The sequence below is a fragment of the Gallinula chloropus genome, assembly GCF_964237585.1.
Source record: "Gallinula chloropus genome assembly, chromosome: 5".
In the NCBI taxonomy this organism is placed as follows: Eukaryota; Metazoa; Chordata; class Aves; order Gruiformes; family Rallidae; genus Gallinula; species Gallinula chloropus.
The window spans coordinates 55800997-56089354 of NC_140090.1; the positions used below are offsets into that span (position 1 = coordinate 55800997).

General features: G+C 42.1%; 2 protein-coding genes across 2 annotated transcripts; both read right to left on the reverse strand.

Annotated features, from left to right (window-relative positions):
• Positions 1-9646: 9646 nt before the first annotated feature.
• PPIF (peptidylprolyl isomerase F) lies at positions 9647-17876 on the reverse strand. Its single transcript, XM_084265759.1, has 6 exons — positions 17665-17876; positions 15582-15612; positions 14636-14724; positions 12453-12549; positions 11930-12005; positions 9647-11491 (listed from the first exon to the last, which is right to left on the reverse strand). The coding sequence occupies exons 1-6, from the start codon at positions 17851-17853 to the stop codon at positions 11356-11358; spliced, it is 618 nt and encodes a 205-aa protein (XP_084121885.1). The 5' UTR covers positions 17854-17876; the 3' UTR covers positions 9647-11355.
• Positions 17877-32136: 14260 nt separating this feature from the next.
• ZMIZ1 (zinc finger MIZ-type containing 1) lies at positions 32137-190250 on the reverse strand (the record flags this gene model as incomplete). The annotated part of the gene is made up of 20 exons (XM_084264603.1): positions 32137-33008; positions 36227-36475; positions 42126-42289; positions 45324-45571; positions 46038-46106; positions 47860-47927; positions 48230-48390; positions 48857-48962; positions 50155-50365; positions 53688-53829; positions 55132-55306; positions 57550-57732; positions 59856-60128; positions 61149-61347; positions 62748-62965; positions 65150-65264; positions 83073-83217; positions 161366-161471; positions 173384-173497; positions 190191-190250. 20 exons carry the CDS (start codon positions 190248-190250, stop codon positions 32901-32903), a joined length of 3114 nt encoding a protein of 1037 aa, XP_084120729.1. The 3' UTR covers positions 32137-32900.
• Positions 190251-288358: the final 98108 nt, after the last annotated feature.

Here is a 288358-nt window from a genome sequence, read left to right on the forward strand (position 1 = left end):
TATCTGCAGGAAGGGCTGGCCAGTGCCTGCCCACCCTGGGGCTGCGTCCTTGGAGCCCGAGACTTAGACCAGGGTCTGACCATGGGAAGAAAAGGACAACATATAAACAGCAGTGAGACACGTCAGCGCTTTTTAAACAAACTCTCTCTGTGGGAGCTGTAAACATAAAAAGCAGCCATCCTCGTGTGCCGTCCCAGATGAACAGCTCTAACCTAATGGTGAGAGCAAACTGCAGCAGGCTGGTGTGAGCAGCACTCAGGAGGGGGTAAGGTCTCCCACAGCCCCCGCTCCCAGGTCTTGGTGGAGATGCCACCAAGAGAAAGACCGTGGGGACATCAACCTGATAGCCCAAAGCTTGTCCTGATCTGGCAGCTCATGGGCAAAACCCAGCACCCACCAGCCCAGCATGGTGCTATGGTTAAGCTGGGAGTGCAGCAGCACTGGCAGGTCCTGGTTTGCCCACATTGGCAGCCCACAGGTTTGCTAAACCTTGGCAGCTACAACAAAACACAAAGCACAAAAAAATAGCTTACAAAAATGCCAAGTCAGCAGTTTTCTTATCAGAGGAAACTGAAAAACAAGGCTCTGAAATACACTGGGAGCGTTTCCCACTAAACATCAACTACCAGGCCTTTATTTATAACTTATAAAAGTAATCACATTTCAAATCTGTCCAAGGGAAAGAGGGGTTGCTTTGGGTTTTCCAAGCAATGAATTTTGTTACCAAAAACACTACTGTATTAAGCACGAATGCTGATTACTAAAAAGCAAAGCCAATAAAAATGATCAAGAGGACAACATTCCTTAATGGAGACCATAAAATAAAAGGACAAGGAAAGAACAATTTGGAACAAAGTGATAGGAAATTAATACTTTTTACTGACAGTTAATCTTACAAACAGAAAAAAAATCACATCAACAGACTTTAAAAACAAAAATATTCCAAATTCATCATTGATCATATATGCTTGGGAAGAGTTTCAAGTGGGATTGAGTTTAAATCCTCAGACACTGCTAACCACACTGGGCATTTTGCCTTTAACATTTGCAGACTAGGTAACCCCATGAACCTAATAGCTAGCTTTGCACACCCAGGCACAAGGATTTTTTTTTCAGGTAGTGAACTAAGGGAGGAGAAATGAGCTGTTGTGTTGGGCTTGGTTTTGTTGTCAACATTAGAAACCAGTTTTCAAAAGCTGCAGGGTTTGGATGCAGCGATTCAGACATAGGCAGAGGTTTGGTCTATTTTCAGTTTTAATAAACCAGTGGCTGTGGAAAAGGACAAGGAGCTTGAAAATGTGCAGGGCTAAGATACAATATTCGATAGTTCACTCTGCAAGGCAGAAAGTTGATATCTCAGTAAAGCTCAGTAGAGGTTGCTGGAGCGTGGCCAAAAATAAAGGACCTAGCTTATTTTTTTGTTTTATTCATTCTGCTCTATAGTCTGTGGTTTTGCTTTTTCCAGCTTTCCATTGCTCTGTGCCAGCTAGCACTAAGTATGTGTAAGACACTGCCTGCCCTCGTCTGTGCTGACAGTCTGCTGGTAGCAATGAAGCCACCTCAACGCTGGGACCCCAACACTCAGATGCCCCAGCTAAAAGACTATAGAAAAAAGCTAAGAAATAACTGGCTGTAATTTTTTTTCTGCAGGAGGGAAGAGTCTTGTCCTAATTAGTTACACTGGATTGGAATAGGGAAAACATTTCACCAATTATCAAAGATCTGTATCAGCTCAAGGATCGTACCACATGGGCACGAGTCATTTTTCCTGGTGTTTTCCCCCTCTGGGATCACCACCATTTCCCAGCATATTCCACTTCAGCAGCTAAACTGCAGGCAGTGAGCCAGAGACACCTGGGGTGTCAGTCAGACGCTGCACCCCCCTCAGCAGGGAACCATTCGCCGGGTGAACAATGTCAAATAAAGACCCGATCAGAACTAGTTTATCATCCAGACTCCTATTTCTGCCAGGTTTTGGGAGAGTGGCTGAAGAATACATGTTGGCACTATGACTTTACTTAGAGACAGGAACAATGAAATAAATAGGGGGAAATTCAGGATAACAAATTACATCAGTGGAACAGGAACAATTTGGGGTCTTGTTTAGCCCAGGATCTTAGTCAGCAATGACACGCTGGGACAATATTATTTTAACCCTTTGACTCCGTGATACAGAGTTCAGTCTGCTCTTTGAGGGGCCCTGCTCTCGAAGAACAACAGGGAACAAACCTACGTTATCTCAGGCCGTTAGTAGCCACTGAAAAAAACTTCACTCCTGGGGAGCTGAGGCAGCTTCTGGGCTGATGAAGCTGGCATGGGCTGAGCTCCAAATGCCCCAAAAAGGGGCATTCCCCGGCTTTGCTCCAGCTCCAGAGGGGCAGAGGGATGGAAAGGCTCCCACCCACTGAGGCCACAGAGCCACTCACTGCAGGCAAGCGGGCTGGCCCAGGCTCCAGTGGTGTGAAGAAAACCCTGATCCAGCACTGAGAGAAGGGACATGGGGATGGGAAATCACAGCCCTGCAGCCATTGCAGGTAGCTGCATATGCTGTTTGTATGTCCTCCTCAGCTGTAGGCTCCAACACACAGCTGGCTTCCCAGCTAACATATCGCTGTTACATTACTCATCCTTTCAATTTTGTGGCTCCTAAAATACATTGGGTTACCTCAGGGTTTTTTTCTGAAATACTGTATTGATTCCTCTCCTGCAGATATAAAAAATTTTTCTGTATTCTAATGTACTGCATCCACGCAGACTTGTTTTGGTTTCTGAGTTGTTTCTGTTTCACTGACCCATCTGGCACTTTGCTTCATGTTACCATGACTTTGCCTTGCTTCAATCTTGCACTTTTGGTCTTTCACCTGTGTTTTAAGATTAGAAAACAATGAAAATATGAAGTGGAAGGAATATGTTAGTCCGCCCTCATGGTGCAGCAAAAGACATCCCTCCCTCCACTGCTAGCAGGTGGAGGTGCCCCCTGCCACCACGCTCCTCAGCAGCCTTCTGAAACAGCTATGGAAGGAGATGATATAAACCTCATTAACTGAAGCAGTAATTAAGTGGGACTAAAAATAGCAGCAGCAGCTGGGAAATGCTGCTGTGCTGCCCACAGGTGAAAGTAACCAGCCCCCCCATGCCTCCTCCACCTTTCTCACGAATCAGACCTTAATGGCAGAGTGAAGTGCTGGCTGCAAACTTCAAAAGTCATGTTTTTGAGCATAGCCATGAACACAGGGTTGTAAAATTAGGGGCAGGCCACAGCTTTTGGTTTTGCGTGCGGTAGGACCCCACAGGAAGGGCATGTCATCCAGCCATCAGGGCACAGACTGGCCACCCTCTCTTGTGAATTGCGTGCAGAACCAGATGCGGGTTTATAACAGTTTCAGGAGCTCTGGGCCAGGATGGTTTCTGGAAAATTATTTCATACTATCATGAAGAGAAAAAAGCATTTCCTTTCATTTCAGCATGAAGGGGACGGTGCTGAAAAGATGGAGAAAAGCAAGATGTAATTACCTTCCCCACTGTTCCACACCACTTTCTATGCATTTTCTAACTAACCAGCATGTAATGGTTCAGTTCACCCCAGAAATGAAGTCATCTTTACAACCAAAAGAAGTAACTAGCTTTCCTTTGTCAAGTACTCCTGCCTCTGTGTGCATGAATACTGTTTTCCAAAATCCAGGGGCATCAAAACACTGCCCATGCCACACTGCCTGGCCCCATCATGAGCCCAGCAGCTGGAGAAGGAAAGCCAGCAGTGGTCACAACCCCCATCTCACATCATGCCGTGGGGAGCAGCACCTGCAGGGCCACCAGCCTGCAGCCCCGAATCCAGCCCTACCTTCAGAGCCTCATGGCTGTTGGTGCCACAGCTGCGAGCACGCTGTTGTACCGCAGAGCATGAGGGGGAAGTGAGGCACAGCTGTGCTTTTGGGGAGCAGATCTTCTCCAGAAGCTCTGCTGAGCACACTCCCTCCTCACAGGCAAAGTTCTGCATACCCTCCTCTGACCCAGTGATGCCAAAGTTGCAGCCAAATCCTTTGGCAGAGGGCTAAATTGCAGCTTCCTTCAGGTTTCCTCTGTGGGGTGGAGGGAGTAGATACTTCAGGGCACTGAGCTGCATGACCTCATACCAGAAGCCAAGGAGGAGTTCTCCCTGCAGCTCCCTTGTGCTGAACTCTGTTGCTTCACATCACCAACTACGCACAGAGGAGAGCGGGTGATGGCAGAGCAAGGAGGGAGGCATCTGAGCCAAAGGACTCTTTTTTCAGGCTGCTTTGGGCCAGGAGCTGCTTGGCCTGGTGTAGGTACACTGTGCCCGCAAAGCCGGCCCCAGCTCTCAATCCCTCCATCAGAGGTGCTGCCACAGACCCAACAGCAATCACGACGTCCCCTGTCAGCCACGAGTAATTAATGCTTGCAGTGCCTGTCAGGGCAGCAATCTACATTGTTTCCCCATTGCGCAGGGCCAGCCTATTGTTTGCATACACCAGTGAGCCAAGGGGCCAAGGGTTAGTGGGTTAACAGCTATGTAACGTCATGCTGCTCCCAGGGCGGGGGACACAGGCTGTAGCTCTGCGTTTGGGTGTAACTTCATGCTGGCCTCAAGCTACAACCCTGTCACCCCTGCCCTGTCAGCCTGCCTTGGCTCTGCCGCACGCTCCTCCCACAAGCTGAACAACCCTGGACCGAAAAAGAAGCTTCTGCTTCTGCAGTTCAAGCAAGGAAATGTTCCTTCAAAACTGCAGAAGAAGCATTTATAGGATCCTGGCGACATAAGCAAAGCATGTGACAGGCTGCGAGGCTGAGACTGCGTGCTGGCACCCCCCAGCTTTTAATGTACAGAATCACGCAGCTTTCTCCAAGGACACTTTGCACTTTGTTTGGCCTTGGCAACCCTCAAGTTAATAGCAACGCTGCTTCCAAAAAAATAAACCCCTCACTAAACGCTGACTTTTCGGCAGGGAAAGAACAACAGGCCCTGAGACACTGCATCACTTGGAGGGTGCGCTGCTCCGTACTCTCGCAGAATTTATTGCTCCGGCAAAGCCTAAACACTAGCAGCTGCCACCTCCTCCTCACACTCCTCCGCACCCCGGAGGCCCACCTCACGTCTGCTGTGCCAGTGGTGGGGTCGAGCAGAGTCCTCTGGGAGCCCCGGGAGCTCGGGCCAGGGCTCCTCCTTGGGCCTGGGGTCCCGGCGGAGGCTGGCCTTGCAGCTGCCACACGTCGCTGACAGATCGCCTTTGGCTCGGCCGAGACAGCAGTTGTTATTAGAGAGACACCAGCGACACGAAAGCCTCTCCGGAGGAAACTGCAGCGAGCTGGGGATGAGGTAGGAGTGGAGGGGGAGAGAGAGAGCTGGAAAACCAAAAGACACTTGCGCCTGCTAAAAATGATTTCCACCTAGTAATTTTAGCAGCTGTTGTATTCCTCTGCCTACCTTCCTGGATGAATTTTAAGTAGGAGGTGAGTGAAAATGAGAATGGTGACAGAGCTCTCCCCCCCTCCCCCCCTCCCGCACAACCTCTGTATCTGCACATTTTTAACTTCTCCCTGACCCCATCTTAAAGACACAGTCTATTATTTTCCCCGGTTATTTGTTTTTTGTGCTGGCCGGTAAAAAGAACCAGGACTTCACACCAACATTTCCCAAGTGTGATTAAAAATGCTGAGCTGTTAGAGGAGGACAGAGCTGCACCAGCATCCTGGCTCCAGCACTGCACCTCAGCCCACGGAGCTGGACCTGCCCACCTGAGACCTCCAGATCCGGGATATGGATGCAAAAATAAACGTGGCTTCCTAATAAATATTAAATGCCACAAAGCCATTGTTCCTTCCTGCCTGGTGAGGGACAGTTTCTTGTCAGTGTGTGCCGGGGTGGACTTCAGCAGTGCCCTGCCTCAGCATGGAGGCGTCCCTGAGGAGCAGCAGTGCAGAGCAGTCACTGTGCATGTCCCCTCACCCTACACCCACTTGCTCACAGCTGCAGCAGCCACATTTGGAGAGCGTGGGGGGAGGAGAACTGGAGTAACCCTCTCAGAGCACTGCGGTTAAGCAGGTGCTCTGCTGAAGCACACACGTTGAAGCACTCACAGCGAGGGCTGCCGGGCAGTTGGAGGTATACTACACACCTAAGCTGTACCCTGTGTTTTAATGCACAGTGAGCACGGGCTAACATCAAGCAAAGTGCATGGTGTGTGTTCAAAGCACCATGCAAAGGTGAAAAATTGTACTAACAACCTTCTGCAGTGAGGTTCCTCAAACCTTTCTCCATTTAGACACGTAGCATCTGAAGTCAAACAATTTGTCCTCATTCACACGAGATAGCTGGTTTATATACTGCCTTTGAACAGAGCCTGACTCAATACAAAAATCTGCAGTTAAAGACTTAAAAGTTTTTCAGTAAAAGGTCAATGTCTTTTTAGCCTGGTTACTTCTAAACTGTGGAGAAAGCGTCTGTCCAATTACAAATTCTCAGTTAGCAGCAGGACATCCAGATTGTCCTTAAAATGTGACCTAAAGTGATTTGTACTCTAAGTAATTAACTTCTTTGTGGTTCTGATTGCTGAAACGTTGCTACCAGCAGAGGATATGGCATTGCAAAAGAGAACAGCGTATTGTACCTCCAATGTCTTGACTTCAAAGCATTCAAACACTATAAACAAAGAGACATAGCTTCAGCCTAGCACCAAAGAAAGCAATTTATGTAAGCAGCAAGTCTGGAACAAATAATTAAAACATGAGACTAAACAAAAACATTTGTGAGTTTGTTGAAACAACTTTGACATATAAACTCTTTTTTGTGAGTGTATTTATTTGCACTTTACCTAAGGGTGCCCTCTGAGCGTGTGACTTCTTGCTTGTGTTGCATTTGGAAGCACATCAGCGGTAGCCGGCGCAGAGCTGGCTCCGCAGGCTCGCTTCCCGGCGCGCCCATGCCTCGCACGGTTGGATGGGACAACCTCTTGCCTGCTGCAAACTTTCATTCTAAACCTCCAGGTGACAACCTGCAGAGTGGCGCGCCCGCCATCCCTCAGCTCATGGCAAACCCACGGCGAATGCCTTTTTTCTGTGACTTCTGAGCATCGTGCAGGGTTTCACATCAGGAGCCCCCCTCAAAAACTGCTCAACATCTTTGTCACACCTCAGTAAGCCACAGATCATGGCAGCGTGCGGTTAGACAGACGTTACTGATTTGTCTTCGCATCCCGCATCCCACCGGAGCTGCAGCAGCCCCTCGAGGCATCGCAGGGTTTACGCCCAGCGAGATACACCGCGGCTACTTCAGGAGTGAGTGCGTGCAGCTCATCTCACGTCAGTGCAGCTGGAAGGAAGCCGCAGGACAGCTTCTTACCAACGCTACTACCTGCTCCTCACCTGAATTTAGCGGTGCCTTGTCACCTCTAGCTCCTTCACAGTGGTTACTAAGGAAGAGACGCGGCCAAGGGCGCGATGAGCGATGGTGTGGTGCCATCTCGTGGGGAGCGGGACAACAGCGAGTGGCCTCCGCCAAGCCGGGCTGGAGGCGTGCAGGGCCTCGGTGGGACGGCAGCGCAGCGGCGCAGGAGGGCGGCAGCAGGCCGGCAGCAGCCGTCGTCTGCCCCGGGCATGTGCAGCCGGCAACTTCTGCAGTGCTCGAATCGCTACGAAAGCCCCCAGCCTACGGCGCAGGTCGCGATTGGTGACAGTAGCAGAAGATCAAACAGGACCGGGCAGTTACCGTTCGACACGCGAGGTGGAAACTCGTCACTTCTACACCGGGGATTCCGGGGGAGCTCTGTTTCGTGCCGCAGAAAAGCACGGATCTGACCTAACCCTCTGCGCCACCGAACCAGGGACTCGCGGGCACCACGGGACGCCTCAGCCAGGCACGGCTCTGGCCCAGAGCTGCTGTGCCAGCAGCAGTGCTGGGCTGACAAATCTCCAGGCAGGGGCTGGGAAAATCGCACCGTTACTTCAACCCGGGTGGCAGCGGTTTGCAACATCTTTGGTATGCACGTGAGTAACGCCAGCTACTCTGGGGTCACTTGGCCGCTTTAAAACAAATCACGTTCTGCATTGCTTTAAGATCAATGCTTATAACCAGCAGAGGCCAAGGACAGCACCTCCATTTTCTGTCTATATATTACATCTCACAGGCGAAGTGGATTAACTTGAAAAGTCAAAGTCCTTTTCCTGTACACCAGGAAATGTGTATCGTTGTGCTGTGAAGGGGTACAAAATCCTGGACTCTAGTCCCAAGTCACAAGCAAGTGATGGTATTGCCCAACTCTTCCTGCACTTAGCTTATGATTTTGAAGCTGACACCACCATCATGCATGGCTGCAAAAGGAGAACCCTCTTCTAGTAGCTGTTTTTAACACATTAGGGCTATACAGGATAGAGACAGGAACACGGGAGCCTGGACAGAATTACAGCCAGACAGAGAATGACTTGCCAAGGCTGATCTCTGCATACTCACCCATGAACCACAATCCTGAGTTTACACTGCACACAAGGTGGACAAGCTCCCAAAGTGGCAGTCATGGCACCCCAGAGTGCTAGGGGCCAGACCGCCGATGTGTCCTGCAACACGTGCTGTGGTATCCTGTGGTGCCACCAACCATCTCTGAAAATTAGCACTTAGTACAAGCTGTAATTGTGCATTCTCAGTGTAGGAACACTCCTGCAATTCTGCAGGGTGCATGAATTACACCAGTAAAGAGCTCTGTGCCTTTTAAAGTAAGAGGAAGGGGTGGGAAGGAAAAAAGAAAGAAAACAGGAAGAACAGAAGCCCCAGAAAATCCACTTTAAGGAAGAGACTTGATGGAAGAAAACTTTAAGAGATTGACCTATTGTTTCTCAAAGCACTGAGCCTCACATCACACTGCCCTAAGCCCCCAGGCATCACAGACCTTCTCCTGACAGAGCAAAGTATGCAGGTCTGGTATCTGGGAACCAAAGCCAGCCCCACCAGGACACTGTGGCCGGCGGTACTCACCACAGTGATTCTGCAGCTCCTTAAGACTTACCGTCTACTCAAGACCATAAGCCTTGATGTAAAATTTTGGCTTTCAGAAGTGAGGGCAGAAATGTGCCTGTAGATCCCATAGCTGTATGTCACACATCACTGTAACATGCATACTGCCCATTTAAGGTCTAACACAGCTCTGAGAAAACAGGCTGGCTTGTGGCAAAGCATCTTCCATTGGGCTTCCCAGTCTACAAATACCACTGGGTATAGGAAGATGCTAAATTCTTGTGGTTGTGTTGTGTCTTCTCACACAGCAAGGAAGGAGCTTCTCAGTTCTCCAGCAAAAAGCTGGGACTGCCAACTTTTCAAAAAGGAATTCAGAAATCTATAAAAAAGCACCCAGTAAGCATATACCTTCCCCATTATCTCTGCAAACTGGTGGAATCAATCAAATGAGAACAATCCCAAAACTTCAATGCTATCCATGCTCCTGGTATTCTGGATTGACTGGCGAGCAGTGAAGCACAGCACCGTGACCCTTGCTGGCTGCATCTCTGAACAACAGCACGGCTTCTGAACACCACATCAGACCCACCGCAAAGCAGATGGAAAATAACAGCCTGCGAAAGCACAGCAGGGATCCAGCTCCTCACACTCCTCCTCTCAAGTAAGCATGCAAAGTCATTTTTTAAAAAAAGAAAACTCTTTATGGTACAACTGTATTTATTTCTCATATACAAATTAAGAGAACACACACACTTAAGTCATTATGCTAACAAACTGAAATAAGCCAAATGAGCACAAACTAGTATTTAAAAAGTATTACAAGAAAAGGTGTTAACAGCTATAGTGGAAAGATTAAAGAGCTTTTCAATTGGATTTTCTGCAAAGTCACACTCTGAATACTACCTTGTACACACAAGAATGCAGTCAGTTGAAAAAAATACAGCGCAAACAGTTTTACACCCACTTGTTATCAGAACATGATAGAAGTAAATTCACATTTGAAGAGAGCCATTGCATTGTATTTTTCTCCTTGGTACCAAGATTATTGCACTAAAACAGTCAAGTGCTTTTCCCACAAGCATTCATACTTCACAGCTTTAGTGATTCTAAAAGTGGTGTTGTGAGGTTCCAACATTCGCTACTGCTCAAGCACTCCACATCAAACATCCCAGTCCACACAAATGACGTGTATTTATCTGTTCAGCTGAATTCTCTCCTTCTCATGTATCAACCCCAACAATAACGTGTTGGCTGTGCCAATTAGGCCTTGTGACTTTTGGCCACTTTTGACTTCTGGTGATGATACATGAGAAGAAATCATAATCCAAGTGATAGCCAAGGTGGGCTGCCTTCGCAGGGTCAACAGGGCAAAACACCCCAATGAAACCTGTTTCTCACTCAAGCAAGCGCACAATACTCCAATTATATTCTCAAAGTGCAAAAGCAGACAAGCTATTGAGAACAGTGCTGCATTTGTCACAGAACCCGATCTCAGAGCAGAAACACCCTTCAAGTAAGTTCACATTTGCATAATAAAAACCCTGAATGATCTTTTGGCTAACTCATGGTCTTACTGCCCAGGTAGGGCTCTAGTAGTAGGCTAACTCAGTCTAAAGCAATTTACCTAACCCAAAAGTCAAATCGCTCCACTGAAGCGAGGTAAGGTAGAGTTCAGATTTGAAGTCTGAGACTACAGAAAGAAAAAAGAAAAATAAAACAATTAATTTTTAAAAATCCACAACTATACAATAATTCTATCGGACACACTGAAAGAATGTCTGACAGTCATAGTGCAGACAGCCTGGAGAGCGCTAGTTTGGTTTTGTTTTTTTTTCCCCACAATGATAAGATGGAACAACAGACTAGACGTTTATTAGCACCAAAGGAAACACAGTGTTTCTCAATTTCTATCTAACCTCCAACTATAAAACACTTAGTTGTCAACACCACCACCAATTCTAATACCTGAAACATCCAAGTACTAAGACTTGTATCCACGCTGCAATCAAATATGCTCTGGGTGACGGTACTGCTTCTTTCAAAACACAATAGGACTCCACCAAATCAGTGTGACAGGGAGACTAACCAAGGCAGCTCAGTTAAAACATGCTTCAGTCGTTGTTTTATGCTTTTAATCAGTATTATTCAGCATCAGTATAAAAGTTGGATGGACCAAGTTAAATAGAAAATATTGTTCCATATGTGCTACATTGTCTAGAGGTGGACTAGGCAGGGTTAGACCATGGTTGGACTCTGTGATCTTAAAGGTCTCTTCCAACCTAAGTGATTCTATGATTCTACTCATCATGGGATCAGAAATGTTTGGGGTTTTTTATGACTTTATGATTTGTTTTTCACAGCATCAAAGTTGTCCTGAACAGTAAGGCAAAAGGCTAGGACAGCTGGCCACAGTCAGTAATGACAATCTTTTTGGAGGTCTTTCCATTCTTGGAACCAAAGCTCTCAATTTTTTTCACGACATCCATTCCTTCCTTTACATGTCCAAAAACAACATGCTTCCCGTCTAGCCTGGAAAACAAATAGAAAAAGGAAGTTTTACTTAAAACAACATGAAGACTGAACCAAACCAAGCTCAGAGAAGTGATGCGAGGAGATCTTTACAGCTCTCACCCACTGATCAACCCCATGACAAAGGCACAACTGCTCTACAAACGACATGAAATACTTTTAGGTCTGGACCTTAGAAGCATTATGAGGGATAGTGGTCTTGCTACCCTCACAGCCCAACCTCCCCTCCAGTAGCACAAAATAATTAATTTTTCATTGTGAGTCAAGTTATTTGGAAATTAAAAAGAACCACCCACCCAAAAGAAAAAAAAAAAACAACCCAAACAAAACAAAGACACCCCCACTGACCCACAAACACCAGAACCCCATACGAAAAGCCCACACCCTCTTGATCCAGGCATCAATCCATCATGTTTATATGCAGGACTGGGAACCTACCAGTCAGTTTTTGCAGTGCAAATGAAGAACTGAGATCCATTTGTATTGGGTCCTGCATTGGCCATGGAAAGAACACCTAGAACAACAGCAGCAGCTTATTAGAAGCTTTTCTTTTTTTTTTTTTTTTTTTCTCATTCTGAGCTTTTAAGAACTGTGTTATCTAGTAAATAAGAAATCCCAGATTGCTATGTTTCACTTCTGCAGTATTTGTCTAAGTAAAGAGGAACAGTAATTTCACCTTTGTAGAATTTGTAAGTAAAGCAGAAAATCCCCGTGCTTTATTTTGCATGGTCCCTTTTATAGTAAGACCAGTCCGGAAGGGTGACGTTGTGTTACCCTTACAGACTGACATGTATGTAAAGCACATGCCAAAGATAATGCATTGCTAAACTCCCTGTATTTCTGTAACTACCAAGTGCCCAACACATCTAAAAAATCTTGTTTTTTTTAAAAACTACATCTTCATAAACAAGACTTCATGGTAAGTTTTAGTCATCAGAAGGTAGAAAAAACGTTTACCTACCGGGTCCTACATGCTTAAGTATGAAATTTTCATCTGGAAATCTACTGCCATAAATGGATTTCCCACCGGTTCCATTATGGTTTGTGAAGTCACCACCCTGAAACAGAAATGGCTATTAACTCCACTAGCACACAAGCATTATTTTACATCAGAAGTGATGCTATTGAAAATACATTCATTCTCTCCGATTTAAAAGTGATAATATTGGCAAATTTTCTTCAGGCTGATAATGAGTATAATCACATGAGGGTTAAAAACCATGTAGCTAGATGAAGACAGAATCAAGCTAAAAGTAAATTTCTGCTCCAGGTATTGCTGATATTCTACAGCTGTCAATCACCTTTCTGTGTTACCAGCCTTACTCCCAAATGTGATGGAACTAACAGCAGTACTTTTAAGAAATACCTCGAAGGCCTCAAAACAATATCACTCAAATTCATTATGATAGGCAAGACCTGAGAACTACTTTTTTTCCCCTCCCTCTTTCTCCCTAAAGGCATAAACACTGGTCAGGACCTCCATTATTACTATTTACTATTTCTAGGTCTTGTTGCATGTTGTACCTGAGCCATTTCAAACTTCTCTCAGCAACACACTGTTTGCTGGGATAGATGTGGCAGCTTGTCTTGGGTTAGACACACAAAAACCCCAAACCAAAAAAATCTACGGGGACTCCCACAGGTGGCTACCAAACATTGCTTCCAGCAACCTGCCATTACCTCTCCCAGAAGAGACACCACCCATGCCGGCCAAAAACTTGTCATACATAACCAGTATTTCATGTGATGTTCATCTTTCCAGTCTCACCTTGAGCAATCAGTCTATTGCAGGTGGTGTTACAGCTACTCCTACGCAGCCCCAGAAGTATGCTCTGCACGCTGCATGCCATGCGGAGGCATCCGAATTGCCAAGGCCTGTGTACCATGACCTCCAATTAGGCTATTCCAACTGCCTGAATCATACTGATGATCCACCTCAACAAGTGGAAAAGCCTCTACTGTTTCCTCTCACTTTAAAATACGTGAAACTTATGACAGTATTTCCACTTCGGTGATGACTTCCAAGTCATTCCTAAAGGTCAGTTCATCACCTCACCATACCAGAGTCAACCACCTAGTATCCCCATTTCAGGTCTGTTTGCGGGGACAGAACAGGGGGGCAAGAACAGACTTCCACAGGACCTCACAAATTAGTGGTAGAGCTGAGAGCAGGATTTCTTGTATTTATGTATTTCTGACCTCAGAAAGATTTCTAAACTTTGTCCCTTTGTCCTATCACAAAACCTGTACATTTCAACGGCAAGAAAACAGGTCCTTTACAGCGTACTTGTCCCTTTTCTCTTTTTCAAAATAGGTCATAAGATTAGGGCCTCTATATCTGACAGCTGTATTTTTATCTTCATTTTCTTTAACGGAGCCATTCTCCAGTGTCATTGCTATTTAAATGTTGCTTCTTTTAAGAGACCGAGAGGACCATCAGGAATCACAGAATAATACAGTGTGTTCTAGCAGCTAAAATCCTGCTCATCTGCCAAGCACAGTACAAACAAGGCTTTTAAAAAAAGCTTTTTTTCTGTTTGTTTTGTTGTTGCTATTTAAGAAAAAAAAAATGCTAACATGGACGGACTTTCAGAATTCTGAAAGATTCATCCTTTAATTCCAAACAAAATTAACTTCAGGCGTGTCACACCAAAACTCTATCCCATCAACCCAAAAAACCCAACAAACAAACAAACGCCTTTCAAAAAAAAAAAAAAAGAAACAAACACGTTTAAACCCCCCACGTTCTCTCCCATGAACAGATTATTCTACCAGGAATAAAGAATGGACATGTTGTTTGCTTAGAACACAAGGTTGATTATCATTCTATCCACAAATGCTTCTCCCAAGCAATCTATGTTGCCAAATATGCGCCTCTCTAAAGTACACTGCTACACTAATGCACAAAACCTTAAGCCAGTTTACACATAATTTACACTTACTTGTAGAAACGATGTGCTAAGTAACAGCCATAGCAAAAAGACAGAAACCCAAGTCACACTGTGACTTCTTTCTTATGTAGCTGTCAGAGGTTAGAGAAGAGCCACACGAAATTTTAGCTACCTAATTTAACTAGCTCTAAAAATGTATCAATAGCATGCAAATTAATTTAAGAGCAAAAGTGAAAAAACCCCAAGCATTTACCTGGCACATAAACGAAGGAATCACTCTATGAAAAGTGGATCCTTTATATCCAAATCCTTTTTCACCAGTACAGAGCGCTCTGAAGTTTTCTGGGAAAACAAAGTATTATGTTGCCATATACAGCACATAACCTATATTCAACACATAACTTAATCAAAGGAAACTAGATTAACTATGTCCCAAATTCAAACATTTTTTTATAAAATGTTTAAGGTATTATTGAATTATTAGTTGTTTCCAAGCTTTAAAAAAACCTCTCTGTAATAAAACTAAAGAAACAAAGCTTGTTTAGCCTCAGAATAGGGTACAAATACAACCCCTTTTCCACCTCATCTTCCTTTTATTTTGCTGTTATATCTTAATTCCAATCCACCCACCTCCCCAAACCCACCAGTCAGGAGTCAAAGATTTTAATTTTCTGACTTTTATGCCCTGGTTCTCTATAGTAATTGTGGAGATGATGTTTGTTTGTTTTTTTAAAAAAGGTTATTAATGAGCTGGAAACAAAGAAAAACACTGATTTCAGAAGCACTAAATAAACATGTGGAGAGAAGCACGTGATCAACACAAAACTGATCAGCTGTTGACAAGGCAAACAAAACCCTGCCTGCTCTTTGGAAACTGGCTCACCCTTTCCCATTTGCTCAGGGGTTTGATTTTAATGCAAGCTAATGTGCTTTTAAACATATTTAGCGACCACTGACAACAAAACACATGGACTGTACTGCCCATGCACAAATTACCAAAAGAAAGTATTTGGAATAACAACAAATTATAACTCTGCACTAGTGACGTTCTGAAGAAGTTCATATCACAATTCTCTATTTAACAAAAGGGCATGGAACACGGAAATGTTTTCCAAAAGGTAACAGAATATTCTTGTTCCCGAAAACCACAACCTAAACCTTAAATATTTAAGTATGAAGCTCTGGAGATGCTGCCTTACCCGCTGTCTTCGGAACCACATCAGCTTTCAGCTGTTAAAGAAAAACACACATATTAGTATATCGGCTTTTTCATATGTACTTAGAAGAACTTCTACGTGGGAGGCTGGTACAACTGAACCCTCTTCCCAACCAAGGTGATGAGCTATCTGAAATCACAGGTCACCCAAAATTCCAAGAACACCTCAAGACTTTGAGTATTTTGCTAGCACTTAAAAATATCCCCTCAATGCCAGTGCAACTTTTAGCCCACTAACAAAGATCAACTTGCACAGTGCCTAATGATTTTATTGCTCAACAGAGTAATTCAGCAATAACTAGGTAGAAACTCCAAGGACACAAACCAGTCTGATATAATTGGAAAGATCAAGGTGTCCCCAGCACAAAGGCATCCACTGAAATCTGCAGAAAAGGTAAGTGTTTATAGAAATTGACTGGTGATATACAGTTGCTACCAACAACAAAAATCAATCTCATTTTCATTAGTATGCATCTTTTAACCAATCTTAAAAATGTATGGTATTATAATTGCCGGGAAAAAGTGACATAAAAAAAGCCGTACTGGGACAGACCAGTTTTATCCAGTTACACATACTGCTTATGGCCAGCAGCAGGCACCTAGAAACAGCACGGCCGGGGCAAGCAGTTAAAGCTCCTTTCCTAAGACGGCTGTAGTTTCCACCTGAGACTAACCTCCACCTCGCTAACGATTCAAGGCAGAGCTGCAATACATTCAGATATCCTGTAAGCTGAGCACACTCAAAGTCTGTAATAGAGAAATTAAATGCTGCAACAAGTAGCACAGTAACATCACCGCGCAGCTATTTACTCAATCCGGCTAACGAGTAAGGAGCCTGCACAGCAATATTCGTCCCGTGAGCACCCCAGGCGCTGCCTTCCCGAGAGCAGAGGCCTCGCAGCGCCCTCTCCATTTATATGCTGGCACTTTCGATGAAAAAAAAATAAACGGGGCTGTCACCTCAAGGGGAAACCATTTCAGAGTCCGCCCTTGCGAACGACATTAAATAAAACATTAAGAAAAATAACGTAGGGATAGAGGCTCGGGCCGAAGGCGCCCGGAGCTCCCTCAGCAGCAGGACCGCGGGCAGAGCCCTCGCTCCCTCCCGTGCACCGCCCGTGCCCCGGCGCGTTTCCCGTCCGGCCCTCCTGTAACTAGCCGTGTTCCAGAGAGCCAGTTTTTAATGGTGATGCCGGAGGCGGGCTGGCGAGCGAGCTGCCAGGTCAAACAGAGGTGTGTGAGCCTCTCGGTGTGTATGAGGTAGGAAGCTCAGCGGGGCGGAACCTCTGAAAGCCGAAGAACACGAATCAAACAACGAAAAGTAAGAATGAAACAATAAGCACCCGGGGGACGGGCAGGGAAAAAAAAACAAAAATAAAACCGGGGCGAAGCTGGAAGAGCGGCTGAAGACCCTGGGGCCGGCCAGGCGCGACCCGGCCGGTCACGGACAGCGCAGGGCCCCCGGCGCCGTGCCATCGATGGAACGGTGCTTGTTTCGCTCACGGGAGCGGTACGCTTACAGCGGTAAGCTGATTCTCGTTTAGTGTTCCAGCTTTCATGCTCTGGCTCGGTTTTTCTTGTGCTGATGCTCCCTGCCACGGCACGGCCCAACCTCACCGCAGGGGCCGCGGCCGCCCCTAAGCACCAAGGCCTGCAGACCCGCCCCGCAGGGGCTGCTTTACTTACTGCCGACACAGGCGAGCGTTAGCGCGACACACCGGAGCCCAGGTGCCCCGCTTCAGCCCTCTTCCCTCTGTCAGGGAACCACCTCACAGAGCCCCAAGGGCAGCCGGGCAGCGGCTCCGGCAGCCGGCCTAGGGCCACTGCCCTCGGGACCCTCTCACACTCGCACGGGGTGAAGCCGTACCTTACCCGCGGTCGCGGGAGCCGGCGCTGGGCGCCGCGCCGGCCGCTCCCCCCCCGCGGGCCTGCCCTGACCTTGCCGCTCACGGGCCGCCATGCCCGGACGCCCCGCCGCCCTCAGTTCCCGGGACACCATCCTTCGGGCCCCGGCGCCAGGTGAGCTGCCGGCAGCCCCCGTCCCGCCGCACCCCGGGAGCTCCTACCTCCAGCACGACGCGTCCCAGCGGCTGGTTGTCAGCTCCCACGTCCAAGTACACCACCGGGTTCGGCGGGCCGGCACCGGCCCCGGAGCATCCGCGGGCACCGGCCGCCCACATGCAAGCGAGCCCCGGCGGCGGCAGCAGATCCCCGGGCGGGCGAAGCAGGCGGCGGGCGGCGCTCAGCGCCAACATGCCGCGGGCGGACAGGTAGGCGGGCAGGCTGTCGCTCCGGCACACACCGGGACACGCGGCCGCTGCCGCCGCAGCCTTTTATGTGCTCCGCCGCAGCGCCACAGCGCCCGCTGGAGGCGGCGGGAAGCACGCCGGCCAAAATGGCGGCGGGGGCGCTGTGGGGCAGCGCGGGGAGAGGCGCCCGGGGGCGCCGCGGATGCCGGGGGCTGCGGTGAGGGCTCAGCCAGGGGGACGGCGGGACGGAGCTGGTGCTATACCCCGACAGCCCCCACGGCTGGCGAGCAGCGCCTGTGCTGCCCTCTGGCCGCCAGCCTTTTTGCAAGAATTTTCAGGGGGCTGCGCTTGGGGATTTTTGCCTCGGTTTTGGCTGGCGGGGATTTTTATTGTTGTTGGTTTTGGGGCTTCCCCCCCCACACATTTCATCACAGCGCTTTACCCCAAGGATCCACAGGAACAGGAAGTTTCTAAAATTTCCTAATTCCCTACAACGCCTTTGGGCTTGTCTCGCAGGCCTGAGGGGAGCACCTGGGCGGGAAAGGCCAGTCTGCCGGCATCACACACACGGGATACCTGGGTGCAGCGAGGGATGGGAGTCATGGGCTGCCCGTGCTGCCTTACTCACCAGCGGCACCCAGGGAATTACGGCACGAACACATGATCAAACAGGTGCACTTAAGCACGTACCTGTGGTGTCATCTTGGCACTACCGACCCCCAGGGGTGCCCATTACATAGTTTCATAAACGGTTTATAAAGAGAAATACTGTTCATGTTTTATATGATAAGAAAAAAAAAATTATAATTTGGTTTTCACCACTTAGTAACTTAGATCAAAACACTCAGCAGCTAGTATATATTTTAGTCCCATGTAGATACTTTGAAATCCCAACTCCAGTTAACATCCTCCTGTATATGAGAGCTTTCAGAAGTTTTTTAGATTTCTCAGTTCTACAAAATGTGTGATCTGTGAGGTCAAATCAAGCCCTTCCATCATCATGCCTGTAGCAAGACAACTCCTCTCATAAGCCACTATACATTCTCTCAAAAACCCGCCAATCCTATTGAGATATTTTACAATCTGCGTACATTTCATTTCATGAAAATAATTACAGTGCAGCTCAGCTCTCCACAGCTAGCTGAACCACAACCTACCTCTTCTCCAACCAGCAATCTCACCACTAATGCCAACCCCCTGGTATCTGAGACCAACCTTTTTTCATTGAAACTAAGCTCTGTTTTTCACAGAAAGCTCATGCAAGCATGCTACACCTACAGTGTTCTGCCCCATTACACCTGAAGCAAAGGACACCCAGGACCCCTGATGCTTTTCATTTGTGCTAAACCTGCTGTTAACAGGATGCAAGTGGACTGCTCAGTCTCTGCAAAATGAACTCTACACATTCATGCTTGCTCTGCTTTCTCAGCTTCCTAGATGGAAATATGTCTATGAAGCGATTTCCAAAAGGATGTATGGTTTTATACAGATTATTTTCATGCAGTATGTTACTGAAACTAAATAGCAGTTACATCCAGTACTGCAGGCTACCCTTTTTTAAAATTATAGTGCTTGAATTGTGGGAAAATAGCTCCTAAAGTGATTCTTAACAAAAAAACCCCAACAAACCAAAACCAAACCAAAACACAGCCCTACCAAAAAACTTCCAAGAAAACTGAGGATAATTTTAGCAGGAGTAATGCACCTAATTTTTAGGTGCCTTGTATTCCAATGAGGGTTACAGTAACACAACCATGTAACACAGTATGACAGTATCACACAAAGCCCCTGTGCAAGGAATAGTAAACTTTGAATCCCGACTAAGGTCTTTGTCGTCAGTAAAATAGCATCTAAAAGTTACTTTATCAGTGACATTCACTGAATTGTCACAAAGCTGTCAATCAAGTTACTGCCCTGACCACAAAGTTCAGGGCAGAACCTAAACATACACCTACAGACGACTGAGAATTCCTAAATGAACACTGTTTTTCAGGCACACACTCCAGAGAAGCCTGTATTTCATGCCCATTAAGTGGAAGGACATCAGGGATGAATTTCCAAGAGTTTTGAGATAGCAATTCAACAGCTGACAGCATTGTAGGTATGACTATAACATGTACCATGCTTTATAACTACAGAACCATATTATGCTGTGCCAAAAAGTCCATCTTATGCTGCATTCTGTCTCAAAGGAACTCCGTAAGGAAGAGTGAAAATGGGAGAGGTGCATCGTATGCCAGTAGGCTTTCAGTCTCCTACTGCTGCCACTTCAGAGAAACTTTCCAATTGGGATGTGACTTTAGCATGTAGCAGTTGTTTGTTTTTCTTTTTTCCCTTCTGTGTACTTACAGACTCACTGGACCTGTCTTAACTCTGCCCTTCCACAGGCCTGCTGTCCGGCCCATCAAGAATCTGTTTTGAATAGTGTTCGTTTCATCTAATGCACCCTACTTCTTGTACTGGAGAAGACAAGTTGATGGGTATCTCTCTTTGTCACAGTGTGCATGACTTTAGACCTACATCTTTCCTCCTCTTAGTCACAGCCAGCTCAATTATCTTTGGATTCATCTCTTGCTCTTCTCTGAGCTGTTTCCAATTTTACGGATTTTTATTTTAGACAAGGGGATCTCTGCACAGTGCCCAAGATAGAGGTGAACAATGACTTCATCCACACAGTGCCATGATGGTGTTTTCTGTTCCTTTACTAATCATCTAAAGGTGATTATTATTTTTTTTTTAATAGTACATCAATCAGTATGCATTTTGTAGCTACCTTGTCGTACTCTCTCAGGTTCAAGTCCATTTTTGGGAAATGATAATTTAATCTAATAATAAATTGTCTTATTCTCTAGTGACCATGAAAAACCTCACACTCTTTTAAATGTTGTTTTAATTATAGCCACGAGAAGGCCAAACCAAAATTAGTACTTGGGTGTTAAGTTATGTGCATACCTATGATAACAGACAGTTCTGGTCCTGAAGGATTTATTATTTAATAAATGAGACAAAACATGAGCAAAAGAAAATATCATCTTATTTCACACTTGGGAAGCACTGGCAGAATAGTTTGAACTGTTTTGCTACGAGTTCACAGGCATCTTTGGTAGAACCAACCATGTGATTTTCCTCATTGGCAGGTCTGGGTGAGATGGCAAAACAACTCACTCTTTCCCAGTGGTAATTTTTTAATTTGGGAATATGGACTGAATTATTATCCCTAGGCTTATGCAATAAAGCTACTGAATCACTCATTATGGTCTGCTCCTGCAGAGCCAGATGAATTAAAACTCATGCAGAGAGTAAAACTAGGAACTTGTGAGTTACAGAGGTCATTTTCCAAAGACAGAAAAAATGCTCCACACACTCTGTCAAAGATGCCCTAGATCACTACCAAATGAGGCTTGGAGCTAGCTCAGCAAACTGAAATGATTTTATAGCACCTCTGAATGCACCTGTTTGAAGATACATTCAGCGCTGAAATTTCTGCAGCATCTGGCTAGGAAGAGATGACTACATGTGGCTAGAAAAGGAGCGCACCCAGTGTCCTTGTGCCATGCAAGACAGGCAACAGAATGTGGCAGCACAGCCAAAAGTCAAAATAGGTGCTTCAGGGAGAGGGGCAGCCGCCCTACTGAGTGCATCTTATTCTCTGTCCCTCCCCCAGTCTCAAACAACAATATAGAAGTTACAGATGGGTAAACAAGGAGGACCCTTTTGATTACAGTTTCTAAATAGATACTAATTGAAATGCTGGAGTTGAAGGACACATGTGCTAGCAGAGAAATCCCTGCATAGGAAGAAGAACCTTTAATGATACAATAGCATTACTTAATATTGTTATATTGCTTACAATTTAAAAGCCTTCATAACCAGGACTACGAAGTAACTGAGTAAATATTACTGCCATTGTGCCAAGATGGACAGGGAACAAGGACAGCGATTAAACGTCTCTTCTAAAGAAACAGAAGGAATAAATGGTTGAAACATGACCTAAATTTGGGGATTTTGATTTTAAGGGGCTTGAAACAGCATTATCCCCCATCAGAAAGACGCTGCACTGGTGAAAAGGCGATATGCATTCCTGATCCTAACTGTCCAACTGCATGCCTGCTTGTTTGTGACACAGGAATGTAGGTTAATTGCATTATTCAGTCCTGGACTGGTGTTAGCAGCTCGGGCAAGATCACATTTTGCAACCTACTGACTGCAGGAACGCGACCAGCTACAACTCATCTTTGTCTGCAGCACACTTTGACATGCTCTTTCTGGGGCTGTACACTTAGACCATGCAAAAAAAACCTCAAATGCAGACTGCAGCAAATGGATTTCACACGAACATCACGTGATGCTGGGAATTCCCATGGTATTGATTTTAACAGTATTTTAAGAACCTTTGCACATGTGGGACATAGTTATCTCAGGGACTCTGCTAATCTTGACCACTGGTAGAGGAAGAGGTCATACAGGGACTCAGCTTGATTTTAAGTGGGGAGAGCAGGAAATTGCAGGGGGTGTTCCTGCCCTCCACTTGCAGAAGCTGGATGTGCTGCACTTTAAAACACTCAGTGTAGTTTTTCCTTCAAGGTTTTGGCTAAGCTAGAAGATGAGATGAGAGCTGGAAAGGATTTCTGTCATCTGTATCTGTGATATGCATTTATTTATGAACGGGGACTAAAGTGGGGGAGTTGGTGAAAGACCTTTCCATTATACTAAGTGATTGCAGTCTGAAATTAAATCATACAAGAGCTCAAAGGGCACAGAGTAGCCACACAGGTACATTTACAGCTAAAAAGAAAAAATGCTAATAAATATTTCCCCAGATGAAGGTTTCCTCTTAGGAACTTGTAGTAACCCAGCTCACAACATAACCTTCTTCTCCAGCACATGCTGTACATAAAGGAGGAGTTTCCCCACATGACTTCATACTAATTACCTACAAATAGTCATACAAGAAAAACCTCAACCCACTCATGCTCCTTACAGCTGTGATTAGCATTCTCATTTCAGAATCTTTAAGTGACACTGCTTGCTTGGAATTCATTACTACATCTCCCCGCATAATGTATGGAAACTCACTGCCGATGCGTCAGGTTACACAGCGCCTTCATGCAGGGCCCAGAACACCTTCCAGCTGCCTGCAGCCTCCCAGAAGATTGTCCACACACCACTGCAGCTGGTCCATGCACATTTAGGGATAGATAACAACAGCCTGGTGAGACACGTAGGACATTTTAAATACATGTTTTTAGGCTAAAGGAAAAACGCAACTATTACTCCCACTGGACTCTCAAAGCTTCAGGACATCTAGACAGGTGGTTTGTCTGTGGGTGTGTAGGGAGATACTTTGCATACTCATGAAACTGTATTAGAATACAGCTAAAGTTATGAGAGCCCTTCCACCTTCTAAAAGAGAAAGGTCATTTGTAACAGAACTTGAAATGTATAGGGATCAGTTCAGTTTGTACCCATGAAGTACCACCTCTGATCTGAGGAACAAGTAACAACATCAGAAATCCTTTTAGAATTTGTTAGTCATGCTACTTCACCTTCTATGACTAAGATCACTCTGGAGCCTGGGATGCTCTTACGGAAAATGGAAATGCCCAGGAGTTACTCATCAGAGGACACTGTTAGCAGCTCCTTCATGCGGAGTGGAAGTCAGCACCACATTGCACCCCCATCCCAAGGGGCTGTCACAACACCCACATCTGCTCTCTCACTACTACCAGCTCCTGCTGTGACTCCACTGACCAGGGCTCATTTCTGTGGGACAACAAACATATAACTGATAAAACCAAAGCCAGAGCAGTACCATGTTATACAATCACTGTCAAGAACAGAAGTAGAAAACGCAGCCAGGTGAAAGAAAGGGGATGAACATTACACATTCAGCATTTTTAGGCCGACAGGGTGGTAATACAACCTTATAGGCTGAGGATAAGAAGTTAATTGTACTTGCAACTCAAGTGGCAAATGGTTGCAGTGTTCACAGAGGCACAAGGCCACGTGGGACCTGCATCACCAGCAGGACCCCAGGTTCCTACCTGTATGTTTCTTATTTTCCATCCTTGCAATAGTACTACTTGATTTTTAAAAATTGTTTACTCATAGGTCTTTGGTTCCATTTGGTCCCTTTTCTGATCTTATTCCTTCCCCAATATTTAGCAGCCTTCTAAACTATTATTTTCCCTACAGTGCCATGTGTTCATGACCTTTCTTCTCTATACCGTCTCTTAAAAGATCTGCTTTAATCAGCTGCCTGGTAAAGCCTTGGGTTTTCCTTGAATTTGTCTTGTGCATAAATCTGAACAATGACTCTTTGAGGCAACAGCTGCCTCTGTACCTTGTACAAGATGAATTATGCTGTCCTGCACTCAACTAATTCTGATGACAGTCATAGTTTTGAGGCATGTTTTTCAGTCGTACAACTTCACAACAGGAGCTGAAAGCTAAAAGTGGTCAGAGAGCATCAGTCTGAACAGGAATCACCCAGAAATGAAAAGCTTTGCAGATGTAACAAGGATAAAAATATTCCACCAGTTTTTCTAATGGACAATTCTGCTGGAACCAACCTCACACAATACAGAATCTATTAGACTCCTTCCAGCTTTTTTGCAATTTTACTACAGACAGGCTTGCTTACCATCAGCACGTAACAGCACTGCTGCGTTAACTAGCACGGAACGTTATGACATACTTATATGACATAATTGCATGTGACAATCACCTGAATACACAATGTCCCACCAATTGAGCTAACAAGTAGTCAGATGCAAATTAACACATGACACATTTGCAATCGAAGAACATAATTTTTGGATAATGAAATGGTTGTTGAAATACTTAAAAACTTGGGGTAAGAGTTTCTATTCGCACTCAGAGGAACGAGGAGCCCAGGTTTCCTTATATTTTGATGCTGTCTCAGCATCACTCCTGCACATTTTGCCATCAGTCTGATAGTGGCAGTATGAAAATAATGCTTCTTCCCAGAGGGACCATCATAATCATTTAGAAAGGAAAGCTGCTGGCCAAATAGGATTTCTTGTGAACCAACGTGTTCTGCTTAACTTTATGAACTTGTCACCAGTCACTAACTGGGACAGTTAATCAGGCAGGTACACGGTCAAGTCCAAAATTCATTGATTCTGCATGTCTTAAAAATGGACAAAATGGACATTGATAAATATAGAAGCAACAAACAAGGAAAAAAATGAGCATTGATCATAAATTTGAAACATAAGAATAGCTGGTGAAAATTAGAATCAAGTTAAACATGCATTCAAATCTTATTGAATCTTCAACTCCAGCATTTCAATAAATGAATGTGGAGTATTTCAGTAGTTTCTGCAAGCCAAATGAAGGGAGAAAAATAAAACCCTACAAGTCTGAATATATATATATATGTGTTTCACTAGTTAAAAAAGTATTAAAATTGGCAACTTGTCACCATGTTCACAGTAATTGAAGTGTTGTTGGTATGTGAACAAAGGAAAGGTGACAAATGAAACTAATTGTGCCAGAACAGTTCAACAAAAATTAAAAAAAACATCATCATGAAACAACTATGGACAAACAGGAAAGTCTAGACTGTAAGATTCAATTAAAAATCTAATTGGTCAAAACTCTGGCCTAGGGGAAAATCCTAAAATTCTTAGAATGTAAAATCAAGCCAAAAAAAGTGTAGCAAAACCAGCGTATTTAAAACTGATTGATACTAGTTTTCTGGAGAAACCGACTTTACTGTGTGTAACTGGATCCATAAAAATTATACTGAGGTCAGGAATTGGAAAGACGCTGGACAAACCAAGCAGACATGTTCAATAGACAGGGGGAAGAGCTGCACCTGGTCTAGAGGTTTTTAATGGAAGGACAGGCTTGAAAAGCAGAGACCCACCTATGGTGGTTTAGGCAAGGAGTTTCTGGCAATGCAGATGAACCACCAAGTCCATCTGTAGCATGCTGTATGTTAACGCTTGCAGGAGTCACAATGTAATTGCTGTCTGCTTGCTTTATAAATGAAATTAAGTAATTGATAGGTTTCTTGTGGGCTATTTGTACAATCCCTTGGAAAATTCTTTAGATGGATGGACAGAAATTACCTCAGCAGAAGATTCTGGAGGTCTGTCTGGTATAAGGCAAATCCTGTGTTCCTTTTAAAGAGAAGAAATGTGAACAGTGTGCTGACACAGTGACAGGCATTAGGAGATGTAGCCGACAGAGTCAGTTGGATTTCAGTGACTGAGAAAGCAGAGAACTGTAATAAGTTGACATGCTGGTAATAACTCAAAATGTAAACCAGAAGGAAGTAGGTTTTATATATACACATACAAATAAAAGACTAGGCACACAAAGGTACAAATACGTTAGTTTTAAAGTGAAACAGAGAAGGATAGCAAATGATAGCATTATATATGGCACGTAAGGTGAGAGTTGTATAACTGGTTTATATGCTGTCTAGCATACTTTAAAGGGAAGCAAGCAGCTCTACACACAGGAGATCATCCCCACTGTCCAAGCAGAAAACAAATGGGGTCCTTACATGCTTCTAGTTGTTTTCATCATCTTCCTCCTGTAAAAGGCATGATGAAGCACATGGCAACAGAATATGAAGTGCACAACCAAAACAAAGTGTTCAGAAATCCATACCAATCAGGAAGAGGTGAGAAAAAGTGTGGGGAAATGGGAGCATTCTGAAGTCGTTCAACAGCTGATAAGCACACTGATAAGCAGAGAAGTCAGAGACAATCACATAGGTGGATGCCTGGAGATACATGCAGAGCGTGCACTGCACAGAACGCACTGTCACAAGGTGGGATGGGAGGCACTGGCATCAGTTGGGTACACACATCATACCTGTCTGGGGATCCTCAGCTCACATCTGGGAGAAACTCCACTTTTGGAACCAATGTGGCGTCCTCAGACTGCACAGTAAGCTTGGACAATGCACAGCGAGCGCCCAAGGACACCACTCATGCTCTTCATACTTTTTCTCGAAGCAGCTTGCACAATGTCTTGCTGACACTTCTTGTGAGCTTTCAGGAAAACAGAACACCAAAACCAAAACACTCATTAGTTATTGGCTGCAAAGGATAAATATTTTTTGGGTGTTTCATTACTGAGTGCACTGTAACTCGGTTTTATTATGTTACCCTAAAAGCCCATTGTAATGGGTACTGCCATCAAGGGAGGCAGAAGTTGAGTCAGAAATAAATGTTTTTCCCCAATTTTGAGAAAATAAATCTCTAGTCTAGATTTTTTTTTTTAATATGTATGTGCGTATGTGTATATACTGGTGTGTAGCTCAGTCAATTTTAAGGAGACTTGTGTCTTGTGGAGCTGTGGAGTAATTGCTGTATTTCAATTATATACTCACAGAATCATGAGGTTGGAAAATACCTTTAAGGTCATCGACTCCAACTGTTCCCGTCCTATGCTAAACCATATCCCTAAGTACTTCATCTACCATTTTTTTAAACACATCCAGGGATGGTGACTCATCCCCTCCCTGGGCAGCCTGGTTCCAGGCCCTGACAACTCCTTCAGTGAATTTTTTTCCCTAACATCTAATCTGAACCTGCCCTGGCACAGCTTTGTGCCATTTCCCCTTGTAGTATCTAATAATCTACTTAGATAACTCCTCATATTCTGAAACAGCTAGGATATTCCTATGTATTTGTATAATTCCCAAAATGGGTTTAGACTAAACTTTCCCATAAATGCCACATACAAATACAGAAACTCATCAATTCTTGATTAAAATAAATTCTCCAGTGCACAGCGACTGGCCGATGTGGCTGGGCTAAGCATGGGTGTTGAACTCCACCAGGACAGGACCTGTGCTTACCGTGGCTCTTGTTGTTGATAGAACACACTGTGCATTCCTTGTGTCACCACTCTGCCTGCTGATAGTTGAACAGAACATGCAGATAAGTAAGCTGACTTTGTAACTCAAAGGCTGCATTTTGAAAGCAAGTCCTTGAAGATGGGGATACATTTTAAACAATCATCTCATTTTGGTCATCTTCCAAGGTCACTAATTTCATTGTAATGGCAGGCTCCAAAGTCACCAGAATTTAAACCAAAGCCAGCCATCTGCTGTGTTGGATGTTTCCTCCCTCTGCACATGCCAAAACCAGAGACAAGCCCTTCATTCCTGTTACACAGAACTGTAGGGGTTGGAAGGGACTCATACCATGCAAAGATTTTATTTCAGAGTAATTGTTACTTGTCCAGGAGCCCTGTGTACTCAACTGCATGTCACCAGTACCTTTCTCAGCAGGGACTCTTTTCTACATGATCCCGGGCCTATTAGTAAATTTGCATTCATAATCTTCTATTCTGAGTCTCTTGCAGGGTGGTTCACACTTTTCCCTTCCTGAAGCAAGTCCTGTGCCCTGAAAAGGTACATCCTGTGCAACTCACTTCCAGATTAACACAAACCAGGGAGGGCAAAGGGGAAGTTGGTAATTTCAAAAAGAAACTCAAAATTTACAAAGCAGCTGCCAATTAGCCAGACCTTAATTTTGCAAATTTATTTAGGAAAAAAAAAAAATTAACATGAGCAAATGAGAATACTTCAGTGTTACAACAGAGTATATAAATGTCTAGCAATAGTCAAATAATTTGATCTTTAAATACAAAATAACCACATGAACACCTAATATACAGGTTTCATCTGAATACATATTTATTAGATAAATATTAGGTTGTCACATCATCTAACTACATACAGTTTTGCAAGACTAAAAATCACAATTATTTTTTCTGACCAGTTTAAAGTATGAAATGATTGCATTGTACTGTACATACAATGTACAAACAAAGACAATGGCCATTTTTGCGTGGTACTTCGGATTGTACTTTTTTTAATTCTCCTCTGATCGCAATATCAAAAATTGTACAAAGTATCAATTTGGTTACAATTTTTTTTTTTTTTTTAATCCCCGCATTTTTCTTCATTATTTCTGTAGCACCCTAAAAATACACAGGTGATAGACTAGTACACATAAGCTAAATATTACATGTAGATAAAACAAAACAAAACAAAGGATCAGAGTATATTACAGAAGTGAAAGTGAAACAAATGCCGAGACTCCACAAACGCTAACAAACAGGATTCATTTTCCACATAAGATGGAGCTTCAAGCTTTTTATTCCTGCGAAATAAAAACAATGCACATTCCAAGGAAAATGAATGCATTTCTGTTAACATGTCTCTATTTGTCATTTACATATGTACAGCTGTCCCTTGAGTCTCCGCTGCAGACATCAGTGTGTATCTGTCAGTCCTATAAGTAATGTCTTGGCAGCAGAACTGTAGATCTCTGTGGGTTCTTTCCCAGATGAACTTCCAGAGGGAAACAATTAAAAAGTAAACAAACAAAAAAAGAATAAAAATACTACTGGAATTTCATATAATAATAATTAAGCTTTAAAAGAAATGACTGTGATTACCCTATTCACTAGGTTTTTTTCGTCTAATATGGCAGTGAACAGATAATAGCTAAGTTTTCATTTAGAAGCTTTTTCACACTGACTCCGCTATACAGCACCTGATTTTCACTGACAGGTAAGTTTTAAAACTGTCTCAAGTGTCCAACACTGGGGTGATGGGTAAAAATTGTGTTTTCTCTCTTAAGTTCTGCTTAGAAACCAAACATTTCTGTAAGGTTAAAAATGTCGACCGTCCGCTTTAATTCTTCTCTATTACTGTACAAAGCAGATGCAAACACTGCTCCAAGCATATTGCTCGTATCTGTGGGGCTTTTTTCTTTCCCTTTATGCTTTCCAACAGGTACTTTTAAATGATACATTTTAAATACTATCCGTTAGCACAAGGTCAATCCTTAACATACCTGGTTTAAAATACTAATGTTGTGTTTAAGAGAAAAATAATTTTGGGTGACTAATTTAGCTGCTCAGGATTCAATGGAGGGTGGACCATTAAATAGAATCAATTAAAAATCTGAGCAACCAGTTCCAACAAACAGCGAGAAATCATCTTTATTCCCAAACCTATGGCTTTAGACACTGCCCTCCCAACCCCCCCAAACAAAAACCCCGAAGTCTAAGGCTGTAAAGTAATTTTATCATTAGTGACCCCTGCAAATGACTTCAATACCTATATAAACAAGGCAGCAAAAATACAGGGGGAAACTACTACAGTAAAATGGCTACGAAACACATCTGTATCTGAAGAACGGTCTTTCCTAGGAACTGCATGACAGCAGCACCACACCACAACCATATCATCATGTATTACACCAAGGGATCTTTAATATTCTGCAGAGATCCTCTACAGGTTGTCAAGCCTACATACAAAAAAAAGACACTTCTAAGCAGAATAAAATATAATACTCTACTGTTTCCCTCCCACACCCACCAACTTCCCTACGTATGTGTGTCTTACAGTGCCCCATTTTCAGAGCCTGGGGCACCAGTACAGTGATATAAATATGGTACCTTATGTACTTGCTGCTTGCCTTGGTGCATCTTTACCTGTTCAGGTCAGACAGCCGGTCCCAGGTGTTCTGCTCACTTGGGCAAGTGAACAGAATCTCTGCCATCACCACCCCTCAATCACCCACGGTCACTGAGCATCAGTCGGTTAGCTGGGGTTTTTTTGACCCTAGGCAATCACTTATTCTGTTTCCACGACAGAGCTAGGCCCTGATTGTCCAGGTACTGCCTGATGTATCAATCCGTTCATCACATAAATGGATATGAAATTTGGGGTAATTTATCAAAAGAAAACGGGGGGGGGAGGGGGAGGGGGAGGAAGAAAAAAACCCAACTCCCTTATTCTGTTAAAGAACCCTTGATTTTCTTTTTTAAAAAAGGACCCATATTTTTCTTCAGACAAGGTATTTAAAAACACCAGCAAAAGTATAACCAGATCATGAAAATGTTGAATATTATCAAAGACGATACTAAAATATTCACAAAGATATTTACAATAGCAATTCTTAAAATAATTGATTTTGCATAATGAACAGCGCCTTTCTTAAAAAAACTTGAAACAAGAAAAATATAAGTGTGGGACCATCTCTACATAATATGTCTGACAGTTTCAATACTCCTACTGGAAAATAAAAGAACTAAACCGCCATTTCCTTTACTATCTACAGCAAGGTGCTGCTGACTAGCATATATATATCATGAGGCATGTACAGCAGTAGTGGGAAACGTTAACAAAAAGAGCAAAATAAAAACAAAACCAGCAAAGAATTTACAAACATGACTTTGGTGAGGAAAGCAAACCCAGAGTCGTAAGCACAGAGCATGCCATTTACAGCACTGCCAACTGAACACGGAGGGCTGGGAAGCTGGGAGCTACTCAAACCGACAGCGACAAACAAAACTTCGCCTGGCACTTCTGTTGCAAACGTATCGTGGCGAGCAAACGAAGGGTGTTTGACCGGATTTGGGATGAGGAACAGGGTCAGATTTACTCCAGTAACAAAAAGAACCAAAACCAAGAACTGTACAGTGGGCAAAAGCTGAAATGTTGCACCACAAGGGCAAAGTTGGCACACATGCACTTCTTACACAGCTACTGTACATCGTTAATAAGAGAGAGAGAAAGAGACAAAGAGCACAGGAATGGGCACAGAAGCAATAGGAAGCTCATGCAGGAGCAGCAACCACAGGAGAAGCACAGATCACAGAGGCAAGACAGTGATTGTGGCAGCAGGGTCTCTCAAGGGCTGTAGCAATCTGCTGACAGTTACTTATTCTCCCCATGCCCAGTCCTTCAGGAGAAAGAGCTCATCCCGACAGCCAAAGTTTAAAAGAAAGAAACCGAAGGAGGAGAAAAGGAAAAGGCTGAATTATCTGTAACAGTCACAGAAACAGAACAGAAAGCAAAACAAAAATGAAGCTGTAAAGTTGTCTGTCCAATGTCAATGCCCCTTCTCAAGCTGATTATTAAAAACAACGATGCAGATAGTGATGTTACTTTCCCTCCATCCTGCAATGATTTACTGGCTGCCTTCAACCCAACTTGTCTTACTATGTATTGTGCAGTACAGACAGTGAAACAAATGCTTGGGACACTGAAGGCTGTAGGTAATTATCACGAACAGTTTGGTTTGCATCCCCTCCCCCCTATTTTCCATTCTGTATGGCATACATGGCCAAGCCATCTATTACAGCGATCTCAAGAGCTGGATGTTGACACAGCCACAAACGGTACTGATTTGAAACCAAAACCACAAAAAAAAAAAAAATTAAAAATCCCTAAACACTGCAAACTTTTTTTTTAAAAAAGATTTTTCCTGGGTGTTTCCAGTCTGTGTGTTTGGCCAGAGGAGTCCTCTGCAAAGAGGTGGTTAAAATTCCTGCACTTGCAGAAATACCCATGGCTGCAGCCTGGAGATTCTCAGGACTCCACTACTGAATCCACACTAGGAAAACTGCTGGCTCCCTCTGACGGGCCTGTGTGTCTTCCCTATCTTTGCCACTTGACTGTAGGATTTGTGCTTTTTGGAGCTTTTAACGTGTGGTTTGTTTTTTTTTTTTTCTTTTGCGTGTGGCCAGGATATTCACTCCAACGCAAACCTGTGGTTGGAGAGGGGCAGAGGGCACCTGGGGTGGAGGGAGATACAGTTTCAAAAAAATGGAAGAACACACGTTGGAAGGACACTCTGAGACGGGTCAATTAAAGACAGTTCCATTTTGTTGCCTTTCTTCCCTTGCCAAGATTCATTTTTGCCAAGATACTTCACACTATGGTTATCACAGAACTCTCTCTCTAGAGGATGAACAACAAATGGGGTTTCCAATAGCTGCACAACTGTCTATGCTTCTTTGTCACGTGTAGCACGGCAGACTCGGAGATTACTGCATTTATCATGTTTTTCTCCCGTCACTTTCGCAGTCTTTGAAGCTGACAAAAGCAGTTCTGAGATGAAGAAAGCAGGGAGTGCACCATTGGATAAAGTTGTGAGGTTTGTTTTTTTTTTCTTCTCTTGTGGAAAAGGAGTGTTAAGGTTCCTCGCTGTGCAGCCACACACGTGTGAACAAGTGAAAGGGATGGGAGGATACATATGGTTTCAGTTGTTCTCAAAGAGAGACAGAAGGTCATCATTGCTATTGCTTGGCAAATCAGGAGGATCCAGGTATGAAAGCAGCTCATCTGGATTTGTGAGTTCTGGAAGCAGCTATAAAATATAAAGATAAAAGGAAAATTACAGATAACAGAAATACAATTAGGAAAAAAAGGGATTCAGCACCACACATTCCTGGAAACTGGTTTTTATATGTATAAATCCAAATAAATTGGATGGCAGCAACACAAACCTAACACCCCAGGATGGTGCCGTGTATCCGCTTGTTTGTGAAAGTCACTTGCCACCTGTGAATTACGTTACCATGTCAATTAGGGTTTCTCAATCAACCCCCCCATCACAAAGTTCATCAATAAACAAACTGTAGTTCCTGGCTAGGGATGATGGCAAAAACTTGCTTGTTATGTATGTCAGTTTCATATAAAACACTGAATAAAAACTTGAAACCTCTGGTTTGAGTAACACCTATTTGATCTTTAAGGTAGCTAACAAAGACTGGACTGACTGGCAGATGCCAGGGTGGTGATGACCCAAAGCCTACACCCCTACAGAAAGAGTCAGTCCTGCCCTTTGCTTGCCCCTCAGCCAGCTCCTAACACACCTCTGCACTGACACAGGCTCTTGGGCAGGGAGTTCACCCAGGGTCAAAAACAGGCCCAGAAAGGAAGAACAGAAAAAGATAAAAAACCCAGCTGAGGAGTGTGGGGAGAGGTGGGCGAGTGCTCCCTCTGCCTGGGGCAGTGAGGTTACACTGGTCAGAAGTACCTAACTACAGCATTACATGTGATTCCACACATTCCACAAGGTCTGGGCATAACACCCCATCCCAGCAGAAGCTGCGCTCGTCTCCACGGTGTTTCAGATCTAAAGGAATAGTTGTGGGGCTTCTCTCTGTATTGTAACTTGGTGTTTCGAATCAAAAGGTTTGGTTTTCCAACCATCACTCAGATCTGACAGAGAAGCAAATCCTAACTCCTGGTTTGTTTGCCTGGCTATGTTTTCTGCTTTATCCTGCATCTCTCTGTATCCCAGTCAAAAGTGAAAGTGTCACATATAAAAAAAGTTTGTAATAAACTCCCTTTATATTCAGTGGTGTGCTAAAGCAAAGGCAGAAAAACATGGACTGCTTTAACAAACTTAATAGTAGGTATGAGAAATTCATTTCAGGTTGTTTTATGTTTTCAAATACTATAAAATGAAAAGCTTGACTGCATTACATTTAGCATGCAAATATTATATTTATATGCTTCTATTACTCCTGTGCAAATGCAGCTTCATCTTCTAATGTTATATGGATGAACATATTTTTCAATAAGCTAAACATGAAATGCACAAAGTGGTTTATTACTTCCTAACCACTTATAAAAAATTGCAGTGTCAAGTTTACATAAACAGAATCTCCCAGAAGGAACACTTTTCTTAAACTACTGCCTTCTTTTAATCATGGTAACAATGCCATTGTCATAGTACCAGACTAAAAATAGAAAGCTTTTAAATGTGTTTCACCTGCTGTCATAATTTTTTATGAATACCTAGTACAGAAGCCCTAAAGAAAACTCTGGCCCCACCAAACACGTAGTAAATAAAAAAAAATATTGAATTTTCCCTATGATTTTACAACTCAGTTCTTAAAAATCTAATGTAACTCCTGTGATACAAGTGCAGATCACCTCTATCTACAAGAGGTACATCCTTTAACCCAGGTAACACCTTGGACTGAGTCACACTGAAATCCTAAGGATTTAATGTGACTGTGACAGCAGGGAGCAGACTGAGTTGCTCAGGGTACATCCATCCCCTGTTTGGTTTGCTGTCTGGGACTATATTCAGCCTGGTGAATATAGTCCCACACAACTCACCCACTGAAAGTTAAACCCAAAGTACTCCATCTGATCATGATTGAGCTCACAGATATTCAAAGAACTGTATTCCTCACGCTGTACAGCACTCCCCTTCTCATTTAGCTAATTTCAGCCTCCTGTTAAGAATCCACCAAGACTCCATCAGTGATAACCAGAGTACTGTGACAAACATATAGGTTTTTCTACTTTTGCTTTTTACCAAGGAACGAGCGCCTGACCTGTAACAGCATACTTTATGTTGCCTAAATATTTGAAGAAAAGAGAAAGACGTTTTTATTTCACCTATTAATACTGCTCATATGGGGTTCCTGAAGGGTTGAGAACTCTAATTGCCACATGAACTATTGTTCCCAAAAGATGCACACGTGACTGCGCTGTGTGAAACAGCAGCAGTCTGGTTCAGAGAGAAGTTACTCCGCTGAGCGCTGTTCCTGTAACTGGAGCATCCACCCCTCCCCAACCCCTTCCCTCCACCTGCGAGGCTACCTGCCGGCACAGTGCTCCTGCGTGACAGCAAAGACGGAAGTACAGCAACAGGCAATACAGAGAGAAATCCGAGGCACAGAGGTGAACGCTGCTCTCAGAAAATCACACTGTGCAGCTGCAGACTTTGGAACAGACAGGAGATACACATACGGGAACGCGTGACTCAAATGGAAATTCAACCCTCGTGCTAAGGAACTTGTATTTCAGGAGGTAGGTGGTTAACCAGAGAGGTACCCCAGACGATTCACTTCCAGCTCCACGGAGTAGATGGTAGAGATCAAGGATTACTTTCGACCTTAAAACGAGGCTTATCTGTGTCTAGTTGTGAGCTGCCTCCTGTAGCAGCCGAGGAGCCAGATGTCCTGGTGGTTTATTTTCCTGTGTGGTGTACCGGGAGGAAGAACTTGCGCTGCTGAGCTACCTGCACCAGCGGGTAGGGACGGGCACAGGCTGGGTTCGCCCGCAAGGCACAGGGACAGTGCCACACAGAGGGCCAGCGCAGACCCCCTCCCCCTGGCCAGGGCATGCCACAGGGCTCAGCGTGCAGCTCAGCTGGCACAGCCCTGCCACCATCAGAACCACACGCAGCTGCACCCTTCCTCTTACTCAGGCACTGCGATGGCTTCAGGGTCTAGATGAACACACGGGAGCCCTTATCCAGCGATGAGGGGGAAGTGATGAGACGGCTCCCAGCCTGCTGCCCAAACTGCTGACTGAAGAAATGCCTGTCTTGGTGCTAGGAAGAGGCTGTGGCTTGTGCGCCATGCAGCTGCTCGAACCAGAACCACTCTCCCAGCAAGCCAGGAGCACCCTGTCACCTGCAGCACCTGCGCCCATGTACCAAAGCATGAAAGGATGGCATGTGCTGTGGAAGCAGCTCCCCGTCCCATGCCCTCCCCGCCCTCCCACCGCGAAGCGAAGCACACGCTATGGCAGGCAGATGATAGTATGACACAGACTTACATCCAGCGAGGGCTCCGGCATGTCGGGTGCTCCCTGTCCACCAGCCTGACCCTCTAAGGCTGAGGAGGGATTAAAGGTCAGGTCACTGTGTGGATGGTTGCTAGAAGCGGCCGGGGGCGGCTGCCGGGACTGCTGGGTAGGAGGCCCGCTGTGATGTAATGGCTGCCCTGACTGGCTGCTGGGGTGAGGGACGTGCAAACCTTGCTGCATGGAAGTATGGGACTGATCAGTGCTGCCGGGATGAGGGATCTGCGGAGGAGGAAAAAAGCAGGAAAAGAAAGTGAGGCCACAAGGTACAGTGCTCGCGGTGCCTGACTCTGTAACCGCATGTTACAAAAAGAAATAAATTTAAAATAACAAAACAAAACACACACACACACAACAAAAAACAACAACACACACACACAAGAGAAATAAAAAAGTGCAATTGGAAAAGAAAACTCCATATCCCAATGCCAGGGGAAGCGTTTCAGCTTTTTGAAGGTTATCTGCAAAGGGGAGAGAAACACACTGGATTTGTGCAGTTGGTTTGCTTCCTTGAGATGTGGGAAACTGGGCTTCAAGATGCAAATAACAAACCCCAGAGAGGAGGGAAGGAGGCTTGTGGGTGCTGCTCCGTGTTAGCAAAGCAGATACTCTGCCCTAAAAAAATCCCATAAATGAATGGAGAATTTGCTGATAACGATCCCTGCACCAGGAAACTGATTAACCGCAAAAATGCATCATTTCTGCTCAGCTCCCTTATTGGTCAACTTCCTGGCACCACTGCCTATTCATGTTTCAGCTCATTACAGGCATGTTGCAGGCACCAGCCCTTCCCCTCCTTTTCTTTCCAGAATGCAACACCCCTTCTTAGGGCTGAAGATTTTCCTTGCTGATATTCACGGTCTCAGATGTTTGATGAAAGCCCAAGTCGGCTCTGTGAGCCAGCTCCCCACTCACCAGCAGAGCTGCTTTGGTGGCTGCATACCCACCACTGAGAAGTACAGCGCAGGTGTGCAGCTAATGACCACACTTCTATTCTGTATTCATGCTGTGGGCAGACAAGTTCTATAGAAAAAGTGTGGTATTTTTTTTATGATTTCTGTGGGGAATAAACTACCAAGCCACATGCATCTTCCAAACTCTATTACAGAAGAATGGGGTGAAAGTGTCTCTCTTACGTGGCAGAGAAGCAACAAAAATGCACAAGCCCAATTCTTCCCTCCGCTGCACATCACATTTAATGCTAGTGGATTCTCTGAGGCATGGCCAAAAAGTGTCTGAAAGTTTCAGAATCAGATGTGTCGTGTTAATTGGGTATATGGAGAAGCAAAAAATGTTTACATTTTTTGAGGAATGCTACATATTGCCACAAAGTGGAGCTGAAATAAAAGAACATATACATACAACAACAGCATGAAATTCGTCAAGCCAAGCCAACAGAAATCAGCAAAACTCTACGTCAGCATTGACCCTTTCGTATCACAGTAAACTGCAAGGTTATTTTAACTTTTAGTCTTCAGTTTTGGAAAGCAAAAGGGAGGTTATTACAAAGTTTAATTAAAATGTTCCCACAAAACTTAAAAAAAAATACAGAAACCAGCATTTGATAAAATACATTTCACCACTCTCACAGAAACTGAAGCCTGAATACCGATCCATTGGGACTGTCATACTCAGCTACACAAGGTCCTTTTCAATACTTTGGTAGTGTGAAGGTTGGTGGAAACGAGCAGGAGTCTATCTGCAACACCTCATCTGGGCTTCTTTCCCGCATGCAAGTTTAAAGTAGCCATTAAGAAGCCCTGATACACAAAAAGCTCTTCTCCCATTAGGGCCACAACCAGACTGAAAGGTTCTCTGCAACACTACTGTCATTACCTTAGGGGTATATTTGTACAAAATCTGCCCACAGACCACACCTCTGTGTAAATGAATCTGCTGCCTAAAAACTTAGCAAAAGTCCAACTGCAGGGCAGATGTCTATCCCAATAGCAGCGTTTCCTTCTTCATTCTGTGTGGTCACACGCAGCACAAAGTGTGGAAATTAAGAAAGCTTAACAAAAAGTAAAAAGTAACTTGAGACAAGTGTTGCTAAAGTGGGAAACCAGTTTCCAGAAGAACAACAACAAACCAAACAAGTATTATATTGAATAGTCTCATAAGTTTACCCCTGAATACACAAAGCAAGAGTAATGCTGGAATGTTTCTATCAATAACTATTTAAACCAAGAGGCATTCATATGTTGCCAGGCATATTTCCAAACACATGAACAGGTTAGAAATTCTACATTACGTTTACATATGCAGGCATTGTATATGTACAAATATTTAGTGGATAAGGCAGCATTCTTGGGCCCCAAGATAACTGTTGGATAGGCAGTAATTGTTCACTGTAAGACTGAAGGCCACTGTAATTTTAAACAGCCATCGCAGGTTCACAATCCAGCTTAGGCCACAGACTCTGCCAGCCTACCTGTGCTGGCACTGTTCTATCAGCGTTCAGCTAACTGATGGTATGTTTGCCATGGTGCAAAGCCATTCTAAGCAATACCCTTTGTGCACGTCCAGCTTGTGTCCCCATTGTTTCATTTTTAAAACACTAACCCACACTAGAGGTCAGTGGAGTGTAATAAAGATAAGCCTTTGCTTAGATAGCAAGGTAATTCCAGAGTTGGTTTTAGGAGTTTAAACTTTGGCACTCTTAAAACATTTACAATCTGTAGGAGAAAAGCTTGTAGCAGACACAGCTACATCCTCAGTTTAACAGCTCTTTATGAGCCCAACAGTGACCTCTAGGAGCGCTGAGATGTACTGCTGTAGAGCAACTGGATCTGCCAGCTGCAGAACAATATTCCTTTCATCTCAGGAGAAAACTAGCAGTGAAAGAAGATCAGCAGGTTAAGTCGATGGTTTATATGTCTCTCCATGTTTTTTATGTAGTTTTACCGACTCTTTGGCTGGCTTAGCTGCCAGAACCACTGAAAGATGCCATCCTGTCCTGCTGCTGTTTTGGTCTGTTTTTCCCACCCACGCCTCTGCCTTCCAGGGCATCCTTGCGGACTGATGTGGATCAAAGCTAAACTTCCCCTCCCCTGCCCTCTGAATTAGTTCTGAATCACATTAATACCAGCATCCAGATCACTTCATGGCTGCAATAGTGCTTGTGCTGCTGTGAAAGAGGAAAAGTGAAAATAGAAGCAAGAAGCGATGACTTTTTGCAGCTTGTACCACCTTGCTGTGTATATGGAACTACAGCGTGACCATCCATTGCTCAGTCAGGTACTACTCCTTCCCCTGTCTGCAGTAAGCACTGAGCTAGAGTAACTCTGAATTCCCCCTCTGTCTAAAACTTGTTTACAGTTTCTGAAAACAAACACGATGCAGTTGTGGCAGCTACTTTGTAGTAATGTTGCACCAACATAGAAACATCTGTTCAACAGTTCACACACCACTTTGCTCTGGCAAAGAGGTGTTACCTCTAGCCCCATTCCAGGTCTTGATTTTTTTCTTCTTTCACAAGGGTGGAACAGCAATGATGAGAGAAGGTATTTCTGATGACCCAGCTCTACCTACTTAGGGCAAACACGTCTGCATTTCCTGAAGTGACCTATGGGGCATGTCCAGAGGGATCACCTTTCTCTGCCTATCATGGCACATAAATGGGGTGACCACATCAATCTTCCTAATAGGAAAATTAGGAACTTCCTCAGCAGCATTCAGCTCCAGTTAGAGCTTGGCTCTAGAAGGACCACACAGCTGAACCTGACTCACCTTGTAAAACATGAAATGATCAAAATGAAAATACACCTTAAACGTGGTAAAAAGCAAAGACAGAAAGCCAGACAAGAGCTCAGGCAACACCTTAAAACCTTATTTCAATTATGCAATGTCATTTTTAGTTACTTTTGTGCAGAGGTGTCTGCCCGAAGACACTCAGCTACACAGCTTCACAATGCGTTAATGGCCTAAGTTTCTCTAAAACCAGTAATTTTAATGCTGCCTTTCCTCAGTGTCTGCTACAGACAAACAGTTCATCCTTGACAGAGAAGAAAGGAAGAAGGAGAAAAAGAAAGAGGAAAGCAGAGGCTTTATAATACTGAAAAAGCTGTGTGGGAGCACTACCAGTCCTCCAATGCGGCCTTAAAGATTGCATGGTCACACTGACACGGTCAATCTAACTCCCTTTTTCTAACAGACCTGAAAACGGACCCTCATTAGAGAGAATCCACCACTGACATAAACTAGATGCAACTTGCTATAGTGCCACTTCCCATTCCCCAACAGTACAGTTTGCACATCCTGACAGGCGAGGTAGACCTCAGAGAAAGGTTTCCTTTAATTGCCAGCTACCATACCAAGTACCACACTGGCGACAGACTGGCCTACAGAACAACCCTCTTACAACTCTCAACATGCATAACTTAAGCAACTTTCCCCTTTGCCATCATCTGTAATTGGTCCCATTTTCAGAAAGCTACAAATTCTTCACTTGCATAACACAACCACTTCAGATCCTACCCTTCAGGAATTTCACTGGGGCAACTACTACAGCAATGGTGTAGCGGGAAACTGCTAAGTCAAGAGGTAGCTGCCAGGTAATGGGAAGCAAAGAATAAATCCCTGTGGCTTTGATGGTAAGGAAAGCAGCTGTGAGTGGTTCAGGTTGGTAGGCAGTATTTCTGTCCTCACTACTACATTCTAATACTGTACGGCTGGTTCTGATGCAGATAATTCAGACTGCTCTTTAAGGTGGGTATGTGGAATAAACATAAAATTAAGTTTACAGCATGCTTGTTCAGTCCTTTATTAGTCTGAGAAGAGGTAAAGCTGTTACAGTTTCTGGACTCTTCTTTTTCAGACAGCCTTGTTACTTGGGCTTTCTCCAAGACATACTAAGAACTCTCTCTCTATTTCTCACCATCATCCTTGGAAAACCCACTGCCAGCTAGAGGAGATGTTGAGTAGGCTTTTGCTGAGCATCTGCTACCACATTTCCTCATTACATTCCAAAATTGTACTTTCTAGTATTCACTAAAGACATGGCACAGATGACTTGTCAAGTTAAACATCCTTCCTGTGCAGTAACAGCACACTATAAAGCTCCTGCCCTGTAACTTAAATGAATATAAAAGGATGTATACACACACTCCCCTCCCTGAGATAAAATAGACAACTAGCCATTTCTAAGAGCTAAAGGCTGCTGGCAGCTTTTCTATCACTAGCTGCTGCAGGATGGCATTTTCTGGAGATACAAAGTTCCGTATATAAAACTCGCTGCTCTGAGCAAGCTGCTTTTCCCAGCGCATGGTTCTGCCTCTCCATCTGAGACTCAGGGAACCTCCATGTTTTAGTCTCGTACAGTGATCCACTCTCAGAACAGTGGCAGCATCTCTCCTCACAATCTACAGGCTTGTCCTACCCCCAACAGCTTAGAGGTGCCTTTCATGCTACTTGAGTAGAATTCCCCCTCAAAATGCTTTGATGCAAATTTTGCCCTCAGGGACAAAGCCAGGGAAGATGCTGAAGTCATTCATTCAGTGTCTCGCTATAACAAGCTGTCTGGTGAAGATGGATATTCACAGGCCCTGCTGGCCTAGGGAATGAAGTCTAGTTTTTTCCAGGTGTCAGAGCAAAGCAGGATGATTAACACAAGCGCACGGAGCCAGGTCACCCCTTTCAGATAAACAAGCTTAAATGACAACTCAAAAAGCTCAGAAGTGCTTCTCCAGAAACACAAGAAAGCCAGAAACTGGAAATAGCATTTTTGGCATTTCTCAGGACTACTGTATTTCACAAACTTCCCACATGAGTAATCCACCAAAAGTAAAGGCAGTTCACAGGGCAAGTCCGTTAGCTGGCTGAGAGCTCCTTGCCCCCACAAAGGAAAGCCTACGTGCGCAGCACCATTACTTACAGATTCCTGCATGGGGTGACTGAGAGGTTTGTCAAGCGCTGCCATGCTGCTCGGCATGTCTGGAGGATGTGACAGCTGTGGCCCATGCATGAAGTCGTTCATAGACGTGCCACCAGGATTCCCATGCGGGAAGTCAAAATTGCCATGACCTTGGTAACTGTTGCCTGAAAGAGAAACAGATGTGGTATGAAAGAAACTATTTGTTTCCCCAACGCTGACCTCTCAGAGTATCTTGTAAAAGCTGCGTGGCGTGGCATCCTCCCCGCACAGCACAGGGTGACTGCAGCGCTGAGCGTGACAGCACCGCGCTCCCCACTGCTGGAGCGAGCTGGAGCGTCAGGGAGGAAAGCTGCACTCCGCCTTCTGATCCCGGCTGCTGTAACAACCCAAGCACGTGCTGTCACTAACTGAGAGCTGCTGACATTTCGAAAAACCACTGTCACGTCACCACACACACTTAACTATGTTGAGGAGTGAAAGGTATATTACATTCTGTGGAATATTTGCATCTTGACAGCATGTCAGCGGGACTGATACCCACTGCCCAAGTCCAGGATTATTTATAGGACACCTGTTATTTACATCTACCCTTCTATGTGCTCAGTAAAACTGCAGCATTGCTTCAGTTTCTGATGAAGCTCAATGACAGAACTGCATCAGGAAGATGCCACATACCAGTTCATAGCACAGCATCTCTTTTACCTCTTCTTCTGCAGTATGAAAAGGCAACTTGCATTAAGATAGTGCAGAAAGGGCCTTCATATCTAACTGCAGTTTATAACACAACTCCCATTGCTCCCACAAAACCTAATAAAATTCACTTGACTGTCTGAAAATACAACATCATTTTTCCCCTCTTGGATCTACTCTGCTAATGTTCCACACTGGCTGCCTGTAGCCTGTATTTCAGCACATGGATATGCACACTCATAATAAAAAGCTAGTAACTTTCCGAAATCCACCTACCTTCAGCCTGAAATTACGTTCTCCAAAGCACCAAAATCTTACCCTAATTCAGAATAAACAATCTGGATTCATTCCTCACACCTCTACCATCTAGCAACAAGCCTGGAGTCCCCTGCTGATCAGCAGAACAAGTGCTGTGTGACTACTGTCGGTGTGTTTTGATCCAACCCACCTCAGCCCAGTGATCTCCACTTTGAACACAGGCTTGCTTTACAATTCAATACAGGGATTTTACTCTCCATATTTTTTCTGTCCAGATCCCTCTGTTAACACTTCCAACTGAGACACCAAGTCTGGTGGCTTATTTGCTATGAACAGCAAAAATTGAACTAAAGCCCTTCAACTATTTCATATAAGGAACTGAATTGGATGATACTGAGCTCTCATGTAACAGAATTGCTGTGGAGCTTGCACGGAGAGCCTGCAGTTCGTCAGCTGAGGTACAGCAGCTTTACATGTTCAAGTCAAGAAGGGAGTTTGACAAACTGAAGTAGCTGCATCATTTGCTCTTCAGCACAGCTTCACAAGCAGAAGTTTAATCTCAGAGGAATAGAAGTCATTAGCCATGTAAGAGTATTTCTCAAAGTAGTCCAGGCTTTGATCTATCATGTAAATACTGCAGAGCCTTACTAATTCTCATTTTGTTAATCTGCAAACTGGATGAGCCTCATGGAAGATAGCTGGTCTTGCCTTACTTCTCAAGAAAGATTTAGTAACAGGGAGCTGAGGTCTTGCATTACTGAGTACTCATTATATTTGCAAATTAAACTCCAGCATGCTTACTGCCAAACCCAAATAAACAAACATAAACCACAACAGTAGTAGTAGTAGTAGAAGTACTACTATTTTGCTCTAGAGCACTGTTGATCAGAGGACATTCCCTAATTCTAACCACTAAATTCCAGAGGACGTACTGATGGAGACTGAAGATGCAAGGCAATATGCCCAGGGAGTTAAGAGCCATGCAGCAGCGTGCCCTTCTCTGGGGCAAGAGTTGTGCCCCATGCTGACAGACAGCCCTGTGAAGATGCTGAGGATAATTTGGTGCTCTGCACTGCCATGCCTACCGCAGGGGAAACAGGAGAGTGTGGGTTTAACCTGCCACTGATGAGTCAGGGCTCTGAGAAGCTATGACTACCTCTGCTACAGGATCCACAGGGGAAGGCAGGGATATAACAGCGTAGGCAGCAATCGTTACATAAACCCTCACCCCCACTCCATGTGACTACCCTGTCCGTTCCTGACTATAGGCTAGAAGGATGAAGAATAGATGGCTCTGTTCTCATGCTCTGACTGTGCTTCACTCCTACTAAATGAGTGAAAAATTTGTGATTCAGTGCCCTTGGCTTTGTTATAGTAATCATTCATCTGTTTGGAAACCTGAAAGTTTTATCATGTCACCAGTTTTGCAGTCATTGGAGCAAATTAACCATATTTTGCATGCAATCTGTATTTTTCTTCAAATGCCTGCAGAAAGCACATATATCACCTTGTAATCAATTTGGGGATTCTGATGGTGTGAACAGTTGGTCTTTTCCCAGAGCTGAACTGAGTCAGATCATATTACTTGCAAAAGAAACAGTCCCTGGTTTCTTATTTTCAGAATTGTCACTATAATTGAGCTACTCCCAACATACCAGTCATCTGAAAACTTATCTCCCCTGTCTGTATTTCACTCCCCGTTTCTCAACGTAGCAGCACACGCGCAGAGGAACTCTGAAGTAATCTTCTAATGCAAAGGTGTTTGCAATGCAGTTAAAAGCTCTTCAGAAGTCATCCACTTTTTTGTGTGGCCTATCAAATGCCACCCACCCAGCCACAAGTTAAACTTAGTGGCTCAAATAGCAGGGTTAATGGGTCAGGCTCTGCACTTTGTAACTGCTGTAGCACTAGAAACCTTCACAGGAGAGTAGGAACAGAAGGGAAATGGACGGAGACAGTGAGGGAAGATGTGTATCGTGGCAGGCCATGAATACAGAAAGTGATATACACAGTTTCTGATTCAGGGAGGGCTGTGTGGCAATAAATATATTATGCATCGATTTCCTTACCAAAAATATATTTTCCTCCAAACAAATGAATCTTCAATGAAGAGACTGATGGCAGGATTTCAGAACTGCAGTCATATAAATTGCTTGCCTTACACACCTCTCTGAGAAGATGCACTCACACAGCCCATCACAAAGGTGACTGAAGCACTGACTTCTGGGGGCACAAGGTTGTAAAACTAACCTTGGTTACCGTATTCAGTGGAGTTGTTGCCTCCTGGAGGAGGGGGTAAGGACGGATAAGGTGACGGGCCAGGACCCAAAGCTGCAATCATCTCCATCACATTTGGCATGATCATCTGGCTGGGACTCATGGTCTTAAATCTTTTTGAGGGAATGCCATCTGGGTCATCTTTGATGTGAATATCTGACTTTATTGGGACCGGCCTCCAACTGCAAGTTGGATCAATGGTAACTTCTTCAAACTCTGAGCTGTAAAATAACATGAAAATTTCAGCATGTTAATTAATTATTTTTTTAAAATGAATTTTGCTGAAGTTTCTCACAAGAATCTGCATGGTAACAAACTCTTTCAGTCTCAAGTGTGCACTGAAAGCAAGTTTTTAAAAAGGCAACTCTGAGAGCACATTTCTTTTTTTATCCACACAATGAAATCGAAACATGTGAATCAGGACTACTTGTAAACAGCAGAAAACATTTAATCCTCCATTCTCACTCTCCCCTCTACTATTCTGGTGAGGCTGCCATCAAGAGATAACCCAGACAGAGATCAACTACGCAGTAAGAATCACTGTATCACTAGCTCCACCAAGGAGCCATGAAATAGAATATTCAAGTTCAATCACCAAGGGCTACTTTGGCGTGACTATCTCAGCACTCATTAACATATCTCCTGGCTGCTCAGACCCCGATATCAGAAATGAGTAAGCTCACTTACTTCTGTATAGCGTTCAGAATACCCCACATATACTGGTCAACCTCCAAGCCTTCTAGCAGAGCAGTTTTACTAGAAAGGAAAAAAAAAAAACCACACATACAACCTCATGTTAGGATATCACTGCAAGAGTGAAACTGAGAAGAAAGACAGGTTAGCGACGAAGTCAGCAGACTGGGATCCACCAACTCATTATTTGTAACATAATTTCGGAATGATTTGGGGCAGTTTTAGTTCTACATCTGCATTACCAGGATAATAGTATTCTACATCAAATAGATATAGAATAAGAGATAAGGATACATCTACTTGTGTGTGTCCACATGCTGTTCACATCCTTGGAATATTTTTTTTAGTGGAATATATTGCAAATTTAAAGGCTTTTCAAACATACCAGATCTCTTCTGTGAACATCAGCTAGCACTTTTTTTTTCCAAATTAGATCCTTTTTTGAGCTACACAGTAATATGCCTTCAAAGTAGCTACCTATTATAGCTATTTTACTTAAGATCAGCACAGATGGGGATGGAACAAAACAAAAATGGAAAAGATTTAGTTATGTAGGCACTTAGATCTGAACGCAGGTGCTCATACTCAGAGAAAAAGGACAAAAAAACTTGGCCTGGATGTTTGAATACATGAATAAAGAAGCAAGAGACCCAATTCTTGTGATACTTCTAGCCTAACTTAGAAGATAGAAAAGACTCAGGTAGTTCATAGAAAGCACCTGCACTTTAGGATACATTTCAATCATGGACAGTCATCAGAACATGCTCGTCTCAGCCTACCACGCCTACAGAAGCAGATAAAAGAGTGAACCATCTCCACTCCTGTTTGTACCTAACATGCAGCAGAGATTGAACTGGAGACTTCCCGAGATAAAGTACAGGCAGCTACAGCTCCCTGACCTGAAGAACCCTGGCTCCTCAGCTGAGGCTGGAACACACTTGTCACCTATGGACTGAGCACAGTTGGTTTCAGACACTGAACTGGCCTACAGACGTTCTGCAATTCTTTCTGCCCAGTTAAATGTAAGAATAGGCAATTTCTAATCACATCAAAGCTTTCTGTTTCATTTCTTCTGCAGTATATCAGCTCACTGGTCAAAACATAAGCCTGCTTTCTGGCCTCACTTTAATTTGTACTTGATGCTGACTTTGACCTTGAAGGATCCAACTTAATTTCCTACCTAATTACTGGAAGATGTTGAGGTCTCCCCCTCTCCTTGAGCACTGCCATTAACTACTTATCTATGTGACTCAAGGAACTACCGCAGGTACTGTGCTTTAACATCCTTACTAACATCCTTACTTACTGTTCAGGTGGTTGCTGAACACTTCAGCACCTACATATATGAACTTCAGTAATTTGGGGACTACAACATTAAAATACACAAAAGTAGCTCTAGAGTAGACTGTTCTTTTGCCATGGCATGTTGTTGTCTGATAGCTGCTGGTACTTTATACTCTCAGAGAAGACAAACTCCCAGCTCATTCTTTTCTGTAGACATCTGTCTTAATGTAAGTATTCATGCTTATTTTGAACCCTACACAGCCCACTGATAGCCTGTAATGAGAGCTCACAGATTATGCCTTTTGTGAGGAAATCTCTCGTCATCTGTTCTTAAATTTCTAATAATCCAGGGCGTTCCCTCAATTTATGAAATACTGTAAGAATTCTCAATGAACTTCATGCTATTAGATAAATCTAATAGATACATCTTATTTCCCAGCACTTCCTTTTTCTCCCCTCCATGACCCTAAACATGACCTGAATTTGGTTGAAGGGTGTACAACTGCATTTCACGGAGCGTGGTTGCACTTACTTGCATACTGGACACCTCCAAGTTCCTCTTTCACAGTTCAGTTGCAAGTAAGATTCCAGATCAAAGCACTAGGTATCAGACAGAAACAAACAGGGAAAAAAAAAAGATGAAATCAAGGGGAAAAAATTGTATTAACTGAATTAGTTGGACAGAAGTAAAGCTGCCATGGAAAAAAGTCTACTACCACAAAAAACTACATCAAATAGCTTCCTTTCTCCCTCTAGATTAAAAATATTTATAGTTAAGTATTTAGGTTGGTAGACAAAACTAAATCCAGTTCCATTAGTCTCTCTCATACAATAACCAAGCTAAAGGTACTGCAACACCACACAGCTGAGGGAATATTGCCAGGCCACGGGCAGCTACTCACTTGTACATGCTTGCAATCGTGGCCCCTTGCTGGGAGCTGAATCCGCCGGAATGTGATGGGACACTTCAGAGACACTTTAATAGCAGTTTGCTCTACTCCATCTTCCCCATTTAGCGTCGCGTTGCCAGAGGAAGCTGCTACGCTACTGAAGTTCCTCTTTACTGTTTAGGAAGAAGGCATGTGTATGTGTGAGAAAATGCAAGTATATTCCAGGTAATTTAGAACACTGTCCTGAACAGACAAATCATCACACACATGCCTACCCGTTACACCCTCCAACAAATAAGTGGCATACAAGAGCTTAACTCAGCCTTAAATAAATAAAGAATAACCTTTCTACATCAGGCTTTTAGCAAGCCAAGAACAAATGTGATGGAAAAAACAGAGAGATTTTCCTGAAATAGGAGAGTCCTCATTGGGAACTAAGCTTGTCCCCTTGGTGTTTTGTTACCCGCACCCAAAGAACCCTCAACATTTCAGGATACCAAGGATTTAATCTAATCTTAATGTTCCACAAATTCTTGACAAGTACATCTTAAGGTAAAGTAAATCTGGCATAGAAACAGCTTATCCCATCTGAACATAGGCGTTCTGGAAAGTCATCACCCACACAAAATGAAAACTCACTCTTAGTGATACAATGTTCTGCTGGGAGGAGGCGTTTCTTTAGTAGACCTTGAAGTACAGAGCGAACGGATGGCCGGTGTACTAACTGCAACACGAACAAGTGTGACTGGAAGAAAAAGCATTTTGTTACCAAGAGAACCAAACACATACTGCTGAGCAGAGCTGCATTCTTCCCATGGACACATGGCTTCCCTAAGAGCCTAAATATGAAAGCTGGTTCTGCTCCACTGCGCACATGCACTCCCTTAGGGATGTTCTACATGCTGTGCAGTATGCTGTTCCATGCTCCAGGAGCATAATGTATACAAGGACTTCAAAACAAGCAAAGATTTCTTGCATTTTCTCCCTCCTTGATATTCACAATACACAGGGCTGACGTATTTGTCTCTGACATCAGGGTTTATTTTTAAAATCCTGGATTCTTGGACACTGTTCTAGCCTACCTGCGTGCCCTCAGACTACGTTGGAAGTTGCAAAACCAATTTACTACTGACGTGTCTGGAACCAACTGAATCTTCTTCCCCACCACAGAGCTTGTTGTGGATTCACAGGATGTTGCCCCTGCTCTTAAGCTACCAGATAAATGACATTATGTGGAGAAACATCAGTGTGAAGTAAAGCAAAATGGGTGGATAGCTTCTTGTCAAAATGCCTTACACTGTGACCCTGGGAGAGGTAGCGGCTTGCTTTCTTGTCAGTGACAGCAGAACAGTCAAAAGCTCTGACTACCAGTCTGCAGCAGTTACTCTATTAAAAATAGAGTACTTGTCCCCAAGAGTAACTAAACCATGAGAAAGGGGAAAACTGCAGGGTCTAGACTGCATCATGGAAAATGAGTTTTCTATTTTAAATGCTATTTGCAAAATCATAACCAACGACTATAATGTTGATTTTCTCTTGTCAAACCAAAGGCAGTTTAATCCCCATAGTAAAGGAAATTAGCAGCAGACAACAGTCTGCATATCACAATAATCTACTGCTATATTAATACACTTTAGCCACCTTGTTGCACTGGCATATGCTAAATAGGTAGGTGATCAAACTCCCTTCCTCCCCTAGACCACAACCTTTACAGAGACATGGGAAGAGCACCACCACTATATTCTGCAATAATTCAGCAGCAAAAATTTCCATATTAGCACTCTGACTGTGTCAACATCATCAAACAAGCACCTTACTAGAAAAATACGTGGAAAAAACCCAAGCACAAGGCTCTTCGAGCTAAGGCAACGTTTGCAAACAGTACTAAATAGCAAACTCAGCATGGGCAGCTGCAGCCGTGAGCTCGGTGTACTTACACAACAACATGCTGTGACTGTAATTTGAATCGTGTTTCTCCCCGGCTGGCAGACATGCTTTAGGTGCAGAGGTTTATGAGATGTCTTGTTGTCGCCACGTTCGATGGTAAGTGGGGTTGCATTAACGCTGACCTGGACTGAAGCTGGCCAGTTTGTGTTCATTTGTCTGTCTTCATGGTGATAGCACTTGAACTGTAATTCCAAGTCAGACCTGTACAACAACCAATAAATCTTCCTTTAACTTCGCTTTCACATTGCCGAGCGAGGCCGTTTCGATGCTAGGAATGCTTTTTTTTTATCAATCAGATTATTTTTCAACAATTATTGCCAGGATGTAACACACTTTCTTCATAAAAGCCCTCAACAGAAACAAGTCATGATGAATTAATGATGCAAGCATGCCACAAAGTTGTTGTTAATATTTTACACTTAGAAAAGACTTGCCAAGGGAACATCTCAAACCACTCTGCAAAACCAGACCACGGAATGATCCTGAAGAAAGAAAACCCTTAACATCAGGTAGGTCTCTCCTGGGTGTTCAGAGCTAAGAACAAGAAAGTGTTATGCTGCAGTGGGTTGTGCTGGAAGGCTGTGGATTCCTCACTACACTTCAGAGTATTTAAAGGAGCATTTGAATGAACACCTGTCAAACAAAATACAGGGGCAGCTCATCCTGCCTTGGAGCAGGTAAATCAACTAAGATAAAATGACGTCTGTCTCTCAACTCCCTGTGTTTCTGTGACTCCAAATTAATACAGATGTGGATTAAATCTACCCAATTTAGACCTTCTTTCAGAGCATTAATTCCTCCCACCTCTCCAACTTCCACACACTATTTAGCTCCTCAAAAATTAGTTTTATAACACCTCCAAAAATGGAAGAGGCTGAGATTAAGTTAATCACAAATTAAGTGCGTAGAGACTATGACTCCAGTTGCATACACGGATGTTAACCTTGTGTTAGGAATGAGTAATTTGAAGAAGACAATTAAAAGAACATGAAGAACTGAACTGAAATGTCAGGATTCTGCTGCTTATGACAGCAAGACAGCTGAATGTGTATCTTTTATGCTTGAAAATCTAGGTGCTCATTTCTTCATCTTGCCAGAAGGTATCTTTGTAAGATACAGGAGGACCGGCTCATACAGGAGATCATCACTGTAACTGCCATTTTCTTTGTCCAAAACCAGAGGTTTCAATTCTGACTTAAGATCATCTTTTCTGGATTTCAAAACATGGTTTGGCACTGGATAAAAGCATGTTGTGTGGGGTTATTTTAAAGAAAGGTACAGAATACGAATTACCCAACCTTTCAACATAATCCATCTACATTAAGTCTTTCTAGGCTTTTTCCAGTATTTGATAAATGTTTTTTGAAAGGGATCCCTGCAAGACCTGCTGGAGAGTGTCACCTCACGAGAACACAACATAGACACCCCAACCCAGAGGGATGCGAGGCTTGGCACCTCTGATACAAACCCCAAGCAGATTAAGGGCATTCCCAAGGACTCTGAGCAGGCCTGCTGAATGTCACGGAGCGGTGACAGAGCTCAGGAGACCCTCATGTTCCTAGCACGCAACGCCTCTACCGCGGGACGCTATTAATAGCTCAGCAGCGCTAAGGCAGAACCAGCTTCAAGGAGACATTTTCCCTGCCTTCAACCTTTCTGTTTCTCGTAACCATCAGAAGTTCCCAGTGGGGAGAAGAACAGTTGCATTGCTATTCATTAGATGTGTACACGTGAGAGGTTTTGCCGAATATTTTAACTGGCAGACAAATATTCAGAATTGGCTCTATTCCACCATTCTTTGTAAGACCCAAATCCATCCACACATGTGACTAATTTATTTTTCTGGACTCCATCCAGCCCCCAGTTAAATGTGAAATGACTTCATTACAGGACCATCCGTTCTCCTCACTATTAACAAGCTTTTCAAAACAGCAGACCTGAGCATGGTTTACCTATGAGTCTTCATTAAAATAAGTTTAAATAAAGGCTATGTGTTTGGTGAGCTAAGGAAGAAAGAAAGAACAGATATTAAGAAACGGTCTCATGCCTCAGTGCAGCACTATAAATCTACTGAATGAGCCAGCACAATCCCCAGTAGTGATTACTTATTAATAAGAACTGGCAAATAACTGCCAAAACTCCCTCTGCTGTGAGTACTCCACGATAATAAGATGCAAGTAAGCAGTAACTGACCTGAAAGTTAGGCGTTAATTACTGGATGTGGTCTGCCTCCCATGTCCCTCCCTCCCAAGCTCCAGGCTACTTCAGGATAGGGGGCACGGTGGCAACAAGGACTCCTGCACCCCACAACAAGCCCCAGCTTTAGAGACAAGAGTCTGTCCCTGGGTCAGGGAACTGAGCCCACCTCTCTGCCCACCTAACATCCTCCACACCATGAAAATGGAAGTCTCAGGTGGATTCCAATGAGTGGGAAGAAGATCCTCACAGGGAAAAAGCAGAAGCTATACTCCCATTAAGGTCAATCCCACACAGTCCAGGCTTGGGAAGAAACGGAAAGTGAGGCAGGCATAACAGAAAATGTGTTTGAGATGCTGCATTTTACCATCTCGGCTACTACAGCTGTGAAACAACCTCTGTACAACATGAGGAGTAACGAACCAGCTTTCACAGTGCAGAGAGACAGGCTCAAACAATCTAATCAGCAGCCAGGATAAACACTTGAAATACTTTCTGAGAAAAACAGGAGTAGACAAAGTTGTTCTTTAGTATTTGAAAATATACAAATAAAAAGAAATTAAGGCTCTGTCATCTGATCTGAAGCCCTTCCATGATCATGGTGGAAATCAGGACATATTCTGGAATCACTTACGCAGATCTACATTAAATGCAGGAAAGTACCACCTAGGAAAACTATTCCTTTGTGCTGAAAGTAGTACTTGCTGTAAGTGAAAAACAGATGCCTTCGTAAAGCTATGCTCCGGTATTTCTGCCCCTACTTGTGGTTTGATGAGAGAGGGGGGATTTAGGAAGTTGGTTTTTGAAGTTTGGAGGATTTAAGCACTTATCTTTCCAAATTATTCTACCAAGTCTCTAAATCAGGTCCTTCATTAGTGTGTTATTTGTCACTACCGGATACTCTGCACCACTTAAATTAAGAATAAACTGCAACAGCCCTGCATACTTAGTCCTGCAACTAATGTTTCACAGGGCACAAAGCACCTAGGACTCAGTCTCACAGACGGAAGTCTGTACTGGTGTCGATGGCACACATCTCAAGCCCGCTCCACCCAGAGCAGAAAGGAGGGAACAGCTGCAGTAATTCTTCGAACGCTACACGCTCTGTGCTATCAGCAAGGAGATACAACTGACATCAGAAGGATTTTAGAATGTTTTGTCTCTGAGAAGCGACAGGTGAGAGTATCTGTGACCTCAAATAGCACTTCTCTTATCTAGGCCACAACTGTAAAAGTGAAATTCAAGGCAAAACCTAAATGAAGTTCGTCTGGCCTGCCACTCCTCCACCACTGGGCACAAGGCTTCCTCACAGCAAGGCTGAGCTTACCTCCACATCAGCGTCTGATGAACAGTTGGCCGTAAGTGAAAGACGTGGTTACTGACTGCCAAGTTGTGTTCCAGCCGGAAGGGTTCCAGCACAACACCGTCTCTCACGGGAAACGTCAGGCGCAGCTCATCGTTGTGGTTGGCTGGGATCGAAGAGGGAGAGAAAGTGTGAACTTTCCCTTTAGCATCTGCAGTGTAATAACAACGTGTGTATTTATAGACAATAGTAACAAATGGCACAGTGATCTGCTACGGGGTCTGACTTAGCAGGTTCATATACACACAGAAGAGTATCACCAGTAACTACATCATCTAACCCACACAAGTGACCGGACTCAAACTGACAGCAATAGCAAACCAAGCACTTCTCCCACTCGACATGAGGACTGCAGCGTTCTGGCCACAAACAGAATGGCAAGAATTCCTGGGTTTTGTTACTGAATAGGTTCTGTGTCCAGGCTTGCTCTGTTGGCAGAAGACCAACAACAAATCTCTAAACTATGTCAGACTCCGATAATGCTTACTTCCCTCCTTTGAACTGGGATCAACATTACCCAACTGGTTCCAATAGCTTCATCAGCTCAAACCATACAACACCACTGGTATTTAACTACTATCTGATCCCATAACATGAGATTTTGTGTAACTTACAGCTGGTCTATGATGTCCCAATGTCTTTAAATCCTGTGTTCTTGCCCAAATAATACTACAGGCCACCTTCTTCTACTTTATTTCTCAGCTATCCTGAACTCCAAACACCAGTTGCAAAGCACTAATGCAGCAGCAATTACTTTACAGAAAACATAAAGGTTCTCTCAGTTCCCTAGTAAATGATATCTCCTATTTTTCATCAGTCACTTCAAGACCTCAAACATCTTGTGCTAGTACACAGTCAGAGAGATCTTGTTATTCCTGCCCTGTTCTCAGCCAAACACAGCCGTGACGTTGAGTGGCTCTGAAAGGAACATGTATCAATTTTTGGCATACTGCTGAATATTCTTAAGAGGCCTGTATGGATCACAACAGAGACACTGCTATAAATATTCACAATTTACCCTGTTCTGCAGCAATGTTCAATGAATGGCTTTGCCCTTGAACAAAACAGACCACAATAGAAGTTGGTGCAATAAACAACCTAGCAAGCACACCTAAGGCAACCCAAAATCGAGTGTTTTATCCTCAGGAAGTGTATCAAAGGAATACTTTGGGAGTAAAATCCTTGCAAGTGTAACTGGAAGACCTTCTCTGATATTTAGGAGGGAACAGCAATCTCCTTCCTGCCCATTGGCTCTAGTGAGCCTGCACTGTACATACACCTATCACAACGTAGCAGTCCGAACCTCTCCCAGAGTGGCAATCAGAGCAAGCTTCCAGGCTCTGAAATGTATGTGGCAGAAAACAGAGGGACAATAAATGACTGTGGGGGCATTCTGTTTGCTACTCACTTGGAGGTGGTGGTAAAGCATTGATATTTGGTTTAATGTCAGGTGGGAATGGTGGTTTGACATCCTGGTTAGGTGACAGGTATGGAGGAATATTGCTCCCTGGAGTCATAGGTGGCGTGGGGTTTCCTGGAACAGGTGAATGAGGGTAATTTGCCACAGGTACAGGCCTTGATGGCTAGAAAATAAACAACATCACATTGTTACTGCAGTTGGAGAATAAGAACAACAGGCTTTGTGAACTGCACTGCTATCAAACACCAAAGACTGCAAACAAGGTAGGGAGGCCCCTCTGTGGAAGGACAAGAAACCACAGGATGTCCCATGACGCCTTTGGAGAAGAGGCAGAATGGGAGGTGAAGCAGGAACTGAAACCAGCAGACCAGCCAGCTGAGTTCAGGCAATGATCAGATATAAGAAAGGCTGCCAGAAGGTTCGTTGCGTTCCTCTGAACGATTCCTTTCCAAAACCAGCGGTTTGTGGCAGTTTGTCCACACCACCCCAACCTACCCAGCCCTTCACATTTCTTTGGTTTCCTCCCCAAATAGCCTCAGTGCACAAAAGCCTGCAAAGCAAATCCAATTAGAACATCTGTGTCCCTTTCACTTCCACCTATCCTTTCTCCCACCCCTGTCCAACACATCTTCTTGGAATGAAAACTCTGGGGATCAGGAAATGTCTTCTGTTCTGTGTACCTACAATTTGATTCTGTTCTCAGTTTGCTGCTGAACAGGACAAACTAAGAGAAAAAGGATAGTTAAGTATGAACAGCAGCTATAGTATTAAAACACCACTGGGGTTTTGTTTCTTGTAATTAAGGGGTTGGTTGCAGTTAACAGAATAAACCAATTGCGACGATGTGAAGGAAGCTGACATTAAACAAACTGCAGTTGCATGGCACTCTCTTGTAACAGCATGTGTGTCATAAGCACCTACACACGAGCACGTCAGAAGAAGAAAACCTTTACAGACAGCCAAAGTATCAGGATCTTTATCTAGATGCTGCACTGCTAGCCTAGGATACTCTAAAAGCCCATGAGTGCCCTGTGCACTGAAATCTTAAGTATTTACATCTCTAATGAGGTTTTTTTTTCCTTTAATATATACAGTTATTATCTCCACAATTGCTACAATCCAAAGGTTCAGGTCCTGTCTGTGGCAAGCTGGAATTTTTCCACTAGCCAGGATAATCTTTCCTCTTAACAAGGTCTCTTATTTTCTAACCGTTTCCAGAACGGTCGGTGTTTGAATATCAAATGGGAGATGCACTGCAAAGACAAAAGTTTCTCTCTAAGAACCACCCTGTTAACAAACCCCCCTAAACCCCATCTAAAATAAACATGCATAAAATTTATTAAAAAAAAATCTGTTACTTCAAAACTTCACAGAGATCTGTTGTGATTGCAGCTAAGTGACTGCACTGCAATGACAGCAGTTGAGGATCTGTCTCCTCCTTGTGTTCTTCATGGCAGCGTCCTGTAGGAACTGCCGCGATGCAACAGGCGTTCCTTCGGGTGCCAGAGCGGACACCTTGGCGGCACGTAGAGCAGATGCTCTCATGTAAAGGCTTTTTTCCCCCCCTTTTTTAATGCTGTTTTCTTTGTGAATCACAACAGAAGAATTCCAAATCAACACCAATGTGCAACTTAGATACTTTCTGCCTACCTTCAATATCAGAATGCAGTCCAGAGACTTCAACAGCTAATGCTTTAAGAGCAGGTCAGACCACCAACAGTCCTCCCTGTTTTTGCACTAGCTGGAGTGCCCGTGTGCCAAAGCTCACTTACACGCCTGCTTCAGCAGGCCTCAGCACAGGCTCAGCTCGGATGACACAAAGCTCAAGATGTATCCATAAAACAGGTTTTGGGCAGCATTTTAGCAATGCTCATTCTTACTCAAAGCAAGCAGCACAGGGGGAAAGAGAAGAGAAAAGGGGATGGAGAGGTTTGAGAAAGTCACACAAAAGTCAGTTCAAAGCTGAATTCTACAGCTGGAACAGCTTTCAAATCTGGGCTGGCTTAATCCCACAGGAGCACTGTACCTCTGCAATCAGGACATCGCAATGTGGAACTTTTTTATTACAGATGTCCAAAGTTGCATTTTTGAGGGTGCCATGAAGAGGTGAAAACATTACACCTGAATCCCATTACGTACTACTTTTTACGTGCTATTTTAAAAGTGAAACCAACATGTCCTTGTAAAGGCCTCTAATAAGCTGCAGTAACAATCAATTTTCTTTATGATTAACAATGCAACTTGGCTGATTGACTTGATTCTGTGTCATCCAAAACATTATTAAAAGCACTGTTGTTTTTTTCCCCATTCTTTAATAGATAAAAGCAGTGTCTATGAAGTCATTAACATGACTTCATTCATAAACATCTACCAGAACGCACACCAAGACAAGCTAAACATTCTTACCTTGTAATACTGCCCCATGTTGACTGTTGGAGGAGGGTACTGCCCTGTGCTTTGCTGGCTTGGCATCCTCTGTCCAGGATAGTTGGGAGACGTAAGGGGTCTTGGAGGGTTGGGAGTGGGGTACTGACCAGGCTGGTTTGGAAACTGGCTATTTGGTCCATACTGCTGGTTTCCATAATTCGGCTATTTCACAACAGAAATGAAAGAAGACAAAGATCTGTTTCATGCAAGCAGCTGTCTTCAATTAATTGTTTGCATAGATTCAAACAGGGGAACCAAAGCAAACAAAAACCCCTCCAGGTGAATGCTCCTCAGCTGAGTGCTACTCCAGGGCCTGACGGCTGGCGCCGAGTGCCCAGAAGCATGCAAGTGCCACAGCCCGACGTGGGATGGGAGTAACCCTGTACCTCAACACACACGTGCACCCAGCACTGCAGCCTGTCCAAGGGCACCACGTTTGAAGAAACCAGAAGTACAAACAGATGCAATGTTCGCCAAGACTCTTGTGTTTTTGCAAGTGCTGCTAGCCCCATCCCTGGGGCTCCTTTTCCAATGGAGAACGAAAGCACAAGAAAGTAACATAACCAAAAAAATTTCCAGAATGGGCAGAAATTAGAAGTTATGCTGCCCATGTCTGTCTGCTCAACACAACTGCTACGTTGGTCCTGTGCTAGAGTGTTGAGCAAGACTCTAACAACTAAAGAGAAGCTACTCGTAGTCACTTTGCTAGAGCTAGCTAGTACTGTGCTGCAGTCTTGGAATAGAAGCAATGAAAATGGGAACTTTAAAGGTAATAAAATGTCTATTTGAAAAACTCAGCGATTAATAAGAAGTTTCCATAAATGAAGCTTTTGAAAAAACAAACAGATAGCATCTACAGGATCTGCAGAATTCCAGACCAGCAAGCATGCTAACATTTAGGGCACTGCTCAGCAGTTACTTCTTGGGAACAAGAACTTTCAATTAAAAGTCTGCTTCTGAAGCAGCAAAAAGGGGTTTACAGTCTTCCTTAAAAAATGAAAATTGAAGGCAAAAATTATCTGAACAAGCCACGTTCTTTGTTTTCTTAAATTACTTGTAGAGTAAGTGGCAGTATTTACAAGGTGAAAAGCCTTCCCAGAGAAGCAACTCCTGCAAAAGCACATCACTTTTTAAATCTGATTTAAAAAAAAAATTAATTTATTCCACACCAGGAAAGAAAGGTAGCTCAACTATAAATGTCTGCTGTATTTTCCACATGCCACAGTACTCTTTGCCACGTGTTTTCTTTCTACAAACTCTTACTACCATTACTATAGTCAGGGCAATGTCATAATATTCTGACCTCTACACCTGGAGTTATAGTTGTTGTTGTAGTCACAGTTTAATATAAATTTTCACCAGGAAATTCCCTCTGAATCTAGTAACTAGTGGCTAGATTTTTAATGACACTGAGGGCACACAGATGCTGAGAGAGACTTGGGGGAAATCTCAACAGCATCTACTGCTCGGTTCAGACCAATTTGAATAGTAAAATGCATCGGTACTTTTTAAAACCCAAAATATGGTCCGTCTGTATCTTTGGTTGTCCACATTTCTTAAAAATTTTGACCTTAAGTATTTTGCTGAAGGTCATAATACAAGCCAATGGTAACGTAATTTTGCCTACAAAGCTACTCAGATCTCATATAACAGCATGGGAACTTAAGACAGAAATACCACACTCCAAATAAACTTATATTAGATAAATGCTGACACAGAGGGATTTGAGTTCAACATGATTTATATTCAGCTCAGTGCTTTCTACAATCAAGCCTCAAGAAGTCTGGAAAGCAATTGGTCTTTAAAATAAATGTTATTACTACTGGTGTTTATACAACACATGCCCTGTACTTCTTTAGAACAATAAAAACCACACAAGAAAATGCAGAACACATATGTAATGGGCTCAAATGAAGTATTTCACCTTCAAAATCTCTTTTAAGTTGTCACGTTATATAAATCCCTTCCCGTGAATGAAGTCTGCTTAAGGTCTGTGAATTCACCATCTAGCATGAGACTCTCAAAGTGACATTTTGAGGGCTCAGGTTTGGGCCTTTCTTGGTTTTAATGACTGTCACCTTGACTAACAGAGCAAGGGGCAACCTAAATACTTTTAAAAGCTAAAAAGGAAGAGCTGCCACTGCTGGCATTTTAACAGCAGCATTCCTACCAAGGCTGTAACAAAGGAGGACCGAACTTACAGGGATGCACATCACACATTGCCCAGCACGCTCCAACTTTCAGTCACAATAATAGTGCATGCAAGATATGATTTATCTTATTACCTCTCCCGGGTACGGTCTCTTTATGCCCTGTATAGGCAAGGACTGGGGGCGTGGGCCTGGGTAGGCTTGCTGAGGCATCCTCTGCCCGTGGGTGCTGAAGGGACTCATTCCAGGAGGCCGAGGCTGGTTCATGCCCATGGGTGGCCCACTCATGCTGGAAGGTGTCATTCCTGCTCCCATGCTTGCTGGGTTCATGTTGCCTGGCATAGACGCAGGGCCACGAGGACCAGGCTGGTTCATAAACTGGTTGTTGTAAGCCTGAGTTGGACCCATCTGGAAAGAGGAACAAACCTTCAACGGAAGAAGAAGAAAAAAAAAAAAAGAATAAAATGCGACATGCATTTAAAATGGGTGGAGGGAGCTGAACATGTTTTGGGGAGGGAAGAAGGGGGGATTTATGTCGCATTTTCCTTCAACGGTCTCCAACTTCTGATGGGCGGTGATGTTACTTATAGTAACAATACCATGGGAATTATAGGAGGCATAAGAGAGACAGACAGACCTAAGTCTAAGGTGAGCAATTAAATTGGCTCGTCTATTACTGTAAGGTAACAGGTCAGGAAGTTGGCTAAGTAAATACAGCACAACACTACAATGTCTGAGATGTCGTGCTGCTTCACATCACCTGGCATGTGGGCCCATATACTTCAGAACTCAGAGGGCTTAAAAAGCCAAGGAGGAAAAAATTTGAATTGATCAAACCCTTGTTTACTTTAAGAAAAAAAATTACATGAAGTCATGACATGCTGGAGGCTACGGATCACCAGAAATGCGTGTTTCACAGAGCTGTTCTCATCGACAGCATTATTAAAAAGCAAATCTCTTTCCTACTCTTGTTTCCTTGTTTGAAGGGGAAAAAAACCTAAACAACCAACCATAGCTGGCAAAATAAACAATTACACAAACAGTACAAAACATATTCCGAAATTATGGAACATTCCACTGGGTACTCAAATTTAGAGGTTCACAGGGCTGGCAAAGGCAGCAATAATACATCACATCGGATGCAGCCACAATCTGGGGTAGTCTTCAGATTTTTAAGGGGCAATCTCCAAACTACAAAATACAGTTAGGCAAGATTTATTGGGAAAAACATGGGGGACAGGTTCACACCTACATACACACATTCCAGCAGTTGCTCATAAGCATTTATAACCATGCTCATGCACAAAAAAACCACCAAAACAAACCCAGAGGAGGCACCCTAATCAACTGGGGAGTACGGAGCACAGCCCAATTCCCTGTAATGGTCCGGATCGGGCAGGTATGAAGATGTAAGGGCTGTTCTCTTACCGGTCCATACTGGTTCATGTCCTTATTCTGTGTTTCCTGAAGGGCTGCCACAGTGGCTGTAGCTGTAGCTGTTGCTGTAGCAGCTGCAGCCGCAACTGCAGCAGCGGCGGCAGCTGCAGCTGGCTGGGTGAAATCAGCTGGTGGCCTCGTGTGTGGGGGGATCCCCATTCCTGCAGGGGTATTGGGGCCTCCAGGGTAACTGACAGGGAGGGAAAAAAAGAGAATTAAGATATGCCTGGTGGATTTTGTTTTGAATGAACACTGAGGTGATCCTCATCTGGAACTGTTCCAAATTGGGGCATCACTGCCTATGAAAGCCAGCGGGACAGGGAATTAGGTGTGTACATGAGATGCAAGTGTCGCTCAGGTGCGACAGTCACAGGGCTGCCACCAGGATTGCAAGGCACCACCGTCAGCTGTTTCGGGGGCACTGAACTGCTCTGCAGTTCTGCAGCTTACTGTGAAGCTGAACTGAAATCCTGAAAGTTACTGCATGCTCCATTTCCCAATAGTGTAGGGGCAGATTGCACAGCAGCATGAACAGAGAGCTTCCGCCACTACAGAGCGTTCACCTGCCTCAGTGTTGAATTATGCCAAGTGTTCCCCATGTTGTAAAAGCCCTCCTCCCTGGACCTCAGCAGAAAGGCCAGGAGAGACCCAATCCATCAGCTCACTGGATCCCACACAATGTATTTTGCAGGTCCTCCCCAGCTCTTCTATTGATTGTGAGGTAAGTTAAACTTAACTGTGCCTTTCCTGCTCCAAGACAACAGCTACCTTTCTGTAGCTGTGCCCATTTTAGAGATGTTAATACAAAGCTCAAGAAACTTTCTGAATTGTTCAAGGTCACTCACTAGATCAGTGGCAGAGATGAAAGAAGAGATAAGATCCCTGAGTCCCAGGCTTATATTCTTCACACTAGACTGACTAAGCTAACAACCGTGTCAGCGGGTTTTGCAGAGGGACCATAAACAGTGGTTTCAGTTAAGTGCACTTACCACCTTGTTTACAAAGCACAGCCACCGAAAGTCAAAATGTAACAAAACCCAGGCTGTTAGTTTCGCCTTCTTTCACTAATATAGCATTTACTTCCCCAAAGTAAATACACAGCTTGACCATCTCTCTTAACAAGTATCTTCACCCCGGATTCTTTTCAAATTCAGTCTGTGGAGTAAGTCTTTGGGCACAAGTACCCCATTGCATAGGAAACTGCTCTGCCTAATACTCAACCTTATTCCTCCATAGGCATGTAGAAATTATACCATCAATACCTTTCACATCCTGGCCTTATTAAATGTTAATCATTCCTAAGCCTGTGGTCTGTTAAACAATCTCTCTTAATTAAAACTTTATTTTAGGAGTTTATTAGAGCTAATTGATTGACCTAAGCCATTTCCATTTACCATGATGAATTTCATTGCAGTTTGGGTAGCTGATTTCCGAAGCTGTAAAAGCAGCACACACTTCAGCTAACCAGCATAAAATACCTACTGAGACTTTATGTAACTAAAAAAAGTCCCTGGCACTTCTGCCAGGTCACCAAAACACGCTTCAGCAACTAGTTACATCCATTTTCCACCTTGCACAAGTACGTCTTACCTGCCACCAAAGCCTCCACTTCCAGGGTAGTTGGGTCGCCCATACATGCCCTGCTGTATGTACGGCTGAGTGGAACCTGCCTTGGCTGAAAATTGTTGCTGCTGTCCAGCAAACTGAGGGGAATTGATTCCAGGGTTGCTGGTAGTCATCCCAGAAGCCATGGGATTTCCTGCTGGGTTCATAGGGTTGTTAGCATTTGCCATTGGATTTCCCAGCACCTGTGAGTCGAAACATGAGAATAAGGGCTGTACCTTGAACTACATCAAGAAAATTGATTTGCTGCAACTGATGAATTAAAACATAACGACCCTGTACTCTAATGACATTCTGTTGATGTCTAGGTGAACATTCCTGGCGATTTCTCCTTTTGCCATTTCCAATCAAACAGGAGTTTCTGATCTCTATTCTTCACAGGAGATTGTAAACAGATGGAACCCAAGATAAACCACTTATGAAAAAAGATAAAAGACCAGCTAGAACATGCTCTGCATGTGACAAACCCCCCTGTTTAGTAAAAAGTACATGCTTTTTTTGTTAGTTTTGTTTTGGTAAGACTTTGAAACAACTTGAAAACATTCAGGCTCACTGGCATCCTGCAAGGGGTACTAGAGACGTAAAACCTCTGAAAAAATGTATTTCAGTGGCTTAAACTGTTCTTGAATCTCTCTGAAGTGTACAGAAATACACCAGCAGTTTCTGTTGGTTTTTAGAAGAGTCCTCTGTTCTGTCTTTAAAAGGACTTGACTTGCTTGTTCGAAGCATTTTGGGTTTTTTTCAATTGAACCAAAATTGCTATGATTTCCACTGAGATGTAAGTACGGCTGCCCTGGATCACCTGCAAGGATACCTGTCTCCTACTTGAGAAGAAATGTAGTGGCCATGATTTTTGCAGAAGCCAGACTCAACAGCTTTGGCAACATGTGAAAGGGAATCAGTGAGACCAGTTCATTCCTTTCCCTCAGGGAGCATGAAGACTTATGGGAAACCCTGTCACTGATTTCAGTGTGCTCTCAACAGCTGCAACCAAACTTCGGGGTCCAGAGTTTCACCCTTTCCTTGCAATGATTCTGAAGAAGCATTTTCTTCTTTTTACCACAGCACTTTTTTCTTTAATTGCACATTTTTCTGATATATCATGAAGAGTTCAAGTTACAACGCAGTGTTCTTATGACAGAACTAAATTCTGAGTATATCTTTAATTTTTTTCCCCTTTTTTCAAGTGTGAAAGATTTCCACAAGAACTGTATTCCCATTTTCTGGCTAACATATAGACCTACATGTTTACTGAGGTGTTTCTTTCCCAGATGGGATACCTTTTCTTTCAAGGTGTTAAAACCAAATCAACAATAATAAATCATGTTCTAGATTTTGTAACTGTTTCCTCTATTTTTCTGAAGAAAGATTTTGCCACAATCAGTGCTTATACAGCTGCCATGTGAGTACCTACATGACTTGGTCTCCCAATAGTTCGTTTTTTTCAAATTACTCAATCTGTAAATTCTATTTTTCATTTCCTGACCAAAATTAAAATAATAGAAAGAAATCCAGATAAATTTGTGTATGAGTCAAAAATAGGTAAAGCAGGCAAGATTTATGTACCAAAAAGCACTCATTAAAGACAGTGATGTGCTTAGAGCACTTCGTCTACAGAGTAAGAGAAGGCTAGACTGTCTGAGCACTCGATTTGTGCCACATCCGTTGGAGCGCAGACCATCACAAATAATTGGTGCCTCCTTCATTAAAGCCACTTCTTTTTCTGTAGAATAATTCAATATACATTGCAGAAGAAACAGAGAGACAGAGAGCGGACAGAACCAAATCCAGTAAGCATGGCTCCCACCAGGCAGCCGGAAGCTTGGGCTCCAATGCACACTGGGGTATTTTTGTAAGCAAGGCGGTGTTACCAGAGAGGCTGGAGGGAGCACAGCCTACAGCTGGTAGGTCACACCTCAGTGTGGGGGTGCGCTTGGCATCGGATTTCACCAGCTCAAGTACAACACAACCCTGGGTAAAAAAAAAATCATTGATAACTGACATTTCGTGAATCTAGCTAGAATTTTTAATAAAAAACCTCTTCAAGTCCAATCTGAAATTCTCAAGGGGTGTGGAATTATCTCCCCAAATCATGCTTTTAGTGTTGAAAACATACAGTGCAAAATACGTGCTATACCCCAGCCTGACATTTGCATGCAGCTAAAGGAGAGAGTGACTCAGGCTCTCAGACGCCTCCTTTCCAACGCCACCAAAGAGGATATGACTGGAACAAAAAATGCACCATGAACAACAAAGAGAACACAGACACTGTTATTGATCCCAAGAGGTTTTTCCGAAGAGCTTTCCATTTTGCAGACATTAGCAAAGATCTGTGTTTAGAGAGGACGGAGCATAAAAGCGAAGCTTACCTGGCTTTGAGAGGTGTTAGTCACACCCCATACTGTGGTGACCACTGATAAAGAGCCTGGAGGCTGGTTGGTATTTTGCTGCCAGGGAACAGAATCGTAGGGGAAAGACCCATCACTGCAAAAACAAACGTTGAGGAGGGTGAGATTCTGGAAGTTTAAACTGTGGCAAACTGCTGGCAAGGTAAAATGGGATTAACACCTGACATTACCTTAACTCCCCACCCCCTCCTTCTATTATTAGCCAAGTACTCTGAGAGGCATGAAGTTTCTTCAACAGCAACATGATCCTACCAAAACCTGTGCTAGTTTTGGCTGGGATAGAGTTAATTTTCTCCATAGTAGCACTATGGGGCTCTGGTTTAGGTCTGTGATGAAAACAATGTTGATAATTCAGGGACAGTTTGATTACTGCTGAGCTGTGCTTACACAGAGCCGAGGCCTTTTCTGCTTCCCAACCCACCAGCAGGCAGGCTGGGGGTGCACAAGGAGTTGGGAGGGGATGCAAGTGGGACAATGATCCCAACTGACCAAAGGGATATTCCTTACCATATGACATTACACTCAGAATATAAAGCTGGGGGAAGGAGGAGGAAGGAGGGGACATTTGGAGTGGTGGCCTTTGTCACCATTACACAGGTGGAGCCCTGCTTTCCTGGAGGTGGCTGAACACCTGCCGGCCCATGGGCAGGGGGGTACAATTCCCTTGCTGTGCTTTGCTTATGTGTGCAGCTTTTGCTTTCCCTATTAACTGCCTATCTCAACCCACCAGTTTTCTCACTGTTACTCTTCCGACTCTCTCCCGCATCCCACTGGGGGGGGGCGTGAGTGAGCAGCTGCGTGTTGCCAGCTGAGGTTAAACCATGACAAAACCACACAAAACTAATGAATTCCTTAACTATAATGAAGCAGAGGGCTTTTGCCGTGAAGGTCTGTTACCAAGAGAAGTAAAACTAAACCCAGGGACGGAGTTTCAAACAAGGTCACTAGGCAAGTTGTTCAGGAGCACGTATTTTTTGCAATCTGTCTCAAGCTCTTCAACAATCACTGCTTCAGCTGCCTTGTATATATTCAATTAGATTTTGAGCCCAGACTGCAGCTCCACTGTCTGCACTGGGTCCCCAAATGGCCAGAAAAGCCTGTAAAGGAATAGCAGTTCAACATCATTTTGAAAAGTAAATTGAAATTCAGATAGTGTTCTCCCACACGATGGATAAGCTGCATGCCAAAAACAGTATTAGCTAATCAGCATTCTAGAAAATCAACTGCAGATATACAACACATCTTTCAGATAAATATGTGGATGAGAGGATTGGGTTTTTTCCATTAGCTTTGTCCACAGTTACAAGCAAACATTTCTTACAGTTCTTTTCATACAAAAGCATTGATGGTTTCAAAACGAACACGTATCTAGTGTAATTAAATATGTTAAATTCTGTGAAAGTAACTATTAATCCCATAACTGTAAAATATATCCCACTTGAAATGTGCTTGTTCTCATGCTATTAACTTGTAAATTAGATTTCTATTTGCATATACATACACAGACACACACGTGATCTTTCCTTGTGTGCGTGTATATATATATACACACACACACACCCCCACTTAATATACACCCCCCCACACCCCGCTCTTTCATTTTCAAACCCCACTGACTTGTACTTTAGACCAAGAATGCATTTTTTCCAGGACTGTTGGCTACCACTGGAATTCCATTTGGGGCGATCTTGCCTAAAGAATCCATACAGGCTCTACAGGGGCTGTACCCATCTGCTTCATGGTAAGTGACACCCAATGAACTCATACAAGACATGGTGAGACAACCAACCTGCCCAAGTCCTAACAAGGGCGCTGTGGCAGACTGGGAGTCTCCCGCATCCCCAGACAGCACTCCAGGCTTGGGCCCCTTCTCCTTCCTTTTGTGCTGCATGTCAAAATCAAGGACTACCCATGTCTTCCCTCTTTACCTCGTTCATAAACCCCAGTGCAAATGGCTTCAGAACAGGCATTGCCCTGCACAACAGGGCGTGCAGGCACTTGATAGAACCTGTCAATGTCCCAAGTAACCACTGATCTAATCACAGCAACTCTGTATGGCAGAATGCAACAGTGAATGTGTTTAACAACTAGGAGATTTCAAACAAATTCCATAATGCTGTGCCAGCACAACAGCACTGTATTAGAACCTAACTGTGAATTTGAAGTGGCTTACTTGTTTCAAATACCCAAATTGAATTAAGCAATAAAATCACCTTAAAAAAATAATTAATTGAATTAGGGAAAAGAATTATTTCCCCTAACAAATAATTATGGAAAATTACTGGAAAATACTAATTCTCAGTAAGATGCTTGACATGTAACGTTTATGTTGACAGAATCCGTATAAAACGAGGTGAGAGCGCATATTTAACACCTTGCAGTCAGCGAGTCCTCCTAGTCCATTTTTTAAAAATATATTTTCTCTCAGAAGGCCAAAAATTTCCCCCCTCTCATTCAGGGGCTCAGACAATGGCTTCAGTGACTAACATGTGCAAGTGACGCAATGCTCCAGCAAGTCTCCTCTACCAGCATGGAGACAAATGATGACTAACCCAGAATTTCTGATTGCTATGAAGCCTTTCTCTTCTTTCGCTGCTCTGAATGATGCCTCCTACTCTGACTGCTTTGGATGATGTCTGCTCTGTGATTTGTTTGGATATTTATGGCACATATGAGTGTTTGTATACTTCAGCGACTGCAAAAAAGCTCTCTCCATGACATAAGCAGTTAAAGGACTCTGCAGCCATTCCTCTCTATTCCCCAGTGATGTGCTGTGGACAGGTAATAAAACCTAAGGGACAAGGCAAACAGTTTCCAAGTGTATGAGTAAATAAGCAGGGTAATGACAGGCAAGGATCAAACCACGGAGTCACTGAAGGTTCTTCTAACGCAAATATGTCGTATGGTTTGTATGCATCCTCAGACTTTGAGCTAGCAATGCTTTAAGGCTGCTGTTAAGACCTTATAACCATTTCTTCACTTTCTTTGCCTCCAAAGCATGTTTCTTTTACCCATTCCTCTCTTCTACAGTACACAGAAGAGATTTCATGTATTATTCATCCATACTTTCCAATGGCAGAGTCAGAGCATTTGTTTAGAAGGCGGCTGCACTGGGTTCTCAATGACTATACAATCACTTCACCTAATTATAAAGAGGAAAATCACTAGATTTTGCTGTATCACATTTAAAACGGGTGACACCTCAGGAAATCTGTTGTTGACATAGGATGAAAACCTCCAGCACAGAACCCAGCGTAACACATGAAAGCCAGAAAAAAAAGACCAGGTTCAGATTTGTCAAGAAATGCTCATTGTGCACACAGAATCACGCAACTGTTACATTGTCAACACGGGGCTCAGCCTTAAATTGCAGACAACAGTAATATCAGAAACTGTGTCGCCACTGAAACAGCAATGGACGTGCCTTCTAGTACATCACTTATGCACCCTAACAAGCACTCACTGCACCCAACCTCACTTCATTCACACTTCCCTTTAGCTACCCCAATGAGAAATAGCTGGCATCCTGGCAGTTTGCATTCCCCAGCACCATACTCAAGCCCATCACCAAGTACATGCATGTGTGAGAATGACTTCTGCCATCCTGCACACAAAGGCCGCCCTTCCTCCACCACGTGAAGGCTTCTTGAGCTTCAAGCCGTAGGAGATGCTGAAATGCGTGCCACTCAACTAAAGGATCACTTGTCCCTCCACTCTGCTCTTTCAACTTGTGTTTCTGTCCTTACACAACCCAGAGGAATACTTCCACCCATCAAAGGAAAATCCATGTAAGTACCGTAATGAAACGTGACCAATCCAATTCTCATTTGCAAGAGAGCAGTGGCTTTCTGCTTATTATACAGAGCTGTGAATTCTCCTGAAATCCCTTTCTTCAAACTTGAAAATGGTAGCCAACAGAGAAAGAAGCTTCAACCTCTCCTGCCACCGCAAAATGCTGCCCACAACATTGTTCCTGTTGAACGGTACAAGGGTAATTAAGTCTCTCACTACACCCTGGGGGGCCGTGAGTCAGTTTGGGCTCAGCTGGAGTCCACTAAAAGAGTATTGACTAAATTTATAATAGTGTTAATGAACCTATACATACTACTGGTCAGCATCAAAGGCCAAGCAGCAGCAGAAGACATAGAGCAAAAAGAGGAAGAGACAGAGGTAAATTACTTCTCAAACTACGATGTAGTGAAACTGCAATCAAGGAATAAGGAGGAAGAATTTCTTAGCTGCTGGCAAATATACCTAAACCACCAGTAATTCAACTCTCATGTCGCAGAAGTACACTGGTACTTAGGTCTCAACAGCTTCTCTTTATCCCAATAGTAGGAAAACAGACCCAGGCAGATATCCAGACTCTTTGGAATAGTTACAGACCTCATGTCAGACACAGACTGCTAGTTAATTCTAATAAAAGCTGCTTAATAAAAAGTGAGCTCCGTGGAGTAAATTAGTATTAGTGAACTACTGCACTATACACATGATTTGTGGCATTATTTGAAAATGCTGTATTTTAAATATGTTTATGTTGTCATTAAGGCAATTGTACGTGTATCTGATACTCTGTTTACATCCCTTCATTGATTGAGGAAGGAGAGAATCAGACGGTTTAGCGACGTACGCATCCCTAGAGCATTAGTATCACACATGCTGTGGAGGAGGGTAAAAACTGAAGTGGTACCTCCCTGGTGATCTTCCACACCACATGTTGGAAGGCCAAGTGTCTAAACCACTACCTTTATAAAGCACCTATCGCTGTTTTAAACACTGAAAATCTAACACCTACTGCAGAAAAGCAGGCGGCTTTTTTTGGCTTTCCCAAAAAACCTTTCCATCCAAGCACTGGTGCCAAGTTTCCCACTACTGGGCTTGCAGTGCGTAGTTTCTGTTACTGACCCTCGAAGCCTGCTATGCAGCTTTGCAGGGGTGTGTAATGTTTCTGAAGCACAGTCATCCCACCTTACTCATAGCTGACACCCAGAGCCCACTCAGCCCTTTAAATCTACTGTCCCTACCAGAACTTTCTTCATCTGACGCCAAGATGAGCAGGTGATTTCCAGTGTAAGCCTGACTGTCATTTCTGCCATATCTTCTTTTGTCACTCATGGACACCTAGAGAGGAAAGCATCTGATGACAAGCAAGGTGTCAGAGATGTGCACATGTCAAGCACTCCTTTGCAGCTACGGATGCCCAAAAACTCAGGTAGGTCCAAAACCAGCCCAAAACCGGGGCTCCTCATCTGTTCTTGCCCACTGACACCCCTCAGTGCCTGCACCTCGCTCTGCCTCTGCAACGGCCTCTGGGTGTGGGTGTGCTCAGGATGCCCAGCACCCCTTGGCTGTATTCTTGGTTGGAGCCTCTAGGTGACACTACTTTAATACAAACGAAAACATCATCTCCAAACAAGGCTCCTTGCTCCAGCCTTATCCCTCTTTTTTCTCCCCTAAAACCTCATCCGTCTGCAGTGCAAAAACAACACGAAGCCCCAATCAGAACAGGAAATACAGCCCTGGGTGACTGCAGCACCCATACTTGTGCTTTGTGCCCACGCTGCTGATCAAGTAAAGCAGCTCAGCTTCTACAATTCAGATTTAGGTGCTGTTTTACTTTGGTTTCTCAAACGAACAACACTCACTCAGCTTTAATTATTAATGTGGATTCAGTTAGCAAGTCTTCTTGATTAGGACACCACCATAAACTTATTTTGAACCTACTGTTACTTAAGAAAAAGACTGCTTTACATGGTGCTGTGGAAATACGCAATTTGAACTGCCTTTTCGGTGCGCTCATGTTATGGAACAGGCATGAATTCCACCACATTTTTATAATTTTCGTGTAAGTATAAACAAAACCTAACAACTTCTTTAAAAATATGGCAAGAACAGATGGAATACTATTAGCAGTTTCCTGCAACAAATCCTCCCCAAAAGGATTGCAGCTAATTTTTCCCCAATTCAGTACGTTGGGAATCCCCAACAATCTACTCATAAATAACAGATCAAATGGACGTTTTATTTATTAATGGTAAAATTTCCACTGAAAATATCCTCATCCTTGACTACTAATCTGAAAATACCCCAATGTGACACCTGAAAGCTAAAATTTGTTCCTCTACTGGCAACCAATACCATTTCAGAGATCTGCTTTTGTTTTCTGTTAAAAAACCCCGGAACATTTAGAAGGAAACAACTGACTTCTCATTTTTCATTGTGATTTTCTTTTTCCAGAGGAACAATACCAATGCCTCACCAGCTGAGACAGGCGCACCACCTTCACACGGCTAAAGCGTTTGGCCAAAGTATTTCAACTTAAACACTTAAAATCGGTTTTTAGTCTAGTTAACAGATATCAAAACCACGTTACTACCACAAAAAAATTGTGTAACACAAAATTTAACAGAGCTATTCCTTGACTTCGAGTGCTCTGTTTTCTGCAGTCTGAAGAAAGCACTCTACACAATCTGATCTCTGTTCGCATGGAGGAATATGGCAGAATGAGGAGATACCCATGTGCGAAGGACACGAAGCCCCTTACAGTCAGCAAGGAAATATGAAGATGTACTGTAAAGAAAACAAAGAATAACTACCTCTGTACATCACACACAGGCACAAAGCACACTGAAAGCCGATGTTGTGTACAGGTATCCCACAGTGTTTACACTATAGGTGAGGTAAAAAGAGCATGGCATAGTAAGTGTGTGTATGAATACTGACTTTGATAGCTAGCAGTAGTTTATTTTTGACTGATGCTGCCTTTGTGATGCATCCCTTTCCTCAAACGCTCCATCACTTAGTATTATTATTTGAAACATGTTTGAAAGCTATTGGCATAAATTAAGGTTCCATCCTCCATTTCACTAAGCAAATACGTGAGGCAGAGTCCCATCCCAACTGCGGGTGAGTTTATCTAATGCAAAAGTGAAAAAAGTCAATTTGGTAGCATTCTGCAAGACTTTTTTTCCCTCTACTTCTTAATGGCATGACTCCCAAGCATTCAAATCTCACAGAGAAAATATACAGCTCAAAAATTATCCCTCCCCCAATTTCTCAAGTTCGCTGTTTCCCTCCAGTCTTTCCAACTAGATGAATATGTTCTCTTACCCCTTTGAAAAGCTTTGATTCTCCCAACTCCAAATGCACAGAGGATCCATATCTAGCCCTTCCCTTCCCAAGAAATTACCTCTAGCGTTGTTTCAGTACTGGGCTATGAGCAATATAAACTGAAGAGGAAGAGTGAAAGCAGTTAGAAAATTCATTATTCACCATAAAAAGAAGGCAGACTGTTTTCTGGTGAACCATTTGAAAGCACAGAAGCAATCTGAACCTGTTCTAGGTGAGCAGATGCAGGTGAAGCAGTCAAAAGGTGAAAGCAGCAAGCCATTTATCAGCTCGGTGGTTTGGATAGCACCTGCAGCTAGCAGGTGGCTATCACCCCCGCCTCTGCTCTTTTAAATATCAACACACATCTACAATAACCATTCATGCAGCCACACACATACGCACAATACAGCCGCCTGTGTGGAGACCAAGACGGGCACAATTGAGCCTGCGGGTCAGCAGGTGATGCGAAGTACCTCTGGAAGCTGAAAGCCCTTAACTTTTTCTTTATAGTCCTGACAAGGCCTGTGAGGCCTGGATGACTTATGACCGCGCAAGGTGGGAAAAGCTGCCTTCCATTCCACATTGGGTTGCTACAGGTCAGGCTGTGACACGCTTCCTGGTGCCTTACTCTACACAGCCTTACCAGTTAGAGAGACGTGCCTGCACGGTGCCACGCTGCTCAACAAGAAGAGTTAGTGCCTCTGAACCTAACTCCTGAAATTAGAAAAACGCATCAGGCCAAATTATTAGATTAATTCAGAAGTTTCTGAGCCTGCAAATGCCCACACCCCCCTGCGCACGCACACGGTCCCGCTAGGTTATAGATTTCACATATGTCCATGCACACGTGTGTGCGCACGCGCGCGAAGACACAGAGAGAACACAACTTACTTCTGTCCATGTGGAACAAACGATCACAGCTATGCAGGTAAGAAACAAAAATGCTACTGAGACCCGCTCCTGCCTCAGAAGAAGCTGAAGGGGTTACCGTCGTCTGACATTATGGGACTACAGCATCCATCCGATCAAAGGAAAAAAGATTAAAGCATCACACCCAGTTCTATTGTCACACAAGTAGACCATGCAACGCATTACTACAGCCCAGATTACAGTTACAGAATCCGCCGGTAACAGCCCTGTTATTAACATGCCACCTGTTACCTTTTCCAAAATGCTGAAATTATCTTATGATCGTTTTCAGCTTGACAAATGCAGTTTAATCTTTATTGCATCTCACAGCACAGACCTGCTCCATCCATGTCTTATTTATCTCACGTGTGTCGGAATGCAACCCCGAGCCCTCAGCCCCCCTGCCACCAGGCATTCCTTCTGCTCTGCTTTATCAATATACCTGGGTTTCCATATCCGACTGCTCCTTTACAATAAAAAACACACCCACCCAGTATTCTACCATTGCCTGTTGCCTTGGTAATCCAAATGCCTGGGTACTCGCTGATTATCGGCGAATGAGACTCGCATTGTTCACACCGCAGCGCGTCTGCTATGTTAATGTGAGATAATGGCAGCCAGAAGACTCCTTTTGTTCCCAGCTTTGCTGTTTATTCATAGTGCCTGGAGGTCAGCGACTGCTACAACAACCGGGGAAGGAACCGCTGAAAGCGTGAGCAGATTCCACTTCTGCTTTTGCTTCTGAGACAGGGGGAAACACGAGCAGCCCCGCACAGCGAGAAGGGCACCGGGAGCTCTGCAGTGACTCACGCAAGGTGTAGCAGCCGGCTAGGAGGAAGATTTGATGGACTTGCACTTCCCAGATTTTAGATGAAGCTGATTTACGCTCCCCGACAACAGAAAAAACCGCTTTCTTCAAGAGGCGCGGCGAGGAAGGAGGGAGGGAAGGAGGGAGGGAGGGGAGGGGGGCTCACACCACCACCGCAACTTACTGGAAGCGAGCCGGGCTGGGGGCGCCGGGGCTGACCGAGGAGCCGGGACCAGGGGCGCCGGGGGCGAGCCCTGCCGCGCCGCCGGCCAGCAGCCTGCCGCGGGCAGCGACCGGGGCGAGGGCAGCAGCGGTTCCCGCAGCACCGAAGGCGCGACCGGGCAGAAACCGGCGGGACGGGGCAGGGCGGGACGGGAGCAGCCGCCGAGCAGCCCCCTCGCCTGCGGCGAGCAGCGGCGGCCGGAGCAGCGGGGGCGGGGGCGGCCGGGCAGGGCAGGGCAGGGCAAGGGGAGCCCGGGCGGAGGCTCCGGCCAAAGGGCTTCGCCGGTGGGGGGACGGCTGCGCTTCGGGCACATACAGGGCAGGTCTGAGAAACGTCTCCCGGAGCCATCTACGACACTCTGCCTGTCAAAGTTGTTTGGAAACGCTGTTGCTGACACAGTGACATGGGCAAACAAACCATCACATCGCATCTCCCCTGACGTGGTAAGTGGGAAAGGAGAGCATAAACAGGCTGTGCTACCTTCCCCGCGTTCTCAGCCTGGTGGAGACGAGGACATTCAAGACGATGCCCCGGCTGGTGTGCTATTCCTCATTCCTGGAACAGCCCTTTCACGGGAAGAAACCACCGATTCCTGCTAAGGGCACTGTCAGTATCTAATTAATGTCACCGCCTCATCTGCACAGGTTGTTGATGTGCTCTGTCTGTTGAGCAGGCTTTGTTGTCATCGCCAGTGAAAACCAGTCAAGGATTTTTTAGCAAGAATATCTAACCCATTTTATTTTAGGGGAACCATTAGAAAAGCTCTCCATCATCACTGCAAATAGCAACGACTGTTTCCTTTTCTTCCCATTGCGATACTAAAGAGACTCGAGACCCAACCGTATGGCAATAGCAGGAATAATAAAAAACACCTCACCAAAACTGTATATCAGGAATTAACTCTTTTCCTAAAGGGAATTCCTGGGGACAGTCAGATTCCATCTAACCGAATGAATTACAGACACATGTAAGGGAAGTGCATCAAGGAAAATGCCAGGTTTCAGACAGAATGCACATCTCCATTCCTGTTACCGAATTACCCCAAAGAACACAGGTCTTAAAAAAACCCAAAGTATCTGCCATCGTCTATGCCAGCAGTATCTTTTCTCCACTCCAGCGAAGACCGAAAGCGTTGCCAGACTGTAGCCCGTCCCCCCACCCCCCTCCCGCCGCTAGAAGCCATGTCACCTCCCGGCAGCGGGCTGAGCGCGATGCGCACGGCGCGGCACCCGCACGGCGCTGCCCCCCGCCCCCGGGGGTCTCGGGCGGTCCCTCCCCGGCCCCGCTACACCTCACACGCGGGCCCGGGCGGCCGCGGCTGAACCGACTGGGTTCTGATGGCCCCCGCCCGAAGGTACTCGACCCGGTTAAAAGACTCCCGAGCATTTCAATGAGCGTTGCACCAAATAGCTGGGCAAAGCATAGCCTTCCGTGTCACCGCGCAGCTACCGCGCTGACAGCCAAATCGGGCGCAAACGAGGGGTGCTGGCGCCGCTGAATGGTTTTTAACTCCAGCGCCGTCAGAAATGAATTGGTTTCATAGAGAGCAAGTGACAGAGGGAACCTTCCCAACGCCCTGGGAGAGGAAAATCACCTCGGCTCGGCACGAATCATCTGCTGCTGAGAGCAGCCCTCGTGTAAAGAGCGTGATACTATTGTGACTATTGCTAAGCAGGAAATTGCAATCAGACATTTGCAGGAATTGAATGTTCAGTGTGGCCCAAACATGAGAATGACAGCTGTCTCTTCAGAGGCTAGTTACTGTGTTTTGAAAACCAGCTTAGACAGGGCAGAGCCCGAGGTCAGATTTTGCCTCAGCCACCTTAAATAACATTTGCCTGGTCTTCATCAGGGTTTTAAAAATATCAGCTGACATATCTTAATTAAGAAAAACATTCAAATCACAACACAGATCCCTAAAATTTTAGTATACACAATGCTTTGAGGAAAAAAAAGGAGAGTGCATAACAGGTATGTATCAGAAAAAAAAATCATCACAGAAGTATAGTGGTTGTGTTGCTACATATTCTTCTTACTGCAACAGCACTCACGGTGACTCCGATCAGCACAGCTCTATTTTCACATGTCTGCAAGGTGCCGGGACACACAGTGAAAGCTGTGCCTTACCCTACACCTTTTACCAGGCACATGAGAATGTAAATTGGAAGAGAAGTTAAGCTGGCCATTACTGTCTTCAGAAACCATGTCTCAGTCTCTCTTGTTACCACAGGAATTGACCACAAACTTCTCTTACCTAAAATGAAATGGAGATTTTTTACATTAAGATATTACAGGTTTAATTACTGACAGCCAATACATTACCAGTTTTCAGCTGGTGAGCACTAATCATTTGCTTGTACCTTCAATGTTCTTTCAAGGTTTTCTTCTACTTCTTTCCCATAATAAGCACACATGCTACAACTAGTATCAGTGGTTTCTCTTACAGGACAAGATGCACAAGCAAGTCCTCGGACAGTACTGTCCGGCATCGGGGCCTTACCTAATACTGTTCTGGACAGACTTTGAGGGTGGTTTTTTTTTACTTTAAGAACTGGCACTTCTGCAGAAACATTTCTGGATTCTGAACTTTTCCCTTATTTTCTCCTGATGGTGGATTTTAACATTTTTTTGACAGTAAAAGAAAAAAAAAAGATTGTGCTCTTTCAGAATCAGGAGCAGTACAGGTTGCTGGACTGGGTATATTCTCTTATATCAAGGAATGAAGAGATGGCAAATCCAAATTACATTTAGTTTGCAACCTCACAAACAGAAGGATGAGAAGGCTTTGAAACAATCTTATCTTCCACCTAAAGACTTTTGAGTTCTTCTCTTGTATGCCACTGAAGTGACCCCCGACTTCAAGCTGACGTACAAAACACGAACATAGATGTGTGTATATGCTGTCCCTGACCTTTCACTTTAACCATTTCTTTCAACCACATATTTTTAAAGTGACTATCACTGTCAGAAAAAAACCCGCCTATCATGGCAAAACTGCCAAGGCAGCAACCTTTGCAGAAACTCTGACACTGTTTCCACTGGTATGCTACAGCCAGATCACTCCTCATTCTTAACAAATGTGGTAAGAGCCAACCCTAACCACCCAGGAACAGTTCAGATGCAGAACTGCCATCCTTCTCCAAGAGCTCCTACCAATGGTGAAAGTTCAACTCTTGGTAAAGTTCAAATTGGAAGGAAAAAAGGGACCAAGCACTAAAAATAAGCACCCTTGTAAAGCAAGTCTAACTGATACAAGGTATTTCTGGCCACTGCCTGAACATCAACCAGCAAGGATAATAAATAAAGCACCTACTGTAATATTGAATTATTGCTTAATTTGATCTATTGTTTAATTTTCTCAAAACCTCTGGCACTAAGTAAACTTGTGATAAAAATAATTTTATCTTCATATTTTTCATCAATCTTGACTCCCCTATACAGACATTACTACCCTTTGGTCACTAACTGGAAGACAGCAGGCAATTAATACCGAAGACCAAAATCTGGATCAAGGGAGAAGACAGTAAAAACCCAACAAATGCTCTGGACAACACACCAAACTGCAAGTGACAGCTGTCTATTTTCAGGTGGTTTTGTTGACAAAGTAAGCTTTGCAACAAGCTATGCAAGGCATGTGAAGCCCCACAGGTCTTGCATGGGTTGGATCCACAATCCTGCTGAGGCTGATGGAAACCGTACCCATTTCAACCCAAGATTCAATTTGATCTACATGTAAAGGTCCAACAATTAATGCAGTGAAGTGTTCAGTAGGAAATTGATCAAAGCAAAGGAAGGTGTATAATGACAGCAACTTGTACTGACAAAGCAGCATTTGACAAAGACCTTAAATTTATTTAAAAGAAAAAAATTATCCACACTAAGTAGTATGTGTTAGTACAGATGTTACATCACATTGGAAAACTGCAACACAAAAATGTTACATTACTCTCTGCAAGCTAGAAACCACGAAATTTCATTCCTATGCAGAAGGGACAGCTCAAAGACTACCAGCTCTCCCCATAAGTCCCTCATAAATCCTTTAAGTAGGACTTAAATTAGAAGTTATACAGGATTAAGGAGGTGGGTAGATCTTCATTCCGGTTCTTCAGTAAAGCAGTGAAGTTTACCCACACATATTAGTAAAAAGTCTAAAAATAAAATTATTTTTAAAAAAGGCAAACAAAACTATGAATCTCACATTCCAATCTGAGTTACTATTACATTGCACTGACTTAAAAAAATAATCACAGAATCATAGAATATCCTGAGTTGGAAGGGACCCATAAGGATCATCAAGTCCAACTCCTGGCCCCACACAGGGACAGCCAAGTCAGAGCATGGGACTGAGCACATCGTCCAGGTGCTTCTTGAACTCAGTCAAGCTCGGTGCTGTGACCACTTCCCTAGGGAGCCTGTTCCAGTGCCTGATCATCCTCTCAGTAAAGAACCTCTTCCCAATATCCAACCTAACCCTCCCCTGTCGCAGCTTCATGCCGTTCCCTCAGATTCTATCACTGGTCACCAAAGACAGACCAGCACCTGTCCCTTTGCTCCCCCTAGTCAGGAAGCCATAGACAGTGATGATGTCTCCCCCCAGCCTCCTCCAGGCTCAACAAACTTCAGCCTCTCCTCACAAGACTTCCCCTCCAGACCCATCCCCATTGCCCTCCTCTGGACACTGCAGTATTTCTCTGACCCTCTTGTACTGGGGCACCCAAAACTGCACACAGCACTCAAGGGGAGGCCACACCTGTGCAGTGTAGAGCAGGACAATCACATCCCTGGACCAGTTGGCAGTGCTGTGCTTGATGCACCCCAGGATATGGTTGGCCCCCCTGGCTGCCTGGGCACACTGCTAGCTCATGTCTAACTTGCGGTTGAGCAAGACACCCAAATCCCTCTCAGCATGTCCATCCTCCAGCGTCTGATCCCCCAGTCTGGATGTGCAGCCAGGGTTGCCCCTTCCCAGGTGAAGAATCTGGCACTTGCCTTTGTTGAACTTCATGCAGTTGGTGACTGCCCAGCTCTCTATCTGTCCAGGTTTCCCTGCAAGGCTTCTCCACCCTCAGTGGAGTCAACAGCTCCTCTCAATGTGGTGTCATCTGCAAATTTACTTAAGACACCCTCCAGTCCTGTGTACAGGTTGTTTCTGAAATGTTAAAAAGAACTGGACCTGAAATGGAACCCTAGGGAACCTCATTTACTATCACCCTCTGGGCCCAACCCTTCAGCCAATTGCCCACCCAACACATTATGGCTTTGTCTAGTTCTATGCTGGACATTTTGTCCAGCAAGATACTGTGAGACAGTATCAAAAGCCTCACTGAAAAAAAAATAACATCAGCTGGTTTCCCTTGGTTAACTAGCTGGGCGACCTTGTCATAGAAGGAAATCAGATTGGATAGACAGGACCTTCCTCTTCTGAACCCATGCTGGCTGTGACCAATGACTGCATTGTCCTTTAGGTGTCTTTCAGTAACTTCCAGTATGATTTTCTCCATTGTTTTACCAGGCACTGAGGTGAGACTGACAGGCCTGTAATTACCAGGGTCTTCTTTCTTACTTTTCTTGAAAATTGGGATGTTTGCCAGCTTCTGGTCAACTGGGACCACCCTGGATTCCCAAGACCATTGAAAAATAATGGAGAGAGGTCTTGCAATGACATCAGCCAGCTCCCTGAGTACTCTGGGATGGGGCACATGGACTTACATGGGTCCAGGTGGAGCAGCAAATTGCCCACAAGGTCAGGGTTCACAAGGAGTTTATTGTTACTGGAGTCATGGTCCTCCAACTTGAGGCATATGGAGTCCCAGAGCACATGGACTGTGCTGAAGACAGAGACAAAAAAGGCATTAAACGTCTCTGCTTTGTCTATGTCCCTGTTAGTAAGGTGACCATTCTCACCAGTAACAGGACAATGTTCTTTCTGGTCCTCCTCTCGTTGTTAATGTATTTGAAAAACCTCTTTTTGTTATAAGGTTGAGTGTGGGCTGTTTTCGGTTGTTTTTGGAGACTCCAGTGCTCACGCTGTTCATAAAGCACAGGAGTTTGCAGTCCAACCAACTGCCTTACACTAGGAAGTAGGTGTTTAGCTGAATTTTTCTTTTATATGCAACATTCAATCACTTTGTTAATGAAAAAAATCAATTTAGAAAGAAGTTAGCACAGTAACATCCCTACTCTCAAAGCATTTGTTTCACGCGTGCACATCCTCACAAAGCTTACATTCTGCTCTCTAAGTGCATTTGGCCAACAGTATCACTAACAAAGCTCTCCATGTGACTACTTCAGTTTTCTCCCACAACTCTATTCACTTTACAAAAATAAAATGCTGTCCCCTAAAAATAAGCCAGACCTGAATTCCCTCCAGTGTGTGTGTCCACAGTTTCTTAAATGTGAATCCTTACAATCCTGTGATACGTTCCTTGTGACAGAACGCACTTTAAATAGCTGAGCCCTGTTTCAGCTGAAGACGAAGCAGCCATGTTTCTGCAGTGCCAGGTACTTCAGGATTCTAGTCCCCACCTAGGGTCATTTTGTTGCTAGTAAAAGCAACAGCAGAAAAAGCTCTGTGTCAGGTACTCAAGACAATCTGATGACAGGGGAAGGTTTTGTTGGGTTGCTTTAGGTTTTTTAGTGATATGCAGCAACTGGCATATATCCCATATTCTGTCTGTTAAGCTACATGAAGTTCTTGAATAGGGTCTTGGTGGTTGTAGTTTAATATCTAATTATTTTAGAATGCTTGAAGTAGCTGGCTACATTTCCTGGAAGAAATGCAAAGCATACTTTTGTTTGGTTGTTTGCTTGTTTGAATTCACACAAAACGTTGTGAATTACAGATAAGATACCATGAACTTTAATACTAAGCTTCTGACCAAAACCTAATCTTATGCAAATAGGACCGTTGCTTCATCAACAGCTTTATCACTGGGATTGTACTTCACGGCTTTTCATCTTTTGTTGAATGCAAACAAACAGAAAACTCAATTCTTCTTCACCCCATACTTCACTACTGTCTTACAGACTGATTGCAAAACATCCATGAAAATAACACATTTCCATTTGGCAAAAGAAGCTGGAGAGCCACAAGAGGTCTCATTCTAATGTACCACCTGAGAGATTTTGAGCAGTCATGGTCATGGGTAAATGACAGACCAGACAACAGCACACACTGAAGCAGCGATGCAGGTTATTTCAAATCCTTAAGAGGCTGCTGCAGTTATTATAGATAAGAAGTTAGGCCACAAAAATGGTATTTATAGAAGGGCACCTTCCAGGGTCTTCCCAGTAAAGCATTTCAAGGGCAATACTCAAGAGAAACTTACAAGTACTTGTTGGTACTGGACAGGATCTTCTGCCATTAGGTAGAATATTAGGTAACCCAGGCTTGCCAGAAATTCTTGTATTTAGGTTTAGCAGAACAACATACTTATTTTTCAACATGCGACTATTCCAGGGGAAAACTGCCACGAAAGAAAGAGAGTTGTGCCTATCTTATCCAGTAATGCAGCATGCAGCTCCTGTGAGATGAAACAGTTTGTTCACCCTTACTTTACAGACTCAAGGGGAACAGAGGCTAAAAGGTCTACTGAGAATCAGGTACCTGAAAACTATAAAACTCCACTTGAAGTGAAGTGTATACTCTATACCGCACTTCCTCTGCAGACTGGCCACTAATTTCACCTTGACTTCTGCAAAGCTTCTCCCAGGTGTAAAAATAACTTATTTTAAATGATTTTTTTAAAATGTGTTTACAATTGATCATTTCTTAAGCAACTTTAAAAAAAAAAAGGCAGTCCAGGTACTCTTGAAGTCAGTAATACTATATTAGTTACACTACTGAATAGGATTTTATTCTCAAGGGCCATCATGAAACACATTGTGTGTTTGCATGGTTTTCCCATAACACATAAATAGAGCAAAAATAAGAAAAAAGCCCCAACCAAAACCCAACCTCAAACCAAAGTGGCTGCCAGATGAATTTCACGCCTTGCACTGTTAGAGGTGTCCCTAAGCTCCATTCTAATACAAAGTTCAGGTTACTTATGCTACCATTGAATCCAACCTCATTCATACTCCTATAATCATTCACTAACAAAAGTGCCCTACACTAAACCCAAGTTATACTATTTGGGATTTCTTTAATGTGATGTAGAAGGAAATAAAGCCTTCACAAAAACTCCCAGAAAAAAAGCATAAAATTAATGTTTAATCCTGTCTACACTCACTCTTCAGCTCTTGCCATGGCCTAGGCTCTGCAGACAAGAAATACAAATATTGCTCCTTCACGTAATTTGGTAATCAATGCCTTGACATTGTCAGCTTCTTCTAGGGTCCTTTAATGTTCACATTTTCTCTAAATTAACCTAAGCACTTTGTGATCCTCACCTGATACAAGGTGCCCACTACACAATTGCTTTACATAATACATTTCCAAGGATACTTACAAAACAGAGCATCACTGAAATTGCCTTCAAACTCCGTAAAAGCCAGTTGCATTTAAATAAACAGCAGGAAGGAAAATGTCTGGTGAGAGACCTGTTGTAGAACTTTCTCTCTAGGGCACACCTTGAAGCTTGAAAGTCCCACTTAATCTGATCCTGGATTTGAAGACAGAAGCTCTGCTTCACTATGCACTGGGCAACAGCAAAGACAAAACCTGAGTTTCTTTAGCACTTGCTGTAATTACAGATCCCTTGTTGTCTGTAGTGCTGTTGAGTGCATGAACCAGAGCAGCTACCTCTGTCAACAGGAACCAGCACTTCAATTAACATCTGTCACATGGTACATCTGTACAGACTGCCTCTCCTACAGACACAGCTGAGACTCACCTATGAGAGAGGGTGGGTTTCATGGAGCTCATAGAGTTCATGGGGGGTTGCATGGGTAGCTTCCCTGGAGGATCGTTCTGCCGGCTTTTCTGGTGGCGAAGCAGCAGGAGCCGTCCCAGCTCCTCACACCACGACGAAAGCAGCGCTGGGCAAAGAGAACAAAGTGACAGTAAGCGCACAACTGAAGGAGCAGCACAGCCCAGTGCAGATGTAAGCTACTGGAACTGGAGTCACAGTCTGAAAAGGCAAACCCCAGGAGTGAAAAGCTCATCCGTGAACCACCACTCACATTATTATCCTATCAAGTTGAGGCTGTAATCGCCCCACACTAACATTATAATGTTTCTACACAAGTTACGAACATCGCGCACAGCCCAGGAGGCATGAGAGAACTTGTCTGAGCTGAGCGGCACAGGGATGAAGAATGGATGAGGCACAAGGACACGGGACAGCTGTTGTGAGTGAAAAAAGATGCAGAAGAATTCATTTCACACTAACAGAAATGTAACAAAAACATACAGAAGACACTGTTCACAGAGGGGAGCAAAGACCAACAAGATCTCTTTGCTGTTCGGCTGTTTTCTACAAAAGATGAATTGGAAAGGCATGAAGAGAAACCCACGTGCAGGAATTCATTTCCAAAACTGCTATTAGCAACCAGTCTTGAATAGATAAACAGGAGAATAGGGCCACACTGATGCATGGATACAAAATTAGGCACTTAAAACTGTGTTTGACCTCGCACAATCCCTGAATCTGTATTTCCATTTTGTGCCTAATCTTCTGGTCAATGAGGGTAATTCTGTGCTTAGAGGAAAATCATGCCTATGAACTATGAAGATGCAGAGATTTCCTAGAGGGATGAAAAGCTGGACACTCCTTCTGAAGACATGAAAGGGGTCATTATCCCTGAAAATGTGGGCTCTCCCTTTCGCACTCACTCAGAAAAGACCAGCCCCTGTTACAGCAACTACCTACTTTGCAGTAAACAGAACCCCAGAAAGTGACTGCAGGCAAAATCTGGCTCCCATGAGTGCACCCAGCCAGACACCCCACTGTTGCCTCCAGCAACACCCGACTAAGCCTCAAAGCTGCCTGTTTACTTCCAGAATCAGAAGTGGCTCCAGTAACAAGTCACCAAGGTATGACACAGTGAAGAGTTTCACTGGAACGAAGCGCAGACTAATTGCAAAATTCTGCAGCTGAAGAAACGTTCTCAAGTGGAAGTGCTTGGGGTTTTTCCTTCTTTAAAGTATACTTTATAAAACCCTGAGAACAAGAAAATGCTTTGTACTTAATTTTTAACTAAGTGCTTTCCTGAGGTGTTATGAGCTGAACACAAATCAACAGATTGCAGAAGTAGGTGAGAACCAGAAGACTACTCAAAACCCAAGCTGCCACAGCAGTTTAGAAGAGAGCTCTACATGTAATTTTAGGCATGCTGTCTTAAAAGAGATTAAGTGCAGAATTCTCTAAAATTTCATATTCATTTCCATTTCTTATTTTTCTAATGGTTGTCTTTTCACCAAATAATATAATCACAAGCAGCAGCAAACCATAATTTCAGGGAACACCACCTTCTTTTTCCAGCAGCTACTCACAGGTACTGTTAACACATACTTAGAACAAATTCCAAAGAGACTAATTATACAGTCATACTGGGGGGGAGAGGGGAGGAACCCGCTTTATTTAGAACACACACACACAAATCATTTTTCAGTATGAAAAACAATGGGAATTTCTCAAGTTCACCAGCCACACATGAAAAACACTTAAAAGCCCAGACCATTCCTGTGAATTAATCACACATCTGGACAAAGGAGAGGTAGTAATTTCATTGCATTTATCAAGCGGAAGGTCAAGAGTGATGTTCAGGGAGGCATTTTAGAACTCTGCTGTGACAAAAAGGGGACACCTGTCTTTATATAACTAAATATGGTCACTGGGAAATTGTCAGCCTCACATGTAGCCTACAGAAAGCATTCCCCCGAGCTCTGTGAAAGGTTCCAGCAACGAGTGTCAGCCTAAGCGGCTTCTCTATTAGCCAAGGAATCTGTCAACAAGCATTTGATCAAATTATACTCACCTTTTATCCCTGGCATATCATTACTAACGTGCCAGTGACAAAGGCCCCCTCCCCCTTTTCCAGCCGCCTGGAGATACAAATCCCCGACTCGCGGGGTTTCTTCCCATGCGCCACGGCCACTCAGTGCTCCCAGAGGCACGAACAAAGTGTTCTGCTGAACACTGAACGCAGCCCTCGCAGGGTGGCTGAGCACTTCCACCGCCCAGGGTAATTACTACAGTGTCAACTGGAAATCATCCATCTTAAACCAGGCTTTGGTGGGAGAAGGGAGCTGCCCCTTCTGCACACCTAAGCGCACTTGACAAATACGAGAACACGCAACAACCCTGATGGGTCCGAGGGCATGAATCTGCACACGAAAGCCAAACCTGCCTGGGGAAAAAGCAGAGGAACTCTTAGGAAAGGAATATGCCAATGAGATCATGTTGCTTCGGCGAGATAAAGATAAGAAAAGATCTTAATGAGTTATTGTTATTATCAGTGTCCAATGCACATGTTTGTATGGGTGTAATGCAAACTGTCAAAGAACAAAGACGCCCTCAAGATAAGCTGGATGGTTTCATTCTACAAGTTGTCTGGAGAGGACTCATGTTTTTAGAAACTAAGAGACTGCAGGTGTAAAAGGGAGGAAATTTACTCATCCCTATCACAGCACTCATTACGGAGAGGTTTAACCTTTCCTCCCCCGGGACATTTCAACTCATGTACCATGTATAATAATTCCTCTCTTCCCTGCATCTGTGTTTGTGCAGAGAATAAGAACAGAGCTGTTTGTAGGTGCCTTAGGAGTACCAGCCCTCCCTCTATACTGTTCAGCAGGAGCAAGAACTGTATAAAGGAGTCTGCCCCTGCCCTCCGCTGGAAATGCTGGTGCCACCCCTGCCCCATCCACCTCCACTGCTCTGCTCGGAAAGATGAATATATGTCCCCCCCAACACATCTGGTACAGCTGGCTTCTGGAGAACATCACTTCCTGGGCTATTCAAGCTAGATGAAACAAACTCAAAATGAATTTACAGATTACACTATTCATCTTTAGTGTACTTAGTTACTGCTTTTTATGCTGACAGTATTAGGCACATCTCAACTCATTTACACTCAAAGCACGAGAAATTCAGTATCATACTATAATGAACAGATAAAGCAGCAAGCACAAAGGACAGCTACAGATGGTGCCAACAGTCAGTCTCTCCCTCTCATAGCACAGCCAAGCAGCTGCTTTTTCTCCCCCCTCCGCCCCTCCTCCTTGTACAACAGGAGCACAGATTTTGCAGATGGACCATCCACACCGTCTCTCGCAGCCTCTTGCTGCGGCACTTTAATGATCAGATTTAAATCGTGTTCCTGTGCTGCATTGCTACAATGTCCCTTGCATATAATGATGTGGCTTTCCTGCTTAAGTTGAAGTCAACTGTTGCAATGGGGGAAAGGAAAAATCCTTAAACATGCACCCCACCCCCCCCCCCCCATGCCGCCCAGGTGTAAAACACAACCTGGTTAATACACCAGAATTGACGTTTTCAACCCCTGTTCAGTCACAGAAGGCTCTGCCACCCTGTGCCAGAAGATGCATAATAATGGCAATCAAGCGCTGTGCTGACAGTTTAAGTGTATTCACACATTTATTTGGCTTAAAGGGACACGCTCTGGGATGACTGGTGCAATATTTGACCTACTTTTCTCCATCTGCAAAACCTGTATCATTCTTAATGGGATTGCATTTTACTTAAAGCATTGATGTATTTCCATAGGAATAAATCAATACTGATTCGGTAATGACAACTGCATTCAGAAAACAAAACAAAATGAGCAGCCTCAGCTTTCACATTTGTAAAACAGAGAAAAACATAAAGATTTCAAAATAAGAGAATTTTTAATTTTGAGCAGCCCAAGGGGTTTCCCTGAGGAAGCGAGAGAAAAAAACCTGCTCAGAGAGATTCAGCTTGCTGCTACCCAGTCCCATTTTTGTTTCTCCTTTCTCTGAAGAGGACCAGACGTTGCAAGAATGTGAGTCTCAGCACAGAATGTGACCGACCTCTCCTTAAAATACTCATAAATACTCCCACACACCCAGAGTTGGCCACGCTTTATGTCCTTCTGGATGCCTCCAATAGTTTTAAACACTTTCATTGAAAAAAATACTAAGACAGCGTAATGTATCCACAGTGGGATCCTGAGGACAAGGAGAGGGAAGAGGGCTGGAAGTCAAAGATTGATTTTTATTTTTTTTTCCCCTTCAGCCCGAGTCACATTTCAAGCATTTCTCTGCAACCACAGGGCTAAGCCTTGCTTGAAAGAGAAAGGAAGCAATTGTTATTTAATCCCCTGCCTCTAGGAGCCAGGTCTTTTAAGAATGTGCCAAATATCGCAAGATTTGCGACACAATTATTAGGACCGGCTACATCCTCTGTTACTGCTCCTTTCCTGTGAGGGCCCTTTTGTGCCTAAAAGCTGCCAGGCAGTACAGAAACTAGGGTCTCCACTGCCCACCCTGTGGCACCTTCCCGTCCCTCAGAGCCATGCGTGCCCACAGCCCAGCAGCAGCATCACAATCGCTTTGGAAGCGCTAGGTCCTTCCATTAGGAAAACCAAGGAGCTCGAGCTGGGGAAGCCAGGGATCACGCTCCGGGCTACCCATGCCACGACAAACGGTGCCAGCGTTACTTACACAACTGTGATGGATGCTGATGACGCACCTCAAAGGATGGTTTATAGCCACAGCATTGATTATTGGCACAGCCCGTTACAGCCCCTTTTGGGCCAGGGAGCAGAAAGGGGAAGGAAAACAGGCTAAGCAATCAATGCTACCCCATAGACTCACTAATGCATTTCATTAGCTGCATCCACACCAGCACTGATAGCCGCAATCCCGTAACTGACTGATTTAACCCGCCGCGGTGCAAAGTGCTGTAGTAAGCATCTCCGAGTGAATGAGCCAGTGGGCTCCCTAGAAAGCAAAATACAGAGAAGCACGGTGCTAATCTATTTACCTATTATGATACCCTAGTATTAGTTACAGCTTATCACCTCAGTAAATCGCCGCCTCTTGTTAGGGAACAGGCTTAAAGGTGCAGCAAACTGTTATTTACAGGCAGACACTATATTTACAGCCACAAAGACAGGTGAGGAGGGGATAGGACAACAGCTCAGTAATTTCAATGCCTTCTGCTTCCCGGGAGACTGCTGGAGGAGCACAATAGGATTACCGCTTCCTTGCTGCAGTTAGGCTGCAGTAGATAGTTCAATAGGCAGACTGGCAGACCCGTATTTCTTACTCGCTGCAATGAAAATATTAGGAAAAAAGGAGGAGTTTGATTTGGAGAACTATCTGTTCAGCACCGTCTCACTCGTTTGGTTTTGTGTCTCAGAAGGAAATGCATTTGGCTGAAAAGACATTTACAGCCTAAGTAAGAAAATATAGCATTCCTTCCCCCCCCGCCCCCAGATCATATCCATTAAGTTTATATTGCTTTTAGAAACAAATTCCTGGTTTTTACATGGAGAATTCCAGGTAAGCGGAATCCAGAGCTACCAAGAGCTTTCTATGCTCTTCAGTACAGACTGCAGTCTAAATACAGTTTTTATAAATCATCCAGGGAGATAATTTGGTGGAGTGGGAAGGGAGGCAGAAAAGAGAAGAGAGGAATGGAAGTAACTATTGTCTTGGTTATTTAAGAACGTTGTTCTTTTACACAGAAAAAAAAATATGAAACTATATGCCATTTGGAAACATATATTAAAAATGTTTACTACCTAATCCTCGATGTGCTGTAGCATTAGAAAAATAATTTGAATTGCATAAAAGGATGGAATCTTTGTCTACATCTTGGGAAGTGGTAAATTGGATGTCTTCCTCATGTTTTAAAAGCCATTTTGCTTTTAAAGAGCTGGGAGAGGGAGAGAGAAGGAGAAACCGGTCATCCCAAACTATTTCAAAGATTGATTTTCCTGCAGCTCTCCTCCTCCTCACGTGCTCCAGCAGAGCCTGGCAATGGCTGGCTAACCTGTCGGACAGTCAGTCAGGGCAGGAAAGCAAGGCCACAAAGGAGATATGATGTAACTATGTATTAAGAGAGACTCCGAGCATGTGTATAGGATATAACTGTACATTACAAGAGATTCCAAGTGCTTGTGTTTGCCCTTCCTCTTCAGTTCTTTCAAGGTACTGCTCCGTGTCCTAACCCTGCAAACAGACGAGCCCTACCCCTGACATTACAGAAGCTGCTGCTCTGTATCTGCCTCAATGCTGAGAGCACAAAAGGCCTCTGTACAATGCCAATTACAAAGCTGCAGTCGTCGTTTCTCAGCAGTCTGGCTGTTCAACATGGGCTCCAAGCAGTTCCCAGGGAATACACACCTCCTCCCAGGCACACCTCTCTGGCTGTCAGCAGATGCCCCCTCTGCACACAGGGGCTCACAGCACTGGGCCAGTGCTTGCTCTGAAGTGTATGCTCCCATCTTATCGCAGGAGGCTTACACCCCTGCTGGCTGGTTTTTTTGAGCAGCTGAGGACTGTGCTTGCTGTCCTGCATCAGGCAAAATCAGCGACATTAGCTGAAACAGCTCAAGTAAACAAATTGGATTAAAGGGACTGATTTTATCTGAAGTTTTAACTTTTCAGTGCCAACACAAACCTGCTCCACTTGTACAGGAGTGAGAACACAGTGTATCTTTGGTAACACCTTCAAATGCACACAGGTTTAACAAGTGTGGGTCCCAGCAACCACACAGCAAACTATTTGGAACTGAATTCCCCAGCAGAGCAAAGAGGGCAGCTGGCTCAAACCCTGCTTGAGGAGGCTCATCCAGCAGGAACACAAAGTCAACAATCATGGTTCAACACTGTGAAACGGGGCGCGATACGTGTTTCTACCACTAACATCCAAGTAATGACCTTTTCCACCAGTGCCACCTCCATTACTACAGCTACACTGTGTCCCACAGTAACACCCAGCTTTGCCCTGGTAGGATCTATAGTGCACTCATGTATTATGGTTAGAAAACCAAACCCCATTCAGGTTTGTAGCAAAACAGGTACCACAGGGAATACTTCATTAAACTGAATGCAACATCAAATTAATTAACAAAGGTTTTATTCAACAAAACCCTTACTGCAAACCCAAGAGTTATCTAGCATGAGCTTTCAAGGCTGCTGCACGAGAGCGACATCATGTACAAGTCTGGTCCTGAATATGGGTCCAGCTTGCCTTGGCTTCAGCTCTTCACAAATACCTCTGAAGACACATATATAAAGGCTTCCCCAAAAGCTCTTGCCAGTTGGAATAGTACATGTTGGAGACACAGATTTGAATGCTGCTATCCTTATCCTATGACTTCAGTGGAACTGGGATTTCCTTCTACACTTGCCAAAACTTGGCAGAGCATCTTACCAGATTCACTACATTAACTTTGAAGTAATACATTACAAAACATAGCAACAATGGCTCAATTTGGCAAGCACAAAACACTCTGCACAGATCCAGATAAAATACGTAAGCATCTCATTTAGACTTAGCTTTACCCATGTTGCTACATTTGAAAACATGCCCCATTATAAAGAGAAGACAAAGCTGGGGAAAGGCCACCAGCAAGTGAATCCTGGATACGGCTTTCCAAAGAAATGCACTCCAATAGCATTAGACTGCTTATTTTCTTACTCATCCAATTGTTGGTTTCACTGCTTAGACTTCAAACAAGAGTGTCTTTCATTACTGTTGTATGCTTTTATTTTGTAATGCCAGTTCTAGTCACCAACACATTTCACACATAATACAGGCATCTGAAAAATGGAAGTGACTCACTTCTACCCATCTTTGGCTAGATTCAAACCAGTAACCTGTAGGTGAGAGGCTCAGATTCACTTAATCCACCCTGAGCCCTCCAATTACTACCGCAAACAACGCCTGAGCTAACACTGACAACCAAAAGTCCTAGGGAAAACAAAACCCAAACCAGCATCATTTAACCAGAGTTTGAACGCAGGCAAACAGTAATCATAATCAGTACAAGGACCAAAGTCTGGAAAAGTGAAAATCTAGACACTGCCTCCGAAAGAGGAAAAGGAGTAACTGCAGAATTGGAGGTCCAGTTTCCTACTGGGGAAAAACAATTTAAACTATTTAAAAGGACCAAGAGGAAAGTAAAAAATGAGTACCAAGCACAATGGATTTGCCAGGAACAAATCACACCATACTTCTGGTACTTCACATTAGCAAATATGAGGCCTTGAGCACAGATTAGTTTGATTTTAGCAAGGCTTCAGTGCTGCTTTACGTGACGTTCTTACAAATAAAGAAGGGAATCAAGGTCTAGCTGAACACAACCCGAAATGGCTCAAACCTTAGGGTTACCGAACTACTAAATCAATGGTTGGTAATGGAAATGCCTCATCGGATGGGCTTTTTGCAGGAGTTTGTTCTGGATCTGAAATTGCTGGATGCTTCATTTATGGATACCCATAGTGCAGATGGATACAGGGCTAGAAGATGTTTTGGATCAATTTATGTGTGGGACAAGCTGGAAAGAAGCATCATGTCACTACAGAAACCTCGTGTTGAAATCATCTTGAAAAGCTGAAGAAATGGTCTGAAATGATGTCCAGCAGAGAGAAGTACCAAGTATGACACCACGCACCTTCTCAACAGCAGGAGGAGAGCCATCTCCAGGGGCAAGAATTCTTGGAAGAGGAGCTGAAGGCAGAAGCTGTGCAAAGGCTGAGCTGTGCTGGGCTGCTAGAGCAAACTCAATGAGCCTCCTTGGCTGCAGCAGTGGAAGCCAAGCCCAAAAGATGCACAGTTCTCCTTTCTCTCTACCCCACCACAAAGTACACCATGGAAGGGGGAGAAAAGTCACCAGAATGATTAAGAAAAAAATTATCAATGTAACTGGCAAGAAAAGATTACATGGAGTAGGGTTTTTGGTGGTGTTTTTTTTATTTGTTTTTTTAAGAAGAAGGAAGATTAAGAGCACTATTCTGATTTACTATGTAACAAATCATTATCCATATCCACAGTACAAAGAGTTAGAAAAGACACAGGCTAGGTATCACAAGCATCCTAGTGCTCCTAAATACCCTAAGGGCTAAGCTGGAGGAATGGAGAGGCAGAGGAAAGGTCAGATAAACATCTGGAAAGAAGGGCATTAGGGATTCTCCAGGCAAGGGGCCATGGCATACATGACTTTTTGAAGACTTTTACAATAAATGATTCTATGCTTGTGAACACAGGAGTTTCAGTCAAACAGCTTGCATTGGAAAAATGTTTAAATCTGGCTTGTATTTGTAATTATTCCAAAAAGACAAGAAATGCAAAAAATACTTAACATCTCAGAGAGTGGGGAGTTCCTGCAGAGACTGCTGAACTGGTCACCCGGCTGCATGGCTGGCTGGCTAAGTTTTAAAGATGAAAGAAGCTGAGAGCAGGTGATGTGCTGAAGGTCACACCATTTGTGACAGAACGAGTCCCAGAACAGAGAAGATCATACACCTTCCTCTCTTTGCAAGGAAAACCCACAACCACCACATCAAGGGTTTACTGCTCTGTGCCCGCAGTCTCAGTGCCTGCCATGGAACATTTTCAAACAACAACTGTAAAACATCTGGAGAGGCTTTCAAGGAGGGAAAAAAATATTACAAAACCCACACAACCAAAATTTATAGCAGAAACGTGTTTCCAAAGTTAACATTGTGCAACCAGAACTTCTTAGGACCAAAAGCTATTTTAGGAACTTTTGCTTCTTGGTGCTGCAGTCTTGCTCTTTGCTTTAATTTTACGTTATTTTACATTTTTTATGGGAAAAGAATGTTTAATCAGGTGTCCTCAGAACATTTTAAATTTTTTTTATAACTAGTGTAATGCAACCTTTGCCAAGTTCTCTATAAGTGTGGAAGGGAAAAAAAAAGTCTGTTTTACAAGTTGGACGTTGCAGGACCATTTTTCACATTATATAAAGTCTGTACCTGAACAGAGCTAAGCTCAAAGCACTCTGCCCCTATACTTGTATCTTGGTTTTTATTTTGAAAGAAAATCACAGCTATGTATAAAATAATCTCTATGTGTTAAATGTGAAAACGGTTAAGGACATCAGCAAAGAGAAACACAGCCTACAGTAGTTTTTAACTTTTCTGTTTGAACAATACAGAGCAGACAGATGTGTGCATTGCATTCAAGGCAGCGATGTTTCCCATCACACCCCTCACTTAATATGTTTAGCTTTCTAACAAAGTACTTTCTTCTCTTTTTCCCATTGTACTCCATCAACCCCACAAATCCTGTCATCTTCCCTGTACCAGTGACCTGCTGTGCTCCTCCTGTACCACTCACCTTTTCTTGAGAACTGCCTTATTAATTAACATACCAAAGTTAAACGCAAAATAATTGTTCCCAAGCTACACTGGGAACTTGGTAACTAATTTGAGCAAGAGAAGGGCTCCTCTACCCCGAAAGTTCATTTCTTCTAGCCACGTCTGTTGGGCTAATGGACATTTCTCACCTGAAACATAGCTGAATTCAAGGAGCAGACTTTGTGAGCCATGGATGCTCTTGTTAAGGCATTCTGATACACTTTAAGACACAACGTGCACTGTTTGTTTATTAGCAATGAAGCAAAACTAGCAAATCATACATATATGCTCTGTTACCATTAGGGCCAGACAGGAAACAAGTCGGCTTGAACCAAGAAGCAACTGAATAACCCCATCCTGATCGTCAGATTATTTTGACTGTATTTCCATGACACGAAGCGTTCAGCAGCAATGCTGCCTTCAGGTAGCCCTGTCTTCTGCCGCCTGTGCCCATGCCCTGATGCAGCTCGCGTGCTCCCAGCTGCGCTGAAGCATCATCTCTTTGCACGACCACCCTGTGAACCTGACCAGGAATCTTTCGCTTTGTTTTGTTTTTTTCCCCAGACATTTGCTTGTTTTTGTTTTGTGTTTCCTCCCCAGCTAGATGAACTCCCTGCTGAGGCTCAGAATCTGGCCCCAGCAGCAAGGCTACGGCACTCTGCAGAGGCGGAAATCAGCCAGCTGTTTCTCTGCACAGGCGGTACCCGAAGACAGAGCTCCAGCACACGCATACATGCCTCAGCTCAATTAGCTGAGCTACAAGCACACAGCGGTTTGGAACACGAGGCTGTTTTATTTAAAAACCTAAGTTTGAACATTAGTTTTAGACAGATTAGAAATTGCTGTTTCCTTGTCTTCAGGGGAATGTTTATGGTTTTACATAGGTACAATTAGGTTATCTATGGAATAAGGGAGAGGTAAAGAAATGAGCACGGCTAATTGCTTTTTACACGCGTCTAGGGAAGAAGCCAGAAGAAACCACAGCCTGCACTGATTTTTCAATACCTGAAAATAAAAAAGAAATGGGGAAGGGGTGGAGGGAAGGCTCTCTGTGACTACCCTCCTCCTGTGAACATTTACAGGAGAGCTGCCTGCCTAAATTCTCAGAGGGCACCTGGCCCCCTCTCCCCGCACGCAGGATTGGAGTGCTATAAGATAATGCCATCACTGCTCTTGCCATCTATAAATAACAACTGCATTTGGAGCCAGCCAAGTCACATGGAAAAGCTGGCCAGCGATACGTACATGTGTGTGAGCACACATTTGGGAACCCAAATAATTCTAATAATCTTGCATGAAATAAGCTTTAGCTTTCCAAATTTAGGTCTGGTCCATGCACTCTCCGCAGCTCACAGAGGACCGCTATTATTTTGTCTCAATACAGCTCTTCCCTTGGAAGCTGCTGACTAGGGCATTAGTGGGGTATTGTGCAAAACCGTATCATGTGCTGCTGCGCAGACAGACTGCTTGGAGAGGCAGACAAGAATCAATTCCTCCGGCAGCTCTGCTAACCCTCCCTCCCCTCTCATTGACATCTTATCTCAGCCACTGAAAAGGCGAATGGGCAGAGCGAGGCAGCCGTGGGGAGGGGTGGGTGGGTGAGAAAGCGAGACAGACAGCACAGCATGGATGCCACACGCTGGAACAGCCTTCCCATCCTGCACTGAACTGCAGCACGAGTCCTCCCAGCCTCCTGTGAATGTTTCAGGCAGAGGACTGGGATGACAGTGAAAATAATATAGTCCTAATGACACACAGAGCCAGGTTTTAATGCCAATTTTCTACAGCAAATCTGTTACAGCACGACAAGAGAATGGTTTTTCAAAAAAACCCAAACATATATATGTGTGTGTGTGTATGTAAAATTTGGATGCTGAAATAATCCCACAGCGTTAGCAACAAACAAATAGGAAACCATTTGAGATGAGTTGTATGCAACTAACTCCTCAGGGCGTTTTTGGGGAAAATGACTAGAATACAACCTGACATGACCAATAGAGCCTACAAAAAATGTTGTTTATCCAAGACTGTAATACCCACAAGACATTATCAGGGGTAAGATTTTCATCTTCAGAAGCTAAAACTGAAGAGAGCATATACTGAGGAGAAAAGGAGAAAGGAGGAGAGAGGGCAGCGAGGGGCCCAGAGGATTTCCCAAGACTTCAAGCCCCGTTAATTCTGTAGAGCTTTTCACAGGGACAGCATTTCTGTTTCAGAGCCTGTAGAAATGCAGCAGTTTATACCAGCACTGAGCAAACATCCTATCTAAATAGCAACCACATCTATTTTATGTCCCCGTAACATCTGGATAAGAGGAATGAAAATGGACATCAGAACACCAAATATTACTGTAAAACACATGGTAAAGATGCTATCCAAGCAGATGGTAAATAAAATTCTCCATTCTTGGTCAGAACCATTTTGGATTAGCTTCTGCTCCTACTGGAGTTGGTGGAAAATACCGTAAACAATTTTAGTGGCAGGAAGGCTGAATCTCTTCTATTACATTTTCACAACCTCTACTAACTTGATCCTTTTTTTTTAATATACCATTTTAAGTGTCCTATGTAAAACGTAACTTCCCCCTTATACATTCATAAGTACCATCATGTTAGTGTAGCAGATGATAATGTTAAAGCGATGATGTGGGGAAGTGGCTAGAACAGAGGGTCAAAACCAAGAGAAATGACAGCAAAAGATAAGATATATGTTAACAAAAGATAAGGTTTCTGAAAGGTTAGAGAGATGCATTTATTGCCTACGGACTGTGGCTGGCTACTTACTGTCTGGAGACTATATAAACGGCCTTTCACAAACACTTAAGAACTGGCTCTTTCCACAATGAACTTGAAAGAAATGTAATAAAAAGTTCAAAACCAAGATGGCATGGGCAAAAATCTCAGGGAAATTAACACAGGAATGTTCTGGAAGGAGCTGGTTACTTGAAGGGCTTGAAAGAAAGAAGGGCTTGCAGCCAAGTATTAGGAAATTTTCTCTAAGGGGAATAGACTGAAGTAATTTTGAAAACACGAGGGTGGAAGAAGAGATGAGGAGAACTCTCAAGAGCAACAGAAACCCAGGGAACAGGGACAGAGAGAAGGAGGAACAGACCCGAGGGTGCTGGCTCACTGTTTAATGAGAAGGGAGAATGGGTAATTACATGGGCTCCAAGAAGGTGTGAATTATTCTTTTTTTCCCCTGCATAGTTTTGCTGCTGTATTTTACTTTGAGAACAAGTTTCTATTACATTTTCTTCCTGCTTAGAGCCTGTACATGTACATGTTCCCAAAGAAGGAAGCCTCCCCCAAAAGCCAAATTGTCCAAATTTGCCCAAATTCACATATCATCTTCATGCAATACCCCGTTCTAATCTTGTCTACTGCAATATACATCAATCAGGATACTGCTCCAGTTTCAAAGGCTGTCAAGTAGGGTTAAAATAAATCAAAAAAAAAAATAAAAGAGAGGTAAGGAAGGAAAAAACCAACCCTAAAGCAGTCAGTGCAGCTTCACTGTGGTGTTGGACAAAAAAATGTGCCCCCCCCCCCCCCCCCTTTTTTAAGCTTCCTACACAACATAGTTGTTTTCCCTCTGCCTTCTGAGTCATATCTGTTCATGTTACTAAGAAAGCCCCACAGAGCCAATATCGCTAGGGAAGAACAAGATGTATTTTCAACAAGACTGTTGGCTGATTCCAGCTGCTGCAAACCCTTTCTTTCCAGAAATGACAAAAAAAGCAGAAAAACCACCGTGAATTTCAGGTTCCAGATACTTTAATTCATGCATCTGGGATATTTAGTGTGGAAAGGTAACAGCAAGGTAACTCTTGAAGGTATGGCATTGTGCTCCTTTCTCCCTTTCTAAAATACTTACAGCCTTTAGGTGAGAAATGTTAATTGACATTTCCATCACGACCGGAAAAATCCCATTTATTACCACTAATACAAACAAAAAAAAGTAATGGTAGCATTAATAAAATAAAATTAAAAAATAAGAACAGGGCAGAGTATTTCCAAATTGCAAAAGGCTTCAGGTTCAGGAAGCAGGATTCAACTCAAACAATACATGCAACTTAATAACTGTTTGTAACAATTATTTTGTAGCGTATCCTAAATCAGATATTTTTCAAATGCAGAGTTGAGCAGTGTCATGTGAGCAGGACCATGCAGTCTAGAAGATATACATGTAAACAAAGCACTTCTTTTATCTGCAAGTCGGCTGATAAACACTAGCTAATCCTCATCTAATCCTGAGAAGAGAACATCACCCCAGTTTCAAAAAGAGGAAAGCTAAGGTAGTGAACGAATCCCTTGGGGAAAATACTCAGGTTAGAATGCCAGAGAGACTAGCTATTGTCTAAAGGTACAGGGAAATCACATCTAGTTCCTGCCAGGGTGAGGGACTCTGAGGCTACTGACTGGGAGCTATACATGAAAATTCCTGCTTGTTCTGATAGATTTCTGCTGCCTGGACTGTCCCCTCTCCCTGGGGAACCTTCTGGGTTACTGCTGACAAAAAACCAAGGAAGGAGAGAATGGGTTTGGACATCAACACAGAAACAGGATTTCCACATCTGTAGAGCAGGGTCTTGGGATGAGAGAGGAATTGCTCTGGAGGAGGATAAAGCCAGTTATTAAGGCTGTGCCTTCACAGTCATCCATAGCATCGTGAAGAGGAGAAGATCAATGCATGCAACATCAGATGTGGGATTAGAGTTCAGAGGCTCTTTTCCTAGCATGGATGCAGACCACTAGACCATGCTAATCTGACAGGAGGAGCTCCTGCAGGGCAGCTGGAAAAAAAGCACAGATTCACATTACAGAAAACAAAATGGGGATTCTAAGACCTCTTTGCCAGTTGCTGCCCAAGCAAACGTGCCACTGGATGCCAGACAGTAAACAATAACCAAGTGGCAAAGGCTAAAAAAATCTGCCTTTTCAGGTGGATTTCCAAGCACCTGCTGGGGAAGCGCTCGACTCTGCAGCCTGTTTGACACCCAGAGCAGCCACCTCAGGCAACTCCAGCTCTAGTCCAGCAACTTGAGCCAGAACATTAAAACAGAGGAAAGAGGGTTCAAAGTGGAAGCCTTGGATCAAGCAATCAAAGCTTTACAGCGGAACAGCCTACTTCACTGTAGTATTTATAAAAGATAGCCTCAAAGCTTTCATGGAGTGCAGACTAAGCCCCCGCTATTACAGACTGCAATAAACTAATAGGGAAGGTATGTTTAAGGAAACCTTGTAAAGCAAAATGTATTTCATCCTGGTAAAATCTAGGAATCAAAAAGGATAGCAAAACACAACATGGGTAAGCCAACAGGAACAGCTTCATAAGATTAAATGGATGCATTACAATAGGCATAAAGACTTCATAAGGGAAGACTGGAAGAATGCTACACGATCCACAGCAAACACTGCTGTAGGTATGGAAGAAATGACAACCTTCTATCAGGCTCCTGACTCAGGTTTCTGGAGATAGACACTGATTAAAAAAAACCCACAACCTGGACCTTTGTGGGCAAAGTTGAGGGAGAAATAGACAGGAAGCACAGTCACTACACCAATGAGATAACAATGAGAGATAACGCAGCAGCATATTTCATTGGGCCCTGGGTTTTTTGCAAGTCTTCATCTGCCAATTTCATGATGCACCAGAATGTTTTCCTTTTTTTTTTCTTTCTTTGCCCAAATTCTTTGGGAACTTGCATTAGAACAAGATAAAAAACTGGTGATGTAAATAGCACTACTGTAACTACAGAGTGGCATGACTGGCAGAGAGATCCATCAGACAAGCGTAACTGAAGTACAAAAAAAGCAACATTAAGTAGAAATAACTAAAAAGTATAAATCTACTCCACCCTTCAAATGTGTTTGCACAATGCTTAGCACAATGGGCATTCTGATTTAGATATGAACACTAACCAGATATGAATAACTAGCAATTGTCTTAACCTCAAAAAATCAGCACATTGGTAACTGGGATTTTTTAAAGGTAAAAAGAATCAGGATGATGAAAAAAAGCTGTTCAGTTAAGTATTAAGAGTGGTACTGCCTAAATCTGGTGAAATCACATAGCATTCTAAAATACTATGAAAAATATTTTAAAAATTATGTTATGATGTGTCATCTCACAATTAGCACCACGGGGACTTGGCAGTTCTGGGTTTGCCTTGTTTAGTTTAAAACTCTGTATTAAGGAATGCTCTGGCTGTTAGCAGTAAAGTATAGTCAGAACAAGACAGAGGAAATCTCTGACACTGGGTCCAAGAAAAAAGTTAGCTGCCGTCCTTAATTTCCTTAAACACAACTGGGTAAGCCAAAGACTTAACCAAAAACAAGGTGCAGGAAACAAAAAATAAACAGGAGAAAGATGGGCACAGTAGGTGAGGGCATCATCATTTCGATGCACTGAAAAGCCCGGAGAGGAACAGGCATGAGTGGGAGGGGACTGCTTAAGTTGGGTTTGGAAGCAGCATACAAAGGAGACCTGCAGATCTGCCTGGGGGAGAACAGGGAAGAAAGGGAGGAAAAGCAGGAGAGAAATGGGGGTGAGTGGGCAGTGGAAGGTCAAACTGTTTTATATTTCAAAAGCTCTTCTATTACTCCCCACCATGCCCTGATTTGAGAACCCCTTGCCTACCATGGGCCAGAAAGGAATGAGCTCCCAACGGGCCCTGGCTCAGGAGGACACCCGCTTCCCACACTAATCCCTGCATTTAGGCTGCAGGTTGAAAAAAGGAGGGAAGCAACAACTCAGGACATTGACTGCCCAACTCCAAAGATTTTATTTTAATTAGTCCATGCTATGTTGACATATGTAGAAGTTACCTATGGTGACTTCTTCCTACAAAGAGTAATAACATCAGGATTTCAAGATTTACAATTAACCCAAATTTTCGGTTACAAATTCAAGTCTACCTGGCGATGACTGGACTTGAGAAGACTAATGTCTGAAAGCACACCAACACTCTGGGTATTTGGCCAAAAGCTGGGGATACAAGGCTCTTTCCCCACTTCTTATTCTAAGCTGTGGTTCAGAAAGCAGACTGACCCCACCTAGTTTAGAATAAGCTGACATTTCAGTGACTGACATCAAGGCAGAACAGGTATATCCGAGCTCACCCTTACCACCTGTGTGACGGTACTAGCCAGAGAACAGGCCACAGGGGAAGGATCAGAGGCAGTGTGTGCATCCTTCTCAGTGCACGCTTCCAACCAGCTACCTCAAGGAGAGGACAGGGAACTGCTCAATAAATGGCACCACAAATTTTTGATCCTTAAAGAAAAAATGGAGATGATGTTTTTGTCTTATTCAAATAAATTCCAACATCTCTAACCGCTATCAAAATGGTTTCAGGTTTTACAGCTTGCTTGTACCAGCAAAATTAACTATGAAGAATAAAAAAAAAATCATTTATCTCAACACTTAAGCTGGGTATTACTCCACTAGTTGCAAATTAGTATTCCGTTTTGCACAGTTACAGTACAGTAAGTTGCATTCAATTTCTATTAGCTCAGTTCAACAGTAACAAATTCAAAATGGTCCACCTCAGCAATCTCTCAGCTTTCACATTGTTTCAGGTGGGGAAATATCTCACATTTTTGATAGCAGAACATGCAAATATCCTGACAAGCACCACAGGACAAGGCATCTGCTAGTGCACATGCCGCAATATTTCTGATGGATATATTATGCATCTGAAATTCAAACTATTATGACTAGACACTGATAATATGACCTATTTCTATTTTCAGTGTGATTTTTAATAGCTGCCAAAGAGGTCTGGCTTCACTGGTGCTGCCTGGCTATGCCTGTGCAGCTGGTAAGTCGGGCCGGCGCCTGAACATGCTGGTTAGCAGTCAAAGCTGGGAACAGTTCAAACGTGGTCAGCCACAAGGAGGTCTTCTGAGATTTTTCTCTTCTAGAGCCAAGGAGGTCCCTTGTGAGTACTTGCAAACCACAGTCATTCAGCTGTGTATCAACCCAGCCAACTCCGGGTAGATTTTATTATTTTTTTTAATGGCAAAAAAAAAAAATCCCTGACAACTTTGTTACTCAAAGACCAGCATCTTGCCAAATGGGAAACACACTATCTAGAAGGAGGAAGGTTAACAGTTTATTTTTTTTTCATTCTAGAAACAATGGCCTACCCTGTTCTCTGAAATACATACATATATATGCATATATTCCTTTTTTTACTTCCTCTTTTTTCCTTTTCCTCTTTTTTTCCCTTCAGATGCAGATGCCTACCTTGCTACATTTCAGTCTGAGTTGTTCAAAGCCAGCAAAAGGATAAGGAACCAAAGGCAGTCTCATGATGCGAACGATGAGCGCTAAAAATCCTGCCTTTATTGGAGATATACCCAAAATTGAGCTCCAATGTTAAAACCTGCCTATGTACAAATTTAACTAAAATAATGCTCTGATAACTACTTTAAATCCACAAAGACTCAGTGGTGAAACTACCTTTGTAACTGCTGAAATCACTTTGGTACAACAAAACTGCATAGAGTATATGGCATAAAACCTTGATAAAGATTCTTGTCTGGTTATTTTGGTCTGTCCTTGGCCAGGTCAGCCTCTTCTTGACTGCATGTCCTGGTTTTGGCTGGCATAGAGCTAATTTTCTTCCTAGCAGTGAACACAGTGCTGTATTTTGGGTTTAGGATGAGAGTAACATTGATAACATCCTAATATTTCAGCTGTTGCCAAGCAGTCAGGGACATTCCAGCTTCTCACACTGCCCTGCCAACAAGACGGCGGGGGCCATCCAAGACGCTGGCAGGGGGCACAGCCAGAACAGCTGACCCCAGCTACCTGAACGAGATATAATGCCTGGTCAGTATATAACTGCTGAGCTGAGCACCGGTTCTGGGTGGTGAACAGCTATGCTGCGCATCACTTGTTTTGTATATTCCATTCCTATCATCTTCCTTTTCTGTCTTATTAAGCCATCTTTATCTCATCCCACAAGTTTTACCTTTTCCATTTTCATTTTTCTTCCCATCCCACTGGGGCAGAGGAGAGTGAGTGAATGGCTCTGTGGTTGTTCTCCCTGCCGGCTGGGATAAACCACAACACTACATTTCATTTGAAACAAAACAAAACAAAAGACCAGCACATAACACCAACCTTCCCTGGATACAATTTCCTAAGTAATGAAACTCAGCTACTGTAGGATGTGCCATCTTGTAAAGACTTAATAGGAAAATCCTTTCTCCTCTTCGCTGGGGTTGTGAACCATTATGCTGCATCCAGCAACTCCAATTCACATGAAGTCCTGGAAGTTTTGGTGCTGGCAGCAGTGATGGAGTAAGTTCTGGTTATGGCTACAAGCTGTAACATACGGTAACATTCCCACCCAAACACATAGATTTAAGTTTATCTTAACAAGTGAAAATTTAAGGATTCATGACAGTTACAACAGTGATGGTTCTTTGACATCACAACCTATACTTATCTGGAGAAAAGCTCAAAAAGAAAACCAGCCAAACCAACCATGGTCTCACAGGCTTCTCCTGCCTCATAGAATTACTAATCCACCAGCCTCATTCACAGAAACCAGCACTGCTGGAGACCTTGAGGGTCTCCACACCTACATAAGCCCACTCCTGTTACTTGTGCACCAACAACAGTTTCCAGATGTTACAGCATATCAAGTTGAAAGTCAAACCTCATCCACCGCACAGAGGAACCAGGTCAATGTCTCATTTCAGCCAATGGACACCTAACTGCCAAGTCTTTGTACTCTCAATCTGCTACTAATCTTCTCTCAGTACTTGAGAAGAGGTAGGACCATTTTAAGCACCCAAGCAGCTCTTTAAATTATAACTGCTTAAACAATACTTTAATTTCACAAGCATTTTTAACAGCTGTGCTACCCTGCAGCTTTTCACGACCAGTAAACTGCAAAGAGACCCACTGACCAGGGAAGATTTTCTTTTTTCACATATTCCAGTGATGCCACCAAAAAGACACTACTTAAATTACAGTGCAAGATGGGTTTCTGAACTGTAATAAAATGTGGGGCTTTTTGAAAGGTGCCTCAATTTGTTGCATTGCAATTTTTCCTTTTAACAAGCTTTTTAAAATGTTTTTGAGATACTTTTAATTTTTACAGCTCAGAAAACTAGACTTTTCAATGAAGATATCTTGAGAAGCAGTCGGCAAAGCCTGTAAAACCACACTGAAACTGATAAACACAATAATAGCTATTAGAACATCTTGTAGTTAAAAGAAAATTACATCAGAAGTGTTCTATAAAGGCCAGTAAATTTTGTCATCTTAACAGATTTTATTGTATATGCTTTTTAAAAAATAAAAATAATGAATTATCACAAAACCTGCCACAAAATTGTTTTATTCCTACATGAAAGTTGGGTAGGCTAAACCACAAAGGTTTGAATTCCCACCTGGAGTAAGTAGGAGGATGAAATACAACTGAAGCCGAGCAAGCTGGTAGCCCCATACCAGATCTCCACTGGCTCCAGGAGTTAAAATGAACATATTTCAAACTGACCTTTCAAATTAGGTCCTGAGGTCACAGAGGGCCACACACTCCAAGGAGCTATGCATGTATATTACATTGATGATCTTAATTCAGGATGAAACTGTACAATTTTATAGCAGTATTTATAAGGGGAAGGTAAGAGGTAAGGAACAACAGCCTGAAAACAGAATTTGATTCTGCTTCTGACATCTTGTGCAAGCATGAGGCAGTTCTCTTTTGGAAGATTAAAAGAGAAAACAGAATTTCTGGTAGAACAGAGAGGGTCTCAGCTTGAGAAGCTCAACGGAACACTGCTGCTCAGGAAGATGATCTGTAATATTACCACAAACAAGACCAACTGGACACTGGATGTTTGACTAGAGCCCTCGGATCCCTCTCAGGCTGTTTAGCATTATAGTTTTCAAATAATAAAATTAAGTAGAATAAGCACAGAAAGCATGCTTTGGAGAAAAGCCAGTAGTAGCAAAAGTTGCTTTGTCTGCGAGTCCGAAAGTACAGCCTCACTCACTCACAAGAGAAACTATTCATGGACAGAAAGAACACTGCATAATTTGTAGGTCTTTGCAGGGTTTCCTCCCCCCCAAGACTCCCTTTTCCTAGAAACAGCATGAGCCAGACAGAGCTTTTTGCCCCCCTACCAGTCCTGAATATTTTAGGTCTTGTATGAGTGAATCGTAAAGAACTGCGACACAAAGTTCAGTTTAACCAACTGCCAAACAGGAAAGCACTCATTACTTGTTTAAAAGCATCCTTTGTGCAAATGACTACAGTCCAGAATGATGAATTAAGAAAAAAGAAAAAAAAATGCCACACAGGCAACATGACCAGAGCCCATCTATCCGGCATGGTGCAAACAGCAGGCAGACACTACTGTTTCCTTTATCTGCTTTTTCAAACTGACCTTGTTGATCTACGAGATGGTGAGGCCGTGTACTGTATTTACAAAAACAGAGCACAGGGGCAGACAGCTGGCTTGCAACACAACATCAGCAAAAGCCTTGCTTCTACTGTGCCTGCAAGGATTTTATCACCAATGTGAAATCTGAGTCTTATGAAGAGGTCATTTCGTAAGTTTGTTCAAGGATAGATGCAACAATTAATATTTGCTATTACGGACAGCTACAGCACCAGACAAGAGCTCCAAGAATTCAATGTACCCTGTGCTTTGCAATCACAGGGGATACAAGTTATTACACTGCACACTGCCATCAGGGCAAGCAACATTAACAAGAAGTACTGCCCCTCATCACACTGCACAGAACGTAGCTTCCCCTTTAATCCCATTGCTTTAACAGTGAAACACCTGAGGTGTGCTGAGTCCCAGTTCAAACCAGTACAGTTCTTTCAAGGTGCCAGTGAAGACATGCCTGAAAGGGAGGCTTGTTCATGTAACTGCACTGCCCTTTTGAAGAGCCTTGGATAAAGCCCCCAGGAACAGACTACCAAGCATGGGAGCCACGGGGCCGGCAGCAAACAGCACTGTCATCCGCTTGGAACTGCTTCACAGAAAGACAAACAGAACCAACATATTTCAATATGACAAACAATTAACATGTGAGGGAGATCGAAGTCATGCCAAAAATTAAAGGTGTTTAATGTATTCACCCAGTCTCTGGAAAAACAGTTTGAAAGTAAGATGACAAAATTTGCAGATGGCACATTTCTAAGTTAGAAAAAGACAAGATGGGGAGTTAGAAAGTGTATGGTCAAGCAGATGCCACACTACACTGCGTTTTGATGAATATGGCTGGCTGCACCAGTTTAAAAAATGACTGGGTCTGAAACCTTTACAGCCTTGCAGGACAAGGGCATAGTACTGTAAAAAACCTGGATGAAATCATCAATACATGGTAAGAAATACAAAGATGGGACGTAATGAGGAAATGGTGATCACACTGTAATTATTGCTACCTGAGTCAAAGGCTCAGTGTTCAAATTTCGTTTCTCTGACATAAAAAGCCAAGCTAATAGTTAAAAGGCTCAGACATAAGCAAACATGACCAAAGAAACATAAAGACATCTTATAGTGGCCTTCCAGGACCTGAAAGGTGTCTCTAAGCAAGGTGGGGAAGAACTGTTCACAAGGACATGTAGTAACAGGACGAGGGGTGATGGTTTTGAACTAGGAAAGGGTAGATTTAGGTTGGATAAAAAAGGCTCTTCAATACAAGGGTGGTGGATCACTGGAACACATTGCCCAGAGAGGTAGTGGAGACCCATCCCTGGAGCTGTTCAAGGTCTGGTTTGATGGGGCTCTGAGCAACCTGATCTAGTGAAGATGTCCCTGCTCACTGCAGGGGGGTTGGGCTAGATGACCTTTAAAGGTCCCTTCCAACTTCACACATTCTATGATTCTATGAATGAGTAAGCAGGAAAAAACCTGCATGATTGATAAAAAAGAGGAATATAGAAATGTCAAGCTTCATGAAAAAGATACATTTGATAGAAAAGATTTCAACAGTAGTCAGAAATGAATAGAGGTTTTTTTACCACTGCTAGCTTTCTCTTTCACACAGCGCGGCCAAGTTCATTCGAACGCCTATTACAAAGTATTTAGGAAGCCAGGAACAGAGCAGAACTCAAAATAAAATTAAGCATTGATATGTACAAATGCTCACTGACATATGGAAAGATAAAGTACATAAATGGACATTAGCTCTTCTTCTTAGAAGTATAGCAAGTTTCAGACCTCACGTGTGACAAACATAAAAGATCAAAAGTGGAAAAAAAAGAGTTATTTTCTGAAATGTAGGATACTAACTTCAAAAAAGACCCAGCAATTATTTTTATCCAATGAATCTACTCAGTGTTTACCTCCACAATGAAAAAAGCAGTTATAAACCTCTCATATTCTTGTTAAAAGGCTTACCACAAAAAAAAAAAAACCAAAACAAAAAACAAACCCAAACCAAAAAACCCAAACCAAAAACAAATCAAGAAAAAAAGGGGGGAAAAATAAAAGCTGGAATATCAGGATTAGCAAACTGCAGGCCAGAAAATACAAACTGAATCATACAAGCCTGCTGCCTATACAAAGCACTGGAGCAGTGCATTTTAAATCAATCTGTTCATCCCAGGCAATATGTATATTGGGACAATTATTTGTTTTCCTTTCTCCAATGTTTAGTCACCATAAAAACCATCTACATGAAAACAGCTTGTGCTTTACAGTTCTGATGAAGCTCATAAAAAATTAATAGAATGTGAAGAAGGAAACATGATGATGCATAGAGATTATACATCCAGAAGACAAGAGGTATGTGCAGGTCTCATTGATAAAATGCTTAGCTCATTTTTGCATCTGAGGCAGCATTTTAAACATAAAGGTTGAATTATACAACGCGTATCAGGAGTTGTTAGCTATCATGTCAAAACTAAAATGGCACATGATTTGAAGAGAGAATTTATTCTGTTTTTTCTCTGTCATTTGTGGGGAATGGGAGAAACAAGAACAGGAAAATGAGCTCCTTTGGTAAAGTCTTGAGTGTGCACAGGAAAACGACAAATGCTACATCAAGCAAGGATGGGCGATTTCATCTGCTACGTAGGATCTCCAACTACTTTCTAGCACTAGGGATACTGACAGCACCCTCTCCATCACAAAGTGACCCTTTAGTTCCCGGGCAGAGTTGAAGCACAGACCGTTGTGTCAGTCTTCCAGTCCCCCTCCACACCCCAAGCTCCACATGTGTATGATTCCTACAGTGGGCATGAAGACTTGACTGGGTCACCTAACCATGGTTACACCAAGGAGGATATAACAAGGTGCAGATCTTACCCCTGTGCTTGGTCTTGGAAAGGAGAGAATATGGTAGCAAATTGGCTCCACAGTTCTCTCAGCTCATCTGGGATTTCCCTGCCTTCTCACAGCAACCTTACACAGTATTGGTCTTTCAAAACTGTGTTGAATCAGACCCATGGAACTATTTTTCTATCTTCCTAGTGAGAGATGCTAAGGTGCATACCTAATTGCCTTCTGATGCCTTATTTACAGTACACTATTTCCTCGTAATACCTTAACAAGACAGGTAGATACACAAGCAGCAGCAACAAAACAAGTTAAAACCAGTCACAAAGAACATAGCCTAGAACTCATTTTGAATCATCAATTCTTACCTTACGTTATCACACTGTGGGAACTAAAGCCTGATAAACAACTATTAAAAGTCCTTTTTAAGGTTTCTCATTTATCCTACTCAATCTTAACACACCCTGTACTAAGACATGTTTTGAGAATAGGTAACTACTGTGAACTAAAGTTCATTAACGCTAAGGGTTTGGGAAGAAGAAGTCGAGTGCAAGTAGCAAATGGCAATCCCATTCATGTTTTAGAGCTGTTAGTTCATAACGAGAATGGTGCAACTATCAGACAAGGAAAAGAAAAAAGAGATCATACTAGCTGACACTGTTTTCAAAGATGCTCTTCTCTAAACAAGAAATAACCTTCTAGACTACAGAACTGAGGATTAAAATAGAAATCAAAGAACTGCTCTCTGAGAGGGGCAACTACACCGCTCCACTGTGTTTCTGAAGAGGGATGTCCTACCCATTCCAACCTTCTGACAGACTCGTGGTATTTTTTTGAATAAAATCTGTGTAACTCAACAATGAATTGTGTAACTGCTTGTGGATTTCTTGCTATAAAGTAGCTGTCTTCACGATTACATTTCCAGCTGCTGTTCCACTGTAATTTAATGCTAATTCCTTCATGTTTATATTTGATGCTTTTAATATTATTGTTTTCCAAGGCATTTCAAAAAAAGTATTTACCTCAATGAGTCTGTACAGATGAAATTAAATTAAACAAAACAAAAACAGTTGTATGAGCCTCTCCATTGCAAGTCTGACTAGACTGTCTACAAAACTAATCTGCAACATTCCTGAAGCATATTAGTAAGCAATATACAAGCCGCTAAGATCAAAAAGGATGGAATTACAAACATTAATGAGTCATAAGAAAACAGATAGAAACTAAAATTATGAGTTGATTAAAGATACCCTTCCATTGACAGGGACAGTGAAAGGAACTGTACAGCATGTACTAATTTAGTTCTATCATAAATTGGTTAAGGCTACTGGTGTCAAGATTAATCATTTGAGTCTTGTTCCAAGTTACTCCTCTGCACACACCATTTTGCTATTCACGTCTGTCCCAACTATTACATACCTGTTATTTAAAGAACAACATCATACTGTGCTAGAGACATTGAGCTGGAAAACACAGACTACTGGGTACAGGTACATTTGCCCATCTGCCTACGCACACAGACCTACTGCACACAGGCCAGCCCCTTCCCTGAGCAAGAGAGAAATCTTGGAAACCTGTTCCCAAATTTAAGACCAACATTTTGTATCACTTCATACTTCAAATGTTTTGTTACTTGAACATACTCATACTTCAATTATACTTCATACTCATCACCCTCATACTTCAATTCTTCGAATGTTTTGTTACCTGAACTTTCAAAGTCATAAATGCTCTTCCCAAAGATCAGCCTGTAAAGCAGAAAGCACATCTGAACTTCAGTATTGCTATCAGACACTGGATCTTCCTTCCCTCACTCATACCTACTATCGTCTTTAACGTGGGGGGCTCTCTCTCAGCCACAGACTAGATTGTGGTGTGTTGCCAACCAGGGTTCATGTATCAGCATGTTGGTATACCCACCTTCATGGACTTCAGCTATCCTGCTTATGGTTTGCGTGTTACAACTGTTCACTGAGCTGTCTCTATTCTAGAATTGGATCACTAACAGCACTGTTGGTTACGCAGCCCGAAGAAACCACACAGTTCCTTTCCCGCTGACAAACCCAATCTTTCTGCAGAAAGGAGGGACATTATCTTCTCAGAGAGAAAGAGACAGTCATTTCAGAGAAGCTGTGTGTGGGGACCAGGATGGCTACACTGGTTACTCACACACAGCAGGTCCCAGTCCTGAGCCTGTCTCCCCTAAGCTCAGTTTTTCGGAGGACTGCAGCCCCAACGTTTTGCCTGAACTTACCTTCTCCCACTCCTTCTATTCCAATAGCAACTCTTAATAGTCATTTACAGAAATGAAAGAATTCAGTGTATTAAACAGCTGAATTCTGTAGCTGTTAAAATCAAAACAAGTTACTTTTTTTTTACTTTAAATTGTTATTTCAAGTAACGAGCATGCAGATGAAAACACAATCAATTTCCAAGTGGAAAATACTACCTACGGCAAAATGACCACAGTAACTGGCATTGTGGCTCCCTGCCTGCACGTGCACAGCACACAGGGGGAGGTCAGAACTGACTAATGTTACATTGCTGAGCTCAGGATAGGCTTCCCCAGGCACAGAAAGCACGCTGGCTCCACAGGAGGATGAACTCTAGTCCTGCTTTAGGTCAATCCCTGGATTATCATTTTATGTCTTGGATTCACTTAATTGTAACATCTTCAGTGTTTTACTGCTGGATTAACAAAACACTTAAAAGAGGCTAAATGTGCAGACAAGCCATTATCAAGTGCTACAAGTAATTATTACACTTAAATTGCCAGAATATGGAGAGAGGTTGGTTGTCCCATGTTATTGTCATTTGATGCAAGTACTAGTTTATTTGTCAAAACCTAAAAGATAAATTAAAAAATACACAATCACATTTCTACAGAAGCAAACACACACTGGAAAAAGTCAACCAGCAGCAACGTTTATCTCTGAACAGATCTTCCAAATGCAGGTAAAGCCCACTTGTCTGGAAAACGTGGACCACCTTCAATTGTGGTGTAAAAAGCATAATTTCATTTTAATTCATTTACCAAATCTCACAGATGTGGTTTGGACAGGAGTTGCTTGAGTTGCAAATATGCCTTGCTCTGGCAACTCCCAATTTCTTTCCAAAGGGTACATCACTGTATGGAGGAGCAAATAAACCCAACAAAACCAAGTATTCTTGGGAATATATGAAAGTCAGTTTTCATTTAGAGCCAGAGCTGAGTATTTTCATATTGCAACCAGGCTAAACTGCTTCTTGAGGAAATTACTGAAGGAAACACAGCTACAGTCGCTGGCAGAGAGCAAGAGGGGTTGGGATGCATTTGGTCAACGGTTTTGGGCAACTGCAGTTTCAGTGAAGAATATGGAAGATATTGCTGCTAATAAAGCCCAGTTCAATTGAATTCATAATTTTTGTGATAGGTTCTTTGAACCTGAAACTGAAACTCAAGGTGGGATCAAGCCCTTTCAGACTGAAATCTCTGAATTACACACAGATCTGTATCAGATTGATCCCTCTCAAGAAGAAAAGCTTGCTTTATTCACTTCCATAATGCTGAAGAAGACTCTTATGAATGAGTGTGTAACATTTGGGTATAGTTCAACTGCTTATCAATCTTTAAAAGCCAGGCTTTTTTCCCCTACAGAATTTGTAGACTAAGCAGGTTTACTGTTATTCACGGATGATCCATGACACAAAGAAAAATGATGCTATGGGGAAGAGGACTATTTGAGAGGAAGATACTGAAGAAGAAAGGATAGAATCTTTAGAAACAAATTTATTAGAACATGCACCTCAACTAACCTCAGAAGCTAGCAATACCTTTTCATACTAACTACACTGACATACTAAAGACACAAGCCCAGTCTGAATATACAGTATGAGACAGCAACAGAGAGTTACCCAGAAAGCAGCCTTAGTGAAAAGATTGGGAAGTTCTCATAAGCAGGAATAGATGTAGCTACTTCCATGAGTATGTTTTTTGTCTCTTTGATTCCTTGTGATCATTTCAACAGATATTCTGCCAGCAACAACCACCTTCAAAAAGCCTGATATATGTGCCTATTGCAAATACAGTTTGTATCAGCAAAGAAAAGTAATCTTGCTGGTTTATAGCTTTCACTAATTCCTTGAGAGAAGCAAGCTGCATCAGCAAGAGGCCATTTTTGTTGTACAACTATACCTACCCTGGCACTTTTGCCTCTATTGAGAGTTGTAAATAAGCAGTCTTTAAGGACATTTCCAAGCTCACAGAAGTTTTGTGTGCAGATGTCACTTCAGATGATGTCATCCTCACTTCACAGAACTCCTTATTGTTGTAGCTTAATGTCTTTCTCCCAGGTTTCAGAGAAATCACTGAAATCTCTGAAAGGTACATGCCTTGCATGTCATGAAACACTGAAGTTCAATGGAGAGCAAGTAAATTTTCAGAGGTCAGGTTATGAAAAGGGAAGCATGTGCAGCTCTGTGGGAAAATGCTAAGGGGTTGTACAAGGTATGGAGAAGTTACCAGTCTGATGGCTAATTTATAGCAGTTGAAGTTTAATTTAAATATAAAATTTTAGTAATTCCACAATTACAAAATAATTGTTGGCTTGGTGACCTTTTGCTCCCCTTACTTTTTTTTCTCTTTTCCCCACTTACTCACAGGACTGTCAAACCAGGACACAGGTCTATATTTCCTACACAGATAGAGCTATCTTCCAGCTTTTAAGAGAGAAATTATCATCACTGGAGGAAATCTGGGTATGGATTATTTTGCTGCTTGAGTCAATACTGGTCTACGTAGATATTACTTACTACTCATGCAGGATGTAACACAATCTTCAATCTCTAGGGTAATTAGGAAGAAAAAGGGGAGTTAAGGACAGGCCAGAAATATCTTAATCATCAATGAAATCTGCAGTAGAAGCTTCTGGAGAGAGCCACTTAAGATTTTTTTCCCCCTAGGGTCCTTGATTCATGCAAAACTGATCTCAAAACAGATTAGGCAAACAATGAAAATACATATGGGAAAATTCAACTGTAGACTCCAGTTTTAGATGGTGACAACTGGTAAAAATTTTTAAAATGTCTGTTAACAATCTAAAGTCCTCTGAAGAAGACTTTGAAAAAATTTGCCAAGTAAGAGTGAAGCTGTACAACAGCTTGAAATGGCATAAATTAGAAGTGTGGCTTATGGTGATTCTGCTGATAGAAAACAGAGAGGCACAATTAGCCTCCAATTTAAGGTAACAAGCACTACGTAAAGTGGGATTTTTGAAAAAATTATCAGTTGTTTGACATGCTTTGTGAAGAACAACAAATACAGCGACATTTCGGTGTAAAGACAATGAATAATAAATATTGTGTTCACGCTAAGACATTAACTTTTGCGTTGCAGTCAGACAGACATTTTGACAGTCAGGGTACTGCACAAATGCAGGCACAGAAGCAGGAACTGCAGCAATGACAGGGGAAGTGCCATCATACACATTAGAGACAGAGTTGAAAGCAGGCAGAGCTGAGCTGCAGAGAAAATACTCAGGCTACTATTTATGGCTCCACTGAAACAAGAGATGTTTAATCCACATACAGTATTCTTCTACGAACAGGCTCTGCCTCATTTCAACCTGCTTTGGGTCACCCTGACACTTATTGCAACTTGTACATCCTTAAACTGATTGAATGTCTGGAAAACCAAATGTGCTGTTTCACATGAAGTATCTGACACCCAGTACTTTGGATGACTTAGGCAAACTCCAAGTGTTCACACAGGCTAGGTGGCATGTACTCTGGCTACAGGACAGATACTTATAATTGAGAAGTAGGAAGCTTAAAGTAAACAGACTGGTAACAGAAACCATCACAACTGGGAATCCGCACTGAGGATTAAATAACCTAAACATTGACAGAGGTCTCATTTTCCAGGGATCTGGCATTAGCTTGTCTTGACACCAAGAAGAGCACAGCAGAGGATCAGGACTGATGATCCGGCCACTGTGGAAAGCTGCTTGCCAGACTGCATGAACTGCTTTTTCCTCGCTGTTTAATAAAGACCTATTAAAAAGCCTTTGTGATCCAGCTAAAATAATTAACAGTAAGTACTCAAAGGAGACATTCATTGCTGCCCATTTATTCCAAGTTTTATCATGTCTCTGCCATGAAAGTAGAAACAGCAAGAGTGCAGATACCTCCTCTCAAGATAGGTATATGACCTTTAAAACATCGATTTCCCAGGAGCTAGGAAGAATCCCAAATTTTCATCGATGGGCAGCTGCTGCTTGGGAGGGGTCCTCTCCTCCCCCTCCACTAAGAAATTAATTCTAATCTACTTTCAACCCTTCCAAAATGCTGTGGACAATTTTATTCAAGAAGAAAACTGTCAATGACATGTCTGTCACTCGTATCCCAAGACAAGCACAGAAACAGTGTAATGTCTGGCTTGCAACCACAAGCTCATCATTTTTGCATCTGCTAGCAACAGCTGATGAGATCATTCACTAGACTTGTCATGAAGTAAAAATATTAGCCGTGAACATACTCAAGCTCTTGGATCAGAAGGGACAGCCCATCTCACGACACTCCCCAGGGCTGCCTAATGACTGATCTCATTCCTACATCTCCATCTCTTCTTGCTTACTGTAGGGGGGACCCTGGGAGATTGTTGAGATTTATACACCAACACAAGGAGGTGTGCACCTGTAACTGTAGGAGGGTCAGGATTTTGGAGTGTTCCAGGTCAGGGTTTAGCATTCACTGCAATTTCTCTAACAAATGAAACTGAATTTACCTTTTCTGGAGAATGGGTATTTATGGGTCCTCCTTGCTCAGAGGCTAGTTCATTCCAGTGTCTATCCTGATTAATGTCACCTCAAACATCCCAAACTCTTTTAAAATTTATCTTATTTATGGGACTAATGCTGGCACACAGTTTATTAGCAGGAACCACATTTTCTTTTACCTTGCTTGATTTGTCTGTATGAGAACAATAGAGATGTAAAAAAAAAATTGAAAATCCCTGTAATAGAAAGTCTTTTCCTTACAAATTAAACAGCTACAGGGCACTTCCCCTATCACTTATGTATAATGTCTCAAACAAGACATATTTTCACACACCAACATTTTATTAGCTTTATTCTCTTTCCTCATCATGCATCACCCTCCTAGCGATAAGAAACTGAGTCTGCGTGGCACTACTTCAGACTTCAAATTTGAATCACCCTTTCACTAAAAAAAGCAATTATTAACAACTTGCACTAACTTGAAGCAAACAGGTCAGATGCAACGACCTCACAAAGACAGGAAGTGGGACTCAGGAAACAGGCTCAGATAAGGTGACCTGCCCAAGTCAGCTACAGGCTGTGAACCACAGGGTCAAATCTCCTCCTCTACCTCACGTTTTAACTTCTGCTGGGTATGACACATGCTCAGAAACATGCTCCCAGCTCAGAAACATCAGAGTCTCTCACAGTGTTAATGACCACAAGGCGCTATGCTGTAGTAAAAGGAAGACCACCAAGGTGCTCCACAGGTGACTGAGAACTAACTAGCCAAAGGTAAACCACCCTGCATCTCTAGCACCATTCTCTGCTGAGAATAAAGCACAGACATGGTAAATATGAGAACTGTGCCATGTTACTGTCCTGCCCACACCTGCTCTGCACAAGACATCTGTTTCCAGGTGTCAGTTCTGTGAGCACTCCATTGAGTCCAACTCCCCAAAATAAGCCTGACATTCCTTCCTGACTTGTGCCAGCCCCAGGTGCACAGTGACTAATGCAGATAAGCAAAGTGCCCTTATTCCCTTACTTCAGGTAACACGTTCCTACTGAAATATCTGCAGAGCTTAATCTGCAATCCCAAGAAAGATAAAAGAAGCCAATTAAAAAACCTCCAAAAAGACGACATCTAGGAAAGAACTAACGAGAATCCTTGCAAAGATGGCAAGGAAACATTTTCTGTTTTTTTCTCCCCAATTTTAAAAGTATTAATAGGAAGTAAAAACAAAAGGAACAAGAAAAAACACTGGCCAGGGCAAATGTGTGTTCAAGTGAAGGTAAGAAACCACTTATAGCTTCCACAGGATTATAAGTCCCTTTGACAGGTCTGATAATTTTAAAGTCCTAATTCCATTACAGTATCTGGCAGCCTGCAAGGGCACATTTTACTAACCATAGGCCACCAGGTCATGATAGACGCTGACAGAAAACACTAAAGGTTAAGTAGATGTAAGACCATAAAACATTTCGCGCTTACAGTGCCAACAATGTTAACTAGCAACCATGGAACTGTTTGTGAGGAGAAAAAAATAGTTGGGTCCTTCCACCACCTGCAGTCCCAGAGAACCATAGCAGAATCTGGTGGCCAGCATCAGGCATGCTCGCATGACATGATATAGCAAAGAGGATTTTCAAAGCCCAAATTTCCTATGTTATTTAAAATTCATGAAGTGCAAGATCGAATTAATTCGAGGTGAGAAAACATACCCATACTAAATACCTATTGATTTCACTAGCCTGCTTCAGCTGGGTCACACCAGCAGCTGCCATGCAGCCAGCAGCAGCAGCCGTGCCGCAGAGAAGCAGCAAGGCAGGAGAGTTCTGGCAGCTAAGGTCAAGCAACCTGCAGCTGCCTCTGTGTGCCGGAACGGTACAGCACTCTGACTTTGGAAAGCATCACTCCAATCTTCACACTGATGAGGATCATCAGTTAAGTGAGCCAACCACTAAAACAATTCAGCAAGACACAATAATTTTGCCTTAAATCTCCCCCCAAAACTGACTGAAGATCAGCAGTGTAATCACTGCAGGTGGCAACGCACACTTCAACTGTGCCTGAGAGTATTTATGCAACACATTTATGCAGTTGCAACTCTGACATGTAATTGTGATTGCTCGTTCCTTAAAGGTTTCTAGATACAGTGACAATGGCCATAATCAGAGAGTTAACCTTATTCCAGGTGTTAAATATAAAACCTAACATATTTCCCATTCCGACCTGGTAAGAGGAGAAGAAGGTATTGCACAGATCATTGCCTGTGTCTCCAGAAAAGGCTTGAAAGCTGCTCTGCATTCTCTCTTCTACAAGGTGCTGTGAGGATATTCACTAACGAATCTCCAGAGTTTTTTTCTTTTTTAAAAAGATCTCCTCTGAGTGACATCTATCTGGATAATAAATTGCCAACACCACAAACAATTAAATTAAAAGCTGTTCAATATGTAAGGGGGAGGGAGTTGACTACTGACCAAATCTGACATACAAATAGCTGCTAATTTGTCAGCTAGCCAAAATAAATTGAATGGGCTGGCTACAGGTGCAGGTAAATGCCTCAAAAAATAGACATCAATAAATCATTTAGCTCTCTGTAACATTTTAGATTACAGTCATTTAGCAAGAAGGACATTTTTGCCTTTGAAACATGATTCATGAGTGCTTCAAGTGAGCCATTTTAAATGAATGCTTAAGACGGGACTTCAAAACTTCCTTTTTCTGACTTCTTGTCATCTTCTTTCTACTTAGAGGAAATTATAAACTGCATCTTCCCTTCTACTTATTGCAAAATACATAATCCAAAATCATGGGGTATTATTTACTGATGATCAACTGACTCTCCAAGTTCAAAACTATCACAATGAGAGAATAAATTGCCCCCGCCATTTTTTGTAGATGCGAAGACAAAGTAGCAGCTTGCTGAGTATCAGGCAAGCCAGAAGGCCAACATTATAGTCTCATTAAATAGAAGTGTCGATACAGAAAGGTGACTGTGTATTAAATGTGCTCCATACAAGTAAAATCACTTGATCCCCATAACTGTCCACCCAAATAATTCTTCAAAAAGCCAGCTCAGTCTGAATCGGCTGAGCCCCTTCTCTATGAAAATGATACACAAACAACAACAGACAGAAGCTTAAATGCACATTCAAACGGTCATCCTCATATTAAAATCAGAAACACAGTTACACAAGGACCATCTACGCCTCTGTTTTTCAAAGAGCTTAAAGGTATATTCACAAGCCATAAAGTCATTTAGTAAAAAGATTCAAATCTCTGGCTTCTAATGGATGAAGACCATATGAGAGCTTACAGGAACGCTTTGGGTTTTAACGTGATTCTAATGCAACTTTTGCCTAATGAAGCCTATTTCTTGACAGCCACACATTACTTCAGATAGACTCTTTAAAGACCTTCCAGGTAAATCGGCCAATTAAGAAATTACAGTATTTCCACACCCCTAGGAATAGTTAGAAAACATATATTGCCATTTGGAAAGCTGACTGGAACAGGACCATTTAACAGCTTGCCTACATGCAAGATGACAATATGGCTCAGAAGTTTCTTCCTGCCTAACCTCTCAAGTGCCCTACTGGCAGAAAAAGCAATAGGAATGCGTGTAGATGGAAAGGTACGGAGGAACATGAAGGACTGGTGCTTACTTCCAAAAATATGCCATTTTATTACACCTAGGATAGGAGGAGGTTTTACACACACTACGCTTACAACCCAACATGACAGCCAGGCACACTGCCAAACACACATTACAAATCAGAGCTAGCGGTCAAATCTGGACAGACCCCCAGTGACAGCGGCGAAGTTACTAAGTTGTTACTGCTAAGGTAACTTATCTAAAAGCACAAAGGGCATGATGCAACACTGTGGCACATCTACCTGAGTGGGAAGGTTGCGGTTAAAACTATCAACAGCAACAAAATGTAATGTTGAGAAATACCCGTGGTAGACCCTGTTAACAGAACCAGGGAGACCTACAAGCTGCTCAAGGCAGTCAAGTAACAGCCTGTGATCAATAGAAGCAAATACTGCTGGCAGATCAAGCAGGATCAAGACTACATAAGCCACTGCAATCTGTATGAATAAGTAAATCATGACAGACTCCTCTGAAAGCCGTGGTGTTAGGGCAATGCTTGAAAAACTCAACTTTCTTAAACAGTTGGATAGTGTCAGTAGATAAGGCAGTAGAAGCCCTGTTAACACCCTTCTTTGAAGTCTGGCTAGAATATGGCTAAGTAGCAATAAGTAAGTGGCAACAAAAAACCCACGGCATTTTTGTCTTTTCCTACTACTTATTAATGTAGAAATCAGGTTGTTAATACAATGTTAAATATATTAAAGCACTAAAACAAACAACATGTCAGTAAAGCTGGTTATCAGAGCTCATCAAATACTGAGGGGAGACATGCGACAATTTCCTATTAGCTCTGTTGACTTCCTGGCCTTGGGTAAGAGAAGATTCCCAAGAATAAGCAAAGGAGTGATTTTTATGAGCATCCCAGCTTGCCCTACTTCTGCTGAACCTCTATTAATTTCATTTATAACTCGGGTCAGAAGGATTTTGAAAATCCAGTACAAATAGTTTTAGTGATAAGCATGAGAAACAAAGACTCATCCAGGGAATGTAACATGATATTCAAGTAACATTCTAACAACCCTATATTTACTCACAATTGTGGGGTTTTGTCTGTTTCCAGGATGTCACTACAGACAAAACCCCAGCTTGCCTTCCTCCTGAAATTTCAGAGATGTGTGGGGCACTGAGGAGGCACAAAGAACACCAACTACTAACAAGAAAATTCGGAGGATTAGAAGTCGATAAACTAGGTTATTCAAACTGGTGAGAGCAGCACTTCAGTTTATAATAAACAACAAGAGCTACAAGCTTAGCTGGGTGTCTGAACATCTTATTGGTACTAATAAAGACAACTGAGAAAAAAATTAACTTTTTTTCTGGAATAAGTAGAATTGCCATTGGCTGCAGTGGATTACTGCCATCAGAATGAGCCCCAACGAGCTAAGAATCAGGATTAGTAACACACTCCAGATAATGCAAGACATTTGAGAATGATCCGGGTCAAGAACTGGAGAACAGTGTATTTACTATAGGCAGGCTGAGCGGCAGCTTTCTGCCTTGCTGAAGTAATTACTGTCGCATTGTCACTCATTCTGTAACCATACCTTGTCTTGATTTTAAGGAGAAAATTCTTCAGGGAACTTCCAATTAAAAATGGGGAAAATAACCTGTCTGTGTTCTTTCTGGGCTTCTCTTGTCTCCTTACTGAATCCTCAGTGAAAGAGCCTATGTACGTGCCAGACTGGCTGGCTGCTTTCTCATTGATGATGAACGGATACGCACTCTTCACCATGCCTTAAAAGCTATTCCTGCTTTGCTTTATTGCGCACCGGTGTACCTCTGATAATTACTGAAGCATCCATTTCATTTGAAGGCTAGCTCTTCCTTCTACATTCCAGTTTAAAAGGTTTTGTTCAGTAACTTCAAACTGTTCTGATATTGAAGCAGCTGATTTTTAGCTACTTCTTGTAGTTTTATATACTTTAAACATCCTTTTGCTAAAGCACTTCAGGAGCAGGTATACCTAATGGAATTTCTGTCCCTATCCTGCCATTAGAAGAGTCGAGAAGCATTAACACAGTATTTTTTTCCCAGGTGTGTTAACTTTCAGCTATTTTTTAGAAAGACATGTTTTTTTGGTCACCCCAAAGAAACAATCAGTAACTACATTACAGTGAAACTGATGCCACATCTGCTTTTCCACAGAACTTTCTGGTTTCTTTTGGAAAAGCAGCACAAGGAAAACCACTGCAGTAAACTCTAGGAAATTTAGACTACAGACAGTGGGGTCATTTGTTGCCACAGTATTTTTAAAACTCTCAGGATACATCTATGCTGCACCACATGCTGTACCCTGCAAGTCACTGAAGATAGTCAACCACCCAGTCAGCCTGCACCGCTATCTGCACAGCCCAGCCAGGCTTCTGATACTCAGATCAGATCCCCCGGCTCTAGCTGGCACAGCTCTGAACTAAGGTGCAGTGTAAGTGAGCAGCACTGGGAGGAAGGCACTTCTCCCCACAGTTCCTTCCTTGAGCAAAAGCCTTGCTGTCCAGCTGCTTACAAGCTGTTTCATGGCTGTCTGTGAGAAGCACTTTCTTCTGCTTGTTCCACCCAAGATAAAACAGAAGTTCCACTTGCGAGAGCAGCCTCAGAGGAAGGTATTTCCCATGGCAGTCTCTGTTCTCAAATTGAGAGGAACAAAACCAGAGAGCATCTTCACAAAGATCTCTGCAGCATGATTTTAGCAATGTTCCACGTGGTAAGGTTTTCAGTTGGTATTTTCCCCCTGGTTAGCTCTTTTGCTTTTTAATCTAATGTTCTGTCTTCTCTTTTGTTGTGAGAGAAAAAAAGAAATTATAATTGTAAAATCCTACAGACTGACAGTTTCCTGTTGGCTGCACTCTAGTAGATTTTTCACTGCTGTTGATCAGTAATATCCCTTTTGCTGGCGTCCTGGTCATGAGAAAGCAGCCTTTCATTGTCACAGCCCCAGTGTCAACCGAGGATAATGTGGGAACTTGCATGTCCTCAGCTTACCTTATGACATAGAAAAACACCATTCTCCTTAGTTACACATCTTGTAATTGGGGGGTTCTGGGGGGTTGGATTCAGACAATATCCTAATGCAATTGCTATGTTAACCTTTAGAGCAACAGAAGGCCTGTTTTGCCAGACTGTCCTCTCTAAATTACCTCGTTGTAATTAATACAATACCTGTTACCACAACAACAAACTGTTTATTAACTGAGCCCAAAGAATCCTCTATTACTCTCATTGCAAGTTTGCACGCTCCCCCTTTTGCTCTGTAACCAACAGCTGATCCCTGGGCACTACATGGGAACAGGCTATCTTGGGTGTTCCGGGAGCATCCAGAATAAGGGTGTCAAGGCTAAATGCTCTTTCTGGCCCAAGTAACACCAGTAAGAGCATGTCTGTTTCACTCAAGTAACAACATATTTCTGACAGGATCACTGAGACACTGACATGTGCAGATCTGACATTTGCACCTAACTCTATTCCAATCCACACAAAATTAAAGGCTCAAGACGTAGTTTCAAACCTCTCATGATCAGTATTTTCAATTGCTACCAGAAACTGTACCCAGCACATTCAGGTGACTTCTTTACTAGTAACATGTGTCACTGTATTTGCAGACATATTCCCACAGAGATTTTTCTGGTGGCTCTTTCAGAAAGGGATAAAAGTGGGGTTAGTAAGAATCAAATCGAGAAGTAAATTTTTAAACCAAAATTTTAATCATAAATTCAAAACAGAGCCTTTGGTAACACTCTTCTGTTGGCTTAAACTCAAATTAAAGCATTTTTAAGTTCTTTTACAGTAAATTTACAGAAACCCAAACTTTTCTTCTCAAGTTCTGCTGCACTTTTAACTGCCATCTTGATTTAAGTGCTAAGCAAAAAGAGGAACAAAATCCTGCTAAGCAAATCAGTGACAGCACGGAGGAAACATGCATTTGCTCAGCTGAGAGGAGCTTCTACTTTTATGCATTATTACCTGCTGATAATTCATTTCCTTACAAATGTAACTGTAATAAAACTCTAGGTTCAGAAAAAATTGAAGGAAATACTGGGTAACTGCCCTGGTTTTGGCTGGGATAGAGCTAATCTTCTCCCTAGCAGTGCATATAGTACTGTTTTGTATTTAGGATGAGAATAATGTTGATAACACAGTGATGTTTTGGTTGTTGCTAGGCAATGTTTACACAAAGTCAAGGACTTGTCAGCTTCTCACACTGCCCTACCCAGGAGGGGCTGGAGATGCGCAAGAAAGATAAAGGGGACAATACCAGGAGAGCTGAACCCAACTGACCAAAGGGATATTCCATACTGTGTGATGTCATGCTAAGTATATATCTGGGGGGAAGCCAGCTGGGGGTTCAGACTGCGGCTTAGGAACTAGCTGGGCACAGTGGTCTGAGTGGTGAGCAACTGTGCTGTGCACCTCTTGTTTTGCATATCTTTATTACTGTTACTCTCTTCCTTTTCTGTCCTGTAAACTGTCTTTACCTCAATGCACAAGTTTTACCTTTCTTCTCCCTGATTCTCTCCCTTCTCCCACTGTAGGGAGGCAGTGGGGGGTGAAGGTGAGCCAATGGCTGTGTTATTGCTTTAGCTGCCTGCTGGGTTAAGCCATGACAATAACTGTAGCTGGATTTTAATTTTATATACTTCCATTTCCAGGTAGTGTTTCAGCCACACTAATCGTCTCTCTTAGGTCATTCTAGCCTAATGACCTGGTTATCTTACACCTGAAACATAACTTGTTGAAAAAAAAAAAACCAAACCTGAAACCTGTCTCCACAGTAAATTTTCTCTCCAAAATCTAGATTTGCATAGCAAACAATCTTCTGTGGTTTTATGGGCCAAGATAAGTTGTTGTAAGAAACGGGGGTTCAAATTTGCCAGCTCATCCCAAGCGCTCCATCTACAGATAGCATTTATTTCATCAAATGTTGTGAGATCTCACCATGGGCTCACCTGAACTCAGGCAAAGTAGTTTGCATGACTGAAGTCAATACTTGTTTTGACAGCGACTTCAGTGGACACAGGATCACTGACACTACTGCAGGCAACATCCATTTCACCTTATGCACTGGTGGCAAAGCTGCTATCTACAATAGTAAGGGTCTTCCCCCAAGTAACCAGGCTGTCAATGTCTGAGTTGTAAACATGGAAGCTGTACAGATTCCTTGTATAGTAATATACACAATTTTACAGAGTTTTAAGTTATTGCTTGTTTTACTCAAAGTAACCAAACAAAAAAAACCAAACAAACCCAACCAAAACCAAAACCCAACCAACCCACAAACCAACATCCCAGATCCCGGTCTGGCACCACTAGTTTGAAACTTTCTGCCAACTCCACAAGTCCTGTGCAAACCGAATATTATTTCTCTTTTACACAGGCGAAGAGATAAACAAGACTTGTCACTACTCAACACGAGGGGCAAAAAACTCGTCAGCTGGAACACCCACGACTGCCATCGGTACCGGTAACTCCTTGGGATCTCTGGCACCCCTCGCCGCAGACCCGGGCTCCGCACGGCACTGCCTGAGCGGCGGCGGCAGTGCCGCTGCCCTTTGCGGAGCAGCGGCCACATCTCCACAGTGCCAGACGGGCTGAAGTTGGAGAAAACGCCACCGGTAACCGCTGCTGCCTTTCGGCTTTACGACTGCAGATACAATAAACAAGATCCCCGCAACATTTAAACGGGTTCGCCCCCCCTGCGAGCCGAAGGCGGCAGCGCGCGGCCGGCCCCGCAGGGCCAGGCCCCCGGAGGGCGGCTGCCCGCAGCCCGTCCCCGCGGCGCCCGCCAGCCCCTCTGACAACATGCAGCACCGCCTTACCCACAATGCACCCTCGCGCTGGCACACACACTCACGCGCACACACCCGCTCCCGGGCAGGCTGAGGCGAGCGCACACACACGTCCCCACTCACACGCGTCCGCCTCCCCCGCCCCTCCCCAACCCCCCCCGTACCCCTCCCCCCGAAACCAACTTACCCACAAGTTACATTTCATTCAAAGCCCTAGTCTTCCTCGGCTCGCCTGCCTCCCGTCTGCTGCAGGAAAAGGCCACATATGTCTGCAAACACTTCTAGGCAGAAACCAGCCAGTGCAGAACAAAGACAGCCGGGGTTGCCTTCATCTCAGCACAAGGCAGCCAGTAGCTATTTTCAAGCTTGTTCGCTCTCCCCCCTCGGAGGGCACCCTGCTCTGTTTCTCCCTCTCTCTCTCTCCTCTTTGCCTGTCCAGCTACTGCACAACACGCATCAATTATTCATTGCTTGTCTCCCGGTTTCCAGGCAAAACCAATCACAGATGGAGTCTTGCTAATGGGCTCATGCCGTACTTGCCAACAGGCTATTTGTGCTCAAGCTACAACCCTCTAGAGACAATAAAGAGAATCAGGTTAAGCTTTAAAACTTCACACGTACGCGAGCAGACCTAAAACGGCAATATACATGTAAGCATCCCTATGACATTGCTTAGGAGTACGTCTTCAGCATACAGCATGGCAGAAGGCTGCTTTAAATCTTCTGAAAGGGTTTTAAGAAAAATCAAACACTCAGAAAAATCTCACCTCGGCTGCATGTTACTGATATTGATGGTTTTCTTTTCTGTCTCTAGTGATCCATCTCTTGCTTTCCCATTACACCTCTCCCTCCTGCTCTCATACTCATGCACGCACACGCACACACGCACACGCAGCCACAGCCACTTTGCCAGAAGGGAGAGAGAGAGAGAGAGAGAGAGAGGAGGAAAAAAAAAACACCCAGGCAGCTCACATTTCAAACTTGCAAGGAGGGGTGGTGCTTAGAACGCTAGGACAAAGCCTCTGTCTCTGGCATCCAGCCAGAATACTAAAATAAATCCCCTCGATCAATTAATTGGAAGCAACACTTGTTCGAGTCCGCGTAACAAACCGTTAAGGGCACCGGGGCCGAAGGGTCTTTAGATTTGGGAAACCTTATACACTTGTTTCCCCCCTCCCTGTTTGGTGAATGCTGTTGACTAAATCCATCAAACTAGTCATGCTAATTACCGTCCAGGGCAGCTCGGCGGCAGAGCAGCGCCCGGGGCGGGCGGCCCTCGCGGACGGGAGTTTCCTTCCGGACCGGCCACCGCCCCGCGCCGGGGCAGGAGGTACCGGCGGGGATCCGGCGGGGAGGCGGCTGAACCGGCGGTTCTGGCCGCAGTCCCGAGGGTGAGCGGCGGCGGCGGCCGACGAGAGGCGCGTCCGGCGCAGCGCTCCCGCCTGGCGAAGCGATGGGCAGCATCACTCCGCTGCGGGGGGCGGAGGGTGGGGGTGGGGGAAACTGAGGCACGCAAACAGGGGGGTGTGGGTTGGCAGCCCGAACCACAGGCACCAGCGGGACAGCCTTGCCCGGACTGTGCGCTTGGGGTTTGGGGGTGTTTCTGAGTTGGTTTTTGTGTGAAGAGTTCCGACCTTCAGCTCTGCCGGCCGCCCGTTGCTCCTGACAGCATCGCCCTTTCCCACGCCACGCCGCGCTCAGAGCCGCCCATCAAAGAGTTTTAAACAAGTTTCACAGATCAGGCTGTGCCCCACCGCAGCCTTCGGCCCACAGCGTTTCAGTTGACAGTGTCAAAGAAAAAAAAACAAACCCAAAACCCAACAGGAAGCTAATGTGACAATTTCTTTGCTCCCGCTCCGAGGGAAAACTGGCAGTTTTAAGTTGTGGCCAGCCCAGCACCAGCCTTTTCCTGCCAGCCTCCTGCGGTGCAGAGCCGCTTCCTTCTCCGGCACAACCTGCACAAAGGCACCTCCACCTCTTAAAGGCGCACCCGGCCCTTTTGCAGTGCAGCTAGCTCCAGGCTCCAGAGAAAAATCAAGCCAAGTAGAAGCAATAACAAAGGAAGATTTCAACAAAAAAAATACCGCTCCCCAGCAACAGTCCTTTGGGGGGCGGGGGAAGCACACCTCGCCTTTCCTTGCCATGCTTACAGTCACTTAACGGTGCTTCATAAACACCTCAGCAGAAAGATTCTGCAACATGACAGATTGGAGCAGCAAACTATCACAGATATCAAAGAGCAGCTCTTCTCTGAAAAATGATTCCACAAAAAAGCATTGTCAGATTTCATGTTCATATTTTTTTCCCCCAGGGAATCCATCTCAAACAAGTGAAAGGCATGCGTGCTTCCCACCAAACTTCCACTCCAGAAGTACCAGCTCAAGGTCAGCCCGTCAGACAGGGTTACTGCTGTCTCTCCTCAGCCATCGACTAGGCAGTAGCGCAAAACCAAACCCTCCCTAACACTTCTGCCATCTGGGTGCTGCACAGGCCTGGCTGAAGGAAGGCTCCTGCACAGCGCGGCTGCTACAGGTGGCACAAAACACAGCGCTGGGTGGGTAACCACAGTGGACAGTCCATAGGGCACCGGCAAGCCTTCAGCTCGGTCCGCTGAGGTGGAGGTGGGCTCGTGCGGCTGCTACAACAAACTCTTAAACACAATGTAGTTTCCATTGCAGTGGATCAAATCTGAGATGCAGTCATACAAAAGCAAAGTACAGAACCTCATACAACTGCTAGGCTGGCAGAATAGGTAACAGCAAGCATGACTTTTAGAGGACTTGCAAAGCAAAATGTTGCCAAACAAGGACCAAGTTCCCTACTAATGCACCTCCTGAGTTCAGACTTGGTGGGTGTGAATGAAATTTAGAACTGACCATAACTCTGGATAAATTCTAGATACATGCAGAATGTACATATTTTGTGCTTCTTTCAGGTTTTACTGCATTTACAGATTTTTCACACCATTTGTAAACTATCATGGTGTTATTTCATATGTCAAAAATACACACAAAGTAACAACATGAGCCAATCAGGGAGTTGTGAGGTCCCAGTTATCAAGACTGGCTTCTTCCTCATACAAACCTCAATAAAATCGTAATCTTCTGAGGGAAAAAAAAAATTATAATTTATACACAGAAAACTCATGTTCACCAGTACCCTATGTTTTTCTAACTCCCATCACAAGTAAGAGGATTGCCTCCCAACCCGCAATTAAATGCTCTTTCTAGTGTAACAGTGTAAGTTTCTCTTTTAAGCTGCCTGTCTTTTCAGCGGAAGTGGTTTAGAGTAGACAAATCACTTATCTAAAAATTACGTACTTACTTCTCCTTTGACAAATCTTCAGCAGGTTTTTAATCCCACCCTGCCACTTGAAATATCACTTTCTGTGATGACATTTGAGTCACAGTTGTCAGAAGCATCAGGCTCTGTAGTTAAATGGATTAAATCACACTTCATAGCATGCAGTATTTTGAAGGAGGAGTGGTTTATCATTTGTAGAAATTAATCATAACAGTTTTTTCTCTAGGGCAAATTCCCAATCATTTTTAAAGATTACTATGTTTAAGCCCCACTGACAGCAGTATGTCAAATTACATCACAGAGAAGGTTATCTCAGGCAGTGATAACTATTAACAAGACTCCCTAAAGACATCTACTACTGGGAGAAGCAGGTTGGAACTGGGGAAGCACCTTTTAAATGAGGGGTGGGAGAGCAAACTCTTTGCCTGGGCTGTGCTGCCCCAGAGATCCAGTTGCCTGGTGGTGTGCCTGGCTGCTCCCATCCTGAGTGGCGTCCAGTGAGACACTCAGCCCCACAAGGGAGCAGAGACAGGGGATTGGGGCATCGTTCATTCCTACAAGGGGGGAAAAGGAGACGCTTATCTGGATCACATCTAGGTGATTAAGGAGAAGAGCTGAAAAAATTGATTAGTCCCATTTACATTGAAAGAGGAGGCAGAGTTTGTCTGTTTAAGATACGTTGTCAATGCTAAGCAGTATTACTGGTCAGAATCCTCCCACATCTCAAACCCATCAAGTCGCCGCTTGGCACAGAAAGAAGCTGCCACCAGCACATCCATACAGTACTGCTCTTTGCTTGCCATGCCAAGATACTTCTCCCTCAAGGAGTGTATTTTTAAAAACTCCCAAGTCCATCCCTAAGTCACACTGGTGTGACAGACATGCGTGGCCATGGAACGCCAGTGTTTACGGTAAGAGAATAACGTGGACAGATTTGTATGTCTGGGTGCCTCTGCTCAACATAAAGAGCATGATGCTTATCTTCAACTACAGCCAGTGAGGTAGCCTCCTTCTCTCCCTCCTTGCCCCTGTTTGGTGACATTGCAAAAAATGAACCAAATACACAAACTCCTGTACTAAAGGGATGGATCACCACAAGGGAAAGGAGGAAAGGCTGCAGAGGGGCAGAGATCAAATCCCCATTTTGGATGCTTCAGTATCAAATTGACTGTGCAAGGGGAGGGGCATCATCACGTTCCATTAATTTCATTATGAGAGGTGCAGATGAAAGAGCAGAAAAGTTTAGAGAAAGAATACATAAAGGAGTGTGAGGAAATTCACTTCAAGCAGCTGTAACACCAGTTATTGCCCACTGAGTCATAATACAACCCTTTAGCAATGCAAATTTTCTATGACCAAAGATTTAAAGGTTTATCTTGGGGACCAATCTTTATTCATCAGAGTTTTGCTGCACTGCTGAACACAGCAGGGTAGTGCCTTACAAAATTTGTCTAGAGCAGGTTATTTGCCCAAGAATTAGTTCCCTGGATATGTATATACTTTGCTATTGATTCAAAGGATTCAAAAAACTCTTTTAGAAGGCTTACAATTACATAGTTGAAATACACAGAATACATGGATCAGTGGCCTTGTGGATTTTTCCTAATGTTTCACAGTAGGCTGAGTCAGTTGAAGCTGTTATAAATCACAGGGCTGCATCCCAGTCAGAAACCAACCATGTACTTGGAAAAAAAAATCCTTTGACTCCGCATCAAATGTCTTTCATGCATAACCCACTTTTCAAGGATCAAACCAACTCCATCCAGAGAGAGGTGTGAGAGGAAAACCCAGCATAAAAAGGAAAGTAAAAAAGCCTCTTTTATGTGGTTTAGTCCTGTCTTGTTTAAGTCAAAGATTACTACATTGCAGAAATGAGTATGACTAGAGTTCTTACGCTTAAAAAATGCGACAACATAGCATTTCCCTTTCTCTTGCTGCCCAGGACCACTGTTCACATGTGCTCTTTTTAAATAAATGTTTTGACAGACCCTCTGTTCTGGACTATACACCTGAAAACACCAAATGCTCTTTTGGATGCACACAACAGTTGGACCAAAACACTCAAAATCTGAAGGGCACTTAAACCCTATTTAACTTTCAAGACCATGGAAATACTCATGTTCTTGTTAACCCATTATGAAAAATGGCTCCTTCAAACTTACACAGAGGCTCAAGACAGACCTATTGGCAGCACAATGAAGAAGGTGTCTGTCAATTGCCATAATCTTTGGGAAAGGAAGTCTGCCTTAAATCCATCTAGTGAGATGCAATGTCACAATTTTTTAATATTTTCTTCCTTATGATTAAATGTCTTTACCATGTGCAAAACCCCCCAAAACATCTGTAAAATTACAGTGAAATAGGGGGGGGGGGAGTTGGGAGGGAGTGGGATGAGGGGTTAGGCTGGGCAACAACACTGTCAGAATTACAAAGTGAAGTCACATTCATCACATTTGTATCTTTGGTTCTCTTCACAGCTACACCAGCACAGAAAACTGAGAAGCAAAAGTAAGCAAGCCATGCAGAAATAAAGAATGAAGGACACTAAGGAAAAATCACCTCTGTAATGTAGGGCAACAGTCAGAAAAGAGGCTTTGCAGGACTAAAATAAATAAATATCTCTGTACAATGGCAGCATCAGTTCAGAGCTGTCTCCAAAACTATTTTACTAGCAACTGAGCTTCTGCAGCTGCCCCTTCCCATACCTACTTGTCCATCAGGCAATTCCCAAGACAGATGGAACACACCCCAGCTGTGGACACCCCACCTTTCTTTTACTGTATCTACTTTGCTACCAATACTAATGAATGTTTTAAAACTGCTTTTTTTTTTTTTTTTTGATGTGGGACCTTTATTGTTTGTCAAAATTTCAGAGATGTCTTTATTTTTAGATACTTCCATTCAATCTCCACATTGCACCATGCACATGTGTCTTCAGAGCACATCTCTACTTCAGGTGCCTCTTTTGGCACCTGGGCTAGAGTTCACTACATCTCTTCTAGCAAATCAGACAAATAGAAACTAACTTAAGGAAGCCCTTTCCATACTAAATCCAATTTTTCATCATAGTCAAGTGGACTCCTAAAGCACCCATATTTTTCACTAACTTCTGATTAATTTTTTTTAAAATACGGTGTCTTGCAAATGTCATATAGTTTAGATGTTTTTAGCCTGCTATCACTTGGAGGGGGGGGATGTCTGATTAACTGTTTATTGTGATTTCAAACAAATCTTCTAGCATTCATATGTGCTGCAAAGGACATGTACATGAAGCAATGCTTTCAAATACAATGAGGATTAGCCTACCTCTCTTTCTAAGTTATATTATGCACTTTAACAAAACATATTTTTTCTGCCTCCTTCTGACATGCTCAAGATTTTATTCTCAGTCAAAATATTTGTTTTCATTGAGTGTGTAGCTATTAAAGCTGAAGCCAAATCCCACCTCTGGCAAGCTGCGGGTTAATTACAGCTAAGCTTCCTCTCTCCCTGCTTAACTGTTCAAGGGGATAAGAAGGCAGCTCTTAAGACAGCAACCTAATCAGGTCTCACCAAAAGAAGGCAGAGAACTATAGGAGCAGCACCCTTCAAGGCTGTGTAGGACTAAAACGATGCAAAGGAGTAAATGAAAGCAAATCTTGGAAAGTAGAAGCCCTGCAAGGGCTCCCAGACTTTGCTTGGCATTGTAGATGCAGATTGTGATGCTCTGACTGTTAGCAGTATTTTTTAGAAATATAAATTTTAAGAATATTCCTCACTATGATGTCAAAAGAATAATCCCTCTGTGAAAAAACTCCATTCCAGTGACTATTTACCTTTAATTTTTCCTCCTAGCTTATACACACATTCATCTCCAGCGGATGCTTCTTACTGCAGCCCCCTGGAAGTGGTGCCGTGAGCAGGGCTGCCAGCAAGGCTGCCTGGGCTCCCTGAGAGTGGCTCCATCCCAGCCATCTTCCCCCCAGCATGACCCTGCTGACCTCATTTTACCGACCTGCTTATATCCTTTTTTAGTATTAGTACTTTTTAAAAACAATCTGAAAGGCAGCAGTAGCGAGGATGAGTGAGTGACACAAGCATCCTGAATGGGACAGAAATGGAGTAAGATGTAATGTCCTTCATTAGCCACAGAATTTATACTCTATACATAGGAAAGTTACCAACAGAATCCTTTCTCTGTGCTATGAGTGAACTGTGAGAGCATTCAAATGAGGAAGGTGTGATACAGTGTATTTAAAAAAAATAATCCGTGAAGACAACACTGAACGTTACTTTCTCCAAGACAACTGCAGGGTCTAGAAAGCCACTGGAAGTGCATATAGATGTGTAACGATGGCATATCTAACATCTGAGGGGTTATATAAACAGATAAAAGTCCAAAGTTACAAATTAAAAGAAAAGTTACAAATTGGTGGCTATGCATCACTGTCTTGGAAAGCTTCCATGCTGGAATACAAAGACATTCATCATTTGGAGGCCAGCTCATGCTTCTAGCTTTGTATTTAAACAAATCCATGTACCATCATCATACACTTTTTATATCAATCTGCCAGAAAGCCATACAGAGTTATTTTTAGCGGACTGTGAGATAAAGTACAGTTTAGCTTGCAAAGTAGCCTAATAAGGCAAAATGTTCTTGTTGAAGACCAAATGCAGTCACTGTCGCTCTTCCTTCCCCTCCCCCAATCAATCTCTAAGAGCATCCCTTAATTTTTCCCACTTATAGTGGAGGATTACTGTGTCAGCACAAGAAGAGAGAAGTGGAGGAATCTTTATAATTTTGTCTGGTTTATCAAATACACAGTGATTGCAAGAGAAAGGAAATGGTCTGAAAAGAACATGGTTTTGCTCAGATTTGTCAAGGAAACATTTTGGTAGACAATCGTTTTAAGAGAAACAGCAGCTTAGTGTCAGGTTTTGCTTTCAGAAACTGGCAAACTCTGTTCTCTGTCAGTTCCAAATACTTCAAGGCCTTATGCTTTTTCAGTGCCATGCTTCCTTCCACCACCCTGGCAGTGGAACAAAGCTTTAAAGTGGATATAAAGGATTCCCAGGGAGCATGCGTATGCTTGAATATTACCAAGGATCTCCTTAAAACTAAAAGTGTTCCAAAATCCACTAGATTACTTGGAATCTAAGAAAAAAATTATCTTCATTTTGACATGTCGTTGCTGGCGGGGAGAGGGGGGGTAATTCTGTAACAATTTATGAGAACAAGATTAAAACCCGCAATTAACACAGACTTCTATCTTTAGTAATTATTCATATACCTGTTTAGCTGATTATAAGTTGTAGCTCCAGGCTGTCTGCCTGCATTGCTAGGACACAGACAGCAACCTTTGCTAAATTGACTCCAGTGGCTACGTTCATGCTGCAAGAGCTGTTTTCAAGGACAGATGTACAATGTTATATGGGTAAAGAGACGAGCAAATTAAAGATGGGTGTTCTGTCAGGAAAAGGACTAAAGAACTTGTGTCAGCATTTCCCTACATTAATAGAACCTCTGATTTTTAACCCTTCACCACCTATTAAAGAAGCACCTTCTTTATATAGGTAGCACAATTGTGTTTTCTCAAATAAAATAATGAAAATAGCTCAGAACAAGATACAAGGGCATGCAGTACAGATAACTATATATCTATATATAGATATAAAGGGATTCACTAAGAGCTTTTAATCCTTCTTAAACTGTGATTCATTTTAAAGCATCATAGCATGTGGGTTAAAGAAGCTGAGAACAGTAGAACATGAAGATACCAGAACATATTATTGTCACACAACACAAAAGCAGAAATGATCAATAAACATCCAGCACATTCCTACCAAAAAGCTACACTCACACTTTGGATTTTTCTTTTTATCACCTGAATTCTGCATATTTGTGTTTGAAGTAGGATAATACACTTCAAATGATGCTGGAAGTCTTCCAGTGATACTCTGCTCTGAGAAATACTTAGTAGTACAACCACAGAAAAGTTACACTGTCAGCTCCTACCAAGCGTAGGCGCAGTTCACACTGGCAATTGGCTGTCTTATTCTGCCTTGATGTGCTCTCGATTGAAATTAAACTTAAAATCAAGGGGTTATATGATCTCACTAAAAGTAGGCTTCTGGCATGTATACTAGAGGATTTCTAGCATAGACCTAGTCTACTTTGAGACTAAGAGCAAGCCTACAGCTTGCAACAACGTGAACTACAGGAGAGCAGGGAGCCACTGATGTGCTCCGCTTCAGAAAAGCTGTTCTGTATTGTGACACTGACGTGTCACAGGTAGTGTGTGGAGCTCAGCCACTGCTTGGGGCTGAGTCACCACAGTCCCAAGAGCCATACAGCACTACGAGCACACCATCACACCAGGACTCTAAGCCCTTCTTCTTGGCACAGACAATCACCTTGGGCACCTCAATATTGACTATCCCATTCTGGAATCCAGAGCTAGGTTTGATGCTGCAGTCTCAGGGTCTACTACCTTTGCTGTATCTCAACAGAACTACTTTTATTCAGAAACTCCTCTCAGTAAAAGTTTCTATTTGAGAAGAATCACCAATTGTTACATGGAACCTGCTCTTTTTCACAGAAATGCAAAACTGAAGAGGCTTTTCAGAACTTCACTATGGACAACTCTTTCTGGGAAACTGACTATAATCTAAAGTAGCCCTTATTTCTCAGTGCAGTGACCAAATAAAAGAACAGTTTATTTCCGAAACTACACTGCTGCAAAGTTTCACTAACTAGACAATTCAGGAGACAAAATTAGATGGTTACATATTATCAATGTTTTCTCTGAAATGAAATAATATTTATTATGACAACTGAAAATTACCCCCACTCCCTTATGTGATTATAAATATGCCATGGACAGCCACAGGAAATCTAACATACGGAACAAACCTACACAGGCAATTTGGCAAAAGACTAAGAAGTTTCTGTTCTTCCATGTAGTGAGTTTCTGCATTCATGAAGCAGCAGAGAAGCTTATTAGGGGGCCTTAACCTCCACCCCCATCCCTAAACCACACTTTTGCTATATCTGAATACAGAGAAATACTGAAGTTCACACTTCAAGATTTTCATTAACTTCACCCATCTGTTAAATAATTTACATTCTGCTAAAATATGCAGTAATAGTATAGCTATGAAAATATACATTACTCCACAACCTAGGAACTGTCCATCAGTATTTGATACTATTCCTGCAACATCGCACAGAGAGTTTTACAGGAGTGCTTTACTGGCATACAGCCACCAGGAAGGAATCTTGTTCAGAAGAGATGCTTTGAAATAGCTTGATCCAGTCAGGAATCCCTCTACTGTGGATGAGAGGAACTGTCCTCTTTTGCATTGTGTGAGTCTTTCTGTCCACTACACACAACATATTACTTTGATAGGACCTGATTGCCCACAGCTGAAAGACTCATTACTGAAAATTGAATAGTCCAAGACAGCAGTTCTAGGGTGGGAGGTTTGATGGTGACCTGCTTTTTCATGAAGACTTCAAAGCAAAAAAAAAGAGAAGAATTCTACATGTTCTCTTTCATATTTGAATCCACTGGTAAGTGAACATCAGAGCTGAACATATTCTTTGGAAGCTTAACCAGCCAACTGTCTTTTTAATCACTTAATTTCTTATACTTTTGTAAAGTACTTCAAGAACACACACTGAAGCATCTTCCCTTTAACTACAAAAGCTGAAGGAAAAGTTCAAGTGTAGTGAAAGTAGCTTAAATGCAAAAGTACAATTTGGAGAAGACAAAAGAAATACCTCAACTTGAGAAAGTGTAGTTTGGTCTGATTTTCTAAAAGTGCAAAATCTCCTGCAGCCAAAAGCTAAGCATCTTCAACATATGTCAAATGAACATCCAAGAACTGAAGAACCACAGGTCATTAGTCTGCTTTGGGAATTGTGTCCTGTATCACCACAGCTCAACTTTTGACCAGTCAGTCACTGTCAGGTTTCCAAACTATTTATTGCCTAGTACACCTTATCATCAACATTTTAAATTAAAAAATGCTGGGAGGTTATTTAAATGAGCCTTAATATGCATTAGTGTTACTCTGCAGGAAATTTTCTTGGCCTAGAGGACTGCTGCCTGCAAGATGCAGTCTTTAAAATTACTCACATCCAACTCTTTCTTAAAAAGATGGAACATACTTTCGTAACTGCAAAGAAAAGTAAGCAGATTCAAAGCAAATTGCTTTTACCAACAGTAGGAGAAATAAAGTCAGGAAAGTTAAATTTCTTTCTGCTTTGGGAAAGGGAATAGTAATATTTACAGAAATGTATGCCAACAAAAAATGATCCTCCTTACGCTTAAAGACAGTTTCTGTGATGAAGGATTAGAGATGATAAAACTCTAGGAGGTGGCTACTTCCAAGAAAGAAAGATAAAGATCCTACACTGCCTCAGGTCTCATCAAAACCACTTCCATTTTCTCATGCTTATGCTGTCCTCTCCAAATTGCCTTTCTCTTGCTTTGAATCACCGTTACCTTCTCTGAATAATTCTTCTGGGTAAAGTGCTATAATTTTAATATTTATAGCCCTGACAAAAATTAGTGTTTATATTCTACTACTTTCTTCACTCTAATCTGCCATCACTTTCTGAGATTTAATGGTAGCTCTTATTTCTGCTGAAGGAGTGAAATTCAGTGAGCTAAGTCTGCTCACTTCAGTGAGATCAGAATCAGAGGGGTCTGTCAAAAACTCCCTATATTACAACCAGAGAGGGGGAAATGGAAGCCAGCTTTACATAACTGGAACAGAAAAGTTACACAATACCCCTTCTCCACAGCTTCAGCATTTAGAAGACACCAATGACTTTTTCACTAGTCTGAGAGGACTTACCCATCTTCTAATGCTCTTGGGAATCTGCTGACTGTCCTGGGAGTAACGGGGTGAAATATGGAGAAAAGACAAAGATGGTTCCTCACTTTTATTTTATATCAGCAAAAAGGGAAAGATGGAAGAGAATGAATCCTAGTTTTTGAATAGTCCCAAATATATCACACTTCTGTGCTCCTATTCCCATGGGATACAGCTGCCACCCAGTGCAAACCATCTCCTGACAGACTATAAGCAAACTATTTCAAGTCCACAGCACAATTTTCTTTTTCCACATGAAACAGACTTTTTCTTGGTTTCTCCAAGAAAGCAACCAGGATTTAGCTCAGTTTTTCCTCATTTTTGGTAGCAATTCTTCTATGGAAAAGATTTTAGGAAGGAGCAAGATTTTTTGGGAATAGGTGATGATGCTTGCTTCAATAATTTATTGGCTTCCAGATGAAAACATGTATGACAACACTTCTAACTCCATTCATCTCTATTGAACTGTGGTCTCTCCAACTGCCTCATTATGAAAAACCCCAAAACATACACTCATTTTCTTGGGTTTTCTGTTGCAACCTAATTCACATTACTGAATGTGGTTTCCAAAATAAAGTAATAAATCAATCAGGATAAAAATTAATTGCTTTGAAATTTGGAGCTACTTGAAAATAAAAGAAGAAAGCCCATACAAGTAGTTTCCATACTCTGTGAGTAAACATGTATATACCCTCAGTTCATGATGAGACAAAAAAAAAAAAAGAAAATTGATCAATATTTAGTTTTGAGTAACTGCTACAAGGGAGACATTAGCTAGGCTAGAAGTCTGAGTCTATGAGTCCAATGGAATTAAGACTAATCACTGGAGTTATGCTATTGCCCAGAGATCCACGGAGAATTAAAATATCATCATAACAGAAATCAATGACATTATTTTTTAACTTTTAGCTTTCAAAATCCAACGGAATTCTTAAGACATTGACATTGCCTCACCTAATGGCAAGAACGATTTAGGGGCATGCAGCAAGGCGGGGGGGGGGGGGTGGAGAAAAAAGCAGGAATCGCTACAGAATGCCACAGGAAGGCAAACAATAAACCTAAACCTAGTAAAACATGGAACATATTTTACATTACTATAAAGTATTTATGCTGCTTTCAGATGAAGTATCGACCGACATTCCTTATTTCACCAACACCATGAACAGATTCTCTAAATAATTACATCAGATTAAAGAGCTGATATTTAAGTAACAATGCCCTCTGTGGGAAGTCATCCTGCTGGCAGAGGTGTGGGGAAAAAACACTTCTGTACTGTGGTACATTACTGAGGATGACTCTGTCAATCAACTGTAATGCAAGCTAGCAAGCAAGCTCAAACACGGACTGCAAATCTGAAGGAAAATCCATACTTTCTTCTAACTCTTGCATTTAACTGCCGGAGCAGCAAGTGGTGCCCTTGGAAGGAGCAACCAGGACAGGGGAAGCAGCCACAGCTGCTGCTGCCTTCCAGGAGGGCAAAGCTGGGAGATGGCAGTGTGTGTAAAGGGTGGGTGGGGAAGGAAGGTAGAGGTTTCAGGACTGAGATGTGCTTTGGGGAAGCAGCCACACTGGGAATTCCTGCACGTTAGACCAAATTCTCCCAAGTAACCTTGTCTTGCTTTCCATTCTGTGTTTGTAAATTAAAAAAAAACAAACCCAAACACCAGAGTCAAAGAAAAGAAGGCACTTTTGCACAGGAATTTATGAAATAAAACCAGCACTCAACCCTCAGTGCAATCAGTTATATTTCCAAAGACAGCAAACAAAGAAGAGAAAAGGGGAAGTCACTCTATTGCCCTTTGAGCCCCATTTGGGAGGAATTAACGCATTAATGTAATCGATTATACTAGTGCACAACAGCAAATCCACTGCTCTCCTGCTATTCTCACTTCAGGGAATAAACAAGGGATGAGGGCTGCTGTTATATCCCATAGGCAAAAGGTGAGGAGCTCACCTTGCTCTGAGGGGCACAGTGTTGGGTACTGAGGCACTGCCCTCAGTGTCTAGTGGCAAGACTGGCTCCCTTTTGTTACTGACTGCACTGCCCCTAACCAGGTCTCATAAAACCACAGTCCTTAAACTAAGATGTTTGGTTAAATCTGCTTTCTGACTGCTTTCAGGCAAGAACTCACAGTGGTAAATTGAGGTAAGTCCAAAAGCTCTAGTAATTGAGTTAACACTGATCATTTCCACAGGAGGTTCATCACTGTTAAGATGATTATGTCAAATCCATGAGAAAGCCTCACAACTACAATAGAAGCATAGTCTTACTGGCCAAAGAGGCTGAAGTCCCTTGGTTTGTTCAGCCTGGAGAAGAGGAGGCTGTGAGGAGACCTCATCTCAGTCTATGGCTGTCTGACAAGGGAGAGCAAAGGGACAAAATCCCACCCATCTCCTCTCTCCTGACTAGTGCCAGAACCTGAGGGAACGGCATGAAACTGTGATGGGCGTGTTAGGTTGGATATTGGGAGGGGGTTCTTTACTGAGAGGATGATCAGGCACTGGATCTGGTTCCCCAGGGAAGTGGTCACAGCACTGAGCTTGACTGAGTTCAAGAAGCATCTGGACAATGCACTCAGTCCCATACTCTTGACTTGTCCAGCCCTGTGTGGTGCCAGGAGTTGGACTTGATGATACTTATGGGTCCCTTCCAACTCAGGATATTCTAGGAAATTATTTGTTCTCTCTCCAAAATGGTAGTAGCAGAAAAGCAACTGTGTGACCAAGGCAGTTGGGAGACTCAAGACAGCAGTTTCCCATTCTCTGACAGGCCTAACTCAGTTCCCACTTCTTCCTGCCCAGTCCTTGCCTTCTTTTACACTTTGTCTATCCTGTCAGCCTCAGTTAGAAGTTCTTGAAAAAAAGGACCTTCCAACAAGTTTCTTAGTGCAACTGGCGTTGATCTCAAGTGGGAACATGGAGGGCACCAGTGAGTAACATAAACACCACAGCCAAGCAACACTGCATCAGGTCACCAGAAAAGCTGTACATTATATCCTTTGAGAAGATCCGTGCTTTCTTCTTTTGTGACCGAGGCAGACGAGGCTACCTTCTTAGGGCAGACAGTACTTTCACCACAAGCCAGTAGCTGGTATAACAAATGCTTAGCTATCTAACAAAGACAATAAGGCAAGAACTAAGGTTTTTAATAATTTGTTTAAAAGGGAAAGTCATACATTTAAGAAGGCCACAAGCGATATGTTTTTTCCTTTTACAAGACATATCATTATCATCAAGGGTGTGACTATGACAACTGAGTTACAGATTTTGTTAACTTGCTTGAGTGGCCCTTTACTATGGTTTGGGTTGTGATATGGCCTGGGTTATCTTGTTACCATCAGTAGCTGTTCAGCAGCATGTGCAAAATGAGCACGTTGGTCACAGTTCAGCTCACATGCCTACATCACCAAATTAATTATCTTGAATTCAGCCTCTTTGAAATCTATTTTGATCAAGAAGTAAATGACTTAAAACAGGTATTGCCTGGTTAATGTGTTCAGACCTAAATTACTTCTGAAAATTTGCTAATCTTTTGCTCATGTTGCAACTGTCTGCAGTTCAAGAGAACATCATGCTTAAGGATTCTGCTTTGAGAAATGTTTTTTAAAAATATATCACTTTACAGCTGTAATCTAATCCCTAATAAGTTCTTAATCAGTAGGCTGCATCCCTGAAACCTTATCCCTCACGTATAATTTGGAATGTCTCTCACTTAGTGGTTGTTTTTTTTCCCCCATTAAAAATCCTTCAAATAGTTATTTAGCAGGACCAATGCAGCAAAGCACATCATGCTTTCACAGTCCATTTGCAATTCCAAAGACTAAGATGCAACAAAAGAAATAAACACACTATAGAGTGTTACTATCAAACACCACAGCACGTCAACAACATACACGCATACACACACACTAACTCTCCTCATGCATGTTTTAACACAAGTTCAATTGCCATACATGTTTTAATTCTAAATTTCCATCAGCAAAGGCTTTTCCTTGCCACAGATTACTTTGTGTTTGCTTCTTCACCATGGAATAAGATCAAGATTTTTTTCTGACATCTTCAGAAACTAATTTCTTCTTAATCCTTTGGTACCTCTACCTAACATCATGGATATTCAACATTATGCTTTTGTCAACAAAACAAAATGAAAATTGCTACCATTTTCTCCTTTCTTCTGCTAGATGTAGTACAGTTATTACCATTTATTCACAGTCAGTTTTCCTCTTGCAAGCACCTACTCTGCTGCCATTCCAGGCAAAGACCACTAAGCATTGAGTGGTGGTCAAAGGATGAGACTGGGTACATGAATCCTCATGTGGCACAGCAGCCACACTGCACCAAGTTTATAAAAAATAATTAAAAATTTAGAGTTTTTTCATATATCCTCCAACTAAACAGTAAAGCCAACAGATGAGCTAACATCATACTTCTGAACTAAAGATATTCCAAATAACCCTTAGATAGTAAAGCAATTGACATCCTTGAATAAGAGACATCCAGAAAATTTACACAGAAGCTCAACAAGAAGCAGCACATTTCTAAACACGTACTTAAACCCAGCACTCAGTCTCCCCCATGGAGTTCAATAAGCACAGCAATTTCTCACCGTCTGTGCACTAAAAGCCAAGGCAAGGGAAAAGTTTCCGTTATATCTACTAACAAAAACTGTTTGTGCATACCTTGGCCTTTCAGACATATGTGGTCTTACACTTTGTCACTTCAGAGCAGATGTTTAATTGGGAGGAAGCGATTTTAAACATCTGTAGCCAACATCTGAGAAGCTGGATGAGACCACACAGAGCCTTGAGGAAATTAAAAGAGTATGCAATTATGTCACTTCCTAGACTGTGTGTTTAGGAGAATTAAAAAAAAAAAATAAACGAAACCAGAACTTTCAATAGAGAACCTTCAAAATTGTTCCTTTCCCCTCATTTGCCTTCCTTCGCCTTCAAAAAGAATTAGTACTTCAGAAGATTACAAGTCCCTTAACTGAGTAACCAAGATTTGACCAACAAGAGATACTGCATACCTCCTGAAGGAAAAAAACAGGGAATAAAAACCGATTCAGTATCAGGCCTTTAATTCCTTAGGGAAACAAAGCAAAACAGAGTATATATTTAGAAGATGAACCACTACTCAGTCCTAGTGGGTCTCAGGTGTATTGCAGTAACTCAGGTTTAGCGAATACCCCTGCAGCGTATACAACAGCAAAAGCTGAGGAGCATCACTGAGGAGATGCAGGAGACAGGCCCTCCAGAATCCAAGCACTGCTGATGGTACCCCTCAGGCCCGAGCGACTGGGCTGCCTCCTCGTTTCCAGTTACATCTTTCAAAAGCCAGGTTCTCTACTTCCCAGAAGAGGCTAGGTAAGAGTATTCAGCTAAGCTTTTTCTACTTGGGTAGCTGCTACAGCACAAGAGGAAAACGGAAAATGAGGTGGCCAAACAAATCAGTTCCCACAAATGTGAGAGAAGATTGTCATGAGATTCAGTTCCAGCAATCATACGGTGAAACTTGCATTTTTCAAAGCTGATTTGCATAAAGAGAGCATCATGTACAGAAATCCTAGTTACTAGAGTTCTAAGTATCTAAAACTGCAAACGTAAACAAAATTGAGAGCATGTTTAAATGAAAATATAAATGCAGCTTGTCAGAAGTAATTTTTTTAGTGTGCTATACACAAGTAGCATTGTATTTCCCAGCTTGAATCTGGAAGGACTTTGGGATTATCAAATATATCAAAATAAATGTTACTTTGCTAGGAAGATTACTGAAAACTTTAAATTTATTCAGGATCAAGACAACAAAATGGTAACGGTTCAGCTCATGCAAGGTTTGTACAAGAGGAAAATCACAAGGTTTCACAAAAATTCTAAGTGACCAATAAATATTCACAAAATCGCTCTCTAAAAATGTTCCTCAAGGGGATACCAAACCTTTTGATCTGCTGCCAAACCTTTTGATCTGTTCTCCGAGAGCAGAGAACCAGTATGTAAAATACACTGTTAAGCAGCACTAGTAAACTATTGGTACTTGAGTATATCAAAAGAACTTGTCAGAATTTGCCATCTACATAACTGTTGGAGTGATTCCATGTCAGAAGTGAGAGACTACAGGCCAGTATGGTGTGTTATGTCCTCAAATATTCATTTATATAGCTGAATATACTTTGGTTTGCTCGTAAAATAACTTCCTTTTATTTAAGTTACAGACTACAGCTTTAAAAAAAGAAAAAAGTTAGCTCAAAAGAGGAAGATGGTTTTTCGCAGCAGCACCGGGCAGGGTAAGGCTCCATACTGTCTGCAAGTCCCCTGGTTTTGAGCCTTCCATGGAAGTCATCTGTTCCTCTCAACAGCAGGGAAAGCATGCCTGATGCTGACAGCTATATGAGAGGTCTCTGGACCCTAAGACCATCTAGAAACTTCTCCGTACAAAACAACACATGTAGATTGCCAAATTCATTCATCTTCAGCATCAAATCCTCCTACCATTTAAACTTAGTGTGGTACCTTTATTGTCTAAGTACTATAACAGGAAAGTGTTATTCCCCTCCAGGGAACAAACCCAAACAGAAGTAGCAAAATTTCCAAGAAAAAGTATTGCTCAAAGCTCTGTAGAAAACTTCCATTTCTTGTCTTGCATTACCTCAATTTGTAGCACATACAGATCTTTTAAGAAGTAAAAAACCCCCCCCAAAAAACCCCAACAACAACAACAACAAAAAAAAAAATCACAAAACTTAAATGAATTAATTGCTATTAATGAGCAGCCAAAGACACAGAAACCAAGTATGCTCTCTCATCTCCAATGACTTATGATGGCCCACTCAAAGCTGACTCAGGAACTAAAGTTGTTGTTTCAAGAAACAAAATAGCAAAAGATTGAATCTTTGGCAGCTTTTAAACCATCTGTTCCACACTATTTTAATCACTTCTGCTCAGTACAGAGATTATGGGTTTCAGTTCATTTGTGGTGGAAAACCAAAGAATGCTGCATTTTTGGAGCGCGTGGGGGGAAATCCAGAATCCTCCCAACTACTCTGAAACTAGGGTATTTAAAGGAAGCAAAAGGCTTACTGCTTGCAGCTCGAGTGTGATAAAACAACCCTCCCCCTCCGTGAGGGATTCCTCCTGTGCCTTGAAGCAAACACAAATTGGAATGTGCCACACTGACCTGCAAAAAGGGGGCTGTGGGGAAGGAGCTCCTATTAGCCACTTTATTATGGCAAAACAATTAGTATCATTCTTTCCAGCGGAAGCACCCCAAAGTTCCCATTGCTATTTGTTGTGGGAAATTGCTTATTAATGTGAAGAACGTGTTTCCTCAGCTCAAAAGTTACAGACTTCCCATGACTTTCTTTCAGTACCAAAAGATCAGTAGGGCAGAAGCAGTAGGTAGGTTTGAAGTGATAAGCATATCTTCTCTGTAAAACAGTGATTTCTCCTCCTTTCTCTTCATCCCCTAAAGAAGAGCAAACAGTTCTCTGAGATGACAAGCAAACAGAAAAGGTTAGTCCCACAGCTAATTCAAACAGATCTTCAACTAAGTGTCCTCCGTGCCACTGACTGGTGGATCAACTCAAGTGCTTGTATTTACCTGCCTGAGCTATACAAATTACTATTCCTCTGTGCCATTTCCATCTTCCCCCAGGAACTGTATCGTTATGGTTTCCACTTCCCACTCTATCTTCTTAGCACTTCTAAGGGGATCTGACACAGCTCTTTGTGCTGCTCTAAGCTGAATGGTGTGCCAATTCTTTCCAAGGGCACTGAAGGGAAATATCTCTTCCCCAACATCAAAAGTCAATGAAGTCTTTCAGTGTTCTAAAGAAGAATATCAGGACCTCAAATGATTTAGCCTGTGATCTGAGTAAGATGTAGGTAGGCGAAGAGTTTTAGTGAGAGGGAACTTGATCTCTATCTAACCACATCTGCTTGCCCAAGCTGCATGCCCCACTAGAAAAGAGGTTTTTCTGCTGTAAAGATTAAGTCATTATTCCCATGATGAGTAGCTCCCATATGTTATCATTTAATAGTGATATCAAAAGGAGGAACTCAGCTACATGAAGATCATCACCAATTTGGCTAAACAGGATCGATATGATCGTTTGCATGCCCTTGGATGACTAACAGCATTTGATGGAAAATAAATTTAAAAAATGCATTCTGAATGCTTTCATTCTCTTTAACATTTTTCAACCAGTTCAGTGTAAATTCACAATTAGTGCCTTTTATAGCCATCAAAACTAGCAGGAAATAGAATGTACTCATAAAAATGCTTGATTTGTGCATCTAGACAAAACACACACAAACATAAAAATCTAAATATAATCAACCGTTAATCTAGAGAATAAAAGACATGCAAAGAATAATAGTAGTATAAGCAAATATCTGTTTTACACGATTAAAATACTGATAGCAAGTGCTATTAAGCTACGACGTCTATTATGGTGCAGAATAATCCCATATGCTCGGGTGGCTAAGAACATAATAACTCTTAACTATGTAAATTGAGGAGATAGAAAAGATCCCTTGGTTTACACAGATTTGTGCAGCCACTTTCCATTGCTGAAGGATCCACTAAGTGGATTAATCATCTCTGATCTCAGCACACTCAGATTAAGCTAAAGATTTCCACAGGAAACATTTTCTGTACTAGAGCAAATGAAAACACAATAAGGTCCTTTCCCTCCTCTTTTTCTGCCTTAGTGGACTAATCTGGGGGCTTCAGCATTCTGTCTGACACATCCAGCTACTCAAAACCTCTGAAAGTCAGGACTTGAGTGAATATTATATACTTGCAGAGGGTGCTGGTCTGAACTAGAACAGGATTGTAGTCGTCTATTTTTAGGACAGAAATGTCACAGTCAATAGTGAGGCAAATATCCTGCTTCACTCTGCCCTGAAGGTACCAGCTTTAAAGGTCAGAAAGCAACGCTTTCTGGAGATACTACACTTCAGCCTCCCTAATAAGAATGTGCAATTAGCCTTTTGAATGAGAAAGTTATTTACCAACAGCGGGAGCCTTCAAACTGCACAGAGCCTGTATATATATATATATGTTATGTATATATATGTGTATGTTTGCTTCAGATGGTTGTTTGCCACAAGCATTTAAGACAAGAGATTTGCATTGTTTCTTAGAGTCCATGGGATGCCTCACACTCCTGGTATCTGCAATGTGAGTGAAAGACAGACAGTACCACTTGTAAACTGTCCTTCAACAGCAACCCCAGAAAAAAGAGGACAATAAAAAGAAAAGAATGAGGAGTGGGAAAGGAATTTGCTCCTCAAAAGACTCTCTCTAGTGGTTGGCAAATGACTGCGTGTCTCTTCAATTGATTGTTTTTATACATTCTCAAATATTTGTATTTGAGATACTCCCAGGCAAAGATTTCAAAGTGCTCATACAAACAAGAGATTGCATGATGGCTCTAACAGCCACCCGCTATCCTCTGAAACATCTAGGGTAACACAGAACGGAAATCCAGAGAGCTGACTGTGAAGAAAAGACACAAGCCCTTAGTTGTAACCTTAGACCTCTGGTAGAGATCTAATTATATCTATATCTGCCCACTTAGGTGATTTTACTACAGGTTCTACTGTATCCTGTTCTCCATTTATACAATTTCTAGGCATAAAATGACTGTGCCTCCACGTTGATCCCGCTGTTATCATGATGAGTGTTTTGGATATAGTGTGACACTTTAATCCCATTTAGTATGCAAAGTATAGAAATATGACTGTGGAAAAAATTAATAAAATTGGGAAAGGAATGTCCTAATTTAAATTAATCAAATCATCATCTTAGGGAGACAATGTCAAAGAATAGTCTACAAAAAAGATGGCGAAAATATCCACCACGCAGGCTTGATTTTTTTCTTCTACTTTGCTGGCTGAGATTACATCCAGAAAAAAAGACAATTTGTAGTATATTCACAAGAAAGCTGCTTGCATGATGGGCTGCTTCCTTCCTCTAACTCCACGAACACAACTTCAGCATCTGCAGTAACTGCTCTCTCTACACATTAAACTCTTGACCTGTGGCAGGATGATGAGCTGCTACGTGGGAAGGAGGAGGGTAACTTCGGAGATACCAACAGAGGAAAGCTGGTGCTTGGTCACTGACAGTAGTCCAGCTCTCTTGTTAGAGAACCACCTTACATTCACTGTTCAAACAACTGGTCCTGCTCTTTTCACTTTACCTTTCCTAGCAAAGGGAACCAAGTCAAACTGAAGCTCTGACTTTACTTACAAGCCACACTGCTCTCTAGACTATGAATAGAGTAGCTGTTAATTGGCATGAAATAAATTACATGACAGAGACAAATACTCAAGATTACCCATTCTCCATCAAGGCAGCCTCCACAGGTAACAGAGCACTTTTCCAAAAGCAATAGCTTTCAGTCATTATCGGGGTTTTTGAAACCACGAAGATATCAATACATAAATGAATGTATGTTGTTTTCTGGTATCTAAAGGAAGGTGATTAAATTTCAGCTTCAGACTCAGGCGATTACCAGGAAGTAGTGATTAGCAGACAGCATACAGACGAACAAAATGTTGAACACCTTTTTAGTTTTATTCAGCTCTCTTACCTGCTTTTCTTTTTTGAACTTACTGCTGTTGATAACTTTATTAACATCCTTTGCAGCCCCTAAGTCCCCATGGCGTGAGTTTTACCAAGTGGAAGAAATCTGATCTTTTGCAGTGCACCTCCCTGATTAATCCCTTGCTAGTACATCAGGGCAACTTTACTGTGTGATTTAGGAAGGGAGCACAGTTAAAAGCTCACAACCAGCCCCAGCTCATTTACGAAACGCGGCTGGAATTCCCATGTGTGTTTCTGTGTCAGTAGTATCATGTTGTCCTTCATATTCCTACAGGGGTAATTCTTAGTAGGTCCTTAATGATTGAATGCCAACAAATAATGGGTTATTTATGACATCATAAATTAACACATGAAATCAAAGGAATCACAGCTTCTGTATGACAGGTAATCTTCATTTAATACTTCTGTCTATATGCGCTCTTCATTTCTAGTTTTGTTATGAAAATGAGACAGTAACTCTGTTTTCAGAGACTGGACAAAGAGATTCAGAGGAGTAGCGTCAGGAGAAACAAATCTGAAGAGATTACTGCATTGGGCCCAGTCCTGCCATACTAGATAGCGTCACACCCAGTGGAAAGGTGCCTTAAAAATACCAGAGGCCCACTGTCACGTTTGAGGCATTGTTAGCAAGCACCCTAAGGAACTTTAATATACTGCCACATGCCTTCACCAGTGCGACTCAAAGTGTCGGCCGGCAGACCTCAGAACTACTGATGGGGGAAAGAGGGAGTTTAAACTCCTTCCCATCCACAAAATCATGCTTTGGACCAGCAATGCTGTCCTATTATTCACTGGCTCAAAAATACTGATTCAGCAAAGAATTTAAGCATGTGCCTAAATTTAAGCAGTTTAATTAACTTTGACGTCAGTGAGTCTACTTGTGTGCTTATAATTAGATATGTGCTTGCTGAAGCAGAGCCCATCTGAATAGAATCTCGTTGATTTTAATTTGGCCCTTTGTCTTTGCCCCTCATTTATTCTTTGCAGTGACTGAAGGATTAGTGCCAAGGTTCTGACTAAGGAATGTACTTCAACAACTCATCTTCACTCACAACATGCAAAAAGAGATGTCTCAAAAAATAAGCATAGACCTAAGCGCTTTCCTGAATAATAACAATTTCATGACTGAAAAATGATGAGAGAGTTATTTCACTCATACTGGTGGTCCAGCCTTTTTCTAAGTCAGAAATTTTTTTGAAAGACAGAAAGTCTTTTCCATTTATGTAAATAAAGAGTAAAAAAGCTGTGCTCCACATACTATAAATGAAAATTTACAAATAAGCAGCTACTTCATAGAGAAATTAATTTTTTATAGGAAACCTTTTTCACTGTTGAGCCTGCTGTAAATGTCTTATCTGTTCATTTGAATGATGGCTTTTAGGACCCAGTATCCAAGATCTTTTAAAGGCATGTAAAAAAACCCTGCACAGAATAATCAAGCTTTAAATAAAATTTTAGAAACAGAGAAAAGAAAACTGCATGAAGAATGTGGAGAACTTGAACAGCACTCATCCCGACAACAGAAATAACAGTTCAAGTCCCAGAGGTCAAAAGACAGCTAGGTGCCCCCACAGCACACACACCAGAGCAAAGCAGCAAGATCAAAGCCCCAACTCCTGCCAGGCTGCTCTGCTAAGCACCTCTAGAGGAAAATCTGATGTTTTTTAACATGCCCATGCAATTGTATTCAGCACGCAGATAGTATCTTGAACAAGCCTTTTAACTCTGATACTTCAGTTCATTCTTCTGTGTTTATGGCCTTTTAAAACCTGGAATACATGACAACCATTATTAACTGCAGTCATGCCACAATTAAAGGTGGCTTTGGAAGGATACAGAAGTGGAGGGATAAGAGGAAAATCTTAAGAAAACCAAGAAGGAAGTCCACGATAAAAAACACTACATAGTTACTCAAAATAAACAAGGAACCCTGAAAAATACTTTCTTCTGAAGACTCTCAGCTGTCTTTCACAATCCTCATCTACAAAACTCACCATGGGGTTCCCAACCCTCTGGACCAAGATGCTGCAACCCATGGTGAGACCACTGCACTGGGGTGCTCCACTAACAGAACAACCGCCAGATGCCCGAGCTGCACCGAGCAACTGCAACAGCAAAGGATTTGTAATGCAGTTTGCATTAACTGTACTGGTAAGTACACAGCTCAAATATCTATAGTCTCTGAAAAATATTAAGCAGAAATCCCACTGATTTCATGATTTTTCAGAAACCTCTGCATGTGTAGCAAGATGGTTAATCTTTCATTTACTCAAAAACTGTTGGCACATACCTAACATTTTGCTTACAAAAGAACATCGGAAAGAAGTTTTAAAAGTTTCAGCCTCAAATTACACTGAACAGAAAGCTGTAGTAATTTTAGTTAAGGGGTTATTATTTGCTTATAAGCTTGCACATGTCTATCTGTGTGACCTGTCCTAAGGAACCTGCTCTGGCAGTGGGTTTAACCAGACCCGGTGATCGCTCAAGGTCCCTACCAACCCCTGTGATTCTGTGATGTCATAACTGAGACCACATTACTACCTGCCAATGTCATAAAACTTCATTATTATGCTCCCATTACTTTGGGTTTTACACTACCATATCATTGCGTTTCCTTGAACATATCTAGGTTTTTTTCATCCTAAAATTTCTCTTTTTAGCCTAAGATTGAGGTTCTCACACTAACTCATTTGTCAGCTTTGCAGGCGTAGTGTCCTCTTTCTCTGCTCCCATATCTTGACCTTTCCCTTCTTTGCTTTGCATTTTTTTTGGTGCTCCATCAGCAGAAGGAATAGACCTGTTTCAACTCTGTCAACTCTACTCTTCTACTGCTTAAAAAACTTTGAAAGAGCTGCCAAAATAACTGACACTGTCTAATGTGCAGGACAGATGATGTTTGGTCTTTGCACACCAAAAAGACTGAATCTACCATTTCCCACTGTTCTGAGCAGCCAGCGTTCAAGGCTTTCTCTCTGAAGAACTAGAGACTTAAGAGTTTAGAAGGGCATTACTAACAATGCTTCTAGACATGGAACGTTAAAAAGTAATTCCAACATTGCTATGGAAGACAGCTATTTCTGCATGTATGAGCTTGATCAAGCATTAGTTTTATATCCAATCTCTCTGCAACCTTTATAGCTTTACTCATGGTAAGTAAAGAGTTTTGGACAGAGAGACATAAGGCAGATATAAACTATGCGAATAAATAAAACAATAGCACAATGATCCTTTACAGTTTGGTGGTTCTGGCTTTTGGTTTGGGGATTTTTTGTTTGGTGTTTTCCTTGAACTACTAAATGGCACCTGCAGAATAAGCAGGTTCTTTCCATGGGGCACCATACATAATTAGTATTTGACTACTCCAAGTTTTCAGTCTGTTTTTCAAACCACAGTCCAAATAAGTTTACTTCACAATAGTTACACATACACGCTCACATTTCTTCCAGATCCTCAGTTTAGTTGTATACTCCTCTTTACAAAATGCCCCTGCAGACTGATTTGTATCATGCAAAGACTGTCAGCCACGTACCAGCCTTAGCTTTTTGAATACGATCCTTAGAAGTCATTGTCATCTTTCTATAGAGTTCAAAACTGTTTGACTGACAAGTTTAAGATTTAATTAAGTGCCAGGCAAATATAATTCCCTTGATTTGAAAACAACTCTTGCCAGCACTGGAGAAACTGGCTCTTCCACTCTCTCCAAGCAAAAGCATACATTTGTCAGGGATGCACAGAGATGTGAATTCCAACAGATCAAGAAAATATGAAGAACGCCGAACGTGCTTTCAACTGCACAGGTCTGGCCGTCTGCAGAGCTGACTGAACCAAAGGGACTGTGCCAAACCAGACACGGCAATCAGGATTTCCCCTCTGTTTTTCTAGCATCACCTTCAATGTTTGCTACACCACATATTACAATAAAGAAAAAAAGAGAAATGCTGAAAAGCCTCTACAAACATATTGTTCTAAAGAGAAGCAGAAAACCACTCTGCTCTCTTTTGTAAGGACTGAGGTCTGCTTGAATTCTAGCTCCCATTGAGCCTCCAGCAATGAGTTGATGCAGCTTTGTGCACCAGGCTTAAGGACTTTGCTGTTTGACGTTATTCTTGTTTCAAACTACAGCTTTTTGTCCCTTTAGAGGCACTGAATGATTCTGCACAAGGGCTGATGCTGCTTACATAAAACAAACAGGCAACACTTCCTTCCAGGCCTCAGGGTGGGTGGGATCAGTCCTCAGGTCCCACTCCAAGCACACAGCTTCACACAACTGTTTTGATACCATGAGAGCCAGCGCAGAGGCAGGAGTCCTTTGAGTGGCAGCTATCATATTGTACTGCCACCACCTTGGCTGAGGAGCTTCTGCCTTCCAGCTCTGTCACAGCAAGTTGGGAGCAGTATCTGTCTGCAAAAAACGAACAGAGAATTTGCTCCTACCAAAACTTTGTCTTTCCCTATTAATTTTTCTCCACACACTGAAAAAATAACGTCTTTCTTCTGGAAGAACTTTTTTTGTTTTCTCCTTTCTGAGAGTTTCTACACCACAATGTCAGTATAGCACTCTTACAGCTCACAGTGATGCTCATCCTAGGTCCTGGATGTATATTTAGCTAAATTAAGATTTAAATCAGAATTTTAAAACCTTTTGCTCTCCTGTAAAGCATGCTAGATGTACTAAGAGAACAGAGAGAAAGGTGGTTTACACAATTTTAGTTCTAACAAAAATCTACCACAAGTCTTTGGTTTTGATCTTAGGACAGCGCCACAACACAACTCCAATACCTTGTTTTTCCCTTGGTCAAGTCAGTTTCTGTAGTCACTACTTATTATTTCAAACACATGTATTTTGGCTGTAGGACTAGGAAACCTCTAAAGCTAAACCCCCTTACTGCTTGCAATGGTATCTGGCTTTTCAAGGACCACTAGGACCACTTCAACATTCCCAGTGGGAGACAGCAATGTTATAAACTTCAAGCATTTTACATCTCCCAATCTCATGTTAGACTGGCAGTGAATCATTTTTCACACTGAGAACCTAGAGGTGTCTCTGGTGCTTGGCCTTAATTGAAATGGCTTCTATAGTAAACACACTAAATGATTTTGTTTGCTTTTTCCTATGATGAAAAGGCAGCACCTTCCAGAGCGAACAAGATTAATGTCATTTGGGTTTGACCAGACAATCACAGGGTAGACCATCCCAAATACCCTGCTCTGCATGCAGATGTTCAGTGTTCAGTTTATTCTTTCAGGAGCCGCCTCTGTTCAGCCTTCTATTCTTGAATTCAAAGCCAAGTCAGTCATATTTGCCTTTAAAAATGTTTAGATTTATGCTGCCTGTGGGACCTTGCTTTTGAAAATGGACATTTTAAACTAGTTTGTGAACCTGAATCGAAAGAGTGTTGTTTGTGGCAGCAGGGTTGAATCTACAGAGCCCTAAATGGAGCTTTGGGAAATGACAAGACAGGCAGGCAGGATTTAAATCTGTTACTTCTCATGAAGACACCCCTGCAGCCCCCACCACCAAAACCTTGCCACACAAGCCCACAACAGGACAGACAGACAGGATTTAAAGATCTGTAACTACTTCTGTCCGCTACAATTAGTAAGCCTAGCACACTTTAAATACAGGCATTTATTTCTCAAAGAAACAAGGAACATATTGAAGTGGGTTGCACTTCACCATTAGTTTGATCTCTATTTCACGGAAATTAGGTTTCTGTATGAAATGCTGCTACTGGAAGCTTTGCTGAGGGCGACTCTCAAACTGAGCAGGTACTCAGTTCATACGAAACAGAAAGATACACTGGTTCTTGGTAACAGCACACAGAAAAACACATTCACAACAACAAAGCAGTGGTACAACAGGTATACCTACTACACAGACAGATAAAAAAGTGCCACGATTCCCTTGGGACTGCACAATATCTGGGTATCTCAACACTTGATGTGTCCAGCACTTTATGCAATCCTATCAATGTGCCCTGGCCCCAACAACAACTATGACAACAGAGACATCTTACAGGAGCAAATAAATTAACCATCACAGACTTGTTTCTTGGACTTCACATCCAGACTTTCCTAAAAGCCTGGTTAGAGTCACAGAAATAAGATTCAAAACAACTTGAGTTTCATTTCAGATTCATACATTTTGGGGTTTACTATTAAGCTACTAAACTTAATGCTTTTGTTTTTTCCCCTGAGCAAAATCTTATTTCTACCATTAATTACTCAAGTCAGGTGTTATCAATAACTGCTACAAAGCGTGATTTAGCATATACAGATGTGTCAGAATAAATAAGGAAAATACAAATTTAGTATGATAGTCATAAAAGTTCACAACGAGACACAAATATCCTTGCAGTTTTAATGAGACTATCAAAAAATAAAAAGGGAATATTTGCACCTGGAAAACCTGGAAAGGAAAGCCAATTTGATGGTTGTCTTTACATGTGTTATTGAAACTGAAGTTGAGACAAAAAGAATCCACAAAATGGAAACAATCCAGAAGCCTTACCAAACACGAACATATTAACCTCTACTGAACCTCTCAGAAAAATACCACACATAAGAACAATACTGCATTTGTTTTGGGAATATATTACTTAATAGCTCTCTTCAAATCCATTTTCTGTTATTTTGTCGTCTTTCTCCTCAAATTCCCTCTCATGAAGAGAAACAAAGACTAATACAAATCAGAACAATCTACAATGATGAATCCCTATGATTCTTTGATTATTCTTCAACTGATATTTAAATGAATGTATTTTATCACATAGCACTTATGTAAATACCTTGCTATCAGCATACTTTAACAGGTGTATCTGAACATAAGCATTAAAAAAGATGAAACACTGGAACAGCTATTCAGTAAGACTCCTCAGTATGGAATTCTTTTTAAAGACAAATATTACATAAAACATTTTGTCCACTAAGCTGTCAGTGTGCTTCAGAGTGCCGTCTCTAGAGTACTCAGAGGAAGAACATTTCTTAACTGACTACACCATTCTCCACATGAACCTGCAGGAATTCGGAATGGATCCAATTTTGACCAGCAGAATCTCAATTGTATTTAGGAAGTGCACTTGCTGTCCTGGAGCTTGATGATCTGATCTGTTTGCACAGTTCTTGCTTTCAGTTGTTCAGCCCTCCAGCTGCAAAAAAGCTACCAACCCCCATGGAAGTTGCTATGTTACTGTCCTTGTAGCTGGACTCCTCATGAACTTCTTTGAATGCCTTCAAGACACACAGGCTGATAAAAGAGCAGTGGCAGCAAGGTACATTTGGATGCACTGCAGCTCAAAAGGGAACACATTCAGGACTGCACGCTGTAAGCTGAGAAAAGGTAACTTGTAAAGGGCAAATGCCATCCTGAAGAGTTTGCTTTCTTCTCTCCCATGAATATATGTATGCTTTCTCAGCTGCCTCCCTTCTTACCTTCCATTTGTGACTTACCTCTTATTCAAAGGAAAAGACACATTGCTCAAAACAAGAACAGAAAATAAAACACCAGCATTCACATTGAGACCAAGCTGTAGTCTGTCTCTACTGAATTTTTGGTTGCTCTCAGCACATATGGGATCCCTGGGGCAGAAGACAGAGAACAGTGATAGGCATCTTCTCTGGAGAAGGCCAGTTCCAGTCTAAGTGTAAGTGTGTTGCGCACACTAGGACGAGATACTGCCCAGGAACTGCACAATGAGCTAACTCACTACACACTTCAAATCCACAGCCAAGTGAGCACTGGGTAGTACCAGCCTCATGAAAATCCAAGGCACAGACTAAGAAAACAGCTAGCTTGTTGCTATAGTTGAGTCTGCAATTTCCCCAAGTGCTACAGTAAACACATCAGTGCAAAAATGTTCCAACCTGGCAACAGAGTTCTTTTGCTACATCTTCCAAAGTCAGAATTGGTACCATGGTAACAAGGACCTGTCAAATGGCAGAACAAGCAGGCCAGATAAACCACCTGATATTTTGGGTAGATACATTAAAGCATCAGCAGCTCAGCCATGCAATCTCCTTTATAACCATCTGTGTTCAAATGCACACCAGAGCAGCGAATGTCAAAAAAGTAGTAAATTTCCACACATACACACAGACCCCCCTCCCCAAACAATAACACCTATCCACATAGGTATGTCACAGGGCTCTAAAGCTCACATTAAAGATGAGGAATTGCCTGACAAAGGACAATGAAAATCTCACATAAGTACGATCGTGTTTCTTCCAGACATAGAAGACAGACCAAATGCATCAGTAGCAGACATCTCAGAGGAAAGGACCAGGAGCAGCTTGAACAAATAAGGTCCAGTGGGGAAGAGCATTTCTCATTCTCCAGGCTCTTCATCTCATGATGTTTGAGAGATGACTCTTGACAAATCTGCTGCATGCCAAGCCATCCCAACAGCGGCTCAAGCTACAGGATGCAGTAATTTTCCAAACTGCAGGTCTTTTTGAATTTATTCTGAGTAAACCTATGGGGGCAAGACAGATGGGCGAAGTCCACTGCTCCTGCCTTGCGATCCCTTGTGATCCCCTTTTCTGCAGCCAATGTAAACGTGGCTGTCATGGCCTGTGGACATGAATTAATGATGCTCACCACTGAACAACAGTACTGGCCATACTTCCTTTCGGTCAAGGGGAGGCATCAACTTCATTAACAGAAACTAACAAATCTAACCCCATAACCTGAACTAAGAAAGCATTACTCATTTATCTGTAGTATTCATACTATAAAGTGTTTGGGAAAGAGAGCATTGCTTGCAATAAAAGTATATCTTGGTAATATATGTTCCAGAACTGAATTATTTTATCTGTACAATAGCAAAGTGTCCTGGCTGAAACCATGGCTCCACTGCACTGCGTACACACCTACAGTGAAAGAGTTAGTTTCTGTCCTGCATAATACTGAATTTAATTAAGCCAGACAAATAAAAGTGAGATGAAAGGTGTATTATTATCCTCGCTTCAAAGATACAAAACTACAAAACAGAGCAAAGTGGCCAAGGGCACGCAGTAAGAATCTGTGCTAAGAGCAGGGAAGTGAACATACAGATCACCTGAAATGTAGTCTGTCTTCTGCATCAAAAGCTGTTTCAGAGGGTAACAGCTGAAAGAAAATGATGCCTTTATTTTAATGAAGAGTGTCAAGTGGAGAGTTTTAGGACACTAACTCTAAGTACCAACAGATCAGACAGCTACATGGAAACGTAGCAAGAATTTAGGACTACAGAGATAAAAGGTTCTTAGCCAGCTTCCAACTACATCAAGAACCACATTATACAGTCAGTTTCATACCTTTATTGAGTTTTATCTCTAAAAAGGCAGTTTGATTTTCCATTTTCCTTTCTTCTTCTTCCCCCCTCTCTGCTGTCACTCTAACTGAAAACCTTTTCCAAATGCAACTGCCATAATAGTTCAGAATTTCCCCCTTATTTCAATGATTGATTCTATTTACACCTACATGTTTTTGTGCCAGTACTGTCCTGTAGGTTCATAGCTCTTCTTGTTCTAAGTTGTTTTTTAGTATTTACATACATTGCATAATTCTGCTCCACTTTCATTTCATGAACAACCCTAGCTAAGCTTTTCTACTCTGCTCTCATGAAGCTGTCTACTCATTCTTCTTATCAGCTACTTTCTTAAGTACAGGTACAGTATTTCTATTTCTTCTCCAGTCAAATGAGACCATTTTGACCTGATTTGTTGAAAATCTTTGGTATGAATTGTCAGTCTCATGCTTCACATGCTATTTCTTGCCAAACACAGTCATGTCGATCATTTGGTCCCTTCAAACTGGAGGGATGCCATCAGCCTTGGCTGTAGTAATTTCCATTCTATAACTGTAATCCTTTTAACTGCCTTGCTTTGCCCTGTCTCAAGGTAATGGGAGCATTATGATTGGAAACTTAAGCAAAGCATTCATCTATCCATAGGGTCCCCCAAAATCTAGAGGTTATCCTTACTTTCTATCTTTTCCTTATTCATATACTGCAGCCTCATTTCTTTTCTCCTTTTCTCTCATTTCTCTTAAATTTGATTTGATAATACACCAAAATACACATTGCTTAATCTATACTATTGCTGAGACAAGGTGGTGAAACACATTAGACGATAACACCCTGATCAGGACATACCTTGGACTTCTCAGTATGTTCCCCAGTGCTGTTTTAGCACCACCATTTGCCAGTGCTCTCACTGCAAATACCTTTGTTACCCCAGGGTCAAATTTATTCCCTGGTTTGGTATCAGACCCATTAAGACCAGTGTTATTTTTTTACAGTTATATCACAAATGATGAAAGCTAAATAAGTAAACAACATAATGTAAAATCCTCAAATACAATAAAGATTGAGTTTATGATTTATATAGAATTAAGATTATTAAGTAACACTACTAGTGAAAAGTGGAATCAAAAGCACACCAGGCTGAGCCTAAGGGACTGAAAACAAAGCAGTATCCAAAAGGGGGTTCCTATCTCTGCTGTCAAGCATCTAACACTCAACAGCCCATCCAAGCTATCACAGCATTTGTTTGCTGTAGCTTCTCAGTGATTGCTAAAGTACCTTTTCTGCACAGTTCTGCCCTCAGGCTCCTTCCTCTCTCTCTCTCTCTCTCTCTCTCTTTACAGAGATACTGAACACTGTCCTTTTCTGACAAAGCTCCCTGTATGATCTCATTCTGTCGTCCCCTTGTCTGGCCTCAGCTTGGCCTCCTGACAAAAGCAAAAGTAGCTACAAGAGCAGTGAAGTTCAGTAGCTCAGTATTATATTAAAAACCCCATGTTCTGGAATGGAAAATTATTCTTTTTTTTTTTTTTAAACAAACACTGATCGGTGAACTCTGCTTTACTTGAATAGCAGACCTTAAAATAAAGCTCCCAAATCACTTAGAATCTTCTATAGGAAAGAGAGAAAACAGCAGATACCATGCTCAGAAAAGGTCCAAGCATGCATTATTCAGAAAGGAGGTCTCCTTCAGGCTTAAGGAATAAAAGCTGGAATACACAAACACCCGTGCACTCACATACTAAGAGGGACCAAGGTTGCTGCAGTTTGAAAGCAAATGCACAGACAGCTACTGTGCTGGGTCATCCCCACCGGTGTCACAACAAGGCAGAGGAATTTGTCGTGGAAGGTTTGGGGAGCAGCTGCCACCAAAAGAGAGATACATTTTTTTAAAGGCTTTGCCATTTGTCTTCAGGATGGGAAACTCTGTACCTGACCTCTTGCTGAGGTAGCCCAGATGCCTCAGCATAGGCTAGAGGAATAAAAGGAGGCACGGCTATTATTTCAGATATAACACCAGAAAGCAGAGACAAAAGGCACAGTCATTAAATCATCATTACTACTAAAAAGCACACACACAACTTTTTAATACTTGTCATGCCACAGAGGTCTCCCCTCAAGGCATTCTCCAAAACAATTTGTATTAGCTAATTGTTAACTATCCCAATGGCCAAGTAAAAAAAAAAAACATCAAACAGTCTTGGCAACACCAAAGGGTCCTGGGTGAGAAATGCTGAGGAGCTGACTGCTCCTGGGTCTGTGTTCCCCTGCCTTCCCCCAGGTGAGGCTGCATCACTTGAGAAGGTTGCTGTCCCACCTGGCTTTAGCCTCTTGTCTCTCATGCTTCTCCCCATACTCTGATGTGTCACCTGAAGCACCTGTAATCCCTCCTCAAGCTCTGCAGCTCAGCAAGCAGCTACCACCAAAAGGGTTTAAAACAACTGGGATGAAACAGCGCGGAGCCAATTGCACAATCCAGGGGTGTGGGTTTCCCACAGAACTGAGACAGTTTGGCAGCTGGCTGCTCTGCCCTCTAGCCTCAGGCTCCAGCCCTCTCCCATCAGGGATAACTCTCAGATGCTGCCATGGGTAACTTTGCTCTCCCGGGCTCTCTCTAGAGCCAGCTCAGGGAGCCAGCCAAACCAAAAATAAGCTGTACCTGCAAAAGCTCTTCTGCCAGAGAGGTCCCTAAGCAAGCTCAGGCTGGGAATCACAGGAGGACAGGAGCAGCATTGCCAATTGTGCTGGTTTGGCTGTCTCTGCAAACCAGCAGACCTGAAGGGCATCAGGCTAGGGTGGTCCACCCATTCCACAGAGCAGCACTCCAAAGCCTGCCAGCTACCCACACTCCAGGCATCCCAGCCTGCAGGACATCAGTCAGCAAGCCTTGTCTTAACCTGTAAAGAGTTGCTAACACTGGATGGCCCTTGAAAGGATTTGGTGCAAGTACTTTCCCCAGTGTTCACCTACTCAAATGTGGTTTAATTAGAAACTGAGTTTTTTTTCTCCTTACATTTCAGAACACCAGACACTAAACAACATGGATTAAAAATGTTTCCAGAGCAATCCCTTTGCAGCATTAAATTCATACTTGGAGGAATGAATTCAAACCACTGTAAATTCCCCTTAAGCCTGAAGAAAGGGAAGACCAAATGCTTATTCATTAAAAATAACGCCATTTGATATCTACATGAAGGGATTTCTCTAGGAAAGTGACTGGAAGAAGTGTTGAAGGTGTCTTTCAATGGATGTAAAGGAAAAAAGGAATGAGTTAAACAACATGCAAGCATCCTTGACAACAACTTAAGCAAATAATGGAAGGCAGCTTTCAACCATGCACACCACTAACAAAAAAGAGAGCAAAGGACAATCTCAACATTTTTACAGAAGCTGAATATGAGCAAAAGAGAGTTACTGTTGCTTTAGAAATCAGAAAATGTTAATGCACTCAGATGTGGAAATTAACCCTTTCAAAAGAGTCAGGCCAGTCCAGACTGTCAGTCTTTCAAGTTGCCCATTCAATAATGTATGTTTCACAGATCATATATGAATGTGACATCCTCAGAATACAGGCTGTGATATTTCCATAAGATACATTATGGTATGCCCCAAAATGTAAGTATTTAATACAAATAATAAGAGCACTGAAAAAGCACAATGTAGATGGGCATGAGCAGATCTCTGGAATAACTGGTGAAGTAACAATATACATAGTAAAACTAAAGTAGTTGTGAAACCAAATATTTAAGATCATTGGAAATAGGACTGAGAAGGGTTTTAGAAGACACTGAGAGAAGAGCGTTATGATGTCATAACCAGCTTCCCCAGTACTGTATCAATTAACAACGGAAGGACTGAAATCTGTATAGATTTCTAGGGCAGTGAGTTGGGGGGGCAGGGGGGAGGAGAACCACATATATTCCAAAAAAAGTAATTACTGGTGGAAATGAACTGAAATGGACATGACTACTGGCCAGCAGTTTTCAGGACTATCCCCTCATACAAGCCCTAAACAAAAAGGACTCCAACATGAAAAGATCCAAAGACTCACAATCTCACATTCACTAACACACTGATAGACACACATTTCAGGAAAAATTGGTAAGGGGGGGGTATGGCTACTTTTAATAGGCATATTTTCAAAGGAAATAAAATGTTACTGTCACTTAATGCACTCATAGCTGGAAATCCTCATTTGACAAGCTTAAAAAAAATAATCAAGAGATGTGATAGCTAGCTATTGGAGAAACTTACTAGAAATTTAGAAAAAAGGGACATCAGGTTTGATCCACTGAATGTTTTGTCCTCCACACAGTCTTCCCAGATGAAAATCAGTTAGTTTGTTTGACATTTAGTAAAATTAATGATCTCTTTCCATATTAAAATAAAGCAATAAGCCCAGTGAATATGCCTTAATGTGAAAGCCACACAGCTTAGAACCTTAGGACAAAAGATAGCCACGAGTATAGGAGTTTGGGGCTGATAAAAACTGAAGAACATGAAAAGAAATGTTAACACCCAAACAGTTGACTACCAAATACTGTGTTGGAGGAAAGTAACCTTTTCTGATGTTCTAAAATGCAGACTCTGTACCATTTTAGCACTAAGCAGAGAAGTTATCCATGCTTAGTCTGGAATGGAACAGTTATCTGCCTGTTTTCCAAGCCAGTGCACATTATGTTGACATTCATCAGCTAAGAAAAGGAGAACCAGAATTAAATGCTCCAGTTAAATCAGACATGTGAGAAGCAGAAAGACCCTGAAGTGCATTTTCTACTTTTACTACACAGAAAAGCAATGGCAATTCATCATGACCAAATATTACTATCCCTGTAACAGATCATTGCTACAAAATCCAAGAAAAATGGCTACTTAATACTATACCAGTAGTACTGCCACTCACTCTTGGGTCCAAATTCTAAACCTAATGACTAGACATAAAAGCAACTTTTTTGCACAGACATATGCAGTCAAGGAATACAAGTTCAGTAACAGATGTACCAAGGAGTGCAGAATGAATGTCAAAGATTTAGAGGTTGAGACATAACTGAAAAATCAATGGTTTACCAAGATGGAGGGGCCTGAGTGTGCTTATTCCCACCATGAAATTACTAAGCACCCATGCTTCTGGAAGTAACATTTCATCTATAAAATCAAGCAGGGCAATGAACAGCACTAGTTGGGTAAGCTGCAAGTTTTCAAAGTCACGCATCCTCAGAGCAACAGGCCACTGAAACACTATAAGCAGTAGCACCATTACCACCAAGTAAGTGTTTGGTTTTGGTTTTTAAAGAATGCAAGTCACAGACAGCATTTACACAGAATATGACCATCTGAGAATCAGTAATACACCAAAGAAAAGCTTTTCCTACCAGCTGATTTTGGAGTGAATTTATCCCTGTTGGCTGCACATACTGCCAGTAGCCTGTATCCAAGATCCAAGTCAAATCCTTGCTGAGCTGCCACTCGACTAACCACCTGCAAAGGGAAAGAGAGAAAGCTTCGTTAGGGGTTATTTGAGCTCTTTGCAAAGGTACATTAACCTGCTTATCAGCACTAATGTTGGGCAACCGAATCTGCTGTGATAACCACGGTACAAACACAGTGTGAGGCGCTGCTCTCTGGTAGTTCCCAGCGCAAGCACAGCAAACTGAAAACAGGAGTGGTCTGGTGATCAGGTTATTTGACCACTCGCCAGAAGAAAGGTCTGGTAGTTCCATATGAGTTGGAGATAAAAAGCTCTGCCAGAAAAAAATAATGGAAAAGTATGCAAAGAGTGTACAGAATACATTTTACTGTACTTCTTCACTGAGAGGGTGGTAAGGCACCAAGCTTGGAACTAGAAGGTTTTTAAGGTCCCTTCCAACCTTCCAGCATTCTGTGATTCTATGATACTCAAGTCTTCAGGATGAGAAGTCCCTAATATTCTGTCACAGTGTCATAAGCAGATCCTGGCCCAGTTCAAGAGCAGTGCCCAGGTTCTTCAGGTTAAAATGCTCTCTTTCCTCCACACTGACAGGCATTGTTCTCCTACACCATGATCAGTGTCACAGCTGCTACATTTCAACAACAGGCCTGTGCAACAAGTATTTGCCAATGACATTAGAAAGATGATTTTTTTTTGTTCCCCTTTTTTGGGGTGTGTGTGCACGTGCCTGTGATTATTTTTGGTGAGTGTTTTTTCTGTTTGGTGGGCTTGGTTTGGGTTTTTTTTTTGGGGGGGGGGGGAGGAGAAGGGGGGAATTGAGGGAGATGTGTGTGTGTGAGGATCTAAAAAGACTAGCAAAACTAGGCCATTCAAAGACTGGGGTTAAGGATCCATTCAACTGTTTCTCCAGGCCAGCAACTCAGCCATCAGCCAAGAATGTATCCTCATGAAAATCTGTGCAATACATACACAATAGTGCAGTCATTCTGGCAAACTGTGCTGAAGTTACACACAGCAGAGCCTTTCTGTTGCCTTCTAGCGGCACAGGACGACGTCAGATTCAGACCCAGAGATGAAACAGATTGTTCTCAACATTGCCATTACTGCTTTGCATTGAAACAACCGTCAAGGAACCCCACAAGAAACAGAACACCATTTCCTTGAGTGAAGTCCCTGTCCTAAACAGCTTACAAGAAAAAAACATTTCCCCACTTTTAGCCCCATCTGAAAGCTTCTTAATTAATGACACTGCAATTATCTGCATCCAGGACTGGTTTCCCAAAAAAAGCAGAACAGAGTGAAGGACCAACATAGGTGATATCCTACAAATGGCAAATAAATGCACTACTCTGCCCTTACTCAACACTATTGTGTCAATCTTATTCATTTGAACTTTTTTCCAATATTGACCTTCCCTAATTAACAATTAAGAACCAAATTTCTTTTATAAGAATTAGCATAGATCAAAGTTCCTGGGTAGACTTTTTGTTGTTTCAGTTATTCCTATTAATTTAGAAATTACAGAGTCACACGACTTTATCAGGTGGGAGTGTACCCTCCCTAATTTTTTTTACTTTTAACCTTCCCAATATCAAAATGGAGTGGAGAGTTTCAGGCAAATAAAATTAAAATCTGGGATAATCAGTACAGTAATACACAACCCTAGAACACACCTACTGCTTTATCTCTGGTTTCTCTTTACAATTACAATTTTAAGTTTTAGATAGGAAAAGAAAAATAATTTTGAGAGGAAGAATGCAACTATTTTTTGATAATTCAATAAACTCCATTACCTACTTGGCAGATAAGATAAATTTTTTTAGAAACTCAAACAACTCATACAATGAAGAGAACAGCAGAACAACAAGATACATCACATTTCATGCTAAGTTAACAATATGAGTGAAGACTGGTGAGCTGCTATGAGACCTGTGAGATACTTAAACACTTAGAAATGAACTGTTCCTCTTTGCTACTTCCAGTATCACCATAGTTCAGTCACTAAGAACTAGCTCCAAAAAAACCCCAACCACCAAAACAAACTTTGCTAAAGGCTCCTGAGGGCAATGCCTCAGTAATGTGTAAATATTAAACTCCTTTAGGCATCTCCTACTGTACTATCAACAGAGGAATGCATTTCAGAGTGCTAACCAGGTCTGCAAAAGAAAGGCGAAAGGGCCCTCCCATTTTCTGTTGTGGAAAAGCACATTACCGTTGAACTATTTATTTTGAAACTGGACAGGAACAAAGGCAGCTAACACCTGCTCATCAGTGACCACAAGGTAACTGAAAACGTGCATCCTCTGCTCACACGCAGGGTTCATTTTAAAGCATGAAGCTACAGATACTGAGGCCCTACTGGCCAGAGGACAAATCACTGCTCTCAACTGACACCTTGCTAACGATGGAAAAAATTCTACAAGGTAGCTCAGGAAATACAGAGAATCGTAAAACCCTGAGCACATAAAAGCCAATGTAAGATTACAACCTCTTCACTGAATATACTGCAAAGTCTGGGCCAGTCTGGATCCTAACCTGCTACACTCTTCTTTGATGTTTCCTTTACTTCCTTTCCTCTGCCAGAGTGTGCAGCTGTGATGCTGACTGCACCCTGATGGCCATGGCATTGTCCTGTTGAAGCCTACCTTGAAGCAGATGAAGCTCTGCCTTTGCAAGCACTGCATGCAGAAGACTAAGTATGACAATGTGGAATCTGAACTTGTGAGTCCAGAGAAGCCAGCCAGTCAACCTATTACTTATTGCTCAAGTTTTTAATAAAATTGTCAGAGAAACAAATTACAGATTCATTTTAGCTAAAAACCACAAGCAACAAACAACACTCCCCCCCAAAAGCAATCAAAAAACCCCAAAACAAAACCTAAATTTGAAAGAAAGTGACAACCACTGACAACCTGCACAACCCCCTTCTTCCTCCTCTCAAATGAACACCAAAACTCTCAGCTACTTAATAGAAAACAGGCATTTCTAATAAAATTTCCATTTCGCCACGAGTAATTTTCCACCTAAATGTTTCTTCTATGCACTCCACTAAATGCAGAAAGAGGCTCTGTAAAACAAATTGGTTGAACTGTGCTCAAGAGAGCTTTCTCTGTGCCCTTCTCCCCCAGTCCTTGGCTTTTGTACACCACTCCTCAGCAATTCCCTTAGTACAAATAGGGCAGTTCACCTTTTATTTCCAATTTTTCCAGTTTCTTCATAGGCTCAATTTTTTTTCATTAACTGTATTTAAAGTTTAAAGTTTCTCTTTCAATTGTGACAGCTAAAGACTTATTTTTATTTCAAAATCGAAGTTGAACAGAACAGCTCACATATCCTCTACAGCCCCTGTTTTAGGTTGCCCCCAGAAGTCAGACATTGCTCCCTTGGTACTTGGAAGGCTTTCCTCCAGTGAACCTGTACACAAGGGACCTCCTGGCCTTTTAAATAAACACAGAGGTTTCAAGATGACAAATGCGTCACAGGAATCTGATCCAAAAAATGCAGAGACCTAATGACAAGACATTTGGTAAATTTAATACATTCAAGTCAGCAGCCCCTGCTGAAATTTACCTTAGAGGCCTCAAAGGAACTAACCCAGGCAAACCTTGTAACTGCTAATGATTATCTTCAGGAATTCATCCAAGACAGAGACCTTGGAGACACGTAGAGTCTCTGGTTTTAAGATAATAAAAAGGTGAATCTCAGAAATTACAGGTACCCAGACAGACAGCAAAACAAATTACTAAACAAATATCCAGTAACACAGCACATCATGAATCCATCAGCACAGTGTGGTTTTCTTCTTTGATGAGTTAAGTGGCCTTGTAAGCATAAGGGAGTAGATGTAACATATCTTAATTCTAATATGCCTTTTGACATTGCTCTATATGACACTGTCACAACAGAAAAATATAGCCCAGATGACAGTATTATAAATGTTACTCAGATTAATAGTCCTCTGTCAAATCACACCTTGTCCTGGATACAGGTCATTTCCATATATTCAGTCACGACTTGGGAGAAACAAACTTCTACACTTCTAGACGATAATAGGCAGAAGAGTCTGCAAACACTTAAGAGGACAGGATAAGGGTTTAGAATAATCTTTAAAAACTGGAAGAATGTTCAAAAAAACAGGCCAGAGACACGTATGAAATAATACAGACGGAAGAGAAACATCAAATGTCCAAACAGAAAATCCAGAACACACAGAATTCATCTATTCAGTGTACAAGCAAATGAGGCTAAATACTAGGAAAATGTTCTACATATTGAAGACCATCAAATACTGGAACAGGCTACTTATCAGTCCCTGGAGTTTGGGTGGTTCTATAGCAGACCAGACAGGATCTGTATGACATCCCAGCTTAGGGAAGAAGAGCAGACACCATGCTCACTTAGGTCCATCCCAAGCCAAATCTCAGCAATTTCAGACACCTGCTGCTGACTGAAGCCACCCAGCTGAGTCTGAACCTTGTCCCATGAGCTCTTCCAAGTTTGAAACTTCCTGATATTCAATCTTAGTCAGGTAATAGTGCTGATCAGATGGGACTGAGCCAACACATTTTCAATTATCCATTCAGTGATATGGCTGTGATAGGACACCACTTGCAAACATACTCAGCCTTCCTTAAGCTAATTCAAGTTGAGCACATTGGCAAAAATTCAGACAATGTGCAGGCAGCACCACACATTCAACCACGACTTTATTCTGCAATGCTGTAAGCATGTATTGTAGTTGACTTAAGCACACATGCCATAAAATTCCATTGAAAAGTAGTGCATTTAAAGAAAAAAATAAAAATACGGTCGCTAGTGATACCACAATCATAAATTCAGATCATCACCCTTGCTCATGATTGAGAGAGGTGCTTAGCCAGCCCAAGGTGCGCTACAGTATTTCAGTATGTTATTTTACAATAACAGTTGAGACAGACCTTTATAAAAGCTACTTTATTGCCTATATACACTTGTAACACCTACCCATTAACTCAGATGCGGTACTGGCAACTACTTCAAAACTGTGTCTTTAAACATGCACACTAACTGCAAACAAACATCGCAACATTAACTACCAATAAGAAAATCTGATCACCCCAAACCTTTCAAATATTTAATCCCAATAATACCGCATCCACAACTGAGACACTGCATTCACTGCCTGTGACACAGCTCTGCAGAGTTCTAGATGCCTCAACTCTCAGGGACATTGACTGTGATGGGAAAATGATGAATGAGGTTTCAATAACAGCAAAAGCAGAGAAATTTGGCTACCAGCTTATTTTCTCTTTGCTGAATTTAATGGCAATACTTTTTTTTTTTTTAAAAAAAGAAAGTTCTTTATTCTCTATCTTTTCTCTTTTCATAGCTAAGGAGCTACACCACAGCAAGCTTCACTCCCTGCTCTTCTTGTCTTCACACCACATAGGACTGGAACAATGTACCTCTTAACCTAACAGGCCTGTTAATCAAGAGAGCTATATGACTGCTTATTACAAAACTCCCTTCCCATTATGTTACGCTTTCAATGAATCTCTTAACTAGCAGCAGTCAAGAGCATCCCCCCCTGCTGGCATCAGAATGAATTTTACCAATTCAATTTGCTGGCTGCTCAAAACTAAAAATGCCAGCTGATTGCTAGTTCAGACAGCTCTGTGTTCAGCCACTTGTGCACACTTGAAATTATCTGAATGCAGTTTGAAGACTACAGCAGAAATTTTGTAATTAGAATTCTGCAATGTAGATGGTAATTTTTCCCCCTCAGTAACACACAAGATCAGATAAACAGGAAGCAAATTGAGGAATTTTGCAACATGAACAGTGATCTGCCTCAATCGGGTGGGGTGGGGGGAGAGGGGAGGGAGGAGGAAATCTTTGTGATCTGAAGTCCCGATCTGGTGAGACTCTTAGACTCCAGTTAAAAAAGGGCTGTCAACACAGACAATCAAAGCAGGAGAGTAAAGTTATGTGTAATTAACTAGTTTCTTGCCTTTGACATTAAGTACATTTTGCAAATATGAGACACTACAGAACCCTTGTATTCAAACCAGTGTTTTCTTAAAATACATTTCCCATCCCATTAGATGAATACAGGCCATATTTTAAAAATAAACCAGTATCCCTGCCATCTACTACTTTTCTTGCTACTACTTCCTCCATCAGTGAAGTAAACCACTCAGAATAGTGCTATCTCCTCCTTTACAACCTCTTCCTCTCATCTGCCTGTCTCTCAGAACCATAAGCATAGAAGAGAAGGTCACTATACTCAACCTTCTCCATCTGAAATCTTGTCCCAAAGAGGAGACACAGGGATTTTGCTTTAATTAAGCCAGCTGATCACTGGCAATACTGTTGCCACCTGAGTCCTGACAGACTTTGAACAATTACAGAGATGAAGCATACAGCCATCCTATGAAGAAAGTGATAAAGGAATTCCAGAAGTACTTTAATTTGGACAGCAACACATCTCAAACATACATTTTGAAGCTGTAAAATAACCCACGTCTTGACTAAGGAAGTTAAGAAGAGGGCTGGAGGTCATATGACAGCCAGCAATACTGGAGTTATTTGGTAGCATTACGAGCTGTTCTGAAGCAGAGTGTTCTGTGCCTGCTGGCTGTACTCTGACAGTACAGCACGTACACAGCCCTGGAGCGCTGTGATGCACTCAAACACGCAGAACTGTGCGCGTGAACTAGGGAGACGAGGACAGGAGCAGAATTTCTTCCACATGAACTTTTTGCTCTGGAAGTCTTGGATACAAAGGCTAAACACAGCATTTCTAGGGCTCTAAGGTGCAGCTGCATCCTACCATTCTCTGGACATAGATACTCTGAATGAATTCTTCCATCATCACTCACATTCAGATCCTAACCCGATCTGAAATCTGACTTTTTTTGAATGTAATCCGTTGATTTTTGATTACATACTTTTCGGGCTTAAACTGAATGAACCCAGCCAGGTGTGAAGTCAATGTAGCAGCAGATACCTTGTGAACACATTAGCATTAGCTTGACTTTGTTGGTTTTACTGTCTGAGGCATCCTGTTGTGGAAATTTGACATTATTCAAAGATACTGTTCTTCCATTTTCATTTCAGTGTGTATATACATATATAATAAATTGTATTTTTCACTACATATTGGATGAGCTAAAATTTCTGTATCATGAAACTGAGAGCAGCTTCCACCACCACCACCTAAATCTCAACAGTCTCAATTCCAGGATTTTCCAAAGAGAAAGGTAATTCAAAAGATGACTGTTATGTGTATATGTATCACTAGAACAAGAGCCTATACCAAAAAATTCCAGCAATTCAACACATTTGTTATTTCAGCAACTCTCTTCAGCATTACAGACACTTAGTAAGAGCTACAAGCAGCACTGCAGATTTAAATGAAATCTATAATCTTCAAATAGATTACAACTAGAACCACAGCTTTGAGTTCTGTTTTTCTTTTAAATGGGAGAGAAACATTTCTTACACAAACATGGCGGGGGGGGGTCCCACATCTGCTGATTGAGGTAGACCCAACATTTGGAGAGGAAATCTACCACATAAGATAGTGTGTATATGGGAGGCATTTTTAATGACTATTTCAGCATAGCTTTTTGCGGACAAACTAGGGTAGGAAGTAACATCTTTTGGATGGAAATAAAGACCCAGGTCGTAACCATGATGGTCAGAGACCCTCATTTTCGGTGCTTTGGCTAAGAGCCAGCTCCACTAAAGCATACCCTGCTTACACCTAAACCGCTCCTACTGTCCAAAACTCTTGTGGGGCTGGATTTTCATTTCGTAGACTAAGCCTCTAGGTACAGTTGCAGAGTAACTGCACACAGCTGTGTTCCTCTCACCCTTTTAATAGCTTTTTTGGACACACTGAAAAGCCCTGAAGAACAATGAACTTGGTGCCTTGTAGCACTGAAGCACGGCAAGAGAACAAAGCAGTGATTTTTATGATCCTTTGCTAAAGTCAAGTCTGTAAATCTGTCCATTTGGCTCTCAACTGTCCCCTCATCTCCATTATTGCTGCAGGGTCTACACAAAAGATAGCCAATACCCTCAGTAAGATCATTTACAAGTTAAACCACTTGGCAAGAGCAGACCCATGGGATGAGACTAGAAGGGATCTGAAAACAGGCAGAAGAAAGTGTGACAGTCTTGTCCAACAAAACTATGGTTATTTTTTTTAACTGCTGTGTAGTAACCAAAGCTGTTTCTTCCAGAAGACAGTAATGCCATACATAGCAAGTTTTTAGAGAATTATATTCTCCTTAAGTGTACCAAGAACATTAGCCTTACTGTAATATAATCTCATCCCAAAGTGCTTTATAAACTATGAACACTAGAATCAGAAACTGTTTCAATCATAATAAAACCATAGCTACATCTGGCTTGTGGAAAGTGGAGGTTACTTTAATCAGCTTCCCGTAACACTATGCAAGAAGTCTGTAATGTTATCAAGGAACACTGTATCCATTGCAATTGAAATAATTTATAGAATCAATTATTTCAATTGTAATTCAGTTTCTGGGCTACAGACATTTCTATCTGATTTGAAAATAACTACCGTTGAAAAGTAACACCTCACTTTCCTTGCAACTTGGGACAGTCCATGGTCTCTGAGAAAGACAATTTGCTTGCATGAGTTCCGTCAAAGCTGTTTAAGGGAACCTTTCTGTAGCCTGCAGCTTGCAAGAAAGCAGACAAATTTAAAGCTTACTTCTCCCTCCCTGACTATTTATCTGCTGAAGCACGTATTAGCCACTGACTTTGGAGATTTTCTATAATGGGTGAGCACAAAAAGGTAAACTGGAGAATTAGCGTCTGCCAGAACTGCTTGGACATAATGGCGATGCGTGTTCAAGTCACACCAATTCTTGCCAGAAAGAACACAGCTTTTGGGGCTTAGTTCATTAAAAAAATACTTTCTTTTTAGAGCACGAGCCATAGATGTACCTGTGTACTCTGAAGCCGTTTTAAATTAAAACACAGTTTCAAGACTTGGAGCATTTTTTCCCTTTTTTATTAATAGGATTAAATCTCATTAATTTTTTGTAAAAAAGTATTATAGGTAAGACATAAATGATGCAAAGAATCTGTTACAGCAGTGGTAAAACCCTAAACTGGCTAGTCATAATGCAACAGATCTATTTTGATGTTCTGTCATTGTATCTGAAGCATTTAAACTTTGCAGCACATGAATGGATGGTTTGCTCAGTCCCGAGTGAGCTTGCCCTTCTGCAGTCATGACATATTAATACATTTCAATTTAGATTAGTATATACCGTGTTATCCTCTAGTAGGATATGATTTCATATCCCTTGATGGTTCCAGAACAGTTTAGTATACCATTTTTTCCCTGGTCAGAGAGCTAACAGAACAGAGTATCATAGAAGGAAAAAATCCTTCTGTACACTACAGAGGACAAGCAAGCATTTCTAGTATTTGCAGCACTTCAGGATTAAATGCACTTGCCTTTTGGAATCCACACAGCTAAAACATTGTAAAGAAGGTTGAGACTACTTACTTTTAAAAGTGTATCAAAAAATATGTAAAGTTTTACGGGAATTTAGTTGGGAAGGTCATTTTCAAGACTGGCAAAATAAAACTTTAATCCTGTTTTAGTGGTTTGGAAGACTTTCATACTGATATTTCATTTTTCTTTTAGCATAATCCTCACAAAGAAGAACATTGATAAACTTTGTCAGAATTAAAACAAAATGGCTCCTGATAGTACAGAACATGCAGCTAAGCAAGCTAATGTTTAATTTATTCACATACTCCAGTATTTCAGCTCCCTTTCACTTATTTATAGTTTTCTGAATAATTTCCTTGGAAACAGACTGAAGTTCTGTTCTGTTTATTAAATATAAGGTAGATAACGCATTTTCCTGTAAGAGGACAAGCCTCAACATCCATCTTTGCTAAATTTTGAAGGAAGAAAATACTACTTAGAAGTTTTATCAGCAAGTTCAGATAGGAAGATTTGTTGCAAAGAGAAAGGACAGAAAAAAGAAAAAAACAAATGCAAACACAAACAAGACCTTGTCCACTGTGCAAGGAAGATATAGGAACTACCAACCTCACGATACAACCACATTAACCTCATGGTTTAGCCTGTTTAACAAGAAGCAGGAAGAGGGATGTACACAGTGAGAAGTTAAATAATACCTTCCTTAGAGAGATTTGAAAATAGAAACACACATTAATTGCAGTTTGTATATATTCTGCAAGTCTTGCATAGTTACTGAAGGCAAAACAAGCCAACTGGTTAAGTTCCTGTGGGTTTTGCCTTGTTAGGAACACAATGAGATGAAAACATGATAAAGAAGCTGCTGCCAGTGAGTCCTGCACTGCAGATAGTGCTTCCCCATAACAAGCCTGGCAAAGGGGCACTTCATGCCACCCTATTCAGATTTCAGGGAGGAGCATGAAGTAAAGCAACACAAGCTGTTCAAATTTTAACAGTACTTCAATAATAAGGATTTTTTTCCCCCTCTCTTGTCAAAAGAAAAATAGTGTTTTCACTTCAAGAAACTCTGATAACCAGGTATTGTGTGTTTCACCTCACTATTTTTCATGGGACATTTCCTTTTCAGTTTCCCTACTCTCTAAGAAGGCAGTGAATCACTAGCAGTCAGACTTTATTTTGACCCTGAACTTGGGCAGGGCTGCTGATCTGCATATGTAGAAAGAAAAGATTTAAACAACAAGAAAGCTGCAGGTTGGATTTATGCTGCCTAAGTATATTTGAGCTGAATATCTTCTTTCCTAATCACTGATGTGAAAATGCTAACAAAATTTTTAAAAAGTATAAATAAAATACACTTATGGTCACTTCAGATCCAATGTACATCTTCTCATGATTGAAGGTTACATATAACTTTTACTTCCAACAGAATCGTTAAATATCTTACCTTTGGCCTCTACTAACATTTCTAACTTTAAGGGTTTGGGGTTTTTTTTATGATTGTAATGATGATATGCACCTCCTAGTATCATTAGATGTATTCTGACTTTTTGACATAGAAATGTGAGTGATGCTATACACTTGAGCACATTAAGATGGAGCCATTCCTTAACATTTGAATTTCTGGCAACTGAATCTCAGTGTTCCTGTCTGGTTTATATACACCGGCTACACAGTGCATGAAAATTACCCAAGTACTTCTGCCCCCTCACCCCCCAACATAATGATAGCAAAATTTTCATTAATCATTTGAAAAATTCTATCTCCTTTGTGACTATTTCTAAAGTCTTGACTCCACATAATTTTGGACAGGATCCTGCTGCTGGGTGCATGGGATGTAAAACTTTCAAGACAAAAAAAATGCTGTCGTGTACACACAGAAATATATTTTCAATGAATTATAATGAAGTTGCTTTAGCACTACAGTGGTCTTAATAAAGAGTGAATGGAAAGAAAAAGCACTGAAATCAATAAAACTGTTGGAATTAGTATGTCAGGATTAGATTTGCAGCCAACATACTTAACAAAGTAAGCCAAACAAGCACATCAGAATTGCTGTTTACCTGAAGAGTACAACATCCTTCAGATAGAAGACAAGTAGTCCTCCAGTCCCACCAGAAACAAGCAAAGGAAAATCAATGCCTCTCAAGTCCACTAACTCCCTAAGAATACAGCTTGCTTAGCCATTTCAAGCTATGAAAATAAGTAACGTGTGTGAATATCAAGTAACCTATAAAAACTACAGATGTTTTTCCCTTTTATGATTTAAATTCTTGTTGCTGCTGTTTCCTGTTAAGTAACCGAGTCAAACAAACAGTTCTTAGGATCTCACTTCACGTGCTTAAGGCAAATGGCAAACCCCCCAGGAAAAGGCAGATTACCCCTACAATTCTGTGATTCTGAAAATCAGGTTCCCGTGGGCAGGACAGACTGCACAGGGTATAAACCAGAGGATAGGAAGCACAGTCACAGAGGGAGCGGACGTACCGTCAGACAACCCATCAGGCTCTGCTCAAACGGTCTCTGGAAGGCTCTGGGGTCTCCGCACCAGTCCAGGAGCTCTGTTGCTGCATTATGGAAGTTTGCAGGGTTCTGTAAGTGCTGGATGGGAAGACAAAGCACCATGGTAAGTAACACACTGGGCTGACATAGTCTTTTTAACATCACATTAAGGCAAAGTTTGGAAACTAGAAACAACATAAAATTTGGAAGCAAGCCTTGAAATTTTACAGTGAATGAAGAAAATCCTAGTTAATTCTTATTAATATTTACACAGGTTTTCTAATTTTCTGAGATGAACTCATTAATAAGAGGTGAGCTGCAGGTGAAGTAGCAGAGCTCCCCTGAATTCTCTCCTCCATAACATCACCTCTCCCACCTGCAAACCATAATGTATTGTACTTGGCAATCAAAACTTTCCAAGCCCAAACTGAGAGAAATTTCAGTCTTACAGTCAAAGTCTTTGCTTGGGCTTACACCCTATTGTTAGGACATGCTGGCACACCTATGCCTTGGGATTACTGAGAAAAATATGAAAAATGAGATGAGCTTTTTATCCAAAAGGCACAAAACCCAAAGGCATTATTTAAAAAGCACATCATTAATTTTTAATCAGTTGCACAATTTGGGAAAATATGACTGCTCATTTCTAAGCATGTGGATTAACAATAATGTTCAAAACCTAATTTCCCCTCTCCCCTCGTGCCCGAGAAGCTGCCTATATAACTCTATGACAACAAATGGAGGAAAAAAAAAATTCCTCCCATGCCAGGTTTGGAGGAGCTCCCAGACTGTGAGCTTTTGAATCACATTACTGTAATTCTTATTCAATGAAGGCTCTTGGTCAGAGGCCGTGTTATAACAAGAGATGAATGGCATGTGGGGCACAGATTTTTAAAACAATAGCAGAATTTGAAAAAGCAGACAGGCATTGTGCAATGCAGTTTTCTTCCCCTGATCTACAAACACAGACTATAGCTCACACTGCCATCCAGTTTGACAGCTCTACCCAGGCTGCATTTCGGAACAACATTTCTTTGCTAGCTGACCATCTAGTTGCTGGAGGAGTGAAACCATTGCATATACAAATTACAGAAACAAATCCACACAAATAAACACAAGAAGCCATACTTTAAGGCTTCTTGTAAAAAAATAAAATCCTATGAACAGAGCCAACAGTTTGGGTTAGGAATCTTATAACTAAAAGGGGAAAGGATGCCTTTCTGAAGGCTTTATTTAAGCCTCCAGAGAAGCAACTGCCTGACACCAAATCTCTTGGTGTATATCGTTCCTTCTGCACACCACTTTCATCTGTAGGAAAAATAGAAGTTGGTTCAAAACCCTCTACAACAGCACATGTAAGCTCAGTCACTATGAAATAGGCAATTTCCAGAAGGCAAGAAAGGTGAATAAGCTGGTGAACAATTACATCATACTCAACACCCACAGCACCATTAAGACACAGGTTACAGAACTCTCAGTAGAGAAAAAGAACCCCCAAATCCCTTCTACACAGACCTAATGTAAGGAAAGAAATGACTGGGAGCTACTTTTGTACTTGAAATAATGTTTCATAATCCTCCCCTCCTTGTAAAATAAACTGAGATCCACTGATGAAAAGCCCTAAATAAGAACTAGACGCTATTTATTTTCACCAGCGTTGTTGCTCACCAGCTAGACACATCTTCCACTAATGCTTACAATGAAATCTCATTGAGAAACAGACTTTACACTTGAATCAGAACATTTTTATAGGCTTAGGCTAAGAAAATTAAAGTGGAGCAGGACCTTAGTCATATGTTTAATTTTCAGTCTAGTACCGCAATTGTTTTTTTTCTTTTCTATCTTCTACACACCATGACACCACACTGAAAAGCAGTATCCCTTTCCTAAGATAAAGGTCCAACATATCTTAAGTTTGGACTTCTCTGTGGAAGTGCCTTTCTACTTGCCTGTATCAAAGCTGGGGTGACCTCAATGACTTGATTTACTTGATTGTTCTGTAACTCTTCATCAAGTTCTTTCACTGCATCTGGACTGAGCAGCAAGGCACACTATCGTAACCCACTTTTTAAGTACAGAATGGATGCTGAAATCCTGGCTTTTCAATGAATGCAACTTAAACTAGTTTAGAAACTAGTTGGGCAAGACAAGCAATTCTAGTAGTTCCATTGTAGTTTCATTGTTCCATGAAAGCCCCAAACAAATCATAACAAAAAGTTGTAAGGAAATCAGTGATTTCCATCTCTGTGGAGTAGATTTGAATCATTTTTGGGATGAGAGAAAAGCTGATCCAGTGGGGACACCTCTTGCAATGTTACGTGTAGTTATGTCTGGGACATATTTCTCACAGTTTTCTGAGTTTCTTAATATTTTAAAATTAAGGTTTTCCTATTTTTCTTTTTTAGATCTAGAAGGGGGTCAAGGTTACTTTTGCGGAAAACAGAGAGGAGGTCCAGCACAAACCAAAAAGCATGAAGGCAGGTGTAATTCCTTCCACCAGTTAAATGATGACATTCCAAATGCCTACTGAGATTTTTTTTTTGTATTTATTGACAGCTTAAACACTGCACCTAGGGCAAAGCATCTCAATGTCATTCACATCCTTACAACAAAAAGCCTGCTTCAGAAGAGCATTACATCTTCTATATTCATCGAACAAGAAATTAAAGAGATTTTCTTAGCTCTTGATCCAAGAACAGAAGTACAAAACAAAGCTTATGCCAGACCCATCCATCAACTTTGTTGTGAAGCATTTCCCATGCATGGCTCCATCCTCTTCAACTGAAATTACTGGCAGCATTTTGGCAGAAGCAAGGCATGTGCCTGAAGAGTCTAGTCTGAAACTGTGCTTCATGTAAACAAGTAAAAAAAGTAAAAATCACCTCATTAGTAGATGGTTCAGAAAAAAGTGACAATGAACCAGATCTAGCTATGACACACCTCTGTGTATCTTCAAAGCTACTAGTGAAGGGCCACCTAATTTCACTATGCTGGCAAGCAGAGAAGATTTGTATGAATAAAATCCAAAGCAGAGACAAACAAAGCCAATGAACTGAATGAATCGGTTATTTACAAGATTGCTTTCAGTGTCATCTGCTATTTAGAAGGCTATTAGTGAAACATGACAATTTCTGTTATTTCAAAAGCAAAGAAAATGTTCAGCATAATCACTTGTAACTCCAAACCCTTACTCTTTCCTTGGCCTGAATGGAACAGAAATCACAGAAATACTTGATGCATTTGAGTGAATCATTATTGCAGGGATCACCAGGTGGTGCTTTGAACAGACAGTCTCCCAGAGTAATTTATTTTTGGTCTTGGAATGAATCTTACGTTCTTTGTAGCACCTCACATAACAGTCTGGTGTAGGGGGATGGAGAAAACAGGAAGGACTTCACACTCTGCTTTACTATGTCTAACACAAGTGAATAGTACTAGAAAAGCCCCTTTGCAAGGATTCAGCTGACAGTTTGGCTGGATTCCAGGGAAGATGGGAAAGTTTTACCTGTTGCCCATGACCACCTCTGTCTTGAAAGTTTTATTTATATAAAGAACAGAGCATTCCTGTACATTAGAGTGGGTGTGTGGTCAGAGGACGCAGGTACACTTGAGGCCAAGTCATTAGTTTTCACAGCACCTGCCTGTGCCCGTTCCACGGTTTGCTGCTGTGTAGTCAGCTGTGGTGGGGGAAGGAGAACAACATTCACATGCAGAGTTACACATAGCAGCTGATACATGGCAACTTCAGGTGCAAACATTTCGACACACAGCCAGCTCTTCAAATTGTTACTCCCTATCAGGCAGGGATCAAAAAATGTTGATACACAATAAAACTGTAACAGGCTCAAAAGTATAAACTTCATCCCACATACGAATTCAGGCCTGTGAGTGAAACAGCCACACGTTATAAAGACCTTACTTTGTATAAAAGTGCGCCAAAGCACAATCGAGTTCTTTCAGTCTACACACCCACACCAAAGTGGGTGCAAACCACTTCCTGCAACCAAAGACTCAGTATGATTTTAGAGACAGAAACCAATTATCCACATTGAAACATGGCAGGGACAACAGCCTTATCTCCTCTAAATATAGAAGACTGCAACCCAGATGTACTTTCACATATCTTAGAACAGCCTAGTAATGGAAGAGTAACAGTCAAAATCAAGGTAAACCCTCTGTAATTGCTCTTATCTCACACACAGATTGAGAAATACTAATATGACAGCAGTGGTATGGAAAGAGAATCCCTTAAACATGGAGTCCATATGTTCCAGTTTGTTGCTATAGAAAACAAACGTAGAATTTCAATGTACAAGTGACATTATCTCTGGTGAAGGATTTTTTTTTCTTCTTTCTGTGGAATACATCAGACGGAAGGCGCAGACCTAATTTACCACAACTTAACCTATTCAAAATAAGATGTCATGCAAATAAGTTTTTGAGCAGCAAACTGCTTAACTATGCTAAACAAGTTATTGCATTTATTTACGTGATGTCGCACCGAATTATGAAGGCTGACTCAAGTTGTCTGTTTATTTTGCCGAGTTACGTCTGCTCTGTGTCTCACTCCTTGATTTAATTGAGCTGCTGAAGATAATATAACTTATCACACAGACACTATGCCATGTTGTTAGATTCTAGGTTAATTAACAGTAGCCTACAGTCACTGAATTTCTCACATGGTTAGCCACTTGGACCCTGTCTACTGTCTAGCTTCACTAATCAACGAGTCTGGGAATTTTACATTAGCAACAGAACACACTAGCGACATGCTTCTGACTGCTGGAAAAAGAGAACAGGGCTAGATGGTAGGTGGGCTTTTCTTCACTCTGAAATTAACCCATTCTCACACACCACATGGCCAGGCTGCATGCCTGGCAAAACTTCTGGGATGCCAAGTGGGGATATTAAATCCAGGAGGCAGCTGCTGCTGCAGGACAGAAAGCTACGGCTGCTGTTCCACAAGCACTGCCAGCTAGCACAACACTGATGGTTGCCAGCCCTCAAAGGCTCCTGCCTCCTCTCCTGCGCAGCACAAGAACTAGCCTCACCCTATACTTAAATTTCAGCTTCACTGGGTCTCTAAGATGGGATGCAGTCCAGCTCCTTCAACCTTGACACTAGCAGGGGAGCTAGCAGCCGTGCGTGCCACTCCAGCGGCAGGCCACTCAGGAGCTCATGGGAATGGTCACAGGTTACAGAACATCATCTTTTCATGCCAACCCTAGACTGAGGTTGATCTAAAATTAAGGATACATTTTCTTGACATGCTTAGTTTCATGGCAGGCTGCCACTCAGAGCTTCTTCCCCAAAACATGTGAATTCTACCACTTTCAGTGTGACAGAGCATTCTTGCTGTTCTGACTGTGAATTAACCTCCCAAAAACTGATCTTCAGTTATCACAGAGTCCCTATGTGACCACACAATCCTTAGACCTGACTCGAAGGTGGCAGCAAACAAAAGGTAAGGCTGGGAAAGTACCAGGACTCCACACTCCCCAGCCCACACTTAAGATTAAACACATCATGAAACTCTCCCGAAGGTGGAGCTATACCATCAATATGAGAGAATGACAACGTTATATGCCCAGTACAAATACTCCCCTTGTCTCAAAACACAGAGTCTCAATCTAGAGAAATTTTCCTTGTTATTCTCCATAAACACAATGCATACAAAGAGGGGTGCCAAAAGGAAATTATTTTTACTGTTCTGATATGGTACACATTTACATTAGGGTTAATCCTCAAACTTCATCCAACTAATCCTAGTTTAGACAACAGGTTCATTTATGAGTTCTGCAAAACCTTGCAACAGATCCTGATTTCAAGTAGTAGTAAACCCAGTACCAAACCCATCTTTTCCAAATGATGATAGAGATAGTCAGCATGCCATAAATTTTGTGTAGAGCTCATGACATTTGCAATGTATTTATACAGCTCAAGTTCACATGATCCCTTTGCTATTTTCAGTTGCTGGCATGCAGGTTTTCAAGCCTTTCTTCACAACAATAGACATTAAAAAGCTCAGATGACTGTAAAATCTAGGCATTTAAAAGCAAAACAAAACATACAGCAGTTATTGAACTTTAGGTATAAAAATGAGAATAATTAAAACTATTAATGCAAAAACTGTAGTTCTTTTGGAACCAAATTGATGTTGTTTGAGGAAGGAGCTGACCACCTTTTCCATACCTATGTGGCTTTCCTAACTGGTGCATAATGCTCCAATCCTAGAGAGAAAGATTTGGTGTGCAGATGCTTTAGCAGATTCTGCCAGGCAATTCCGATTATTTTAATTTTTTTTGCTTGTCTTAACATTCATCCAGACATGCCTACATCACACATAATGAAAATGCACTGTTGTACTGAGAGGGGAATAAGAAAGAAAGTGACCTGGAAAGGGACAGAGAGAACAGAAATTACGTGCTCTTCAACTGAGGCAAACCAGGAACGGAATTACTGTGGTCCTGCATGTTGGGCAAAGGGCACTCAGCTCCCAAACAAAAACTAATCACATATCTAAAGAATGTAAACAGGATTCCTGGTCAGACACCCTTGACACAACGCAGCCAAGAAGAGACAAGGCTGGTCTCTGAATATTACTCAGCACACAACTATGTTCCCACTAGACCTAAATTTGATAGCTCACTCAGCACCATAAGCAAGCATTAGAGGACCTGCAAATCAGCAAGGGGCATTTGCTGTAATACATTAATAGAGCCTTTATTACTTTAAAACCTAAGCAGGCTCCATGAGTGAAATAGTTACCTTTTTTCTGGCAGTCAAGTGTGATTATACAAAGGTCTGGTCCACAAGCAGCTATACTCAGTATATTAAAAACTCTTCTTCAGCAAAGATTCAAAACATGGTATTTTTCTTTTTCAAGAGGATAGAGGGGAGTATTGAGCTATTTTCTGTCCTTTGGGAGTGTGATTTTTGTTTATCTGGATATGGTTATGTATAGTGCAATTCTCTACAGTCCCCTTTAATATCAGAGTGTTTTATTTATCAAAAAATTAAAAGGCTCAAGCTGTGCATTTTGTATTCAGATAATCCCCCCCACCCAATTTAGTGTTTGTGAGATTGAGAGATCCCTAATTAATAGAATTATCTTGCACTTACATGGCTCATTCCATCGGAGGCTTTATAAATATTTCATTAAGATCACATTTTGAGAAGCACTAGATACACTGACAGAGAGATTAAAACCACGTTACTTACAAAAAACAGAATGAAAGGGAGTCACCTTTGCCCCATGTGTCCACTGCAGCTACTTTTTCAAAGGAAACCAGTAAATACTGAGCAAAGATTAGCACCTCTCCATCAGATGTTTCCACTACGTGACAATACTGGATAAGATGAGCAGGGGAGTTAACAGTAAAGATAGAAGATCACATGCTGAACAAATGAGAAGAACAACAAAAAAACCCAGCACCACTGAAATGCAAAAAAGCAAGTTGTCTGGGTGCAGGCTGTAAGGAAACAAAACCTGTACTAATGCAGATTTCTACAGATACTCCTCTCATACGCTTTCAGTACGTGTATAAATGAGCACTGGTAATTGAATGGCCTTGTTCCGCTGTCTGGATCTCCTATGCTGTGAGCTCCGAGAGGAAGATTGAGCGTGTGTGTGGTGGAGGAAAGATATGGCAACACTGGCTTGTCCAATAGTTTTACAGAAGTGTTAGAGATTAATTCAACACCCTGATCCTCATCAAGCACTACACACAGAAGCTAGAAGATACAAACTGAGAAACACTCCCTAAGCTCTGCTGATCAGAATTCTCTCTCTCCTCTTATCAACATAACTGCAGTGTACTTATGGTACAAAAATCATAGAATACCAGGTTGGAAGGGACCTCAAGGATCTTCTGGTCTAATCCTTCTTGGGAAAAGCTCCAACTAGACAAGATGGCCTGTGCAACCGAATCTTAAAAGCATCAAATGTTGGGAAATCCACCACTTCCCTGGGGAGATTACAACCATGGTAGATTGTTCTCATAGTGAAAAAATTATTTAAGTGTCCAATGGGACTCTCCCCAGGTGTAACTTGTACCTTTCACGCCTCGCCATTTCCATGTGACTCCTGGTAAGAAGAGAGAATCCATCTCCTTTGTACCCACCCTTGAAATATTAAAACACAATAAAGTCTCCCCTAAGCCTTCTTTTCTCAAGGCTGAACAAGACCAGCTCTCTCAATCTTTCCTCATACAGCAAGCTTCCCAGACCTTTGATCAGCTTTGTGGCCCTTCTCTGGACCCTCTCCAGCACGTCATTTTGTACAATGAGGACCAAAACTGAACACAGTACTGCAGGTGCGGCCTCACAAGCACTGAGTAGAGCAGGATAATGACTTCTTTCTCTCTGCTGGTGATGCCCTTGGTGATGCAATCCATGTCCTGTTGGCATTCTTTGCCGCAGCAGCATGCTATTCACTCATATGGAGCTTGTGTCCATCAGGACACCCCAGGTCCCTTCCCACAGAGCTGTTCTCCAGCCATGCAGATCTCAGCCTGTGCTGCACTCCAGGATTATGTGTTCCCACATGCAAGACCTTATATGCTTGTCCTTGCTGAACTTCATAAGGCTCTTGTTAACCCACTTTTCCAGCCTACCTAGGTCTTCCTGCAAGAAGGAAGGCCCCTCTCTTCTCAAGGGCCTACTCCCCCACCCAGTTTTGTATCATCTTCATCTGGGTGAACGTGATCCCATCATCCAGATCACTCAGGAAGATATTAAACATAGGGCCCAGTATCGAACTCTGGAAGATCCCACTTGTGACAAGTTGCCAGATTGAGAACTGTTTACCACCGCCTTCTGAGTATGGCCTGTCAGCCAGCTCCCCATCCACCACCCTAGACACTACTGCATCAATTTCTCTAGGATGAGGGTGTAACATAAGTTTACAAAGGAACACACAGCAAAAGCATCTTTTGTCATAAACCCATCTACCACCCTCCAGCCCCACTCTCTGCTGCCCGAGAGGAAACCGTGACTCAGGGGTCTAAAGGCTATGATCCAGATCTGACTGGAGATGGAAATGGGGCACTCTATTATTATGTCTTTCTGCCAATCTATCAATAATCCAGTCTTACCACCAGCACCTAGACTGCTATTATGCCAGCTGAGAGAACTGAGAACAGTATGATTTCCAAAAAGACTCAAAATAATGAGGGGTCTAAATTATTTCCTTAATCACTCACAAGGAATGATTTTATGGGGAAAATGTCACGAAACAAAGGTACCGTTGTTTGTTCTTTCTCTAAGGACATGCTCAGTGATGCAAGGCTCCAAACTATCTTTAAATTTGCAATTACAGCTTAACTGAATTATGAAATCATTTTGCCTAACCAGTTCACTCACTCTTCTTGGCAACAGAAACAAGCCATTTTCCATTAGTATCTCCCTGTCATTACATGCTAGCACAGGATGTATCTATGTGACTACAGCAACAATGCTGAGGCTTCTTTAGCTTTATCGTTCCAACAGACAACGTAACGATACACGAGCTTTCTTCCCTAACGCCACTCTGATATTCAGCCAGCGAGTTCGGTCCTAAGTCTTTCAACACATCAAGGAGTTAATTTTCTACAAGCAGTGGCCAGGCTCTTTCCCTCAGAATACAACTGCTCTATTAGAATTGTCATCTAAGTATTTCAATTGTTCATGTTTTTCATTGATGAAACTAGGCTTATCAAAATAAATTAAAATAATCTAGCCTCACAATGTCTTTTGGTAGAAGATTAAGTAAAGGGTACAGGGGCAGTGGGGCTTTTATGTAAGTAATTCTGTTTTATGAACCATTTAATAATTTGAGGTGCCTATCACAGCATTTTGAAACATTTGACTTGGACTTTTTTTTTTCCCCCATGTAATTTCATACTATATCAAGGTGTTTTAAAGACATTAATGAAGTATTACAACACCCCTTGATAGGAAGATTGTTGTCAATAGTGCACCCTTTAAAAAGAAATAATGCTACCCAAGGATATAAAGAGGCACTGACTCAAATTCCTCTGACTTACGTACTGAACCAATTTTAAAACTGCATTCAAAATAAATACATTTATTAATTTTCTGAATTTCAGGAGAATAAAGGCACTGATTTTGAAAAGTAACCAATAGCCTTCCGTATGCCCAGTCAAACAGCAGCACATTTGTTGGACGTATTTTGTTTTCCAATTACATTTTTTATTTAAGTAATTTACTTACTCACTGGTGGTGCTTTTTATAGCACTTTTAATCAACTGACTTAATCTTTATTATTTTAATCTCAATCTATTCAGAGATAAAATCTCAAGGTGACTATTTAAAATGACCACTACATGAACTGATACCACTGTGGATGATACAAAATTCACATACATGACCTATTCTCAAAGGTCCTACCAGCCAGCTAGACACTACTGAGATATTTCAACACCAAAAGGAAAAATGTCTCCCTATACATCATTTTCATTTGCATGTGCTTACTAAACTGCCTGCAGCATATGCTTTGTGATTTGCCTATGTACAATGTTGCATAGTGCACAGAAGCAAGAAGGAGCAAACACTACCAGACTTTTCCTTCAGTAGATGATGATAGAGGTCTGCACAGCTGAAGGCTGTATTGGTATTAACAGTACTACCACTACATCACATACCTTTATAAGAACATCTGCTTTTAGAAACAGACACAATGGTCCTTATGTGCACATGCTGCGTAAGTCATACCTGCTATGGATTTGCTGTTGCAATAATGCACACAGATGAAGGAGCTCAAGTAGCAAGTGCCTGTGTATGAAAGAAGGGCCAGAAATGGCATCACAGAAGCTAGAGACATATTAGCAGATATGTCACATGGTGACTGCAGAGTTTGACCCTGCTACTGACAAAAAGCACTTCCTATGCTTATCTTACAGGTAACATCATGGATTCTACTTAGATTTCTAGAATTTTCAAATGTCTTCCATATTTACCATTAGACAATCTTGAAGAATAGGCCAGATTAGTCAGTTGCACAGAAAAGAATAAAATTATTCTTAATACTATGAATATTAAAGTGCAAGTGTAAAACATGCTTTTTCCTTTTCAAAACCAGTTAAAGGATAGTAGTGTCCCAGACCTTGAGTACAGGTGAAACAAGGAGCAGAACTGGGAAGGAGAGAAGGCCTAGAGCATCTCCCCTACGAGGAAAGGCCAAATGAACTGGGGCTGTTCAGCCTTGAGAAAAGGAATCTGAGAGGGCATCTGATTAATGTTTATAAATATCTTAAGTGTGGGAGACGGGGCCAGCCTCTTTACAACGGTCTGTGGAGACAGGACAAGGGGCAATGGCTGCAAGTTGCAGCACAGGAAGTTCCCCACCAACATGCAGAAGAACTTTTTCACAGTGAGGGTGACAGAGCCCTGGGACAGGCTGCCCAGGGAGGTTGTGGAGTCTCCTTCTCTGGAGATATTTAAGACCTGTCTGGACGCCTACCTGTGCAATATGAGCTAGGGAGCTGCTTTGGCAGGGGGGTTGGACCCGATGATCTCTCAAGGTCCCTTCCTTTTGCAGCTGTAATTTCATGCCAGTCCATATTAACCAGTCCAAAATATATCTAAAGTGACATGCTTATGACTGCTGAATCTTTACCTAAGTCCACAACAGTAAGACTGAAGAGGAGAATTAGTTCAAACATTTCAGGGTTTAAATGCTAACAGTTATGTAAATATACAAAGAATCGTATTTTTCTCTGAATTGCAAGCAACCAAAAACCCAGTTGGTGAATGATGAAAGAAATGGGCCTGCTTGTTTCCAATCTGAGCAAGAAAATATCAACAAAAATGCACAGTAATTACAACTTTTAGCATATATCTCTGAATGGCTGGGTAGACATTAAAGCATCACAACTGCATCACTTCAGCAAATTTTCTTGAAGGAAAGAGGGGAGAAATGCTAATCTGATTCTATGAATCAGTTCTGTGATGTGTGCCTCCAATTAAGTGGGGCACCCCAAGTGATCCAGCATAATTTGATGATATTGCTCCATGTGTTCTGATGTACCATGACACAAGGAGCAAAAAAACCCCAAACCTCTGTTTCCACCAGAACCAAATACTTTTGACACCAGAGAGTATTTTCAAACTTCCTTTTAATCTGTTAATAAAATTTCAGCAGAGCTTTAGTATGTATCCCAACAATCACCCTCAGCATGGTAGGAAGATATCACAGACCTATTCTGAAAGGGTTGGCTTCATTGTAACTTAAATATAAAAATATTTTCTCCATCTTCCTCTTTTCAAGAATTTCTGAAAAGTCATATAGAAACCACACAAAGTGCCAGACAACAAAACATAGAAGTTCCCAGATTCCAAATAGCTTTGAGTTTTTAAAGCAGACACATCAAGGTGAGAGTTGAGAGATGTCACACAACCCACTGATTTTGCCTGGTGTTCGCTCATCCAAAAGAACGGACGGTGTTTGGTTGAAGCGATACCTCTGGTCTGCCATGAAGAACAATTTAAGAAAACCACTGGGAGTCAAGCTGGCTCCTTCAGAATGCTGCACCTGGGCCCCAAGCACCAGGGAAGCCCTCAATATCAGCTCTCTACCCGCCCAAGCCAGGCCCTCCTGCCCTGGAGCTCCACATTGTATGATGTGTCAGAGCCACCTGAGCTGCGAGTACTCATGAAATAATCAGATTAATACTACAGCCTCAAACAGGGCAGTCCTCCAGGGCTATCAAACTTTTGCTGAGCACAGAGTCATTTTGTGGTTTTGTTTGTATGGACAAAGAATTAAAGAGAAAGAGTCTGCACCCTGAAGATGCAGTCTCCTTCAGTATACCCTGAAGAGTCTCCTGTGTCATGACAAACTAATTGCATGTGTTAAGGGAAGCCTGTTACTGTGGCGTTTTCCACTCTACATCAAAAAAAACCATGTTTGATTTTAAAGCACATACACTTACAAATACTAAGGGAATCAGCTACAAAGAGACCACACAAGCTGTTCCACCCTTCCACAGAAGTCTGGAGCTTTTTTAAGCATAAATACACAGCCACCTCTACAGTTTGCCCTTTCATCTATTCTGAAACACTTCTTAACACACACACACACACACACAGCCCCCCCATATTTCATTTCCTAACTAGCTGATCATATACAAGTTTTGGGTTTGTAGTTTTAAAGTGCTAAAAAAGATGAAGGTAAAATGCAACCTTGATCCTGGAACAGAAGCCAGCAAGGATATTGTGGGTGTCTCACAAGTCACAGTGCTGGGAAGAAAGAAGTGTGTTCTGACCCTATGTTGAAACCTGATCTAGTTAAAGAGGCACATGGATTGCCATTTATAGCGTTTCTCAGGGGCTGGGGTGAGGGGTAAGGAGGGTGGCAGACAGCTCCTGGTCTGCCTGCATGAGCCACTAGCTGCCAGCAAGGTTATAAAACATGCAGATGCTGGGGGCCAAGGAAGGATGGTTTTCCTCCCCCTGTTGCAGCGCACCTTCCATGCCTCTGCTATGCTGTTAATCACCCCAAAAGCATGTGCCTTCAGGAGCACACTGTTTGTTCACAGGCTGTTAAGACAGAATAAAAGACTGTAGACTAGGTAAAAAAAGACAGGCAGATTTTTGTTTGATCTTGCAGAATCCCAAAATTTGGTGAAGATACATTGGTATGGCCACACAAGGCACTGCTTTGCTCCCCAAACCAAAGTGCACCTAACAGCATACAGTCCAGGTCTCTATGGGTACATCGCAATTACCCCTTGTGCTACATCAAATTTTGCCAGCTAATGACATGTCTTAAAGAACAAGGTAAATGTCTTCAAGCCAAAAATTTATGACCCTGTGACAGAGATGAGTCTCCTCCAAAAAGCTAGTCAGAATTGGTTTCTGTCTCTCCACTACAGCAAAGATAACAGCACAAGATTTTGGAACTACTGAAAAGCAAAGAGCAGCCTCTACGTTAAATCCCTCAACAAAACAAAAAAGCTTTGCCCCAAAATAATTCTGCCATTCCTCTCCAACAAAACTACAAGTATTACCTTTTTAACAAAAAAGCTTTCTGCTCTATGTTTCTGGTGCTCAGGCACTGTCACGGTTAACTACACTTTTTCAGGAGTTGGAAACAAAAGTGTCCCTACTCCCTTACTCAAGCCAATACAGAATATAGGCACCATGAATTCACAAGCACACCCAAGTAGGGTACCTCCTCCTTATCCTCTGCTGTCTGACAGAAGAGAGCAACTACACAAGCATGCCCCTGCCCACCAAAAATCCCCAATCTTTCTTTCAGACAAGATCAAATAAACTCAAGAATGCTCCACAAATGCTGGGAAGTCTGACCTTCCTCCCTTCCCCCCAGCCTCCGCCACTGTAGGATATCCTAGCTGCGTATGCAATCCAGCACTACATATAAATGAAGCTAGTGGTTTAACTGACAGAGCACCCATCACGTAGGCAAAACACCTCTAATACTTTAAGTATTATAATTTGATAGTCTTATCTAATTAAAATAATACAAATTCTCTACGTACAGAAACCAACAGCTCTAGAAAAAGGCACTGAGTAGCATCCTCCATTTGTCTCCACTTGATCTAAAGGTCTGTTCTTAACAGCTGGGAGGTTAAATTGCTCTGCAAGTCACTTCATTCTTCATCCTACAGGCTAGAGTGGCCAAATGGAACACCAATTTGTGCCAGTCAAGGGCATGTTTTTTTCTGAACCAGATAGTTGTTCCTAAGAAACTGGGATGAAATCCCCAAATTCCTATTTCCCTCAGGCTTCTAAAGGGCCATGAGATGCATTAACTTTCACCACAGAGTGATGAAGGAGAGAACACGCTACCACAGACTGAGGTTGGATTACGACCAGCAATTCTGCAGGGACAGATTCCTATTTCTGCCCCCTGACCTACGAACTGGCTTTGTTTGATTTATTCTGAAATTCTCTCTCATAAAGGAAACACAGAGAGAAAAATCTGCTGGTTTAGATATAAACTCTATTGGGTTTTTATATCCCCCAAAGCACCTGCGTGGTCAGGCTTACAAATAAACACACTTTTTCTGTTCTTTGCATTACAACACATTCTAGAACATACAAACTTTTACTAACATCTAGGCAAACATGACAAACTATAATGATGGACACTGATGAAACTAAGAGAACGGAAGCACATAATCACAGAATCATAGAATATCTCAAAGTTTTAAGGGACCCAGAAGGATCATTAAGTCCAACTCCCTGCATCTCACAGCACTACCTAAAATTAAATCATATGACTAAAAGCATTGTACAGACACTCCTTGCACTTTGAACAGGCTTGGTGCCATGACCTCACTGGGGAGGGTTTTCCAGTGACTGACCGCCCATAATGAAGAACCTTTTCCTAATGTCCAATCTGAACTTCCCCTGATGCAGCTTCATGCCATTTCCCCATATCCCATAGCTGGACACCAGGGAGAGAAGATCACCCACTCCCGTTATGCTGCCCCTCATAGGAGAATGTAAATAAAAGGAGCTAAGTTTCAATATCTAGATAGATACAGTACTGCACCCATGTTTATGTTTTTATCAGTTCTTTTGATTTGGGGTGTTTGTGCCCACAACACACACAAAATCTATTAACAGAGAAATGTTGCACTCCCTCAAGAAGCAATATGCTCATGTCCACAGCAAAAGTGGGGAAGTTGTTTTTTAACTTAGTTAATACAAATATGAAACCAAACCAGCAAGACTCTGGCCTCTAAACATGCTGTGGCCTGAACTGACAAAGGAAACAGACAACAGGGAAAAATTATTTGGGGACATCATTTCACAGAATAATATCTTTCTGTTTTTCCAATATAACTCAGAAAATTTCAACTAGTTCTGAAGATATTAACTTTAGGGCTCATCTCCTGGATCCAGTTGGGATAACTCATCTTCAAAATACCTGTGTGCACCTTGCCTTTACGCACCTGTTTGCTACATGCACACATTGGTTTAGAGATAAAACCAGGAAACATCAGTATGAGAAACCACTCTCTTGCTCATCTCGTCTACACAAAATACCATTGCTGTGAATTTTCTGAATGCAATCTTGCATGTAGAGGACATGTATAAGGGGAAGATACGTGCTGTCTGCAACGCTCTCCGAGAAGGGTAAAGCAGGGAAAGGTAGAACCTGCTCATTCCATCCTTACCTTTGTAGTTTCACTTGGTTATGAAAGCATTTACACTCACACAGTAGGGAAATCTGCAAATGAGACTGAGATCCCACTGCCTTTCAGTGAATTATAAGGGCCCTTCATCTTCACAAACAGATGCTTCTGAAAATTTTACCGTGCAAACAGAAGTTTTTACATCTCCACACACACCAATTAACCTGAGCACTTGGAAGTATGCCAACGATCCATGCTCAAGTCTCCAGGCAGCACAGATTTTAGCTCAGATACTGGATTAGAGTCAAAACCAGCCCATCAAAATTTTGGATTATCATGCTCAGAGCACAAGTACGATGGCTGCCCACTGTGACACCTTCAGGGCAGAGCTGGCAGGACTGGCACCACTCTGCTTTCAGCCAAGAGAGATCTGTTGAGTCTCCAGGCTGAAGATGTCTAAGAAAGGTGAAAGAGAAAGTTTAGCTTTTGAGGTTTATACACCAGGTCTTGTCTTGCAGGAGATATGCTTCCCTTCAAGGAGATTACAGTGTCTCATTCCTACCACTCTCCTACTCTCTAAAAGGCAAGGATATTCATTGAACAACAGGTAACCATAGTGCACAACACACCCTGCCACACCACACACAGTGCTCATGCAGCAGCAAAGGTCTCCATCTTCAGCTTACCTGTTTTATGCACTGCAGCCGGTCATTGGTCTGCTGTATGTGCCTGTCCATAGAATTCATTTTGATTGTCTCCACTTTCTTCTACCTGAAAGCCATTAAAATCCCTCAATCTGCAAGATAAAAAAGACAAGAAAGATCACTGAGCACAGCCCATGCACTTCTACCACCTAAACAACCAAGCACATCAGCTTGCAAGAAACCCCTGAGCACAGTGCGAGATAAAATAAGCCAAATAACAGTGGCAGTCTGGCTTTTGCAAGGACAAGGGCATGGGGATTCTTCTTAATCTTCCTCTTACAGGATGTATTTTTCTCTTAATATTTATCAGATATGGCAGAGTATTATATGGCCCAAAGTAACACGGAATGGGTGTTAAATACTCTGGATTTCTGTATTGAAAATAAAAGCAAGAGGTATACTTTGGACTCTCCTCCAACTAGCATATTTAATGAGCCCTTGAAACAGCCAAGATGACAGTGAGTGAAGGACTGGGGTTTACAAGTCATCCAAGACCTTCAGAATGACTAAGAATTTCATATGTACAACCTAGCATACATGTTCAGACCAACGGGATGAGTGGTTCCTACCTTCTAGAAAAAATGGGCTCTTTAAGGTATCCATATCTGGATAAATTACTTGTTACTTCTGGAAAAACATGTCCTGAGCTCTTCAGACCAATTTCTACTGTGCAACCTAAGGCAAACCTAAATTTCCCTGGGACTTTAAAAGTAACAAGAAAATGGAAATGAAGGCTTAGAGTGGTGTTAGGAGTTTTAATTTATGTTGCTACAGCTGTATAAAATCATCAAATGAAAACTGCCAACAAGTTACAATGATTGAAAGAGCAGAGCAACAGTCCCCTAAGCCCACCACTGATGCTCCTCACGCTGAGTTATGTTCATGGATACAGCTTGGTACACACTAGTGCCATCAAGATGAGTCCTGCTCCATGCATTCATTAACTTTTTCAAAGCCATGCTCTACATCATATTCCATGATCACACCTAAGTGCCTCTTTGTCGACATAATGGTATGTGTCTGGAATCAAGAACACCACCAGCAAGAGGGGAAAACAGTAACTGCTAAATCAGCATGCACACATCAGGCTGAATTCCCCATTTACCTCCTGACCCGGACCCTGTGGGGTAAGGGGTTAGCCAAAGCACAAACAGCTTGACTCATCTGAAAGGCAGGAATGGCCAAAATGCCACTCACACCTGGACCAAAGGCAAGATGCTAAAAGCACAGGCAAGCATAAATAAGCCTCCACCATGGTGTGGGCATGGTTTGCGTTTCACTGGGCCCCCTCTCCAGCCTTCCCTTACAGCATTCCTACAGTGCAGAACAGCGGATCAAACACAGAAGACAACAACTAACCAACAGTTTCAGTCCATAATTCATATTACCGAACAGTTTACATCATGACTTCTACTTATTTACATTTTTAAGTAGAACTGTATGAGACTCCAGCCTGTACTTGATAAGCTAAGCAGTTTTAAACGTTTCTTTTTCCAGAACTCACTTCTCAGGGATAGAGAGATGTTTCACACATACATATATATATATGCTGCTGTTTCAGACCCTTTCATGGCTTCTAAAATGGAATTGAAGCCATAGAAATTGTGCATTGCAACATGAAAACAGTCTTTGCCTACGAATTCCCATATCCTTTTACTGCAACAGAGTGGTACAGTCAGAGAAGGTGCATCCTCACACTCACAACCAGGGGATGGGCACAGACTCATATACACAGAAATATACACCCAAATGCTGTATTTATATAAACCTTTATACTAGCACAAGCAAGGTCCCAGACTCACATAGAAACAACCCCCCACCTCGTGAACCTGTTCAGTGGCACTGAGCAGTTTATCATCCAGAGAGCTGTCCATAACAAAACTCTTTTCAGTCCCTACAAACACATAAGAGACAGAACATTTTTCAGGTAGTTGTTCAGTTAGAGAAGCTGTCCATTCACTGCTACTACACGTTGTAGTAGCATCTACATCTCTTCAGTTAAAGCACCTCTACAAGTCCATCACCATCTGCACTCAGCCCCCAGAAGGAAAGGAGTGTTCCCTGTGCTGGAAACCCTGACTGCACAGCTTTTACAGCGAGACAGACTCCAGAGCCCAGCATCCATGGGTGTCCCACACATCCACGCCGCCTGAGATTTCTGTACCTCGCTGATAATGTTCTGCCATGGCTTCTGCCGGATTAGGCTCAGGGAAAGAAATCTTTTCTGCTAGACAGCTAAATGAGGTCTTATAACAGCAGCTCAAGCTCCTCATCTCCACACTCTAGACACAAGAGGGTTCAATAAAGCACTCCTGTCAATAAATTATAATACTTATTAAATGGAAAAGCCAGTTTCACATACAAGTATTATCATTTGATTATGCCACTGCCACCTTCTCAATGGCAAATGCCATCCAAAGGTCCTTTAGCAAATGTAAATTGATATATTTTATTAAAAGTGAGTAACAGAGTCTTATCTGCCTGTAAGACCCCCAAACAGACATCAGTAGTCATGAAGTTTAATCTCTCAGTGGACAGCAGAGGTATTTATCAAGAGATAAGCTAGCCCAGACATGACACCACTTCAGCAGTGATCCATCTTACAAGCTGGGACACATTATCTGCATTTTAATTGAACATCAGGACAGATGGAGAAGGGCATGCTGCAAACAAACGTATACATGCACATACTTTAAAAAAAATATTTCAAGAAATGTAAACTCAGGTTTTTTTCTTTTTTTTTCCTCCCCTTTTTTGCTTAATGGACCAGTAAGCAAAACACTGCATTTCTGTTCAACTTCATAACATGATTTTTGTCATGTTTTGGCATAACCTATTTAACCTACGTAGTGCCATACAGCCACACAGAAAAACTGGGACCCAAGGTGAAAAAGAGTATCTGTCCCAAGCAACAGATACATCGACATCCTCTATATTGCCAGAAAAGACAATCCTCAATTAAAGCCAGATACACCAATGCTCAGACTCATAGCTAGTGACATCAGGAGCTCATCTCTGGTGTTACGGGCGATGTACTTCAGGGCTGGGAGACTACAGAAATTTTACAGCGAAATTTTACAGAGAAAATGATGACTTGTATTCATGTACTATCACTCATGCCAAAAAACTGTCCTGCACATTGATTTATGAACTGTGCATATAGGTACTACCCCAGTTCTCTGCCTTCCAGTTAACCATAAGCAAAAATGAAAGGTTGCTATCAGCTACCCAAACCATGGCTTACTATCGTCCTTGTCCAAACTGTCCACCTCCCGCACGGCACAGCTTCTCAAAGCCCATTTGGAAAAGCAGAGGGTTGGGCACCGCGACTGAGCAGAAGCCTGGCGGGGCTCTTGGCAGCAGGACTGGGAATGCAGTCCCCTGCTCTCCTACACAGACATGCCCTACAATTTCTGTAGTAAATTGATCAAATTCCATCTCAGAAATAGTTCTGCTTTTAACATGCAACGGCTTCTGTTGAAAAGCATTCTCTGACTCGCACCCTGCCCCTAATAGCTAGCAGCATTTTCACTTCCATCCTCCAGTGAACCTGTTCTCCCATCACTAGTGCTCTCTGTCTAAAACAGCTCTGCACTGCCAGGCTCTCTCCACCTCTTCCCACTGCATGGACAGACACCTGTCCGGCCTTTATCTCCACCAGTTTGCTACTCTGGCCAGCTCAAGTTCATTTATTCTCTTCTGGTCAAGTGAAGTCACTCAGTCCACTAATTCCCCTGGGCAGTAAGTATTTGTTGCATGAACCAAAACACCGAAACTTCACATGTGAAGCTTCACCACATACAATGATGTTAACAGTTTGTACTTGAAATACCCTGCCTCACCCCTACAAGACCGATTTTTACCTTTCTCTCAGATATGTCACAATAGCATCAAACAGCACAATTTTTTTAGTGATCATACAGGCTCATTTCTGCCTTAAAAATAACAGAGCTCATTAGTGGAAAACCACTATTACCTGAAAACTATTCTTTCATAAGTTTCAGCAGGAATTAAAAGATTAAATGTGGAAAGTGAAGATTATCATATGGATCTAAAGTTTTCGCTAAGTGGAAGAGAGATTTTGACACCAGACAGTTTTACCTAAAAAAACAAACCCACCCAGCAGAATTAAATTTCTAGTAACTATAGCTCCTGTATAGGTACTGCTGTACACTGCTGTGGTTCCCTATATGCCCATTCACGTTCTGAAATGTGAAAAAAGAAAAAAAATGCCCTTTCTGTTGATCTCATGCTGCTTTGAAAGTAGCCGAAAGATCACTTTACTCGAAAATAATGGTGCTTAAGGCACACAAAGGCCGTCAGGGCTGAATAAGAGCAGATTTCTGTTCGGTTAAGTGCCAAGCGCTTATCAGGTCGCGGGTGAAAATGACTTCACAGGGTCCCTCGCTGTCCTCTGGTGGGGCCGCATCAGAAGCCGTGCTAGGAGCGATGCGGGGGCAGCAGCTCCACAGACAGCAGGGATGCTCATCGGGATTAAGGGTACTGGCCAAGCGGGAGAGAGAAGGGAATTTTACCCAGTGCTTCGTAACAAATCCCCTCTGGTGCACACGTTAGCTGGAAAGGTTGTATGCTACTGCTTTATATGCTAACTCCATCCAAATGGATAAACAAAGAGAGAAGCGTTCCAAATGCTTTCTGGTAATTCAGCAGTAAAAAGCCCTGCTCTAGTGCTGCCATTTCCCCATTTCTGAGGTAAAGACCCAATCTCTCTCTCTAAAAAAAATTAAAAAAAATAAAAAAAGTAAATTATTCTTTGCCTTCCTTCTTCCCTCCCCTCTAGCATGCGAGTTTATAGCCCTAGGCAGTAATTAAGGAGCCCTCATTTACATATTTATGATGTCTCAAAAATGGAGAATGTATTTTTTTAAAGGAACAGATGTATCGACCTGTTAGACTTTCTTTTAACCCTAAATGTACTGATTTTTTTTTCTTAAGCCACTGCTACAAAACAAAATCCAATATTGAAAACTAGCCTGAAATCATGTAATGGCTATAAGAATTCCACAAGCTTCTGCCACACACTGTGTTTGTTCAAAGTTCCAGTTAGGAGTTTGCAATTCTTGTATCAGAAACTGGATCCCAGTACCACATTTAAGAGCAGCAATTTAGTAAATCACAGTCCCTACCAATTCCTAAGGCAGCCTAAACAGCTTCCTAAAAAAAATTCCCAGAGAACAAACATTTCAGCACCGCTTCATCACACTGACAGACCTACAACCGTACTGCAGTTTGAAAGTAAGTGTGGTTTCAGTTCTGCTCTTGGATGACCTCACGGCCAGAGCTGCCGTCCCCAGCAAGAGCTCTGCCACCCTGGGACCAAGGGACTGCAGAAACCTGCTCACCTGCAGCCCAGGGAGACCCAGATCACCAGCTGAAACAGGCCGGGTGTTCTCCCTGAGGTTAGAGAGACTCCTCACGTAGTGCTGGCTGCTTCTCCTCCCCTCTCGCAGGCTTTCCTCCCTCACTGCCAGGCAGAAACAGTAGAGCAGAGCTCACTGGAAACATGTCACCTGCTGCCTGGCCGAGGGCGGTGCAGGCCCTACAGCCCGACCCAGCCCGAGCACCACCACCCACCCCTCACCTGAGCAACAGGGTGCCACTGCTCGAGAAGTGAGTTTTCAGAGAATAATCTTTCTACTGGAGAGCTGTTTCGAGAGCAGAGAAGGAAAGGCAGACCTCTCCAGGGCAGGGAAACAGCTGCTGCAAGAGGTGCTCGAGGGCCAGCAGCAGCAAGTTACACTGGGTTTCCATGTCCATGGGGGACGAGCACACTGCCAGCCACCCTTCGGGGAGCTGTGGCTGCTATAATTAACGAAATCTAATTTGGAGCCACTTAGAACCACTGAAGGACATCAGAGACACACGAACCTGCCCTTATCAGCCCAGAAATTCCCTCTATGACACTGAATAGGTGAGAAGGAAAACGTAATAAAACTGTTGCCTAATCAGGAATTAATCGCAGCAGTTTTCAAACGTCTCTCCTCCCCTCCCAGGCCCACCTCGCCACAGAACAGGAGTCTCTCCTGTTAATACTGTTTATTCAATCGGCTAAAACTAATAAATTCCTGCATGTCTCCAGCGTGCTGAGGGTCGCATGAGAGGGCAGACAATTTTTATCTAATAAGTGACTTTGATCAAACAACAAGCCAAGCAAGAGCAAGGGCGGGAGAGGACTGCGCCGGCGAACGACTCCGGGAGTCCGAGTGCAGGGCAGGGCGGTCGGGGACGAGGCGGGGGGGGCCCGCCGGGGAGCCGCTGGCAGCCGGGCGGGACTCACCGAACGAGGGCGCGGCGCCAGGGGAAGCCGGGGCCGCGGAGGTCGCGCCTCTCCGCGCCGGCAGAGGGCGCCGCAGGGCCGCCTGTCCGCCCGCCCGGCACGGAGCCCGGCCGCCGCCGCCCTGAGGGAGCGCGGGGCCCTGCGGAGCACGGCGGGGGAGTGCGGCGTGCCGGCGCCTGCACGCACGGATCCCCGAGGAGCCTCCCGAGAGCCGCCACCTCCCATGACAAATTTGAGAAGCGCCCGGTGCTGGCGGTAGAACGTGGCAGTCCAGCGGCAAAGAGCCATCTCATTCCACTCGACGCTCTCCTTAACATTAACCAGAATTTTACAAGTTGTTTCTGGCGCTGCGGGAACGCGCCCGTGTGCGCGCACAGATCAGTGCTGTGAATCGCATGGCCTCCCCTGCGCAGCGTTCAGCCAGCGCTCCCCCGCAGGCCGGCGGGAAGCCCTCAGGGCGCACGGTGCGCTGCCGCTCCGGGCGCACAGGCGGGCTCGGCCCGGGCCGGGCCCTCTCGCAGCAGCAGCGGAAGGGCCTGAAGTCTGCTCTTCCCCAGGACAATTTTCAAATATGACCTTAGAGATCATTTCCCGGAAAAAGTTTGGTATCCAACCCTGACAACTACTTTATTTCCCCTGCTGGATACGGTACTAGAGAGGAAAAGCGTAAGATGTCAGGTGAAAGGCCATTCTCATCCTTAAACACTTGAAAAAGGTTTATTTACCACGGGCTGCTAAACAGCTACTGCTGTTGGCTTTGAGCTGTTAGAAAGGGCCAGATGTGAGACAAAGCAGCGTTTGTTATGCTGGGTGAGGAAGAATAGATATTTGTGCTGTGCTGCTTTCCATTGTTGCTCTACAAATGTGCAGTAATCCCCAGAAGACTTTCTATCATCCTTGACTGCGAGAGGAGGAAAAGCGAGAGTGCGTGTGTGCGTGCTGCCAGCAGGCACAGCTTCAGCGAGGTGGGAGCGGGTTCTTGTAATTTATGGTGGCTGGAGCTGCAAGGGCTGGCAGTTTTGTCGGGTTTAAGGAAGCCGTTTCGGCAGCCGTGAGCTTGGGAACATTTTTATATACAGAGCCTATTATATGCAGGCATGAACAGCCAGCCGGATACACACAAAAGCAAACCCACACATGCTTTTGAAAAAAAGACAGCATGACAGCTTGCATAAGCAAGCCTGCTGGACTCCTCTGGGAGGAGGAGAGGCGGTGCGCAGAAGTTGTTCAATCATGAAGCACATCTGCAGCCTGATTACAAAAGCAAAGGTGCTAGGGCTAGCTGGAAGCACACACATGGCACTGGGATATGCCCTATGCTTAAAGCATACACATAAAAATATTTTTAAACCCCCACTGTGTAAGAGTGGTATCACAGGGACATAAAAATATCGCACCTCTTGCTAAGAGAGTGCTCCCTCCAGCCCGGACCACTTAGTCACCGGCCAGCACCAACCATAAAGTCCATGAACTGCCTCTTGCATGCACTGGCAGCCCTCACCTCCAGCTCCCTGGCTGAAATGACTGGTTTCCTCAGACCCTGAGCAGCATCTGCAGATCCCGGTTTCGGGTAATTGCCCTGCTGCATGCTTATATTACAAGGTTGGTTTCCCTGCATTCCACCCAGCTCCTAGTGTCATCAGCTCTGTCAGCTTATCATCTTTAGGGAGAGCAAGGAGGGAAAAGGACACTGCAGTTTAAAACAGCAAGAGGTAATAACACAAAATTAAAGGCAAAAGTGCGTACAAGTGTGCTCCTGGGGAGCCAAGGCTGACAGACCTGCCATAGTGCTCTCAGAGGCTTTGCATACTCCAGTATAGACAGATCTGCTAGAACAAACATTGACAGTTCCACAGCAGAATCCACTGATCCAGTGGTTTATTAAATGTACTGTAGCTTGCAGGTAAGAAGCCCTAATCCTCATCGGGACAGCTACAAGCAAATGAGCCATCCTTAAAAGCTTGCAGCGTTGCACTCAAATCACTTTATAAGCAGTGCCCCAATCACTCGTACAACAATGCTGTAAAAAACAGCCCTTCCCTGATAGATTGCAAATTCCTAAACCAAAACAGAATCTAGCATCTCTTCCCGCCTTCCGGGCTCACTGGGAAGGTTGCAGAGGAAATCAGGTGAGCATACGAACTGAAGAGCATTTACATTCCCGTGTGCAATACTCACTAATTTACCCAGTGAAAGCTCCTTTCTTTCAGAGGTTTTGTTACACGAAGTGAAGCAGTTGTTGAAAATTCTTTGTGTTTGCTTGCAGAATGCTGTGATATGCATGAAGCATTGCTAGTATCATCTGGCTTACATACATTCTAAGGGCTGAGCCTATAGCATTGCTACAGACACTGTAAACATTTTCCTATTCTTGCTAGACATTTATCAGGTAATGAAAAAAGCCAACTGCTTTGGACATACTCATCTGAGTTACTTGCTTAACACCTGAAAGATGAGCTACAGAAGGCAACCTAACATCTAAAGGTCCAGAAGAAACAGCAACCCAATTGATTTGTGTGTGACTGTCTCAGAAGCAGGAGACAAGACAGACAGAGGAGAGATGGCACTAGCAGAAAATACTTGTATCAATTTAACAATAACCTATCAAAAAGTGAAAATGCTATTTTGTATTTGCTATGCTCCAATAACATCTCTCTTGAACCAGACAGCCTGCTGCTTAACTAAGGTCAAAACCTCTTGGGCCAGCCCAAAGAAACGCTCCTAGCAAGAAACATCTCAAGCCCACTATGAGTGAGAAATGAGAAGGATTTGCATTCTGACACTGAGTGCCCTCCTACTTATCTGATGAAACTAGACAGGTTTTGAAAGTTGAACCGTACCATTTGAAGGAAATTGTCTGCTGATCTCTTCTTGTGATACTGTATCACCACAACTTACATTCCTCATTACTGGGAGGCAAGAGAAAGAACGTTAACAATCCCCCATCCCCAAACTATACTGCACCTAATAAAGGGATGAGGATAGATCTGGGCTCCTCTTTTTCAGTAAGTTCAGCATTGTAAAAGTGGCATATAGTCAAAGTATACAGCAATTTCTCTTTACGGTCTATAAATATAAGATTTATTCATCTTTTCTTTTGCCATATGAGAACTAAGAAACTGCTCCCAAGACCAATGATTTCTGCTAAGCCATCAGGGAATGCATCACTCCTTTGGAGAAAATAATTCAGGGAGAGGGAAGAAGGAAGAAAAGCAGCATTACCTCAATCAACAAACTCTCCAGAGAACACAGCAACTGAATAGCTGCTGTGGGATGCAGGCTCTAATAACTTTGCTATCTGCCATTATCCTGGTCTGTGCAGATGAAATTTAAGTAAAGATTTACCCAACTTCCCAGAATGGAAGCAAGTGAAATTCCAAGAGGACCATCGAAACCTGTGAAGGCTAAGCATAGCTGAAGAAATAAGGTAGAAATTGGATAGCTGTGCATTTTTGGCTCCTCTCAAACTCTGCGCTTATTTTGTACTATGACAATTCAGTGCTGGGGTGTGTAAAAATAATTTAAAGATATTGGACATCTGGACACAACAGTGGACATCTGGTGAGCTCTATAGTCTATTTTACCATTTTGAGTTTAAAGCAGTTCATTTGAGATCCATCCACATTAATCCTTCTGGACCCGTAGACTACACATTAAAACCCAAGTTATTTGGTTTTACTGAACTGTCCTGCTGACAAACGTCCAGTATTTCAAGTCACCACCAAATCCTAAATGATAAGAAACCTTGTTGACAGCCTGGGTAAAACAGTCCAGGATGGGACATACAAAACAAATGACTGTGCATTCTTCAGGGAAAACTTTTTTGTACCTACTCAGACAAGCTCTGTGTGAACACAACCTATTAGGAGGCTTGAAATGCGATTACTATTTTTGTTAGTCTCAACAGCTAACGTTCAAGCACCTGGAATGCAACCAATGTGACAAATCCACTGCTACTGAAGCTTTATGAAGAAGCCCAGAAATCTTCTTGACACCCTACAGTTAATTTTGGAAACAACAATGTTAAAAAACTAGTTCCAACTGCAGCACCTTAATTCCAATCAAGTCAAAGCTAAAGACATCCCTACAATTTGACTATCTGTAACAGTCGTTGCTGTTCCTGTTTTTTAAGTACCCATGATTCCAGTAATGTGGAAATTTTCCCAGACAACTAGATCACAGAACACCGCAGGAGCTTTATATAGCAGAGCCTGATGCCTGCAAGAAAGAACACCCATGTTCACTTGCACTGCCCCATTCTGTTTTCTCACCATCACTTAAACAGGACCTTTCTATCTAGAAACCATTCCTTGGGAATTGCCAGCCTCCCAGACCTACTTTAGAGGTAAGCAAAGAGAATTTTGAAATGAAAAAACTTTCATTTTGCCAAGAATCTTAACAGACAGTTCAGTATTCAAAGGTTTCAGTAATTCCATGGTTAAAGATCTGTCACTTGCTCAGTTCACAAACCTCTTGGGATCATCAGGCACAGATTTCATCAGCATTTCTTCTGAGAGCGCAGATTTCTCTCTCCACTAGGTCTCTCACCCTCAGGTGATAGGACGAGCCAAGCAGAAGTGGCATTTGGCAGAATACTGAGCAGGTGTTTCAAAATCCTCTCAAGTATTTGAAAGCAGCAACTATAGAAATGCTAAACTGGGCTTGAACAAAGGCTACCAATGGAAAAGACCATGAATCAATGGGGTATCCGCTGTTAAGAGGGGCACAGTTCACATCATCACCACTGCTGTTTCAACTGGAACAGGCCAGGAGCGAGCCTGACAACTCATGAATGACAACTGTCCCGTGGGCAGACTTCCCATTTTTATTACAGACGATGTACACAGAAGCAGCATTGCTAATGAATTATTTACAGTGCGGTCCATAAATTAAGACACCTAGACTGTCTTGTGTTTTCCATACCACTGTCGTTATTACAAAGTACCTGCCCAGAAGCTTTTTCCCATAACCACAGGGCAAAGCCAGCCCTGTGAACAGAAACCGGAGCTCTCCTCCTGACTAACCACCACCAAACACTTCACTTTTTCAGCTCCTTTGGCTTTCCAATTACTTCAGGAGCTCCTCAGGGTAGATGCTATCTCCACCAATTCAGACTGGGGCTACCACATGCTAGCTTAATATAAACAATGAAAAGTAATAAAATAAAGCCTTTAATGGATGCAATACATAAGCTAAGGAGATAAAACTTTTAATATTACCCTTCCTGCAATTTGAAGACCAAACTCCCAACTTTCAACCAGGCTTCCAAATGTAGAATTAAATTAACCTGATAAACTTACACTGAAGTCCAGGTGGCATTTTCTTTTCTTCTACTCATACCCTTCCTTTCCTATTTTTTGTTTAAATGGTTATTATGGCACAGTGCAACAGACCTCAAAACGCTAGACACTTTTATTCTTCGTTCCCAACAGCAGCACTACAGACTCTGGAGGTCAGCTTTATAGCCTTCAAGTTTCTCTGAAGCCCTGCCTGATTAGACATACTCTGGAGCGGCTTTCATTCTGATCAAACGTGACACGCTGGAGACGCGCGTGCAGAGCTAGCAGTGCGGTCGCGCAGCGCAGCCTTCAGCAGGCAGGAGTAGATGTAATGTCTTAACTTGAAACAGCCCGTGCCTCCCCCGGAACGGAAACAAGTGTCCCCTTTGAGGAGGCTCTGATGAACTCGAGGAAAGACATGTCGTTGTGACAATTCCATACTTTGCAGAGACTAACACTGCTTCTATCCAACTTCTCCTTGACCTCTGATCTTCATTTCTGTCATCCTCAAGTGGCTGCATTTTGGCACCTTTTTTTCCCCTGAGTAACTGGGGTTCATTAAATCTTAAATTTGGAGGAATATCTCTTGAAAGATGGAAGGAGTTGTGTAGTAAACAGCAGCTCTTCCTTCCCAACAGAAAACCACTAGCTTCAAATTAAGGACTCCTTCGAGCAATCCTTTCATAGCTTTTCTATCGGCCAAAAATTGAACCTAGCTCCACTGCCCATTATAATGCATTCAGACACTTACCTGTACTGGCTAAGGACATTTATAAGGAATTTCCTCTTACCTTTCTACGCTGCCTATCAGCTGGTTAAGAGTTAGGCAGTTGTAGTTCTTCTTCCTAAGATGACAGTGGTATTCAAAAAAGCAGATAGTAAGCTACTAAATAATGCAGCACTCAATCTCCTATCTATACTACTCAGCTTCTAATTTCACCTTTCTGACTGTACAAAGCCTAAGAAGCAGGCAAACACCTATGTAAACGTCTTCTACCAACAGCTGACTTCTTGGCTATTGGCAAACATCAAAGCACCTTATATTAGCTGCAGGCAAATAAGAATAATTTTCCAAGAAAAGTCTAAGAGAACAAAACTCATCAGCCTTTTTACAGGTTGACACAAATAATGGACATATACAGGCAAAAGGGGTACCTCCGATACAAGACACAACAAAATAAAATTTCATCCTGCTACTAAGGAGCACCAAGGGACAAAGCAGGGCTTTCCAGTTCGACTGCTACTTGTCTTCTTTAGAAATTGAGAATTGACAACCTTCTTTTCCTTACCAGCTCAATAGAGAGGTATTGTATTACTGTAATAGAGACATATTATGACCATCTGTAGGGCAGGACAAAATCAGGGCATAAACCCTTTCTGGACTCCAGAAGGTTTTGTTCAGAAAGGCAGCCGTATGCACAAGCAACAAGCAAGCCACATTATGCACAGACAGAACCCTAACCTGAGAGCTGGGGACCTGGTCCAGCCCAGAAAGACAGAAAAAGATGTGGACTGAAAGCCATCTGTATAAGCAAGCAAGAGAAAAAAAATAGCTTAAAAGAAGACCCTGCAAAAAGTACGTAGAGTTTAAGTTAAGCAAAATTAATAAATATCTTTGTAGATTTTTAGCTAAAACAACACCCAATTTACCTTAATTTCACTTACCTAAATGCTCATTAACAATAAACAGAGAAATAAACAGAACCTCTAAAACACCACTTCTGTAAGTGTAAAAATCCTATGCATTAGTTCCTCGTTAGATTGATTCAGTACCTGACAATATCCCATGATGCTGTAGGTAACAGTCAAGTCTCTGGCTCCTGGCTCCACAGAATGATGACCTGCTACCACCTGCAAGTGTCATAAATCCACTAATAAGTTGACAATTTTCAAGCCTCTTCCCATTTTGCTTTCCATGAGAAGAGACCCAGTTTGCACATAAATTTCTTTTTTAACTGCCTTCAATGGGCCTGAAAAAATGTAGGGGGTATGCTTATGACATCATATAGCAACGTTGTGACTTATTTCCATCACTGAGCAACCAAGTTATATGCTTCTCAAAAATGGTAAGTGGGAAGGTATTTCACTCCAAAGTTGACTTTAGTCTAGGGAGCCAAACGTGCTCTTTCCTACAGCTTTGATAGGCTGGTCCCTTCTACAGCAGAGCTGAACTGCAGGAGCCCAGTTGCATGTTCCCTAGGTGACCTGCCCAAGATGACAACACCGGCAATTCTGAACCAGACCCAGGCAGTGTCCTAACACCTAAGTCTCTACTTCCTCATCTACCACAAGAACAACATGTCAAGAAGTCCCGTAGGTCATCCTATCCTATTTCTAGCTGATGACAGCAATAAAGACCTGCTCTGTACAATGGCTTGAAACCTATGCAGGGCCTGGGTTGACTCGTTTATTTTCAAGTCTCTCCAGTACCCCTAAGGATGTAAGTTAGTTTATTGCTGCCACCCATTCAGACTCAGTATCTCAGAACTGTCATCTCTGCTCTTCCTTGTTTTCAATTCTGTTTGAAAACTTACTCAAAGCTCTAGAAAAGATTAGTTTACATTACCTGCAACTCAAGTTTATTTAAACCTCAGAATCTTAATGGAAGTGCTTTTAATACATCACACCTGTTCCAGAGTTGAGAATTACTAATGGACTAGATAGCAACTCTAATGCTATTATACAGCTACGGGAAGAAAACCTCTGATGGGTCTAAGCAGCAAAGTTCCTGAGAGCTTTCACACTGGCCCATGAAAAACAAATCACCAGGATAGCATTTTTTTGAAAAAACCTCTTTCCTTGGGAAAAGCAACTGAGCTGCTATTTATAAGGTTTTGATTAAATTAGCACACACAAATGCATACATAGGCACACATGCCCAGATGTAACTGGAAGAAACAACGTGTATATGCATAATGCATATAAACTCTTTCTTGCAAGACTGAACAACAATTCATGTTACGGAACACAACAGAGAAGCTCACACAGATGAGACTCTGCAGATTTGTTTCAGAAACAGGGACTTCATTCTGCAGTTTAATTCATCTATCACGCAGAACGTGCCCAGCTTTGGCCTAAGTTCTTATGAATCATCCCATATACTAAAATATAAAGGGAAAAGAATGAAAAATATGATGCGTTGTACCACATTGCCATGCCCCTACCTGCAAAAACCTGACTTTTTAAGTTAGCTTAAAACATTCTTTTAACAAAACATGTTCAAGAATTGAACAAGCAATTTAACACTCGACAGAAGAAAGCAGCATTTAACAGCGACGATGGCCCAGCAGGCTCCCTCGCAGGGTCAGCGAAGCATGGGCTGCCTTGTCAGTCTGAAGAACCAAGCGGGGCCGGTACAGAAGGGTGCCATTTAGGACACGCACTGGCAAGGAAAATATCAAAGTTGGAAGGTCATATAAATTGCTAGCCATGGAGACAAGATCTGTCAAAAAGACAAACTACCTAACAATTTTAACCTATTGGTTAGAGCTGTCCATGTCAGCATAACGTTAACATATATTATAGCCTCATCGCAAGAAAAAAATAATCCATGGAAATGGAAGAGAACTGTGGCAAAACTCCCTCCTTTATCTCCTGCTTAGATAGGAACTTATTCTAACAGAGACTTAAGGAAATACTTTCTCTGGTTTTCTCATCTGACCCCAAAATACCATCCATATTACAAGCGAGAGAACAATTGTTAATATGTTAAAAACATAGCTGTCAGTTCCACAGCTACAGATTTTATCGAAACATCCATCACAAGCACCTCTATTTCTGGACAACAATGAATTTTTTAATAATTACTATTTTCATTTATTTTTAAATAAAAGCTTTTCTGAATAGTCATTGAAATATTCAAAATAGAAACGTGTGCATTTGGTAGACAGGAAATTAACTTTTTTATACTTTAAATCATCTGCATTTTTCCTAACTATTGCAACTCAATCATAACTATGGAGCTGTGATTGTTCCTCTATCAGATGTTGATGGCTCCCCATTTCCAATGTAAAAATCACCTCACAATTCCACTTCTCGAGACCACTGCAACTTTTCAAGGCCACATGATTTTTACTTGCCATCTCAAAGCTCTGCTGCTTTGCAATTTATTGCTTCTGTCATCCCTCCCCTGGCCTTATTTGGATCAGCATTAGAGAGAAGGCCTTTGGGAAGGCCAGGAAGTATGTGTCAAGCTAGTAGGTGGGATGCTTCCCTGGAAGAGAGTATTAAGCTAAACCTCCAGGAATACTTTCAGCGAAGCCTGATATTGTTAATCCTCCAGGGTTTATGCATGAAATGTGACATGTGAGATCAGTTCAGAAGCATCTGTTCATAATGCCTAGAACTGAACCTCCATGAATGTACCACACTTGGTTTACAGAAAAAGACACCTCCCTAAAGCTTCATTTCCCTATGAAGCAGTTAAAGCAGAAGTCCAACAATCACAAAACTTCTCATATCATGGCCCACTGACACATGAAACTCATAACGACAACATTCCCTGCAAGTTCCATTAGGTTGGACTCCAGTAACCCACCACCAGTCATTTTTTTTATTACTGGAGATCAGCTCAGGATAGATGTTCTTACATGTCATAACAGCAATCATAGCAATCAGCCTGCTGAGCAGCTGACCAACAAAGCAAAACAAAGTCAGCAAACAGAAACAATCATTCTTTTTGGTTGGGTGTTTTCCTCATTTTGTTGTCATTTGCTTTGGTCTGTTTATTTTTTTCTAAACACAATACAAGTAGTAGTCAATTCTGAAGGATTGGTAAGGGCAGTGTGTATACTCCCTCCCAGCAATTCAAGCAGGCAGTAGGTATTCATGATTGCCAAGAGATGCACATAATTATGCCTGAATGATTATTTATCCAGAATGAAGAACAACTGTGAAGCATCTATCACTCTTCCAGGTCAGGAGTTTCAGCTGGCCATTCAAAATGAAAAAAAGTAGCATAATGTGAATGAAGCAACCAACAATATATGAATACCTGAACAGTGAATACACAAATCAAAGTGTTTCAGAAACTGGAACCTCTGAAGTTAGAACCATTTATCACATATTACTGAACACAAAAAAAAAAGCTTGGTTTGCAGGAGCAACGTTAATGCTTAGGTACCTATTTCCTGCTCATTGTGATATACATCCTCTTTAATTTCTCTTAACCAGACACCAAGCAGAATATACCCTATGACAGATCAAGCCAACCAAGGAGACTATACTGAAGTACTGAAGACTATGAAACAGCATCTGATACACTTGCAGGGTCTAGTTCCCATATTCCATCACCTTCAGATGGCCAGAAAGGTGTTGGAAGAGCTGTCATGATGTCGGAGAGTGTCAAATGCTTTGCACAAGTCCAGGAAAATGACATTAGTTGTTCTTTCCTTATCCATCAATGCTGTAAACCCATCGTACAAGAAAATTTATCAGGCATAATTTGTCCTTAGAGAAGCTATCCTGGCTGTCACCATTCACCTCATTTTCCTTGTGCCTTAGCACAGTTTCCAGGAGGATCTGCTCCACAATCTTGCTGGGCACAGAGGTGAGACTGATCAGCCTGTAGTTTCCCAAGTCATCCTTTTTCCCCTTTTTTAACAATGGGAGTTACGTTTCTACTTTTCCAGACAGTGGGAACTCCACCTGACTGTCACAACTTTCCAAATATGATAGACAGTGGCTTGGCAACTTCATCTGCCAACTTCCTCAGGACCCATAGATCCATCTCATCAGGTCCCACACACTTGTACACCATCAGGTTCCTCAGACGGTCTTGAACCTGAGCCTCTCAGTGTGAGGTTCTTCACTCTCCCAGTCCCTGCCTTTGCCTTCTGCAACCTGATCAGTGTGCCTAGAGCACTTGCCAGTGAAGACCAAGGAAAAGAAGTCACTGAATACCTCAGCCTTCTCCATATCCCAGGTAACCAGGTTTATTGTTTCCTTCCAGAGAGGGCCCACATTTTCTCTCATCTTCCTTTTATCGTTGACCTACCCATATAAACTGTTCATTGTTACCCTTCATGTCCCCGGTCAGATTTAATTCTATCAGGGCTTTACCTCTCCTAACCCAAACCCTGTCTGCTTGGAGAATTTCTCTATATTCCTCCCAGGCTACCTGCCTTTGCTTCCACCTTCTGTAGACTTCCCTGTATGTATCTCAGTGTGTCCAGGAGCTCCTTGTTCACCCAGGTAGGCCTCCTGATATTTTTGCATGACTTCCTCTTTGTTGGGATGCATTGCTCCTGAGCTTAGAAGGCGATCCTTGAATATTAACCAGCTTTCTTGGGCCCCTCTTCCCTCTAGGACTTTGTCCCATGGTACTCTACCAAGCAGGTCCCTGAAGAGACCAAAGTCTGCTCTTCTGGAGTCCAGACCCCCACTATAACGTCACATGTCCCTTCCCTCCCTTTAAATTCTTTAAGGCCCACAAGGTCTCATTACACACCCTACCTATTCCCAGGCAGAGCTCCACGCACTACAGATTGCTTTACATCACCACACCCCCTCCTCATCTCCCTGCATGGCCTTCTTAGAGAGTCTGTATCCTTCTACTGCCATGCTCCAGTCATTGGAGCCATCCCACCACATCTCCGTGATGCCAATGAAATCACAGCCCTGTAGGCATGAACACACGTCTAACACCTCTTGTTTATTCTCCATGCTACATGCATTTGCACGGAAGCATTTCAGTGTCACCTGGAGAAGACTAATTTAATCTAGTCATATTCTATGCTAATATTCCTAATGCCACACATACTCATCAGGGCTGTTAAGGAAAGAGCATGTATTAACGCCGTCTGAGAGTTCATGAAAAAGTATCATAATGCTGCTTAAAAATAATTAAAAAAAGAAAACCCAAAACCCCAACAACCAAACCTTTGGCGTAGTATGTTTGGTACCGTATTAAATGGTGCTATCAATTGATTAGATCCCAAAGAAAGACAGTATGGCCACACCTGCACTGAGGATTTCAATTCCCTGCCGTGGCCAACAGTACTTCACACAGAGACAGATGGAGAGGAGAAGAGTGTGGGACAGGACCGGACTCAGGCTGCTGCTCTGTAGACCTGCAGCAAGGCACACAACTTTACCGACATGGTGGTCCAGATGGCTGTGGAACTGTATGGTCTGTTTGCATGGGAGCCTCCAGCTTTAGCATCACTGGTGGAAACCTGGTCAGGCCCCACCTGGAGTATTGTGTTCAGTTCTGGGTTCCCTGTTATAAAAAAGACAGGGATGGCCAGGAAAGAGTCCAGAGGAGGGCTACGAAGATGATTAAGGGCCTGGAGCATCTCCCTTATGAGGAAAGGCTGAGTGAGCTGGGACTGTTCAGTCTAGAGAAAAGAAGACTAAGGGGGGACTTATTTATAATGTTTATAAATATCTTAAGTATGGGATGCAGGGGGAATTGGCCAGCCCCTTTTCTGTGGCCTGTGGAGACAGGACAAGGGGCAATGGCTTCAAGTTGAAGCCAACATGCAGAAGAACCTTTACACAGTGAGGGTCACAGAGCACTGGAACAGGCTGCCCAGGGGGTTGTGGAGTCTCCTCTGGAGATATTCAAGCCCTGTCTGGACGCCTATTTGTGCAATACGAGCTGGGGAGCTGCTTTGGCGGGGGGGTCGGACCCAATGTTCTCTCAAGGTCCCTTCCCACCCCTATGATTCTGTGAAACACTACCCATTGTGGACAGCTGCTGTAAAAAACAGTTTGTCTGAAGTAACCCAACTTGTGCCTCATTTTGCGCTGGTTCTGACAGCACAGCACAAATCCTCATATTCCTGAAAAACAAATCAGCAGGATTGGCTAACTTTGTTTCACTGTCTTGATGTGAAAAGAAGACCGTGGCAGAAAGCTGGAATTGATTCAAATAAAAACCAGTTGTGTTATCCAGCCCCTCTACACAGCAAGGCAGAAAGGAATACTAACAGACTCCTAACCACAACCAGGACAGTCTAAAGCTAAACAACCGCTCGCTTTCAAATCTGTCATCCCAGAAACAATGTATGAGTTAGGCTTTAAACTTGCTCTTTCTTCAGGGAAAAGAAATAGCAAAGGTATTTAAAATTAAACAGGACATTCACAATTAATCGGCTTTTTAATTAACTTACTCTGCTGCTATAAGTGATTCTGCATTTAGTCTCATTCTTTTGAAAATTCCAAAGTGCTACTTCTGACCTGTGATTTACTGTTGCCGTACATCTTTATAAGCAGTACTTTAGTTTAAGTGGCAGTTGCATATTAATTACAAAGTTAATTATGTGCTATGTAATCATGCTGTAATTCATTAGTTTACTCCGCAGTGTGAAAGGATAATGCTAAATGGAAGACCTGATGCAGAGTATTTTAGTAATTTACATTTTTGCATCAAATATTCAAAATATTAAACAGAAAGCATTGTCTGCACTTAAGGGAGCCTACACAAACACTCACTGCCATTCTACTAATAATTATGCTTGTACTTTTCCTCCTTAGAAAAAGGGGTATCGATTTTCGCAGGGTAAAAAAGTACACTTGTAACTGCTGCTCAGGTGAGGGCAAAGTATCGGAAATATGGAGCAAGTTCAAGCCAAATTTGGTAGTTCTTAACGTAACTCATCCTGAAAGACAGGTGCTCTCTGCTTTCTGGAATCAGGTTAAAGAAGTTTCAGCTTGCAAACCTGAACACTGAGGCAATCCAGTAGCATAAGCCACAACCAAAGGTACAGATTGCAGGCTTTTATGATTCCTTGTTACTGACACTTTGCATAAAGTATCTATAGCCAGACAATTTACTACTGGTTTCTGTCAGAAATTTGCAGGGAAATGCAATTCCTGCTGGCGCACGTCTCAAAATAAGCCTGTTACTACAGATCTATGTTTCCCAACAGAAGTATTGAACAGAAATGTAAATATTTATTTTTAAGATAATGATTTTTGGTGAAAAGTGAACTAGGCACAATACCATAAAGCTGTCTCTCTGTCCCAGGTTTAATTATCCCTGGAACTATCTAGCTTACTCTGATCAATAGAAATACAAAACCTAATTTTTGCAAAGCTGCTCTTAGTCATGAAGGACAACATTTACTGTTCTTCATCAAGAATTGCTGTTCTTCAATACTGATTCTTCATAAGTTGTAATGTTTTTTTCTTTCCACTAGCAATCAGTATGATGCAAAACGATGCTCTTTGTGAGCTATTTAAAAGTCAACGGAGGTAGGAGTATCTCCTCCTAAAACTAACACCATAAACCCCATAATCAAGAGCACTGTAAAATCTGTGTTAAAAAGCAGCTCTATCACTTAAAATAAAATTACAGATAGAAAAATTACTATGCAAAAGGCCTGTGTTTTTTCAGCACATACTTCACCTCTGTACCTTGCAGCTATTTTCACTTAGATAACTAAAAAAAAATATAAACGGAGTTGTCAGCTGTTGTGCAGTGATTTGACCACACAATATTTATTATCAAGCAGACTGCATCAACAAAAAGAAGCACTAACTCTCCAAGCAAACATCAACAAATTACCAAATCCATGACTGAGCTTGTAGCATCCCCAGAACTCTGTTTCATGGGCTGAGCCAGTTTTCCTTTGAAGTAATTTGGGAAAAATAAAGAATCTGTGTTTTTATGGGAGAATTATGACAGTCAAACTACTAAGCGCTTTTCACTCCCTAAAATTCTTAAAGCTTTGTTGATAAAACATCATAGGGACCTTAAATATAAACAAAATATACACAGAGTAATTAAAGTTCCAGTGACAAAAAAATCAAATTACGATATGGTACTACTGAAAATTTAAATATAGCAAAATCATGTACTGTTTCATGCTACTGCAATTTGAGTACTATATAGATAATTATGTAAGGTTTGAGCTGGTTACTTAAACTTTTTTTAAAGAGCAATTAAAGGGAATGCACATGCACCAGTGGCTTTTTAAAAAACAAACCTCAAATTTATGCAAAAACCTTTATGTGCTCTGTAGCCTCAGCTCAAAATAAATAGTTCTTTTTCTTTGAGCATTGTGGTCATGGATTTTGCACTAAGAAATGTAGTTAAAAATTAATTTCAAGCTCTACTAGAAAAAGGAAACAATAAATATTTTGTCCAATATAAAAGGAAAAAGGCAAATCTGTGGAGAAAGCAATTTTACCTTCAAACTTATAAATAAGTATCACAACAGTTAAGAAAAATGAAAGCATTTGCTCCCCCTTCAGAAACAGCAACAAGACATTTAACTTTGTATGTAAAGTTAGTATTTGCTGAGCTGTGTAATTATTTTAGGTCTATAGGGACTCAGTTACAGACTGTAAGATCTACTATCAACTTTGGCTTCTATTTTGGAGCACATACCTAACTATCTATTGTTAGAAAGCATGTGGTATGGAATACATACCTACACTTTGAGTTTTATAGAATTGAAAAAGCTGGGGTTTGGTTTTGATTTTTTTATATGTATATATATATATATAATGATGCCTCCAAAACCCAAACCAAATTAGAAGCCAAAACACAGCTCAAATTCTTCTGAACAGTAGGAAGTACAAGTCTTCTATTTTTATATGGTGGTGTAAAAAAACATTTTAAGAGCAAGTAAAGCTTTCAAAAGATATTAAGGTAATGAATTTAATTGCAGTAGAACAAGGTTACATGGTTGACACGTCTTTTTAGGTTCTCTGGAGATTTCTGCATGGGAAAAAAAAAAGAAAAAAGAAAAAAAAAGAGGCATTTGGTCACTGGCTTCACTGACTTTTCTGCTACCTTCGCAACAGGAACAACAACTCTACTTCTCTACTTTCACAAATTCAGAAGTAACTTTGGTATGGATCTTCATGTTAGACATCTCAGCAAGAGGCTTTAGCCTCAGCTAATCATCCAGGTTCCATCAACAGTCAATGGAGAGCAGTACTTTCAGAGGGCAGTTTGTCCCTTGCTAAGCCAGATGTCAAAAATGGGTGACACAAATTGCTCTATAGAGATACCTATTTCTGCCCATTGATTACAGAGAGCAAGTCTAGATCACTGGTTTTAGAAACCAGAGTCTTTGCTGACCAGGAGAACAATGCAGACTCTTTAGTCCCCACCTCATTTTTGAAAATGGAAATTTATTTTGTTAATTCTCCTTGAGTTGTATTCTAATGTTACAAAGCACATTAATTTTAATTTGGGAAGATATAAAAGTGTCTGAAAAGAGAGTCCTTAATTATTACATGATCCTTAGTTTCTGACTACAACAATATTAGAAGTATTTCTTACATAATTAATAAGACCCATATTTTATTGTAAATTGTATGCAAATATGTTGCTGTAGATTATCCTTGTCCATTAGTAAAACATTAGCAGACTCACTTCCAAAAATCACTTAAAACAAACATGGTAAAGCGACCATTTCAGAGGCTTGAGTTTTGTAGGACATGGATATTTTACACAACATATTCAGTAATTTGTGTTATACCTATTCTCTACACTAACATGTGCAAATGCATTTATTTTCCATACAGAATAAAATGGGAGGAACTTATCCATTATCTGGAGCCCCAGTCAAGAGATTTGGGAAGGTGCATTCAACCTCTCTGTCATTGCTCCCATGGAAACCTGGGCAAGTCACACGGTCTCCCTGCACACGTGTTCAAGAGCAGTAGAATACGAATAATACACTTTCCCAGAGTGTTATGGGAATAGATACATACAAATTATGAACTACTCAATTAGCTCAATCACATAGGTAACATAAAAGCATCTAGATGAAGTATATCACAATACAAGTGTTCTCTTCAAATGAAATAAATCTCTCAGCTACTCACAAAGCTAAATCACAAGACCTCGTTTAGATAAATATCCTGAAAGAAAACAAGCTTAGAGTCCAGTATGATGTATTACCATCCTTAATTATTTAAAAAAAAAACCAAACCCAAACAACCAAAAGACCAAGACTCTGAGATGACTTTGGATCTTTGTCCTTATCAGAGACTTTATTTCAGCACAAATTTTGAAGAACATGGCTCTTTGGGCAAGACCATTAGCACATTCTTGTTTGCCCTAGTATAGCCTTAATAGAGGAGAGCACTACTGATTTATAACTACGAAAGTAAACAGAACTGCAAATCTCTGGCACATATCTTCCTTATCACCCTTCTCGGGACATGCAGGCATGTAATGAATTCCCAGGAACAGACAGGCCACCACCTCGCCTCACCTTTGCTAATATAACGCTTGTGTTTCTCATTTGCTGGTGGCTGGCTGGTTAGCCATCCTGCTGCATCTTTTCTCTTCAAATGGCTCCCAGCTCCTGCAAAGGCAGCCTGCGATACACCAACTGCTGTTTACAAAGCAGTCTTCAGCTCTGCGCTGATTACCAACCACTGGGCAATCAAGATGATCCACTGTTTTACCTAATTATTGACATCTGGATGAGCTGTGTTATTAAACAACAACAACAACAAAAAGACTCCATCATTTGGCAAGTTCCTAGTGCATTTGAAAGCTCTAAAACTGTTTCTGAGAAAGTCATATATCCACTAATGGCACTCTAAGCCCTCTGTTTTCCCTTAGTCATGATTTAAGATGAACTGCAAACCTGGCTCTTCCCCCTTCAGAATTTATCAGCTTGGTCTTATTCTTACACTGAATTCACCACTGAATGCCATTTCTGCACATTGAGACCAAGTTTTGGTTACTCCTGGTGCTATTCAACTGTGTGTAATAATTATGAACAAGTAGGAAGGTTGAGTCCTTGCTCAGTGCAAACATAACAGTTCAGACAGCATGCTCAGTGAGAAGAGTCAGAAACAATTTCCTTACCGCTTCCCTTAAAGGCATCTATAACTAAGTCCAGATGTGCTTTAAAAAAAAAAAAAAAAAAATGAAACCCACAACACCACGTACAAATCCTCCAGCTGAGGATGTCTCCATACATTTACACTTACAATCATTAGAGGTTCAATTTTCTTCCTATGAAAGCATCTCCCAAGACTTTCTTGTTTGTAAGGTAATCTTATTTCAAAGGATTATCACTCTACAAAAACATAGTGGAGTATCTAAAGCCACTCAGGTAGCTTGCCCCAGTACTGGCTAAGAAAATAAAGTAGGTAGGACAATCTTCTTAAAGCTAAAACCAGGAGTGCCCTCTAGTGAGATTCCACAGGGAGCAATGTATGACTAACGTTCATTAGCTAGTGTTTCTTTATCTTCATAGGTGGTCTGATCCGTTGGGAGTATTATTATTGCAACGTGCTTCCCATAACGCAACATCCAGTATGGGAACACAAGGACAGACTGTGCTGGTTTATGTAACACGGATGGGTGAGAAAGGTGGTGCTGACTGGCTGGCAAGGGAAACCCCAGGAAGTCCCATCACGTACACACTGAAGCACTACAGAAAGGCTATTGGCTCAGCAGTGGAGAATGCCTAGGCTCAGACAGAGTGTTAGTTAACATGAGTAAGAGTTTAATAAACAGACATCAAACACAAACTCATCTAACAATATTTGCCCTCTTATTATATGCTTTGAAATGCTTGCTTCTAATCTTTCAACCTGCTTTATTCTGCTGTTCATATTTATAAGGCTGGAAGAACTAAAACTGGAAATGAGACCTAAATGAACAGATCCAGACACCACCTAAGCAGATAAAATGCAGTGCACATGATCAAACAGGCAGACTGAGAAAGTCTGTGTCCTGTTGTTTCATACTATAAAACTGCTGATCCATCAACAACTTAAAGCAACTGTGACTCTTGTAGTATGCCTGGTAGCAGTGCTGGCAGTGTAAGCCTCAGGCTATTTTCTAACTTATTAGAGACCTTCTTTGTCAGCTCGTGATAACAGTTCTTTGTAGGGCTAAGTAACTTGCAAATCTGTCTTTGTTTTATCTAATTAGAAACATAACCATACTTTAGAAGTCAGGGATTCGTAGCAGTTCTTCCCCCTCAACCAATTGTCTGAGGTTTTCAAGAAAGAAGTGAAAAGCCATAAACTTTTGGTCTTCAAAAATATAAAGAACTTCACAAGCAAAGAGGAAAGGGATGCAGCAGATAATGTATTAGAGGCCACAGAATAACAAAAGCAGTGACACAGTAACGGGTATTAATAGTTAAGCACACACTACGTTTCAAGAGATCAACAGGTATAACAACACTGAAAAAAGAAGCCATGTTGTGCTATAGGTGAGCAAAGTCAGAGACTGCATAGCGAGGAATCGCAGGGGTTGCTGCTAAGGAAAAAACCTCTCGCCGGCAAACTGGTCACTAACTATATAAGCAAACCCAACAGCAACAGCACAAAGATTACAAAAAAAGGGTTAGAAAGACTGTGTTTTACAACAGGAAAATGAAGTATTGCTCCTGAGATAGGATCTTGGAGTCTGGTTTTGTTGACAGTTAATTTTCACTAACACAAGACACTCTAAGCAAGAGCCTGCTAAAACGCAGTTGACAGAGTTAACTCTAACATGTAACAATAAAAGAAAGCACAGATGGAGAACAAATCTTCCTTTCCTTCGCATATCTGTGAAGTGTTTGACTTCACACACATCCCAGGCTAGGTATCACAACAAAAACTAAATTTGATGGCTCATATTCCTAATAGGATACAGTGGCCTTCACCTTTAGGTCAAGAGTTCAAATGCAAGCCCAATCAGTGGTGACCAAATGTTGTCACCATCTGCCTGTTTAGTGGCCTAGATGAGAAGAGAAAGGTTGTTCAGCTCAGTCCCATTGTTAATGGGCAGGTGTCTCCATTGCAGAAACAACCATTACGAGTGTCACTAACTGGAAGTTGAGTCAGAGAGGTCAAGAACTGAATGGGCATAAAAACTGAATTAATAGATTAAGGAGTCCCTCTAGATAAAGGTCAAGGCAGTTGTGTGCTTGCTGTGTAGATAAAGAGCGTTTCAGTCTTCAGGGCTTGCAGTCACATGCCTAGCACTGAACCAAATTAATTTTTAAATGGAAACAGAATTGAATAAAGCGATTTATAATTTGATTTAAATGTAGCTGTTAGGCTGCTTCCCATTTTCTTTAGAATCAGTTGGAGGTACACAGAAGCATAAGCACATCTAGGACTTATACAGCTGCACTGTTAAATATCAGTAGCCTGGTATCAGCAGTGAGTATTCAGAGAGGTGTTCAGGTCCTCCAGCTTGACAGGTAGCAGACATGGCCACATCATGGCTATTTCCCACAGTACAAGTGTATTTCATGCACCCAAGCATTTAGGTGTTCAGAGTAGCAGTGACAGCACTGCAAAGGTGCACTGGATTTTGCTCATACTATCATAAACAAAGGGAAATCTGTATTCTTTTTATTTTCTTGCAAAACTTGATATTTGTAAATAAAGACCATTAGCAGAGCTATCTTAAGTCTCTATATTGACACTTCAAAGAAACTCTTCTTAGCTTTTATTCCGCTATTTTTACTTCCTTTAAGTACACTTGTATTTTTAACAGTATCTCAAAACGCTAAGAATTTATAGACTTAATCCAAAACGTTTAGGCTTTTTTCTCCACTACACATACATGTGTTTTTCACCTCATCTTAGGTTCACTGAAATTAGACAATTATTACCTTGTTTTGATTCTCACACTGTTATGCTGGAGTCGACAATGAAGCTGGAAGATGTCAGATGCCCAGAGAAGATAGCTTGAAGCATCAGCTTTGAAAAATTCTGGACAGATAGCAACTTGGCTCTCCTCCCTGCCAAGAGAGGTAATCTGAGCTGTATGCAATTTATAGCATGTACGCACATACGTATCTTTGGGAACATGAGCGTGAGGTTCATCCAAGCAGGAGGAGCTTCCTGAGGCTTGCCCAACAATTCCCGTATCACAACTGTCGTGAAGCCGTGTTTTTCACAAATCAGATGTTTCGCCTTGTCATAGTATACAACAACAGCTCCCAACACCACTTTGGGAAACACGAGAGCACTCTCTTCCACTGCAACTCCCACTGCTTCTCACTGCTATCTTATTTGGAGCATGCTTTTGGATGCTTTCCATAATCCATAAATATAAGCATTATTTAATATGAATACTTAATACCAAAAGCAAAGCAAAAATTCTTATTCACAAAGTTGTTAAAAAAACCCCAAAAAAGCAAACCAAGAAGGACATGGAAACTTGCTACTCTGTTTAAAAAGTCACACTAAATTGCAGCTTCTCACCACACACAGACACATACCCAATTAAACTACATTTTCTTATGGCAGAAAGAAAACAAAATTGACTCCAATTATTTTCTTTCATCACACGTGAAGGCAGTGATGCAATTCCTGGGAAACAACTGCTGTCCTTCATGGATTATACCTATGTTTGGCAAGGCACACCCATGCCTAAGTGCATTGGGAGGTAGTGTGTGTGTGTGTGTGAAGGTATAAGTCAACATAATAAGTTAGAAGAGGTGTCAGTGAGTACAAAACTATTTTGGAGAAGTATTGAACTCCAATTACTGCCTACATTCCAAAGAAGACAGAGAAGTAGCAGTAACAGGCAACATCTTCATTCTGACAGTGTCAAACACTCAACCAGGATGAAATGGGTCATTTCAAGAAAACAGACACCTCTATTCATTGCTTGTCCAAATAACCACCAATAGGTGAAGTGTGGAACAAAAGCATATTATCATATATGTCCAGGCCTTGCCTACCACTGAGCCACCATGTAATTTTGTTTTCCATTACTGAAGAGCTTCCATTCCATTAGAAAGCAATTCCCATCCCTTTAGCCTTTATCTTTGTGATCCAGTCCACATTCCCTAGTAGCTTCCTATCAAGGTACAGTGAAGAAGTGATTCACATTCACTGCAGTTAAATGGAGATGCTATGTTTCTAGCTTCCTCTCCAGGCTGGAGAAACAGCTTTCTTCTAGTCCCATACCTTGTTTATTCAGACTCACCCTTTGGGAACAGGAACAATCCTCTACTTCAAGACTGTCAGGCACAACCTGGCCACAAAACTGTGTGAAGCCTTTATGCTCTGCACATAAAGCATATCATAAGGTACTCTACTAATTGTTATATTCAACTCACAAGTTACTGTAATAATAAACAAAGAGAATGTAAAAGTTCCCACAGGTTGACATCTTCAGTGTCACCTCTTAGAGTCTTAAGGAAGAACCCAAGCTACAAGTGCTATCACCACAGAGAGATAACAACAGACTTTGCTAACTCCCATTTTATTCTGTGATGGATCAGATGTGAGTGCAATACAGAAGTACATCTCCTGATGCCTACTACTCAAGAATCATGGCATGGCTGCCCATTTCCACAGAACTTCCTATTACAAGTGTCTGGGGACTGGACACAGTAACCTATTTTGAAAAGTTAGGAGCAACTTTCTTCTATTTCAACCAAATTAGTTTGATGATGATGCTTTAGCAAGGCCACACTTCCCCAAAAAGGGCTTCTCTCTGGGCACTTCTCCTGACTGTCTTGTGAGTGAGTGCACTGGAGTGTAACATGGAAACTACTGAACCCTACTGAGGCAGTAAGGAAACAAAATGAGAACATAAAAGTGATCTTACTGCCTCATTTTGGATGGTTTTCCTTGCTGTCCCTCTTAGAACATACTAAACATGCCTTGCTAAAAAGAATCACTGACTTGATTCTCCAGGTCATATTTAGCAAAATAAGGTGAATCTTGTAACATTTAGAACTGTTCCACGTTAACTATTCCTTTTTACTATTCTTCCTGCTGTTACCCAAAGCATTAAAATACTCTAAAATCTGTTAAGTAATTCCCTGCTAAAACATTAAAAAAGGAGAGTAATCAAGAGCTGCCCATAACTATTTTATCTAGTTAAGTAATTTTTCAGTGAAGCTACTGAATTATGAGCTCCATATCTAACCAAGATCCCACACTGGAAAATGAAATACCTGTCTAATGACTGTTTCTGAGGCAAGCATCCATCATCTTACCCAGCCACTCAACCTATTATGCTGTTTCTTTGTCCTCTGCATGTGTATTAGATGAGGCTTAAGCTTACTGAGGTACTTGCACCAGAAAACACCAATAGAAAACATGAACTGCTAAAGACAGAGGAACCACGTCCTTTTAGTCCTTTGTACAGAAAAGTAAGGAAAGCTTTGGAAAGGGTAGGCCCTAACTATGTAAGCACCACTGTTGAGCAAACCTAAATGTTTCTAGTTTCCAAGCTCACTGTTCTAGAACACCAGCCAGCCACCCAGCACATATCACCTGCCTTCCACCGACTCATTGCATAACTTGTCTCAGGATGCACAAACGATGACCGAAGTGGCTAGGTACACACACTGTTAATCACAGTCTAAATTAGATAAATGTATGAATGCTTGCTTTACATCTATGGCTTTTGATAAAGACATCAAACCCATTCAAACTCTTCACAAAATATAGCTGGAAGTACATGTGCAATCTGCCCACTGTCAGTACCCCACTGTATGTGGCACAAGATTCATCAGACTGCTGTTAATTGCAAAGACAGAGCAAATCCTAGTCTGTTTTTAACCTGACAGAGACTGCTGGAGTTCACTCTCTGGTGCATAAGATAAAATGAGAGGGGATCTGAAGCCTTAGAACATGCTGTACTTTCAGAGTAATAGCAGCATTGTAGGAAAATAAAAAACTTTCATTTGTGTCCACCTCCTGGCAACTTTCATACACAAAAGGAGAACAGTAGGTATTGTAGCATCATTTCTTCAGAGCAATTGGAGCCACACCAGTGAAAGGCTATGGCCAACAATCTGGCAATAGGCTCCCACATAGAAGTAAGAAGGTTTTGCTATCTACAGTTTAGATGCAACTTCATTAATTTATGTGTTTTCCTAAGAAAGAGACAAATCCAATTAATGGAACTTGTGTGGAATCTTAAATTAGTATGTATATATAAATACACAGACACATAGACACAAATCAAATTAACTGCAATTTTCTCAATCTGCTTACCATCCCAGCCTTGCAATGACCACTTCTGCTGTGTTATCTATCACTTGTACTCAATGTGTTTCCCTTTTGCCTGTCGGTTTCAGCTAATCCATCCACGGTCTTATGTTACAAAGGGAGACTAAAAGTATGTCTGTAGTATGACTGACCTCCGTACTACACCTTACTTCATATTCCTCTCTACATTCCTATTTATTTGTCTTCTACACTCAATACATCAGTCTCTAATTTCTCTTCATCCCCTGACTAATAATTTTGTTGCCAGAGTTTACACCTTGTCAATCCTGCTTATTCCTAGCCAAACAGAAAACAAGGTTTTATTCGAGGTGAGATGACCTGTGTTTCATCCTACAGTATTTTTAGCATTATCCACCAAATACTTCCTTGGTCAAAATTCACGTGAGTTCTAGGTGAAACAGCCTTGCACTAGGAACTCTACTGGTGTAAAACTCACCTTACTACACCATTTCCATTATGTAAGACTTTTAACAAAGGAATATGCCTTTGTGAACAGCCTGAAAGCTCACTGCATTATCAGTGTATTTTGTCAGTATTACATCACTGTTAAGAGTTTGCTTGACATTTGTAACTGATGACTAATTATCATAACCCTTCCTCCACATACACAGAGTATATAAATTATAGTAGTGAAAACAGGTGAAGTTTGACAGACTCCATCTTCAAAACTGACTTGCCAAGATAACGATTTTCCTATTATTAGCGAGGGGTTTGATCACTCTCTCACAAGGGCACCTTGGCTCCAAGTCCCCAGCTGGTACGGCACACAGTTTATGTTGTCACACTGACTAATGTGCCTAGACAGTAGCAAGTTGTGCATCTCACATATTGTTTCCTCCTCTTGAGCTACCTAACATGCAAAAATAAATACACAGAGTAATTTGCCCAGGACCACCCAGAGAAGGATTCAGCGATCCAGCTGGTTGCTTGAGGTAGCCTCCACTCCAGAGCGCTCACTTAGGTAAGAGACGCCACAGACTCCCAGAAGAAATCCCATTCCTGAACTTGGTCCTGTCCTTTTTCTCCTGTCACCAGGCTGGCTGTTTGCAATGCTGCCTCTGCACACGACAGCTATTGTCAATCCAGTGCAGGGGCCAGGAGAGCACCCTTCATCGCCCCACCACTCTCAAAAGAAACCTTACAAGCACGCTGCTGACACAATATGCAACCCACGTGTGCCCATTTTCCTGCCTCTGCCTCTTTGTGTCCCTACATGTTAGTGAAGGCTAATATCAGAAATGGTACTCCAGTCATAAGATTAGTATTTAAGTTTTTGTGACATTGTGAAAAAAGAGAAAGAAAACACAGTTACACATACCAGACAGACACACATACACGTGCCTCATCTCTAATTCAAGGCAAACATTTCCCAGTCAGGTTTTTGGCATTTTATGTGAATACATATTAAGTCTAACCACATTTTATGTTGAATATGTCAACCATGTCATACAGAAAGCTGCACATCACAGTCTTTCAGGAGCAACAGAATGGTGAAACAAACATATCTGGGCTCCTGACTACCTTCAAGCGCCGTCAAATAATCTGTGGAGGCTTGTGACCAAAGTCATGTCGCTCAGCTCTTCGATAACACCCTCAGACACGCCAGACGTTCCTTCCCCGCTCCGAGCGAGCTGCTGCAGGGCAGCCTGCCTGCTACACGGTGACACCACCATTCCCGCAGGCCGGCCCCGCTCCAGCCCCAGCCCAGCCGGCCCTGGGTGCCCCTCGGCACCTCAGTGCCCACTGCTCATGCTGCTACGCCGGGTTGTGGGCAAACTGTGGTTTGTCTGTTCAGCTCTCACTGGATTTTTTTGCCTTAAGAATCATCTTTCATGCTATACCACCAGGCTGAAAAGTTTAAGATTATGATAATTTCTGTTATTCTTCTTTGGCCACGTCTGATACTTTCTTATCTGCATTTCGTTTGCTAAAAGACATTTGCTGATCTTAAACCTGGCTTGAATGAATAGCAATTGTTCCCTTCTGGTTTTGAAGGTACTTTGTTTGTCTACCCCATTCACTGGCCTGAAATCAGCAAGGCCTCAGATGGCTGTTGCTATGGTAACTCTGTTCATTCAACACTGGCATATAATGAAGACAATGTGTTTTCCATTTAGATGAGTTTTAGAGCAAAAGAGAGAAGACTCCTGCTTAACAGTCCCTGAGAATGCCAGGGTAATATAATCAGGGTTTCTGTAGTACCAGTAAAACCACAATGTGCGACTAAAAGGGGGAAAGAAAGTAAGTTACATCGATATTTCACAATAATTACCAGGCTAGGCAAATTAATCTACAGTGTGACTGCATTTCTGTACCACAAATAATTCAGAAATAAATGTTTTGCTTGTACTTTTTCCTACTGAAGTGGCAATTTGGACACTACTGACCCGCAAAAAAGATACCTAAGAGCTTCCCTCTCTCCGCCTACAGATCCCTTAACCAAAGGGGTATTCTGAAAGCACAATTAAGGTGTGTGGGTATGTGCTTATTTTTTTACAAGTTTTCGTGAACACTGCTGGGCAGAATTACCAGTGCAATAACTTTCTCTGCCTCCTCTCATCTCCTGGGTACTGGCCACATAGGCTTCATCTGCAAAGCAGAGAGGATGCCCCTACAGATACATTGCGGAGCCATGCTACTCACAGAAAGGAGGAGAGAGTTATTGAAGAAAACCTTCTTTGAATACAGACATAATTCACTTTTCACATCTACCCCTAAGTTTTACTACCTACTCCAGCTACATTAAAAAAAAAAGTGTAACCAAGCGTGTCAGGAGAGAGGAAGTAGGATGGACTCTGCTCACTGGGAAAAGCTGCTCCTCAGGCCCGCTGGGGCTTGCCGTGCAACTGCTCCATTACTGAACTGAAGGCCACCACAGAACAGGGTATTTTAAAGAGATTCTTACAAACACAGACATTTCCAAAAAAACATACACCATAGAAACTTGTCTACTCCTTTGATCCATGAAATCCAGATATTTCCTCCCTCTCCCGGCTCCTCCTTCCCTCTCTCTCACTCCGCCAAAAGCTTTTTCCCCTCACTTTTTAATCTGGTTACCTTGAGGACTTCGCTCAGGAAAAGAAAATAGGGATTTTTGAGATCCCCAGGAAGAACAACAACAAAGAGGAAAATGGAAACTAGGCACTAGAAGTTGTTCTTCTCTTTACAGTGGAAAGAGTGACTTTAAAAGATTTCTCTTTTCCACTGTTTTTGCAGAGCAGCAGGGAGCAAACACTTCCTGAAGGGAAAGCCAGTTTTCCAAACTCGAATGAAGTCTAATGTTTTAAGATTCTTCAAACAGGAAGCATTATGTTTTCAGTTGCCATGTCCTTCATTTAATCAGGTTATCTCCTCCTTATATCACTCCAAGGAGATGAGTGGTCTTGGAAATAAGTTCTTTTTTTCTTTTAGAAATCACATTTATGTAATTTTGGTTTTTTTAAACGGTGAAGTAAAGAAAGACTAACAGCAAGTTGGAGTAAAGACACAGGTCCTACATTTATCTACCTTCAAGGGTTTTTTTTCCATTGCTGATGTCAAGATTTCCAGGAATAAGAAAGTGGCCTGCTTTGATACACAGGAAGCTCTCTTTGCACTTGGGAAGGGTTGTGGAATCAATGTCGAGAAATCCTGGATATTCTCAGTGATTTCAGTCTTTGCAGAACAGCAGTTTCTGAAGTTGTGCACATTCACTGTGACACACAAACCACTCCAGGATTTTTAATAGCTGTGCTTAAAATTTCTGAAAACAAAACATCCTATTCTCCACATTGATATCCACATTACAATGTCTAGTATTTCTAATTCTCTCCCAAATACAAGGTTTATACAGATGGAGCCAACTAGTATTTCCCTGTTAGCCAAGTAAGCTGGGCTTTGCTAGGTTACAAAACTTGGTGACTACTCATGTATTTTGTAACACTAAGGAGGAGGAAGATGTACGTCAAGATCTGTGTTTGTTCCTTTGCACCTCTACAGCTGAAGAAAGCAGTCATGTTTATGTCTGTCAGATCTTTCCTGGCTCTTCACTTGTGCTGACAGCCTACAGCCTTGCTTCAGTTCCTACAAAGCTCAGAACCTGCAGCTGCACTAGCTGGCATGCCTTTTCTCATTCCTTCCCCCCTCACCCCCACCCCATATCTCCCCCTTTATTTCTAACTCTTTTTTTCTTTTTTTTTTTTCTGGTCCAGATCAAAAGCATATAGTCACCAAAGCTGACTGGGCTCCAAGAAGAGACAAAGACTGAATTTTAAGGCACAACTACAAGTATGTTGTACATGCACTCACACACGCGCACACACTTTCCCTTCTAATTTCAAACAACTAAGCCCTATTCTAAAGGCCAGCTATTGCACTGATCTCACTTATTGTCAGAATACCAGAAAAACAGTCATCATTTATGCAAGGAAGACAGCAGCATAAATCAAGACAAGCCCTGAGTACTTGAATGTAGATTCATTGTCACTTCAGACCTTGAGATGGAGCTCTTTGGCTCCTGCCAGCTAAGTCAAGATTCAAGGTTACAACTCCCCAGATAAAAAGACAGACAAACCGATTTTGTAATGCCAGCCCAACTGAAGGGTAGTTTTGTTTAAATCAAGGAATGCAAATTTCTTAAAAATATTCTAAGAAATAACACTGGTTCCTACAGAAATCCCTGTATTCCTGACAAGTTACAAAACTTTAACCAGATTTTTAATTTGGGGTTTGCACGAAAAATTGTATTCAAGGGTAACTGTAGTGACAGATGAAGCTATGTCGAAGCTTCTGAAGCATTAGCGGTAAACTTCACAGTAAGATTCAGGTCAAACTATTCAGTAAAGGATTAATTTGTTTTCTCCTCTCCTCAGGAGACAAAACTCCAGTGGTGAGTGGGGCAGAGCTGTAAAAGAGCAGGATGCAAACCAAAAAGAGCAGCTCATGCAATAGCACAGGGTTCAGAAAGGAAAATTTGCTCCTTTTCCTAGATCCACATCATCCCAGTTAATCCACACAGACAGGCCAGCAGCAGTAAGCACTAGTCTCTCAGAAATGAAGGCAATTTCAACAAGATTCAGCAACAAATCCGTGGTGTACTTCTGTATCGCTTGTCAGTGTTTGTACCACGCTGGCGCCTCAAGGGTCTCGGCACAGACCAGCGCAGAAGGTGCTGCAGGGGACTGACTGTAAATGTGAATAATCCCATGGACATCAAGGGATTATTCTCCATGGTTCAGCCATCTCTGTCTTCGCACGCGAGGTGGGGGAGAGGATCAAGTGGCTCTGCAGCCTGTAACAGAACATATGCGCATCCAGCCATGCGACACAGGGATGGCGCCAGCCTTCAGCTAGGGCCATGTCCCCTAATGGGGTTAGTTTAGGTGCAAGCAAGCCTAAATAAAGAGCACCCCTCCCTTGGGCAGCTGAGGACCCTGTGGCACACACTGTAGCTGTTGAGCCAGTCAACATGTTGGGCTACTGTGTCAGCAAAAGCTCCCCACACCACGCTGTCAGCAGGTGAGGCAAAGCAAAACAAATGCCAGTAAGATCTGGGTTTATCAGTTTACGCCCTGCACAGGGGAATCAATGGAAGATGGGGCACAGTAGGGTTGCCCCTCTTTGAGATACTTCAGATTCCCGGCTCTTTTTATCCCTTCAGATTCATAAGCCTGTGCCTTCCTTAGCAGTGATGCTGCTTCTGCAAAAAGGCCCAGCATGGGTGCATGTCCTGAGCCGAGGGGAGCGGGGAGGGGCAGCCACTGGTCTGAGACTGGCAGCGGGATACAGAGACCAAGCACTGGATGTGACGAAGTGAAAAGCCAAGTCCTGTGCTGCCAGAGGCAGGTGCAGAGAAAAAATTGAAAGATGGAGAGCTGCTTAGAAGGGAAAAGTGGCACTGAACCTCTTAAAGATATTCTGGGAATTCCTGGTGTAGGTGATACTAAAACTGAAAAAATCTTATTTATTAAAAATAATACGGAAGTCATTTATCAGGTGATGTTTATTGCTCATTCCATCGACTTCTGTGACACTGTGATAATGTATATTGGCTTATGACCTGTCCCAATGTAGCAGCAGTCTGCACTGAAACACTACAGGTTCTTGAAATGATTTTTCCTTTTATCATCCACACATATATAGTGGTTAGCATTCTGCAGCCAGGTCACAGGTAGGGTGTTTCCTAACAACACCATAAATGACTGGAAAAAATTGTCTCAGTTCAAACAGTGAAAACAGATTTGTTCTATTCACCAGGGCACTAACAAACGGCAGCCACATACATTTGATGATTCAATGGTTACAAAACTACCATGTTTTCCAAAACTGCCAGAAAACTTTTAAAATCAGACTCCCACCCCCCAAAAAAATCTTTTAATTTAATAAGTTTCGATTTTCTCTATGCAAGATGATTAGCCCCAAAATGACTGGGCTCACCACTTGCTGGCTTTGTTAGAATGAACTGCTGCACACAGACACCTGCCTACTGAACATCCTCTCAGTATACCACAGGCTGTCATGGTTTAGCCCCATCTTGAAACTAAGTAAAATTAGCTAGAAGTACTTTTCCTTCTCCCCCCACTATCACATTCACAAACTTACATGTCATTTTCACATCACAAATCCTTCCTCATCTGGGGAACAATTACTGAGCAAATTGGAAGCTGAGATTTTCAACCCAAAAAACAGAATTTTCATTAATATTATAGAGATAAATACAGAAGTCACCAGGAACTGCACCTTTCTTGGAAAATTAAGCAGTTTAAATATTAACCACAACATTCTTAAAATTCTGCATTCGAGCTAACCACAGCATCACCACTATTTGAATCCTGAGCAATGGGTAATATTTTTGTAGGGAACAGAATTTACTCAGGTAGACGTTCACCAGCTCTACGTTATTCCTTCAGTGTTACAATACAGTGCACCAGCTCACGAGTGCTGGCTAATAAAGATATTACAACACTAGCAAACATCATGACTAAACTAAATCCTAATGTAAACTACTGTTAGAGGGGTATTACATTGTTTTCATTTGCTCTGTGAGTTGCAGACTTTAGGATAATAATATTGCTCAGTAATAGCGATAGCTTAATTTCATGTTGTAACACCCTAATGACTTTATTGTTTCCTCTCCCATTCCAATTCCAATAGCTATTACCATTTAAACACCTGTATTATCAAAGTGTTGTGCTTGAGTACCTTCTGGATAATTTACTTATGTTACAAAAGACTAATTCAAAGGAAAGCTATATGTTTCTCTAACTGTTGGACCATTTATCTTTCTAGCATAAGCAGCATCCATCAGAAAAGTACATGTTAATTAAAACAACCTGCCTACAGTCATACTTCAGTTCACGTGTAGGTTTTATTTCCTTCAACATGACACAGGGGCAGAGATGAGGAGAGAGAGAAAAAAGAGGATCAATTTTTCCTTTTGGAAGCATTTCTAGAAAAATTCGACACCATTATGAAATTAAAGCTTCTTAGACAGAGATGTCCAAGTACTATATCTAAGTCAATGGTTTTCCACTGTAAGAATTAACTGCTTTGTCCACGGAGGTGAGCAGCAGCATACAGATCTAAATCTCACGAGTGACTATTAAACATCAAAGTCTCGTACACTCAGAGATTTGGAAACCAAAAGAATAGGATAAGCTATAAGAAAAAATTAAAACTTATTTGATAAAACATACTCATATCAGTCTTGATTAACATGAGATGACTAGACCCGCTCAAAAAATTCTACTCACCATTGATAAATAATCTGAGTTTCAATGTGTTATCTTCACCTTTTTGTTGATAAGAGGGTCAACAATTTTTTTTTACTTCTTCTTAATCAACAAAAATAGTACCTCAAAGAAATGGCAAATCCTTCTTTAAAAAACAAAAACAAAACCAAAAAAACAACCAGCAATGCTTAAAAAGCATTTTCCAAACCAACTATTTTCCAAATAATTCACTGAAATTTCTTTCATCACAACCTACTGAATATGGACTCTCTCACAGGAGCGATGTGACAGTTTGAAATACTCACACACTGGTGACTTCTAAAAACCAGCTGATCTGAACTGGTGATTCTTAGGGCTAGTGACCCCAGTACATGTAACATTCCCCATACAGCGCTGCACACTCTCTAGCCTTGTTATGAAACACCATGAAATGTACAATCTTCTGTCCTTTTAAAAATTTGGGACTAAGATTTTAATGGGCAAAATAAAATTCTGGTAAGCAGGTTCCCTGTAGTACTTATGTTTGGAAAAAAGCATACCTTAACCCTTTCTAGTCCATTTTGTACACTGCAGTCTTGCTTCAGGACTCAAATGGATCTGATTTTTACAGACTGTTGTCCGTAAGTGAACAACCCGCAACTGCTTTAACTGTACATGCGACATAAAAGCACTGTGCAGTATCTGCAAAGTACCACAAGAAAGCTGTACACTGAGATCTAAGACTAAAAGAAAAACTAATTAAAAAAGTATCGATTTTCCAATCCAAAATATTTCAGGCAAGTCTGTCAAAATACTGAGCACTCCACTGCTTTTCTGAAAAAGTTTTCCATATTGATGTTTACCAAGAAATACATATTAAAGCTCTGTGACGCCTGCAGTTAATATGGAATGCAGGAGAGCATTTTTTTAAGTTCTCCCTCTTGAATCTCCACTGAGGATATTTATTTTTTAATATAAACAGAAAATATGTTTGTGCAGCACCATCATGAAACGTAAAGGTTAACTCTCTCTGGTTAGGAGGTGCTGAACTATGTGGATGTGTCTCCAAATGTTTGCATAAGCATGTAAATAAAGACCTCAGCTGCCAACATTCAACTTTATATTCTCTTTTTGCCAATTCCTATAGGATCCACTGAAACTTTGCCAACAGATCCAGCTAAAATTGATTTTGAATACATCCAGCAAGCCACTTCCAATTAAAGGACAAAGGTCAGTGTTTGTGAAGTGTATGTATTACTGAGCATACTCACCTACTGCGGGGATGTTTATCCTCAATTAAGCTGATATGGCAAGATTGAAAGAAGTTTACACCATTTTAACTTCCTATTTTTCATGTATTTCAAGAAAACACAGTTCATAAAACAAAGTGTATTTTGAGGTCTATCAGAAAAAGCTCATCCTACTGACAGCTTTGTTGTGTAAGACAGGGTAAGTCAAAGCATTTATTATTTATTATTATTACTTATTAACTCATGGGCTCTTGAGTTCAACATCTGATTGCGGCAAAGATTCACATATCCTTAAATGGACTAACTGTTTTGTGCCTTATTTTGTTGTGTGTGAAGACTTTTCTATGAGAAATGTTGCAACAAAATTCTTTAGATCCTTGGACCAGAATCCCTTCTGAAAGTGCTAAACAATAGGCTTGCAATATCTGAACATTTCAGTGGAAAGCAACTTATTAATTACCCATGATTAAATTCTTTCTGACACAAAAGGGAAGGGATTTCTATTTTACTGAACTATATGCTCAAGAGTTCCATTTTTGTCTTTAATCTCTTTCACATGTACTATCATTCAAGTAATCTTCTTTGGTATCATCCACCAAATATGCAGGGAAAAGACATAAAGAGGCTAGAAAGATGAAGAAAAGGAAAAGAAAAAAAACCAGAAGAAATCATTATTTCTATGCAATACTCAAACCTTGACATTGATTAGTACATCAGAATCAATAGTAATTTCACCCAAATATATTATTATTGCCACAGTGTAAAGTATAGCCATTATTTCCATAGTCCAATAAATGGAATTGCTAACTTAACACAGAAAAACACCTAACATTGAATTTCTTTGTTTGTCCTAAGAAATGCATGAACTCTGGACCATGTGAAAAGACCAGGATGGGGGGTGCAGCCCAAAGCATTAATTGCTTTAATAGCTTTGTAAAATACTCTTTCCACTACTATAAGTGTTTTTAAAAAAACACCCTAAAATATGTGCATTTCTTAGGAATAGAACTTGTTTAATAAAGATCTGGAATTCATTGGAACTTTACAAAGGTTCTTGAAGAAATTCATATGCACTGAAATAATTACTTGAAGTGACTAGCGCTTCAGAGGGAAACTTCCTAATGCTGCAAGAGCAAAGCATCCTGCTGCATTTAGGGTGGCATGGAGATAGGGACAAGCTCAGGCTCGGCAACTGGACTGGAGCCTCCACATGCTGGAATAATTCACATCTTGATAATAAATTTCCAAAGGAAGAAAGGGGGAAGGCAGGGTGGGAGGAAGAAGAGAGCTTTGTGTAGGCTAAAAACCGCTTACTTCTAAAGGCAAACCACATGGATATCAGCAAACAGCCTCAGCATGAAACTCAAAAGGTTTCTACTGAAAACAGCATTTTGGCACAGAGGAAATGTGCAAAACTCTGCATCAGCTGACCCCAGTAAACCAGTCTTGTTCGTTGTCACAAATCCTTGACTTGTACCCCACAGTAAAACCCCTCCATCTCAGCACCCAAAGATCCCTACCAGTTGTGACTCCCAACTCCCAAATAATCTGCTTAACATTCAGCTTTGCCAACAACTGTACAAGGAGGCAGCAGCCTTAGAAAAGTAAAGGGTAGAGAAAAAAAAAAAAAAAAAAAAAGAAGAAAAGATGTAAACCCCACCAATTTAGTTCACTATTGTTTTCCCAAGGCCAGTTCTAATTATTTTCCAGCATGGCAACTTTAGGGAAACTAACACATACTGAGCAGTCTCCTACAAAGAAAAAACAGTACCAAATTTCAAGGAAGGCACTGCATCAAATTTTGGTGCTTTCTGGTTCTCTGTGGCAACTCAAACTCTGGGTACCAAAATGTATTTTGGAATTAGTTGGCACCATGGCTACTGGGGACAACCCAGAGCTCAGCAGGCTTCCCCATGGCAGGGTGGTGGAACAGTACATGCCAATGCAGTCAGCTCACCCACATCGCACCCACTGAAGTGGAAGCCCTCAGACACCACCTAAACATTTGCAGGCATTTTTGGCATCTGGAACACATTTGTGATTTAAAAGTTGTAAGTGCATACAAACATCTTTGTTCTGATATGAATCTAATCATGAGACTAAAACATAAGGTAAAAGACTAAGCCTGACTCGTAAAACTATGTGATGAAAGAGCAGGCAGTATTTTCCATTTCTCACTCTTCAGAACCAACAGCAACACTACAGCACACATCTCCAGAGGAATAAAGCCAAACAAAAACTTGGATTTTTGTCATTTGCACAAATACTGTTACAGCACTTCAGCTCTCACACGGTTTTCTTCCCAGCAAGAGCCAGGTATGGCTGGAAGGGAGCTGATAACTTCTCGTGCGTCTCAAAGCACAGCACGTTACCTGAGCTCTCACTAGTACCTATGATATTGGCAGTACTGAGGAAAAGCAGCAAGGTAGAAAATTTACTGCACGCATCCCAGCCAGAGATTGCAGCAGACGTATCAGCAACACTCCAAGAACAGTTTGGCGTAAGATTCAGCCAAGTCTGGGCAGCAAGGAGAGAGACACCACAGACGAATATGGTTATTAACAAAGTTCAGCACAAGCTCTGCAAACATGCAGGTTGCAAACCACGATGCACAGCAATGCTGCCAGTTGGCCCAGAGGTCTCTTATAGCGCACACGTGGCTGTACCTCAAGGTGAGAGAGCACCCAATGTGCCAGTGCACTGCACGGCGCGGACAGCCAGCCTCCCCCACACCACGCCGCTGCGGCACAGAGCTTATCTCCCACTGATAGAAGCCTTGTTCGGGGGCCACCGTGCACATCAGAGCTCACATCTCACTCATGAAGTATTCCCCAGTTTCTCACAGAGAAAAGAAACAGGCTTCAGGAGATTCATTTCCCCCTTGGTGTACCCAGACTGTCACACAGATTATCAGTACTATCAGTTAAATGCTTACCAGCCCCACGCAGTTTGTTCTGTGAAAATCACATGGAGACCTTTCAGCTGTAAGCACCATTTCTTGCACCCTATTACTTAATTACTGTACAGGGGCTGGTCACAGACCCAATATAGCACTGCAGTCCCTAATTCTCTTGACTCATATCTGGCCAAGTGAAAAGATAAATAAGGGAATCATTCTTGGTGGTAATTTCCACGATGTTAATGTTTTTCCACAACTTAAAGAAAAACAGGATTTTGCATAACTGCACTACAATACACAGCCAAGAAGACCATTCAGCTCTATTTGGCTGACTTAAATTAAGATCCAGTAGATTGCTTAATTATAAGATTTGTTGTGAGATATAGTGTTTGTATACCAGGAATTACAAAACTAAACAAAAAAAAAAATTAGGCTCCTTTAATACTCAAATTTTCAGTTAACCCTGGGCAAAGTAATTTCATTTCTCAGTGCCTGAGAGTGTTTCTACAGGATATCCAATCTTAACTTTACACACAGCTGAAATTCTTTATTAATATTGCCAGAAATCAGGGGGAGGGTGAGGAGGATGGACTTTTTCTTATTCATTTCTCATGCCCAAAGAAGAGGTGGAGATAAATTGCATACCTGTTAGAACAACATGATTTAAAACTTTAAAACAGAACGAAGCTCCTGTTGTACCATCTGGTTAATAAGCTGTCAGTTCATTTATTAAGAACTATAGAGATCTGATGGAATTTGGGGAAGCAGCTGACAGCCCATCATATTTCTAATTCTAAGGTACAGCCTGTCTTTCAGTAAAGTTTGAATAAAACAATTCCACATGCCAGGTTTGCAAGTGAGCTATACAAAGAACAAAGGCACTTGGGAGGAAGCTTGTAAAGATCTAAAGCTTTGTAGCGTGTCTAGAGAAATGTATCTATAACCAGGCACTGAATCAGTCTCATTTCCCCCACCACCCTCCCCGGTGCATTTGCTCCCATCCCTCCTCCATCCCATATTACTTGCTTCAGCACAAGGAGGTTTTAAAGCAGGTTTACAGAAGGTAATCATTGTTGGAGGAAGGGAAGGAGGAAGGGTAGAAGTTTTTCATCTCCAAGGCTAAACAGATGAAGCTGATCTTAATGGATAGCATCTGTAAGTGTTCTCAGGCTAAGGAGGGTGTTTGGACTAGCTGAGGAACAAAAAAACAAGTCTCAGCTTAAGCCTGAGAGAAAATGGTAGGGCCAGAGGGAAAGAAGGCACAGCTCAGAGCTGTGATTCTCAGCTGGTCAAAGGATCCTTCAGAAAAAGGAGTTCTTGCCTTACAGCAGCTGCAAGTGACGAGAATGTAACTTTGAATACCCTTATTGGATGTTTTACTACATCCTCACCAGGATCTTCATTAAAATCCTACTTAAGATAAAGTCAGTGGCTGGTTGCAATGGTGAAGTGGCACCCCAGGGATGCTGCCCAATGTGATTAAAAAGCACACAGAGGAGTGCCACAAACTGCAGGTTTTTCAACTTGGGTATCCCTGTGTTTTTGTTTTCATTTTAAAGGAAACTGCAACAAACCTTTTGATTGAATATACCAACTGCCAGGAAATGTCCTCTGTTAGAAGAGGTGTCCAGCACTAGCCTCTGGGACTGGCACTAACACAAGCAGCTCTTCTGCTTTGACAGAACAGCATCATTACCAACAACCTGAGAGGTGGGATCAGGGGAAACAATTGAACATACAAATGTCTGAAGTGCAACCATAACCTTTTTGGGAATGCAAAAAAAGCATAGTGCAGTCTTCCTTGTATTACAGAAATGCTGGAAGACTGCACTTGAATAACGTTCAGACAAGTTTAAAAGATCCAAGTCCATCTGCCACTGAAGTCTTTACAGGCCTCAGCTTTATTTTCATGATTGTCAGCTGACAGGAGAGAAACAAGTTTCACCTCTGTGGGTAGGACAAACACTAAGTCACAGAAAGATCTGGTGATGTCCCAAAAGCCAGAGAGCAGAGTCTGACAGAGCCAAAACGGGACCTACGTATCCCAGTCAGAATAGGCTGATCAATCCATCACAAAATACCTACTTGTCCCTCGTGTCACAAGAGTGTTTTGCCAAGGTCCTGTGACTTGCGTGTCTCCAGCACCTGGCATTCCTGGAGCTGCCTTACTCTCCATGGCACGACTAGTCCTTTTTTTAGGTAGCTGATTGACGTTACAGCTCTGAGTCAGGACTGTATTACCATATGTAATTAGGTTCACACCAAGTACTCCACAAAGTAACATCAAGACTGAAGTTAAACACTTCTTCACGTGCTTTTCTAAAGTCTTAGGTATTAGCAGTGATACATGAGTAAATATTTTTATAGCTCAAAAATAACCCCAAAACCTTTACCTTTAATCCCTAACATTTTAGGCACTATTCTTTAAATTAGTAAAATTTAGTTATTTTATATAAAAACAGAGCACACTGATTTCTTTGTTATCACAAAGATATGAGCATGTTTCCATTTTCATAACTGTGGGCAATGCACAAGGGACCAGAGCTTGCAGACATTTTATCACTGAGCATTATACAACAGCACTTTCCCAAACTGCAGTTTATTCTGCGCCTTAAAACCAGAACAAATGCTAACAGAACAAAAGGGAAGATACACCTGCTCCCCAGAGCTGCGATGTTTTGGGGCTTGGTTTGTTTTCAATTGAAGCTCTGCAGAAAAGCAAGTTACTTTGCAGAAGCATGCCACCCCTCGATGGTTTGAGCTTAAAAACAAACAAACAAACAACAAGTGACTGTAACACATGGTGTAACAGTTGGAACTTATCTTTTGTTAAGTTATTAGTAAAACTCAATTTAAAAATTGCTCATCAATTACAATTTTTTGCCAAAGCAAACAAAGCTTGCCAAACAGCCTCTAAAACCCAGGAGAGGAAAAGCGTGCCAAGGGATGAGTTTGTTGGGCACTCCTGTTTCCCTCGAACCTCCTGGGATCTGCAGGACCTCTGCATGGACAGCCCTTCCACAGCAAGGCCAGGTTGTACAAAGCTGATGTTCCCGAATGGTTAAGAAAAGCCCTAGAGGAACCCAAACTGAACAGCCTTGGCTCTGAGCTTCTGAGTATACTTTTTAGAAACTCAAGAGGCACTGAACCTTTGTGAAAACTCCATACAGGCAGGCTTCTGCTCACACGCAGCTCCTTGTTGGATCAGGACCCAGAATTAAGGATCTGCACAAGCTTTCCTGATGAAATAAAGCTCCCTCAGAAGCCACTGGTGGAATACAAAATATTTTTTAACACTGTTGTTACAGAATGGTGTTGTAGACAAAGCTGCTGTGGAACTGGAAGATGACAGCATTCTTGCTTCATTCAGGAGGCACCGGTTTCACAGCAATTTTTTTCTAAAACTTACTTGTTCATAGAAAATTTGAAAGACTTTGTATTTCCAGTTCATTTGAGATTGAAACTCAGGACTGCCTGAAAATTCTGATCTCTCACACATTTCTCAATTCCAAAATAAGGAATTTTCAATGTTTTACACTCACTGTGTGCCCTACTATAAACACAGGATGACAACACATGAGAATAATCAAAACATACAGAATATTCTAAACATGTTACCATCATATTTTACCGTGTTGAGGTGCTAATAAATTTCAACGTTAAAAGAAATGCTTCTTCAAATAGCTAAATGCTGTTCAGAATTCTTATGGTTAATATGTCCACCATTCACATGGAAGCATGTCACCCAGTCTTCTCTTCTTAAATCACTCCCTTAACTTCTGCGTTGCAGATTGATTTAGAAATGGGGAGGAGGGAAGACAGGGTACAAGAAACCAAAATCATTTTACAGTCCTCAAAATGCTTTAAAATGTTACATTTGATACATCACAGCAAGTTTGCCTTTTTCAAAACCCAAAATGTACATCTCTTCTCAGGCATTAATTGCCACTAGCACTGTGCAAACCGCCAAACTCTCAGAGGTTTGGGCTGGCATCCAGAAGTTGACATATTTACCAGCATCTCGTTGCTCTAGAAATCCTGGAAGAGTTTCAGTTCCTTCTGGTTCCCAAATGGTCACAAATATTTCCAGAATAGCCTTTTCTGTGGTGTTTTTCTTTCGTCTTCTAAACAAACCCAGCAGTTCTGAAACATGTGAAAAATGCTTGAAAAATGCTTCTTGCATCTTCCTCAACCACCTAAAAAGGGTCAAAGTTTCGGACAAAGGCTTGCTTTTTGAAGCAAGCTACACCAGCGGTAACCCACGAAAGCATTATGAATGCTCCTTGCAAAAGTTCACCTCTCACGACAGCCCAAACAGGAGCATCTACATCCCCTCTTCCTGGAGCCGCAAAATCTGGTTGCACTTGCACCTCCTACAGCAAAGGTCAGAATCAAGCAGAGTCACCCACTATGCTATCTCATTTACAAAGAGAGATATCTTTTTCTATATTTCCCTCACAGGAGTTATTGGAGCCAATAGCCGATTTGTACCTTTAACCTCCTGATAACCTTGCGACAATACCACTGCCCTGCAAGCAATTGGGCCTGGCTGTTCATTGATTTCAGCACGAAGCAGGTTTTGCACAAGGATGCATTATCTTCCCAAGACTGAAAAAGATTTATATAATGAAACTTTGATAAAAATCAGCTCTTGAGAGCAGTTACAGGGTAAACTCAAAGGTCTGAAAAAACACTGAGGCAACAAATAGGTTTAAAAATCATGTTCAATATAATGCCTACTGAGGCCAAAATTCACTGTATCACAACTAATTTCAGCAGGTGTTTCAAGCTCCTATGCTTGGCCTCAACTATAGACCCCCTTGGAATTTGAGAAATTATGGGACAGCCTAAACTTTTTCTGACCCTTTTAACAAAAGAGCAGTATCAAAAGGAGAAGACGTTTTAACAAAAATAGGTTGCTTTAAAAGAAACAAAGAGGCTTTTGCCACTAATCACTCACAGTATTTATTTTTCCTAAACTGTCCACAAGTAGTTCACGGCAGCCTGCAGTGATTTCGGCTGCTGCTGACACACATTCCCTCTCAACACCATCACCGCATCATCATCCTTCTCTAGCACTCTCAGCCAAAGGCTTAATGTATAAGGTATCATAGACAGACCACTACTACAAAGTCTATTCTGTCAGCAGCACTGCGTTTTGGTTTACCTTCATATGGCAGCCTGTCATTCATAGCAGGTCAGCAGCTGCTTGGTGAGCAGCTCTGCCAGCCCCGCCGCAGCAGAGCAAGCTTCCGAGAAAGGGACCAGACAGCTTGAGGTGAAACCAGCTCAGCAGTCCCAAGCCAAGCCATGCTTCCTCATGAATCACAGCCATTAGTCACGCTTATACAACACAAACACCAGGCATTGAACAGCAGCGGGCTTTGCTGGGGACCAGCTGCATGCTAACTTTTACAAAGGTGCTCATTACAGCCTCTATATCCTTTTGTCTTTTGGATCTCCTAGTGCTCCCATGCCAGCCTGCTCTTGAGAATTACATTTACAGCTTCCATGAAAGCTTTGGCTTTTGGAAGAATAAGGTGGGTTGTCTAAGCAACATTTGGGGCCTGTCCAAACAGCTGATCATAGCTGAAAGTCAATGCAGTTGCAATATAGCATACCCCCATTAAGACAGATAAGCCACAAGTTTTGTTACGTGATGACGAACAGTATTAAACTTGCCTGTGCTGCAGCAACGTTGTAAAATAATGACCAACTTCTTCTTATAAACATACCATAAACCCCCACCTATGCTTACAATCTAAAAAAGTGAGAAATAAATGCAGCATTAGTAGTGTTACTGCTCTTCTTTTAGAGCGTGGGACTGAGCGACTTCCCGAAGGTCCCACAGCCACTCGAGCAGGATTCTGTGAGTGCCCTAAGCACCAAACTCCCACCAGGACAGCCTTGCTCCCTGGCTTTGGCAGTCTCATCAGCTGTCTCCGCTGCTGAAGAACTGCTGCACCGAGTGCTCTCATCTAGCGGTTCTGGGAGAGTGATAAATCCCAAGTTTGTTAGGATGCTAATCAGCATCTCAGCACCACCTTCGTATTTCATTATATTGAGGGCGTAAATTCAGCAGACCATGGCCAATACCCTCACTACTATCAGCAAAGACATACTCAAGGAACAAGCAGGAACAGGAGTATTATTCGAAGCCATGTGAACCACACGAAGACCACACTATATTCATGTCAGGTATTTAAAAAAATACTGTCTGTATTTTTTTTTTTTACTTTTTAAATTAATGCATTGTATAACATCTTTTAAAAGTCTAAACAAATTAAAAACAGCTTGACAGAAATATTATTGGAGATGGCTCTATGAAGGAGCATAGATTAGACTGACATTTACCTTTCTGACATTTCAAACCAAAAATAATTCAAAATAAGATAAGAAAGATTAAAATGTTATTTTATAATTAGAGAGTCAAGTCCTAGAATTAAGGGACTATAACCTGGAAAACTTATTTTTTCCTCTTTTAAAAATTTGGGACTGTGCTAGTAGCAAAACCCATAAAAAATATAATTCCAGTTTCCTGCATGCCATAAAAGCAAAAAAATGCCCCAAACAAAAACACCCCCACACAACCCACAACACTCTTGAGAAAAACGACAAAAATCCACCTTAAATAAAAAGATAGTGCTGCTCCACATTGGTAAGCTTTTCCAGAGAAAAGCTGACAGTTGCAGTAAGAAGCGAGTAAGGTTTTCCTCCCAATGACATGCAAATCCATGAAATTCCTAGTATCAACCCCTGCAAATGACAGAGCTGAACTCCCACAAATCACCCGCGCTGCTAATCAAACTCAGCGTAGGGAAAGAGCTCAGCCTGTGGCCAACCATACTGGCAAAACCCTTGTGACACACTGGGTTACACAACAAGCTCTCCTTCCACACGGACCAGCAGCTTCTCCGCACCGCAGCGTCAGCAAGTGGCCTGGATGCAAGTCAGTGAACTGGAAGGAAGAGTCTCCCAATGTGAAGCTCCTTTCCAGCACCAACAGAAGCATGAAGGGTATCAGTTCAAAACAAGAGGTGAAGTGGAGTGACAGTTTCATCGCATGGAATAAGCCCGTTACTTCCCCGCAGCTGCATGAGCTGTGCTTGTTATCGCGTCCGTGGGTAACAGTAACCACATCGATCGGCTACTTCTGAATGACAAGCCTTCCCCCGAGGAACCATACACTGTGACCACAACTTAAACACACAATTTGTGCACCAATGCCACAGAAAAATCTGTAGGTTAATCTAAGAGAAAATATTGCTGACAGTCATACATTGTTTTTCCATTTTAGAATGTACTTGCAAAACTTTTCAAGGGCTACACAGTCACAACATTTATCTGAATAAATAGCAGATTTCAAGTCAGGCTTGGATTTTTTTCTGGCAAGAATAAAACTAGGAAGGCAACAGAGTGAAGGAACCTTTTTGCAGCTGAGTTAGGCACCAAAGCAAGAAAGTAAGGTTAAAAAGAAATCTCCACCTCCTTCAAAGAGTAGTGTTCCAGAAAAAACCACAAACTCACAACAAAAAAACCCCACATGACAACCTGCTACCCTTATTCCTATTATTTGTTTCACAATAATATCTATGAGACCCTTTACCAGATACAAAAGCAAACCGCGACAAGCATTCTCCCAGCAGAGATTTATAATCTAATAACAGGATATGGCATAGGTGAAGAGACTTGTCCAAGGTCACATAGTAGATACATGGCACAAATAAGGATGTCAATACTTCCTGACACTCTCTCTAGTCCCTTGCCATCTAATTCACATTGCCTTCCTACACCTTTGATGACAAACAAGCAAAGAGCCTATTTAAGGCGGCAGGAGGGGAGGATGATCCTACAGACAACTATGAGCCTATTTGGCTGATGAAATAAAAGGTTGCCTTTTATCTTTAAAGGGAATAGTGGCAGGTACAGTCTTTATTTGCTATTACCATGAATTGAGGACAAATTACAATAATAAATTTAATTTTACATCATAAATTTGATTCAAAACAAACATATGTAAAATCCTTTTACTTAAAAGACTGGTAGTTCAAGAGAGCAAAATCTACACCAATATTCCTTTTGCGGTATTTGTTGCTGCTAATTTCCAACAGACACATTTTAAGGAGATGTAAAGCATTAAGAAACATAAGCTTAACTATCTTCCTTCCCTGCTTGCCTTTGTTTACCATGTAAATTGCCACCCACACACTTTCCCATATAGCGCACAGTGGGGTACTATTCACCAACACAGAGCTTCAGCAAATGCAGCTCCTGTCCCCAGCAGGAATAAGGTGATGCCTGGAGTTCACTCTTTAAGTCGCATAAATTTATCTGGGGGTAACAGGAAAAAGAGGTCTGATAAGAGTCACTGAGCTAATCCGACTTATGCCTAATGGATTCGAGGGTGGGGGAATGGAAGGAGATGCAGAACAGAAAGCGCACGGAAAACAGATCATTTCAGGGAAAGTCACATTTAACCTACATGCTACACTATGCATCCAGGAATGCATTACATGCAGGAACTGAAAAATAACCCAAAAGTCCAGGCTTAAACTCCTCAAAGCAAAATGAATAGTTGCCTAACATTGGAGGAATCCTGTCTCTTTGAATATTATTTTCTTCCTTTCAGAAGCCCTAAGCAATAACATACAATATCCCATTTAGGAAGTGCTGTCCTACCACTGTCAGACACTCAGTGAAGGCACACGATGTTGGTGACTTTCCCAGAGAAGCATCAACATTCATGTTTTTATGCACTCAACACCCATCTGTGTGCCTGTGAGTCAGGGGTTTATCACATGGGAAAGGAGCCCCAGGAGCAGCTCTCTCTCCATTTCCTGCGCGAGCTGCAGGAGGGAGAGGGGGTAGGGAAACCTTCATATGCCTCAGTTTTACTTTGGCTAAAGTATTTCCAACCTCAAGAGAATAAAAACTACAAGACATCTACACTGCTCTGTACCCCAGTCTGTGGAGGGAAAACCAGAAACAAACACCTTCCCCCAGAGGGAAAAGTATTTTATTCCAAGACCTCAAGCAAGATTACTGCAGGAGACCACCAGGGAAAAAAAACGCCAAAAAGCTGAAAAATCAGAGAGAAACAGAACCAAAATCTTGTAGCATCCTCATCTGTGATTTATATCCTTTTAGAAGTTCACGTGAGTACAAATGCACAACCAAACTCTCTACTTTCCATCAGAAGGCAAAACCAAATAAAATATGCATGTTGTACTGTACAACAGCCTCTGTGTGCTCATTTACTAAAGCAATGCTCTTATGTTTACGGTGTAAGAAAAAAATACCACATTAAACCATACAAATCCTTAACCCAAAGTGCCTATCTAAGGATTTTTTAGGTATCAACTTCTCCAGTTATCTCAGTAATAACTTCTGTAATTTTGAATTTCCATGATGGGGGTATCCCTTGCAGGTTTCAATTAGTAGCCTTTACTGTCTGAAAGTCTTTACTTTAATCTAATTTTTTTCCTCCAGTGAAATGTTTTGCCATTAAGCAAAATGGAGGATTAGGAATAATCACAATTAATGGAGCAAATGTTTGTATAATGAAATCATGCTTGTATCAGCAGGCAAAGCAAGAGCCTCAGGATAGCCTTCTCCACTCTTGATTTTATACTGTGCAGCCTCAGATATTACAGGAAAACAATTTAGAGCGAAAGATTATCCTCTGGCTCCTGATCTGGCATTGTGTTTACTAAGGACAAACAGAAGTGATGTTATCCCAAGTGACATGTGAGGCAAGCTTAGAACTTATATTTTGTTGTGCCTCTTTCTTCCTCCCTTCCCTGAAAAGGTTTAGGGGTAACAGCAGATTTTTAAGGGAGGTCTGACTACCAGGACGTTTCATGGCTGAGGAATTAAGAAATTAAGTTTCCTGTTTTCTAGACACCAAATTCTTTCAGGGAGATTGCAGTGTGCTTTTGGGCTGCTTTTCTGAAACACATCCTTTTAATAGCAATTCACTATCATGGTTTTCCCAAAGCATTTTATTCTAAGCACCAGAATGGATCTACAGATTAGACTCCAGCCTTACTGAGTATCCAAACTTTCACAGACAGGATAAAATGGTAATGGCCACCTTCTGCCTTTGATGTAAACAGTTACATGGGAGAGACACACTGAGGGTGCAGCTGCTGGAAAATTTCAGAGTATTCCCTCAAAAACACTGCTTCAATTACTCCCAGGTTAAATTTGCCCCCAGAGTTGTATCCCCTGCACACAACATCTAAGGAGGAACCTGCAGAGAGTGAGCAAATCCCCACCGGGGAGTAAATGAGGAAAGGTTGGTTCTTATTGAGCATCTAATGCTGTTCTTTTCGTTAAACATCAGTCCTTGTAGAATGGATGGAAAACAGCCAGTGCAAGGGTCTTGGTCTGTAGTGCCAAGATAACCATCTCTGGATGGAGAGGGTGTGCTTGGGAGTTTGACTGGTCCAATATTAAAACAAAGGTACTAATTCCAAAGGGAAGGGAACGTCACGAAAAAGATGAAGAGGAATTCAGTGCATAGTTTGGAAAACACTGGCAGATGCCTTTACTGCAACAGGAAGAAAAGTATTGGAAAAGGGAGCTTGCTTTCCTAGCAACTTTACTGTGAGTTCTGGAGGCTTTTGACTGAGTCACCACTCAGCAAGTTTCCATCTGGTGTGCTACCACTGAAGTTTTACAACATACTCAGTCATTCTTCAAGGTCTAAAGCTACATTGGTTTTGGTAGTAATTTCTGATACTTTGAGAGACTAGTAACATGCAATCTTGTAAAGCTTGGCTAAAGTAGTATTTCCAAGAAATCTGCTGGTTTGTGAACCACCTCTTGTTTAATTTCTATCCTCTCCCAGGGAGCAGGTGGGTATTATACCCAAAACACTCAATTTCAACTACACAAACTGTGTGTACGTCACAAAATGTGACTTCTCTGCCTAGTTGAGACCACCGAACGCTGCTTTTATATAAATATTTAAGCATACTATGTTGGTTGTTTTGTTTTTTGTTTTCCAGGAAGGACTTCAGGGCAAAACACTCCTCTTCCTTTCTCTCACTACCCAGGTGCCTGAATTGTGGGTCACTATATAATTTCATCTTATGGTATTTGCCCTGGAGCTGAAAGGCATACTGTACACTTGGGGCTCTATTTTTCACATGCTAAAAATTCCAACAGATTTAAGATAATAGTGCACACACACACATGCAGTATGCTTTGTTGATTCTTTATTTCAGTTTTTCTTTGAAGCCCCAAAGACACATCTAGATTAGTTCAGTTCTGGCAGCATTTTTGTACCATGCATTTATGAAAAAGAGCTTATCTTGTGAATTAGGGTTTGCTTACGCTTTCACTTAGGACTCCCAACATTAGTATCATGTAACACGTACAGAAATGAAGACTGGTGATTCTGCAGTTGGGTACTAGATTACACTGTGCCTTTGTAAGGCCTAGATCTGCCTTCTTCTACATCCAGACAGATTTGTAGCTGACGCTTCGGTTTTGAACCTGTGTATTCTAATTAGCAGCAAAACAGTACAGCTTGCACACCAGTATGCACCCAGATGTTCAGCAGAAGAGTCAAAGTGTGGACGCCTTGTCAAAATGCGATCTGTGATTGCTCTGCACTTGGATTCACTCCTCAGCACATGCTGTAGGGCTGCAGTCCACGACTGACACCATCACTAATGTCCCTCATGCGCAACCCCTAGCAGATATGCCAACATGGCAGCTGGCTTCTCCCCATCCCTCGCCCCCAACGAAACCAACTGAGGAAAGCAGATAGCCAGCTGCCATGAGCTTTTCCACCAGCAAGGAAACCTGGACGCAGACCATCTCTTGGTATCCATAACGACTTGGCACACAAAGGTTTCCGTGCCTTCATGAACTGCAGTTCTCATGCAACTTCCACGACAAAGGACTTCAGAGCTTTTAAAGAAAAACAAAGTGGGCAATGGGATCTCTAGGGACATCAGTTGCACAACTGACTTGTGATAAAATTAGTTCTCTCTGCCATACACACAACAGTCTCTCTTTGGCAAACAATGTGTGCCACAACCACATGAATTTTTTTAATGGATGAATAGCATTTTATAGTCTTCAGAACTACCCACCGAGTCAAACTATTCAGTGCAAAGAAGTTCTTTCACAAATTCCAGCCATGTTTTGGCTGGTTCTTTTTGAATGGTCCAGAAAAGATTCATCATTCATAAAACACACACTGAAGATGTTAGAAGACCATTTCTAATGGCAGTTTGGGGATTGCTTACCTTTTCTGTGTGCTATTTTGTTCCTTAAGGTGCATGACTGGACACAAAACAAGCAGTACTGTTGCTACTCCGCAGCCAGCAGAGAAAGAACAGTAACTATGCAGACTATTCTCCTTCATCTCTCTCTCAAAAAAAGCCTCAAAACCAAAAATATGTTTTCAACATACATTTTCAGGAAAACTCCTTACTCTAGAAACCGGGAAACTCCCCCACTCACTCACATTGTAACAAAGGAGCCCTGCTTATCCATGTACTTCAGAAAGTATTATGACCCTAAATGTAATTTTATAATCTTAGTTGAATATTTTTGTGTTACTCAACAGCTTTTATCTAGAGTGTTATCTCAAGCCCACATACACAACACTGTATTGTTAATTACTCCGTCAGTATGAAAGTCTGTCAGGATTCTTACCTTTTATTTTTAGCCACTTCCAAGTACTTTTTGTCCAAGTCTGAACCAGGGAGCAGGGAGCATAAATTTCTATTAATCAATCAATGGTGGCAGTGGTTGTGCGCTCTAGTTTTTCATTCTGACTGCAAAGCAAAATTAAAAGCTATATTTTGCAAATTTCCGCGTTATAGATTGTAGCGGCAGCTGGTGGGCTGCTGCTGAGACAGACCGGCTTCTCCCTCCCCGTCCCCTGTGACCGCCGTGGAAGAATTACAGGACAGCACGAGCAGCTGCCGCTGCTGCCCCAGAAGCAGCAAGCCAAGGTCTCCGGAAAAATAATTGGGGAGGCGGGGGAAGGGAAGAAGGGGGACAAAGAAGTTGGGGGGTGGGGGGAAGCATTGCCAAGGCTGGCTGCACAAACAACACACTGCACCTCGCCCTCAAAAGAAACAATTGAGCTGGTTTGGGCTTCCTTCAGTAGGCACAAGACTCTTAAGCCATTATCAGACTTCGAAAGACTAACAATTTTTCATAAGGAATTTCAGAGATTAAACAAAAGTGAGTAAAGGCAATATTCCTTCCACTTCGGTGGCTGCACCAGTTTGCTCTTGAATCCTCTGAAAATAAAGTGTAGCATAATGAGAAACACCCTTCCTTGCAGCTTTTGAAAAGCTTTAAGACAGTCATTCTACAGAGCACTCTGCCATCGCACAGGCACAGCCTACAAGTCAATTCATGCCTCGTCTGTCTCCCGTAGAACAAGGACAGCCAAATCCCTCCTTACACACGTGCAGTCATGAAGATAAATAATTAATGACTCCAAGACATCGTGTGCAAACACTAAAGATCACTCATTTCATTAAACAGATACGAAAGCAGAACTAGTAGGAGTCATGCCAGCTTGTGGAAAAAACCTGCCCAGTGAAAAAATCAGCACACTTCAGGATTTGGTCACCTAAACTGTAGCTCACTGCCCACAAGCAATGCCCATTCATGCCACTCACCAGCCGAAGCATAAAGAGTGTCCCAACAGGACTGAAAAGCACAAATCCACTGACCAACCAAACTACATCTACCCACAACACAAACCCTGGGCTTCACCCCAAAGCTTTCACGCTTCCCTGTGTACACCCTGAGTTCAGCACCTCTGTGCCTACTGCTGATCTCCGTGGCTCCCATGCCCCACCAAACACAACAGGCACCACTCCGTGAACTTGCCTGGGAATAAAGTTCACCCCGTACAACACCGACTTGTAGTTTAACTGAAGTAACCTATGAATGCTCATTTTCAAGAGACACAATCCATGACATACAAACCATAAACGGGTTGTGTGTGTCTTGCTGTGCTTTCTACCAACAGCCTTAGATGCAAGTTGGTCCAGTGGACACTGCTTCAATTCCACAGTGGTGGCAAAAACTTTCAGATTAGCCCCAAAACAGACTGAAGAACTCATTCAGCGATTCTAAATAAAAGAAAACCCCACGCTACCAACACCACATATGTAGCCTTCTCCACCCTATAAACCAAGATTTACTAGAAAGACACACATTTGTAGTTTTATTCCTGTATGAGAGAATATGCTTCAGTATAAATACGTATCTTATCTTTTAATTGCAAGACCTGTTTTCATCCAGTATGCTTGGTTACTTAAAAAGAAAAAAAAAAAAAGAAAACCCCATCAAATTGTCTTTGAATTTCATACACATAAACAAAGAAATGCTTAAGGTTAGAAGAAGGTACAGCTGATCAGTTTTGTTGGGTGTCAGAATCCCTTTCAAGATAAACCCAGAACTATGTATACAAAACCAGCACCATTATATGCAGACTCAGCCTTCTCCCAGTGTTCAAATTTCACATTCATTTTGGAAAGCTAAGCCAGTGATTGCTATCTGAACAAACAGCTTTTGATATATCATCAATTTCCTGAAGAACATATCAGTTTATTGAGCAGGGGTTTTCAGCCTCTTGTATCTCAGTTGATAGCATTATGACTCTCACTTTTTTATTTTTTTAAAACTACAGTTAAAATACTGAGACACCTGCAGGAGACGCTTCCGCAAATCTAACTGCGGGTATCTGCTGCTAAGATTATCAACAACTCAACTTGTTACATTAAAAATAAACAAACACTTCCTCCTTGGCATCCTCCTTAGATCCTACCTTGTTTCTAAATCCAGAAAGCATCTAGTCAAAATACTCGTGCATGTGTCCAAGATGGAACTCCCCACTGCTTTAATTTTTAATGCATGTAGAAAGGACTCCAAGCAACATTCAACCACTGCTGCTGCTGCAAATGCTCCACAACTGAACACCTGCTGCCCATTCTTCAGGCCACATTACCCACAAAGCTCCCTTAGCATCATGACGCCAATACCTTTGCTATAGCCATGCAGTTTTCCTCAGATTTCACTCTGTGGTCATCTCTCTGAAATTATCAAGTCTAAGTTCCATACCATACAGAAAAATCAGTTGTTTACCTCAGTCTAGGTCCAGGTGCGTGAGAAATCACCTCACTGAAAACGTGGCAGAATGGTTGGATTTTATCCCCATTGGTTCTTTGCCTGTCATTAGGCACCACTGAATAGAGGGTGGCTCTTTCTTCTTTGTGTCCTCCCTTCAGATATTTATATACATTGATGAGATCCCCCATTAGCCTCCTTTTCTCTGTACTGAGCAGTCACAGGTGTCTCAGCTTTTGCTCAGGTGTGAGGTGCTCCAGTGCCTTAGTCACCTTTGTGGCCCTTTGTTGGACTATCTCCAGTACATCCCTGTTTCTCTTGTGCTGAGGAGCCCAGCACTGGACACAGCGCTCCAGGTGTGGCCTCACCAGTGCTGAACGGAGGGGAAGGATCATCTCATGTGACCTGCTGACAATGTTCTGCCTTATGCAGCCCAGGTCATCCTTAGCCCCCTTCACAGCAAGGCAACAATACTGGCTCATGTTTAACATGGTATCCACCAGAACCCCCAAGTTCTTTTCTGCAAAGCTGCTTTCCAGCTGGATGATCCCCAGCAAATACTAGTGCCTGAGGCTGCTCCTCTCCCCAGGTGAAAGACCTTGCTTTTCCCTTTATTCAACTTCCTGAGGTTTCTGTCAGCCCACTTCTCCAGCCTGTCCATGTCCCTCTGGATAGCAACATGACCTTCTAGTGTCATCAGCCACTTCTCCCTGTTTTCTGTCATCTGTAACATTTTCATCCGTGTGCTGTGCTCCATCATCCAGACTGCTGACAGAGATGCTGAAGAGTATTAGAGCCAGTACTGAACCCTGGGGTCCACTGCTGGTTATAGGCCTCCACCTAGACACAGTGCTACTGCACCAGCAATCGTTCTGGCAGGCAGAGCTGAGGGAGCCAAAAATAATGGCACAGAAATCAAATTACTCTTTTACTCCCACTAGGAGCTTTGCAGATCAGAGTTGAACAATATAATAGTAAGGCACAGCTGGAAATAGATGTTTCCTAGCTGGTTATGTTCTATATAAAAAAATAATCCTTACATAACAGCTAGTCCCAAGAGCTGTCACACTGACATTTACCTCTAGGATATGCATTTCTTAGAAGTTACCCAGACTCTTACTCAGTCTTTATTCCTAGGGCAAGGAAATTGGTACTGTTCAGAGTAGCAGCATAAATATTTGCAGTAATACTGGTATAGCCATATTTCTAAAGATTTTTAGTCAAAGCAACTGTTGGAAAACCTTAGTTTTACTTCAGTTCTCTGTACAGTTTGACCTGACACCCATTGTACCCACACATTAAAAAAAAAAGTTTAGTCATTACTTCCAGGTTATACAGTGGTGATAAGGATTGGAGTGTGTGTTCAGCATTTGTGCCAATTTATAGCTCTGTACATGAGGATGCAATTGAGGACAAGTACAAGGGTTAAATTACACGAGAGACTTAACTGGTTAAGACTTTTAAGACAGCAAAGGAACAGGACGGTTTTTTTCCTCCATAATTCATTCAGAAGGATTTACAGAATGGCTTGGCTTATTGCCACAAGACAGCCAAGGCATGTCACCTCAGAAGTCCCAGCGTCACACACATGGAAAAAGAGGATCAATAGAGACCAGTAAATAGGGTATAATGACAACCTGCACCTGGAACAGCCTATTCCAGGTATTGATTTCATGTAGCTCTAGACTGTAAATAAAAGTTAAGTCAGGCCTCTTCCTAAGCAGCAGTTCTGTCAATGACTTCTCAGACACTCAAACGTTATCTGGAGTTACTCATCTCAGCGACTATGCTATCTCCTCCTCCCTCCTTTTTGACCCAAAGCTATCTTTGAATGTGACCTTTCAGACTCTCCAGTAAGATACTTCATGGGGTTTGGGACCATGATGTTTGGGACAATAGGCACTGTCCACCATTCTTTGTGTACTCTTCCTCTATTATCTCTTTGTGACTCATGTTTCTTTATCCATATTCACCTGTTTCATTTATTTAACAGATTGCTATACCTGCATGTTTCTTCCCCTCTCGTCTGAGAGGCCACTGCTGTTTCACAACACAGAGAACCACCCACCTCATGAGAATTAGTACAGCAGATGTTTTTTTCTTTTCTTTTCAGTAAGTTAGCTCTGTGCAAGTGGGTTTACACCTACTAAATATAAACACATATCATGATATTTAAGGTATTCTTTCATTCACTACACTTTCAAAGACTGAGAAGTCTAAAGTTCAAGAACATTATAAGCTTGTTTTGAAGATCAGCATGGCCTTACCACATACACAGTTTCACAGGACACGTGGAATCACAGACTGTGCCTGCACTTCACATTTCATAAAGGTAGGTACAGTTTCCACACTTGAGCAATTGTTTCACGTTTCATACAAAGGGTATTAGGAGTGTGACACCGGGGCTCAACACACGGAGCCTGACGGCTCCGGCACATGCTTTGTGCGTGTCCATGTGCATGCACGTTGCCCAAACACACAAACAAAACCCAAAAACAAACAAAATCCCAGATGCAAGCTTGCAAAAGAGAGCACGCAGACATACTGCAAGGTACAGCATGTCCATCAGAGAACATCACATCTGTAAATATTACAACTCCAGTAGCTTGCACAGTACGTTCACAGTATTAGTAAATTGGTTTTGTGCGTATTTATATCCAAATAAATAAATTTACCAGCTACAAAAGGCAAAGGCAAAACCTGCCCAAAAAAATCCTGGATGGTGTCACAGGTGTCTTTTTGACCAATACCAAAACCGAATCCAATTCGCTAAACAGTTTGCAGAATTCCAGCTACCTTTATGCAGCAAAGTGAGCCCAATTTGGTCAATTGCCTCGTTTGGTGCATGAACCTGTAATGTCAGCAAGTTAAGAACCAGAGTAGTTACTGGTTACTCAGAATCTTTAATAGGGCAGAGTTCAAAACTTTTACCTTCGATCCTGCACCACGCCATGGAGGACAGGAATAAACATTAAAATGAAACTCCACAGCAGATCCTATTTCTCAAGTATCTTCCATTCATCATTAAGATTCCTTCTGAGCAAAAAATCTTCATTCCACAAAGAAGTGGAAAGTGAACTTGGTATCAGTTCAACTTCAGATAAACACTGCTAACACGTAGAGCTCTTTGACAATGGCTATTAAAGTAAGAGTTCTATTTATGCCAGACCTATTATTGAGGTTCCCTACTGAGAAACATCATAATTTGCTGGATGATTAGTTTATTATGTAATTATTCAGAGCTTGTTATATACACATCATCTCATAAGATAATGTGGGTTGTCCTACAATCTTCATATCTCCCTGACCAGTCCTTATAAGAAGCTAGAGGCACATGTTGGTTTGACAAGCTCCTGGACCAAAATCACAGCTGGCAAACTCATTGCATTCAAGAAGTCACAATGGTTGTAATAGCCAAAGATAGTAAAGCCTGTACTCCAGATGTTTGCCTTCGGTCAGTGGGAGAAAAACAGGCTTCAGATGCTTTCCACCGGTGAGAGCAGCACAATTCTTTCAGTTGAGAAAGGCAGACACTGAATAACCAAAATCTTAGTGCAAGAAAGTGTTACAGCCTCAGCCAATACATTGAAACAGCAGTATGAGTAGCACAGTATCACCAAGTGCCAGCCCATGGTTTATTTCTAGTGTGTACAGACTACAGGAAATACCTGGTACAGTCCGCCTTCGATAAACAACAAAGATCTCCCATCCTGAAATTCCTGGTATTGCTTACTGCTACACCACAATAACACACACACATCCCTTATTTAGGAAAAGGAGTCCCAGAAGATTTCCAATGTTACTCCATTTAATGCAAAAAGTGGACTAAAACTCTCTGTACAAGCTCACAGTCTTATGGGTTCATACGTATTTCCTCAAGAGCAAGACTACTGTTGTGCTACACATTAGAAGGAAAAATGTGATTTACACCTGTTTTTACCTACAGGCTTCTGGAAAGCTAGCATACAGGTGTACATTTCTTGTTCTAGCATATGTAATCAATATTTTACATTTTATTTTCCTTTAAAATGACATCTCCTAGAAGCAATTGCTAACTGCACCCATCAGGAGAGACACTCTCTGGAGAGTTGTCTGTGGGCATTTTTCAGGAAAGACCACTGACTAACTCAGAATACAACAGTGGGGCAGAACTGGCTTCTTGCTGTACATTTTAAAATAAATGTAACAATGACAACCAAAGCAACATCAAAATCACAAAAGTTAAAGTCTCAGTCTAAACTCAAATTTTAACATCTCTGAAAGTAGGCTATATAGAACCCATGAAAATATTAAAATTTAATCTTTCCTCATTAAAGAGACGATCAGAGAATACCCAACACCTTGACGGCTCCTGATGTAACTAAAAATGCAGTGTGAATAGTATTTTAAGTATTGTTACATACCTGATTGTACCAGGAACAGAAAACATGCCATACTAGGTTAATTCTGTCATCCATCTCACTCAGAATTCTGCTTCCAAGGGTGACAGCAGAAGATACTATGTAGGCAGGGCACATGAGCCCAACTGCTACTTGTACTTTACTCCCCAGCATTGAGAGTCCGATTTAGTGGGGACATATGCTCCTTTTGATGCCTGTTCACGGGCCTGTTGACCTGTTTTCCACAGCTGTATTCAGCTTACCCACCTCCCCCCACAACCTCCTCGGGCAGATCTGCAAAGTAACTCAGCTGTCCCACCCGCACAGCCAATGCTTCTCTACAAACATGAGTATTGCAACATTCACTAATAAAATATTAAGGCTATTTTTGGAAAGAAAACCTGTGAAAATAATTTCTAGTACCCTCAGCACTCCTTTCCAGCAATGGTGTGCAGCAGCAAAACGTACCTCTTGCCCCATGATTTTTCTCAGATTTTCCCATCACATGGAGCGCAGCAAGAAGAAAAGAGGAACTACCACATGGGAACTTGGCCTATATTCTAGGCTAGAGGAAAAGGAACTCTTCAAATAAGCAAACAGTGATTGGGGTTCATCCCCCTCAACCACTTCAGGCACAGAACGGGCATATCCATGTGTTCTATTCATGATGGCCACTCTGCTGGTTGACAAGTTCATCGACCCCTGACCAACCAGCATGTTGCCATTGCCATTCTCACCACTGGAAGTTAGACATCACTTAAACTTTGTTTGCCTTCACTGATCCTTATTATTGCTGGTTTTATTTTTTCTACATCATGCCAAAAGCTGTACTTAAAACTCGGTGAAAGACAGACAGGGGAAGACTCGTAGTAAAATTTAATGCCTATCAGTGAGCTAGGCTACTTCTGTGATGATTATCTGTTTCTTGAAGAAAGAATGATCCAAAACTACTATTTACATGTTTCAACTAACCCAGCTCTGTTTGTCTCTAATGGAGCACAGAATAATCATGTGAACTATCTGGCTAGCAGATCTGAACGGCAGTAGCTTCTGCCAGAGGCAGCAGTAAGCTGCTGAGAACACACGCTTTTCACAGCCTAGTATCCCTCTCTCAATTCAACCAGAGCTGTCTGAATGATGAGTACATTTGAACAGAGGTATCAAAATTGCTATGATGGGCCACACACACGAATTTAGAAGGAATTTCTATGGCACAGAGGTGCCCATTTTTCTCAGTACACTCGACTGCAAGAGTGCCCCTGTCTCTTGAGAAGGTTAGTGTTCAGACGGGACCTGATCCGGAAAACACTCATCTCAGGGCTCAGCGTTTTCCATCATTCTGGACATCTGCTGACACCTATCACAAAAGCTTGGGTTTATGCTTGTCTGTCAATTGCTCTGATTCATACGGTGGAGGGGGGTAGGACATAACCAAACAACCCTCAGTACACCGTTTTCTCCACTTATATCATCCAGGCCATTTCTATCAGTGCCCTTTCCTTTGGTTACACTCTCGGCCTTTGTTGGCAGTGCACGTGGTGCACAGGTGATACAGTGGGCTGAGACAGAGAAGGAACACTGGTGAGTTAGGTGTAATTGTTTTTTTAAAACCCCTAATCTACATATTTGGAGAGGCAAAGAAGCAGAGATTATGTGATTCACCCTTGACATTCTGCCAGATAACTTCAATCCTGTAAAATGCCCCCTAATGACCTGAGTATAATACCATGGTGTTACAGTGTCATTTAAATACTGCGGGGTTCTTCCACTGGCAATGCAGTCTGCAGACTTAATATGTGATGTACAGGATTATACTGCCACTAAAATATTACTTAGTGCTGCTGAAATTTCAAATTAATTCTGGGAGCTAAATCATTATTCAACTTTGCCTTTGCAGAGTTACATTCCCCTGGTTGTTTTAATAACAGCGATTTTAGAACTAAAAGGTTGGTACTGTCTCTTTGAGGCTTGCTCAAACAGAAAAGTGGCCTCTAAACTGTCAAGCAAATTAATGCAGTGATGCATGGATGCTTGTGACCAAGAAAATAATTTGAGAAAAATGGGCTCCAATATTAAGAAAGCTCATAGTGGTGTGCCTGATGAATCATTTTATTATTTCACAATAAAAGGCAACTAGTCCAGTTTTCTCTCCATATATACATAGACACTCATAAGTTTACGTCTACCACCACACTCTTCCACAGAGAGAAGATTTCTTAATATTTGAGAGGACGAATTCTTGCTGAAGTAAATAACACTGCTGCTGGTAACTGATGAAAACAACCTATGCCAGCTGAGGATGTGGCATTCAAATCACTCTGAGCTCTACTCTTCCCAACCTAAGTAAACAAACTCAGCTTTTTACAGCTCTGGGTTTCTTCTTCCTGTATAATTCCTGTTACCAGGGAAGATTTTATAGCATAAGTTAACTATAGCACTTCAACACTAAAATGAGCAGATCCAAGACACTATATTACAATCCATGTACAAACTAATTTGCTAACTTATGAAAGGAAGACAAAACCAGAGAATGGACTAATTCTAAAGGGAAACTTCTCCCTTTCAAAGTTTTGCCTATTTTTAAGTTTGTGTTTAGATTAGCTTCTGTTCCCTGTTAAAATACCAGACTTCTACAAAGACAACATTTCTACAAAGTAGTTTATTAAATCTGTGTTTTCCCAAGCAGTATTGTAAAAAAAAAAAAAAAACCCACCTACAACCCACCCCCCCAAACAATCAAACCCCCAAGAAACCCAAGAAACAAATAAAAGATCCCAACAACAAACAAACCCCCACTAGAACAGTGGTACATGAGGAACAAGATGGGACCAAATACAGGGACCAAAATCAACTTGTGGTAGTGAGCCTACATTTGGAATAATCAATCCTCCTAATTAAAAACGTTACCTGCTTCCTCATTCATTAATATTCTCCTTGTTTACACTTGCAGCCAGGCCAAAGATTTTCCCCTCCCTCCAAATATAATTTCCTGCTATTGACAGACACATTCAAGTGCTGGATGTGCGTATGTCTACATGGCATACTGCAGGAAAAGGCTAGCCTTCTTGGCCACCATCCAAGCCAGCTGTAAATGAGCCAGCTCCAAACTGGAAGCTGTGTAAGCACAACTAGCACAGCAGTAAGCCTGATCTAACACATCCTGCCAAGAGACCGAGCTTATTAGCTCAAGCTCAACACAATGCTAATGATGGATACAGGGCTTCTGGTTTGGCTCCACACAGAATGCAGCCAGCTGAAGATGAGCAGGTCAAGCTTGTGACTGCCCACGAGATAGGTATGCGTACTCTAGGGCTATACCCTTCTGCATGAAGTCACAAAACGCTCTGATTGCAAACCAACAGGACATGAGGACTGCCAGCAGATGGAGGAAATGTGGATCTCCAGGACAGAGCTTCAAAGGCAGTATGAGAAATTAGGCACCAGGGAGGTGCTACACAGTCACCAGAAATGCCAAAGGTGTGAGGGAAGGGCAGGGTAAAGTCCTGCAAGCCTCTGTGAACCAATAAAGAGCACGCCACCTCTAGCTTCTTAGCTTCTAGCAGGTCTGGGGAATTAACAGTGAGGGCCAAAAAAGAAAAAAGTTACCATACAGATGATATTAAATGCACTCTCTGCATGGGTAGACACCTGACCCACCAACAAAGGAAGAATCCACTCCATTGGCAGATGTTTGAACAGTCCAAAAGTAGAACGTGCTCAAAGAACGAGGTCTGTTCTCAAACTGGGACTTGGGATAACAACATGTCTCTGATGCCATAGTTGATATTACAGGATCTATAATAACCTGGTGGTTGGCAACAATTTGTAAGAGAAATTTATGCATTCTGAGCAAAATAAGGCAAAAATCTGTGGGTAGCAATGAAAATCATGAGGCAGGGAGGGGGAAGAGAGGCAACCAAAACATGCTGTAAGAGCACTGCCTGAAGAGACTGGGAATGTTTACATTTAAAAGGACAATAATACAACAGTTATTGCTAAACTCTACTAAACAGAAATCGGCCTCCATAAGTAAGTGAGCTTCTGCCCACCCACTAAGACAGCACATGAGCAACAGGAAATTCCACTGAAGTGCCCCATTCAAAGGCAACAGAAGAAAACACCGTCTTATTCAACATGTAATTATTTTGTTGAGTTCTCTGCCACCAGACTGTTGCTGTGGTAAAGAGTTAGTATCTCTGAAAGGTGGTGTTCATGCCTGTTTGCTTCTCCTCCCACTCTATTTGTAAAGCAGTATTTTTAGTTTCCAGTTCAAGCTTTTGGCTGCACTGGCCAGGTGTAAGCAGGGCGGGAAGGGACCCCACGTGGTGCTGCAGACAACACTCCTCTGCATATTCACATTCAGCAGCTCAACTCGGTTTATTTCCCCTTGTGAGATTTTTAGATTACATTGTGTATACAGAGGCTTCCCACGACTTGTTAGCTTGCAATCTATTCTTTCAAGAGCCTTAGTGTGATCGGTGGTGCAGACTATACATTCTCAGCAGAGTACAACTGGGTTACGCGCTTGGCTGTGGTCATCGGCTGGGGCTGTACACCTGCTGGCATCTCACACACTACTTCCCGCACTCAGATAACACCCTTCTCATTCATACACATCCTTATGATTCGTGGCACCACTTCAGTCACTGATAGGTGGCTCAAAGGAGTATTTTTCCTCCCTTTTCACTATCCTTCCATAAACTTCTAAAAACACGAACAAATCAAACCAGGTTAGTCATACCAGGCTAAGAGATGGACTTAGCCAGAGACAAAAGAAAAGATGAAAGCTGAGATTAACATTTGCAGTATTCTTTTGTCTTGAGAAGGAAGTAAGTTTATCTTTTGCTTTTCTCACTTCAAGACCTGAAAAAGAAAGCTATGCTATTAAAAATATCAAGGCCTAATAAAACGCATGAAAAAATTTGTACCTTGAATTTTCTAATGTTAATAAGATTAAATACAGGAATTTAGTTCAATATGAAACATATTTAAAGATCTACAACAGTATTATTATTGCAAGTTAATTTAAACTTATTTTAAATTTGTCATTTAAAAATATATATATAATCATCAATGGTTAACAGACTGTTCTGAAACAAGATCTCAACATACACGTATCTAAAATATGTCTAATACATTCAACATACATGTTTACACTATACAGAAGTCAAATTAACCATTCATCCCTTTTGTTACATATGCTTTCAGGGTAAAGATAGAAATTCTTGGCTTGTAAAGCAGCTGATCTAAAACAACCTGGAAGAACATATTTCTAGTAATTGAAAGAAAACACTTGGGAGATAAACAACTTTAAGGGGAAAAGGGAGGGTAGAGAAGCAAAATATTTGCCAGTTAGCTAGAAATACTTTTGTATTGAACAAAAATAAATATTCAACCAGTGTTTTAGCTCTTCTGGAAATAGTTCTTTGCAGAGGAATGCAAGCTAGCATCCTTTCAGGGCTGCAAGAAACTGGTCCATATCACCACAAAATAGGTTTAGTGCAGGATACAGCGATCTCCCATGCAGACACATGATAAACAGAATACTTGAATGCTGATTCTATTTGGTGTCCCTTCAAAGCAATGCTTACTTTTAAAAAAATAGATCACAAACCATCTGTCAAAGGAAGTACCTCAGACTAAAAGGCCTGTCTACACTCAGTACGTATACATTGCTTTTTGTTTAGACAAAATAAAACCAGGATAAACTGCAATGTGTCTGCAGAAGGTTCTTCTATTTTTAACCAATACTGTCCTGCCAGTATCAATTCATCCAGATGGAGAATCCTTCATTAAAAATATAATTTATTTTAGTTGCTTTTCACTATGCTGAAGTGACATCTTTCCCAACCACTGTCAGAAGCAATTAAGAACACAGATCTTTTGAGAACAAGGTTCAGCCATGATTCTTGTTGGCCTGCCTAAACGAAGTTTCCTTATAGAGGCTTGGGAATGGCAAGGAGCAAAGCCAAATGGCATGAAAGTATTATTCAGATACACATACTACCATTGCAAAATTAACTGCAAAAAGTCTTTGCACATTTTCATTAAGACACAGAAGCTACAAACCAGTGAGATCAATTAAGGAAGAAAATGAAACACTGGAACATCTCAAAAAGAAAGAAGGAAGCTCTTTGAGACTATTTCCTCTACCCAAAGGTGGATTTGTGTGCCTTTTCCCCTGAAACTTAAGGTTACTAAAAAGTACTGAAGAGAACTCAAGTTACCGACATTTACATTATACTGTATAAAATCTCCCCACATTACTGTGTTCACCTGGAAAAAAACAAACCATAACAAAACCATATGCAAGCAGACAATGCTCAACTTAAAATACAGCTTGCCTTTGAATCGTGGCTTACTTTTACAAAAGGTAACTTAGAAATACTAGAGCATTTCTATTTAAGCTGATTGTTGAAAAAGTACATTTTTCCTCATATATAGCAGTCCAATAGTTTCAGGGCCACTTCTCAGCTCCATACCATTCCATCTCAGTTGACTGCTCTAGCTACAGACCAGTGGTTACTGCCATTCTAGACTAGACCAATCCAAAAGACTTGGACCAATTATCATAGCACTCATTTTACATCACAGGATCTGAGAGCTTTCCACAAACAAGCACCGAGGTAAGCAGGGAGGAATAAAAAAAGATTCTTCAGTCCCCAGTGTCCACTCCAATACTGACAAGGGGTGGAGCATGCAGAAAACAGGAGGAATGTCACCAGTTCAGCTGGCTACCTTCAGACTCAAAAGCCTGCCTCAACTCAGCTTTACAGATGTGAAACTGCAGAAACACAAACAGAAGTGACTCAAACGTCAGTGCCCTACAAAGCGTTTGCCTACCCCTGGCATGGGAGCAGCTCCAGAATTATCACTACAACCACCTCAAACGGTTCATCCCATCTTCTTTTAAGTGGGGAAACATCCATATTTTCCTACGTCTATTTTGTCAACAAAGCTTGTTTTGGAAAGGGTAATTTCCCTTCTTCAAACCTTCTTCTGCTGCCTGATGTCTGTGTCCAACAGGCGTGTGTGAGTACACCCAAGGTCAGACACTACACGTTTCACTGTAACAAAGTCTTACCTTATTAAAGTAAATTATGCTACAATACTTCTACACAGTGAAAACATCATTAAATAGTCACACTTAAATATGGGCTTCAAAGGTTTTGGCAGGAGAGAAGAGGAAGGAGCAAAGAAGCCCTGCTAACCTACGGAACCCGAACCCTTGCTCAATTCCAGATCTATCAAGGGTCCTCTCCTTGGTTCGTCAGTTCATGGACTGAATCTGGGGAAAAAGCACACAACTGTGTTGCAGTTTTGAGGAAAGCTCCAAGACAAACTATAGTGCCTTTCTACAGCTTCTGATGCAATTAACCATCTGACTCAGCAACAAGCCCATCTTGATATGGTTATAAACCTTCCACTGACCATGCCAAGCAGACTTATGGAGTACACAGACGTGTTGCTGGGGTGATTTCTCAGTGGCAAAGCTGGAGCAAGCCACTCCTACCTCTGGCTGCTTTTTACCAATTCCCCTTGCACCATCCTCTCCCTCTCCCTCCTGGCAACACGAGGGCAGCTTTATGGTACCACGTAGCAAACAGTTGGTTAAGCTAAAAATCCTCCTCTCCCTCCCCACTTTTGCTGGGTTATTTTTAAAACATAAGCTCTCTGCCCTTGCTCAACAGGCATCTCAGTTCGGCTGCAAGGAGAAGGGAGGAAGAGGAGGAGACATACCTCTGCTAGCCCAGAGGTGTAAGAGGGACCAAAAGGTCTCCTTCAGCCCACCTTGCCACTAAAACATATCCATGACATCACAGGCTAACACAGAGGTCCTCACAGTCACAGTTTGAGCTGGTGTTTGCAAAGTCTCCAAAGGAGCACGCGCTGTTCCTACAGTGAGAAAGGAGAGGTTTGCCTAGTCTCAACCCTCACATCCCAGGAGCCAGAACTAATTCTGTGCTTTTCTGACGTGACTTGGGGATTCTACACCGCCACAGCAGGACTTAGGAAATGGCTCTTCACTGTAACCTTGCTTGAGTGCTCATCTTTTGTTTGCATTACTCCAGCTTGCAAGATGACAGCTATCAAGTCAGATTACAGAATGCCACTCACAGTGACACATGCCAAAAGTAAACCATTAAGATCGTCTAAATAGCAGAGTTAGGCTTAATATGTAGGTTGCCAGGTATTGCATTAAGAAAGAAATAATTCTATACAAAATCAGCAATTAAAGTGCCAAATATCTTTTAAACTTTTTTCTTTTAAAAAAGCCCCAACAGATTCATTCTTAAAATTAGTTGGACTGATTGGATAAAAACTGTTCTGAATTCCTAAAAAAACCAAAAAAACCCCTCACATGTAAACCAAAATTAATTTAGGCTGCCAAAAAAAAACAAAAAATTGTGGGTGAGGGGTATATAATAATAATTTAAAATCCTCCTAGCCCCCTGTTCTTCCTGTGTGTTTATGAAGCCTCCGGAAATACCATGGCAAACATTCCAGCTCTACAGCAGCGGGGCCACGTGACCCGAAGGCACAGCAAGGAGCTTCTTTCCCAAGTTTCTTCGCAGAACAGAAAAGTGTGGGGTTTTTTTTTAAACCAGGATCCAAGCCTCCACAAAATTTTCAGAAACAGTTATTAAACAGGGTGGGTTTTGCTGTGGGCTTTTTTTTAAAAAAAAAATTATTTGCTGCATTTGTGTGCTTGCACACGTTGTTTTTATAATAAAAGACCAAAGCCTTAGACTTATTTTCAGGGGGCATAAACACACAGTATACTCTTTAAGGCACTACTACACACTATTTAACAATGTCCTCTAAATCTCCTGTTAGAGTTACAAACAGTACTATAGTATTTCTTAATACAGACAAGATCTTTTTCCAGAGAAAATTACAGCACAGTTAAAATCTCTCCTAATTCTAGTCTTCTAGAATGATTTCAGTTAGAACAATTAATGAAAGGATTCATGAACACAAGCTTCAATAAAAATGACTAAAAACTACCCAGAATGTGAGCTTGAATATCAGCCTTCCATTTTTCCAATCATGGGGAAGTACTTAGAAGCATTTTTTTTTAATGTGGTAATATGGATGAATAATAGTAAAATAGTTGAGTATCAGTTGAAATTTGTGTTTTGTCTTAAAACAAAAAGAAGCAAGCATCACCATACAAGAAAAACAGTCCTGCAGCACAAAAGCACAGCAAATAGCAGGGACACACCACAAACTTGCTTTTGTAGCCATGTCAGAAATGCTTCTAATTATCAGAGGTAAAGGAGGGATGGCATTTCTGCTGGAAGCAAGTTTTACACTTCAGTCTTTCCTCTTCCCTCTCTTTCAGCCTACAAATATTAGTCTTACACATTTTTCTCCCATACAGCTCTTGAAAAGGTTGAGTTTTTCAAGGCTGAGAGCAGACAGAAATGTTCATCAAGAAATGCCTTCAGGTCAACTGTCTGTAGCTCATCAAAGTGAAGCACTGAAAATATGGATGAGGGGGAGGAAGATTATATGAGCATGGTAAAGCAGATAAAAAGGGAAGGAAAAAAAAAATCAACGTGCTCATGATCATTAACTTTTTTCCTTTTGGAAATGGGTTCAGTTACCATCCATGTAGGCTCAGTGATGACAGGCACAAGGGTACCAACTCCTCCCCCTCTAATTTCAGCTGTGTTCAAAACAACTCCAAACACGAGAAAGGGTTTTTCATGCTATTTTGCAATACAAGGAAATACCATGGCAGTATGACAAGCAGTCAAAGTGGAGATGACCCACATAACAGTACAAGGAAAGGCAACCGGTCCACAGCACAATCAAGACGTAGTCCAAATTCTTGAGAAGCTCTTAACTACACTAGAAAGATGAGATTACTTAAAGTATTTTATAAAAGCAATAAAGTATCTTTAAAAACCCAAACCCAAAACAAAGCAAAAGCAGCAACAAAATATATATTTTTTTAAACGTGGGAAGGCAACAGAAACCCTGGTTGCCCACTCTGTGGGCTTTTTTTTAATTCTGTACAACAGCTGGACATGAGCTATTGAACACATTATTGAAACTACTGTTCATTTCCAATCAGGGATTTCTACTTTGTTTATTATAAATACACACTTATTGGCAGCAAGTAGAACATATTATAGCTCTGTTTTATAGCTTGAATGGCTCATGTAAAGAGTAATTTGTTTGTATTCTGTATCAGGATCAATATTGTACCAGGGATAGCCCAAGGAATGTTTATGCTGAGGGCTTTGCTTGCAGTGGTTTGTTGTTACAATCAATTGACCAAACAGGGCTGCTTCTTAAAACGACAAATAAACTTTGATAGTGACCAGATCAGCCATTAAAGCTTAAAAGATGATGCAGTGTGTGGAAACAGACTGAAGGCCCACAAGCATTTTTACCGACTGATGGTCCACAAAGCTTTTCCTACCTGAATATTTCCCACTGGCCTTTCTTCCTCTGTAGCTGGGGACTGTTTCCTCAATGCCTTCACATAACAAGATCTATTTCCCTGCAAAAAGAAATACAGACACATGATGCTTCCATTCCCCTGCATAACACGGCAGTAAGAAGCTCGCTGAACAGACCTGAAATGAATGAGGAGCATTTAGGAGTCCCAGGACCAAGCCTGGAGGAGCAGATAGATCTAAGGCTAGCTCAGGGTTCCAGCCCAACTCTGCCACCTTCAACTTCTAAAACTTGCTCCAGCAGTTTAAGTCTTACAGGTTTTCTTGCATTTAACAACAAGATAAGAAAAAGACAGCAAGAATTCCATTGAAGCTTATATCAAAATTTCCTAAGCCAAATAGAGCTATTTTTTTCTTCAGTTAAAGGTCATGTTGAAGTCTCTTTTACTCTCTTTATAAAGGGTACTCACTGACTCTTGTGAGCTAAGTGCCATCAAAAAAATAAACCAACCCCAAACTCTGCTTAAGTGAATACACCAAAATACCTCAAAACCACCATCCTGGCTGTAGCAAAACAAAGCAAGTTTATGCATTCCATTGGCACAGCACCACGACTTCTAGGAAATGCTTTTTCATTATGAAGACAGACTGCAAAGGGAGACAGGGGAATGTTTATAGGCAGTACGTATGGGCTGTCTGCATGCTGCTTCAGCAGGCAGACAAGGTGTCCTTATACCCTCACAATACTAGGCTCCAAAATCCAGCAAATATTGAAGGAATGCAATGACTGCATTATGCTTCTCTTGATTTACTTCCAAATAATTTTCATGCAAAATAACTTTGTATCAAAACACATAAAGCAAGTATTACAGAAAAATACCAAGGCACACAACTTGCAGCCCGTCCAGATTCCTCTCCAAGGACGAGCTGTAAGAGGAGACACTTCTGTAACTCCTATGATGCAAAAGTCACGTGACTTAAAAAATGAAGTAGGAAAGCTTCAAGTTATTTGTAATAACTTTTTATTGCAAATAACTTATTAGTCATATTCAACATTCATCCTGCAGTGATATTTGTTCTGCATGCTGATAATTTGCAAAGAATAAAAAAATTGTCTGAAAACCATATGTTAGAAACAGTCATCCGACCCCAACATGAACATTGCCACCGAGGGACCGTCTGCTTCAGACAGCATCTCTGAGGGTTTTCTTGCCTCACAACAAATGGCAATTTTAGAGAAGTTACATATTGACAGGCACCCTGGGTTCCTGATTGGCTTTTAAACCCTCATTGAGCTGGGAATATTTTCCACAGAAGACATTTATTCTCATCCAGAAGTTTTCCCCAGTGCCTTCATTCTGCTTATACAAACCAGAAAGGACATGTTCATAGATTCAGATTTAGTATGTGTTAACATGACTTTCTCAGTTAATGCAGGCTGGGTCATTAATTAAGTTGGTATTACTTATCCAACTCCTGAGTTTCTTCCTCCAAAGGATAAATTTCTGTTCTGCCTGCCCCAGGAGCTGGGTACCATTCCAGGTCCCATGGAATGGGACTTTTGGTAAACTGGGCTGTGGTGTTTAATTGGCAGCTTCAACTTTACCTCTCGCTTCTCTCTCTTGGATGCTTGCTTCCAACCCTGCATCTGTGCAGCTGCACAGTTAGCTGGATCAGGGTAGCTAATTTCCTTCAGCACGCTGTAAACAGCTGTGCCAATGCAACACAGGGACCAGGCACAGGGCAGGAGTGATCAGCCATGATGGCAGAGGGTAGGAAGAGAGGCTGCTTAAGCCAGCCTAAACTGCACCACTGCAACACACCAAGCTATCGCTTTGCTCCCCTCCTCTGTGCTTCAGTTTTGCCAACCTGTAAAACTGGCACCGTGATTCCTACTCTGTTTTATAAAGCTTCTTTCTCTTCAAAGGGCTGCTCCATTAACACTTTGTGAATTCACACTACAGACATCTAGCCCTGTCGCAAATCAACTCCAAGCTTATTCAAAGGGCACTGGCACTGTTCCCACCAGCATCTGCTCCTTGGTGTCACCACGCAACCTGCCCAGGGGCTGTACCATCTCTCCCATCATTGCCTCAGCCTGTCCCCACGCCTTCCACCAGGCGCAGCTCTGACCTGGCATCACTTCCTAATCATCAAGAGCGCTTTTTATTAAAGCCTGATCCATTCTCTCACCCTATTTCTAAGATGATACCCCAGTTTCACTGGCACAGTTTAGGGGTAGTGGGCTACACCTGAAAATGAGAATAGACGGGTGGAGAAGGGGAGACAATCAGAAACACCTTAAACCCAGCATCAGGCCCCCTTTGCCACATGGAAACACAGCCTTGCTGTAGCACAAACACCATGCCACCCCATCTCCAACCTTCTCACATTCATCCCCGGTTCACGTGCTGTGAAGAAGCTGTGCGGGCAGACGCTGGAAAGCACCGAGTCCTTCCCCCCCAAATACCCACGGGTGCCCGGTAAGGGACCTGCAGGGTGCGAGCCGGGCCGGGGGAGGCGGGGAGCGGGCTGCATGGGCCGGAGGATGTTTCCTGCTCTGCCAGGGCCAGCAGAGGGAGCACAAAAACGCAGGTTTTTGCCAAATGCTTTTTTTTGGGTACGCACTGCTCAATGCCTGAAGTCCCAGGCACTTTGCATTAGATTATTTCCGTAGTAACGCACGTGTGGGGCATTACAAGCCCCTAACAGACAAAACCCTTGCTCCGTAAGCATCAGTTCGGTGGAGGAGAAGACCAAGACCAGCAGGGAAGGCTCCAGAAGTCGAGAGGAATAAGGAGAGGCAACGCGGCAGGGCTGCCAACTCCGTCGCTTTCATCACATCTCCAGTGATACTAGGAGTTTTTCCTAAGGCCTTAGCATCACATAAAAACTTCAGCTTTCAGCTTTTTGTTTGTTTCAAAGGATATGTCTCTAGGTTTCTTCCAAATTTCAAACCCAAAGTTGTAAAGGTGATTAACATCAACACCACAGACAAAAACTGGAAAGGAAATACAAGGATCCACAGAATTTTCTGTCCCTGTATCACGAGCAAAACAATTGTAATTCGGGGAATTTTAATTAGCTTATTTATTGCCAATTACTGGACTTTTAATTACTGTTTCAGGAGTTGAAGAAAAAAGGAGAGTAAGCAGTTCAGGAAACAGTGAGGGAAACACTTTTCTTACCCCTTCCCAAAGCTCCTTTTCCCTCCCCCTTTCCCAACATAACATCCCTTGCTTCCCCCACGCCTTACACTTGGTCCATCCCAATGTCTGCAGCAAGACACAGGAGGCTGCAACTTATGTGTGCAGAGGTTTCTGTCTGCTCTTTCTTGCTTCTCATGTCCTTCCACTGCTCCTTGCTGCTTCATTTGATTCCCCCTGTCCTAGCCTGGACGACTCCTCCACTGGTTACAGCCCCTCAAGGCTCTGGTCTGAGGTGTCTACAGTCCCACAGGTGTACCCTCACTCCAGTCCGGGGCAATCACAGTCCCACAGGGGCACTGCAGACGTGCAGCCCAAAGGATTCCCCTTCCCCAAATCCAGCAATTTAAGCCCAATGTACCAGACAATTTCAACTTTCTTCTTTTAACATGGTGCTCTGGTTTTAAGTGCTTTTGCCAAGATGAATCAATGGAAAAGGTCAGCACACATAAGAGAAACACCCAGAGCAAACTGTGCATCATGGCAAGTCTTAAAGCATTAAGAAGCACTCAAGGGGGAAACTGGAAGATATCCAACAGGAAAGCAATGCAGAGCTCATCATTAAGTCTCCTAAGCCTCAGCAGTATCATTTCAATGGACTTGGGTCAAGCACAAAACTCTTCCCGATTCCTCATCATGCCCTGGTCCACCTGGTGGCCACCAGCCTTGAGAGACAGGACTACTGCAGATCTTCCTGAAGCGCCATGTCGCCTCCTCACCCTTTCCTCTGAGGAAAGCAGGGACCCCCCCAGGGTATCTCACTGTCTACACCTCAGCAACCACATTGTGTTGGACTTAAGTAACAGTAAATAAATAAAACTCTAAGGGTAACCGAGAGAAAAATTTTCATTTTCCAAACACAAAAAAACCTTGGCCTCTATATACCCAAGCAAAAATCAACATATAGAAAATACAAAACATAGATAAACTCTTGGAGAACAGAAATACCACAAGGGACAGACAACTACGTATGTTGTACAATCTTCTCATGGAAAAACACAAGGCACATGCACTTCAGGATATTTTTCTACTTTCACAAGTTATCTCCAATTTCCATCATTATTCTCCTTGAAATGCAGAATATGTTAAAATTCAAAATGCCCGTAAAACCACAGTGTGTTGACAATCCCAACTTCTCATCTATCCAGGGTTGTATTTGGGTCCTAAGTGACGAACACGAAGCAGCGCTGTGCTTCCTAACTGTGCTTACTGCTCAACATGAACACTCCTGCTACGTGGGGAATTTTACCCTCTAGTTCTCAGGGCAGTGCTGCACCCTGCCTCCCTCCAAGCCCCACAGCCCAGATTTAAGGGCTGATACGAGTGAGTAGGCTGGATCAGGAGACCCCACACTAGGACAAAGAAAGGATATAGGCAAGAAGAGAGAAATAGGACTGAGAGGACAGGCACCTGGGTGCATCTTTGTGATCCCCAGCTGGGCTGCTCCCCCTCCAGCCAGCAAGTATCAGCCCAGGGGCAGAGGAATCCAAAACAATTGAAGTTCACAAGTTATCAACTCACAAGTAGCCATCCCTGTAACAGCTCCTACCTAGTCTGCAGCAGACAGTAGCATATTAGGCAGCATCTGTTTATAGCAGAGGACGAAGTTGCCAACTCACAGGAATAGGATAACGAGCACTATTAATCTTGGCTTAAATTGAACCACTTTTCTGGAGATTGGACATCTCTTGTAAAATTCCATTATTAGAGACCATTTGCCATCTATTTCTGTAGCAACTTTTTCGGTTTGTTTTGTTCTATTTTAGACAAATTTTCCCCTTCCCTTTTCCTTACATCCTATTGTCCTTACAGAGCCTTAAACAATAATCCACTCAAGCACAGCCATGGAAGTGGTTTGAAGGAACAAAGGCAGCTTCTGGCATAGCCAGTGCATCTGACTCTCCCTATGTACAGCTGCCTGTGTATCGTCTGCAGAGCACCAGCAGCTTCTGCTTCTGGTGTGTGTTAGATACAAAACAAACCATAGGCAGGAGGAGTTTACTAAAACTGCACTTGTAGCATTCACTACGGGCACAGGTGAGTCACAAGCAAGTTCTGCAGCTAGTCCTGCTAAAGGAATAGGCAGTAGAAGGCTAGAAAGCATTATGCATGAACAAGACAAAGTCAAAAAAATTTAAAAATTAAAAACCTAACTCAAGGGAGGGCAGTGCAGCTGAAGCAGAGTGTCTCAGGCTCTGCTAAAGAAGATTATTGCCACATCTAGCAGTTAGCACCCACCCAAGTAGCATGCCATCAACTTAACGCTCAAAGGAGACTAGCAGAACAGCGAGACAGGATTAGACATGCTTGGTTTTAACCATTCACTCCTCTCTCTGGTGGAACACTACCAGCACAGCACTGGCATCGCAATTGCTACCCTTCAAAATGTGCAAAGCGCATTTTTAATTCTATATGTAGCAGTTATGTCATATGGGGTTATTTATTTTTTAATTTAAAGTAGTAAAACATATTTAATCTGTTTTGAGAAAAGAACAAATTGATTTAGCGAGCAGTTCAAGACTCTCCCTGGAGACACTCAACCACACTCAGCAATCTGGATCTAAGTTGAGACTTCACTAAAGTAATTTTAATTGTAGGTCATAAGAAATGTCAAGATATAAACCACAAAGGAATACTAAAAATTAAGCCATCATCTCAGAGACTAACAAGTGCCTTGTCTTTGGCAGTAGACATTTTTTTTTTTTAAGTCTTTATGACATTACTACTTGAGCACAGTAGCAGAGCAAATGCCTTCGCGCTGTACATCATACGCGCACATTCTTGCGTGGGGGCCGTGGGACAGACAGACAACAGACACACATGACAACTACATACACGGACAGGGGACAAACGGGATGAAATAAACTGAAAACACTACACTTGTGATGGTAGTAGTGTTTCGTTACTTTGTTTCGTTACTTAAACATATTTTGTTTATAAACAAAAAGGTTTGTTACACTTTGCTCAGAAAACATTCTTCCCTAATACAGTACTGCATACACAGCAATACACAAATGCAGAATAGAGCACAAAAGTAAGGAAAGATTTTTTTAAAAATAACGTTCAAAACTAAAATCCACAAAAATGTTAAAAATTTTCAGAGCTTTGTGTCCAGGTTTTACAAGGAAAACCTCTTAATTTCATCTTAGCTCAAACAGTACTCAACAGTTTTTTTTGAAGTAGAAAGTACACCTCAACTTCTGCCCTGTAGTTTTGAGCTGGACTCCCCCTTCACTAAAACTGTTTTGGAGAACTCAGCTGAAATCCCCAAATTTGTCCTTTGTCCACTTGCCTCAAACAACAATGAAAAAAGATGGTTCTGACCTTAGCAGCAAAAGGCAAAAATCCCTCCAGTTTATCTTCTTAAATGAGAGCAAGCTAAAAATTAGGTGCATTCATTTTCAAAACCAGTATCTAAAAGAAAGCATATAAACCCCATCCTACCTGAGACAGAGTTTAACAGTCAGCAATATGAAATCAGGACAGATTTTTTCTTTTCCCGTCCCTGCATAATAACCTTTTAACCTTGATCAAGACACAAATTTCTATTCCTGCCATTATCATTCACTCCTGAGATTGGGGACAAGAAGGGTATTCCCCCTCTTTCAATTAAATCAGAATGGAACACACCAGTAACAGATATCTGAACAGAAAGCAGTTCAAGTAATGTACTAAAGACCCACACCAAATGGAGTGGATGTGGGAGGAATGAAATAATTATACATCCTATATTGCTGCCAGTCAACTCATTAAAAGTACAAATACTAATTTCACTGGTTTTAGCTTCTGCTCCTACCAGATGTGCCAAAACCTATGGATGCACATGTATCTCTAAATGTGAAGTGAGGCCTTTCATGCAAGTTCAAGTCTGTCTGCCATTAAATTCTTTTTCCTGGCAGCCTTCCCCTCAGCCCACTGCATACCACCATCCTCTGACCACCTTATTCTGTAGGATTGAACACTGGGTATGCAATGCATACACACAAACCAATGTCTGAGTGGGGTGTAATGTTGGGGCTATCGCCACCTGCTTTGTCCACGAGTGGTGCTGTCAGGAAAGCTACAACACCACAACAACAAGACAGATACAGGCAAACAGTTTTAGAGATCCAAGCCTTTCATGCAAATTCATGTCATAGAAATAAAAGCATGGAAAGGGATAATTGCACAGATGCCTCAAAGGAAGAGTCCTATCTGGGGATTTAATAGTCAGAAGCAGTCTTCCTCCCATTTTCCCTTTAAGTCATGTGGTTGCAGCAGATGAGTACTCCCTGCTACCACACAAGCCGTTACACTCAAGTACTCCCGAACTGGTAGCCCTGGATACTGGTTTTCGGGTACCCTGGAGCACTGCAGGGTAGGGTCTGGGGTCTCTATCGTGTCAAACCCTGCCAGGCCACCCACACAGAAACTTGAGGTCATGAGCAGCTTGTAGAGGCGGCCTAGAGCAGGCAGCGTTGCACAATTTGTGTTTCATGTGGACATCTGAGCTGGAAAGACAGTTATTTCAAAGCAAGCTGAAGTTTGCCTGAGGATCTTCTAAGTTTTACTGCAGGCTGTTCTTAAAACTCTTCCACTGATAGCATTTATAAAACTTGGATTAATTTTCTGTGACACTGAAAGAGGGAGGGAGAGACCCTAAACAAAACCCCAGCTCTGCCTCACCGACTTCCCTCCTTACATCCACATAAACATCCACTTACTTCTCTCCTGTCCTCAAAAGCCCTTTCTCTCAAACACGCCAAAAGCTTTTAACCCACATTAAAGCCACAAGCATCTAGCTCTGGCCCCGAACAGGCACTGCTGGGGCAAAGCCAGTGCTCTGTAAGAGGTGAGCCCTGGGAAATTATGCTCGGACACTTTGAGCTGTGGCTGCCACTGACCCTCTGAGTCGTCCCTCCGACGGACGGGAGGCTCCTCACAAGGGAGCTGGCCAGAGATCTCATATCTGCACTTCTGCTTTACATGTGCACAGGGTGGTTTGGTCAAGGAAAGTGCATTTTTGTTCAGAAAGTGGATGGAGAGTTTCAACAACTGAGGCAGAAGCAAACAGTGCCTTCTGGCAGCTCCTCTCCGGGGGTGGGATGGACATCTGAGGAGGGGTGAATTAGAAGCAGAACAGCTGTTTGCTTAGTGAATGAGTCACAGGACTCAGCTATTAATTCTTCCTCCCAAGAGAATATGTCCCCATGCCAGCCCACCCACCATCCCATAAAACAAACAAACACATAATGGAGGTCAGGGAGGGGGAGCTCAGTAAGAGGAAAGGAAAAAAAAGGGTAAAAATACCCAAGCATTTAATATTTACATAAGAATGAAATGTTTCATTAATTACATACAGAATCAATTTGCAGCTATTTTCCTTAAATTTCTCAGTCAAACCCACAGATTTGAAGCACTTTGAACTGTGCTGCGCCAGTAATTGTGGATGAATATTTTAGATCAGTCTTGAATCACTGTACTGCACACACCAAATGAACTAATAAGCTGCTCATGTGTGGACTACTAATGTATTTTCTTTCTTTCATAGACAGATGGAGTGCAGTCTAAACTCAGTTGAATTGGATACTGGGAATCTTCAGAAAGGCTTAGAAAAATCTTTAGTTCAACTGTTTTATTAAAAATACCACTCAATAGCCTGCATGCATTAAAAAGGAGCCAAGGCGACACAGAAAAACCCAAACAAGTCCACAAAGATGCAGAGGAAGAGTTGAACACATGACTATAACAAGCTCCAGGGAGTGACAGTGAATAGTGTGTCGTGAAATGCTACTATGAGACTACTAAAGAGATGGACATCCTTACCATCTACATGGTATTTATCACAGTATGTCCATTACGGGCAGTCATTTAAAATCACATATAGCAGCACATCAGTTCTGTAATCTGACAGATGTGTTCTAGTTTACAGAAGCATCTGTTGAGTCATCAGGACATCAGAATAGTTAATTGCACTTTGGGGATGCTTTCAGAGATTCAAAGTTCCCTTGTATCAAGCAAATTTTAAGTGTCCTCATAGATCAAACTTCTTTCTCATAAACAAAATTAACATATGCACCCACACTCCAGAGAAATTAACGTATCAAGTGTAAAAAGTAACTTCCAAGGGATGATCTGCTTCCTTCTGCCTCACACTGTGTTCCGCAATGAGGAACAGAAAAAGATACAACTTGAATCATGCGTAATTCTGAAATACAAACTGAGACCTGGCCTACACTAGATGAATGGGCGAAGAATACAGAAGGAGCTGCCTTCAGTAAATAGCTTTTAAAAAACATGTAACAGTTCAAAACTTCTAGATTATTTCTGCCACCTTTTTGTGACAAAATGTGTATAATTGTATTTCAGAAGCTTTTATTACTATTTATTCTAGAAGAAACACTGTACATCTTTCACCACCACAGGAGCATGAGACAAGCCAGGAGAACCACCCACAAGACTAAACATGGGCTGAATGACTTTAAGCCATCCTGCCATCGAAATTGTACTGATGGCTTCTTATAGGCAGCTGAGGACAGGAAGCAAAGACTCTCCATTCATACACCTAATTATGCTAATCCTTGAATTAAAACAATTTTAAAAAAGCCTGGTGGATGACTCCTATGAGTATGCAACAGGTGTGAGCAGATTACACCTTTTCCATGTTTCCAACATGAACTTCCTTGCAACCTTCTGGCTCCCGTAACAGTAGGATTAAGAAAATTAATTTCTTAGGAAGGATCCTTCATATAAACCTTGATTTAAAACAATTTAGTAGCAGCAACAGGTATTTTGATCGGTTGGTGTTTTACCAGAAGCCCAACACACAAAAATGAACCCACAAGAAAAGGAATAATTGACTTTCTCAGACGTGACTGAATCTGTCTGGTTTGTAGCTCACGAACCACAGGGTTCCCATGGTTAATTCAATGAACTATTTGATTTCACTCAAGAAGCAATTGTAAAGCTGAAGCGCGAGTGCGTAACCAAGAGCACTGTACAAGACCAGGGATGCCAACACCACATATGGGTTGTGCTTCCTATAAATCTTAAAGCAACAGCACACCTTAATCTAACTAAACTGTTATTCTTTTGCGTGGAGGAACTGAAAATTCAAGTGAGAACGTAAAAATTAAGACAAGCACTGCAGTCACAATCATGCTTTTAAAAGATCCCATACTTTTGAAGTTACAGCACATTCCCTTGCTGCTAAACCAAACTGAGACTGCTGTCTCAGTTGCATTAAATTATTAGCTAATTAGCCTTGAGTAAGGACAACAGTGTGTTGATGCTGGCAAGCTGCGAAAAGAACACTTCGGCAAAGAAGATCAATAGCATTTTTGTCTGGCTTACAATAAGAAAACTGCTGGCCCAGGTTATGAGTTGAAGCCATTTTTCATTTAGCAGACAAGACAGCACTAGTGACAGATCAATACAGTAACTTTATGATAGGCTGCTGCTCCTGCAGATGGCAGGACCATAAACAGGCATCATTTTTAAAGCCTGGAGCAATCTATTACTAAGACAGGAACCACCCGACCTTTTGTAATATTTACACATTCCTACAGAAAAAGGAAAATCAGAAAACAAAACAGAGGGAAAATCAGGAAGATTAGCTGTCCTGCAAGACAGGAGGGAATATTAGATGCTTGAAAGTCAGTAATCAAAGTGCCAAGTGCCTGTGCTACTGGGGAGCTAACACTGAAGCCAGCAGGTTGGCACCAGGTAACTTCTCACCCCTTCAAAGAGAAAAGGGCATTGGGGATCTGCTCTTAGTTAATGCAATTTTCTTATTTCTAGGTTACCTGGGATAAGAAAAGAGCTCATTTATTAATCTTTTAGAAACCCCAAAGTAACACAAACCACTTCACCATGTCCTTAAAACATCAGATGAGTCACTTTAACACCTCCATCAGTAAGCAGTTACAAATGGGTTGTTATTTTTACCATATACATACACACACACACACATCACAAATATACACACTGTAGCATTTGCACCAACAGGTTGTTACACTGCACTGCTATTAGGATTACCTGTATATCCCCACCACCCTAACACAGGCAAAAGAAAATAGAAGCAAGGTTTTCTAATTCTAGCGCTTTTATGGTAAGAACCTCTAGTTGATGAGAATATGAAGGACCACATCTTAACAATTCAGGCCAGATCCTCTGCTGAGGACACTGGTGGAGCATCTGGCCCTATATTTTCATGTTTATAGTACAAAGACGACTAATAATCACAGAACATCGTGAATTAGCCATACAACCATGTTGCCTCTGCCACTCTGTCTGAGGGTGGTTTGTGTCAGTTACTAAAGAAATATCTGCTTAAGCAGGAAACTAATTTTACAGAAGCATGTTGGGTCTCTGGGCTTTCATCAATACGTTCTGGTTGCTGCAAGTAACTAATTAACGTTCACATCAACATAAAGGAGAGGAGAAGTAGAAAAGTATTAACAAGAAGAATGTAAAAACTGAGTGGGCTGCTTCTTCCCCATTCAGTACTGCCATGCAACTGGGCTTCTAGTCCATGCCTGAAAAATGAGTTATTTTATCTGGCCCCTAGTTTTACCTTGCATGATGCAAGTGAACAGCACTACATTTTCCCACTTAGTAATACCCATTATGCACAGCATCAGTTTCAAATGCAGGAACCAGAAGTCTTTAGACTGGGCTCAGCTCGTGCTAAGAGTAACTCGGCACACACTTGCATGATGCTACATCTGCCAATGATTTTGCTGCTCCAAAACTAACCCCCTGCGCCTTCTACAAGATCCTATACACATCAAGCTGTGTTAGAGCAGGAAAACTAGGAATTGAATCTATTTTTAAAACAAATAGAATTTCTTTGAACTCAAAGGCAAAGGATGGTTTGAACTGCTTCATATTTATAATCTCACATCTCTTCAGCACGCACAAGGGCTCTTTATACCCAACCACCCTTAGACATGCAGGCTGCCAGGTCTGTCAGCCACCAACATGTGGTGTCAACCCAGAGCCTCTGCCAGCCTACCGCAGAAATCACCGGCGCTAACACACAGAACAGCAGCCTGCAACTCTGAGTCGCAGGACGCAAAACACCCCTAGAGATGATGCCCCCATGGACTGGGCTAAAACATGCTAAAACTCAATGGCTTCATTTTTGTAGTTTGTATTTTTGTCTGGAGTTTTGGGGGGTTTTTTGGTTGGCTGGTTTCAAGTTTTTTGGCTTATTTTTGAGTAAGTTTACTACATTTTTGGTTGCAAGACACATCTGTAAAAAACTGAAATCTCAACACTCAGAAATAATTACTGATATTTCTTTTACAGCACTTTAATGACACTGCTTTAATTTTAAGATAATGCAAAGTGTTTCACTCATGCCATAGCGTTATGAAGGTAGTGGCCTCACAACTGTTCCAAAACAGGGACTCAGCCTCAGCACACCCAGGACACACATCCCATCTCAGCTCTTTGCCACCTCCAGGAAGGCAGGAGGAGAACCAGGTCTTCTGGAGTTCGGCTACACAGACACTAGCTAAAAGCCATATTGGGAGGAGTAATGGGATAACCTAGCACTGGAGTACTCAAGGAGCATGTGCATAGTGAGATGAGAGCATCTGCCTAGAATAAAGGGGAAGAGAGCCCCTCATCCTCAAGGAGGTGGCAGACATGCTCCTCCTGCACCTGGAGTGATTGTTACTCACTTTTTGGTGCAATGAATCCCTCATATTCTTCCCCACTCCAGCCACTTTTATCCCACTCCTCCACTGAGCATGCTCCCATATTTCTGTTTGTTATGCTTTTTTTTTTTCTTTCCCCCTACATCCTATCAGATCTATGTTGCAATACAGTATTTCCTTCTCAGCAAGGTCCTCACCACAACTGACTTTCTGTTATTTTTCCTCTGTCCTTGGTAAGATCTAAACTACAGCCTTCATCTCAGACAAAACCATACACAACACCATATTATCAGTTTCTCATTCCCTAGCAAAGTCTTGCTTGAAGAAGCTGTCATAACATTTGCTTTGCATCCATCAAAAATAAACCATCTCTTCATTTTACATTTTGGATATTGTATTCATGTGAGATACACCTATTTGCATGTAGACTTTACCACTGTAATAAAACTATCAACTATTAGTTGGATAGTAAAGCACAAGTGAAAGGCACCATCTCTTCATTATTTATAGTGCCATGATCATATTTAACTCCATGATGGTGACCAGAAGGCAAGATCACAATGCATATATTAATAATACAGACAAGGAGACTAAAATAGCACATTCACATTACACACTGTTTGTACTACCATCCACCAGAGCCAATCCTTTTGAGTGTAATAAAGTGAAGGTATTATAATTAGAGAGTTCATAATGCCATTTAATCAAGTGTGGAGTTGGAGCACAGTGGGTTGTATACCGAAGACAAAACCACATGAAGCAGTACAATGCCAAGTGCAAGAAAGGGCACATATTTTTTCAGGGAAAATAACAAGTTACTACAAAGCCATGCTTGTTTTCAAGTACTCACTCAAGAGAGTTTGCACACTAGGTAACTTTATATCATGAAAGTAAGTTATTTCATAAACAGCAAATTAACTACAACCACAAAAATGTCTTTTGATTCTTACAGACAGAAAACCCCAGATTTGAGTTCTCAATCTGCGGATTACTTCTTCATCGTTTTATTGCAAGAATTAATTATACATCAACAATATTATAATTATTTTTCTACCACTACTTATTATATACAAAGTGCTTTACAATAGCTAAACAGCTTTCATGACACCTCTAGAAGTCTCTATGTACTGCAACTGAGACAGGAACATCCTGAACTCTCAAGCAGCTGAACAGCAAAGGCCAAGTGAAATCAGGAGTAAAACCAGGCACTGATCTATAACCAGGCCATTTTCCCAGGGTTCACAGTATCCTTGGCACACCTACCATGAGATGTTTCTCACAATCAAGATCAACTCCTTCCTGTGTCTCAAAACCAGACTGGGAGCTACCCTGATCCTCTCCCATGAAACAGAAAAACATACCCTTTTTTAAATTTAAAAGGTAGGCGGAAGTCATCCTTGCAGATGAGAGGGATCAGACTCACATTTTTAGATTTGCCTCCTGCCCAACCTGACAGATCTTGCACATCCACCTCCCAGGACTGGTGACATCGGTTGGCAGGAATGAACATACTACACAAGGAAGGACGCTGGTGACAATGGTTACACCTACAACTAATTTCCCTTCCAATAGATTGAAGATGTCCTACATCATTCTCTGCAGAAACAAAAACTACTCCTGCCCTAAGTGGCCCTTGTTTTAACCACATCATATTATTTTTAGGGAAATATGGAAAACAGTATGCATTCTATGTACACAGACACTTTCTTGACAAAAAAGCAGGAGCACAACCACTGAACGTTCCCAGAAACACACATGGCACTTGGGCACAAAGTGTTGCAGTACATTTTTTTATTTCTATCACAGATGTAACTAAGGATCCTAGCTTGATCTTCACTGGGGACCTTCAGACCCCAAATATGATTTTTCATTGTAGCTCATAAATAGGTATACTTAATGTATGTATCCAAGTTACCAGGTAACTGCAGTGTAACGCACAGGTAACGTCACAAAAATTAAAGCAGAAAAATTATGCAGCAACACAGAGCTTCAAAAATAATTCTTGGACAAGCAAACATCTTCAGTCTGAAGTGTTATTTACAGGTTTGTTAGATATATAATTGCATATTCTCAAATGACTACAGATCAAGAAATAGAAAGGTCTGAGTTAAAACAGGGTCTAATATAACACCCCTTAAGGCTGAAAAAAAGATTCCCATTAGCTTTACAGAGTGTTAGGTTGTACCCTAGTCACGCTACCACACAAGTTTCCTGTGCCTTTCAGCTTATTTGTATGACAGTTACACAGCCAGCCATTCCCAAAATAGCAAGAAATGACCTTCCATCTGCCTGGATATTCTTTATGGACAACAGCTCGACACTGCTAATGGCTAAAAAAGGATTTTGCAAACTAGGAGTCAATTTTACCGTAACCTGTAGAGTTTCACTCAACCTTTGCCATCTCCAGAGAAGCACTGTCATCAGGAGCTCCTTACTTACTTTCGAAGCTGTACAGGCTGGTTTGTTTCTTCCCTGCCATCATGCTCAAGTCCTTTTTCGTAAGTCATAGAACAGTTTGGGTTAGAAGGGACCTCAAAGATCTTCTAATTTCACCTTCCACTAGCCCAGGTTGCCCAAAGCCCCATCCAACCTGGCCTTGAACACTGCCGGGGAGGGAGAAGCCACAGCTTCTCTGGGCAACCCGTGCCAGTGCATCACTACCCTCAGAGGTGAAGAATCATAAGGAAGAAAGTTGCAGAGATCACATGCTTTTATCACTTATTCCCAAAGAGCTCATTAATTTAAGAACCTGTATTGATTTTGTAGGATTATTTAAAATATTTGGGTACTTTAAGTTCTGTGGGAGTAAAACATCTCGAAATTTACACAACGGATGGGAAATGAGATGTTTACTTTCCTCCTTCCTTTAGAGCACTAATTTACAAAAGACAATAGAAAAACTTCCCCCTCATCTGCATTCTAAAAACGTTCCTCAAAAATGTAGGAGAAGGCTCAGTACGCGTAAGACAAGTACAAACTAAAGCACCCCCAACAAATGGCAGGACAAACAGTTTAAGCCTTCCTCAACAAATAAGCACCACAATTCACCACCTTGAAGTGCTCGAAATACAAGTCTATTTTTTATTAGTGGAGATAAATGGTTGTCACCTTAATCTCCAATATGCTATTCTTCTGTAACTATGGGGTATATTCCCAGGTCAATCTGTGGGAGATTTAGGCAGAGGATGTTAATCCTAGTGCAAAACTTAAGCAACATGAATCAAGTCAAAGTGTTGCAGAACATTTTAGCCACAAGCAGTAGCTCCCATCAAACAGGACATAGTAGAGATAAAAATCATGCTGTTCTAATATCCTTAGGGCTTTATCCTGCCAGCGCTAACTGATAGTGTTGCTTATGAGAGATACTGGCTCAACAGAGCAACAGTAAGGACAAAAATGTATCTCAAATCCTTTATTAAATCAAGTTTTCATTAAAATTACCTGCTCTCTACTGCTTTTGATTGAAAGAGTGCCACAATATTAAACTGTTTAGATTCCCACCCATTTCACCCGGCCTACATGCACAGTGTTGATACTCTGAACATTCTGCAGGATGATTTACACCAAAGAGTACATTTGCTGTACTGATTACAGACTTCAAATGCCTTTAACGTCTGTCAGAAAGGCTGCAGCACCTTGGTTTTGAAAACCAAGCTTTTTAAGAAATGCAAACTCAAAAATCAGCACCCAAATCTAAACCTGGAGTTCCTGTCTCCTGTATTTTTAATATAGAAAATTGCATTAGCTTGTTGTGCTATTAATTTCTATTTAAAATATTAGCCCTTTATTTGTACCTCGTTAATGCTTCAAAGTGAAAACCAGACATGGTTGTTTGACATGGACTAAAACTGTTTAACTTCCATTTCAAATAAATGGGTGTTACACACCTAAATGTATTGCATCACACTTTTTTTAAGTGCTTCTAATTTTCCTTAAGGTAAAAACCTAGAATAATCACTTCATTGTTACATTTCATGACAGTGACCCTCAGAAGGTGATAACATTTTGGTCCCATTTGATTACCTTTGTCTTAATAGATCCTAATGGAAACACAAGTAAGCCCTCTTTCTTAACACTCATTACTATCAGCAGTCACTATAAGTTAACCACTCAAAGGGCTTTAAAGCATACACACAGTACAAATGAAAGAGAACTTGCACTGCCTTTCACTCACACCTCTAATCTTGTTCACTGAACCAATTTAGGGTAACTAAAACCAGAGTGCCAAGCATCCCAAGACAGCTGTTACAGTGCCAGTGGGGGTTAACACTGCTACGATGCTAACAATGCAGCAGCAGCCTATGAGAGACAAGACCCAGGAAGCTGTCCACCCAAGAGCTCACAGCCTAAGGAAAATCAAATAGATGGGATGTACCTGAAAGCCCATAAAAGAAAATAAACACGACTATTATTATTGACTGACTTCTTGCCTACACTGCAGAAGTAGAGTTGTTAGGCAGGACTTGAGCAGAGCAAGCACGGAAAGGGACATATTGTAAGAAAGCATGTTGCACGTGCAGAAGGTGATGCCAGCAAAGGATGAAGGCTGTCAGGGGAGCAGCAGGTCACCAGAGCATTAAGCCTTGCACTACTGAAAGAACAGCCTTCTGGCAAGGACGCTCACCTACAGGTGCTCACTTCTACTCTCTGGAAAATGAAAGAGAAGTCCACAGCTCCAGTGGGTAGCTGTCATCCACAACGCCCTACCTGATACCACCTTTAGAAAACAGAGGTCCTGACGTGAGAAATCAGAGTAGCCCACAAATGAGCCAACTGTGCTGAAATCTGGTTTGACTGCAGAGGTCAGGACAGCTCATCAGCCAGCTGCTCTGCTATGTAAGTGTAACGAGACACCCGCAGCTTGCTGCCCCTCCAGTGTAATTGCACATCTTGTTCTTTGTAATCATGCTTACCACTTATACGCTGCTGTGGAGACATAACTAATCCTCACAGATCCCACTGAGAGGCAGGCAGAAAAGTATTACCATCCCCATTTTACAGATGGAGAGAAATAGATATTACCTACAGGAGCCAGTTAATGACTGGAATAACCTGATGCACTTCTGCAGGCCTGGGAGGATCCCGCCTCACGCAGGCCAGCAGCCAGCTTGGCCAGCAGAGGTCAACTCACTTGTCAGAAGCCATAGGGTGTAGTGGGGAGATACAGCACGAAGTCTCTCAGCTCTGAAGCTGGCTTCATCTCAGGTCACTGTACAAACCATACCTGGTGAACACCTGTGCTGGGTTGGTTAGAGGACTTTTTGCAGGGGTGGGTGTGGGTGGAGGTGTTTTGTTGTTTTGGGGTTTATTGGTTTGTATTTTAAACCAACCTACAAGGGCTTCTAATTAAAAAGAAGCCCAAATAAAGCTAAAACTTTTCATACAGTTCCCTAAATGGAAGGAAAGATTAATTCTGAAAATAATTACAATTACTTGTCTTCTGCAGCATCCAGAAGATACCATGGTAGCAGTAACAGCTGCCAGAAGAGAGACAGTTAGTTACAACTGAAATGCGTAATATGTAAAAAACACAGGACAGCGACATACAAATGACATGATGTAGATACAGCAAATAACACAATGAGGAGGCAACAGAATATATTGTTATGTCTGTTGTTACTAGGTTACATATGTTCTCAAATGCTATGGTAGGTGGGGAATAAGGTTTCAATATTAATTTTCTATTCTTTTTCAGGTTTCAAAGTTCAAAACAAGCAAGTGTTAACTACCTATTTCTGTATTTAAAACTGCAGATAATAATCAGTCAAGCATGCAAACTTCCAAGACAATCATAAAGTTGTTATTTGTTCTTTAAACGCTTTGGATATGCTTAAAATTATGTTTCCCATCTTTCTTATGGATTTAGCAATGTTAGGAACTTTAGAAATGGAAAATGGTCTTGCCAGGTTGGTTTAAACAATGATCTGACTCCAGATGGTAAATTTCAAATAGAACTTATTAATAAACTTTAAAAAGAACTTATCATCCCAAGGCCAAAAGCCAGGTTGAGGAATTGACTCCACTATTATTTTCAGATGCATTGCTACTGCTCAGTCTCTTTCCAATGTATACCCTCCATCAAAGGAGTTACGTAGCTTACAACCCTGCAGAGAAGTAGCTTCTCATTAGCAGGAGACATTCACAAAGCCATTTTAAAATTACAGATTGATGTTTTAGCCAGGTCCACAGACAGAAACGTCGACAGAGTGGCCAGCTAGACAAACTCCCCCACACCATCTTTACGTTGCTGTGAACTCTCCCAGCCTTTGGTAATGTTCACTATTGTAACTGTTTAACACTAGGCAGCAATGATATTTTTCATCAACCTAAAAGGTATCCTCTGTAACCATTTTAGACATGGGTGGGAAGTGAAAGAGGGACAGATTTTACCTCAAAACCCAGGGTATTTGCTGTCTGAGCAGCCAGCTGCTCCAACCAGGCCTTCCCCTGGCCAGGCACTACCTAAAGCAGCACATTTCCCTTCCCAGTGATGGACAAACAGTTCAATACCTGCTCATCTTGTGCATCTGTACCAAAAAAAAAAAAAAACAACCAAACACATAATATTTGTTTGCTGGTTCCTTATTTTTAGGGCCTACACTGAAGGACACATTAAGGTTTCCTGCAAGGCACCAAACCTTGGCTTATTTTCTGTTGCAAGATGCCAACAGGATTCATTACTGTTAACAAGGTTTGCTCTACTTATATGTCAAGAAAATATGTTTTTCTTGAGCTTTGGGAGTGGATGCAGGATTAAATATACCTTATACAACTGAACTTAGAAGACACGACTGTGAATTATGTGACACTATATATCCAAACCAAACATTTACATTAAAAAATAACTCATTTAGATAATCAATTCAGCTTGTTTACTATACTACCTGGCTACCAGCCAAGAGACAGAAATTTCAAGGGATTTTATAGATTCCTTCCAGAAAAAAACATACACCAAACCATTTGCTAGAGGAGCACTCAATTCACCAGCTCCTTAAGCCAAAAGAAACGTGGAGGAATTCTGCCTTTTCCCAGTCTTCTGTTACGCAGCTTTACAGTCAAAACGTGCATCTTGGGATAAATCAACTCACCTGTTTAAAGTACCTTTCATGTTTCCATGTGCACATTTTGCCTACCAGTTTCTATGGATTATCTAAGTAGTTATAATCATGTGGTTTCAACTATCAGGAGAAAATTCCAGGAAAAAAAAGAATTTTCAAATAACCTTTACAGCTTTCCTTTAGCACACAAAATTAAGTAAATCTTGTAATGATCTTTGTGCTTTTTAAGTAACATTATTTCAAAAGGAAGAACAACCCATGAGAACTTCCTTTTTGAAGAAATAAAGCTGAACTCGCACAAACCACAAAGCCAAATCAGAGGACAATCTCCAAACAACCTAGTATCAAAGTTCATAAACGCAAAATATGTTAAAACATTTTAAGGTCCCAGAAGATTACAAGAGCAGTCCCCTAAATCGACCTGTCCATTCCCACTGACAATCATTCAATACTGCAGGGATCTCTGAGCCATAGTGCAGTAGGGTCACTTCTGGATTATATAGCATGTAACAGATTTGATAAGCTTGTTACAGGGATATGCATATTATAGGTAATTAGAAGCCTATTAAGAGAGGGTATGAAAAATGGTCAGAAAAGGGCATTTTTGTTCTCTTCTACAACATGAAAGTTCTTACTTTTTCTAGTGAAAAACATCTGACTTCTCACTGGAGGACTGTGAAACAACTTCAACAGAACTATTTGGGGACATAAAACAAAGGGGGAAAAAAAGAGGAAAAAAGGAAAGAAGAAAAGAAGAAAGGTAACCCCAACACACACAGTAACTGGAGACAGACAATATGCAATCCAATGTTTTCCAGCTCCAGCCCCCATGTAACATCACCGGAAGTTTCCTGCTGAGGGATCTCAGACCTTTTGGCAGCAAAAGGGCCAGACGCACAGTATAGCATCAGGTAACTGGGAGCTGTGCTGGGAGCACAAGCACGGCAGCCCAGCAGAGCGAAGCCTGTGGGTGGGTACCCAGCTGCAGCCACGGAAAGGAGTGGGACACGCAAGCCTCCTGCCTCAGTTTCCTCACCCGAAGCAACAACATTTACCCACCTCACAGCAGAGCACTGAAGAGGTTAACTCATGTGTGCAAAGTGCTTTTAGAATGAAAGCACGCTTTATTTCTCCCCTTTCAGCAACAGCAGTCATTCTCACAGAAATCCGAGTAGCCGGGAGCTTCCTATTCAGCCAGTTATAAAAGTCACGGTTCTCTTGATAGCTCTCCGTGACCCACTTCTCCACCTCGAGCCTGCTGTGGTAGTATTTAAATGTCGAGGAGTTTATCAGTATATAACTGAAATGTTAAGGGGGGAAGCGTATTAGTGGGAACAGGGAAAGGCAAAATTTATGACACATAAAAGGCACTGCTTATTCAGATGAAATTTATTATAGCCCATTTGAGTTAAAATATCACATATGTATGAGACCTTAATGAAACCGTAATCCAGACAGGAGCGGAGAGAAGACTGAGCGAGCTGCGCACTTGTGTGGAAAGAATTTGCTCCTGAAGCCTGGCAGGCAGAGCTGTAACCGGCTCTGTGTGTGTGTGTGTGCTCGGGCCAGCATCAGCCCTGCAAAAACAAAGATCCCTACGGCCCAGGAAATTAATGGGAGGAAGTGAGTTGTGGAAACAAACCGACAAAGGAAGACATATCAAAGGTTTCAAATCTATTCAACATTAGACATTGTGGAGTAAAGGCACAATGAATCACAGCTGATTAGTGCTAAGACTAGCTCTTACTGCCTGCGTTCACAGCAAGAAGCGAGACAGAAACCCAAACCCTGCGGGAAGCTTCAGGGGTTCCCAAGACAAAAATGTGAAAACAACCATTTCCATAGAAAGGGCTCTTCCACAAGCTGGTGAAACAAAGCGGTTTTAGTCCAGTCCATCCCATACACAGAGGAACTATGGAGGTTTCCACTTATCCTTCCTGTGACTGAGGCATGGCTACCCTGCTGCTTATTTAAGGATGAAGAGGAGGAGAGCAACCGGATTCCTGTTTAGCCCCACTGAACATGTGGAGGTATAAAAGAGAGGAAGAAGGGTCTGGGCCACTGGCCCTTTATGCTGAAGGTATACATACCCAGCTTACACACACAGAGCCCTGCAAAAGATGCACCAAAATCAGACTTTTGTGTTTTCTTTTCAGAGACTTCTTCCTGCACGGCTGTCTCTGTCCCCTCTTGCCAATCTCTGATCAGCACAGGACTGTGCAAGGGATGTTTGCATCTCTAGCCTGCTGCTGGCATTGCTGTTTCAGAAGGCAGCAACAGCAAGAGACAACAGCCTAGCTCATTTCACAAATTTTAAATTCCTTCAAACCCATCCTTCCCCCGTAGTTCACTTTGTAAACACACCACTTGCAAAACAGCTTTGGTCCAGATCAGGAATACTGCTACTACATGAAAACTTTCAAACACTGAATTAAAGGAGGTTGTGGTTCCAAACCCCTATTACCACTTGATTATGTCATCAAGAAATATCATTGCTGAACATTTTTTTTCCAAGATTAAATCACAATCATGTATTTCTGGACAGTAAAATAGACACCTTTAGCATCAGCTAACTAGGAAGCCTGAAGGCAGTGTGACAACAGATGTAGGCACTGCTATTGGGTCAACAATCACCCACGGTGCTTCATACAGCTGATGCTCAGAGACTAGCAACAGCAATTGTCTTTGCTGTGACCACATCAACTGTTCTCCTACAACTCACTGGTGTGCTCTATGTCATGTCACCCAGAAAAATCTTCCTCTATTTTTTGTCTTAACTGAACGAGTAACTAAGTCGGAAGAAGTTACACCGACGCTAAAAGCTGGGACATTAATAAAGCAGGACATACGTTCCTGCAGAACACAAGACAGATGGTCAGGACAAATTTTAGCTTCCTTCATTTTGAACAAAATGAAATATCTTCAGAAAATCCATAAGGAGAAATATTAAATCAATACACTGAGTATGCTTGGCTGATGTCCTTTCAGAAGCTTCACACTGTTAGAATTGTAAGCTATTACTTTTCAAATAAGTAAATGTATGCACGATTCTTCCAACAGCATACATGTAGCAAATCCATAAACCAAGAAATATATTTGTAACTAACAAAAAACCTCTTGGATATGTAATTTCTGGGCATCCAACCTGAACGCTCACTTCAGAAAGACTCATTTCTCCACCCGTACACACATGCGTGTCATCGCACAGCCAGGACAGCATCAGCGACAGTGGGCGGGATTTGGGCAGTCTGGAAGCGAGCACACCATACAAAGCACGGAGCATTGACAGCTGAGCAGGTAAGAAGCCTTATTAGAACGCCAGTTAACAACAGCTAAATTGGATTTATACTTTCATGTTACTATTCTATGAAATACAGCTCCTGTACCGAAAAGAAAAAAAAAAAAAAACAACTTTTTAGAAAATAATAAAAATTCAGCTCAGTCTCAGTGAATACCGCCAAAGTACAAGAAAGATGGCTTAGCATGAGCAAATGTTAAACCAACCCCCTGCCCAAAAAACAGTGCTATCCTGAGTTCCTTAATTCAGCATAATTCCAGTTATAGTTGGTTTGAATTACCATACCAAATGTGTAATTTCGCCATGAGTTTCATTGTAAGCAACATTTACATCTCCTGAAGATTGGTGGTTATCTGAAAATTACTCCTTTCATTTTTTGTCAGTTTTAAGGTACATTTTTAGCCTATTTGCAAACCATTATCTAGACTATGCACCCACTGAAGCAGCAACAGCCAGTGGTGGAAGATTTTCCTCTAGACATCTTTTCTTGAAAAAATTCATTAACTTGCCTTGCTCCATAGGAACACTGACAATGCTGTTTGTTTGGTAAGCAAAGCCACCTCTGAGCCTAGCCCAGCAACAGAGTACCATTTCAAAATGCCTAAAAAAGGTCTACTACAAGGTATCCAACTCCTGGCCAGCCATGTGCTTGGTGACCCTGCCTTGGGCTCTGCAGTAGAACAAACAGCTCATTACTGGACTTCAGATTTTGAGCATTTTTTTTTAATCTCTCAAATAAGAAAGCACCCCTAGATAAGCAAAGGGGCACACACACACTCACATAAAGTAGAAGCTCTGATTTGTACTAACGAGACAGAAATAGCAGCATGACCAAGACCCAAGTACACGATATGACACGTGCAGCTGTCTAAATAGCTCTGCTGTCGCTGTCACTGCGTGCTAATAGCATTCCCTTCTGCTTGGCCTCGGCTCTCCACTTTACACAAGAGTTTAAGAATTCAGGCACTTTCAGCTCCACCTAAACTGAACTACTCACTTAAAAAATAGGGAAAACAGACACACAACTAGTTAACATTTCATTCACTCTAGAAAGGATTCAAGAAAACTTGGATCACAGGGCAAGAACCCAAGAATCTCTTACTTCTCAAGTATGAAAAAAGTGGTGGCAAACTTTTTTTTCTCTCCATCCTGAAGGTCTTTTTCAAAAGAAAATGAGTGAGAAAGAAAACACATTTACATCTCCTGTGCAGCAACGATCAACATAATATTGTGAAAATACTAGCAGAGGAATCTCTAAATGTTTACCTGTCACCTTCACAAGATTAGGTTTTACTGAAGAAACTACTGCCTGGTGATGTACTGCATGCATTTTGTGAGCTCCTTTTATGTTCAAAATGCCCTAGTACATCTTCAAGCACACAAACATAAATTTGAAAATCCTCAACAATTTACCAGTCCAGCAAAGGTATGCCAAGGTGATATATCCTAATTTTACAAACCTTGCCTTAATTTTAAGGGAAGAAAAAACACATTTCCTTTCTTTTGAGACTTATACTCTAATTGCATTGTAATCCCTGCATAATGCCGTGGACCCAGCACTTGGGCCACTTCAGTTCCTTCCTCATAGCATCCATTCAGGCAATAAGATACTAAGCTAAAAATACCAGCTAAAAGACCTTTCTTCTGTAAGCAATTATGTGTTCCTGCAGCAGAATCCTCTCAATGCCAGCAAAACCCTGATCAAAACTTCAAGAGTTCCTGGGAGCATGTGCATTTTGTAAAATCTGGGTGCCATCACACGAATTTGGACCTAGACTTGAGTTTCACATTCTAAATTGGAAGAAAATTTTGGATAGAACAAGTAAAGAAAAAAGCTGATCTGTAATTTAGCTGTGGCACCAGTGTATTAGAAGCCTGCTAAATACAGCGAAATACACACCACTTCTTTACTAACCAAGAAGGGAGCTAAACCAGAGAAGTATTTGTCTGCCTTGCTAGCCTAAGTAAGACACGTTTAGTGGAACAGTCTTTTCTGGGCCTGTCCCCTGCCAGATGCGATCTGCTGTGCACAATGAAAAGCTCACGCCACAGACATCAGTGATCAGACACTCAGAGCCATCAGACACTGAAGAGCATACCAGGCACTGCTGCATCTTCACCTAAAACATCCAGAGGGCCAACAGAAAGCACCTCTCTCAAACAATATCATTTTGGGTGTAGTGAGGGCTGTTGTTGTCCTGTGAGCTTTTGGAGACATAAAAGAAAATACAGATGGCCAGCCCTGGACACCAAGGCTTTTCACCAGCTTTAAATTCCCTTGAAAAATATCATTGCTTCAAAGGAAATTAAGCCTAGACATCAAAAGCAATGCAGAAAAATCACTTACCCAAAGCTACCATCTCTTTGCCAACATAGATGATCTTTACATCCCCTTCCAACCCAAACAACTCTGATTCTGTATCAGTAAAGCACTGAATGCATTCAGAGTCCAGAGAAATCCAGCAGGTTGAGGAACTACAGACACGTGTCTAAAACAACAAAAACACCCTACCCTATAAGTGACCTTAAAGGGAGCTACCATATATAGACATGCCATTAATGTATGAGCCATTCTGGCTGAGGCAGCTAGGAAAAAATGTCATCTTTATGCCTGCCAGCCCAACATGCAGATCTGAGCACAAGACTTCTGCTTGGCCTCAGCTGCAGGAACAGCTCATACCCCACGCCAGGGGATCACTTTCACCTGCACTCT

Bases quoted from the DNA above. Each gene is read 5' to 3' on its own strand.
- PPIF (XM_084265759.1), bottom strand. From the start codon at position 17,853: ATGTTGGCGCTGAGCGCCGCCCGCCGCCTGCTTCGCCCGCCCGGGGAT. The intron at 15,613-17,664 runs GTAGGAGCTCCC...TTTCTTTAACAG, and splicing joins TGGGACGCGTCGTGCTGGAG to CTGAAAGCTGATGTGGTTCC. The intron at 12,550-14,635 runs GTAAATGCTTGG...TTTCTGTTTCAG, and splicing joins TTCCTTCGTTTATGTGCCAG to GGTGGTGACTTCACAAACCA.